The 234363-nt window shown below is 52.0% G+C and overlaps 15 protein-coding genes, 1 long non-coding RNA gene and 2 other non-coding genes across 66 annotated transcripts; 6 read left to right on the top strand and 12 right to left on the bottom strand.

Moving 5' to 3' along the window:
• Window positions 1-1152: 1152 nt before the first annotated feature.
• On the bottom strand, window positions 1153-9346 carry LOC120097369 (uncharacterized). 3 transcript variants are annotated; one of them, XR_010058650.1, is made up of 3 exons: window positions 8681-9346; window positions 2127-2171; window positions 1153-1357 (listed from the first exon to the last, which is right to left on the bottom strand). It is a non-coding gene; the product is annotated as an uncharacterized LOC120097369 (long non-coding RNA). The 3 variants fall into 3 exon arrangements; XR_005494702.2 differs by having other exon boundaries at window positions 1845-2171; XR_010058649.1 differs by lacking the exon at window positions 2127-2171.
• Window positions 9347-9521: 175 nt separating this feature from the next.
• Window positions 9522-30318, top strand: Upf1 (UPF1, RNA helicase and ATPase). Of its 3 annotated transcripts, none has more exons than XM_063275731.1 (24): window positions 9522-10024; window positions 17858-17997; window positions 18756-18845; window positions 20055-20222; window positions 20541-20721; window positions 21471-21632; window positions 22075-22159; window positions 22334-22432; window positions 22689-22797; window positions 22884-23043; window positions 23120-23238; window positions 23500-23664; window positions 23741-23855; window positions 24510-24653; window positions 24928-25141; window positions 26219-26336; window positions 26598-26754; window positions 27258-27400; window positions 27753-27927; window positions 28029-28110; window positions 28564-28725; window positions 28803-29020; window positions 29189-29315; window positions 29434-30316. In XM_063275731.1, the coding sequence occupies exons 1-23, from the start codon at window positions 9809-9811 to the stop codon at window positions 29306-29308; spliced, it is 3342 nt and encodes a 1113-aa protein (XP_063131801.1). In that variant the 5' UTR covers window positions 9522-9808; the 3' UTR covers window positions 29309-29315; window positions 29434-30316. The 3 variants fall into 3 exon arrangements, with proteins under 3 accessions (XP_063131801.1, NP_001414288.1, XP_063131800.1); NM_001427359.1 differs by having other exon boundaries at window positions 9529-10024; window positions 29189-29311; window positions 29430-30318; XM_063275730.1 differs by having other exon boundaries at window positions 9552-10024; window positions 22075-22192.
• On the bottom strand, window positions 30262-45471 carry Cers1 (ceramide synthase 1). The gene is made up of 8 exons (NM_001044230.2): window positions 45195-45471; window positions 42981-43140; window positions 39793-39973; window positions 38581-38742; window positions 37990-38137; window positions 37772-37881; window positions 31562-32299; window positions 30262-31142 (listed from the first exon to the last, which is right to left on the bottom strand). Exons 1-7 carry the CDS (start codon window positions 45441-45443, stop codon window positions 32257-32259), a joined length of 1053 nt encoding a protein of 350 aa, NP_001037695.1. The 5' UTR covers window positions 45444-45471; the 3' UTR covers window positions 30262-31142; window positions 31562-32256.
• Window positions 30262-45471, bottom strand: Gdf1 (growth differentiation factor 1). The gene is made up of 8 exons (NM_001044240.2): window positions 45195-45471; window positions 42981-43140; window positions 39793-39973; window positions 38581-38742; window positions 37990-38137; window positions 37772-37881; window positions 31562-32299; window positions 30262-31142 (listed from the first exon to the last, which is right to left on the bottom strand). Exons 7-8 carry the CDS (start codon window positions 31854-31856, stop codon window positions 30364-30366), a joined length of 1074 nt encoding a protein of 357 aa, NP_001037705.1. The 5' UTR covers window positions 31857-32299; window positions 37772-37881; window positions 37990-38137; window positions 38581-38742; window positions 39793-39973; window positions 42981-43140; window positions 45195-45471; the 3' UTR covers window positions 30262-30363.
• A 2351-nt stretch (window positions 45472-47822) lies between these two features.
• Cope (COPI coat complex subunit epsilon) lies at window positions 47823-58043 on the bottom strand. 2 transcript variants are annotated; one of them, NM_001399438.1, is made up of 10 exons: window positions 57860-58028; window positions 55288-55350; window positions 54223-54323; window positions 53318-53470; window positions 51640-51693; window positions 51059-51140; window positions 49398-49553; window positions 48790-48858; window positions 48032-48106; window positions 47823-47954 (listed from the first exon to the last, which is right to left on the bottom strand). In NM_001399438.1, the coding sequence occupies exons 1-10, from the start codon at window positions 57983-57985 to the stop codon at window positions 47907-47909; spliced, it is 927 nt and encodes a 308-aa protein (NP_001386367.1). In that variant the 5' UTR covers window positions 57986-58028; the 3' UTR covers window positions 47823-47906. The 2 variants fall into 2 exon arrangements, with proteins under 2 accessions (NP_001386367.1, XP_063131256.1); XM_063275186.1 differs by having other exon boundaries at window positions 47823-48106; window positions 57860-58043.
• Window positions 58044-58343: 300 nt separating this feature from the next.
• Window positions 58344-65994, top strand: Ddx49 (DEAD-box helicase 49). Of its 3 annotated transcripts, none has more exon segments than NM_001115023.1 (13): window positions 58344-58484; window positions 59486-59609; window positions 61504-61589; window positions 61672-61793; window positions 62343-62530; window positions 62613-62753; window positions 63221-63296; window positions 64045-64121; window positions 64213-64310; window positions 64835-64909; window positions 65372-65460; window positions 65541-65612; window positions 65744-65994. In NM_001115023.1, coding segments are annotated over 13 exon segments (1443 nt in total). In that variant the 5' UTR covers window positions 58344-58369; the 3' UTR covers window positions 65924-65994.
• Window positions 65132-75692, bottom strand: Homer3 (homer scaffold protein 3). Of its 9 annotated transcripts, none has more exons than XM_039094433.2 (11): window positions 75535-75691; window positions 73520-73601; window positions 73285-73441; window positions 72790-72921; window positions 69608-69715; window positions 68935-69053; window positions 68070-68226; window positions 67799-67909; window positions 67623-67709; window positions 66367-66465; window positions 65132-65476 (listed from the first exon to the last, which is right to left on the bottom strand). In XM_039094433.2, exons 2-11 carry the CDS (start codon window positions 73531-73533, stop codon window positions 65432-65434), a joined length of 1029 nt encoding a protein of 342 aa, XP_038950361.1. In that variant the 5' UTR covers window positions 73534-73601; window positions 75535-75691; the 3' UTR covers window positions 65132-65431. The 9 variants fall into 9 exon arrangements, with proteins under 9 accessions (XP_038950361.1, XP_038950360.1, XP_038950359.1 ...); XM_039094432.2 differs by having other exon boundaries at window positions 67602-67709; XM_039094431.2 differs by having other exon boundaries at window positions 67575-67709.
• Window positions 75693-92900: 17208 nt separating this feature from the next.
• Window positions 92901-124355, bottom strand: Sugp2 (SURP and G patch domain containing 2). Of its 10 annotated transcripts, none has more exons than XR_010058302.1 (12): window positions 124230-124355; window positions 121910-122032; window positions 113215-114780; window positions 110356-110476; window positions 106111-106598; window positions 104185-104296; window positions 100519-101006; window positions 99363-99424; window positions 98553-98689; window positions 97822-97942; window positions 97119-97205; window positions 92901-95576 (listed from the first exon to the last, which is right to left on the bottom strand). XR_010058302.1 is itself a non-coding variant. In XM_063275506.1 (11 exons), exons 2-10 carry the CDS (start codon window positions 122019-122021, stop codon window positions 97822-97824), a joined length of 3204 nt encoding a protein of 1067 aa, XP_063131576.1. In that variant the 5' UTR covers window positions 122022-122032; window positions 124230-124340; the 3' UTR covers window positions 92901-95576. The 10 variants fall into 10 exon arrangements, 5 of the variants coding, with proteins under 5 accessions (XP_063131576.1, XP_063131573.1, XP_063131575.1 ...); XR_010058298.1 differs by lacking the exon at window positions 124230-124355 and adding an exon at window positions 123870-124004; XR_010058301.1 differs by lacking the exon at window positions 124230-124355 and adding an exon at window positions 121759-121882 and having other exon boundaries at window positions 121960-122032.
• Window positions 116263-117037, bottom strand: LOC100361056 (transmembrane protein 60-like). Its single transcript, XM_006252979.5, has one exon. It carries the CDS (start codon window positions 116896-116898, stop codon window positions 116494-116496), a length of 405 nt encoding a protein of 134 aa, XP_006253041.1. The 5' UTR covers window positions 116899-117037; the 3' UTR covers window positions 116263-116493.
• LOC120097646 (U6 spliceosomal RNA) lies at window positions 117865-117971 on the bottom strand. Its single transcript, XR_005495193.1, has one exon. It is a non-coding gene; the product is annotated as a U6 spliceosomal RNA (small nuclear RNA).
• Armc6 (armadillo repeat containing 6) lies at window positions 124049-134470 on the top strand. The gene is made up of 4 exons (NM_001107306.1): window positions 124049-124410; window positions 127515-127641; window positions 129778-129860; window positions 133605-134470. Exons 2-4 carry the CDS (start codon window positions 127521-127523, stop codon window positions 134223-134225), a joined length of 825 nt encoding a protein of 274 aa, NP_001100776.1. The 5' UTR covers window positions 124049-124410; window positions 127515-127520; the 3' UTR covers window positions 134226-134470.
• Window positions 134471-146864: 12394 nt separating this feature from the next.
• Window positions 146865-185589, top strand: Slc25a42 (solute carrier family 25, member 42). 4 transcript variants are annotated; one of them, NM_001127590.1, is made up of 8 exons: window positions 146965-146987; window positions 161441-161552; window positions 163618-163723; window positions 164778-164803; window positions 165198-165364; window positions 165715-165831; window positions 166224-166375; window positions 167862-169963. In NM_001127590.1, the coding sequence occupies exons 2-8, from the start codon at window positions 161472-161474 to the stop codon at window positions 168167-168169; spliced, it is 957 nt and encodes a 318-aa protein (NP_001121062.1). In that variant the 5' UTR covers window positions 146965-146987; window positions 161441-161471; the 3' UTR covers window positions 168170-169963. The 4 variants fall into 4 exon arrangements, with proteins under 4 accessions (XP_063131815.1, XP_063131814.1, XP_063131816.1 ...); XM_063275745.1 differs by lacking the exon at window positions 167862-169963 and adding an exon at window positions 184704-185589 and having other exon boundaries at window positions 146865-146987; window positions 161441-163723; XM_063275744.1 differs by having other exon boundaries at window positions 146866-146987; window positions 161441-163723; window positions 167862-169968.
• On the bottom strand, window positions 171424-181164 carry Tmem161a (transmembrane protein 161A). 10 transcript variants are annotated; one of them, XM_039094719.2, is made up of 12 exons: window positions 181010-181081; window positions 179014-179117; window positions 177537-177617; window positions 176555-176652; window positions 176285-176366; window positions 174947-175098; window positions 173674-173734; window positions 173403-173546; window positions 173204-173317; window positions 172913-173087; window positions 172709-172805; window positions 171424-172354 (listed from the first exon to the last, which is right to left on the bottom strand). In XM_039094719.2, the coding sequence occupies exons 1-12, from the start codon at window positions 181010-181012 to the stop codon at window positions 172101-172103; spliced, it is 1365 nt and encodes a 454-aa protein (XP_038950647.1). In that variant the 5' UTR covers window positions 181013-181081; the 3' UTR covers window positions 171424-172100. The 10 variants fall into 10 exon arrangements, with proteins under 10 accessions (XP_038950647.1, XP_063131661.1, XP_006252975.1 ...); XM_063275591.1 differs by having other exon boundaries at window positions 176555-176683; window positions 181010-181047; XM_006252913.4 differs by having other exon boundaries at window positions 176285-176441; window positions 176555-176683; window positions 181010-181047.
• Window positions 185590-185941: 352 nt separating the features above from the next.
• On the bottom strand, window positions 185942-204538 carry Mef2b (myocyte enhancer factor 2B). 3 transcript variants are annotated; one of them, XM_006252927.5, is made up of 9 exons: window positions 201827-204538; window positions 188746-188826; window positions 188114-188317; window positions 187731-187865; window positions 187191-187320; window positions 186935-187068; window positions 186741-186825; window positions 186532-186619; window positions 185942-186365 (listed from the first exon to the last, which is right to left on the bottom strand). In XM_006252927.5, exons 2-9 carry the CDS (start codon window positions 188797-188799, stop codon window positions 186149-186151), a joined length of 1047 nt encoding a protein of 348 aa, XP_006252989.1. In that variant the 5' UTR covers window positions 188800-188826; window positions 201827-204538; the 3' UTR covers window positions 185942-186148. The 3 variants fall into 3 exon arrangements, with proteins under 3 accessions (XP_006252989.1, NP_001017507.1, XP_063131712.1); NM_001017507.1 differs by having other exon boundaries at window positions 201865-201901; XM_063275642.1 differs by lacking the exons at window positions 188746-188826; window positions 201827-204538 and having other exon boundaries at window positions 187731-188038; window positions 188114-188248.
• A 2699-nt stretch (window positions 204539-207237) lies between these two features.
• Window positions 207238-213901, bottom strand: Borcs8 (BLOC-1 related complex subunit 8). The gene is made up of 6 exons (NM_001145726.1): window positions 213836-213901; window positions 211650-211762; window positions 211105-211169; window positions 209462-209572; window positions 208691-208770; window positions 207238-207430 (listed from the first exon to the last, which is right to left on the bottom strand). Exons 1-5 carry the CDS (start codon window positions 213870-213872, stop codon window positions 208734-208736), a joined length of 363 nt encoding a protein of 120 aa, NP_001139198.1. The 5' UTR covers window positions 213873-213901; the 3' UTR covers window positions 207238-207430; window positions 208691-208733.
• On the top strand, window positions 213298-221818 carry Rfxank (regulatory factor X-associated ankyrin-containing protein). Of its 7 annotated transcripts, none has more exons than XM_039094487.2 (10): window positions 213298-213924; window positions 214477-214700; window positions 215478-215672; window positions 218852-219007; window positions 219599-219664; window positions 219838-219938; window positions 220068-220193; window positions 220569-220635; window positions 220963-221043; window positions 221616-221818. In XM_039094487.2, exons 3-10 carry the CDS (start codon window positions 215486-215488, stop codon window positions 221684-221686), a joined length of 855 nt encoding a protein of 284 aa, XP_038950415.1. In that variant the 5' UTR covers window positions 213298-213924; window positions 214477-214700; window positions 215478-215485; the 3' UTR covers window positions 221687-221818. The 7 variants fall into 7 exon arrangements, with proteins under 7 accessions (XP_038950415.1, XP_063131447.1, XP_006252961.1 ...); XM_063275377.1 differs by having other exon boundaries at window positions 213300-213924; window positions 218927-219007; XM_006252899.5 differs by lacking the exon at window positions 213298-213924 and adding an exon at window positions 214127-214264.
• Window positions 221386-223903, bottom strand: Nr2c2ap (nuclear receptor 2C2-associated protein). 5 transcript variants are annotated; one of them, XM_063275508.1, is made up of 5 exons: window positions 223388-223903; window positions 222900-222990; window positions 222586-222691; window positions 222445-222513; window positions 221386-221993 (listed from the first exon to the last, which is right to left on the bottom strand). In XM_063275508.1, the coding sequence occupies exons 1-5, from the start codon at window positions 223423-223425 to the stop codon at window positions 221875-221877; spliced, it is 423 nt and encodes a 140-aa protein (XP_063131578.1). In that variant the 5' UTR covers window positions 223426-223903; the 3' UTR covers window positions 221386-221874. The 5 variants fall into 5 exon arrangements, with proteins under 5 accessions (XP_063131578.1, NP_001386349.1, NP_001386348.1 ...); NM_001399420.1 differs by having other exon boundaries at window positions 221386-221992; window positions 222446-222513; window positions 223388-223628; NM_001399419.1 differs by having other exon boundaries at window positions 221386-221994; window positions 222446-222513; window positions 223388-223628.
• Window positions 223904-231737: 7834 nt separating this feature from the next.
• On the top strand, window positions 231738-231872 carry LOC120097624 (small nucleolar RNA SNORA17). The gene has a single exon (XR_005495181.1). It is a non-coding gene; the product is annotated as a small nucleolar RNA SNORA17 (small nucleolar RNA).
• The last annotated feature ends 2491 nt before the right edge of the window (window positions 231873-234363 follow it).

The following is a 234363-nucleotide window of genomic DNA, read 5'->3' on the forward strand; positions in this document are numbered from 1 at the left end:
TAAAACAAAAAGAAAAAGATTATAAATTAGGCCATGCCCCCCCTCACCCACCCTCTGTAGCTCCCTTTTGCCCAAAGAATATATCCCTGTCCTCACTCCAGCCATGAAGCCTCCCGTGAGCGGCTCTCTGCCCACTGGCACTTCCTGACCCCAGGGCCCTTGCACAAGCTGACCTCTGTCTGAAAGCTCTTCTTCCCTGCTTCCACAGCTCCTCTTGCCTATAGGTCTTGACTTAAATGTGTTTTCTCTGCTGCTAGCATAGCTAACACATCAGAAAGGGTGGTGTCTTCTCAGGGACCATGTGACTTGCCAGCTATATGATGTATTTTGAAAAGCATCTACCTCCTTCCATTTCCCCAACAACACTCCAGGATCATAACACAGAACTTCACCATTAGTCAATGCAGACTGGTTAGAGCCATGATGGGGCACACTGACAGCTCTGGGGGCCATGAGGAAGAGCCTCTGCCCTGTGATTGGAGGAGAAATAAGAGTCAGGCCACTGGAAGTGTTGAGTCCAGTCTGGGAAGGTGGAGGTGAGGAAGAAGGCAGTTTCTGGGCTGGGTGAGCAGGAGCAGAGAGAAAGCAATAGGGAGCGGTGGGGGAGTGCGGTGCATAACTCGTCCCAGACTCATAGAGTGCTTGGTAGAAACACCTTGGAACAGTTTTATATGAATTCCTGTGGAGAAGCAGCTAAAAGAGGCAAGGCCACCCACCGTCCCCACACCACGGAGATCAAGGAGGTCCTCTGTCCTTCTACAGACCCTCTCTGAGCAGACAATCAGCAGACAGCCCCCCCACACACACACCGCAGGGCTGCTGGTGCCCCTGAGTCCTGCCGCCACTGCCCCCCTCCCTTCCCCCAGGACCTGAAAGAGCTCTCTCCTTGTTACTCTGGAATTTTCCTCCTGGTCTTCCAAAGCCTTCAGGAACACATTAAAGGAAAATATTGCCAGTCTAAGCAGGGTGATTTTATGGCTGTCAGGAGCCCGGAATCAGACCAGAGAGTGGAAAGGCCTGGTCACACTACAGGCTTCCCTGCCAACCCCTGAGACCTGACCCACCCTCCAAGCTGACTCTCCCGTCCCATCCAATCTACCCCCAGGTTCTTCTGACTGGGAAGTGGCCGAGAGAAACAGATGTGCAGGCCGATGTGTTTTGAACTGTTTATTCATTCAGCAAATGCTGGCTTGCTTCTGTTGCTGGTGTGTCTATGTACTGTGTGCTGAGGTCCCATTTGGAAGCATTGTCCCCTTCCATCCCAGCACTTGGGCTATGGAGCAAGAGGAACCGAAGTTCAAGGTCATTTCAGCAACGTAGTAAAAGCTCAGGCAGCCTGGGCTACACGAGGTCTTGTCTGAAAAAGATAGTCAAACACAGCCACAGTCATCTCCACTCAAACCAGCAGCGGTCACAGTACCCTTAGAGTGTGTCTGGGACGGGGACGGAGTATTTAATCTCCTTTTCTCTCACTGTCTAAAACAGTAGAGTGACATTCCATCTAAGGACATCTTCCATGGTGGCTCAGAGTGGAGAGCAGCCCAGGGGCACCTTCCTTCTGTAGGATGGATGTCCCCACTACTCTGAATGATAGCCTTGAGACTCTGTGGGAAGTGGAACTTTGAGGGCAAGCTGAAAGCCAGCTCCTGACACCCCTGCACATCCCCAATAACGCCACTGTGGCTTCTAGGTTCAGATGCCCCCCCCCCAGCTGCTGAGCCCACCATCCTCTTCAAAGAGCGCTCTTGAAGAGAGGCTAGGAGTGTTTTAAACCCACAGCATCTTAGGCAGCTGGGTGTGGCCCCCACTGACAACAGGCTGCTTTGAGCAAGGAGGAGACCCACAGACTGCTGCTATTCCTAGGAAGTGGAGTCTCCAGGGTCCATCTCGGCAGCAGCCCAGGGAGGGCGCCCTGCCAGGATACAGGGGTTCTTGCATGAAGCCAAGAGCAACTGGAAGGAGGTTGTGGTGGCCTGGGCTGCATCTGTGCTCGAGGGACCTCTCTCGGTGCAGGAGAAAAGTGCTGTTTTCCCAGAGCAGGACCCTGGAACAGGAGGATGCCTAGAACTTCCTGAACAGCTGGGAAGAGCAGGGCTGGACTAGGCATGCGGGGTGGGTTAGATCACCAGAATGACCAGACGGGGCTTCAGTCTTCCTGGAATACGGCAGGACTGAGAAAGAAAAGGCAGACAGAGACAGAGAATCAGGGACAGAAAAAAGCCCAAGAGGACTGCGGAGAGGACTCGGGCTAGGAGCACTGGCTGCTCTTGGAGAAGACCTATGTATTTCAGTTCCCAGCATCTGAATGGTGGCTCACAACCTTCTGTAACTCCAGATCCTTTTTCTGTCTTCTGTTGGCATTGCACATACATGGTGCACAGACAAACATACAGGCCAAATGTACATACACTTAAAATTAAAATAAATAAATCTTTAAAATTAATTGTAAAAAGGAGGAAACAGAGAGAGGCAAAGACTCCAGGCCTCATGTGATCAGTAATACATTCCTACTACACTTTGAATAGTGAATGAACTGTGAACTATTAAATGGACACTACCAGACGTCCAGGGGACCCCCACCTGCTGCTCTGTGCAGGAGGAGGTCAGTACACTGCACTCTGTGGGGTGTCAAGGCCACTTGAAGCCTATTCACAGGGAAGGCACAGACGCCATTGCAGATCACACCTCCAGCAGAGGGAGCAGTGCCAGCGGGGATCCACTCTTGTCCTCGTCAGGAAAGCTCCACCCACAACCAGAGCAGAGCTGCTGCCTCCCTCTTTCCTTTTCTCTCATTAAAGACAGAGACAGAGAGGCAGGGACAGGGAAAAAAAAAGAGCCCATGAAGTGGCTCAAAGTACTTCCCTGTACCCATGCAGGATAGTTCACTACTGTGGGTGTCTCCAGCTCCTGGGGATTTGATGCCCTCTTCTGGACTCTGAGGGCACTGCACTCACATGCACAAACCACACACATAAATGAAAAAATGTTTAAGAGGAACGAACATGAGTGATTCCTGAAGTTGGGCCCCAGCCTCCACATGCACGCACTCACGTGCACTCGTACACACACACACACACATCAAGCACTCACACGCATATGCACACACATGCACTCACAGGCATGTGCACACATGCGCACTTGTACAACATACACACGCACACAAAACATACATGAACATGCACACAAAACATACATGTAAACACACATGCACACACATGCACAGATGCACTCACCCGAATACACCCAATTGTATGCATGTGATCATGCAATCATGTATACATGTGGCTATCCACACACATGCATGTGCACAAGCATACAAACACATGCATGTACACACATACACACACATACGACACATGTTAAAGTAATTATACAAAACACACCAACTCGTAGTGCTCTGGAGCAGCCTATCTCCAGGCCCCATGTCACCATTGTCTGGTGTCTTTACTAGTCCATTTCAGTGGCTAGGGGATTGGGCAGCAGATGGGAGTGCTGGCTGTGAAAGAGGAGGACCTGAGTTCAAATGTTTAACACAAATGTTAAATAAGTGAAAAGGCCAGGTCGGGTGTGGTGGTGCACGCCTTTAATCCTACTGCTTGTGAGGCAGAGGCAGGTGGATCTCTGAGAGTTTGAGGTTTGAGGCTGGCCTGGTCTACACAGTGAGTTCTAGCTACACAAGTGAAATGCTTGTTTTTGCTTGTTTTGTTTTTATTTTTGTCATTTTGTTTTGTTTTGTTTTGTTTTGTTTGTTTGTTTGTTTGTTTTGAGACAGGTTTCTCTGTGTAGCCCTAGCTATCCTGGAACTCACTCTGTAGACCAGGCTGATCGGGAACTCACAGAGACCCACCTGCCTCTGCCTCCCAAGTGCTGGGATTAAAGGTGTGCACCACTGCTGCCTGACTAAGACACTGTTTCTACATATAGAAATAAATAAAGTTAAAAGCTGGCTGTGGTCATACATGCCTGCAACCTTAATGCTTCAGGGAGGGGCAGGAGGAACCACTGGAGCTTGCTGGCTGCCAGCCTAGCTCTCAGCTCAGTGAGAAATACTACCAGGCCAAGGCTGAAGGAGGACACCCGACACCGTTCTGGCACTGAGCCACATCCGTAGCCCAGGTCGCCCTTGTGAGTGGATACCCAGAATGCTGACAGCAATGTGTAGCTTCTGTCCTTCACCATGGCCACATCACTCATGGGCACCTTGGACGATGACAGGGGAGGCCAAGAAGGAGGTGCCTGCCTAGAGGGTGGGGCATACTCTCCATTAAATTATTCTTCTGTGCTGGGCCAGCAAGATGTCTTAGCAGGTAAAGGAGCTTGCTGCCAAGCCTGACATCCTGAGTTCAGTCCCTGGGATGCACGTGATGGAAGGAGAGAACTGACTCCTACAAGTGGTCCTCTGACCTCTTCATGTGCACTGTGGCAAGGGTTCCTCATTTTGATAATAAAAACAAGCTTAATTTTTAAAATGTGCTGAGGTCCCTCATCAGTGTATATCCACGTGGGATGGGCCTCACTCCCTGGAAATCTATCTACATAGTCTATCCTCTGCCCAATTTCCTTCACCAATTCTCCAGTCCTGTTCCTTCCAATTTCCTGGTCTCCCATCCGAAGCCACAGGCGTGGCCTGTGAATCAATGTGTAATTACAGGCCCAGCTTGCACTCCCCCCAGAGTGAGCACCAGGTGTGTGCGTAGAGGTCCCGGCCAGCCAGGAGGATCAACCTTCAAAGGCATCCTCCAGGGATGTACCAGAGCGGGGCTCCACAGCTGTCTGCTGTGGGGTGAGGGGCTGCATATGGTGCAGAACCATCTAGAAAACAGGCCAAGTCCTCTTTCCTCTGTGTAGATCACAGGGACTCCCCTGAGCCATCTGAGCTGTCTGTGATGGCTGACGTAGCATAGCAATTGTGAAGGCTGTGTGTGTTCAGTTATTCTTTATTTTTTTAAAGATTTATGTATTTATTATATATAAGTAGCTGTCTTCAGATCTCATTACAGATGGTTGTGAGTCACCATGTGGTTGCTGGGAAATGAACTCAGGACCTCTGGAAGAGCAGTCTTAACCCCTAAGCCATCTCTCTAGCCCCCTCAATTATTGTTTGGTTCTGTAGTGGCTTAGACCTCACTGTGTAGATCAGGCCGGCCCTAAACTCACAGAGATTTCCCCTTGCCTCTGCTTCCTGAGTGCTGGGATTAAAGATGTGTGCTACCAACCTTGACTTTATTGATTTTAGAAACAGGATCTTGCTGTGTAGCCCAGGCTGGCCTTGAATTCATAATCCTCCTGCCTTAGCATTCCCAGTGCTAAGATTAAAGGCGTGTACCACCATGGTAGGACTGAGTTGTCCTTCTCTGAGACCTGGTCTTACCTCAAATGAATATATAGTCAAGGATGACCCTGAACTCTCCATTCTCCTGCAATTGGGGCCTGGATAAATCTATTTTAGATTTGAATTATGTATGTGATTGTGTGTATTGTGTGAATTGTCAATGTGTGGGAGTGTGTGTGCATGTGTGTGTGCATGTGAATGTGTCTGAGTGTGTGTATGTGAATGTGTCTGAGTATGTATGTGAGGGTGTGAAATGAGTGTGTGTATATGTGTCTATGTGTGTGTGTGTTTCTGTGTGTATCTGTGTACATGGATTCAGGTAGCATTGGAGGTCAGAAGAGTCCATTAGATCCCTTTAGTCTGTAGTCTCAGGAAGTTGAGTTGCCCACTATGAGTGCTGGGAACAGAACTGTGTCTTCTGCAAGAGTAACAAGCCCTCTTAATCACCGAGATATCTGTACTGGTTGGTTATGTGTCAACCTGACACAAGATACAGTCATCAGAGAGAAAGGAGCCTCAGTTGAGGAAATGCCTTCATGAGATCTAGCTGTAAAGCACTTTCTCAATTAGTAATCTAATTGAGGAGGGCCCAGCCCATGGTGGGTGGTGTCTGTCATCCCTGGGCTGGTGGTCCTGGGTTCTGTAAGAAAGCAGGCTGAGCAAGCCATGGGAGCAAGCCAGTAAGTAACATCCCTCTGCATCAGCTCCTGCCTCCAGGTTCCTGCCCTGTGTGAGTTTGTGTCCTGACCACCTTCAGTGATGAACAATGATGTTCCTTCCCAACCCTTTCCTCATGGTGTTTCATCACAGCAATAGAAACCCTGGTTAAGACACTATCTCTCAAACTCCTGATTCATTTATTTGGCTTATTTATTTGTTTTCAGATAATCTCATTATATAGACCAAGCAGGCCTGGAGTTCTTAGTCACCTGCTCCTGTCTCCAGAGTGCTAGGATTAAAGGTCTAGGCCTTCTATTTTGATTTTTAAAAATGTTAGATTTATTTTATGTGTATGGCTGTTTTCCTGCAGGTACATTTGTACATCATGCTTATACCTGGCGCCCATGCCAGGTGCCCATGGAGATCGGAGGAAAGCATCAGATCCCTTGGTATGGGGATTACTACTGCCATGTGGTGCTGGGAACCAAACCCAGGTCCTCTGGGAGAGCACCTCTGGGCCATTTCTCCAGCCTCCTATGGTGATTTTTTTTTTTTGAGTCAGCCTCTCATTATGTAGCACAGGCTGGGGCAGTGACAAATTTTACAGTTTTAGTTTCGTATGTTTTCATTTAATCCCAGCTGTGGGAGATGGGGCTGCATGGGACCGTCCACAGCAGCTGACCGTGATTTGCCTCCTGCTCTAGCAGGGGCGTGATTTTGCAGCTGCAGAGAGTTTAGGCGATTGTGTGGCTTTGGAACTCTGGGGACTCTTCCGAAGGTATAATAAACGTGAGAGCCCTGAGAGGGCTGGGGGTTGGTTAGAGGTTGGTTGCAGTTTGTTAAATAGTTATGCACAAAGAAGAAACACAAGAAGATATCCTGATGGCAGAGGTCAAACCTGCCCCCAAGGAACTCAATACCCCTAATCAGCAGGAAATATTCTAGATCTAACGTGGCCCCTTTTCCAATCCCTGAACTTTAAAGATCTCTTTCTTTCCTCTCTGTTCTTTTTTCTCTCTAACCTAGTCTTAGGGGGTTGAAAAGTGGAAGAAAGAAGAACCTGCAAAATACATACAGGCCAGCCTCAGAGTTGCTCAGTGGGTTATCTCTTGAGTGCTGGGGTGGGGTAGGGTTCAGGTGTGCACCACCACACCCAGCTTGTAAGGAGTTGGGGGTAGAACACAGGGTCCTGTGCATTCAGATAAACAGGCGTCCTATTCAGCTACCAGCACTGTACAATAACTGAGCTCCAAGCAGAGCCCCAGCATCAGTCCTTGGGTCACTTCATTATCTATCTTTCCTGTCTTGACGTCTGAGACCCAGCAAGTGGGTTCATCTCTCCAGAGCGTGAGGTCACAGACCATAGGTCGGTGTATAATTACAGGTCTGGCCATTTTTCCTTCCTAACAGAGTCCTTCACTAAAAAAGAAGAAAAGGGCTGGAGAGGTGGCTCAGCACTTAAGAGCAATGACTGCTCTTCCAAAGGTCCTGAGTTCAATTCCCAGCAACCACATGGTGGCTCACAACCATCTGTAATGGGATCCAATGCCCTCTTCTGCTGTGTCTGAAGACAGCTACAGTGTGCTCATATAAAATCCTTTTAAAAAAAGGTTTATATTAAAGAAGAAGGAAGAGGAGGAGAAGGAGGAGAAGAAACAGTGGCCCCACACTTCCTCTGTGACCTCAGGTTCTTAACAAAGTATACATTGCTGTGACACTGGGACACTGTGGAGAAGTCTCAGACATGCACAGTATGGGCACAAGCCTGTGTGTGCAGGCCATTTACCACAGGCACCTGTAACATCAGACAATGCCATGTGTGCCTCTTCAAGCCCCAGCTTGTGTGAGGCAGGATCTCTTGTCAGCATTGGATATTGCAGGCTGGCCTGCCCCAAGCTTCTGGAGACCCTGCTTCCCATCTTCCCAAAGAGGAGCTGGGGTTACAGGCACATGTCCTCACACCCCAACATTTACATAGGGTCTAGAAATTTGAGCTCGGGTACACTGCGCCATGTCAACAGCCCCCTTGTTTTGGTCTTTAAAATATATTTTAGTCTCTTAAATTGTGTGCATTGAGGCTGGAGAGATGGCTCAGTGAGCAAGAGCCTGTTCTTGCAGAGGATACAGGTTCAATTCCTGGCACCCACAGGCAGCTCACGACCATCTGTAACTCCATTTCTCTGGGGATCATGTGCTCTCTTCTGGCTTCCAAGGGCACTGCATAGACATACATGGTGCACAGGCATGCATGCAGACAAACACTCCTCCATCTCCAGAGTCCTGGGCCTGGGCCTCTACACACAGCATCTTTTTTGTGTTTTGAGATTATGTAATGCTGGGTGTCCTGGACATCGCTCTGTAGACAAGACTGGCTTCAGAGTTAGCAATCCCCCTGCCTCCGACTCCTGAGTGCTTGAATTTTAAGGCACGTGCCACCACATCCAGCCCTGTACTGACTGGGAGAGCCACCTCAGCAGAGGCAGCCACCCTCCTGGGTTTTCCCCTCCCAATAAATCTCCTATGAGGTTTGTTGTGTGCTGTGACTTTGTTGTATTCCTTGGCTCCCAATTGCCAGGATACCTTTTGGAACACAGTGAAACACTTTCTCTGGGGAAACCTCCCCTGCCCAAGCAGAGCGGATCCACTTCTGTGGGGGAAGGCCTTTCCCTTCAGAGCTGCGACACTTACACATCCTCCACTGAGAGTGGGAAGGTAGCACAGGGAGGAAGGAGTGTGTTCCTCTGAGTCTCGATTCTGGCTGTGGATGCTCATCAGTTGGTGGCCTTTGCCTAGCATACAAAAGCTCTGGGTTCTGTGGACAATATCGAATGTACAGTCATCGCACCACCAGGGGCTTTGAGGCAGGAAGATTCCCCAGAGTTCCAAACCAGCCTGGGTTACTATATGAGGCCCTCTTTCAAAACAGGCTAGAGAGATGGCTCAGAGGCAAAGAATTGGCTCCCAGCACTTACAAGAGGGGCTAACAATCATCTGTAACTAGTTCTAGAGGATCTGACCCCTTCTCAGCGATTCCCAGGCTAGCCCGGACCAGTGGGACTTGATCTCAAGATAAAAGAAAGAAGCAGTTATCTTCACAGGCTTCAGGAGTGCCAGGGGTAGCAGTGACTACCATTTGGCAGAATCCCTGCTCTCTACTCATTCAATCGATGAATAGTAAAGATGGCCACGAGTCAAGTGGCAGACGGGGTAACTAGAGCTCAAGGAAGGCAGATGCGCGGTCCCTGTGCCACAGTTTCTACACCCAAGACCTTCTGGAAAGAGCCTCAGTTAGCACCTAATGAACATGCAGCCCAGAAGCCTGGCGGTGAGGATGTCGCAACCCCGCATGCGCATCACTAGGCAGCGGTTGGGGCGGAGCCAAGTTCGCGAGCCCAGGTCCTTTAGGCAGTTGAAGGCCCGCCTCTTCGCGCAGGCGCACGACGAATTCCGCCCTCCCGCTCTGCTCCTAGTGCCCCGGTGCGGTTGGCTACTTTCCGGGAGGGACGCGCGCGCCTGCGCCGGCGTCGGGCTCGCGCACGCGCACCGCAGCGGTGGCGGCGGCGGCGGTTCCTGTCCAGGGGGCTGAGAGCGGCGGTCGGCTTTGAGGCGAGCAGCGTTGCGGAGGGGCGCGGCAGCGGCGGCGGCAACTCAGAGCTCGGAGCCGGAGTCCGGGCTCTGCTTCCAGAGGCCGGCTCGGAGCCCGCCCGGTCCTCAGGGCGGCGGCAGCGGCTGCTCCGGGTTACGGCCTAGGCCTAGGCGAAGCCTCGGGCTCGAGTGCGGTGAGGCGCCGGCGGAAGGCGCGGCCCGGGCGGCAAGATGAGCGTGGAGGCGTACGGCCCCAGCTCTCAGACACTCACCTTCTTGGACACTGAGGAGGCCGAGCTGCTCGGTGCCGACACCCAGGGCTCCGAGTTCGAGTTCACCGACTTCACCCTACCCAGCCAGACGCAGACGCCCCCCGGCGGCCCCGGCGGCGCGGGAGGCCCAGGCGGAGCGGGTGCAGGCGGCGCGGCCGGCCAGCTCGACGCGCAAGTGAGTTGAGCGGCGCATGGCGGCGCCGGAAACCGGGCGGGAGCGGGAGCTGCGGCGCCAGGTCTCAGTTAACCAGCCCTGGGCCCCTGTGAACCTGCGCCAGGTCCGAGTTTGTGCTGGTCCGAGCTACCGGCCCCAGGTCCAGTTAATAAGCCTGGGTGTATGCTTCCTACTCTGGCTCCTTAAACAAAATCCCTATTGACCATCTCTAGTTACCCACCCTAGATTCCTGTTTAACTGCCCAGGTACCTGCCACCTGCCTTGGGTCCTTGTTACCTGTCCTAGATCTCTGCTACCCTACCCTGGTTCCCGTTTACTTACCCCTTTCCCAGATCTCTGCTTCCACCTTCAGCTACCTTTTCCAATACCTCTCCCAGGTCTACCTGCCACAGTCATTGCCATCTGCCTCAGGTCCCTACTACATACCATCTCCTCTAATTCCCTGCCTCTTGTCCTAGCCACCTGCACCTAGTCTCTGCTACCTGTCCTGTTTTCCTCCACCCAGCTAGACTGGGCAGTGACCTGCATTAGTGTCCCTCCTCCTGTATAGCACAGAATCTGCTCCAGCTCAAGGCTTATGCCAGAACTGCCCTCACTCCCCTTCTAGGTGGGTCTAAGGTGACCTACACTAGGTTTCTCTGGCCCTAGTGCTATCCTCTGGACCCACACTGTCCTCCAGGGTCACCTATTTGGCTAGTCCAACCATCCCATCTCACCCTCTTGCCACTTCCATCCACCACGCCTCCAGCCAGGGTTCAAGTTTGGTGGAGGGGCTCTCTGGAGCAAATCTAGGGTTTTGGCGCCTCGGGTGGAAACAGCCCACTTTGTGGCTGGTTAAGGTGGCTGAGAGACAGCTGCTGGTTCGTTTTTTCCTTCTGGGTTGCCTGTTGCTGAGACCAGTGTTATGTAACTCCTAGGCTCTGCTTGGAAAAGTTGGGTTTGAGTTTTGTTCCTTAGAGGCAACCACAATGGGTATCACACGGGTGACTGTGCCCTGGGGAGGGGCTTTTGTTTTGAATGACAGACTGTCGGTGTAGGCTAGGGACAGGCCATCCCTACCTCCCTGTCAAATGGCTGGCTTGGTGTTGGGCACCTCTAGGCTTTGTTTTCCTGTATTCTCCGGGGAGCTGCCGACTAGAGCCACAGGTGTTCTTACAGTCCATGTGTGTGCTTAGGGCTAGGGAGCCACCACCAGTCTCCAGCAGTGATCTCAGACCGAGTTCCGGGAGGGCCTTCGAGCTGGCTGGTTGAGTCATATTTGTGGGTAGACCACCCACTTGGGCTCATTTTCAGCCCTAATAGGAGAAGAAGGCTGAGTCAGCCCCTACTGCGGTGCAGGATCAGGTGTGCCTGCGTGTTGTTTCTAGCTATTTACCTTTAGCGTAAGGAGGTGGAGAGAGGGCAGGTTGCCTGGAGGAGTGAAGTGGCCCAGAAGGCCAGTCCTCCTGTTAGTTTCCCCACTAGGTAGACCTACTTACCTACCTTCCTTCCTTCCTTCCTTCCTTCCTTCCTTCCTTCCTTCCTTCCTTCCTTCCAGCCTTATGGGCCTGGAGAGGGGCACTGTGCAGCAGGCTGTGATGGCACAGCTGGGGAGACCAGGAGTGGAAGTGGGGTGCTTCATCTCAAGGTCTTTTAGCTCTAGCTAATGTACAAAGCAGACTTGTGCTATGCGTGTGCTCACATGGGTGTGCCCTGCTCCGCCAGTTGAAACCATAGATTGAGCCATGAGCTGCCGCCCACCTGTGGCCTCTCATCATAAGGGAGGGAGGGAGGGAGGGAGGGAGGAGGGAAGAGATGGAGGAAGGGAGGAAGGGAGAATGGGAAGGAGGGAGGGAGGGCCTTCAATCCTGTATTAGGAAGACCTGTATCTGTGGGCAGAAAGTGAGCAAAATTGGAAAGTGGAAAAAATCCTTTGCACACCCAGTGTCCTCAGCCACCAAAAACATTGCTTTTCGTTATTTATCCTTGGAGGTGAATGGGTCACACAGGGGATCCTAGGAGGATAGACCCCCTACTCAGTAGGTTGAGCTGCCCCTGTGGGCTGCTGGCAGTTCTCTTCTGGCTTTATTGAAGCAGAATCATGGAACCTGCATATATCCCTGGAAAGCTGACAGGACAGTGGCCTTTTGGGCCACCATCATTAATACCAAGTAATGTCTCAGCATCCTGAGTCCCTGTACCCCCAGCCTCTCTCTTCAGCCACCAAGAATCCTGTGGCCTCTGTGGATGTGAATGTCTCAGGCCCTTCCTTTGCTGGATAGATGGCATAGTATACTTGTCCTGTGTCTCTCATGTTTGTGGTTCATTACTTTGGAGTGCAGACAAACCACAGGGCCCTGTTGTTACTGTCATAACCTGAGTGCCCCTGTGCTGGTATGTGTTGGTGTATTCTTTTTGGGACTGAGTGGCTGCACTGCACTGAGCCGGAAGGTACCTTGGGAGAAGTTTATAGAGGAAGAAGCTTATTCTGGAGTCCTGTGTCCCTCTGCATGTGTGGCTCTGGATACTGACCCTGGGAATTTGACCCTGAAGTCTAGAGGTAGAGGACTGTTGGCTCAATGTTGGAGAACCCCATTTTGTGTGTGAAAGGCCCTACTGTTCATTAGAACACTTGAGGGTCCAGGAAGAGTGTGCTGGCACTGTTTTGCAGAGTCCCTGAGATAAGACAGGCTGGTTTCCCCGATCTTGACTTTCAGATCCCTTTTCCTTAGAGAACCAAGAGGCGACGTGAGTTGTCACTTGAATGCAGGCTTGTGGGAGAGACCCCTGGTCTCAGCTCCTGAGTGCTGCTGTCACCTTTCTTTCTGACAGTGAAGTCGGTGGGAACAGGACCCACTAATGGAGAAGAAGTATCAGGGCTTGACTGTAGACACTATCAGGATAAGAACGACCAAAGAGGGAGCTGGGGCCAGGGTAGGGGGCACCAGATAGGATTGAGTTGCCCTTGTTGGGATGTGATGGGTCTTTGGGGACCTGTGGCATCTCCACTGTCACATGCTTTTTAGCACATAGGCCTTCTGCCATCAGTGAAATAGCAAAAATCAGAATGCTAGAAAACAGATGCCACTGTGTGCCCATACTGGAGACTTAGGATTTAATGGCAACAAGGACTCTGATATGCTCCTGTGCTCCAGTACCTCCTGGTCTGTCTTCTTCACAGGGACCTATCATCCCGTCCAGCCTCACTGTCCACAGGCGGCTCCTTAGCCTCATGGGCCACATCATGCCTGCTACGGTTCAGCCTCCTGTACGGTCCCATTGTGGGTGTGTGGAAACCTGTCCTCTGTTGAAGTGCTGAGGCTCTGAGAGCAGAACTGTGGGTGCATGACTATGACATTTGTCATATTTAGCCCCTTCACCCAGCTCTGTCTTACTAGGAGAGAAGTGAGCAAATCAAGATCTCTCAAGGGCTCTGCCTCTGTGAGCCCTCCTCACTGCTGGGAACAGCTGTTATAAAGTGAGACAGTAGTCACTGTGGCTCTCCTTTGGTGCAGTTCCCTGGGCAGCACATGCACCCATGAGGCCCATTGGCCAGTGGTCACAGGTGAGGCTGACGGCAGCCCCGAGGCCCTCACGATGCTGTGGCTGGGACTGGCGCCACCTCTGTACCCTCAGGTGTTCCCACATGATCTCTTGACAGCCTGTGGCCTGGCTTCTACCCTCACAGCATCTTTTTTTCCTTTCCTGCATGGTGGATTGGTGGAGGAAGGCCTGACCAGCTGCTCATGGTGCCCACTCTGAGACACTGAGAGGAAGGTAGCAGGATGACCTGAGTGCCTGTGGCAGCCTTTGGGGGTCACCAGCCTCGATGAGTTGGGAGAGCGTGGCCTGGATGTGGTTGTGCTGTGGGTACTGTGATCTGTCTTGGACAGAAGGGCCTTGAGCAAGGCTAAGAGGAAGAGTGGCAGAGGATGGATGGCACTGTGTGACTCTGATGGAGCCGTAGGGAAGCAGGGGTCTCTGGCAGTGCTGCGTGCATGCCTGTGGACATGTGTAAGTTGCCTGTAAATGAGGCCCTCTCTTTTAGTGGCTGTTGAGCCCCACCCTGCCCTTCTGGGCTAGCGAGAGAAGAGGCACCTAGAGCCACAGGTGCAGGATTGGTGGCCCATAGCTTCAACAGTTTGGTGGTCACTGAGGGGGTTTTCTCACGGTTTGGGACAGTCTGTTCCAGCTCTTCACAGCCCTGTCCTGGGTGCATGCCTGCAGTACTGCTGCTTCCTCAGGACTCAAGGGTGCTGCCCTGTGAGGGTGTAGTTCCCCTTCGTGGCCCTGCCCATGGGTTTAGCCGTGCACTCAGGTCATCTGTCCTTGCCACTTTTTGCTGTGTGGTCCCGTTCTGTGTGCCTGTGGGAGAGGGGTGAGCTCATACCACACAGAGAGCAAAGGTCAAAAACCACAGGATGGAGAAACGAGGGCTTCTTGCTGAATTGTCACCTCTGTAAGTCAAAATGGTTTCGACTCAGTTTGAGTCCAAATTAAGGTTAAGAAAAGTTAAGAGCCACACTACACTGGCAGTGAGCAGCCCCAGCTGGGTCTTTATCCAGACACTACGTCTGTTCTGCAGCTGGAAAGGCCGGCTGAAGGGATGTGGCTCTTCATTGGTTTGGGGTGGAGGATGCCCCATTTCTTTGTAGCCAGCTACCCTAGGCTACACACCTCCCACTCATCTCTTGCTAAGGGCCTGGGAGAGCAAAGATGACTCACTTTGTATCTCAGCATTGTGTTTTGAAGGCAGACATGGATTTGGCTAAGACTCTTGGGGCCTTCTGGAGGGCAGGCTCTCCTCAGGGGTGGGGCTCCTACAAGGAACGGGCCAAAAAGTGTCCCCTGGGGCCAGATCCAGATCCAAGGCTGCCCTGGCAGGTGCTGTACACCTCGAGGGGCATTTAGCCAACCTAGCTGAGGGTTAGGGCAGCATATGTCAACCAAGGTCCTAGGGCACCAGCCAGCAGACTTAAGTGGTGTGATGCCTGTGAATCCTGGAGTATGCCTCTGGTCTGAGGTCATAGCAGCTTACAATGGGGACTTAGTTTTTGTAAGTTTCTTCTGGAAGCTCTATCACAGGGTCTGAGTTCTGTGTATCTTGTAGGAATTAGTCTTCAGGCTGGTGACCCTATTGGCCTTGATTACTGAGAAATTCAGGGTGGACCTAAATGTTACTGTGTTAGAGCAGACTTTCTCCTGATTGGGGCCCGAGAGACACAGCTTTGGCCCTTGAATTGGCTGGGCACAGTGACCCGCCAGCATGCCTTTCAGTCTGGTGAGATGGGAACTGTGCCCTGGACTTCCCCACGGGGCAAGGACTTGCAGCACTGTGCTGGCCAGGCAATAGTGTCCATTCAACCTACTGTGTTACCTGCTGTGGGCTCTGGCCCTGTTCTGTGCCTGGTGCTGTCCCTTAGTGTTAGCTCATCTTGTCACTATCTGGGACCATATGTCTCTGAGAGCCTGAAGGTGTTTGCTCTTTAACAATCACAAAATGTAGAGGAGGCCCAGTTGTGATTGGTGTCATGGCCAGTCCAGCTTGGCTTTTGTGGGATGCTGGAGAGTCCTGTATTTGTCTCTCAGGGTGACCAGGGCATCCTGTCCCTTAGCTTGCATGAGGGCTGTGAGCACAAATGTATGCTATTAGGATCTTGGTGTCCTGGTGGTACCAGTCCCACACTGACTGGTGGCACACGCAGAAAGGATAGCTGCTTCTCTCCTTATTTTTGAGACAGGATCTCCTGGCTAACCCAAATCACTTATGTAGCCAGGCTAACCTGGACTCACTCTCAGAGATCTGCTTCTCTTTGCCTCCTGCACCACTGTAGTTGGCCCAGAGAGGCCGTTTCTTGACATGAATGTGTGGCTGCTGTACAGATCAGCAGGGTGTGCCCACCCAGAATTCTTGGGGCTCCATCCAGCTCCACTGAAGAAATAACTACCTCCCACACCTGGTGACTTTCTCTGGCAGTCAAGGCAGCTTCCTCAAAGCACAGGTGCAGGCATCAGCTACACAGGTCACCTGGACGGTGGCTCAGGGCAACTCTAGGATTCCACCTCATCCCCATGTGCGTGTGTAGCAGACACCTGTTCATGGCACAGACAGGCAGAAATTGGAGCTCTTGTTCCTGTGTGGGGAGTGGAAAATGGTGTGGCTATAGGAGAAGTGATGCTCGCCTCAGAGCAGCAGGTGTGCTGTGTGGGCAGGAGTATTGAGAATCTGCCGGTCTCCCAGTCTCCCACCTCTTCTACTTTTCAGACCTGTGAGACCAACAGAGCCATCTAGGGTAGGACCTGCCCTGTTTAAGCTCAGCTCCCAGGCAGGCTCCGAGCTCTTGCTGGCGTCTTCTGTGTGTGATCCCATGCACCCTACTGAGTGCTGAGGTGGGAACTCCTGCCCGAGAGTGCTAGCAAACCTGTCATTTTCTTGTGCTTCAGCATGTGCGACTGGCTTCCTAGAGGCTGATGTGGCACTGGGACACTATGACCTTTACCAGCTTTGCTATTACCTGGAGCTCCAAGGTGGGTGACGGTGGACCTTATTAGGTTCTGTCTAGCAAGGCTGAGGTTTTGGGTAGGAGGGTCCTAAGCTAGTGACCCACAGGACTTGGCTCAGGGAGGTGAGCAAGTCAAGTTCTGTAATAGCCCTACTTATAGACACTCCCTAGTATCGTCACGCACAGAGTTCAGAATGGCTGTGGCTCTGGAGAAGGGCTTGTTGAGCGACCATCGTGGGCCAGACATTTCTTAGGGAGAAAGAATGCCCTGACATGCTCACTCACTCAAGGCATCAGCCCTGTCACAGTTTTAAAGAGATCCTTTGCAGTGATAAAATGGTTTGGTCCAGAAATTGGGGCCAGGGCTAGAGAGAGCACTGGTAGAACTCCACCTGGTACATATGAGGCCCTGACTCTGTCCCTAGTGCTAAGGAAGATGAATCCAGAAGTTACGATGGGTCTTCCTTTCTGAAAGTTTTTAGATAGCAGAGCTCACTCCCCCTTGCCTGGCTCTAGAATCATCAGTACAGACACAGGGTGACTGCAACCAGGCTGAGTCCCCATGTGTCCCAGTTATAGGGTGCGTTTTGGTGGTGTTGGGAATTGACCCAGGAATCCTGGCCTTTCTTGGGTATTCTGTTTTTAGGGTTTGAGAAATGACTGGCAAATATCTGCATGTAGTATGGAAGGCTCACATCTATATCTGGGAGGTAGCTGAAGATTGAGGCTGGGGACTGGACATGACTGATATCCATAGCTAGACAAGAGCTTACCATGGTTGGTCAGGAGGTGTCTGCTCCTTTCTCTTCTTGAGTCCTGGTGCTTGGCCTGGGGACTTTGCTACTTCTAGGCTCCTGAAGACACCCGGTAGCTAAGTGCTGGGGGTGCTGACTTAGTGCTCTGGAGCTGAGGTTCCTGGGGTGATGGTGGAGCCATGGCTCTTCAGTGCAGACATCTTATGCTGCACTGGACTTTGAGGCTTTTCATGGCTATGTGTTTCTCACATAAGGCATAACCCGGGCATGTGAGGCGGTAGCTTCCAGTTTCTGCCTCAGCCTGCAGAGCCTCTATGATAGGACTCAGGTAGACTTAGGTGTATGTCTTTGCATTACATGGCTATCCCTAGGATGTGTATGACAGATTTGAAACAGTGGTTTTGTTCTGTGCCCCTTGGCTGTGGGAACAGTTTTGGCATGGCTGAACTGAGTGGGACCCCCTGCTGCCAACCAGCACTGACCCTTTATTTAGTCCTGCTTGATAGAAGAGCATGAAATTCAACAGCAGAAACCTCACGAGTGGGGCCTCTGGGTGCCTTTGGTGGCCTGCCTTGGTGATGCTGTGCTCTCTGTAGGTTGGACCAGAGGGCATCTTGCAAAATGGGGCTGTGGATGACAGTGTGGCCAAGACCAGCCAGCTGCTGGCTGAGCTGAACTTCGAGGAAGATGAAGAGGACACATATTATACCAAGGACCTCCCAGTCCATGCCTGCAGGTAGGCTGCAGGGCTCCACGGTCCCTGATGCTTATTTAGAACCCTGAGCACAGTACCTAACACCCCAGATTCACAGGGCTCTGTGCGTCCCCTGTCATAGCCGCTCAGCAAGGACCCTGAAGAGCCAAGGCAGGGCATGGATCCTGACTAACTCAGCTCCATCAGGATCACCTGAGGGAATTGGAAGCTTAAAGAGTTGGAATGTCCTTGGGAGGGGAACCCCAGTGCAGCCACCTTCACCCCCATTTAAAACCCCCACCTGCTTGCCCGCTACAGGGCTAGTTTGGCCTCTCCCTCCACACACCTGTCTCCTGCAATAATGGCTCTCTCCTGATTGACAAGTGTTTTTGGGGATAAAACGACTTTATAGTCCACAGGCAGGCTCACTTGGAAGCCCTAGTTCTCCTTGCCACCAGGAGTAGACTAGGAGCCCAGTGAGAGCATGTTCTGGTTCGACACCTCATGCCCCAACCTGCCCGGTGCACAGCAGAGCTATGAAGACCCAGTGATTCAGGGCCCTCATAGCAGCATCATGAGCCTGGGCTGGACATGCCAGTCCCTGGGTGCATAGTGCCTACCTTCTGGAGTCAGGTGCTCCCACACCCACAACCGTGTTAGTAACTGACAGGCTGAAGGGGAGGGACAGGATCACATTGGGCCTGTGCCGCCTAGGCATCTGTGTTGCCCTTGCACTGCTAAACCAAATCCGGAAGCTGCAGGCCAGCCAGCACTGAGTGTTGATGTTTGGGCTTTTCCAGTTACTGCGGAATCCATGATCCTGCCTGCGTGGTTTACTGTAATACCAGCAAGAAGTGGTTCTGCAACGGCCGAGGAAATACTTCTGGCAGGTAGCTAACAGCCATGCATGTGTGTTTAATCAGCAACACTAAGGCTGCTGTGAGTTACGGTGATGTTGGAGCGAAGCTGGAATGAAGTGGTGCTGCTGAACCTGGGCTCCCCCTTGACTGGTGTAACTTGAAACAGATGGTGGCGTGTGAGCACTTCGACATGTTTACCCTTGACTGATTCTCTGGCTCGCTCATTGTGTGAGGAGTTTGGCTTAATTCGGTTCTCAGGCTGCGCCTGTCTCTCGTGAGATGAGGCTAGCCGCCTGCCTGTCCTCCTTCCTGGGAGGCTGAGGGCACACAGCTGGGACAGTGGTTCACGATTCCAAGTCATCAGGAAGAACTAGAGCTATCCCTATCTGAGTGCTTCTGCTGAGCCCCAACTTCATGCTGGTTCTCGTGCTAGTGTCAGGTATCGGGAGACACTGCTGGAGAGAAACGTCTGGGCCTGATGTGCCTGTGTCCCACTGCCAGCAGGGGTGTAGTTTGTGAGGACATTCTCTAAAAGGAATGCCACAGAAAGCTGTAGGTACCAGGTCTACAATGAGGCAGGGGTAGCATCTTTAAAAGGTCTTAAAGTCACTTTCAGGGACTAGACATCCCATTCTCAGGGGGAGGAGTAAGACCTGCAAAGCCAAGAATGGCTGAATGGCCACCAGGGGGCTCTGGTGAAGGTTTCATGGGATCATACAAAAAGACAAGTGTAACTAAGACAGTCAGGAAGAGCTGGCAGAGCCCGAGAGCCCTCAGGGATGAGGTGGCCAGCCAATGTGAACCATCATTGGGGTAGGCTATGTCCTCATGTGGCAGGGGGAAGAGAATAGAGCTGTGGTCCTCAGGGCAGCTCCTTGCTTACAGCGGCCAGGAGGTGACCTTCTTCTGTAAGTAGTCATGAGAGAAAGGGCCTTCTTCCTGGAAGAAGCCATTGCTGTGCCCGCCTGCCAGAGGTTAAGTTAGCACCATAAACTGGGGCTAAAGAAAGTGGGACTGGAGGAAAACTCGGGTTGTGTGAGCCAGTGAGCAGTTTCCTACAGGCAGATGGGGTAGAGCAGGGCTGTGGCTCCCTGGGCGCCTGTGCCCATGAGGTGTGACCGTCTCACGCCTGTGCTGACAGGCCATGAACAGTACTAGACATTTTGTATGGGGTCCCAGCCTGGAAGTGCTGAAAAGCCAAGCTCAGGGTGTTAACTGCTGATGGTTTCCTGGTCTCAGCCACATTGTAAATCACCTCGTGAGGGCAAAATGCAAGGAAGTGACGCTGCACAAGGACGGGCCCCTGGGTGAGACAGTACTGGAGTGCTACAACTGTGGCTGCCGGAACGTCTTCCTGCTGGGCTTCATCCCTGCGAAGGCGGACTCTGTGGTGGTGCTGTTGTGCAGGTGAGCTGCCCGTAGCAGGGCTGGGCTGGGCTGGGCAGGGCAGGGATGGCTCAAACCAAGGTCTGCGTGTATTCTGGCCTGGTGTGGTAATGTACACTTTTAACCTTACCATTGGGGAGAGAGGCAGAAGTATCTCTGAGTTCAAGGTCAGCCAGGCCTACATAGTTAGAACCTGTCTCTAAAAACAGAAAAAAGGAAAACAACAAGTCTGCCGTGAGCTGAGGCCAGAGCTGATCTTGTAGATGCTGCTGCCTTCTGGCTAGTTAGATGCCTCCTGGGCCAGGTCCCAACCCTCTCTCCTGCCCCACAACTGCACAGGCAGCCCTGCGCCAGCCAGAGCAGCCTGAAGGACATCAACTGGGACAGCTCCCAGTGGCAGCCCCTGATCCAGGACCGGTGCTTCCTGTCATGGCTGGTCAAGATTCCCTCTGAGCAGGAGCAGCTGCGAGCACGACAGATCACTGCACAGCAGATCAACAAGCTGGAGGAGCTCTGGAAGGTGAGCCTCCCAGTGACAAATGGGCATGGCCGGCCAGCCTCACACTGGGGCCTTTGGAAGGAGGGGAGGGAAGGACATGACCCAGGGCTCTGTAGGGGACATAGTGAATAGTCTGAGTAGCTGGTTTAGGTTGCGACAAGATTCCTATTCCAGAGAGATCTGTCCTTGTCCCAAATGACAAGTCAGGGCTCCAGGGTAGGTGTGGGGTTCTGCTCTGACTAGCTTCAGACTCTGACCTTGTTCTCCAAGTCTGGCTCAGGGTATCAGTTGAGCCCCCTCTAACCAGAAATCCTAAGTAGTGTTGGACAGAAACCTTCTAAGCTTATCCACTTTAGTCTCTTTGCAGTTGGGTGGTCAGGTTCTTGTTACCTCAGTATGTCCGGGTTCTCTGCTGTCTGCCACAGTGAGGCTCCCTGAGGGCATTCAGTCAAAGGGGAGCCATGTTGGTACAGAATATGGGAGATGGACCTGGCTTACTGGGAGAAGCCGGGCACTCTGGCAGCTGAATCTGGGGCTCCTGGTTGTGGGCCTGAGTATTGTGCTGGGCCCTGGGGGTGCTGCCAGGTTTCTTGGGCCCAAACGGTGTTGGACATGCCCATGGCCATCAGGATAGTAGACTCAGCGCAGTCCTCGGCCCAGTGGCCACTCTACCTTGAGGGTTCTTGCTGAGGGGCCTTGGGTTTCTGCTAAGCTCTTGACCACTGGCTGCGAGTTAAGCAAGACAAGGACAGCACTATTCTTGGCCATAGGAAAATCCTTCAGCAACCCTGGAGGATCTGGAGAAGCCGGGCGTGGATGAGGAGCCGCAGCACGTGCTCCTGCGGTACGAGGATGCTTACCAGTACCAGAACATCTTCGGGCCACTGGTCAAGCTGGAGGCTGACTATGACAAGAAGTTGAAGGAGTCACAGGTGACATGGCTGGGCCTCTAGCAAAAAAAAAAAAAAAAAAAAAAAAAAACCGAGTGAGGGATTCTTCCTGGGCTTGCGCCTGGGTGGAAGCAGTCGTGCAGAGGGGAAACCCTCGTGTCTGCTTCACAGCTCTGTCTGCAGCTCCAGGAACATTTCTGGGATATGGGACCCGTGCCACCAATCCCCCAAAGTGCCTTCTCTCCCTACAGAGCCTGATGTGTGGGGTTTCCTGAGGCTCTACAAAGCTTGCTTCTGGGACTGGCTTAGGCAGTGGGCATTGGGGGGTCCTGGTTGCTTCTTCCCCAGATGCTGGAGTTCCTGGCTGTGTGTGCTGTGCACAGCACAGCACAGACATGGCCTTCCTAGAGGCTCTGAGCTGTGGGGAGCCCAGCCTGTGAATGAGTGGTGGGGCTAACTGGGCCCCTGTTTCTCATGTGTTCAGACTCAAGATAACATCACGGTCAGGTGGGACCTGGGCCTTAACAAGAAGAGAATCGCCTTCTTCACTTTGCCCAAGACTGACTCTGGTAATGAGGATTTAGTCATAATTTGGTTAAGAGGTGATTTTAAGTTTTAAAATATTTGTGACCATAAGTAGCATAAAATTCCTAGTCCCCCATATCATGTCCCTTATGTGAACTCTGCATGGTGAAGGCCATTTCCCTCTTGAAAGTGCTAACTCTGCTGCTCCTTCCTGCAAGATATGCGGCTGATGCAGGGGGATGAGATCTGTCTGCGGTACAAAGGGGATCTGGCACCCCTATGGAAGGGGATTGGCCACGTCATCAAGGTTCCCGATAGTATCCTTTGCCACATCTGCTAGGAGGATGGGTGCTGTCCCCAGGGCCCTGATGTGTATGATTCCTTCCTCTTTCCAGTTTGTGGGACATGCACTGTGTGTGTGTGCGCGCGTGTGTATGCATGTGTGTGCGCGCGCGCTTGCACATGTGTGAAACAGCCTTTGGCTGCTCATCAAGGGGAACTGGTCTAGTGATGAAGCCAGGGACCCTGTAGAAGGTGACGTGGAACAGGAAACAGACTTAACTCAGTTGCCAGATTATGGTGATGAGATTGCCATTGAACTCCGCAGTAGCGTGGGTGCCCCCGTGGAAGTGACCCACAACTTCCAAGTGGATTTTGTGTGGAAGTCAACCTCTTTTGATAGGTTTGTATGAAGACCATACCCCTGGGGGCCCCGTCCACCTTCAGTACCTGTGATCCGTGTGGGTTTTACACTGGCTTTCTTTATAGGATGCAGAGTGCATTGAAGACCTTCGCTGTGGACGAGACCTCTGTGTCAGGGTATATTTACCACAAGCTGCTGGGCCACGAGGTGGAAGATGTTGTCATCAAGTGCCAGCTGCCAAAGCGCTTCACGGCTCAGGGGCTCCCCGACCTCAACCACTCTCAGGTGCCATTGGGCCCATAGGGGCAGGGTCTGTGGGGGCTGTAGCCTTTGCAGCTCTGCTGATGCTCAGTCCTTGCAGGTGTATGCTGTGAAGACTGTGCTGCAGAGACCCCTCAGCCTCATCCAGGGCCCTCCAGGCACAGGCAAGACTGTGACATCAGCCACCATTGTCTACCACCTTGCTCGGCAGGGCAATGGGTAGGTGCTTAGGAGCAACAGCTTTGTGGGTGGGAGGTGGCAGTATCACAATACGGGCACCTTGTGTGTTCCACAACGCACAGACCTGCCACACAGGAATGAGGGTGAGGCTGCCATGGAGCTGATGGTGGCGGGTGACAGGAAGCTTTACTTGTTCTACCTTGGCATGGCTGTCCCTGCCTGTCACAGCTGCACAGCTTTTCTATTGCCCTTTGCTGAGCTTCTCTGGGCGATGCTGACAGCCTATTCCACTCTCTGCAGGCCCGTGCTAGTCTGTGCTCCAAGTAACATTGCCGTGGACCAGCTCACGGAGAAGATCCACCAGACTGGGCTGAAGGTCGTACGCCTCTGTGCCAAGAGCCGTGAGGCCATTGATTCCCCAGTGTCCTTCCTGGCTTTGCACAACCAGATCAGGAACATGGACAGGTGAGTGTCTCCAGCTTGGGGCTCAGTACAGACTGCACCCTGCTGCTGGCACTGACTCCCACCCCATTGTCTGTAGCATGCCTGAGCTGCAGAAGCTGCAGCAGCTGAAGGATGAGACAGGCGAGCTGTCATCTGCAGATGAGAAGCGGTACCGGGCGCTTAAGCGCACAGCTGAGAGAGAACTTCTCATGGTGAGCTCAGTGCCAGCCCGGGAGCCTTGGGGCTGTTCCTTGTGGGCAGAGGGGCCTGAGAGACTTGTCCAAGTCAGAAAACTGGTAGCATGTCTGTGCCTTTGCTTTTGAGAGCTTGGAGGGCCCTCGTCTCCCTGATCTGTGCCTACTGTCAGAGACATGGCTGCCACTCTTGTCAATCTCTAGTCTAACAGCAGCCCATCAAAACTAGAGTCTCAGCCTTGGGGTACCACCAGCTCGGCACTGTCCTAGAGGCAACTGTGTCTGCTGGGGAGTGTGCTTCAGAAGGCTAGACCACTTTGAAAGTTGATGTGCATGGTCACCTGTGATGCTCATTTTTGGACTCCAGGAGAAGTGGCCTGTTTACTTGTTGGGGAACTGTGGAGAGCCAACCTTGGGCAACACAGCAAGACCCCGCCAGAGCAGCTTTTGCGTGTGCACCACAGGAGTGCCTACTCACACAGGAGTGCCTACACACACAGGAGTGCCTACACACACAGGAGTGCCTACACACACAGGAGTACCTACACACACAGGAGTACCTACACACACAATTGCTGGGTGGGTGTAGAGCAGGACATTCCAAATCCTAAGCCATCTGGCCATGGTGAGGCAGGCAGGCACAACGTGCCCTGATGTCTCTGCCTTCCCCAGAATGCAGATGTCATCTGCTGCACATGTGTGGGTGCTGGTGACCCGAGGCTGGCCAAGATGCAGTTCCGTTCCATCCTCATTGACGAGAGCACCCAGGCCACTGAGCCTGAGTGCATGGTGCCTGTAGTCCTTGGGGCCAAGCAGGTGGGTACCTGTCACTCATGTGGCCCTTGATATCCCCTCCTGTAGTGGTGCTGGGTGACACAAGACCTGCAAGAGGTTCTTTGAAGGGGGCCGAGTCCCGTGTGTTCCACTGCCCCCGCCTCCTGGTGCTCGAGCAATACGCACTGAGCAGCCCTCTCCCCACTCAGTGGCACTCAGTCTGCTGCTTTGAGACGTAGAGGCCAGCCTTTGTCCCTGTGGTAGGCACTTAGGAGCATGGAGCCTGAGGTCTAACCTGAGGGACTTCTTATTGCAGCTGATCCTCGTGGGTGACCACTGCCAGCTGGGCCCAGTAGTGATGTGCAAGAAGGCAGCCAAGGCCGGGTTGTCTCAATCGCTCTTCGAGCGCTTGGTGGTGCTGGGCATCCGGCCCATCCGCCTGCAGGTGCAATACCGCATGCACCCTGCACTCAGCGCCTTCCCGTCCAACATCTTCTACGAGGGCTCGCTGCAGAATGGCGTCACTGCAGGTAACAGTTGGGTCATGACCTCACAGTCCTCCCTATGGCTGTCAAGGTGCTGTTGGAGTGTGGCTGCCCCACACACACACTGGCCATGCACAGCTGGTCTGTAGATGGGCCTGCCTGGGAGTTCTGGGGTTGCTGGGCCTTTCACCGTGGCCATCTCATGTACTGGCTCCACCCCTTGGCCATTGCTTTGTGTTGGACAGTTCCAGGATAGGCACCCTAGACAGAACTGAACCTCCCTGACAGCAGGGTTTTCTTGACAAACCATCAGTGATGAGACCAGGGAAGTAGATTGCGAGAGCCTGTCTTTGAGTTCAGCAGCTGGTGACGTCTATTACCTGTGGTAATTTGAAGCTCTGTGAACAGAGAATTTTAGGACACTAGGGTCACCTAAAACTATTTATGGCAGTGACCCCTTCAGGGTCTTTGCACAGTGTCTGTTGGGAGGACCTAGAGAGCCTGGGTAGTAGGCAGAGCGGTCTGTGGAGGCCACTGCCTATGGTGCTGTGCTATCAGCTCAGCCATAGCTACAGTGTCATACACACACCCTTGGAAGCTGTTTGTGGCTCAAAGCTGTCATGGCAGGTTGGTTCAGAAACAAAGTGGGCCTAGCTGTCCTCCATGAAGCCTGAGTGAAGTGGAATGAAAGGTTGCTATCTGACTTGCTTTGCAGCATAAAGGTGTTTTTCTTAAAATTTTTTTACCAGCTGGGCATGGCTCTCAGCTTTAATCCTAGGACTTAGGACCAGACAGGCAGGCTCTCTGGGAGGTCAGGGCCAGCCAGGACTGCGTGCTGAGAGCTGTGTCTCTGGTCTGCCACATGGATCCAAGTAGCCAGAGGTGGGGACAGCACCACTCTGCTGGACCTGCTATTCCCTCTGTGACTGCCGGAGTATGTGAGACTCCTGGTATTTCCTGGGCTCGGCCGCTCTTGGTCATTGCTTGCACAGGAAGTATCCTTGTGTCCCCAGTGGGCGACTATGTCTTAAACAGTGCTGACTCAGCCCTTTTGCTGCTCTCAGTGTGTGCACTTGAGCCCTGGGCTTCTTAGCAGTGACACCTTCTGTCTTTCCCTGACAGCCGATCGTGTCAAGAAAGGTTTTGACTTCCAGTGGCCACAGCCTGACAAGCCCATGTTCTTCTACGTGACACAGGGCCAGGAGGAGATTGCCAGCTCTGGCACATCCTACCTCAACAGGTGTGCAGCTGCGTCCCTGGTATGGAGCCCTGTTCTCACCCTGGGCTCCCAGACCCAAAACCCAGAGCATCTTACTTCTTGGGTGGTTCTGCTTGTTACAGCATGTGAGGGGAAGTCACAAGGCTCTTGTTTCTTCTGGAGCCTTGGCAAATGGCAGGGACGGGCAACTGTCATGTGGCCTCCTGTGCCCCTTTGGTTACTGGAGGTTTATCAGGCTGGGGACATGTAAGGAGCCTGTCACTGACAGCCAGATGTTCTCAGGACGGAGGCAGCCAATGTGGAGAAGATAACGACAAAGCTGCTGAAGGCAGGCGCGAAGCCTGACCAGATTGGCATCATCACTCCCTACGAGGGCCAGCGCTCCTACTTGGTGCAGTACATGCAGTTCAGCGGCTCCCTGCACACGAAGCTCTACCAGGTACCCCCAGACCCACTGACCCACAGGTCGGTGCCTTCAGCCACAGTAAGTGTATGCTGGAGACAAAATTAGAGTGTGGTGCTGTCTCAGCACCTTGGTCACACGAGCACAGGTTGGTCTCTATGAATTTGAAGTCAGCCTTGATTGTCAGCCTTAAGACAGCCAGGGCTGTTCAGTAAGGCTTTGTCTTGAAAAGAAAGCAGTCTAGGGACAGGACAGGAAGGGGCAGTCCCACCTGAAAGGCATGGTACTTGTACGTTGTCTGGGCGTGTGACAGATGCAGAGCGTTGGTTGGTTTTGTATTGGGGTTAGCATGGCCAAGGATTGACACCATAGCGCCTACTCAGTCTCTGCTTCACTGGGCCTGTGGTATCTCTGTCACTGGGGACCTGTAGCATCTGGCTGTACCATACTTAATGATGCAGCTCCTTCCTGTGCAGCTGAAGGAAGAGGCAGGAGAGCGAGGGGCCGGGCTGTGACTGACAAGACACTGTCTCATTCAGGAAGTGGAGATTGCAAGCGTGGATGCCTTCCAGGGCCGGGAGAAGGACTTCATCATCCTGTCCTGCGTGCGTGCCAATGAGCACCAGGGTATTGGGTTCTTAAACGACCCCCGGCGTCTCAATGTGGCTCTCACCAGAGCAAGGTAGGCCACAGCCCATTGCTCCCATCCACCCTCCACCCACAAGAAGACCCTCCCTATCATCCATTTTACCCATATCTGTCCTGGAAGTAGACGTGCATGCTGGAACCCCATCTTGAGGCCTACTTGCTACCCTACTGATTGAGGAACACAACTCCATGATCCTATAGGACACAGATTGAGCTCACAATCAGCATTTGGAGAGCTGAGAGTGCACTTAGAGTTCCCACTGCTCAGGCGCACCTCATGTGTTGTTTGGTTCTCAGCACCCAGCTGTTCACGTTCATGGTGCTAGCCCTGGACAGTGGGGTTGAGTGAGTATGGCCATGGGCTCAGTATGTCGGTTGCCCTGCAGGTACGGGGTGATCATCGTGGGTAACCCAAAGGCACTGTCGAAGCAGCCCCTGTGGAACCACCTGCTGAGCTACTACAAGGAGCAGAAGGCGCTGGTGGAAGGGCCGCTCAACAACCTGCGGGAGAGCCTCATGCAGTTCAGCAAGCCTCGCAAGCTTGTCAACACCGTCAATCCGGTGGGCCAAGGGGCTGGCCTGGGACCTGGGGAGGCTGGGAGCTCTGAGCTAACTCTGCTGCTGTTGACTGACACATTCCTCACTCTTGTGCCACCTTGCAGGGGGCCCGCTTCATGACTACTGCCATGTATGATGCCCGTGAGGCTATCATCCCCGGATCTGTCTATGACCGCAGCAGCCAGGGTGAGCCTTCCTGGCAAGCACCAGTCTGTTTACCTTCCCATGACCCAGTCCGAACCTGTCACCCCATGGGTGGCCTCCATCTGGAGCTTGTCAATAGGTGTCTAGCTTCTCCAACGAGGTTCCCAAGGGCTGTTCTGGCCTCTGCTGTTGGTTTGGAGCATGGTCTCTTGAAAACTGCCGGGACCTCCTGTCTGCATAGGCTGCCTGAGTGCTGCTGCCCCTGTCCACCTCAGCCAGGCTGGCCTCTGCTTTCTGGAAGCTTCTAAGTTGCCTAGAAAGCTCCATTGTGGCCAGATCCTCACCAACCCTTCTATGTTTCTTATTCTCTACCAGCACCCCGCATGTCACTCGACCTCCCTCTGCTCGCCTACTTGTCTGGCTGATGTAGTAGCTATAGTTCAGGGCAGCCAGTGTCCACTGGGGCCCTCCATCTGACTCCCAAGTGTTTTGCAGGCCGGCCCTCAAACATGTACTTCCAGACCCATGACCAGATTAGCATGATCAGCGCAGGTCCCAGCCATGTGGCTGCCATGAACATCCCCATTCCCTTCAACTTGGTCATGCCTCCCATGCCACCACCTGGGTACTTCGGACAGGCCAACGGGCCAGCTGCTGGTAAGTGCTTCTATCACTGCCCTGGCTCCTCTCCTAACTTTAGGTAGAACTTGCCATATTTCACTGCTGTCTTTTAGGTCGGGGCACCCCAAAAAGCAAGACTGGCCGTGGAGGCCGCCAGAAGAACCGCTTTGGGCTTCCTGGGCCCAGCCAGACTACCCTTCCCAACAGCCAGGCCAGCCAGGATGTGGCCTCACAGCCCTTTTCGCAGGGTGCCCTCACACAAGGTTATGTGTCCATGAGCCAGCCCTCTCAGATGAGCCAGCCTGGCCTCTCCCAGCCAGAATTGTCCCAGGTGGGCCTTCACCATTATACTGGGGGTGGGGGGTGGGGGGGGGAGACACACAGGACCATTATGCCTCCTTTCTGAAGGGTGAGTGACCCCACTGCTGTGGGTCTGAGGACTGGGTGGCTGTGGGCTAGTGGCTGCCCTGGCCATGTTCACACTGCCTTTGCCTTTCAGGACAGCTACCTCGGTGATGAGTTTAAATCACAGATTGACGTGGCACTCTCACAAGACTCCACATACCAGGGAGAGCGGGCATACCAGCACGGCGGGGTCACCGGGCTGTCCCAGTACTAGAAGGCAAGTGCCCTAGTGGGCAAACAAGGTCTTCCCAGCCAAACTGGGCCAGTAGATGTGGGGTGTTGGCAGGTCCTACCTCTGCTGGCTCTGACACCTCTCACCCTGTCCCTGATCACAGGTAGCGGCGGAAGAGCTAAGCTATGTGGCTTAGTCTATCAGCATCTTATTCTGGGTAATAAAAAATAAAAATAAATGGATACCTGTTTTCCACTGCTAAAACTGAAGCACCACTGTGTGAGCAGCCGAGGAGAGGAGAGGAGAGGAAAGAGGAGCAAGAGCGAGCAGAGAGCGGCCAGGGAGGACGACAGAGCGGAGCGCCGAGGAGCGGGCGCCCCCTGCGGGCGGCGAGAGGAGAGAGGCCCGCACCGCTGCGAGGCCGGCCCAGCGCCGTGCCCGCCAGAGGGAGAGGCCTCGCCAGGACCGGCCCCGCTGTTCTTTTTCTTTGTTTCTCGTGATTGAGGGGCTACGTTTTAGCAGGACGAACTTCGCGTTTCTGTGCCCAAGCGGGCGGCCAAGAGCATCAGCGCGCGGTCCCAGCGCTAAGGGGTTTCATTTAAAGAAAATACGGTGTTTGGGGTTTTTTCTCTTTTTTTTTTTTTTTCTTTTTTTTTTTTCCCCCTCAAAGATTCTTTCAAAGGAGTATGGGAAGTACTTGGATGAGTTTGTCTCTAAGACCCGACTGGTGGACCTGGGAGATGAGAGAAGCTTCCGGAGAGGCAGTGCTGAGAAGCCCGAGCCCCGCAGCCTGGGATCACCGCCAGGACCGCAGCAGGAGGGTTTTGAGTTGGAGCTTCAGAGGCTACAGGCGAACTCGTGAGCACGGCCCGCGGGTTCTTCCCCATCGTGGGTGGAGGCCTCATTGCTGGGCGCCCTGCCCCGGCCCCCCCACCTCCCGCGGCAGCCACCCAACCCCTACCCAGGCACACCTGCGCCAACGCAATGGAACTTAATTTTTGGTCAAATTTGTTTTAAGCTTTTTGTCACCAATAAAACATGAACAAACGGTCCCTGCTTTTCGCGTGGGGCCGTCCCTGAAAGGGTGTCCTGGGTGGTCAGCGACAGCCACACTCATCCACCACCATGTCCTCGTAGTGGCGCAGCACCACGTTGTCACTATTATCGAAGAAGAGCACGGAGATAGGCGACAGACGCTCTGGCACGCAGCAGGGCGAGCCTACACCCGGGGTGGGAGCAGCTGCGTGCATGAGCGCGCGCAGCACAGCGTGGTTAAGTGCAGGCGGCCCGCCGGGTCCCCTCAGTGTTTCAGGTAGCGCACACGTGCCCTGGCAGAAGTTGGCTAGAAAGCCCCGCGGCGCAATCACCCAGCGGTGCCAGCCCACCTCACGGAAGCTCACGTGCAACCGTCGGGTGCGACATGTGCCCACTGGACCACCTCCCACCCTGGGCTCCGTGTGGCGCCGTGACCGCGGCAAGGGACACAGGCGTGGGTCCAGCGTCACCAGCAGCAACGAGGCCTCAGCCAGGCGCCCACAGGTTGCAGCGGCCCCAGGGTGCAGCGCCAGCGCCAAGCGCAGAGTGCGCGGCACCGATGCGTTAGCCGCTACTGCAGTCCCCAGTAGGTCTGCGCGCAGTGGCAGCCCGGGTGGCGCCTGCACGCGCAGTAGCTCAGGCCCAGGATGCTCAGCCTCGGCCAACAGCGCCACGCTTAGCTCCCACCCTCGTGTATCTTCGCTCTCAGCCTCCAGCCGCAACTCTAGGCGCGCGCGTGTTGGGCGCTCTATGGGCTCCACGCTCGACAGGTCAAAGACGACGGTCCACTCGGGGCACAGCCCTGAGGTTCTGGCGGGCTGTATGATCCTGGAGGACAGACCTGGAGGTGCAAGGAGAGAGCGGACATGGCGCAATGCCCCAGCAAAGGGGCTGGGCTGAGACAAGGAGGAAGGGAAGCGCTGAGAGACAGGAGCCCCACTGACGGATGGGGTGGGGGCAGGGCACCCGCTGCAAGGAAGGGACACTGTGGGGCATCATGCCTACAGTTGCAGACATGGGCGGAAGGGGACGTGCCAGCCAGTACCTGGGGGCCCAAAATGACCTGAAGGAAGGCATCAAGGGATATGAAGTGGCGGGATGGGGGCAGGGCTGAGATGGGGCCCTGGGAAGCTGCCAGCATGTGTCCCATGATTTTAGAGAACTAGGAAAACAGGGTCCCAGCTTGCTACTAAGCTAGACAGGTCGCGTGAGGGACCCTCAGTCTCATGGACCCTTACCCAACCACAACCCCCTACTCACCGCTGTCGGGGATGTGGCGCACAATGTTTCCGGCAACCCCCAGTTCCTCCACGTGGCATGGTTTCAGAGGGCGCCCCACTCTGGCCTCCTGGGGGTTGCGGCTGCGGAATAGGCGCCACATGACAGGAGGCACAGGTCGGAGTGTGGGGACGCTCCGGGGCGTTTCGGGAAGCCCGAGAACCTGGAGCAGGGCGGCAGCGGGGCCCAAGGATGCTGGCGCGTGGGCCAGGGTCGTTGAGGGCAGCAAGAGCAGAAGGAGGAGGTGGTCGCAAAAACGGTGGCAGACAGGGAGCATTTTCCTCCCAGGCGGTGTCCAAGAGAGTCAGCAGAGTCCACTGCGTCCAGGACCAGTGGGCTGGTGACCGTAGGTCGAGGGTGCTTTGAGGTCCTGGAGGGGGCGTGTCCAGACCCCACTTACCCAGAGGGCAGGACTGGGCTGGGTCCCAAGGTGGGTGGTCGAGAATTGACCTGAAAGGCGGAGCTGCTGGCAGCCAGAGTCCCTGGAGAAGGGTGGCATCCTGCATCTTAGGGCGGGGCCATCGTCCTGCAGGCGTGGCCATGCCGCCAAAGGCGAGGCCAGGCCTCCAGGGGTGGGAGCAGACCTCCGGGGACTGGGTCCAGTCTCCAGGGGCGGGGCCAGTATCCCAGGTAGGACGGGACAGAGTCCTGGATGGCGGGAGTTGAGGACAAGAGACTCAGAAGAGTTTGTCCTTCACCAGGCCATTCCTTAGAGGCTTCCTAGGGGCCAGAAGTAGAGACAGATTAGTTTGGGATGCCCATGCTTCCTTCTCCCTGTCGAATAACTTCACCTCCCCTACTTCCACCTCCGCAAGGATCCTCTCCCAACCCCACCCCCCAGACAGGTAGAATTCACTAGGGTCCCTGCCAAACAGCACTTGCTCCCTGGTTCCCACCCAAACCATCCTGAACACTCAGAATCTTTGACAAAGTGTGAAAGGTCCCCCCCCCCCCCCGGTGCTGGGGGTGGAAGGCAGACCTCGGCTACACTCTATGTCAGAGCATTCGTCCTGTCACTCAGAGAATGGCAGCCTGATGACTAAGCTATTCTTGCAGGAATTATTGGCCAGACTGAGGTTCCCTCAATAAGAGAAAAGCCTAGTAGTTTCTGCCTCTCCCCTCCCAGCCTTCAGTAGACAGCTCCTGAGGGAGGTGCACAGGGAGCTATGTTGGCAGGGGTCCCTGGTGTCCCTCATCTCTGTGCAGTTTGTGGTCTTGGGGAGCAGGTAGCTCCAGGGATGGTAGTCAGAGGTCAGGCCTCCAGGGCCTGATGTGCTGAATTCCCAAGCATTACTCTATATATGAGGTCTGTAGCAAGTGGGCCTTCCTGCCTCATATGGGTTAAGTGTCTCCCAAACCTGTCTCTTAAGCCTTGTGGAAACCTCTAGAATGTTCTAGAAGCTTCCTTAATATGTCCTCACCATCTCTCTACAGACCTCATGGCTCACATTAAACATTCCACTTCAAGGGCTGGGTGGTAGCTGACACTTGGGAGGCAGAGACAGAGGCAGATGAATCTGAGTTGGAGGCCAGCCCTACAGAGTGACAGAGTGAATTCCAGGACAGAGAAACCCTGTCTTGAAAAACAAGACAAAAAGATACCACTTCAAGGCAACACACCCCAAATGAGCCCCTCTGTCCTCTCTGAACCCCACCTAGGCAAACAGCAGTTTGAGCCCTGAGCCTGGGCTCACCTACTCCTCGATCTGATGCTTCCCCAAGCCAGCTGTTCCCATAGCAGAGCGAGACAGACTGGCTGGCTGTCCCTCCAGCACGCTCCCTCGGACTCATCCTCCGGCTGAGCTTGCTGCACTGAGCTGCACTATCCCCTGGGGCCCTTGGATGTGGTGTCCTGTACCTAACACAGGTGCTCAGTGAATGGCGCTGTGTGGGGAAAATTAAGAGCAGCAGCTTTTCTAGAGAAAGTCTGGGAGCCAGCGCCCAGTGCTTTAGGCTCACCCCTCTGGAAGTTTGTTCTTTCTGTTGAATGCGTACATGTTCTCGGGACATGGGTCACCAGCTTGCTCTGGCTACCGTGGGGCTTGCTGGCATCAGGCCACCATGACAAACGCCAAGGACAGTAGACTCGGGGCTGTACCATCTTTTGAACTACAAATATGTGGTTCTGTGAGGGCTAAAGTTATGTTTTAAGTTTAAATTACTGTGTTTAAGAGGCCTACAAAACAGAAATGCTTCTAACCTGGAAGTCCCACTTGCCAAGGACAGACAGCTTCCTGGAACACTGGAGGCTGTTGTTCACCTAAGACAGGCCGCCTGTGTTCCCTTCAGTAAACAAGGCTGGCTGCCTCAGCCGCACGAGATGTGTTGATCGCACACAGAGAGTGTGTGTACAGGAAGTGTGTCAGGTGTATGCTTGCCCTCAGTGGATGAAGGCAGGAAGTACGTAGCCCTAATGGGTGTTGCCTACAAGCACCTGGATAACCTAATTCAGCACAATTCTCTGGGAATCCCAGGTGAGGACCTGGCAGTGTTTGTCATCCTGGACAGAACAGAATAAAGCTTGCTTCAAATTTGGTTCAAAAATTTTGGTAGTGGTCTTATCCTTGCCCCGTAAAATGAACAGTGTCTGGTAAGTGGTAAATTCTTCTGCTAAGAATGGGCTGTGACTGAGACCAGCATCGTTGAGGTGAAGTCTTCCTAAGAGTGTTTCCTCAGTCAGGATACAAGAGGGGGTCACCTTCTTTGTAAAATATAAGAGTCTCCTGTGTAGCACTGGTTTTGAAGGCATGAGAAGGCCACTGAGAAGCATGAGAGGTCATTGGTGAATGAAGGTGGAGATACCAGCATGTTGGAGCTCTCTCACCATGGGAGGGTGAGTGGAGTGGAACCAACAGGACCTGTGTGCTGTGTATGGCAAAGCCACGAGCTGCAGCTGCCTATGCCCTTTGGAGTCTAGAAGATCTTGAGTGAGGTTCAGATTTCATTTACACCGTTGGAATTTGGTTTTTCTCTACTTTGAGTATGTCCTGGTTCTTCAATTTGAAATAAGAAATGTTTTATTTTGGAATGGACAGGAGTCCGGAATTAAGAGACTTCAAATAAATTTAAGAGTGATTGAACTTTCGAATGATGGAATTTCTTGTTTTTATTTTTATTTTTATTTTTTCTGTGTAGCCCTGGCTGTCCTGGAACTCACATAGACCAGGCTGGCCTCGAACTCAGAGAGATCTGCCTGCCTCTGCCTTCTGAGTGCCGGGATTAAAGGCGTGCATCACCGCCACCTGGCTTGTATGCTTTTCCAGACAAAGTCTCACTAAGACCTTCTCAGACTTGGGATTCAGTGTGTGGACCAGCCTGGTTGTGAAGTCCCAGGGATGTGAAGTCACCTGACTCTGCTTTCTGCCTGGGATTAAAAGCATGTGCCACCATGCTTAGCATGTGATAAAAATTTTAAACACTTGGGACTTGTTGGACTGTTTTACATAATCCTGACATTAACATTAGTTAACATTAACATGAGATACTGGGGAGAAAAAGGAAAGAGAGGTTATCATTTACTACTTCTTCTTCTTCTTTTTTTTTTTTTTGGTTCTTTTTTTTCAGAGCTGGGGACCGAACCCAGGGCCTTGCGCTTCCTAGGTAAGCGCTCTACCACTGAGCTAAATCCCCAGCCCCTATCATTTACTTCTGATGTGTTTGTGTGTCTAGCTGACAAATGGTCCATTGTACAAGTTAGTGTTTTGTCAAGTTGACACAAACTGAGGTCATTAGGAAGAGGGGACTTCAACTGAGAGTAAGCCTCAATCAGATTAACCTGTAAGCAAGTCTGTGGAACATTTCATGATCAATTGATCAGTCTGAGAGACCTCAGCCCGCTGTGGGTGGCTCCACCCTTGGCCAGGTGACCTTGGGTGCTATAAGAAAGCAGGATGCGGGCTGGAGAGATGGCTCAGTGGTTAAGAGCACTGACTGCGGGGGCTTGGGGATTTAGCTCAGTGGTAGAGCGCTTGCCTAGGAAGCGCAAGGCCCTGGGTTCGGGTCCCCAGCTCCGAAAAAAAGAACCAAAAAAAAAAAAAAAAAGAGCACTGACTGCTCTTCCAGAGGTCCTGAGTTCAAATCCCAGCAACCACATGGTGGCTCACAACTATTTGTAATAACGTCTTAAAGAAAAAAAGAAAGAAAGAAAGAAAGAAAAGAGAGCAGGTTGCCTGAAGGTGGTGGTGCACACCTTAAATCCCAACACTAAGGAGGCAGAGGCAGATGGATCTCTTTGAATTTGAGGCCAGCCTGGTCTACAGAGCAAATTCCAGGACAGCCAGAGCTGCACAGTAAAACCCTACACCAAAGGGAGAATGGAAGAAAGAAAGGAGGGAGGGAGGGAGGGAGGGAGGGAGGGAGGGAGGGAGGGAGGGAGGCTGAGTGAATATGGTGGCCAGCCAAGATCTCTGCTTTGGTTTCCTGCCCTGACTTCTCTCCGTGCTCAGCTGTGATCGGGAGGTACAAGCTGAACCCTCCCCCTCCCCAGTTGCTTTGGTCAGTGCTTTATCACAGCAACAGGAAGTACACTGGGACACTTGATATGCCCTGGAGCTAGCTCTGGCCGCAACACACTTCCTCTGCAGCCCCAGACAGAGCAGGGACTGAAATGTGTCTATGTATGTGTGTAGGTCTTCTTTTGAAAAGCAGTCTCTCTGTAGTTGAAGCTGTTCTGGAACTGAAGGAGATCCTTCCTTCTGCCTCAGCCTCCTGAGTGCTAGGATTAGTAGTGGATGCCACTGGGCCGAACCCATTCCCTTCTCAAGAATTTAGAGCCATGCACTGGTTAAGAGCAGTGACTGTTCTTCCAGAGGACCCAGGTTCAAATCCAAGCATCTACACTATGACTGCTCTCCCCTCCTACTCCTCCTCCTCTTCCTCCTCCTCTTCTTCCTCCTCCTCTTCCTCCTCCTCTTCTTCCTCCTCCTCCTCTTCTTCCTCTTCCTCCTCCTCCTCTTCTTCCTCTTCCTCTTCCTCTTCTTCCTCCTCCTTTTCTTCCTCCCCCTCCTTTTCTTCCTCCTCCTTCTCTTCCTCCTCCCTCCTCCTCTTCCTCTTCCTCCTCTTCTTCCTCCTCGTCTTTTTGAGACGGGTTTTTACTGTGTAGCTCTGGCTATCTGGAACTCACTCTGTAGACCAAGCTGGTCTCGACGTCATAAAGAGCCACCTGCCTCTGCCTCTGGAGTGCTGGGATTAAAGACATGCGCCACCACCACCACCACTAACCTGGTCTGACTGCTTTTTGAAGTGCCTGGGTTCCATTCCCACAATCACATGGCAGCTTACATCTGTCTTTAGTTTCAGAGTTTCAGGGGTCCAGTGCCCTCTCTGGCCTTCTTGGGCACTGCCCATACATAATGCACAGACACATGTGCAGGCAAAACACCCACACACAGAAAATAATTTAAAAAACAAGAGCAAAGCAAAAGGACGTAGGACCAAAATTGCTCAGCAGCAAAAAGTGCTTGTAGCCAAGCTTGATGACCTGAGTTCGGTCCCTGAGACCCACAGTGGAAGGAGACTTGACATCTGAAGGTTGTCCTCTGACCTCCACCCACACACTATAACACGTGCCTACCCCACCACAATCGTAAATTTAAAAAATCTTCCTCCTATATTCCTTTAAATACAAAAAATTATTAAATCATATCTCTTCCCCTCTTCACCTCCTGCCTCCTGGTGTCTGAGCTGAGGCATCCCAGGGCCTGGCTGGTTTGCACCTTCTGGAACTTTCTACAGCCTCCTGCCCTTGCTCCTACTCAATGCTACCATAATGTCTTCTGGGGCTGCATGTCCTAAAACCTGTTTGTCTGCCCAGACTAGGGTTGGTGAGGTCCCCAGAGGTCACTGAGACCCCAGCATTGTTCCAGTTCTTGCTGGCTGCTTGAGCCAATCCCAGACTCCAAGCCAATAGAACCAGGTGGACAGTGCTTTGGTGTTGTCCTGAGCCCTGGCTGTCCTTTGGGAGCTGGAGATCATGGCTGGGTCTGGCCCAGTCTCTTGCACATTTCTTCTGGCCTAGCAAGCAACTTCCTGCCAGGTCTCTCTCTAGCTCATTCCCAGATGTTTCCTTCCTGACTACACAGCCAAGCCTCTGCTTCAGGCTCTTTCCCTGAGGACTCCCGGGATTCCCAGGAGCCCACGCCAGTAGCTGTTCCAGAAAGAAGGAGCCAGGGGCTGAGGCCCAGCCTCACTCACTCAGCTCTGCAGGGCTTGGCTGTCTGCGCTTCCAGACTGTCGTATTCCCGCAAGTCTTCCAGTTCACGCATCTGACCGGTCAGCACCTTGGCTGCAAAAGCCACAATGTACTGCAGGAGGAAAAAAAGCACTGATGAACCCTGTGGCTGCCACAGGCCATTTGCACCTGCACGCAGGCCCCTCCCAGGCCCAAGGATGACCCAGAGGGGTGGACTCACCAGGAACCAGTAGATGTTCATGACCAGGAGGAGCAGCAGCAGAGTGTTGAAGAAGAAATAGTACGGAATGTCAGGCACAGACTGCAGGCTGCAGTGCCAGGTGGCATAGAGAACCTTGAGTGGGAACCAGTAGAGGCGGAACCAGAACCTGGCGGGAGGGGCCGTCAGGGAGACCGGAGTGAGGAAGAGCACGCTCCCCTCCTTTAATCCCCCTCTCCCAACTCTGTCAGCTCCCCCCTACTGTCCTCACCATGCACTTGTCACTCACCCCCAGGGTCCCCTGATTCACCTCTGTCTCTCTCAGCACCTCGGCCGGCCCGGTAGCCCCATCCACGTGCCAGACCCCGCCCCTTCCCTGCTTGGACAGGCCTTTCTGTCCTCTGCTTGGCCCTCCTCATCTTACCAATCAGCCTCTCCCCCTGGACTATTCTATGGCCCTATCTCCTACCCAACCACAGACCCCAATGCATGCCTCTATCCCCCAATAAGCCCCACACCCCTCTTCCTTGCTTTGACCACCATCCAACAGAACACACCCCTCTTGTCTGGCCCTACCCACCCACTGAGCCACAGCTGGCACACCCCCCTCACCAGCAGAAGCAGAAGCTGAGGCAGCCCAGGTTGGCCACCAGCCCGTGCAATCGATGGTAGGCGCCACCCCTGGCCTTGAAGTAGATGTTGAGCTTGGTGAACTCCAGCTGCACATCGCTGACGTCATGCAGGAAGAACACGAGGAGGCCCACGTTGTGGTATCTGCAGAGTGGGGGGGACGGTCATAGCAGGACTACGGAGCTGGGGCCACATGCCCGGGGCCCCACGGTGGGTTTTTATTATTGTTTGTGTCTATATAACTGTGTATCTGTGTGCAGCGCCTGGTGGAGCCCAGGAGAAGCTGGCAGATCCCTGGAACACCGTGCTAGGAACTGAGGCTGGAAAGATGGCTCAGTTTGCTTCCCAGACCCCGCGTGGGGGCTCACAACAACCGGTAGCTCCAGTGGCAGGGGATCCCACTCCATGCAGACAAAACCCCTATACACATAAAAAAGCAAACTCCAAAACAACAGGTCACATGCTGTGAACCCTGAGCCCTGGCTCCAGCCTCTCGTACGACTGTGTAATCTATGTCTGTGTGGGGTGCACATGCCAGTGCCTGGGGCGGGCAGTGACTTCAGTGCCCTGGAGCAGCCACCATGTGGGCATCGACCTGAAGCTTATGCCGTCGAGAGAACAGCCAGTGCTCTTAGCTATGGGCCATTTCTCAGCTCCCCTTTCTTGGGTCAGTTCTCACACTTGCAGCTCTTGCTGTCCTCACCTGTCCTGGCCTGTGCCCAGCTTAGCTTCTATTCTGTTAGAGACAGCGTTGTCTCTAGCTCAGGCCTGGAACCCCAGCTCAAGTGACCCTGCCTCGGCCCCCTGAGAAGTTGGAAACACACGAGCACTGGAACTTCAGGAAAGCTACTCTACCTCTGGATCCCCTCTGAGTAAACCCTTGCTGTATTCCTGGATCGAAGTTGTCATACGGGTGGGCAGCGGTGAGATGGCTCAGTGGGTAGAGGCACTTGCCACCAAATCTGACAACCTGAGTTTGGTTCCCAGGACTCATGTGGTAGAAGGAGACCAAGCTCCTGAAACTTGCCCTCTGACCTCCAGGCCACCTCCCACATAAATAAATAAATGTGAAAGGACTTCCCCACACAGACCCAAGAGAGCAGAGAGTGGGGACAGGTCTCTGAGACCCTCTCCGGAGGCCTCACGCACCCCTGAGCCAGGGTCCTTCCCTGCCCTCTCTCCTGATGGACTCACCGGAACGCATAGGAAGAGGCGATGAGCAGTAAGGTGACCACATGGTGTACCAGCATGACCACCGAGTCCTTGCGCCAGCTGTCCATGTACACGGTGGCATAGACGGAATGACAGTAGAAACTCCCCTGCAGCAGGTAGGCGACCGCTATGTCCCAGGGCACCGCCATGCCCGACCTCCAGCCTGGAAGAGTCATGGGCACGGTCATTTTCAGGGCCTCTATGTCCCCTGAGACTTCCCCACACAGCCTCAGACGGCATGTACCTGAGGCTCACAGGGAATGTGCTAAATGTGGGGTGGCCATAAGTCTCTATTTTATCTGAGATGATTCGCTGTGGGCGTCTGCGGGCACCTGCCTGTCACAGGACCCTGTGGGGGAGGTTAGAGGACACTTCGGGACTCACCATTCTCCTTCCCCCCGGGGTAACAGAGGCCCACTCAGGTCAGCGGGCTTGGCACTCAGCACCTTAACCAGGTGAGTCACCTCACCAACCTTTGCCCTGTGTTTAAGTCAGGATTCCATGTAGGCCAAGCTCACTTCAAAATCTCTGTGCAGCCGAGGATGACCTTGAATTCATAATCCTCCTGCCTCCGCTTCCTGAGTGCTGGAATGCTGTGTGTGTGTGGAGGTATCATGCCGGATTGACATGGATGGAACCAATGGCCTTCTGGGCAAGCCAAGCGCTCTACCACCTCAGCTCCAGCCCCATTTTGTTTGGGTCTGTTGTTGTTGTTGTTGTTGTTGTTTGAGAGACTGTTAGGTACCTCCGGCTGACCTGAGAACCTATCGCAATGCTCCTGCCTCAGCCTCCTGAGCTGAAATGACAAGTCTGTACCATCATGCCTGGCTCCAGTGCCTGCTCCAGTTCGCCTCCCCTGTGCTGGGCGGGCCTCACACAGAGGGCTCTGCCTGTAGACTGTGCCCTCCACTCCAGTCTTCCCAGGCCTCTAGGCACATCCCTTTCCACTCAGGAAATTGTCTGCCCTCCTTGGTGAGCCCCCTACTGCTCCCAACGGGTGCTTCCTCCTCTCTCCTGTCGCCATGCTCTCTCCTTTTGAATGCGTCTGAGCCTTTGTGACACCTGTGTCCCCAGTTGCATTCACAGTCGAGGCTCAGGCAGCCAAGCAATAGAGTCACGGAAGGACTCAGGGCTAGTGAGTCGGTCCCACAGGCAAAGGTGCTTGCCTCAAATGCCTGGGGGCTAGAATCCCACCCACAGAGCCCACACAAAAGTAGAGGAGAAGAGTAACTCTCAGTTGGCCTCTGACCCCCAGCCAGCACTGGGCATGAGGCAGAATGGCAGTAAAGTCTGAGACCATCCTAGGCTGCACAAGATCCTGTATAAAATTCCAATAAGATCCGCAGGAAGATTCAGTGGTGTGATGGTTCGTATGTGCTCAGCCCAGGGAGAGGCACTATTAGAAGGTGTGGCCCGGTCGAAGTAAGTGTGGCTTTGTTGGTGTGGGCTTAAGACCCTCATCCTAGCTGCCTGGAAGTCAGTCTTCTGCTAGCAGCCTTCAGGTGAAGATGTAGAGCTCTCAGCTTCTTCTGCACCAGACCTGCCTGGATGCTGCCATGTTCCTGCCTTGATAAGGGACTAAACCGCTGAACCTGTAAACCAGCACCAATTAAATGTTGTCCTTATGAGACTTGCCTTGCTCATGGTGTCTGTTCACAACAATAAAACCCTAAGACAGTGGGTAAAGGCGCTTGCCACCAAACCAGATGACCTGGGTTTGATCCCAGGGCTGCACACGACAGAAGAGAGGACAAACTCACAAAAGCTGTTCTCTAACCTTCATGCACACATGCAAATGGTGACACACAGGTGTCCCTTCCCACATGAATATAAATGGATACGTTTTTAAAAGAGGGAGAAGAACCCCGACACACACACACTTTTCTTCATCCTCTAGCAAGCCCCTAGTCCTGACAGTGTGCCTACCTGCACCGTCACAGTTTGAATTTCAGCCAAAGTCACCTTAAGTAGGGTCCCTGCCCCTGTTAACATATCCATACTCCCTGAACTTCTCCCCTGTTTTCTCTTGATTCTCCTTGCTGTGAACAGACTGGATGTCCCCTGGAGGGATTGGGAGCCTCCTCTTGGCTGTGTCTAGCACAGGCTGACCTGGTATACCATGATTAGGCCTGGGACAGTGACTCAGGGTAGAGCCCTGCCTCTGGCTGTGGGCCTGGCTCAGGATAGCTCAGAACCCCTCAGTGATGCATGAGGATGGGACCAGCTATGGCGCTGCCCAGTGTGTAATAGTTTCTTTGTTTCCATCTCCAGAAAGAAAACCACAAAAAACCGTGGGTGGTCAATAAATGCACAACACCTTGTCCCAGACATGGGTCACTCATGGGTCTGTCAGCTGCCCACGACAGTGCACGCCTTTAATTCTAGTACTTCGGAGGCAGAAGCAGGCAGATCTCTGTGAGTTTATGGCTAGCCTGGCCTACATAGTGAGTTCTAGGACTGCCAGGGCTACACAGGAAGACCTTGTCTCAAACAAAACAAAACAAAACAACAGAACAAGACCATGAATTACCTACAGAAAAGCACATTGAATACAGCTAACACCACTCCTTTTGAAACTCAAGACGGTTCGTTTTCAGTGGTAATGCACACCTGGGATTCTAGCAGTTAGGGGACTGAGGCAGGAGCATCCCCAATTTTGGGCCATTCTGGACTATGTAGGAAAAAAAAATCGTGTGGTGCTTTCCATGTGGAGAAAGTCACCATAGGTCCTAGTTGTGTACCACCAGAGAGAGTCCTCTGAGCCTTTCCCTGTCCCCCTGAGAGAGCATGTCTCCCAGATCATTGATAAGTCCCATAGCAGGATCCCTAGCAAGGAGCCCCTCCCACTTTGCACAGTTTTACACCTACAAATCTCTGCCATTAGCCATCTCTGAGACACAAACTCCAGGCAAGAGTTGAGTCTTCACAGAATCATCGTATGACGCCGCAGGGCCCTTGCAACACTGCCTCTGACGAGAGCCTCTTCTGACCACTCCACTCCAGGGGTCCATAGTCACCCTTGTCTTGGGGCTGGCCTCAAGACTTCCATTGAGATATCTCATTAGGTGAGAGAGAAGGGGTGGGGAGAAGGTGTGCACATGTGCATGCTTGGCTGTGCTGTCTCGACAGCCTCCATGGAGTCCTTTGCACTGGTCCCACAGGACTCTTACCGTAGAAGACAGAGGGCGGGTCATGGAAGAAAGGGTAACTGGTGCCCAAGAGCAGGTAGGCACAGTAGCTCCAACAGGCCAAGTAGAACAGAAGCTTCCAGGCACTCTCAGGCAGCCTAGCCGCGTCTCTAGGCTGCAGGCGACACCGCTTGGCCAGGGGCTGTGGGGACATGGTGGGTAATGGTTATCACTGGGGAGCTGGATGCGCCTCCAAGGGGCAAAGTGAGGTCCAGGGACTCAGCTTGGTGGCATAGAGAAGGCTGGGCCTCTGTGCCCATATCATCTGGGGTAACCAGAGCCCATGTGTTAGCCCATCAAGGGCTAAACTTAGCACCCAGCTGTCCTGTGTGGCCTGCGGAGAAAGGAGAGGGAAGGGGAGAGGACAGGGCGGGCGACGCACTCGGGCTTTAAGCAATGGAGCCCAGGGAATCTGGGAGGTGGGGGGGGGGCACTCAGGTCCTAGTAGTGATGGGGGTGTGTCAGGGAGGGAGAAAGGTTGAAGGAAAATACCCTGGGGGACAGAAAAACTTGAAAAGAACAATGCTCTCCCACGCTGGGAGGAAGACAGGAAGGGAAACTGAGTATAAGAGGGCACCTGGGAGGGGAAACTGGGGGACCAAAGACTGTGAAGTGGGAGTCTACTAAGAGAAAGAAGGGTGGTGTTAGAGGGAGAAGAGGGGACAGAAGTGAAGGGGAATCATGCCATGGTGAGGCAACCTGACTTGGGGGATACAGAGATGTCACCGGATAGTGTGTCTTGAATTAGAAGGTACATGCCTGCCATCCCAGCACTTGAGAAGCTGAGGCAGGATTGCCATGAGTTTCACCAACCTGGGTTTCAGAGTGAGAGACTGTCTCAAAGACTACAAGAGACAGTTGGCAGACTATAGTCAGGGAAGGCTCCAGCACCCTGGGGGGGTGGAGCTCCTGAGCTGAACGCCAAACCCAGCCCCCTTCCTCTCAAGGCTGAGGGGGCCAGAGGAGCACAGAGCACTCAACGGTTGTCATGGAGACAGCCAGAGCCCAGCTCCTGTAACCCCTAGCAACCAGGCTGCTGCCAAGTTGAGCTTGGAGAGTGGGACAGCACCTCCGCCCCTTTCTTAGGAAGGGTGAGGTTGGAACCGGGGTGGCATCAGGCCGCCTGAAGGCCTCCAGCATCCCAGCTGGGCCCCAAGAGTGTCAGGGCCAGGGCAGATGGGGACCACTCGGCCCTTCTCACTTTTGCTGGGATCTCTCTCCAGCAGCTAAGGCTGAAGTTGCTCCCTCCAGTGGGTGACATCGGGCAGGGTGGGCTCTGGAGCTGGACAACACCCTGTCTTGACCTAACAAGGAACAGCCTCTTCCCGCCAGCAGAGAAAGGCCCCTTTGTTGGCACAATGCTCTGTCCCCGCACCCCCAGCCATTTTCAGTTAGAAGGGGGCGGGATGTCCCCAGCTAGTCCCTAGGAGAGTATCCACCATGTTACTGGCCCAGATACCACAGAGACCCTCTCACCCCAAGAGAGGGGAAGTGTAAACTCATGTGCCAATGCCATCAGTACAATCAAGACAGGCTCGTTCTTCAGACCTGGGCGGTGGCCTTCTTTATCGCCACAAAGGGAACATTTTGACCATCACCCCATGGGGGCGGCAGAATCTAGCCTTGACACAGACAGGGTCATTTCCAAGGTTGAGACACGCAGGCTTGTGCCATCACTGGTTCGGGGGTGATTTGGACCCCAGACAGGGGTGGAGCCTCGACTGCACAGACTGGGTGTAGGCTCAGCAGCTCCCGGTGACGCAGGTCACAGGTGACCTCTCTACATCTCGAGGCCTCCCGGTCCAGGATCTAGGCTCTCTGGTCCACAAGTCGATCCCCCAGAAGGGCCCCAGGTCAGTCCTCCAGTCCCCAACAGCCCAGAGGCTGTACCGAGCGGATCGCCCTAGATTCTATTGAAACGACCCAGGACAGGATGTGGATCTGGTTTCCCTATACCCAGAACATCCCACGCTATAGTGGACACTAAATCCATCACAGCGTCACCCCAATTCAGCCACACCCCCGCATCCAACCCGCGCAAAGGGTCTCGGGATAGCCTGAGGCCCCAACATCCTGGGCATCTCCAGACCTGAGCCCCCCACTTTCCAGCGGCCACCATGGACATAGGAATACGTGAGGAGAGGCCCCACTCACTCTCTCGCACGCAAGTCTCTGGGGTCCCCAGGTTTCACTGACCCGAAAGATGCGCGTGGTGGCTGCTGAGCGCAACGCTGTCCACCCCAGAGCGCAGAGCACGGCCAGCAGCAGCTCGGGTGCAGCCAGATGAGCGTGCTCCGCCAGGCCGCGGCGCGCCAGTCCCCAGCCGCAGTCCCCGCAGCCCCGTGCTGCGGCCAGCGCCGAGGCCCAGCTTCGTTGCAACATCTCTGCATAACTCGGCATGGGCTCTGGCGCCTCGAGCCCGGTGGTCGTCGCTGCAGCAGCCATGCTACCCTCTCGTCCGCGGTCTCCGCTGCTATTTGCACCCGTCCGAGTCGCCGCGCGCCCTCGCGTCACGCGCCGCAGCCAGGCCGGGGGCGCGCGGGCCCCCGCCAGCGAGAAGGGGGCGTGGTCTCTCTGGCCCCGCCCCTCGCGATGCAGAGCACCACCAGTCCTGCCCTCCTGAGGTGCGGCTTGAGACCAAGTGGTCCTCTGCTCAGTCTGAGAATGCCATGGGGGCTCTTCTGCGGTCAAGCTGGCTCAGCGGGTGAAGGTGAGGACAGACTGACATTCACAAATTATCCTCTGACCTCCACCTGGGCGCCCATTCACACAAATAAATAAAAGCAACTAGACAATAAAAAAAAAATTCGGACCATGCTTGGGTGGGCACTCACCGTTTGCCCACTGGTCTGAATGTAGAGCCTGTGAGTATCCTAGCACAGCCCCATAGATGTTCCCTGATAGACTGTGAGGGTGGAGCTGACAAATGGTAGTGGGAGGAGGAATGTCCAAAGACCAGCTTCCTGCTGTTCTATCTATCACCAGTGAGTCAAAGCCATAAAGATTAGCCTGCTGGGTTTCCTCTACTCTGACTCCTCCAGCCACATGGCCCCTTGTGCTGATCTTCCAACTGAGCACTGCCTCGCTGTGTAGCTGAGGATGGCCTTGAACTCCTGATTTTCTCTTCTGCCTTCTGAGTGCTGGGAGGGCAACTTTGCCTGCCTTGCGTGGTTTATTCACCGCTGGCAGTGAGCTCAGGCTCTGTGCATGCTAGGTAAGCACGCTACCAATGGGGCCACATTTCCAGCCTCCTGTATGTGCACACATGCACTGTGTGCACTCATGCACGCCAAGGGAAGAGGACAGAGATAGGTGTCCACGGTCTTCCTCCATCAGGGTTTAAAGCCTTTGATGTGTGTGTGTGAACATGGGTCACATGAGTGTAAGAGCACATGGGACTGGAAGGTAGATCCTATGGAGGTGGAGACACAGGCTGCTGTTGGATGCATGGATATTGCTGGTGGGCTCAGAACCCCAATCCTCTGCAAGAGTAGTGCATGCTCATAACACGGACCCACCTCTCCTGCCCTCCCACCCTGACCTTAAAAAGATGTAGCATTTGGTGTATTTTTTTCCACCTGGTGCCCAGAGGCAAGGACACCAGACTCCGTAGAACTAGAGTTACACTGACAACTGAACCTGAGATCTGCAAGAGCAGCCAGGGCTCAGAACTGCTGACCCACCTCTCCAGTCCTTACTGTTCAGTTTTTGAGGTAGATCTCTCACTGACCGTGGGTTCACTGATCCAACTAGACCAGGTGGCCAATGTACCCTAGGGGGGTTCCTGTCTCCCACCCCTAACCCCCAACCCCAGGAACAGACACTTGTGCCCTTGGCTTCTACATGAACACTGGGAACCCAAACTTGTCATGCTTCTAGGGAAGGCCCACTACTGAGCATGTCACAGGGTCTCACGATGCAGCTGAGGAGGGCAGTGAACCCAACCCTCCCACAGCTCCCTTAGAGTGCCCACGTGATCGGTGTGCCGACCTCTCAAGTGTTTTTGACTGGAAACCCCTGTGGGTGAGGGGCTCTTGTACTTTTCGCCTGAGTTGTTAGTTGACAGGCTAGGGGCTGGGGCCCTTCCCAGTCCCTCCTGGCAAATCCTGGTGCCATCTGGCAAACACAGTGCCCATCTGTAAGTGAAGAAGCCTGCTCAGCCTGAGTTTCTTCTTGGCAAGGGAGGTGGGATGCCTGCCAAAGAGGTGTGGGGTGATGTGACTGTAGGCCCAGGACCAGGGTTCCCTAATGGAGCCTGTGCTAGGCTGATACTGGTGCCCTGTCCCCTTCTGCCACAGGGCCAATTGTCAGTGGCTGCACTGCAGTGGCATCTGAGTTGGTGTCAGATGGCTACCCCAGCAGTTAAGGTGAGGTCACAAGCACAACTAGTGGCCCAGAGTCAACACAGGGGCTAATAGGCCTCCTCCTTCCTGTCCAGTGGGACCTTACCTGTTTGGGGCCCCTCACTATAGCTAAGTATGGTAGGCAGGGCCCACATGGGTCCATCCGCCAGTGACCCTGCACCTGTCATGCTGTGCAAAGTGGCAGCCCAGACAATAGGCCCTAGGGTCCTAGATTTGAGCAGAAACATCCTTCATTGACGGCTCCCTTGGTGGGTCTGTACCTCAGTTTCCCTGGATGCTGACTGAGGTTACCTGGGGGTGCTTGTAGGGTAGACTGGGGACCGAGGGAGGCTAGGGGATCATGGTGAGATACCATGAAGCTTGGAGTGTAGGATTGGTGATGTACAGTGAGGTGGCAGCCTGGGACTCTTTCCTCCAAGACCCAGTCCTGTCAGAGTGAGCGCCTGGTATCAGGCAGAGAGACCATGAGCAGACTTTATTGGCAGACAAGGAAGAGAGGACAGCATCCTGCAGCACACAGTGGGGTCACCACGGCATCTCCACCTTAGGCGCTGGGTGCGTACTGCAGTGCCAGGCGATCGAAATCGTTCTCCTACAGTGGGAGATGGGACACAGCATGAGACACACAGCCTTCTCCCTCCCCATCCCGAGGACAACCGCTCTGCGCACCTTGGCCTGGTACTCCTTGATGAAGGGGTGGGTCCTGTGTGCATCCTTCAGCTGTGACAAGTATCGGTTTGTCACCTGAGGAGAGTGGGGTGGAATTAGTCGGGCAGATATGGGGATCCAAAAGCCATGCTACCATGCAGGATGGGGTGGGAGCATGGGAGGGACCCTGACTCCCACCCCCAACGGAGAGCCAGGACAGGCTTAAGGGATCGGGAAGCACATCCACAGCTAGCCTCAGAGGTGCAGCAGAGGCTCCAGGGAGGGAGTGGCCAGGGCAGGTGATTGGCTGATGAAGCTTTTTGAGCTGTCATGTCCTAGGTTCTAAGACAGTTTTCAACTTCCTAAAGCTGTGGCCCTTTAATTCAGTTACTCATGTTGTGCTGACCCCCAACCATAAAATTTTCTTTGCTACTTCAGAAGTGTAATTTTGCTACTGTTATCAACTGTGAGGTAAAGATCTGCTATGCGGGTATGTGAAGGGCTCATTTAACATTCAGCTTGAGAGCCACTGTTCTAGGACCTAAAAGCCAGGCAGCTCCAGCCCAGCCCTGTGTACACAACACTGAGGACGCTGTCTGTCCTCAACTGGGACAGCAACAGATGCTGGCTCAGGGCTCAGCAAGCTGCACCCTGGTTACCTATGCAGAAAGCTGCACCAACTTCCTCTTCCCCCAGGTCTCCACTGGCCTCTACCTGTCCTGTTTCTGTCCTCACCACCATCCTGAAGGGGCTGAGGCCTAAGTCACACTCCAGCCTACCTCAGGGGGCTTGCCCAGGTGCTGTGACAGTACAATGAGGTTGATGAGGGTCTCAGGGTGGCCACTGTCCTGGAAAAAGATGGAGAACAGGCAGTCAACAAAACCCAGGCCCTGAACCCTCAGACCAACATCTGACTGAGGCCAGAAAGAGCCTGTCTAAGTTACCACAGGGAAGGCAGGTGGCACCAGGCTGTCCCAGAGTTTTCGTCATTCACTCTGTAAGGCAGAGGGACCATGGCCTTGTGCTTCCTGCTCAGCGTGGCTTGGGTCTGTCCTCCTAGCTTTGGGGGGCACCAAGTTTCCTTGCTCCACATTAAACTGCTGGATAATTGTGAAGTCACCCATACCCCTATGCCAAAAATTACATCGCCAGTCTTTCTCCATTGAGGCAGGGATGGCAGTGGGTCTACATTAGGTAAAGGTTGGGGACAAGCAGAAGGGAAACAACTAGTTGTCATCCTGGAGACCCCCACAGCAGGCAGCTGAGGAGGCAGTGATCTGGAGAGCGCACATGCTCACTAATCAGGTCACCTGGTTCCCATGGCCAGCTGTGCTGCCCATGCCGGCCAGCAGTGCTGCCCATGCTGGCCAGCATGTGCCACACCCACCTTGTCCAGTGCCTCTTGAAGCACGCCCTCCGCGGTCTCCCAGCGGCCCTGTGCCGAGTGGCAGGCTGCCTGGCCATTGAGCAGCAGCAGTGTGGGCGAGCACTTGTCTGCCAGCTCCTGGAATATGTAGTAGGCTTCCTGCAGCTTCTCACCACCCTGTGGGGACACCTAGGTCAACTGCTGGTCACCTGCTGGCCCGACCCTCCATGATGCACCCCAGGGAGTCACTCTCTAGACCAGCTCAGGTCCCGCCTCCCTTCCAGCAGAGGACCCTGAGTGGAGGGATGAAGACACAGAGGCCGCCTGTCCCTCCTACACTGCCCGCTCTAACCACTGTTAAGATGCTATAGAAAAGGGGTTTCCAGGGAAGTGGTGTGTGTTGGGACCACAGGGACACTGAGTCTCTAAGCGGTAGAAGGCAGTGAGGCCTGTTAGGGCAGGCCTGCAACTCCGGCTCCTCTGAGGGCTGAGGCAGGACAGCAGTTCCCATCACCCTACAGGACAAACACCAAGGCTCCACCCCTCTGCACATGTTGTCCCATACTAGTAAACTACACACAGTAAACTCAAAGCCACTACGTGGAACCTTGTGAAGTTCTGTCTAAGGTAAAAATTAACACTCTTTTTGGCTTTTTGCAACAGGGCTTCTCTGTAGAGTTCTGGCTGTCCTGGAACTCATTCTGTGGACCAGGCTAGTTTTTTACTCACAGAGATCCACCAGCCTCTGTCTCCTGGGAGCTGGGACTGAAGGTGTGCACTCCTACCATCTGGCTCAAAAATTTTAAATTTTAAAAAAGGTCAGGGAGCTGAAGATGGGTAAGCAGCTACTCTTTAAATGGACCCATTGCTGGCATCCACTGGGCACACCACAGCCACCTGTAACTCCAGCTGTGAGGGGCTGACACCCCCTTCTGGCCTCTTCAGGTACTGCATGCATATGCAAAAATCAATCTTGTAAGAGGGGCAGGGCATGGGGTGCCTGCCTGTATCTCAGTACTAGGGTGATGGATGTAGGAAGATCAGAAATTCTACAACAGCCTCAGTCACATGGCCAATCCGATGACCCCTGGGCTATGTGACACTTGCTTTTAAAACAGAACAAAATCCTTCAAAGCTAAATTTAAATAAAAATAAGCAAACTATGGCCGGGATGTAGTTTACTGTGTAGCACTTGCCAGACACGAGTAAGACCTTGGGTTCCATGCCAGTCCCATAAGGAAAGAAAAAACCCAAAAACCCAAACTGAAACTAAGTAAGTACCCCTCCAGAAAACCTGGGGCCATTCCCACCCAAGAGGAGAAGCACTTGAGGGGCCACTGGGCTCTCCTGTAAAGGCCTGTGGGCAGAAGAGCTCAGAGAGGGGGCCAAGCCCAGAAACCAGAATGGGGCAGGTGGCAGGAGGCAGGCAGTGTGAGCTAAGGATGCCCGGCTGTCACCAGCCCACGAAAGGAGCCCTGAGAGCAGGGCAGAACCACTCCAAGTCTGGGGGACACTGAGAGCTGGCCAGCTGCCTGGCTGGACTCTCTCTCCAGGAGCCTCGTCAGTGTCTGCAGGGCTCTGCCATCATGTGCAGGTGAGGTTTGGTTAAACAGAGGGTGCAGCCACAGGAGTGACACTTCTTAGTCCCTGCCTTCCCACTTCCCGATTCCTGGGGAGCTTACCATGGCCAGGTTAACCCAGGCAGTGGCCAGCTGGGTGAGGGTGGCGTCCTCATCTTGCTCCTGCATCCGCTTCAGCTCCTTCCTGGGACATTAGAGGTCGGGCACTGAGTGGCCTGGGGGCCCCAGAACCTAGGGATGGACCCTGGCACACTCTCCTACTAGTCTGTGTGCAGCTGATATGGAGAAGACATGGCTGGCCCTCCTGTTGCCCCGAATGGTACAGATGCAGAGAGATGCTACCCAGGACAGAGCTCAGCTGTGTGGTACCATCTAGGGTAAGCTCCAGGCCTGCCACAGCCTAGGGAGCTGCTACTCCGTCTCCAACAATCCCCACCCATCCCCCAAAGAACGGAGATAGGACTTGGCTTCCCACATGTCCTGCGCAGAGCCTCCCATCACCCTATAGGACAGTGTTTGCCCACAGCATGACAGAGGGAAGCAGAGCCCTACACCCTTGTTCCCAGCAAAGGATCCAGGAAGAGGCTAGGAGAGGGGTGTGTGTCACTTGTATGGGGCACAAGAAATAAGAGGCCTCGGGGAAGCTGAGGCTGACGTCTGGGTTGGTCTTGGCTGTGGCTCACCGGGCTAGGTCCAGCCTGTCCAGCTTGAGGAGGATCTGAATCGTCATGGCCGTGCTGTGGACAGGGCAGAGACAGTGGTTGGCAGGCACTTGGCCTTGCTAAGAGAAACACCTCCTCTTTTCCAGTGAGATGACAGGGCTCTGGGATCTTCCTTAGGCTCTTCGGGTGGGACCTGCTGCCTGTACTCCTCTGTAGGCCAAGCAGAGGGGCCCAGACCTACCCCTGCCTCTGTGGGGGGCGACAACACAGAGCACTTGCTTGATGCCATGGCCCCAGAGTACCTTTGCCTACCATCATCAGCCTCTGTCTCAGCTCCCGGGAAGACAGATGACTCATGTAGCCACTTGTCCCTGGCTTCCCTTCTAGACAGGCTGGCCCCAGGTCCTGTAGCCATCAGCTCCATTTCTACTGCTCTTCTATTTACGTTTCCTGCAGTTCCCAGATGGAACCTGTGATCTTCTGCCCCCCTTTCCTTCAGATAGGATTCCATGTAGCCTAGGCTAGACTCAAATTTGACATTAGCTGGGGGTGACCTTGAATTCCACATCATCCTCCCTCTACCTCCAAGTTCTGGGATGAAAGGCAAATGACCTTGCCTCCCCACTCCCACTTGAAACAAGCTCTCTCACTATGTTGCCCAGGCTAGCCTCAAAACCTATCTGAGAGATGGTCTGAGGGTAAGCACTTGCTATGAAGTCTGATGATTTGAGTTCAATCTCCAGGGCCCACAGGATGGAGAGCCAACTCCCACAAACTGTTCTCTGCTCTGCAGCACACATGCACTGTTGTACATGACTGTCCCCAAATTAGGGAGGAAAAAAATATGTACGTGTGTGTGTGTGTGTGTGTGTGTGTGTGTGTGTGTGTGTGTGTGTGTGCGCGCGCGCGCGCGCAGGCTTGAGTCACCTCCCTCAGCTTTCTAGGAGATGGGATTTTAGGTGTCTGCCTTGCCTGCTTATCCCCACTTTCTTTTTTATCTTTATTTTGGTAACTTTATTTATTTTATGTACAATATTCTGCCTGCGTATGTAACTGCAGGCCAGAAGAAGGCACCAGATCTCATTACAGATGGTTGTGAGCCACCATGTGGTTGCTGGGAATTGAACTCATGACCTCTGGAAGAGCAGTCAGTGCTCTTATCCACTGAGCCATCTCTTCAGCCCTATTTTGGTAACTTTAAACCCATTCTTGGACGACTCATACTCAAGTATAACATATTTTGATTGTATTCCTCTCTTACTCTCCCTCTGGGGTCCTTCAGCTTGGACTTACCTAGTTCTCTTTTCTTTGTATAGTATTTGTATGGATGTGTGTGTGTGTGTGTGTGTGTGTGTGTGTGTGTGTGTGTGTGTGCGCATGTGTGTGCCCAAGCAAAAGTGTGGAGATCAGTGGACAACTTGTGGGAGTGGGGGCTAGACTGGGCCCCAGTGAGACCCTGTCTCTTTTTTTTTTTTTTTTAAAGATTTATTTATTTACTTAATGTATATAAGCACACTGTAGCTGTCTTCAGACACACCCAACCCCATTACAGATGGTTGTGAGCCACCATGTGGTTGCTGGGATTTGAACTCAGGACCTCTGGAAGAGCAGTCAGTGCTCTTAACCACTGAGCCATCTCCCCAGCCCCCGAGACCCTGTCTCTTAAAGTAGCTAGAGGAAGCAGGCTTCAGGCACTCACCACTCAAGGCCGTCACCCTGGTGCAGGGTGCGCAGGGCTGCATCCGGGTTCTGGTCATGGAAGTAGATGGAGGCAGCCATGAGCAGGAAAGTGGTATTGGTCACATCCACACTTCTGCTCATCTCGCGGTCCAGCTCCAGTACGATGCTGTCCCTGTGAGATGTGGCTGCTCAGAGTGAGGCTAAGGCAGGAGTTGGCCTCGGGTCTCTGAGGGATCCCATTCTTCAGGATCGCAGAGGTGTCAGCCCAGGGTGCACAGGAACAAGCCACAGTGTGGCCAGGCTATCTTTACAGGGCACCAGGCAACCCCAACAAGCTGCATCAGGGACCAGCATTTGATGCCTGCAGCCATCCATTCTCATGCAGGTGACATAACTGGTGGGAACAGGCACTCCTGACTGGCTAGCTGTGTGCTGGAGGACGGCATGAGACAGCTGAGAAACTGCATCAGAAGTGATCAACTTCTGTGTGGTGGGAATCCTAAAGGCCTCTGTATGGCCTTGTGCTGAGCCCGTGAACAGGCCTGGCCTCAGGCGAAGCAGGTGAGATTTACTCTACCCTGGGTATGGCCAGCACAGCTGCTAGGAAGGGACGGTGTTCTTGAGTCTGGGGCTCTAGGACAAGGCTTGTTGAATGGTTCCCAGAGCCCCCACTCCATGTTCTTTTCAGTGCTAGGAAGCCAAGGCCATGTGCACACTTAGCACACTCAACATACAGCCACGCCCAGCTGAGCACAGCCTGTGTGGAAGGGGCTGTCATCACCTCCACTGAGCAGGGGAGGGAAATGGAGACACCAGAAGTAAAGGGATAGGAAGTAAGGACATCTTACCCTCTCTGCAAGTGGGAGCAGACCCTGGGCCCCAGGTTCTTTGGGCCTAGTGCCACCTGCCCTGGCCAAGCCTTACCTTCGGTTCTCACTGGCAAGGTACTCAGCAAACATTCGTACAGCCTGGAGCTCTGGAGCCGAGGAAGGCTTGATCTCGTCCAGGACCACACCATACTTCCTCTACGGTCATAGGTGCATGTCAGTCGTTCCTACCTGGAGGCTTCGTATTCCCAAACCACAGCCAACATCAGCAACCCGCTGCTCGAGCCAACAGTGCCATGAGCATCAGCAGCAAACGGCAAGCTCCTCATGTCTCCCCTGCTGCCGTAGCTGGGGATATGTGTCAGCAGTGTGGGGACAGAGGGCATCTGCTGTGCTCCACCTTCCCCCACCTGGCAGACCCCTTCCTGACACCTATGGCTACTTTTGGAGCCACCTATCTTTCTCACCCAAGCTGCTCTCATACTTGCAGCAATGCCCCTGCCTCAGCCTTCTAAGTGCTGGGGATTATGTGTGTGTCGCCATGCCCTGTTGAGAGAGTTACACGCAGTATTCCCCTGACCCACACAGAGCATGAAACCTAGGCTGTGACACACATTTTGTGATGAGGCTGACTGGCAGGCTCCTCCTGGGCACCTGAGCCCTGCCCTAGGCCAGAATGAAGAAGACCTTTTCAGAGGTCACTAGAAATCTATCTTTTTGAGCAGGATTAGCTGTGTAGCCCAGGGCACCCTCAAACGTGAGCTCCTCCTGCCTCAGGTGCCCAAGTGCTGGGACGACAGGTCTGTGCCATCTTGCACGGCTTGGGGGCTGTTTTTAGAACAAATGGGTGAAAATACACCTCACTGTTTTATGTGGGTAATGGTAGCACAAAGGAGGTGGAGGCTGGAGAAGCAAGGTCATCCTGGGCTACATAGTGAATTCAAGGCCAGCCTGGGCTATGTGAGACGGCTGCCAAGCCTGGTGACCTGAGTTCAATTCTCAGGACCTATACAATGGAAGAGAATGGATCCCCACAAGTTGTCCTCAGACCACACATACCCAACCCTCCCCATGATGAAGCATGGTGACCCAGGCCCCTGGGTTGACTGTCCACAGCTTTCCTGCAGAGTACCTGTGCCCTTCCCAGGCGGCCCACACTCACCTGTGCGAGGTATGCTCTATACAGGAAGACATCCCTCTCGACTTCTCTCTCAGGACTGGACAGCTGTGAGGAGATTTGTTGAGTGAGGCTGAGGAGCCTGCTGGGAGCTTCCCTGGTGCACTCAGGCTAATAGCTCAGGGCCTTAGCTGGAATCCAGGAGGCCCAGAAGCCCCAAAGGAGCCTCCACAGAGGGCACAGTGTAAAAAGCCTGATCTTATCTCAATGAGGCTGTCATCACCCCAGGTATCAGGGCACAGTGCCATATGGCTGCAGCAGCAGCAGGGCTGCATGCCCCAGCCCAGAAAAGTCCTACTGAGTTTAGAGTCCAGGCTGATCATGAACTACCTGAAATCTTCCAGCCTCGGCCTCCTGGGTGTGATACCTGGGGTGAGGACAGGGTGATGATATACTGTGTTTTGGGCACACAGGCTAGGCCATTCTGTGGTCGGTGGATACACACATTTATTTTAGTTAGCACCCAGGACAGAGTCTAATGATCCTCCTGCCTCAGCCTTTGGAGGAGCTTGGACCACACACCGAGGGGCCCCTGATCACTGCAGTCTAGCAACCAGCAGCTCTCATGTGGCCAGAAATTGCAGCAGGGAGAGGCCCTGCCTCAAGCCACCTACAGTTCTAGAGCTCTCCCTGCCTGGAAGAACAGATGGTGACCAGGCCACCTGCATGCTATCTGAAGAGATCCTGGGAACTCAGCAGAAGGACCAGCCTGGACTATGAGACATGCTGAGGGCCCCAGGGAGACTGGGCTGGCTGATGTCGGAGGTGGGGCTGCTGTGTACTTGTGGTAGGTACTAAAAGGGAAGATGAGAGAGAGGGAGCACAAGCTTCAACCAACACTGGGCGAGGACATAGGGTGGGGCATCTGACCAGTACACAAGAGTCTTGATGTCTCCCTAAACCTGAAAGGCATAAGGAGAGGAAGGAAAGATGCCGGTATCACAGAGAGTCACTGAAGTAGCTTGCTGGGTCAATGACTGGTGACTAAACATTTATTGTCCCGCATCCCTAAAGTTCAGAGTCCAGAATCAGGAACTTACACCTAACCACATAAGTCCTTAAAAGCAGAGACATAGAGGAAAGGGACCTATGGGAAGGGAGATAGAAGAGGTCCTAAGGATGACAGGACGCCACATCTGGCTGTTCTGAGATGGGAGAAGAGCCTGGGACTAGAGAGAACCTTCTAGGAGCTAGATGTCTTCAGTGAATACAGAGCCGCTGGGAAAGCTAGGAAGTGCTGCTTGTCCAGAACCTTAAGAAAAGAGAGCTTTGAGACCAGTAAGAACAAACCTCCACACACTACTCTACACACTTTACCCTAGCCACACTCCAGCCCATCATGCCCTGACCCTGGAATGCTACGCTGTTTTCACAGTCAAAATAGCCAGGCCTGAGACTACCACTTTCCTGGTTGCCTGCCTGGCCTCTGTTGCCGAGGCTACTGCACCTAGAAAGCCTGGAGTTCCATCAACTCTGTCTCTCACTGAGCCCAGCAGGAATGCTGTTTTCCACACACATGCAGAGAGGGATCAGTGATAGGTGATCCTGTCAACAACACAGGCTGTTGCAGACAATTCCCATTTTTAATGAACTAAAGACAAGCACAGGCTTGTCATCCTGCATCTGGGAGGGCTGAGGCAAGACTGCTGAATCTAGGGACAGCCTGGGCTACGTGCGACTGTTTAAAACATAAAACAAAGCCAGGGCTGGGATTTAGTCCGTAGAACACTTGCATCAACGCTGTGCTTCCCACCTCCAGTACTGCATAAACTGGGGCTGGCAGTGCACACTGCAATCCCAGTACTCAAGAGTGGAAGCACAAAAATCAAGAATTCAGTGTTCTTCAGCAAGATGAGGAATTCGAGGCCAGCCTGGGCTAAAGGAGACTGTCTTCATTTATAATCGGACTTCTCTTTTTTTGGGGGGGTGGGGTGGGAGGGCGAGGAGGGTACAGTCCAAGCCAGGATTTTTCTGTGGCACCCTGGCTGCCCTGGAAGTCGCTATGTAGGTCAGGCTGGCCTAAAACGCAGAGAACTGACTGCCTCTGCCTCTGGGTGCTGGGATTTAAGAGACGCGACACTACCTCTGGCTTGAGACTGTTATTAAGACAGATTACAGTATTATCCGACTGACCTAGAACCCCTCATGAAGATCAGGCTGACTCTGAACTAAGAGATCAGCCCGCCTCTGCCTCCCAAGTGCTGGGATAGAAGGCGTGCACCACGATGCCTGCCTAAACACTTAATGAAAGGGGAGTGAGGAGAAACGAAATAGTAAGAGGTTACAAGATAGAGCCAGTGGCGCACACCTGTCACCTCATCATTACCCTGACTTCAAGTCAGCCTGGGCTACGAATTGAGCTATCAATCAACTAATAAAATTTTGGAAGCTGGGCACAGGGGTGCACGCCTGTCAGCCTAGCACTCAAGGGGTGGAGACTGAAGGCGTAGGACTTCAGGTCAGCCTCGGTTACACAGTAAGTTCAAAACTATCCTTGACTATAAGAAAAACCGAGTCCGCCGACCAAAACCTCAGAACTGCTCCGCACGCTGCCTACCTTCACGCGCTGCGCCTCGTTAATGCACTGCTGGTAGCTGCCGATGTAGAAAGCGTTCTTCACGTCGAACAGCTCGTCTACCTCTCCAGAGCTGCCAGAGACCGCGCCGGGAGCCGGAGGAGCCATGTCACCACCCCTCTAACCGGTCTTCTTCCTGGGAGACACGTAGGCCGGAAGCAGGGACCTGCCGCCGGGAACTATGGGAAACGTAGTTCTATGGGACCAATAGGAGGCGTTGAAACAGAAACCATGCAAAGCCTCCCGAGAACTATAGATCGGATTCGATGAACAAACACAAGGTTTTCAGGACCAAAACACTGAAAAGCGGTCGAAGCTGGGATTGGTTGAGGGATCTGGAGCGGGTGGCTGCGCAGTGGCTCTCCGTGACGTCACATTCATCTGCCAGGGTTCGTTCACAACTTTCCCAGGCGGGACTGCTCCGGGTGGACGTGATGTACCATTCACGCGCCGGAAGTGCTCACCACTAGGTTCTCTACACTAGTCTGAAGCATGGCGGGGTTCGCTGAGCTCCGGCTATCGTCGTGGCTGGTGGAACAGTGTCGACAGCTGGGGTTGAAGCAGCCCACGCCGGTGCAGCTCGGGTGCATCCCGGCCATCCTGGAAGGTGAGTCCTTGACTCTCTTTTAATGCCTTTCTTTGTCCCCTCTTCCTTACCCCGGGTCCCACGAATCAGGACAGCATTGGGTGTTTCAGAGATCCTGACCCGCAGCATTGGCATTTAGGCTTCGACTGACTCGTGTGCATTGTCATACAGGTGATGGATGGAACCTCTGAAATTTTCGTAGAACCCGAGCATTAGGGAGAGTTCGGTGAATGACTAAAACGTGGCACTGGGGCAAAAAAAAGGGGGTGGGGAGTAGAACTGGCCTTGACGTAGCAAACAGAAACAGAGGCTGTCAAACTCCAGGCTCCGTGTTTGTGTCAGTGCTCTTCAGTTCAGCTCACTTTTGCCATTAAAGAGGCATCCTTGGAGCCGAACGTGGTCATCTCTCATCTCAGTCATCTCAATACCGAGCAGGAGGATCAGGAGTTCAAGATAATCCTCAGCTGTGTAGCAAGTTGCAAACCAGCCTGGGATACTTGAAAAATTGTTTCAAACAAGCAGTCATAATAACTGTTGGAAATTAGATGATGTTCAAGGGATTAGTGAACATAAAACAGCTTTTAATATTCTATTCTGCAGAAAAGGGTGCTGGCATTGAAAAAAGGATAAAGTAACTGGTATACTGATTTCAAGCAAGTTTTCGAAGCTTTCCCCCCAATCCTGCAGGGCTTGCCCCCTTCCCAAATTCCCCACCCCATTGGTCCATTGGGGCCCCAACTCTTATCTAATGAATAATTTGGGGCTTGAAACTGCCCCCCTTTTATAATCATAGGCTCAGTCACATAGCAGACCACCTGTAAGTCTCCAAGTCTTAGAATTGTAAGACATGCGGGTGCCAGCCACCAACTAAGGGAGAGAAGGGCCCAGCACCTCCTACTCACCTGTAACTCTAATAAACTGTAAGCAGACCATACCCATCTATTTCTTACAATAATGAGTGAATGCTCACAGGACCAATCATGGCCTTTCTTCATGTTAATACTGCTTTGCCGTCTGCCCAGGTCGGGACTGCTTGGGTTGTGCAAAAACAGGAAGTGGCAAGACAGCAGCCTTTGTACTTCCCATCCTGCAGAAGCTGTCTGAGGACCCTTATGGCATCTTCTGCCTGGTTTTGACACCCACTAGGTGAGCCTCTAGCACACGGCCCACATGTGCTTTCTTGAAGCAAGTGCCTTGACCTTTCCAAGTTGCACTTTCCTCATGTGTGAAATGAGATAAGAATCACTCCTTTCTTGTGGTGATGCAGAATCAAGCAGGAATAATGGGGTGTGTGAAACGTTCCTAGGACTCAGGAGGTAGCTGGCCAGGGAGGAGCTACCAAATCTAACAGCTAGGGAAACAAAGTGATATTATTGGGCCAGCAAGAGTGCTAAGCAGCCAGAGGTGTTTGCCTGCAAGCCTGATGACCTAAGTTCAGACCCCAGGGACTCACCCACAGGGTGGAAGGACAGAACTAACTTCTGCAGATTAGCTTCTGACCTCCAGCAGAGCGGCGGAGCGCCACAGCATGTGTACACCCACATGAATAAATAAATGTAATAATGTGTTTAAAATATGTTGTAGGTGTATAGGTTCTGGTGTGCATAGGTTGAGAGGCCAGGGAACAGAAAGGATCCTGTCAGAGCACCTTGAATATGGGCCTCAAACGTCACACAGAAGGTGACATGTGTTTACATGTGGGCCAGAGGTTAACATCAGGCATCTTACTCAATTTCTCTCAGCCTCATTTTATTTGAAGATTATATATGCATATATATTATGTATATTATATATAAACGAGGTCTTCTGCAAGAGCAGTAACTTGCTCCGAACTGTTGGCTCTTTGTTTTTCAAACTTCCTTCCACCACCGCTCATCCTCCAGGGTCTTACCATGTAGCCCTGGCTGTCCTGGAACGCACTCTGTAGACCAGGCTGGCATTGACTCAGTGATCCTCCTGTCTCACTCGGCCTCCTGAGTGCTAGGATTAAAGGTGGGCACCCTGCCAAAGGTTTGATTAACGTGCACAGGTCAGAAGAGGGCATTAAGTCCTATTAGAGACAGTTGTAAGCTACCATATGAGTGCTGGAAATTAAACTCCGGACCTCTGGAAGAGGTCTTAACTGTTGAGCTGCCTCTCCACCCCCACCTTATTTTATATTTATTTCCTTTTGGATTTTCTAGAGAGGGTTTCTATGTGTAGCTGTGGCTCTCCTGGAACTCACTCTGTGAACCAGGCTGGCCTCAAATTCACAGAGCTCTGCCTGCTGTTGGAGGATATTTTATCACACTGTAAACCCTAAGATTGTGCTATTTATTTGTCTCAAGTTGTAGTGTGGTTCAGCCTTAGCCACACATCTTTAATCCCAAACAGTGAAGGTAAAGTTAGTTTGTAGAAGGAAGCACCCATTGTTTGAAAGTGATACCTAATTGAGTGGCAGACAAAGTGACGAATCAGAGAAAGATTGACAGACTAGCACATGCCCAACTCTCAGGAGAAGAGGAAAGGGAAGCTACTTGAGGGGCAGAGCAGAGGGAAGGAGGCAGTTTTACTGGGACAGTTGTACAGAGGCAGGTTGCAGAGAGAGAGCAACTAGACACAGGTGAAGACAGAACGAGCCAGAAGATTAGAACAGATTGCCAGCATTAGTATGAGGCTAAGCAGGGCAACTCAGGAGAAGCAGGGGGATGGTGGTGGTGGTGGGGAGCAGTTTGAATCAGTCAGTGTGGAGAGGGAAGAGGTCAGAACTAGAAAGGATGAGTTATTTCAGCAGCAAGTCTCAGAGGCTGAAAACATTCTAGCCCTAGATAAGACTGTACGGAGGCTAGAAGCTTCCAGGACTAGGCCTTTATTAGCAGACAGGCAGTAAGTCTTGGAGACAACAATTAGAGCTGAGACATGCCGCCAGTCTCCCTAACATTGCTTTTGAAGAGGCCATCAGCATTCGGGAAGTGGAGGCCAGGAGGAGCCTGGAGGAAGGAGAGGGGACGGGATATAGGCACAAGTGCTCACTGATCCAGCTGGCTCTTGTCACCCACAGAGAGCTGGCCTACCAGATAGCTGAGCAGTTCCGAGTGCTGGGGAAGCCTCTGGGCCTAAAGGACTGCATCATCGTTGGTGGCATGGGTATGGTGGCTGAGAGCCTGGGGTGGGCCATGGGGTCCCTGCTCATCCCTCCCACTCAGTCTCACCTCTCCTTCTACTTCAGACATGGTGACTCAGGCCCTGGAGCTCTCTCGGAAGCCACACGTGGTTATTGCCACCCCTGGGCGCCTGGCTGACCACCTGCGCAGTTCCAACACTTTCAACATGAAGAAAATCAGATTCTTGGTGAGCCAGCTCTGCTCCTGGGACTAAGACTGGGCTGGGAAGCATCGTTCTTCTCTTCTGTGTGAGACAGGGTCTCTCTATGTAACCCTGGCTGTCCTGGGACTCTATGTGCATGACTGTGCTCAGCTGGCATCCATTCCTGACATTCCTGATGATTGAGCAAAGGGCTAGAAATAAAGACAAGGGCGTGCTGACACGCACCTTCCATCCCAGCACTCGGAACACAGAGGCAGAAGGGTCCCTGTGAGTTCAAGACCAGCCTGGTCCACATAGTCCCGGGACAGTCAGTCCTACACAGCAAGACCCTGTCTCATACAAAACAAAAAGCCTGACAGAGACAAGGCATGTAGGAGCCGGGCTGTCCTCGAGGGCCTGCTGGAGTCTCGCGCAGTAGGTGACCTGGACTTGAGGCTAAGGACAGTGTTCAGGAACCCATTTCACAGTCTCTGAAAGGCAGGTGGACTGTGCGTGGGGCTTTTATCGAGAGATGCAGCTCCCAGGTTGAAGGTCTTGCAGTGGTCCAGTCTCCTCTCCTGCTCTCCCATGCAGGTGTTGGACGAGGCCGATAGGCTGCTGGAGCAGGGTTGCACCGACTTCACTGCAGACCTGGAGACCATCCTGTCAGCTGTTCCAGCACGCAGGCAAACCCTCCTGTTCAGTGCCACACTGACAGACACACTCAAGGAGCTGCAGGGCCTGGCTACCAACCAGCCCTTCTTTTGGGAGGCACAGGCCACGTGAGTTCCAAAGCTGTGCTGAGGGTTACACCAGAGAGTTGAGGCAGAAGAAACTGAGGGTAGGCTACTCTTCCACCTCCAGGGTTCGCACGGTGGAGCAGCTTGACCAGCGCTATCTGCTGGTGCCTGAGAAGGTGAAGGACGCCTACCTGGTTCACCTGGTCCAGACCTTCCAGGACCAGCTGGAGGACTGCTCCATCATCATCTTCACCAATACCTGCAAGTGAGTGACAGGCGCTGGCCTCGCCTGTGCTGGGGGCTCTGGCCCACCTTCCCTCATGTGAAGGTGAACTGGGCTCGGCCTACCCTGCTGGTGCCTCTGTGTGATCTCAGAACCCAGAAGGCATGCAGAGCTCTCCCCAGCCAGCCAGGGCTACACAGTGAGACCCTGACCCAAACAAAACAAAAATAATAGCCTTTGGCCGTCTCCCCTTGAGACAAGAGGACCTGTGTACACCACAGGGGAGGGAACGTTGGCCTCAGAGCGGCCAACAGGCACAGCAGGAATCAGCAACTTGATAGCTCTAGTTTGGAAGTCCGAGTACCATGGTCAGGGCTGATTCTTGTTGGTTCTGAGTTTGAGAGGCCAGCAGCAACCTAGGCAGCAGACTGAGCAGCTCTACAACTCTGTAGCCACTCGGGTGATGTCTTGGTGGGCTAGCGCACTCATAACCAACCTTTTCTCACCAGGACCTGCCAGATCCTTTGTATGATGCTTCGAAAGTTCAACTTCCCCACAGTGGCACTGCACTCCATGATGAAGCAGGTGATAGTCCATGTCACCACCTCTCTCTGGTCTCAAACATTACGACTCAGAGGCTAAGGATGTAGCTCAGCCGGTAGAGTACTGTTGATCAGTGTTAGAGGGGAGTGGTTCAGTGGGAGAGTGCTTACCTAGCATGTCTGAGACCCTGGGTTCCATCCCCAACCCTGTTAACTGGGCATAGTGGTATGTATAGTACGCTCAGGAGGTGAGGCAGGAAGAGCAGAAGTTCAAGGCCAGCCTTGTCTGCATAGGAAGTTCAGGACCAGTTTAGGCTAATAGAGACCCTGTCTTTGGTTTTGATGGATGTTCTGTTTTGTTTTTTTATTTGTTTTGGGGAGTTTGTTATTGTTTTGATTTATGGGGGGTTTTGTTTATTTATTTGGTTTTGTTTTGCTTTGTTTTGTTTTTGGCACTTTGAGACAGGGTCTCTTCTCTCCATGTAGCCCTATTTGTCTTGGAGCTCTCTGTGTAGACCAGGCTGTCCTTAAATTCAGAGATCTGTGTGACTCTGCTTCCCAAGTGCTGGGATAAAGGTGTGTGTTAGCACACCCAGCCCAGCCCTGGGCCCCCCCGCCCCCCAAAAAAAGCCACAAACGAAGACATCACAGCACTGTGATGTCCCACCCTCTCCCCATGTCATTCTATTGTCCCCTTTGGCTTTGGGACCACTGTCCTCCCCACTCTGGTCTCTGCCCTGTCCCCAGGCTCACTCCATGTGCTCACAAACCTCTCCTTGCCTATGGCACAGAAAGAGCGCTTTGCAGCCCTGGCCAGATTCAAGTCCAGCACCTATCGGATTCTTATTGCTACTGACGTGGCCTCCAGGTGAGCAGGCCTAGTGCAGCTGGGCGGGGGGAGGCTGAGTGCAAGCCTTGCTTCCCTACATGGACTCCAGCTGACTGTTCTGTACCTCCAGAGGCCTGGACATCCCCACTGTGCAGGTGGTCATCAACCACAACACCCCTGGGCTCCCCAAGATCTACATCCATAGGGTCGGTCGCACAGCCCGTGCAGGTGAGCAGAGCCAGGTTAGGGGCTCCGGCTGCAGTGAGAGACACTGGAGAACAGGGTCTATCACCCAGAAGGAAGGACTCAGTGGGACCACCTTGCCAGTGCCCTGGCTTACGTTCCCAGACTGACCTCACTGGGGTGCTGACCCAGGGGCCAGGGATGCATCTGTAACCAGGAGAGACTGGGCCTGCTGCCCTGCCCCTGTGGGTTTTGGGAAGTCTGAGAGGGACCTTGTCTTAATAACAAACACCTAGATGCCGGCTGCTGTGGGTCATGTTCCCTGTCAGCCAATGGTCTGTATCAGCTTTGGTCACCACTGAAGATGGGCAGTAGAGTAGGACAGAGCTGCTCCCCACTCTCCTCCAGCTTCCCTACTTCCCCTCTGGCTTTCACATGCAGGCCCCACCCTGGGTGGAGCCCTGGTCCTCTCAACAAGTCCCTTCCGCCTCTGAGGAGGCTCCTGGAGCTATTGAGCTGGGATAACCCTCTTGACAAGGCCCAGGTTCTATAACAGATTGTCCTTACAGGGAGGCAGGGACAGGCCATCACACTGGTGACGCAGTACGACATCCACCTGTTGCATGCCATCGAGGAGGAGATCAGTAAGTGGGTGGGGTCCCAGGGTCCAAGCCCAGGAGATAAATTCCCTTCCTTAGCCACCCTGAACGTCCATGTGTGGTTTGGAGGTTGACAAGGACAGGAGTTCTCAGGCATGCCCTACAGCCTACTCCTACCAACAGCCACCAAGACTGGCCATCTGGAACTCCCTGTAGCAAGCTCAGCATGGGCCCTGTCTCAGCCTCTCAGGGATCGAACTTCACTCATTTGTTCATTTGTTTATTCATTCATTCATTCGAGACAGAGGGTAATTGCTCTACAGAGCTGGCCTGGAACACAGCTGAAAGGAGGGATCTCCTGCCTCCACCTCCCAGGGCTGTGATGACGAGCATGTGCTACCAGGCTTGGCAGCATAGTCCACATGTGGCTGGATCCAGACCTCCAGAGCTAGGGGGGCAAGGAGGGCCAGCTGCACCCCAGCCTAACCCAGGTTCCTGTCCCTGCAGAACAGCAGCTGGCTGAATTGGCAGTGGAGGAGGCCCAGGTCCTGCAGATCCTCACACAGGTCAACGTGGTGCGCAGGGAGTGTGAAATCGTATGTGTGGGCCAGCCTGTGGGGTGGGGCAAGGCTCCCTGTGCTGGGCCTGACCTGACATGCCCCCCTTCCCACCCCAGAAACTGGAGGCTTCGCATTTTGATGAAAAGAAGGAGATCAACAAGCGGAAACAGATGATCCTGGAGGGGAAGGTAGATGCTAGTGTGTGAGACTGGTGTGCAGGGGCAGGCATGAGTGTGATTAATAGGGTGGGTGGGACCTGGGGACCGGGGAGCCAGTCCCTGGGAAGCTGCCCAGCTACAATCTCCGCTCCCTTCCACAGGACCCGGACCTGGAGGCCAAGCGCAAAGCTGAGCTGGCCAAGATTAAGCAACAGAACCGGCGCTTCAAGGAGAAAGTGGAGCAGACGCTTCGGCAGCAGAAAGCAGGGAGCACAGGCCGGCGGTCGCGTCCTCCCAGACCTCGTCCCCAAGAGCCAGCCAGGGCTGAGGCTCAGAACTGAGCTGTAAACCTACTGCAGGTGGCCCCTGACTTCAGTAAATGCTCTTTGAACCTGTCAGTCAGACTTGAAAATGGGGCAGGATGAGTGTAGAGCCTTCCGGTCACAGGACCCCAATGCCTCTGTTGCCCCATGAGGATAACCGGTGCAGCCTTCCCTCACAGTGTCCCTGGGGTGCAAGGCAGCAGCAGCCAAGGACAGCAGGTGTCAACAACGCCACACGTAGAAATGTTACCTGGGCAGAAGCACTGCCCAAGGATTCTAGAAAATTCTACACGGTGCAAAGCTCAGAGACAGCTGGGGCCCCCTGGTCCCTGCCAGGGTGCCTTGGGGCCGCAGGCCTCCAGAGCAAACTAGGGTGCTGCCTCTGCCAGGCGAGCCAGGCCCTCGCGCAGCTCGCTCAGCTCGAACAGCCGCACGTCCAACAGCTGCGCAGCCCGGCCCACCTCTGCTCGTGCGCGCTCCCGCTCGGCCCGCGCCTCCTCCAGGTTGCTTTCCATCGCCCGCAGCTGCTGCTCCAGTTCTGCATTCCGGGTCTCCAGGTCCTGCAGCGGGAGGCAAGGGGTGGGACAACCTGTGAAGCTTTGGTTGCCAGTCCTCTCTGATGCGGTCTGTGTCTTCACGGGGTCAGTAAAGGACCACGGAAGTATGAAGTACTGAGTTTGGGACCCAATAGCTGCATAACGAGCATGGCTGGTAGGACACCAAGGGGAGACAGGCAGGACTCCAGACTGGAGCAGACTGGCCAACCTAATCATCCCCAGGCCAGTGAGACACCCTCTTTCTAAAAACTAGATGGGCTGGAGAGATGGGACAGTGGTTAAGTATGAAGTTCTGCATAAGGCCAGAGTTCACCTCCAAGTACCCACATGAGGCAACTCACAAACAAGCTCCCAGGGGCCCGGCCCTTCTGGCCCCTGAGGGAATGGCACTGGCGCACAACACCACACATAACTAAATCTTAGAAAGGTGCCCCACAGGCCTTTAACCCCAGCATCCGGGAAGCTGAGGACAGGAGGATCTCTCCAGTCCCAGATCAGCTGCTGCTAGAGGCACAGTCAGTATAAAAACAAAAGTCCCAAGATGACCAACAGCATGACCCGGAGCCAAGGGGCCTGGTCTTCAGTCCCCTCTTACCCACTGCAGTCTAATGCCCCAAGTACTGCTGGCAGCTGTGACCTCAAGGGTGGGGGATCAGGTCACCACTGCATTGACTCAGCACCCAGCCGTTCTGAGCTCAGTGTGAGACTCAAAGGATGGGGCAGGGAGAAACAGAGGAAGACACCAGCTCCAGTCTCCAGATACACATGGGATGTATGTATGCACAGACACTACATGCAGAAACCCATGGTATGTAACATAATACAGTCACGTATGTATGAGTGACATACAGAACAGCCTTCCTGCTGACCCTCTCCCGGGGAACACAGTACTGTGCCCAGAGGACCACTGATTCTGAGGTCCTGGGCCTTTGCACAATCTGCTCCTGCCCACCCTCAAAGACAACAGGGTAACTGGGGGTGCTCTTGACGGCTCCCAGGTCTCTGGGAAGTTTCCCTGGAACCCTAGACTGCTCAAATGTGGGAAGACTGGGTATGAGGTTGCTTAGCAACTCTGAGCAGACCGCCCTATCCCACTCACAGGCAGTTGCTACCTGTTCTACCCCGGGGGCCACTCTTACAGGTGAGGTCCTGCAGCCAACCTGAACCTGCTGCTGTGTCTCCTCCCGCTCGGCGGTGTCAGGAGCCTCTCGTGGGCCAGTGCTCTGATTCTTCAAAGTCTGGATCTCCTAGGGGGGAAGGTGTCCCATGTGTGCTCAGAGGCCCCTGGATTCCCCAGGAGAGTAGGACAGGATCCCTGAGCTGGCCCCAGGCTCACCTGGTCCTTGGTCTGCACCCGAGCCTCCAGCTGCTCCACCGACTGGCTGGTTGCTTCTTTCTCTCCTGCCCGGACCGGCTCTGCAGCCACCTGGGCCTCCAGCTCAGCCACCTGCACACATGCAGCTCAGTGGCCCTACCGTCCTCTGGGACACCCAGGGCCTGCTGGCCCATATGAAGCTCTCACAGCTTCAAGTCATTTTACAGCAAGAAACGGGACCTCTGGGGACTGATCCAGGGCAGAAGGGGTGTGGGGGTGCAGCTGTCCTCACCCGCTGCCGCAAGTGTTCAGCCTCTGCACGCTGGACCTCCAGCTGCTGCCTCCACTGAGTGGCGGCCGCGTTGGCCTCTCGAAGGGCCCCTGCCAGCCTCTGGTTGCTGTCCTGAAGTGCAAAGAACTCAGCCTCCCACTGGACCTCCCCTACGGAGCTGTGGAGAAGACACTGGGCTGGGGGTGTGCATGGTCAGGACAAGCAGCATCTGGTGCAGGGCATCCTGGACTAAGCAGGGCCAAAGCAACACTAAGCCAAGGAGTGGGACCATGAAATTGTGACAGGTGTTGTGGCTCATGAGAGGCTGAGAGACAGGCGGAACTGCTTAAGAATGATGTCAGCCTAGACTATAATGAGTTCTGGGCTACATATTGGGACCCTACCTCCAAAAATGTTGAAAACATATCCCTGCCCTCCAGATTGGTCAGGGGCCCGGTCAAAGGAGATGGAGGTGCAAATGAGGAAAGTGCAGCCTGCTTTCCAGATGAAGCAGGAGCCTATTGCTTCCTCCTCTCCCAGGTCTGCAGGCCAGATTCTTACACCCCCAACCCCTACCCAGCTTCATCTGCAGCAGACCAGTCCACCATGGGTCTCACCTCGATGCCCACGTCCATCCCAATGCCCACGCCCCTTAATACCTGCCAGGACCCTGACTCTAGAACACCATCCTAATAGTCTGTCCTGCGGATGCCCCGCCCTAGCACACCCCTGGTACCAGCTACACTCCCTTAATGACATTTAAGACCCTGACACTAGAAACACCATGCCTTGCCAGCCAAAAGTTCAGTCTGGACACAAGACACCCCTTAGGCCCCAGCTAGGCCCAACCTGGCTTCAAGCAGGCTCGGCCAACCACACCCCTCACCCTTCTGACAGCATCTTCTTCAACCGCTCCCGCTCAGTGGGGCCAGGGGCGTCCGCGCTCTGGCTGCGGAACAGCTTCTCTTCTGGACCATTGGTGCTGACCAAGGGGCTTGGAGGAACCTGTGCATGGGAGCCAGGACGGGGTCACAGTGAGCACTTGCTTCAGCCAAGGACTCGGTAGGAAGTAAGGGTGATTGAAGCAAGGACTGAGGTCAGGGCATCTGAACTGACCATGATGACCAGTACTCCTTCCTCACCCTCCATAGCTCCTTGGAGCCTCAGGATGGGGGATCCTGTCCCTCACCTGCCTGGGCCTTCACTAACTCCTCAGGGCCAAATGGAAACAACCTACAGAAAGAGGAATCCAAACACTTGGAGCTGCTCTCCTCCAGGTAAGTTGAGGCACGAGCCAGCAGGAGGGCTCATAGGTAAAGGAGCCGGTCACCAAGCCTGATGCCCTGCTGAGAAGAAAACTGACTCCCACGAGTTGTCCTTGGAGTCCCACCCAGGCACATGCACATTTGTGTATGCACACAGACATAAATGCAGTAAGGCCACCAGCCACCCTTGGACACTAGCACAGTGCATGGACCCTGAGATCAGAAGCATATATAGCTGCCTCAGGGGTGTGGTAGTCACCGGGTACTATAGACATGGGGTGTAGGAACACCTACCTGGTGGGAGGCCATGGCCAGGGCAGTACTAGTGAGTTCTCCACCATCTTGAGATTTCTCCCGAGCCAGTCTGGCAGCTTCTTTGACCTCCTGAAACTTCTCAGCAAACTGGGGGTGAGGGAGGGGGATAGTCAGAAAGCATTTCCCACATCTCCCATCATACCTCCCATCACCCCAACCTGTACCTGCCCTGTCACCCTGGGGCCTTTGGGAAGAGTCAACCCTGTGAGCCTCTTGGGTGTCAGAATGACACACAGAGGGAGGGGGTTTGGTGAATTCCAGAGGTGACATTAAAAAGTTCTGAACCACGCCACACAGAAAGGGACTCTGTTCCTGTCAGGCTGATTGGCCAGCCTGAGGCTAGCTGCCCATCTGTCCTTCAAACATGCCAGTATGTCATAACACAGGGACAACATCCACAGCCAGTGGGAGCCCCTTCTCCTAAATTCCTCAGCTGACAACTAACGAACGCTGGTTCTGTGGTTACAGTGATGTGTCTTCTTTTCACTTTAACGTAACTTTTGTTTATTAAAGAGAACACATGAGGACCGGAGCCACGCTCTGCGGTCATGAGGGCAGGCTGATGTAGAGAAGCCACCTCAGGTCACACACCACTGCAGGCAGCTCTCACACGCCTGCCTGTGACTCCAGCTGCAGGGATCCAACGGCCCCTGCTGGTCTTGGGGGGCATCCGCACACACACACACACACAGGCACGAACACGCGTGCACATAAAAACAGTTTTTAAAAAGTAAATGAAGGTTGGGGATTTAGCTCAGTGGTAGAGCGCTTGCCTAGCAAGCACAAGGCCCTGGGTTCGGTCCCCAGCTCCGGAAAAAAAATAAAATAAAATAAAATAAAGTCAGGCATGAGTGGCGCACACCTTCAATCCCAGCAGTCAGGAGGCAGAGGCAGGAGGATCTCAGAGTTTGGTGCAATCCTGACTCAGTAAGCTTGCTGCAGGCCCAATGATAATAAGGTTGGTCCTTGGAGCCTCCATGGGAGGAGGGAACTGACACAGCACACATGCACACACACAGGCACAACACAGAAATAATTCAATATAATAAAAACTTTTAAAAGAAAACTTGTTTTTATTACTGTTGATTGTGTGGGTGTACATATGTGTAAGTGCCCCCAGAAACCAGAGTCCTTAAATTCCCCTCCAAGGACTTACAGAAGGTAATGAGTCACCAAGTGGGTGCTGGGAATTGAACTCTCGTCTGCACAAGCAGCCCTTCACCATAGAGGCATTTCCCACCCCACAGAGTTTAAGCTATACCTGCTGCTGCTGTCTACGCCCTCGAGGCACAGACAGGCAGATTAGGAATTCAAGGTTGGGGTTGGGGATTTAGCTTCCGCGGTAGAGTGCTTGCCTAGCATGTGCAAGGCCCTGGGTTCGGTCCCCAGCTCCGAAAAAAAGAAAAGAAAAAAAAAAAAAAAAAGGAATTCAAGGTTAGCCTCGGCTATAATGTGAATTTGAGATCAGCCTTGTCTACATAGCAAGTTCCATACCAGCTGGGGCTACGTAGTGAGACCCTACTACCCATAAAAACGAAAAATAGAAAAAGAAAATAATTGTTAAAAACTTTTATTTTACATGTATCAGTGTTTTTCCTGCATGTGTGTCTGGGCACATTTGTGCCTGCTCTGGTGTCACTGGTCTGGTCCCAGGGGCACCAGATCTCCTGGAACTGGATTACAGATGGCTGTGAGTCACCACGTGGGTACTGGGAATTGGACCTGGGTCCTCTGCAAGAGCAGCCAGTGCTCTTAGTCACAGAGCCAGCTCTCCAAGCCCAGAAAGTATTACTTTTTAACCAGGCAAGGGTTGATTCTAGCTGTGAGGAAGTCTGAGGTAGGAGAGACCCAAAATAAACAGCTAAGCCAGGGTGGGGGCACACACCTGAGAGCCAGCCCTCTAATGGCAGAAGGACTGCTGAGAGTGACGACAGTGAGACCCTGCCTAACACTTCAAAAACAAAGCCAGGAAGGGGCGGTGGCACAGCCTTTCAATCCCAGTGCTCAGGAGACAGAGGCAGGTGGATCTGAGTTTGAAGCCATCTTGGTCTACTGAGCAAGTTTCAGGACAGTCAGAGAAACACAGAAAAATCCTGTCTGGAAACACTCTCCCCAAAATAAAATAAAAATAATGGGAAGCTGCAGAGTCGGCTCAGTGGTCAGGAGCACGGGCTGCTCTTGCAGAGGACCCAGGATCTGTTCCCAGCACCCACATGGCAGCTGTCAACTAACTCCAGCTCCAGGGGATCTGGCGCCCTCTACTGGCCTCCACAGGCATAGTGCATACACATGCAAGTACACAGAGATACATGGAAGCAAAAGACTTATAAAATAAAAATATTATATAACAACAACAAAATCAAAAGCTGCCCTTGGTAGCACACAATCTTAGTCCCAGCACTCAGGAGGCAGAGGCAGGTGGATCTCTGAGTTGGAGGCCAGTCTGGTCTATAGTGTGAGTTCCAAGACAGACATAGAGAAACCCTGTCTTGAAAAATAAAACAAAGCAAAACAAATTTGGGGCTACATTATGGTCCAGTGAAAGCTGAGGTGCTCGTTGACAAGCCTGATGACTTGAACTGCGTTCCTAGAGCCCACACAGTAGACAGGGAGAGCTGAACCGCCCCCCCCACACACACACACACTTCCTGTCTCCACAGATACATTCATAAACATTCACACCCAAAGTAAATAAAAAGTAATAATTTTTTTAATTAAAAAATTTTGAGGAGCTGGAGAGATGTCTCAGCAGTTAAGAATGCTTCTAAGAGGCGAGTTCAGTTCCCAGCAGCTATGTCGGGTGCCTTAACAATGGCCTGTACCTTCTGCTCCAGGAGATCTAATGCCACCTTCTGACCTCTGTGAGCACCAGCACACACATGGCCTATGCACATGCAAACGCATACAAACATATCTGAAAAAGACAACACACTCATTACTGAGTGGTGATGTCAGACGTTGGAAGGAGGTGCTACGGAGCCAGGGGGATGTGCTCAGTCCAGGCTTCCAATCGACACGGCTAAGGGGCTCGAGGGGTGTGCAAAGCTGGAGCAAGGTGACAAAAGACTACCGTACCCAGGGCACTCAAGAAGCCTTGGTATCTGTCAGCCCACCCTGAGGAACACACACAGATGCCAATCACTGCCCACGTCCCTGCCCACCTGGGTCAGCTGCTGTTCCGAGCCAAAGCCTAGGCCATACACAGTGTTGGCTCGACTGTCTGCCCATTGCCCGAACTTCTGAGAGGTTTTGGTGAAGGTCATGTTGGGAGTGACTGTGCTGTTGATGATGGCCTAGGGGTGGGTGGGGGAAGCAAGATTCCAGGTCAGAAGATAAGCCAGCCTTGGACTACAAACTGAGGTTAAAAATTAAATTAAAAAAAAAATTCTAGGCTTCTGTCTTAGTAATTGATCCCTATCTAGAATCCCCCAGTGAGGAGCTATCGGAAGGCGAAAGGCTTATGGGTGGAACCTCTACCTGGGATCACCCAATGAAGGGCTGCGGTAGAATTCTTATCCCATCGAGGTCTAGTCTCCCAATGGTGTCAGGAACTGAAAGTCTAAATGGCTTTGCCCCTCTTGGAGATCTCACCACTGAGTTGGCTGCACACCTGCCCCGCCCCCCAGGCCCCGCCCCTCCCAGGCCCCTGCTCAGACCTTGGCGCCTCCGATGCTGATGATGCGGTACACATTTCGGGTTGCATCATAGAAATAGGACACGGTAAGTGCATGCTTGCCAGCGGGAATCCAGTTCCTCTTCGTAGCGGGGTCGATCTGGAACACGTGCGCCCTGGTGCTGAAGATTGGCTGTTCCCTGCAGCGGGGACAGAAGCTCTGCAGGAGTCTGACACTACCCAGGGGCAAGGCCAGACCACGGTGGGTGGGCACTTACCTGGCTGTGGACATTGGTCAGGCTGGGCTGGATGACCTCTAAGGGACACCCAGAGGGGTGACAGGAGTCACTTGTTTGTCCCCTGGGGAAAGAAGGAGCTTGTGAGTAAGGTTCCAGAGATACTCAGGCCAAGTCGGTCCTCCAGGTGACTTTGCAAAACCAGCGAGAAAGGAGAGAAACAACACTGGGCAGTGAGCATCGCTGATCGGACACCCATCTCCTCAGTCCCAGCCCAGACCAGCCTTGAAATCACTCTGCAGCCAACAGGGACCTTGAACTCCTGATGCTCTGGCCTCCACCCCCCAAGTGCTGGGATACCAGCTTGTGCCATCACTCTCGGTTCATGTGGTGCTGAGGCCCTGCATGCCACACAAGCCCCCAACCACCTCAAGCTGCAGGCACAGCCCAAAGGCCCTGCTTTTGGGAGAAGCCCCCACAACAGGACTGAGTGATCTCTAGAGTCACCAGAGAGGTGATACAGTGCCACCAAATTGCCAGGGTAGGAGAAGGCTTGCAGAACAGCCTGGTCCTTGGCATACAGTATTGTACTCACTGTCCTGGTGACCAGCTACTGGGCAACTGTCCTCCCACAGGAACTGGGCGTGAGGTCAACCGAGTGGGACATTTTATTCACCCCTCCCATCCAACAGTTCCCCTCTCCTCCCAGAGGGCCTTGCATCAAAAAGTGGGGCAAAGCTGGATCAGTGTCGAGGATCCTGTCTCCTGAGGAAGCCAAGGCAGTTGACCATGCATCTCAGGAGTTCTAGGTCACCCTGGTCATCATGGCCATACCCCCATCTCAGAGTAAAGTGTAGTGCTTCCAGGGACGTAACCGGGAAATCAGGACCTCTGCTTCCACAAAACGACCACTTATGGGCTGGAGAGATGGCTCAGCGGTTAAGAACACTGATTGCTCTTCCAGAGGTCCCTCCAGCAACCACATGGTGGCTCACAACCACCTGTAATGAGATCTGATGCCCTCTTCTGGTGTGTCTGAAGACGCGACAGTGTATTCGTTTAAATAAAATAAATAAATAACTCTTTAAAGAAAGAAAGACCACTTAACCCAAATAACTGAGTCGGAGTCTCCAGGGAGTCTATTTAAAAGGGAAACATGAAAGCCTGGTGTGGTGGCACATGCCATCCCAGCACTGGGGAGGAGGAGGGAAAAGGAATGTTAAGACATTGAAGCCAACCTGGGCTACACACACACACACACACACACACACACACACACACACACACACACACATTGTACACAAGCGGTTCATCCCAGACTCCACCATGTGAACAGAAAACAAGACTGGGAGAAGGGGCTCCCCAGCCTCCTGGGAATGCTTGGACCCACCACTCTCCTAAGCCCTCAAAACTACTTCTAAGGGGATGGGGGAGGAGGAGGGGCCTGCGAGTGCGGAAGGTCAAGGCCCCTCCAAGCAGTCACGGGGTCCGAAACCGGAGCCCCCATGCGGAGGTCCAGTCGGGGACATTATTGGGACTGACGGGATTGGGGGAAAGGGGTCCCCGAACCCAGGCCCTTCCGGTCGGACCACTCCTGCCGGGACTTGCCACGATCGGGAAAAGTTACTCACTGAGTAGTCACGCGCCTCGGAGCAGCGGCGCGGGGCGGAGAATCGCGGTCGCGCCTGGCGGGGACCCTGCTAGGAGTCCCGCACCGAATTCCCACTTGGTACCGCTTCCCACTCCCGCCAGGGCAGCTCGTGAGGCCAACTACGGGAGCCACTGACCCGCAACTTTCTAAGCCGCCGAGCTTTGCGATGCGGCGCCCCCAACACCCGGACCTGGGCTGGGGGATCCGGTGAAGCCGCGCCCCAGAACCCAAGCCAGCACCTGAGCCCACGTCCTACCCCGCATCCCGGGACCCCAAGCCCTCAGCCAGTACCCCGCAGCACCCGGGCCCCGCCTCGCAGTCCACAACTTTAGAAACCATCTGTGTCTCCTGCGGCCCCCGCTCCCTGATTGTGCCTCGGAAGCTGGGGTCCCCCTGCCTGGCTCACCCCGCGTTGTCCTCGTCGCTGCTGCCTCCGGCCCGCGCCCTCCGCGAGCCCCGCGCCGCCCGCGCCTTTGTCTGCGCCGCCTCCGGTCCCATCGCGGCCAGTCCCCGCGCCGCCCCGCCTCTGCTCAGCGCCCCCTGCTGGCCTGCCACTGAGGGAGGGGAGGAGGGCGGGGATCCCGAGAGGGAAGATGGGGAGGGCGGACGGGGGGGGAGGAGTTGGGCGGGGTGAAAGGGCAGAGGAAGAGGAGGGCACCAGGAGGTCAAGAGGAGGGACTCCTGAAGGGGGACCCAGTGGGAGGCAACTGAAGGAAGTGGGGAGGGCGGGGCTTTTGAAGAAGGGGGAGGGGCCAATGAAGTGAGGGGCTGGGACCAGAGGGATTAGAGGCAGGGGCCTAGGATCAGGCAGAGTACTGGACAGAGGGGAGGGACCCAGGAGGGCAGCGGGGAGAGGCAGAAGGTGGCTGCGGAACAACAGTGGCCGGGTGGGGAAAGGGGTGGAGGGGGCGGGGCAAAGGAGGGTCTGTCCTGACCGGCCTTGGGGCAGAGCACTGGGCTGATGGGCTGAAGGCTGAGAAGACGAAAGTGTGGGTGTTGGGTGTGTGGTTGAGGGCCAGGGTGTGGGAACAGAAGCAGACATCCTGGAGTATGATCCACTGACCCAGAGATAGGGAGAAACACGGGAAATGGGTGGACAACGACCTTTCACCCTCCTACCTCCTACCAAGGGTGGCCCTGAGCCTTCAGGTGGCTTCTGCGAAAAAAAGAAAAAGTTCCTGGACCCTCAGCAGCTGAAGCACGAAAACAGTTTGAGCCCAGCTCCCCAAACGAGGGTGGGTGTGGGGCTGCAAATCAGTGGGTAACGCCCTCGCCAAGCATCCTCAGCGCCCTGGGCTCCATTCAGGCAATCAGATTCTTGGTCCCTTTAATCCCAACTTGGAGGAAACAGGCTCTGAATTCTGGGCTAGACTGGTCTATATAGTGAGTTCTAAGACATCCAAGGCCACATATCGAGACTCTGACTTTCAAAAACAAATTCTGGGAGTAACTAGGTTATTCATTGTTATGGTCTCGGGATCCAAGAGTCCTCTTAGTGTGGTCTTCCCATGGAATGGTCAAGCTCCCTACAGCTCTGTGGGCTGCGTCCTGCCTCTGTCCACAACAGCTAGCTGAGAATCCTTTAGGGGATCACCTATCTGCCTGTGGGTCCCAGTCCTGTGGCAAATCCCTTACTGCCCTTTTCTAGAAACTTCTGCAAGGGTGTCCGTGTTCGGGGGACAAATGGCCAGCTCCAAATCCAGGTCTGTGGCTCTCAGCTTTGCTTCCTGTGTCAAGCCCTCTGGGGTCTGCTGGGACCTGAGCAGGTGGCTAACTTTCAGTGGGGATGAGTTTCTCTCCCTCACCCTCCCAGAATGCCTACCTCTCCAAGGACCTGTGTGTGTGTGTGTGTGTGTGTGTGTGTGTGTGTGCTCCTTTGCATTCCAGGTTGTGTAGTTCTGTTCCCTGCCTCTGACAGCCCAAACCAGGAATTCTGAGGGCTCCTGGCCTTCTGCCCATCAGCGCTCTGATACATTTATTATATGTAGATATATTTTCACTCATTTCTGAGTCACAGGCAGGTAGGGGTTGAACTACCAACCTCCTTGATGCGTACTTCCCAGCTAGGGAAAACAAGGTCCTCTCCAGCTGCTCCTAACTTCGAGAGGCATATGCACAAAGGAACTATTTGGCTTCACTCTCAGGCCTGGAGCCACAGAACATGTGAACACTGGGAACAAAGAAAATACCGTCTGTTGTGTTCAGAGTGACTTTCTCCTTATTAGCAACATTTTTTAAGTATCTGAGCTCAGGGCAGCAGGCTGGAAGCCGGTCCTGGTCTGTCAGGCACTGAGCTAGCTGTAGAGCCAAGACATGTGGTTATTGGGCAGTGGGGGGTGGGGTGGCTAAGAGCCTAGGCAGGCTTTGTCTCTGTGTGGGAAGAAAGAATGTGAGAGCAGAAAGTTCTCCTGGAATGAGGCTTTTCCCAGGACCTGGGAGGTGGACATTGTCTACTGGAGAGTTCAGGGTCATCCTCAGCTACAAAGTGAGGTCAGGGCCAACCTGGGATGCATGAGATACTAGTCAAATACAAACAGCAGAGCTGAGCCCCCAGAAGGCTGAGGCAGGAGGATCTCTGTTGGTTTCAAGGCCAGCCTGGTCTACGTGGCAAGTTCCAGGCCTGAAAAGAAATCCTGTCTCCTAAACAAAACAAACGAAAAACAAGAGTTCCTCACCTGTACCTGGCATTGGCTTCTCAGCTAGGGCTAGAACAGGGCTAGCCTGGAGCAAGCCAAGGGTGAGTGCAGCTTCTTCTTTGTGTCAGGTTTTTCTTTCCCCTAGACAGTGGATCGAGGCAGGGTGAGGGGCCGGAGGACCCAGGCAGCATCCACAGCCCTTCTGTCCCTTGAGTGACAGGTAAGGCTGCAGGGACTTCCTCCTGGACCCCAATGACTATCTCCCAAGGATCTTGGGTATCCCTCCTTGACTGGTGTGGCTCCCTGATAGCTGAGGAACTGTGAAGCGATGAGCCTCCTGTCCACAGGAGGAACCAAGCAGGAGCCAGAATAGCTCCCTGAACACCGCAGAAGCTACACATGAGCCATGGCCTCTAGTCAAGTTCTCTCTCCACAAGATCAGAGCAAAACTGACTCTTTCTGAGGCTTCCCGTGAGCTCCCGAGAGCCTTTAGCCCGGGCCTCGGTGACCATTTACTGTGTTGCTTGGACACTGTGTCCTTCTTAGGAAGCTTTTCCTAAAACCAACATTGAGCCAACTTAGCACGAATCTCTTTCCAGAAAACAAGTCTTCTAGACAGAATGAGTTCCAGGAAGTGTCAGAGCTACATAGTAAGACCCTGTCTCAAAATGTAATTAGTGTGATTTAATTTTAAATGGGTGCAATATGGTGTGGAACTCACAAGCTTCCCTTCTCTCCCGTCCACCCCATACCTCTAGCCATATACAGGCCCAGTTTTAGACCTTTTCCTCCTTGAAAACTCCTATTCATCCCTCAGAAGCCTACTTCCAGCACCCTCATTTCCAAGGAGTTCTTTCTCTTCTGTGTCAGGTCTGACCCCAGAAAGTGTCTCTGTACAGATCCTGACTGCCCCGTCTGAGTGTTCTCCCACAGCATAGCGCAGGCCCGTGGGGGTGTGGGAAAGGTGGAGTGTGTTAGTGACTTCTTTCCCAGGCAAAGTTTGGCTCAGTGAAAGGCCCCAGGAAACTCCGGAGCCCAGCCTGCTCCAGAGGAAGGAGCCAGAGGGAGCAAGGGGCAGGAGCAAGGGGAGGTGGCGCTGGACCGAGCTCCGTTCCCTCAGATCTAATTATTCTCATTCACCACGTGTGCTAATTGCCTCCTGGGAGCCAGGTGGCCGGGTGGGGCCGGCCCATTTTCAGGAGTAGGTCGCAGGATTATTTTTGGCTAATATGTCCTTGTAGGCTCCGACATCCGTGCCTGTGAAGGGCAGAAAGTGGGCCGGAGGAATGGCGGCCACTCTGGGAGGGACTCTGGGAATCTATCTGTGCAGGGATGGGAGGAAGGGGCCCAAGTGTCTTTGGCACCCAGGCAGGGGAACCTCAGAGGTTGGGGGTCAGCCAGCTTCACTGAACAATGGACCTGAAGGAGTTTCTAAAGTAGCTTTCGCTCCTGTTCCTCGTCTTAGCACTCAGGAGGCTGAGGCATTGCTGAGGGCCAGCCTGAGCTACACAGAGAGACCTTGTCACTAAATAAACAATAACCAAACCAAAACCATGGCATTGCCTTGCAGGGCACTTTGGAAGGGGAGAGTGTCAGATGGTCCTGGGTTCAAATCCTGACTCCCAAGTGGCTATCTCAGTGACCACCCATGATTTCTAAAATTGTCACTTCATTGAGAGATGGACTAGGGGCAGAGGGTACAGCCCGTACAAAGTTCCCGAGGTAGGGACAGCCTGGTTCTCCTAGAACAACGCGGAAGCTGAGATGGCCAGAGGCGAATAAACCAGAGAACCATGAGGTGGGGGTGAACCCTGCTGAGAAGCTGCAGGAGCTGAGCCAGGCCTTGTAGGGCCACGGGGAGGTGTGTGGGTTTTGTTCTGAGGGTGCTGGGGAGCCATAGCAATCTTTGGAGCCAGAGAGGGAGGGGGACACGATCAGATGTACAAGTGAGGCAGAGTCTGCACACAGAGAATGCAGACCTGAGCAGACCCTGCCTTTCTTAGAGCTCAGTTTCCCCATTCTAGGCAAAGTCTCCCAGATACACAGAGGCTGCACCTTGCTGGAAGTCCGGGCTGCTGGCCTTGCCTGGGCTCTCGCCTGCCCCCCACCTCCCACGATCCTTCTGTGGAGCAGCTGTGGGAACAGCGAGTGGAGAAGGAGGTTTGGAGGGGCTCCGGGGGCCGCGTTCCCGCTGCGTGACAGCCCACGCGGGGCCTCTGGGCGCCGATTACTTCCCCGGCAGCCTAGTGACTCAGCCTGACAGCCTCCAGTCTGCACAGGGACAGAGGGAGGCCAGCCCCAGCTCCTACTGCCTCAAGCAGGGCCGGTGACCCTCAGTAGGAGTTTCCCCAGACCAGCTCCTTCAAAAAGACCCGGGTTCTAGTTCTCTGGTTTCCTGGGACCTCAGAGAGGTGACCAAACTATTATTTGCCCGTGGTTCAAGCAAGACAAGAAGACCCCCCTAAGCCCCGCCCCCACGAAGTATCTCCTTCCTCCCGCCCCTTCCTCGACCTCTCCTGGCCTTTGTTGTTGTGATTCATGTTTGTCGTTTGCTTTTTTAAAAGATTTAAAAATATTTATTTAATTTGAGGGTGGGATGTGCACTGCTGACATGCTGCATAGGGTCTGTGAAGGGCAGAGAACACCAGGCGGGCCGGAGTCTGTTCTGTCCTTCCACCATGCAGGTGGAGGACTCAGACTCAGGTTGTGAGGCACCAGGCAGGCTCCTTTATCTGCTGGGCTCCTGCAGGCCCCATGATTGGTGTTTGTGGAGCAGCCTCTGACCGGGACTTGTGATGCTCCTGTCTCAACCTCCAAAGTGTGCGATGACAGGTGTGTCCCCAGACATGGCTGAAGTTGGTTACAAAGGCAGAAAGAGGAAGGAGAAGGAAAAGGGAGAGAAGGGAAAGGAAGAAGGAAAGTGTATGTCGCTGTGCATGTGTGTTGGTGCTGTGTGTGTGTGTGTGTGTGCTGTGTGTGTGTGTCTGTGCTGTGTGTGTGTGTGTCTGTGCTGTGTGTGTCTGTGCTGTGTGTGTGTGTCTGTGCTGTGTGTGTGCTGTGTGTGTGTGTGTCTGTGCTGTGTGTGTGTGTCTGTGCTGTGTGTGTGCTGTGTGTGTGTGTCTGTGCTGTGTGTGTGTGTATGCTGTGTATGTGTTTGTGTGCCTGTGTCTATGCTGTGTGTGTGTGCTGTGTATGTGGTGTGTATGTGCTGTGTGTATGTACTGTGCTGTGTGTGTACTGTGCTGTGTGTGTCTGTGTTGTGTATGTGTCTGTGTGCCTGTGTCTGTGCTGTGTGTGTGTGCTGTGTGCTGTGTGTGTCTGTGTGCCTGTGTCTATGCTGTGTGTGTGTGCTATGTATGTGTCTGTGTGCCTGTGCCTGTGTCTGTGCTGTGTGTGTGTGTGTGTCTGTGCTGTGTGTGTGTATGTCTGTGCTGTGTGTGTCTGTGCTGTGTGTGTCTGTGCTGTGTGTCTGTGCTGTGTGTATGTCTGTGCTGTGTATGTCTGTGCTGTGTGTATGTCTGTGCTGTGTGTGTCTGTGCTGTGTGTGTCTGTGCTGTGTGTATGTCTGTGCTGTGTGTGTCTGTGCTGTGTGTGTGTCTGTGCTGTGTGTGTCTGTGCTGTGTCTGTGCTGTGTGTGTGTCTGTGCTGTGTGTGTCTGTGCTGTGTGTGTCTGTGCTGTGTGTGTGTCTGTGCTGTGTGTGTCTGTGCTGTGTGTGTCTGTGCTGTGTGTGTGTCTGTGCTGTGTATGTCTGTGCTGTGTGTGTCTGTGCTGTGTGTGTCTGTGCTGTGTGTGTGTCTGTGCTGTGTCTGTCTGTGCTGTGTGTGTCTGTGCTGTGTGTGTCTGTGCTGTGTGTGTGTCTGTGCTGTGTGTGTGTCTGTGCTGTGTGTGTCTGTGCTGTGTGTGTCTGCGCTGTGTGTCTGTCTGTGCTGTGTGTGTCTGTGCTGTGTGTGTGTCTGTGCTGTGTGTGTGTCTGTGTGTCTGTGCTGTGTGTGTCTGTGCTGTGTGTCTGTGCTGTGTGTCTGTGCTGTGTGTCTGTGCTGTGTGTGTCTGTGCTGTGTGTGTCTGTGTGTGTGTCTGTGCTGTGTGTCTGTGCTGTGTGTGTCTGTGCTGTGTGTCTGTGCTGTGTGTATGTCTGTGCTGTGTATGTCTGTGCTGTGTGTATGTCTGTGCTGTGTGTGTCTGTGCTGTGTGTGTGTCTGTGCTGTGTGTGTCTGTGCTGTGTGTGTGTCTGTGCTGTGTATGTCTGTGCTGTGTGTGTCTGTGCTGTGTGTGTCTGTGCTGTGTGTGTGTCTGTGCTGTGTCTGTCTGTGCTGTGTGTGTCTGTGCTGTGTGTGTGTCTGTGCTGTGTGTGTGTCTGTGCTGTGTGTGTCTGTGCTGTGTGTGTCTGCGCTGTGTGTCTGTCTGTGCTGTGTGTGTCTGTGCTGTGTGTGTGTCTGTGCTGTGTGTGTCTGTGCTGTGTGTGTGTCTGTGTGTCTGTGCTGTGTGTGTCTGTGCTGTGTGTCTGTGCTGTGTGTCTGTGTGTGTGTCTGTGCTGTGTGTGTCTGTGCTGTGTGTGTCTGTGTGTGTGTCTGTGCTGTGTGTCTGTGCTGTGTGTGTGTCTGTGCTGTGTGTGTCTGTGCTGTGTGTCTGTGCTGTGTGTGTGTCTGTGCTGTGTGTGTCTGTGCTGTGTGTGTCTGTGCTGTGTGTGTGTCTGTGCTGTGTGTGTCTGTGCTGTGTGTGTGTCTGTGCTGTGTATGTCTGTGCTGTGTGTGTCTGTGCTGTGTGTGTCTGTGCTGTGTGTGTCTGTGCTGTGTGTGTCTGTGCTGTGTGTGTCTGTGCTGTGTGTGTGTCTGTGCTGTGTGTGTGTCTGTGCTGTGTGTGTCTGTGCTGTGTGTGTCTGCGCTGTGTGTCTGTCTGTGCTGTGTGTGTCTGTGCTGTGTGTGTGTCTGTGCTGTGTGTGTCTGTGCTGTGTGTGTCTGCGCTGTGTGTCTGTCTGTGCTGTGTGTGTCTGTGCTGTGTGTGTGTCTGTGCTGTGTGTGTCTGTGCTGTGTGTGTCTGTGTGTGTGTCTGTGCTGTGTGTCTGTGCTGTGTGTGTGTCTGTGCTGTGTGTGTGTCTGTGCTGTGTGTGTCTGTGCTGTGTGTGTCTGTGCTGTGTGTGTGTCTGTGCTGTGTGTGTCTGTGCTGTGTGTGTGTCTGTGCTGTGTATGTCTGTGCTGTGTGTGTCTGTGCTGTGTGTGTCTGTGCTGTGTGTCTGTGCTGTGTCTGTCTGTGCTGTGTGTGTCTGTGCTGTGTGTGTCTGTGCTGTGTGTGTGTCTGTGCTGTGTGTGTCTGTGCTGTGTGTGTCTGCGCTGTGTGTCTGTCTGTGCTGTGTGTGTCTGTGCTGTGTGTGTGTCTGTGCTGTGTGTGTCTGTGCTGTGTGTGTCTGTGCTGTGTGTGTCTGTGCTGTGTGTGTCTGTGCTGTGTGTGTGTCTGTGCTGTGTGTGTCTGTGCTGTGTGTGTGTCTGTGCTGTGTATGTCTGCGCTGTGTGTCTGTCTGTGCTGTGTGTGTCTGTGCTGTGTGTGTCTGTGCTGTGTGTCTGTCTGTGCTGTGTGTGTCTGTGCTGTGTGTGTCTGTGCTGTGTGTGTGTCTGTGCTGTGTGTGTGTCTGTGCTGTGTGTGTCTGTGCTGTGTGTGTCTGCGCTGTGTGTCTGTCTGTGCTGTGTGTGTCTGTGCTGTGTGTGTGTCTGTGCTGTGTGTGTCTGTGCTGTGTGTGTGTCTGTGTGTCTGTGCTGTGTGTGTCTGTGCTGTGTGTCTGTGCTGTGTGTCTGTGCTGTGTGTCTGTGCTGTGTGTGTCTGTGCTGTGTGTGTCTGTGTGTGTGTCTGTGCTGTGTGTCTGTGCTGTGTGTGTGTCTGTGCTGTGTGTGTCTGTGCTGTGTGTCTGTGCTGTGTGTGTGTCTGTGCTGTGTGTGTCTGTGCTGTGTGTGTCTGTGCTGTGTGTGTGTCTCTGTGTGTGTCTGTGCTGTGTGTGTCTGTGCTGTGTGTGTCTGTGCTGTGTGTGTCTGTGCTGTGTGTGTCTGTGCTGTGTGTGTGTCTCTGTGTGTGTCTGTGCTGTGTGTGTCTGTGCTGTGTGTGTGTCCTGAGGTAGAAAGTCCTCTAGCACAGAGTGAGTAACTGAGGGCCCTGTGGATCTGGTGGCCCTGGATGAGCCATCGAAGGAGGCTGAGCAGAAGATGACTCCCCCATCTTCCCTTCCGTGCTAAGCTCAGAATCCCTGGTACCTGGACAATGTGTGCCCTCAGGAACATGCTTCTTGTCTCTTGAGGAGACAGGGTCTCATGCAACCCAGCTGTCTTGAACTCACAGAGATCCTCCTGCCTCTGCCTCCTGAGTCCTGGGATTAAAGGCGTGTGCCACCACCACCAGGGCTAGTAGCAGTTTTGAGACAGAGTCTCATATAGCCCGAGCTGGCTGTGAATTCAATTGGTAGCTAGGCTAACCGTCAACTGGTCCCCCTGCCTCCACCATCCCTGTGGAATGAGCAACTGAGCCTGCCACACCCAGCTTCTGTTCTTGTTCCATTTCCATAGCTGAGGATGGAGCAACCCAGGGCCTTGGCAGAGGACGGGAAGACTGAAGCTCTGCTTTGTTCTTTGGGGATGAGCTCTGGAGTTCACTTCCCTCCTGCGCTGACAGGAAGCCCATCCCTGGAGTCCTCTTCCTGCCCTCTGCCTTCCTCTATCCAAGGGACCCTTGGGTCTTATCACTGAGTCCCAGCCACAGTAGCAGGAAAGACACCTGTTTCCGGGAGTAAAAGGGACAGCCCAGTCCAAGGGGTCAATCCCTGCGCTGCAGCAAGGGGGTCACTGAGGGAAGGGGAAAATAAGCCCCACAAAGGAGACATACACAACACTACCAGGGGTCTGGGCTTGAATCTTCCTCTGTATGATTAGAGTTTGGAGAGTCTGTTCTCTCAACCTCAGAGCTTCCCAAGAGGGCTCCACATGGAGTCCTGGGTTTGGTGACAGGCAGATTACTTAGTGGGGGTGTTTTAGAAGTAGGGTGCTGGGGTTGGGGATTTAGCTCAGCGGTAGAGCACTTGCCTAGCAAGCGCAAGGCCCCGGGTTCGGTCCCCAGCTCCGGGGGGGGGGGGAAGAAGTAGGGTGCTGGGTGAACACATCCCAGCACCCAGTAGACCAGGGCAGGAGGATCAGGAGTTCAAGGGCCAGCCTTGGGTACTTACTAAGTTCGAGGTCAGCCTGTTACATGAAACCTTGTGTATACATAAATCTAAATAACTGGGACCTTTAATCCCTGCATTTGGGACACGGGAGAACAGATCTGTGCTACCTTAAGGTATAGGGCGTTACAGGCCATCCAGGGCTACTTGGGGGAGAGCCTGTCTTGAGGAATTAATGAATAAATGTTGACCTTGAGGCTGGGCTCAGAAGTGTGGTGGCTCAGAGGTGTGGCTCAGAGGCAGGGCAGTCGATGAGGCTGGTCTAAGTCACATTCCGACAAACAAACAGAAAAGTATTAAGAGTAAGTTGCTGTCCACGCACTAAAACTAAGAATGAGCTCAGACTCCTGCCGTAGGGTAGAGCTTCTGCCTCAGCCTCTTACAGCTCGGGAAACAGGTTGGGAGTGAGGTGTGGGTTTGCACAGCAGCAGAGGGACCATGGGAACCTCCAGGTCTCGAGCTCTGAGAGAGGCTAGAGCTGTGGTAGAAGGGATTAGGGCCCAGCTTCTCTGTCATATCCTGAAGACCTCAGAAATGAGGAGTTCAGGGCTGGAGAGACAGTTCAGCGGTTAGGAGCATTCACTGCTCTCCGAGAGAACTTGAGTTCAGTCCCCAGCACCCTCTTGGCAGCTTCAGTCCCAGGGGACTCCAACGCCTTCTTCTGGATGCTATGGGCACTGCATGCAGATGCAGCACAGAAATACATACAGGTGAACATCAACATACATAGACTAAAATTAAAGGGGAGGGGGAGGAAGGAAAGGGGAGGGGGAGGACAGAGAGCAGAGGGGGAGGAGGGAGAGCAGAGGGGGAGGAGGGAGAGCAGAGGGGGAGGAAGGAGGGGGAGGAGGGAGAGGGGAAGGGGAGGAGGGAGGGGAAGGGGGAGGAGGGAGGGGAGGAGGGAGAGGGGAAGGGGAGGAGGGAGAGGGGAAGGAGAGGAGAGAGAGGGGAAGGAGAGGAGGGAGAGGGGAAGGAGAGGAGGGAGAGGGGAAGGAGAGGAGGGAGAGGGGAAGGAGAGAGGAACAGAAAGGAAGGTGTGGAGAGACCATGAGGAGTTGCTATGAGCAGGTTTCCAAGGGAGTCTCCATGAAGTCACACACGGATAGAGTAAGCCAAGGTGAGACTCAGATTGATGGTAGAGGACCAAGTGGCCGGGAAATAGGCAGACCTAGAGGATTAGAAGAGCTCAGAGCTTGCCCAACTTAGACTTGCATCTTGTTAATAAAATATCAGGTCTCTGTGTCTTTATTGGGGCTAAAATGGCCTAGAGTGTGTGTAGAAACAGCCAATGGTATTTGAGAACAAGGGAGGGTGTACAACCTCCCCCCCAAAAATTATTACAGTGGACTTTGGGGTTTCAAAAGCCCAGGCCAGGCTCTGTCTCCCCAATCCCTGACTACAACTTGGCAGTAAGAGAGTCAGATGTCAACCCTTAGCCACTGCTCCAGTGCCATGCCTGCCTGCTGCCACCATGCTCCTCACTGTGATGACTGAAGACTTGCCTCAGGACTAAGTCAGGACTGTAAACCACATTAAATTCTTTCTTTCTTTCTTTCTTTCTTTCTTTCTTTCTTTCTTTCTTTCTTTCTCTTTCTTTCTTTCTCTTTCTTTCTTTCTTCCTCCTCCTCCTTTTTCCTTCTCCTCCTCCTTCTCCTCCTCTTCCTCCTCCTCCTCCTCCTCCTCCTCCTTCTTCTTCTTCTTCTCCTCCTCCTCCTCCTCCTCCTCCTCCTCCTCCTCCTCCTCCTCTTCCTCCTCCTCCTCCTCCTCCTCCTCCTTCTTCTTCTCCTTCTCCTCCTCCTCCTCCTCCTTCTTCTTCGATTCATTTATTTTATTTATAGGAGTACATTGTCGCTGTCTTCAGACACACCAGAAGAGGGCATCGGATCTCATCACAGATGGCTGTGAGCCACCATGTGGTTGCTGGGAATTGAACTCAGGCTCTGGAAGAGCAGCCAGTGCTCTTAACCACTGAGCCATCTCTCCAGCCCCCCCCTAAGTCCTTTCTTTTATAAGTTGCCTTGGTCATGGTGTCCCATCACAGCCACAGAACAGTGACTAAGGTGAGTTTGAAAGCTCTAGAATGTTCCTCACAGCTGCTGCAGGAAGAAGTGTACTGGAAGTGACTGATGCTGTCAGGGATGCCAAGCACGAGCTGGCAATATCTGTGGAGGGAGATGACTCGCTTAGGGGCAGGCGTGGAAAGCTGGTCAAGTGGAAGAATGTTCTAGAGGCTGAGGGAGCAGTTAGGGAGGATGGGATTTACTGAGGCCTGATCTGGGAGGTTTGGGGGATGGGCCAGTTGGAGTAAGGCCAGGAACTAGGCTGCACTCACAGCCCAGCTGATTCCTTTCTCAGGAGCATCCAAGGGGACAAGGTGCTCGCGTCCTGTGCCCACTGTGCCAACATGGCCTTTTCCCTGGAACGCTGGGTCAGAGCTTCCAGAGGGAGGGTGGCAACCACACCCAATTGATTCCTCCTAGCCTTGCAGTTTTGCTGACTCAGCAAAGCTCCCTCAGACAGCCTAGAGGACAGACCTGGGACAGGTGGGGGCCTGTGGAGTTATGGTGACATGGGTTCAATAGGGAGGACATGGGCTGGAATCTGAGATGGAAGGTTCTGGAAAGAGGTTGCACCCTACATAAAGCCATCTGAAAGACTGACACCCTGACGAACTTTCAGTGGCTGTGAAGACCTGTAGTGCTGCAGGCCCAGTGCCTAATTGCAGTTTACCTTGGCTGTGTTTAGTTCCTTATGAGCCAATCATTGGCCACGTCTGTGTTCATTCTAATGTCTTTATTAACTGTCAGGGGAACCTTTTGGTATGGATTAAGTTAGCAGATCACAAGTCCCACCCATTAAAGGCTACACCGGTTAGCAAGCATCAGGCCTGTAGCTGAGATCCTCACTCTGCTGTGACCCACCTCCCTGTGGGCCAACGATGCATTTGAAAAGCATCTTGATTAATGATTTCTTTGTCCTGTTACTATAAATACTTCAAAACTGTTACCACACTGGAGCAGGATAACCTGAATTTGTGTTCCCGGGCCTTGGACAAACTCTTTTCCCCTTTGAGGTGACCGTTGTACTTTTTTTTTTTTTTTTTTTGGTTCTTTTTTTCGGAGCTGGGGACCGAACCCAGGGCCTTGCGCTTCCTAGGTAAGCGCTCTACCACTGAGCTAAATCCCCAGCCCCGTGACCGTTGTACTTTTGTGTTAGCAAGTCCTGGCTGTTTCTGGCTCATTTGGGAGATGGTGTTGGGGGCTTGTTCTGGATAAACTAGGTACTACCTGGGACCCAGTGACCCTTGCCTAGACCCCTACCTCCCCTGCACACACTTATATCCACTGAGCTGTCCTTAGGAAATGATCCTCAGGTCACAGGGTGAAGGCAGAAGAATGGGGAGATGGAACCCAGGCTGGAGAATGCTAGGGCAGCATTTGGTCAGTGCCTCTTCACAGCCATGAGACCCCAAGGCCACACGTGCTCTAATTCGCACAACCATTCACTCACTCATGTGTTCTTCACCAATTCCTTCAGTCATCTACTCACTCGCTCACTAGTTCATTCTTCCAGTGTTCGTTCAGTTCCTTGTTCTCTTTGCCACAACTCAGGCCTCCCCTCCTTTCCTTTTCTAGAACCTCAAGATCAGAGACGGGGGGGTCTCTCTGTAAAGCGCTGAGCTCATGGCATGTCAATCACAGCCAGCAGAGAACATGTCTGTCTGAACATTCCAGAAAGGGGATTGCCCTCACTCACACGAGCAGTGAGTGTATCTTCATCCCTCACCCGTGGTTTTCAAGTCTTTCCACAGAGTGGCAAGGATGAGAGTCACTGGTCCGAGGAAATCATGGGCTCTCCAGAGGCCACCACTGCTGAGAGCGGGCACAGCACCAACTGAGAGAGACCCTGTCCTGGGAGTTTGTGTGGCAACTGTACATCAGCTCTGGCGTGTTCTAGGCCAGTGGTTCTCAATCTGTGCTTCACCGCCCTCTAAAACACCACAGGGAACTACACACGTTCACAAGATTCACAACAGTAGCAAAGTTATACATAGTAGTAATGAAATAGTTTTTACGCTTGGGTGTCACCACAATATGGAGAATTATATTAAAGGGTGGCAGCATAGAAAGGTTGAGAACCACTGCCCTCGGCCTCTAGAGAGGGCTTAAAGCCTCGGACCTACAGGTTCTATGCAGCACTGCACCTAAGTTACAAAGGGGACCTGAGTGTGGCTTTGTTGTTTTGAGACAGGGTTTCTCTGTGCAGCCTTGGATGTCCTGGAACTCACTCTGTAGACCAGGCTGGCCTCAAACTCAGAGATCCATCTGCCTCTACCTCCTGAGTGCTGGGAATACAGGTGTGTGCCATCGCCACTCGGAGCCTTCTAAACACACACAAAAACTACAGCCTGGGATCTGGAAGCATCCAGTGGCTCAGAGTACCTGCTGCTCTTGTAGAGAACTAGAGCTTGGTTCCCAAGCAACCAAGTCACTTATAACTTAACTCTAGAGGATGTGACCCCCTCTTTATGGGGCACCCCTGCTCCCTGCCACAGACACTTGAAAAAGCCTGACCCAGGTTGGGCTTCTGTTATATTCTCATCCCCCCATCCCCCAAGAACACAAAGCTCTTGCGCCATTCACTTCTGTCCCTGAAGACCCTCTGTGGTCCCATTTGGAAGATGCGCCCACTCTCATTTCCAGACCCTTTTGAAAACACCATCCACGGAGGGACACGTGATCAACCTGCAAATCTGTGGGGGAACAATTCATGGTCAAATGTTTTTCAGTTTTTCTGGGGTTGGAGACTCTAGTGGAGGACTACATGGGGACTCACAGGCACCTGCAACTCTAGCTCCAGGGGATTCAATGCCCTCTTCTGGTCTCCTTGGGAACTGCACTCACTCCCACACATAGACACAAATAAATCTTTAAAAAAACTCTCAGGTGTAGTGGGAAGGGATTCACGCTCCTGACAGCCACGGTTATTTTCATCACAAGACCTCTGCACGAGCTGTTCCCTTTACCTGCCAAGCTCCGGGTCCTCCTTCCAGACCTCAGGGTCTTTTCTCTCACTCTCCTACTCCTTGTAGAGGCATCCTTTAAATAAACCCTGCAGCTTCTAATTTCATTGTGGTCTCATAAGTGGGGCGGGAAACAGTGTGTTCCTTAAACACATAGTGAGTGAAAGCGTATCTGTCTTTAACACACTGGCACAGGAAGGCACTGTTTGGTTCAAATTGGAGGCTTTTCTCTCACTGTACCACAGCTGCTTCCCAAACAAAGCTCGTGGTTACAGCTCCCTCAGCATATGTCAGCCTGCCATTTTCACACTTCCTGTTTTCCTTCTTCCTTGGCTCCGTTTGGAACTGTGCAGGCACTCTCCTTCCCACATGGTCCAGGCTGGGGAGTGGACAGCACCCATACTTCCCACACAAGGATCAAGAGGGTACACAGGTTATTGAAAGCTTTTCTGGTAAACTGGGTGTGGTGGTGCCCCAGAGGTGGCAGGGTTGGGGTTCAAGGTTGTACATGCAGGAGCCTCTAAGATAAGCCAAGGGGCCTCTGTGAATAGCACTTGCCTAGTATGTGAGAGATCCTGGGCTCTAGGCCCTGATCGGAGGCCCCATTCAGAGGCCTAGTCTCAGAGCTTGGATGCTTTAATTGCCCCAGGGACTCTTGTGGTGAGAGGTCCTTTGTCAAAACCATGCCAAGACTAAGTATATCAGCCTTGTTCGCCCAGACTCCTGTTTAGGCTTCATCTGTCAAGGAGCAAACCAGCATATCCTACAGACCAAATGAGGTGAGCTCCAGAAAGTAACTTGTGTGGGCCTTTTCTCCTCTCCTTATAACCCCTCCCCTTTTTTTGGACAACATCTCAGTATGTTACTTAAATTGGATCCAGACACTAAGATTGAAGGTGTTCACACCCACTTTCACTGTACATACAATGTTAATATGTGAGATGGGCTGATGTACACGTGTCACTCCAGTGTTTAGGAGGCTGAAGCAAGAGGATCACAGGTTCTAGGCCAGCCTGGGTTCCAGAGAGACAGCTTCTGTTTTCTTATCAGTGAAAGGAAGACTGGAACTGGGTTTGCTAGGAGAATGGGTGGAAAGTCAGCCTAGGCAAAGTGATTGGAGTATGGGGACCTTCCCTGTCCACACTTCACATACAGAACCAGGAGGTTCCTGACCTCTGGGCCAGGATGTAAACCTCCACTGAGTAGGAAGCATGGCCGCCTGCTGTCAAGACCAAACAGGGAAATGTGCTCTGAAGAATTGAGCAACTCAGCTCTTCTTAGATCTGTTTCCCTGCCTGTGAAATGTGGACACCTGTCAGGCCGATGGCCCCTGCTCCCGAGTCTGGGCCCTGAAGGTGGAAGTTAGGGGCAGCAGTGAGCAGCAGCCCATCCCTGCTTACTCTGTAACTGTGGGCAGCCCCTCCACTGGCCACCAGCTGTGTGGCCACTGCTACTCCACCAGGGGCTCAAGTTCCTGCAGGTCGGTCAGTGGCTCCTGGACCACAGGCCAGTAATGTCAGTGCAGGACTGTATGGACTTTAAGAAGTGGATCGAGGGGTTGGGGATTTAGCTCAGTGGTAGAGCGCTTGCCTAGCAAGTGCAAGGCCCTGGGTTCGGTCCCCAGCTCCGAAAAAAAGAAAAAAAAAAAAAAAAAAAAAAAGAAGTGGGTTGAGCCTGCATCCCCTTTCTCTCTGCCCGAAGCCCCACTTCAGGTAGTAGAGGGCTATGGGTGGGATAGAGAGCTAGACATTGGGGCAGGGTGACCCTTAACTCTGGGATTCATTGCCAGGGCCGAATGGATGTGAGAGGTGTGTTTCATGACAATTTGTGTATGTATGTATACTTTCAAGTTATTCTACGATGTATGCTGAGGTGCATGTTTAATCCCAGCACTTAGGAGGCAGAGGCAGATGGATTTCTATGAATTTGATGCTAGCCTGATACACACAGAGACTTCCAGGCCAGTGGCTTGGTGTAGTGAAACTGTCTAAAAAACTAAACTAAGAGTCTAGAGAGGGAGTTGGGGATTTAGCTCAGTGGTAGAGCGCTTGCCTAGCAAGCGCAAGGCCTTGGGTTCAGTCCCCAGCTCCGGGGGGGAAAAAAAAAGCGACACTTGCTCAGCCCCAATATGTAAATGTTTCCCTTAAGAGTATCTTAAGGGGTGGGCTGGAGAGATGGCTCAGTGGTTAAGAGCACTGACTGACTGCTCTTCCAGAGGTCCTGAGTTCAATTCCCAGCAACCACATGGTGGCTCACAACCATCTGTAATGGGATCTGATGCCCTCTTCTGGTGTGTCTGAAGACAGCTACAGTGTGCTCATATACATAAAATACTTCTTTAAAAAATATTTTAATGGGTTGAGCATGATGGTTCATGCCTTCAATACCAGTGCTTGTGAGACAGAGGTGAGCAGATCTCTGTGACTTCAAGGCCACTCTGGCCTACATAGAGAGTTCTAGGACAACCAGAACTACACACTCAGGCTCAAGAATACCAAAAAACACAAACACAAGAATATTCTAAGGAACTCAGTGGTTAAGAGCCCTGGCCACTCTTCCAAAAGATCAGGATTTGACTCCCAGAAATTAGTGGTGACTCACAACCACCTGTAACTATGGTCTCAGGAGATCTGATGCCCTGTTCTAGCCTCTGCAGGTACCAGGCATGCATGTGGTATAGACATACATGTAGGCAAAACACCCATATATAAAATTAAACATATAAAAAAAAACAAAACAGTATTTTAAATGGTGGGCCAGTGGAGTAGCTGAGTGACTAAAGGCACTTGCTAAGCTTGATAACCTGAGTGTAAACTCTGTCCCACATGGTTGGAGAGAACTGACTCCCCATCCTTCTCACAGGTCGATGGCATATACAGCCACATTTGTTCACCACACATACATACCCACACCAAAATTTGTTTTAAAGATTTATTTAGCACGAGTACGCTGTTCTTGTCTTCAGACACACTAGAAGAGGGCATCAGATCCCATTACAGATGGTTGTGAGCCACCATGTGGCTGCTGGGATTTGAACTCAGGACCTCTGGAAAAGCAGCCATCACTCCAGCCCACCAATTTTTAACTTAAAGATATTTATTTCATGTGTATGGGTGTTTTGCCTGCATGTATAACTGTACAGTGTGCACGCAGTGCCTGAGGCCAGAAGGTGACAGGTCTCTTGGAACTAGAGTTACAGAGGGTGCAAGGTGCCATGTAGGTGTTGGAAACTGAACCCCAGTCTCTGGAAGGCCCAGTGCTCTTAGTTACTGAGCCATATCATTAATCCCAATAAGTAATTTTGTTGTTAAAAATTTTAACAAAAAGGCTGTGAAATATGAATCATAATTCCAACTCCAACTGTCTCAAACCTGTTTTCTCTGAAGCTATGTATGCAGAACACCCTGGAAGGGGACAGGCTTCTGTTCTGCTCCATGCATTAAGGAAATACTCAGGAACTCCTGGCTGTCTCGTGTTGCTGGGGCTCATATGTGCCTGTCATTTTACTTTGCAGATGTAGGAGAAGGGTCCTCTGTGCTCTATTCTGCATGCATCTGGCTTGTGCTGAGTGGGGGCCTCCATGTAGGGTTCACAATTTCTACGTTAAGTGACCCTCCTGCTTCAGTGTCCCAAGCAGTCATGACCATGTGTGGTCACTATACACAGCTTGCTCTCTGGGTTTTGTTTTTAATGTTTCAGTCTGTTGCTTATATATACATCCTCAGCCTCCCTGAACCATGGAAGCTGAGTGAGGGGAACAATCTCCTGTATGAGACACATTTAATGGCCACACAGCCCTAAATTCAAAGGGTGTTCTGGATAGTCTTGTTAACTTGACACAGGCTGGGGCCATGTCAATGGAGAGAAATGTCTCTGTAAGACTGGGCTGTAAGCAAGCCTGGAGGGCCATTTTCTTATGATTGGGAGGGAGGGCCATTCCTGGGCTGTGGTCCTGGGTTCTATAAGGAAGCAGGCTGAGTAATCAATATGGAGCAAACTAGCACTTCTCCATGGCCTCTGCTTCAGCTGCTGGCTCCAGTTTTCTGCCCTGTGGCAAGTTCCTGTCCTGATGGCGTGATGATGATCAGTGATATGGGAGTGTAGGTCTTTCCTCCCCAATTGCTTTTTGTTCATGGTGTTTTATCACAGCAATAGAAACCCTAAGACACCGAGGACATTTTACCTTCTGATGGCTCTTTACGGTCTGTCAAAGGAAACTGAGGACAGAGGCCAAAGCCTGAATGGGATCCTCCACCCCATTGTGGCTGGAGACTCTGCCCTGTGTTCGCCCACATGGCGCCTACAATGGCTGTGGTGAGGAGAAACAGGAGACAGGGTGCCAGGTGGCAGGGCTTGGCTGGCCACCATCATGGTCAGAATTCCTCTAGGATGAAGCAGAAGAGGTGCAACTTCTGAAGGGCCCTGTACTGTTGGTTTCTAGGCCACCCCAGGGTTTTTCCTGAGTGTGGCATCAACTGCCCTGTGAACTATGTCCAGCCTGGTCTCCTCACGCTCCTGCTTAGGGATAGGGAAGTATCTGTAGGAAAACCAGAGGCAAGGGATCCTTCGAGAACAAAATCATGTCTGAGGCCCCACTACTCAGTGCTCTTGCCCCAGGTAGGGACAAGGCAGGTAAGCCATCGACAGCCATTCTCTCAGAGACTATCTGGTGACAGACTATCTGGTGATGATCCCAGAACTCCAGAAGATGAGGCAGAAGATATTAAATTCAAGACCAGCCTGGGTCACAGAAGGCACCTGGACAAATCTATTAGAGGCTTGCAAAATACAGTGGGCCTGGGCCACTCCATCGTCACACATAGGGAACAACCTACCATTAGGCTTGGGAGACATCTGTCGAAGTCAGGGTATGGTGTTATTGGTCCTGGAAGACCTCTATTTTGGGGACTGGTGACACTGTCATCAGACCTGGGAGACTCATGAGAGCTAGACACTTGTCATTGGGTCTGGGTTGATGAACTGCTATCTCTGTGGTCAGGGCTGGACTCTGGGGACTATTGCTGGACCCAGGGACACTGCTCATCAGGGCTCAAGTCCCCATTCCTGGCCATCAGACCCATCAGGCCTAGGTATGCACTGCCACCTTTCATGTCCTCCTCACAGGACTCACATGTTTGAGACAGCTTTACTCTGTAGCTCAGGGTATCCTGGAACTGAAAGCAATCCTCCTGCCTCAATCTCCCCAGTGCTAAGATTACAGGCCTGAGCTACCCTATCCAACTTATTTTCTCTTCTTCAATACAGAGTATGATATAACCCAGGCTGGCCTCAAAGTCCTCATGCCTGCACCCCCACGGAGGCCTCAGTGACTGCAGCAGGGTAGCCGGGCAGCAGGACTGCTCTTCATTTATTCCAAGCACTCAACATCGAACACCATGACTTCTTAGATCCTTACAATACAGCTACGTCCAAGTGGTGACATCACACGTGTGTTCTAGCTTTTACCAGGTACACAATCAACTTGCACGACGCACATCCAGGGACAGGAGCACACCGGAGCCAGGCCAGGCCAGGCCAGGTCAGGCCAGCACAACTTTTGGAATCCATGGTCCTAGTGGATGTGACCCTGGAACTAGAATGACAGGACAAACACTGTGACAGGGACAAGGTCACACAAATGTGCATCAGGTGTCCTCTACAGCCCTGCCCCCAGAGTAGCTTGGCTGGAGAGCAAGGTGACCCAGAAGGGCCAGGGCAGCAGGGTGTGTGAGGAGGGTCACGGCGGCTCACACTGATGGGCCTGAGCTATGAGCTCTCTCCCACACCACCCATCCTACCTCCAGAAAAGAGCCCAAGAACGTCATTCTCAACTTGGGAGGCAGCCCAACAGTCTCAACTCCCAGAGTGACAGAGACTTGGCACCAGGATCATCTACCCACAATTACTCAATCATCTTGAAGACCAATGGACCAGCACAAATGCAGATGTCTGGAGAGAAGCTGGAGATGTAGATGGAGCAGCATGCCCAGGTATGCGTGCTCCACTTATGGATGGGAACTCCTCCTAAGAGCCCACCACGAACGAGGGCCCCATTCCAACCCACAGCCAACATGGAAGCTGCTTGAAAGTGAAATCAAAGACCTGAAGATGAAGCCGCAGCCTGGGGTCCCTGACCTGTCACCTCCCACCCTGCAGATTACAGTGTTCAAGGGTCAGACTGAGACCCATTGGCAGTGCAGCATCTCCATAGCTACAAAGACCTGTGAGTTGCCAAGACAACAGAAGAGAGCGAGGTAGGCGTGGGCGGCAGTAGCTGTGAAGAAGAGCACACTGGGAAACAGAAGGTAGAGCTAAGCGCACGGCCTGTGAGTGTTGAATGTCACTACAGCAAGATCCTCCAGCTGCACTTATGGTTGACACCTGACCACCATGTCCTCAGCCCTGACATCAGCCTTTCCAGACTTCCACGGACTGATTTCAAAAGCCCAGCACTGTGGCAGGGAGGCTGGGGCGCAGCAAGAGTATCTGTACCAAATGGGGGCATCAGGCATAGGTGGAGTTGGGCTCCGATACAGACATCCATTGCTGCTGGGCCGCGCCGTCCTTCCAGAGGCTTCAGAAAGACACTGTACATGGAGACTGTGTTGCAGCATCAAACACACGCCTGCAGGAGCCACACACTGTAGAGGCTGGAGGTGCAAGGACTGGCGTTTTCCTCAGAACACACTTCCAGAGACAGAAACAGGCATATTCTAACCACCAACTATATTAATTAGGGCTAAGATTTTGAGAAGTCTCTCAAGACAGAGCCCTGCTACACAGCCAGGCAGGACTTTAACTAGACCTAGATCCTCTGCCCCAGCCTGCAAAACTCTCAGACACCATTGCTCTAAAGCAAGACTCCACAGTGCTCCCGCTCACTGGAGCCTGTCTGTTTCCAGATAAGCTCTGAAGACAGCAGCACAGGGCTCTGGAAGGCAGGGCTGTGTGGAGACCTGAGAGAGGAGCCAGGCCCTGGCACCAAGGCCGAGGAACCACCCTACAAAGAGGAATAAGATGAAAGACAGAGTCAGAAGCAGGACAGACAAGGGTGCCTGAGTGGCCGCTGCACTGTGCAGAGTGGCAAGGCCTGGTGGAACCTGACCTAGGGATGTGGAGCTGACCGAGTACACACCGAGGCTCAGGTTGCAGGCGTCCGGGGCAGGGTGGCGGGAAGGGCAAGGCTGCTTCGAGGCTTATCTCTGTCGCCAGTGGCTCTGATCTAGTTAAGAAGAGAATGGCTGTTCAGAACTGTGTATAGAGCATGATGGGAGAGAAGGTCAAGAACCAAGAATGAGGGCCGGCGATAGGGATCAATGGGTAAGGGTACTTGCTACCAAGCCCTAGGACTTGAGTTCAATTCCAGAGTCCCACATGGTGGAAGAACTAACCCACAAGTTGTCCTCTGCCCTTCTTGTGGGCACCTCAACACACCTACTTATACACATACACACAGTAAAAGTTAAAATAAAAAAAAGAACCAAGAGTGGGAAGGATGAGGCCTGTAGACCCTTCACAAAATAGCACTTGAGGCCCTCAGGAAGGAGTGTAGTGACTAATCAGGTCTGTCCTAATTGTTTGACCCCTGCAAGGGACTGTCATCTTTGAGAGAAACCTGGAGGAGGAACAGGCATGGCCAAGGGTGGCCTGCTCCCATGACAGCATGCATGATCAAAGCCAAGCAGAGGCACAGGAGGGATGATGGGAAGGAAGGCTGAAGCCAGAGAGCTGCCATTTTGTTGGGGAGCTTCCTCCTTTGCATGTCTGGACAGGAAGAGGGCACACAGCAGGAAGGCCCCTGCCTCACTCGGATCTCTGGTCTAGGCCCTGGGACGCACCTATTTGCTGGCCCGTTTGTGTCTGTACATTTGCATCATGCGCTGGCGGAAGACGTCAAAGGTGTCTTCTTTCTGCTCAGGTCCATCAGCTCCCAGGCCCTCTCCTTCTGAGAGAGTCCCCCTGCAGAGCAGAGGTGACAGTCAGAGCTAGGATCAGGAGTCAACTAGGGTGCACAGGGACATGGGACAGATATTCAGGGAGGAAATAGTCAGAGGGCTGGGGTACGGTTCAATGAATACTTGCCATGTGGTGAGACCCAGAGTTCTCTCCCTAGCACAACAAAAATTAAACAAGACAAGGAAGCCACTAGCTCCTGGGAACATGGTCTTTTGTGCTTGAGACAGTCTTTTATGTAGCCCAAGTTGGCCTAGATCTCACAATATCCCTGCCCCAGCCTTCCAGGATCACAGGTAAGATCCAGTTAGGCCTAACTAGAGCCCTCTGTAGGTCTGCAGCCTGATCACAACAGGCCACCTCATCCAGGGTGTGTCGGTGCTGAGGGACACACCCTCTAGACATATGATCAGGGGCTGAGGATTTGTGTCTTGCAGCCTGTAATGGCTTCCAGCAACACCTGTGCCATTACTAAATGTTGCTGTCAGTGGTCTATACAGGAAGGAGCTGGCCGCCCTGTGTGTCTGAGTGAACAGCTAGTAAAGAAATGACCTGGCTGTGTACTCTGGTCTAGCCCCAGCCCAAGGCACCCAAGGACTCCCTAGCCATGTCATACACGCTGACGGGCTCTCGGATGCCCTTCCCAAGGGAGCCCAGGCCGTGGCCTTCCTTCCAGCCCATCTTCTGCAGCATCTGGAAGCCCACGTTCTTGTCTGTCAGTTTCTGCTGGGAAAACTCCAGGTCCTTGGGTTTCTGAGGAGAGAGAGGTGGGTCGATAGAGCAGTCTGCTGCAGTGTACATTGGATCTACAAGTAGTGGAGAGGTGAGCTCTACTTCCCTCCGGCTCCCCTGTGACACCCCTGCTGGGGGGCTTCTTGAGGCCAGGTTCCTTACTTACCCCAGGGTTAGAACTGGTAAGTGGCTGTGGGTCGGCATACTGCTGCCCTGTACTGAGACTATGAGGGAAACCCTGTGAGGATGGCAGGGCCCAGGCCAAAGCAGAAATGACTGAACAAGAGAGCTCTAAGGATGAATGGCCCTCTGGCAGCCAGCCTCTTCTGAGTGGACTGCTCTCCTGTGCACTGCATAGTTTATATTGTAGGGTTGACTGCAATCCCACTCTCCAGCCCAGGCTGGCTTCAGACCTCAGACCTTCCAGCCCAGCCTCCTGAAGGCAGCGAGTGCTAACAGGCATGACTGTGCCTGGCTGCTGTCTCGGGGTTGGGGCTTGCTGTGATGTCTGGGCCACCCTGGAGCTCCTGTGCAGCAGTAATCATCCTACCCAGCCTTCTGAGCACCCGGACACAGGCACATGCTCCACACCCAGCTCTGCCAAGTGCCTGAAGCCTCAGCATGAGCAGGAAGTCAACCATTCTGATCCCAAACCTTCAGGGGTACAGAAGTATCACAATGTAGTCACACACACCTTCTTTTTGGCTATGGGACGACCCCGAGGCCTGTCGTAGGCAATTCGAACTGGTTCGTGAACTGTAAGACAAAAGGGAAAGACCTGTTCCCAGTGGACACTTGCCCCATGCCAGTAGAGGTAGACAGACATGCTGCCTGGTGAAGACAAGCCTGCCTGCTGCCTGCTGCCTGCTGCCTGCACTACGTGGCTGCTGCTGGCTCCCATCCCGTCTCCAGCTCTCCTAACCTGACTGAATGGCTGGGATGAAGCAGCAGCACTGTCAGGGCCAAGGGCACCACTCAACCCCAGAGTGCTGGCCCTCATAGAGGCCTGCGGTTTGGGCTGTTCTCCACGGCTACAGGGACACTCTCCTACTGTAGGCAGGCCATGGCAGCACTGTGCCCCCTAATTGTCCAACTTGAGAACAGAGCTGGCCTGACTCATGGATGTGCAAAGCACCAAGGTAGCTAAGGTAAGATAGAAGTATGGTTCATCTGCCAAGATATAGGACAGACACAAGAGTCACAGTGGGGCCCTAAGGAGTGTGGCAAATGGACATCTCTGACTATAAAGTGACAGTTTTACAGAGCCCATAAGGTCCAATGGTTACTATCTTCCCAGCTTCACTATAGGTATGGGGAGAAACCCTGTGTGCCTCAAGGTCAAGGGTAGGAAATTGCAGGCTGAACTTCTACCACAACCTAGTGGTGACAGAGCTCCTTGGAAGGAAGGAGGCCCCCTTACTGGACAGGTCTCATGCTAACACCATAGAGTGCAGTGTACAATGGCTAAAAATACCAAAGCACAGGCCCAGGGCCCATATAGCACTGGCCTGCCTGGCTCCCCTGCCAGCACTGTGAACCAAGGAGAACCTGGTTGTGGTGGCAAACCTGCAGTTTCACCCTGTGGGAGCTGGCCAGGAAGATTACCATATGAGGCCAACACAGGCTAAACACATATATTCTGTCTCAAAGAAAACCACCACAAAACCCAAAAACTCACTCAAATCCTAAATCCCAAGAGCAGAGAACCCTGAGTACTGTGCCAGGCACTTGGGACAATCTGCACACACAAGGCCAGCAGGTGTTAGCAGGAGGTAGAGTGACTGACTGTGGCTGGCACAGCCAGAATGGCCACTGAATATGTCTCTCATAGACGACTATGGGATACTCACCCTTTGACTCCTGGATGAGACACACCCTCTTTGGGGCAGGGATCATGCCAACTTTCAGCGACTTGCTGCTGATTCTCTTCCTAGGAAAGCAGCTGCCAGAAGAGGCCTGTGACAGGCCAGGGGTGCCAGCCTGGTCTTCCCTGGCCCCCTCTCCAGGGATGCTTTCAGTAGGGGAACTGCCCTCAGAGCCCGGACACTTGGCAGCTCCTGTCTGTGGTGTCAGAGTGCAGGTCTCCTCTCCGCCCTCGTCCTCCTCGCTTTCCTCCTCATCTTCCTCTTCCTCCTCAGGCAGCACCTCAGAGCCCTCCAGTGCAGCCTCCTGCTCAGGGCGACCCTCCTCTGGCTCACCCTTACCCTCCTTGCCAGCTGTGGGACTCTGTACTGAGTCCCCAGCCTCACCCGTGGATTGGAAGGAGATGGATGGGCACAGTTCCAGCACCTTCTCTCGGTAGAACTTGAAAGCTGAGCTGCTCTGGTCATGCAGGAACCTAAGGGGAAATGCACTGCTGAGCTGCAGGAGCATAAAGTTCCTACCTGGCCAGGACAGAGGCCAGGCCACCCCATAACCCTGCTATGGGTTCACAGAGCAGCTAATGGGAGACAGAATGTTCAGACTCCTGTAGGACTAGGACTGCTGAATCTAATAATCTTCTCTGGATAGGACAAGATGATCCTGAGGTTTGTCAAGACAAGATGCTTCTGCAACTTGCAAGATGCAGCCCCATTCCATCCCTACCAAACTCAAAAGAAGAATAAAAAGGAAAAGGAAGAAGTCTGCAAGACAGCTCAACCAATAACAACATTTGCTGCACACAGAACTGAGAACCTGGTTCCTCTGACCTCCACAAATGCCCACAGCAAACACACAATAAATAAAGTAAATGGACAGAGGGTCTGAGCTGCCTGAGCTGCACCAGAAGCTCATACACAGGTGCAAAGGCTGAGTGAGAAGCACAGAAGTTAAGGCCAAGGGAGCTAGTGCTCTTCAGCCTGCAGGCACACTAAGAACCAGCCATTGTTTTTTCTTAAAATTTTTTGATGACTCCTTTTAATCTTATTTTTTTATGTGTACTGGTGTTTGCTTGCATGTATGTTTACGTGAAGGTGTCAGATCCTCTGGAACTGGAGTTAGAGATAGTTGTGAGCACCATGTGGTTGCTGGGAGTTGAACCAGAGTCTTCTGGAAGATCAGCCAGTGCTCTTTTTTTTTTTTTTTTTTAAAGATTTATTTATTCATTTATTATATATAAATATACTGTAGCTGTCTTCAGATACACCAGAAGAGGGCATCAGATCTCATTACAGATGGTTGTGAGCCACCATGTGGTTGCTGGGACTTGAACTCAGGAACTCTGGCAGAGCAGTCAGGTGCTCTTAACTGCTGAGCCATCTCTCCAGCCCTCAGCCAGTGCTCTTAACTGCAGAGCTAGATCTTCAGCGCCAAGAACCAGCTTTTCTTGACCTCAGGGTTTGTCCCCAAGATAGCAACAAGTTGCCACAAAAAGTCTCTCCTTCTTCAATGATGCCGGAACACAGGGCCTAGTATCTTATTCCACAATCTCCCTATAAAAATACTTACAGAAGCTACTTTGTAAATGTCGCAACACTAATAATGAGGTGTACTGCTCTTACAGGGGACTTGATTCCAGGTTCAGAACCTACACCAGACTCACAACACCCTGTAACTCCAATTTCAGTAGAACCAATGCTGTCTTCTAGTCTCCATGGGCACTTGCACACATGCAGTCCATGGGCACTTGTATACATGCAGTTCATATAAACTCACACACATACACATGTACTTATTTTTAAAAGATAAATCTTCAAACATCAAATAAACAAAAACTTAAGGAGGAAAGGCAATTGGGGAAGGCATTCAGTGTCTGGCTTCCTTGTGTGTCCATATAAGCAAGTGCACCAAGACTCATGGACACACACATATAAAAGCACACACAGGCACACTCATACACAGTAGTTCTAGCAAGTAGACTGAGAGGGACAGTGATGAGCAGCTGCCTGGGGAGGGAAGAGGTAAGAGACGGGGTGGGGAGGAGCATACAGGGTCATGCTGAGCTTGGCTGGCACAAAGGGTTTGGGGGGCAGAGCTGAATGGCTATGGGGTCAGCGGGTGTCAAGGTGTTTCCTTCATGAACACACTGGACAGCACTGTTAAAGAAGTATTATGAAAAAAAAAAAAAACAAAAAACAAAAAACAAAACAAAACAAAAGAAGTATTATTAATGACTGTAGGCTGGCAGGGGAGCCAAAACCAGTCAGGAGGGCAGATATGCAGGTAGAAAGGAGAGGGGCCTGGAAACATTTTTGCAGTGCTATGCTAAGTGGGCAAGTGCTCAGCAACTCAGAAACTGAAAGATGCACAAACAAGATGGCTCCCTGCTACTGAGAAGGGTAATGGGTCTTCTCTAGGTGATTGGTATGTTAGAACATAGATTAATTAAAAATTCCAGCTCAGTGCGGTGGTACACGCCTTTAATCCCAACACTCTGGAGAGCCAGCAAGAGGGCTCAGTGGATAAAGGCATTGCCTGCTTCCAAGCCTGACAGCCCAGGACCTCCTGCAAGTTGTCCTGATCTTCACATCTGCCTATGTCCACCACCAAGTAAACAAACCATGTAAACACAAACGAACAGCAAGGTTTCTTTTCAAACTGTAATCTTCACTGAATTAGACCCAGGAGATACCACAGAAGCCCTGACAGAACATGTGTGCAGCAAGCAGGATGTGACTCTGAGCATGGTACACTGGCTCTCCCGGGAGTAGGAGGCAGCCTGGGCCAGGGCTCGAGTGCAGGACACTGCGCATACACCAAGCCCAGGCAGCCAGCCAGAGCAGCATGCTCTCTTTATACTGGAGCCATAAGTTCTTTACAACTGTGAGCCGGCCTGTCTGCCTTCTGTCCATCCTGCCTGCTCTCCATCCTTCTGGTCTGTGCTTTTAGAAGCAGGACTTCAACTTCCCTATGTGGCAAAGATGACATTCAACTACGGATTTTCCTGCCTTCACTTTCTAAGTGCTAGCAACACGGGGATGGAACATCTTGTGGCTTATGCAGTGCTTGGGACAGACACTAGGGCTTGGTGCAAGTCAGGCAAGAAATATATTAACTTAATTCCAGCCCTGGCTCAAACCTGTAGGTTTCTAACTGTACTCTACTGCAGCACCAGGGACAGAGCAGGCCTCTTGCACACAGCCAAATATCCAACTACATTTTCACTCAGACCACGACACAGCTCTCCAGCAAGTAGGAGGAAACCCAGTAGTGCCAATCTCAGTCCTGGGAACACATGGGCACGGGGGAAGTGGGGAGGTCTCATACGTTCTCTGGAGGAGCCTAGGAGCATCTTTGTCATGGAGGCCTTCCACCACAGGCTAGAGTTTTCACAGCATCTGTGGCTGTTCAGGGGTGCTTTCTGGATTTTTCTTAGACAACCTGAGAGGCACATGCACAAATGCGCTGGGGTACCACCCAGCCCTCTTTCTTTGTGTGAGGGTGGATGGAAAAGAGGGCAAGGCATTTCCTGATGATCTGGGTGAAGGCTGACCCAACAGACACCAGCTCTGGGCCAGGCTCTGGTGAAGGTGGAACCCATCCTGCCTGTTCCCAGCATGTGGGCTATGGGGTGTGGTGGAGTCCAACGCACGTACCACAGGTCAGGGTTGTCAGTGCTGTTCTCTATGCTGAACTGCTCAATCTCAGGGCCAACCTGAGCCACAAATCTGGCCAGCTTCTCAGCAGTCTCCATGGTCTTTGCATCCACTACAAAACAGAAAGCAGTGGTTGTGGCTCTTTAGCCTGACTCAAGCTGCCTGCCCTTGGTCCTTCCTGTACCACGTGACTCTGGAGTCTTCTCTGTGTCACAATTAGCTGATAGGCAGTTGTGGCAGAAGCATCAGCAGCCCCATGGACACCTGGGCTGGCTGTGGGGAACAGGCAAATGGCCATCATCCTCATCACCTCAGCCAAGAGGCTGCCAATCTTCGGCTCAGACTCTCAAAGCTTAGGTCAGCAGACATCCAGCCAACAGCTCAGGACACTGCTGGAGTCAGTGAGGAGCAAAGAAGTGTGGGTGGTCTATGGTGAGGCTTGGGCATTGTGCAGTCTGCGCATGTCCCCACCTAAAGCTGGCAGGGACCCCTGGGCCAGAAAGGAAAGCTGGCGGTAACCAAAGGGGTTGTATCATCAGCAGTGCAGCTGCACAGAGGCAGAGTGGCACAAGAGGCATCTAAGAAAATACCATGGAGGGTGTGCAGTACCTGGACCCCAGGCCAGGTTGGAAATACTTGCGATGCTCTTGGGGCACAGCTTGGTGGTGAGTGTCTGCCCAGCAGGCCTGTGGCCTTGCACTCAATGGCTAGCACTGCTGAACCCAGACTAATGAAGACACTTAGAAAGCACTGCCTCGGTTGGGGATTTGGCTCAGTGGTAGAGCGCTTGCCTAGCAAGCGCAAAAGCGCAAGGCCCTGGGTTTGGTCCCCAGCTCCGAAAAAAAAAAGAGAAAGCACTGCCTCTGCTCATACTTCACGTTCTTGCCCACCCCAAATAATACAGGAATAATTATTTCTCTTACTTGAGACAAGGTCTCATATAGGTGAGGTTGACCATGCAAGTCTGGGTCCTCCTGGGTCCCCCCTTCCAAGTGCTAGGATGACAGGTGTGCCCTACAACCGCCAGCCTCATGTAGTGTGGGTGCTGCTAGATGCTGTAAGCAACCCAGGCAGGATGAAAATGTAGTAGAGGCCAGGCATGAAGATAAGCATGGAGCAGGTCAGTGGCTCTAAGTCCCAGCCCCAGTCCTGGCCAGGCCAGCCAGAGCTACAGGACTCTGTCTTACAGAAAATAAGCTCTTTTTTGATTTATTTAAGATTTATTTATTATCTATAGGTGGTAGCTGTCTTCAGACACACCAGAAGACGGCATCAGATCTCATTACTGACATTACTGATGATTATGAGCCACCATATGGTTGCTGGGATTTGAACTCAGGACCTCTGGAAGAGAATCAGTACTCTTAACCACTGAGCCATCTCCCTCCAGCCCCACAAAATAAGCTCTTGCAGGCCATGGTGGTGGATGCCTTTAATCTCAGCACTGAGATTAGGCTGAGATAGATGGATCTTTGTGAGTTTGAGCCCAGTCTGGTCTACAGAGAGAGCTCCAGAATTGCATGGAAAGATCATGTCTCAAACCTCTCATAAACACAACCAATGCCAAGCAAAGCAGTAAGACTGTGCGTGCAGGTTCTCTGAAAACTGTGTCCTTTTCCACATGACTTTTACCTCAGTGCTCTGGCACATGTGGAGTTAACGGTGGCACATGTGATAGAGACTCAGGCCTGGCCTGGCTACCCCAATATCAGCAGCCCATGAGGGTGCCCAGCCAAGGACCTGGGTAGCACTATGTCAGGAGGAATATGAAGGACAGTGCAGCCATGTACCCATCCTGCCCAGGTTCTTCTGACTACTCTAGCTTGCTATCTGCTCCAGACTACTGAACACCTAGCACCCCGATACCTACCACCCCAAGGGACCCAGATGAGCACAGGACAGAATGGGGTAGGGGTGATCACCTACTATTAGCAGAGGAGCATCGAGAAGAGGCTGGCAGGGCTTCCGAGTCATCCCCTGCTGCTGGCTGAGGAGATGGGCCCAAGGCTCCAGGGCTGGAGGGCTGAGCACAGGGTTTGGCAGGCTCTGGTAGGCAGTCCTGGGCAGCATCACTTGAATCCCGTGGTGGTGGCTTTACCCTCAAGGAGCCAGAGGCCTGTCGGCCATGGTGTTTTAGCCGAGTGCCTGAGGACAGGGATATCTGCTGGGCAGTGGTGGCTTTCTTGGGCTTCAGGCCCCGAGGACCCTGGGAACGAAGCAGCCGCCTGCGCTGCCATGGGAGGAGTCTGCGCTTGAGGCTTCGCACAGCTTGTGCATACAGCATGGCACGCACTGCACACTGTGCTGGCGTGGGCCTCCGCTCTACGATGGGCCAGCTGTGGTTCAGTCGCTGTGACTCTGCCAACTTCAGCTTGTAGTACTTATACTCCAGGCTGCTCTCATCAGACAGAAACCTGCCAAGCAGACAAGGGGCAGAGCACTATGAAAGCGGTAGCGTGTGCAGCAAGGCACAGCTGCCCTCTGCTGCCCGGGTGCCCCCAGGAGTTCAGGAGCTGTGATTCAGCTGGATGCAGAGAGTGGGGAGGCTGAAGCAGGAGGACTGCAGCGAATTCAAGGCCAGCCTGGACTACAAAATGAGCATTCTCTTTTTTTGTTTCTCTGTGTAGTCCTGGCTGTCCTGGAATTCATTCTGTACACCAGGATGTCCTTGAACTCAGAGATCTCCCCACCTCTGCCTCCAGTGTGATGGAATTAAAAGAATGCACCACTACTGGTGAAACATTATCTTTTCATTTGTTTTTTGTTTTTGAGATAGCCTTACTATGTAGCCCAGGCTAGCTTGGAACTCACAACGTAGACCCAGCTGTCCTCAAACTCACAGAGATCTATCTGTCTCTGTCTATAGAATGCGGGGATTAAAGGTGTGCAATCAAGCATTTATTGGATTCCTTTTCCACTCTGGTGAGCAGCCATGAGGGAGCTCAGAGCCTGGGAAGCTACAGGCTCCACTGTCCTGCAGCACCACGCCTCTCACACGGCCAGACGGTCCAGTGCTCTGTGAGCTTCCCTGTGCCAGTGAGGGAGGTGTGGCAAGACTGAGGGGAGTCCCAGACACCCACAAATGTACTAGGGACAGCTGAATAAACTAGGCTGAGATGGTCACCTCACTGCCTCCCTCAGGTACAAGGATGTCAAATCTCTGCTGTCTGTGAAAGAACAGAAGGAATGGGAACTGTGTCCTCCATTTGGACCCTGGCATTCACCAGCTCATAAAACAAAAACAAAATACAAAAAACAGCAACAGCGAAAACCCAGACAACTGTCATGGCTGGCCCTCTACTATCAGGTTCGCTGCTGAGTCGTCAGCTGAGCTTGGATGTAACAGGAAGAGAAGGACAGCCCTGCTGCCGCTGCCCTTTCGCAATGAAGCTATGGACACGTCACACTGCTGCCAGTGCTTCCAGCTAGAGACTATGTAAAGCACACAAGACTGTGGATGAGGTGGCACACACATACAACCCCAGCACTGGGAAGGCTGAGGCAGGAGGATGTCAAGTGCCAGATCAGCCCAGGTTACACAGAGACTCTCAAAATTCGGAGCAAACCGTGTGTTGGAGGTGACGTGTCTCATGCAGACAGAACACTGGTCTGCATGGGGCACCAAACACCCAGACTTTAGGACCCAACGGTTTTGAACCCAGCCCTTTGCTGATACTGGAGGTGACAACTGAAAAGTCCCTGTAACAGTGATTGACAGTTACCCAAAGGCCAAGGGAACAACTGGCAGAGCCAGAGCCCTGCTTCCCTTACAAATGACAAGTGATAAGAGAGTCAGCAACAAAGAGAAGCATGGCTACACACCTCTGTGCTCGTCTCACCTGCCACCCCAGCAGTAGAGGTTAAAGCAGGAGAAATGCCAGAGTTCAAAGTCAGCTCCTCCACCACACATTACCAAATATGGCTTCTATCTGCCACCTCTAGTGTGACCATCAGCTGTTAGGCTATGCCCAGTGTCTCTGGCAGAGGCAGTCCTCTCTAGATCAGGTCCCTCTGGTGACATCACCCTAGACCTCTATACCAGGATGCCTTTTTTTTTTTTTTTTTTCTTTTTTTTTCGGAGCTGGGGACTGAACCCAGGGCCTTGCGCTTCCTAGGCAAGCGCTCTACTACTGAGCTAAATCCCCAACCCCACCAGGATGCCTTCTTATCAAGGGGTCTCAGCTTCCCTCACCAAGCTAAGGCTGTCCAGCCTCCTCCCCTGCTCTTGATCTCCGCTCCAGCTCATCCTATCTATCCATCCTGCAAGCACAGTGCCTCTATCTGTAAAGCAAGGGAAGCCTCAGACCAACTCACAAATTGCCAGTGTGGAGTCAACAGCACCCAGGGCTGGGCCAGGAGAGTCCCTTCAGCCCAGACAGTTTGAGCACAGCTTGAGCCACAACTTAATATCCTATCTTATAATTAAGAAAAAAAATTTTAAAAATCAAGAGAGGTTGGAGGGTTAGCTCAGTGATTAAGAGCACTTCCTGGAGGGGTTGGGGATTTAACTCAGTGGTAGAGCGCTTGCCTAGGAAGCGCAAGGCCCTGGGTTCGGTCCCCAGCTCCGAAAAAAAGAAAAAAAAAAAAAAAAAGAACCAAAAAAAAAAAAAAAAAGCACCCCTGAATATATACATTTGGCTGGAGAGATGGCTCAGCGGTTAAGAGCACTGGCTGCTCTTCCAGAGGCCCTGAGTTCAATTCCCAGCGACCCCACGGTGGCTCACAACCATCTGTAATGGGATCCGATGCCCTCCTCTGCTGTGTCTGAAGATATGGACAATGTACTCATATACATAATCTTAAAAAAAAAAAAAGAATGTTTTTGGTTGGGGATTTAGCTCAGTGGTAAAGCGCTTGCCTAGGAAGCGCAAGGCCCTGGGTTCGGTCCCCAGCTCCGAAAAAAAGAACCAAAAAAAAAAAAAAAAGAAAGAAAGAGTTGGAAGGGAGTTGGGGATTTAGCCCAGTGGTAGAGCGCTTGCCTAGAAAGCGCAAGGCCCTGGGTTCGGTCCCCAGCTCCAAAAAAAAAAAAAAAAAAAAAAAAAAAAAAAAAAAAAAAAAAAGGGCTGGAGAGATGGCTCAGCGGTTAAGAGCACCCAACTGCTCTTCCAGAGGTCATGAGTTCAGTTCCCAGCAACCACATGGTGGCTCACAACCATCTGTAAGGAGATCCGATGCCCTCTTCTGGTGTGTCTGAAGACAGCTACAATGTACTTATATATAATAAATAAAATAAATCTTTAAAAAAAAAAAAAAAAGCACTTCCTGCTCTTGCAGTAGATCCAGGTTCAATTTCTAGGAATCACATAGTGGCTCAAAACCATCCATGACTCCAATTCCAGAGATCCAATGCCACCTTCTGATCTCTCCAGCACCAAGCATGTGGTACACTTTTAGCCTTAGGCTTTTTCAGAGAGTCTTTATCCTGTAGTCTAGGCTGGTTGTCAGTTCTGATCTTCTTGCCTCCCAGGGCTATAAAACTCCCTTTATTACCACGTGCTTTTGGGATACTTGTCTCTTTGCACCCTAGGACACTCCAGCAGAGAAGGTGAGTGGTGCTCAACTGTTCTTGCAAAAAATAAAATAGGGCTGGAGAGATGGCTCAACTCTTTAAGAGTACTTGCTGTTCTTCCAGCGGACCCCAGGTCAATTTCCAGCACCTAAATGTCAGTTGAGGGGCTGGAGAAATGGCTCAGTGGTTAAGAGCACCAGCTGCTCTTCTTCCAGAGGTCCTGAGTTCAATTCCCAGCAACCACATGGTGGCTCACAACCATCTGTAATGGAATCTAGAGCCCTCTTCTGGTGTATCTGAAGATAGTAACAGTGTACTCATATACATAAAAAGAAATAAATCTTTTTTTTTTTTTTTTTTTGGTTCTTTTTTTCGGAGCTGGGGACCGAACCCAGGGCCTTGCGCTTCCTAGGTAAGCGCTCTACCACTGAGCTAAATCCCCAGCCCAAGAAATAAATCTTAAATAAATAAATAAATAAATAGTCAGCTGAAAACTATCTCTAGGTAATCTGATACACACTTCTAGCCTCCTCAGATACTGCATGAATATGGTACACAGACATACATGCAGGCAAAACATTCACACACATAATATAATTAGTTCTTAAATAAGGACATGTCCTTAAAAATATAAAATGGTTTAAAAAAAAAACCATGCATACCAGTAAGCAGGGTCCTGCAGGAGAAGTGTCCTCTCTCTGGGAGATAGCCTTCCTTGGATGACACGCATGACAAGCTGGTCAATGGTGTCCACCACCCTGTGATCTGCCCGCTGGGGAACTGCTGCAATATACAGAATGGATGTTGTAAAACAATGGTGAACCACAAAGACCTGGAGAACAGGACAGAGAACTGGAAGGCAGCAGAAATCCACAAGGCCAATAGCAGCTGGAACCTTAATCATAAAACACTGGTGTTGAAAAGAGGAAAGCCTGGTTGAGGAAGAAAATGTCCTGCTGAAAGATGTCCCACAGTAGCCAGAAGTAGTGAGAGTCACTGGGCTGCATAGAGCTAGGTGCAGACTCCAGAGAGGAGCTGTTAAACATGCATCCACTACCACTGTACTACACTGCCACTGCTTAAATTCTGACTGCTTCAGGATCAACCTAGAAAACATGCGTGTGAGATGCAGCTAGAGGCAGAGTTAGTGTTGTATGCCCCGTGGTACAGCTCAGGAGGTCAAGCATGAGGACTGTCTGACCCCAAGAATTCCCAAACAGCCTGGGCAATATAGTAATATTACAGGGATTGAATTTAGGTTGTCATACTAGGTGGCAAGTGCCTTTAACCCACCTTATCATGTCCTCTTTTAGTTTTTTAATTTTTATTTTATGTGTATGAGTGTTTTGTTTACATGTTTGTGTACTACTTATGGGCTTGATAAGCATGGAGGTCAGGACATTGGACAACCTGGAGTTACAGATAGTTGTGAGCTAGCATATGGGTCTTCTGAAAGTGCAGCTAGTGTTCTTAACTCTTGAATCATTTCTTCAGCATCCCTTTTGCTTTCTGAGTCAAGGTCTTACAGCATCTTGTCTCTCTTGGCCCAGGCTAGAATGACAGGCCTGTGCCATCATGCCAAGCTCAATGAGCACTGAGCATCTGTAGAAGGACAGGTGACACTAGCTGAAGCAGCTGGGCAGTCCTATGGTTGGCCACACAGCTGTGCACTCAGAGCAAAGTGTCAGAAACTTCTACTACTACCAGACAATGGAAGCCCCTGAGGGAAAAGTGGGGTCATTTACACATGATCAGTGTCATGATGTAGCAAGTATGGCAGAAACTCAGATAAGCTGAGATATCAGTCCTCTCAGCATATGGAGAAACTGAGGCAGGGAATTTAAAGCTTGAGACTAACTAGTGTAGGCTACATATCAAGAATCCCAACTTAAAAAAAAGACAAATAAGGGCTTTGTTCCAGTGGTTAGCAGTCCTTGTTGGTGCTCATGAGGACTGGAGTGCAGAGTCCATCCAGCACCCAAGCAAAAAGCCAATCTCCTCACCCAGTCAAGGGACCTAATACCCATGCTTCTGTTCTTATTACAATTAAAGATAGATGGACACACACACACACACACACACACACACCTTTAAACCTAGCACAAAGGCAGAGGCAGGTAGATCTCTCTGCATTTGAGACTAGCCTGGTAACACAGCGAATTCCAGATCAGCCGCGGTTGCTACATAAAAGGACTCTTTAAAACAACAATACCAACAACAACATCCTCCTCCTCCTCTTCCTCCTAAAAAGAGAGGAGAGGCAGCTGCACCTTCAGGACAGTGTGTATGCTGCTGCAGTGCCTGGGCCCTGCCTGGAGAGCTGGGTAAGTCTGACCCTGTAGCCCTGCCTCCCATAGCACCCAGTGCTTGCTGTCCTCATTTCTCCTCCAGCACTTGAGGATGGGAAAGGAAATGCGTCTAGCCTGCTTCTGGAAAGAACCTTTCTTTAGAAGTAGTGTGGTCACATATCTGTATTGGGACATCTGCTACCTGGTGCAATCAGGGATCCATAAAGGGGAGGGCAGGGGCAAAAGTGACACTTCCTGGTCTAGAGGTAACTTCACAGGAGAGAAAAGATGAGTACCATGTCCTCTGAAGGTTGGGTGTGACAGCATGCTGGGATCACAGGAGAGGAGAGGGAAACCAAGCAGCTTTTCTATCCTACTTCCTGACCAGCACCAGAGCCGCCATTGACTGTTGTCTAGAAGGAATTGGATGAAAGGTGCCAATACCACCTGGAACGACTCAGCTGCTCCTCGACACCCATCAGTACCCAATCACAGCCTGCCTAGTAACCACCCCTCCCACCACCCGGGCACAGGATCCACTGGGTTTTGGAGTCCTGCTTTCTCTGCCTTCATTGACACCTAGGACAAAGTACTTCAGAACACAGAGTCCTAACTTCCAACCCATGCTGAACGGGGTCATGCATGCATTGTTCCTAGTGAAGGCCAGGCAGTTTTGTACCTCTTTCCCACATAGGTCTCTTTTTCAAAATAATCTTGAAGCTGGGGAACTGGGCTTTGTGGGTACAGCACTTGTGTAGCATGTATGAAGCCCTGGGCTCCATCCCTGGCACCTCAGAAAGTAGGGGTAGGGAAGGTAGTACACACTGTCATCTCAGAACTCAAAAGTGGAGGCAGAAAGATCAGAAGTTTGAGGCCAGCCTGGTCTACATGAGATTGTCTCAAAACAAAGGGAAAAAAAATCAAGTCCTTGAGTTAAGTCTCAACATTTAAAAAGGTGTATAAACATTCCAGAGAGAAGATGGCAGGTAACAGCACATGTTGCTTTTGCAAAGGGCCAAGTTCTATTCCCAGCACCCATGTTATGCAGCACACAAATGCCTAGAACTCCAGCTCCACGGAACCTAGTACCTTCTTCTGATCTTCATCAGTTCCTACACGTATGTAGTGTACATACTCAGGCACATGTATGTAAATAAGTAAATATTACATACAGAGAGAGGGGGGGGGGAGGGAGAGAGAGAGAGAACATTGTTTAAAAAAAGAAACCCTTACCTTGGCTCAGAGTGCTTGCAGCCCAGGTTTGAGCTGTGGTTTTCTGTTCTCGGGGCTCTGGGGGCACAGCCCTCTTGACCTGGAGGGGATAGCCACTGGCCATGAGCCAGGCCTTCAGGTGGTCTATGTACTCCCTTCCGAACAAAGTGGAGTCCTCAAAATTTGGGAAGTAAGCTGGAGATGGGGCGATGTCTTGAAGGCCCACAGCCTCTAGGATCTTCTCCTGCCGGAAGGAAGAAGCCAAGGAGAAGGTCTGGCCTAAGAGTGCCAGAGACTTCTTGCAAAGAGAGTTGGTGGTCTCCAGGGCCACGGCCAGGTCCAGCGGGCTGGTGAGGGTCTTCATCTTGACACTCAGCTCATAGGCATTACAGGCCATGAGTAAGGGCGTAACGCCCTTCAGCAGCCGATCCTGGAGCCGCATGATATACTTGTCGAAGGGCTTGATGATCTCAAAAAAGCAGTTTTTGGTCTTCACAGCACCTTTGTCTAAAAGCATGTTTAAAAACTCATTATCAACTCGGGGCGTTTTCAGAGCAGAGTGCTTTAGAAACTTGATGGTAAAAAAGCAGAAATCTCTGTGCTCTGGCTTCAAGGAGCATTTGAAGGAGGCCAGCATCTTGGCACAGGTCTCAGTTTCCAGTTCAAACAGAGTCTGGAAGAGCTGGGAGAACTTGAGGTCATCCTTGATAGTGTGGAACCCTGCCCACTTGATGATCTCTATGCCGAACCTTGAGAACACATCTGCCTTGTCTATGGCATCAAAACCCAGCTTTCTTCTAGGGAAGCTGAGGGTCCTGAGGTCCATCCCCAAGGGAATCTTCAGAGCGGCGAACTGGATTTCATCCAGCACTGGACTTGCCCCAACAGTCACATCAGGACTTGGGGCGGCTTTCTGGATTTGGTTAGTGCCCTGAGGTTTGGAAGTAATACGACTGACAACAGGTATTTTCTTCGTGGTCATGCTTTTCAGTGTGATAAGCTTCCCAACACCCTTTGCTCCAAGCAGGCCCTGAGTGTCCCCTTTTCCTATTAGAGTGCCTTCCTGGTCAGCCATATTTAGAGACCGGCCTCTGGCCAGGACTTGCCCACTGCTTCTAGACACAGAGTCCACCTCTCCAGGATGGTCCAGGTCAAAATCCCGACTTTCTTTCTCCATCCGCCTAGAGGAGGCCAAGTCTCCTAACAAAGAGGGCCCAAAACCATATTCTTGTGACCAGGAGGATTCTTGAGAAACTGAGTGGCCCAGGTCTTGTTCCCAAGAGCCACGGAGCGCAAGTTTCCAGTCCTGAGAAGGAAAATGTCCCAGATTCCGATGGCCAAAACTCTGGTCCCGGGAGTCAGTATGGGCTGGTTCCAGATCCCGGCCACATTCTTTTCGAAGATAGCTGTCCTCGCCAACTGACTGGTTGCTAGATCTGAAGGAGGGTCCCACAAACATGTCACCTCTCAGACCCTCTCTTCCCAGGTCTAGTGAGTACACTGCAGATCCGCTGACAGAGCACCTGCTGTCACCATGGATGTCCTCATAGACATCTGCTCTGGCTCTGGAGCCTGTCCGTAAGAGATCTGAAATAGATGGCCACAGACAGACAGAAGGCACTTTACAACATGGACTGCAAGGGAATGGCCCGCACTCTAGACAAGTAAACAGTTTGCTCTAACATTGTTTAAATTAAGTAGAGAGGCATCAGGATGGCTTAGTGCTTGCCATGCAAGTGTAAGGACTTGAGATCAAATCCCCAGAACCCACAGTAAAAACGAAGCAGGCATGGCTGCCTGTAATGTCCCATTCTCAGGAAGTAGAGATAAGGAATTCCTGAGGCAAACTGGCCAGCCACAGTGGCCAAAATTGGTGACTCCAAGTTCAGGAGGAGCCATAGCTTCAATAGATAAAGTGGAAAATGCCTGGGGAATGACTGCACACACCGAGGACACAGGTGTACACACACACACACACACACACACACCATAAGGAAAATGCCTATAGTGCCCCTCCCCCCTCCAGCTCTCCACTGGCTAGTCTGCACTGACCCACTGAGAACTGCAGCCATGCATTCAACCAAGCCAGAGTAAAAATACATGGGAAACTTGCACCTGCACTCACAGGATGGCCTTTCCCAGCGTTCCCCCTATACAACAGCAGGGAGCACTGCTGCCCACAGTTCTTGGCTGTACTTGGGAAGATTCAAAACACATGGAAGATGAGTGCCTCTTTGCTATGCAGATACCACCATGCCATTACATATGAAGAGGAAGCTGCTGCTGCTGCTGCTGCTTCTTCTTCTTCTTCTTCTTCTTCTTCTTCTTCTTCTTCTTCTTCTTCTTCTTCTTCTTCTTCTTCTTCTTCTTCATCTGAGGAAGCTGCTTCTTCTTCTTCTTCTTCTTCTTCTTCTTCTTCTTCTTCTTCTTCTTCTTCTTCTTCTTCTTCTTCTCCTTCTCCTTCTCCTTCTCCTTCTCCTTCTCCCTCTCCCTCTCCCTCTCCCTCTCCCTCTCCCTCTCCCTCTCCCTCTCCCTCTCCCTCTCCTTCTTCTTTCAAACAAAATAGTTTTATTTTCAGGTTTTGAAGTGTGTCACTTCCAAACTTTTCAGAAGTATTGCTGCCTGGATTTCATCGGCACTGGTTAAGTACCTTGTTGTGGTAGCCACATAGTTTCTCAAACCTGAACACTTTCAGAGTGAATGAGGCACTGTGTCTGAGATTTCCAAGATAAACAATTGGCATAACTGGTTTCTGATGGAGTGGGAAGTAGGCTCCTGACTTCGGTAATAGCAGTAATAGGCAGCTCACTCATCTTAAGCAGTAGGGAAAGCTCAAAGTGAGCCATCCTATACAAAACTGCCACACCGAGACTGTTGAGTTGGAACATGAATGGGCATTCCTAAGATATTTCCATAACCAATTTTTTACTTCATAATTTAAAAGCATATTTACTTTGTTTATACAGAGCCACAGTCTAGTAAAGGCATATGCAGTTATGTAATGAAAGACTTTGTATTTACATCAAGTTCTGACTATACACAAGGTAAGAGGAGGCATGTGGAAAAATGAGGTCAGAAACAAGCTTTATTTACACAGGGATAATAAAGATATCAACTCGAATATTCAATAATTTAGCTTTGGGTTGGCTACAAGTTCATGCCGCACAAATCCTGTTTTATAGTAGTTTAAGACTACACTTGGTATTTTCCCTTGGTTCTGTTATTCTTGAAACTTGCAAAGATTTAAAATACTGTAGAGCTTGTTGAACAGCAACATAAATGAGATGATGTATTCGGAGGTCAGTCTCTCACAAAAAAGACATTATATCCAAGTTCTGTTAGGGCGCCAGCCAGTAAGGCCCATAAAGGAATGAAGACATAGGAGAGACTGATGGTAGTAAACTGTTCCAGTTTAGCACACAGTGCGAGGCAGAAGGCTAACTTCAGTAACATTGTGATGAGGTACCAAGGCTTTTTTTTTTTAATATTGTGTGATCCATGTCGGGGGTCAAAGCCAGACTTACACCGTCCAGCCATTTTTACAATCAGCATGACAAGAAGGATAGTGTCAAATATCCAGACTGGAATAAATATGAGGAACCAGTTCCAGGGTGCCTTCTCATCCAGTTCCAACACCAACATGATGAAGAAGAGCAGTGTGAAAAGCCAGGCGAGCAGTACTCTCTGGGCCAAGGACATTCTCATTTAAACGGGTTAAAGAGGCTGTTTCAGGGATGAAGTAAGGGAGATACACCCTGGTATCGAGGCTGGCGGAAGGGCCGAGAGAGCAGCGAAGGTCGGGAAATACGCCAATTTGGATCCTAGTCCTCTTCCACACTTTCCCCCCGATTAAATTCTTAGGCTCTCACATAATAATTAATGATAAGACATAGTTTCGTCTCTCCAAACCACCACCAGGAAGCATCTTCTAAGTTTGCACTATATAGGGGCTAGAAACCCATGTGTGGGGCAATGGATTGGGCCACCAGACAGAAGAACCTGTAAAGTAGTAGCAAAGTTCAGAACCCTGATAAAACTATAATTGAGAATGGCAGGAGTCCAAACTAGCTCCTGGCCAGATTCCTGTCCTGGAGGATGTGACCACAATAAGAGGACTGTGACAAACTGTCATGTAGCATAGAGCCTAGAGTTCTCCATGCTAATAAGGTATCCAAGGGCCCCCGAGTTTTACCCAATGAACTTCCCTTCCCAGGCATCCCTTCCTGCAAAAGGTATTTTTTTAAAAAGAGAAATCTTTTTTAAAAAAAAAATTATTTACAGGGGTTGGGGATTTAGCTCAGTGGTAGAGCGCTTGCCTAGCAAGTGCAAGGCCCTGGGTTCGGTCCCCAGCTCCGAAAAAAAAAAAAAAAAAAAAAAAAGAAAAAGAAAAAAGAAAAAAATGTATTTACTTATTTAATGTATATGAGTACAGCATAGCTGTTTTCAGACACTCCAGAAGAGGGCATCAGATCCCATTACATGTGAGCCACCATGTGGTTGCTGGGAATTGAAATCAGGACCTCTGGAAGAGCAGCCAGTGCTCTTAACCACTGAGCCATCTCTCCAGTCCTGCAAAAGGAATTTTTGTTTTGTTTTGTTTTGTTTTTTTGATATTTCTTATTACCTCACAGTCTGAGGTCTCTGGGTTTTTTTTTTTGTTTGTTTGTTTTTTTAAATATGGAACGCTTCACAAATTTGCGTGTCATCCTTGCACAGGGGCCATGCTAATCTTCTCTGTATTGTTCCAATTTTAGTATATGTGCTGCCGAAGCGAGCACTGCAAAAGGAATTTTATCTAGGTCCACCCTGAGTAAGTCATATGCATCCCCCACAGCATGGGCTCATCCCAGGTCTTCAGGGCCTCATTCTCAACTTGTCACGGTTCCCAGCAATATCTGGGTACACAGGAGTATGGGAGCCCCTGTTCACAACTCTTTTGGGGTTCCCAGAGGCATCTGGGTACACAGAAGGTTGAGAACTACACCCATGTCTTATGGGCACCAAGGACATGTCTGCAAGCACCAGGCTTGTGCTTACCTGGTGCCTGTTATGGCCATTGGCCAAGACAGGACAGCGGGGAACCCTTCAGGCACATATTAGCATCAGACATAGGCTCCCGAGTTCACCATCAATCTAGCTAGCTACTCTTTAGAGAAGAGACTTGGTTTATAGGCCTGGACCTTTCATCGTACCTAGCCCACTTCAGAGTTCTCACTACTTTCTCACAAGTTTTACAGAGGGTGCCACTCTCTCTGCCTCCTGCAAGACTTCCTGTCCCAAATTGCCACTGGAAGGCAGCAGCAACCTGACCCACCCCCACCACAACGTTGAACAGGCAACCACCTGATCCCTGGCCCCAAAGTGGTAGAAAGACCTGCCTGGCATTAACCCTCCTGTCTCTGGGGCTGAAGCAGAGACAGAGGCAGGCAGGGGTAGAAGTCACACTAAGTAAGGCTGTGGTGGAGGAGAGTGAAGTGTCACCCAGGGATAGGGTAAGGGTGAGCAGATATTGCTGCAGTCTCTCCTGCACACAGAAAGAAACACTGCAAGAAGCTGCCCCAGAAGCTGTCCGTCGTGGCAGCAGGCCCCAGGCATCTTTCTTGCACTTGGATTTTAAAACAAAATCTACAACAAAGTAAAAAAAAGAAAAAAAAAATCTGACAAAAAGGTACTGGTAACAAACACCTGGAAGGCCAACATTGAGGAGATGAGGGGAGATAGGACTGAGTTTCAAGGCTAGCCTGGACAAGCAAAACCTGTATTCCATCTTAAGACCCACATTAACATATCAGCACAAGTCTGTAACCCCAGTGGTGGGAAGGCAGAGACTGGAAATCTCAGGGCCCACTGGTTAGCCAATCAGCCACATCAGCAAGCTCCCAGTATCCAAAACACAAGGTGGGGCTGAGATGGCTCAGTGGTAAGAGCATTTGTTGCTTTTCCAGAGGACCTGGGCTCCGTTCCCCAAATTACACAGCCTCAAGTCTGTAACTTCAGCCAAGAGAGCTGATGCTCTCTTCTGGCACCTTCACTCAGGTACACACACCCACGCAAACACATAACTTAAAAATAAAAGACATCTTTAAAAAGCAAAACAAAGTGGTGGATGATTGAGGAAGATACCAAATGTTACCCTGGGCATCCCCACATGAATGCACATAAATACGAACACGCGCACACCTTCCCCCTCCCCAGTAAAAAAAGAGCAAGAAAGGGAACACGTTACTAGGTAGTCAAGTAATTGAAGAAAACACAAAAATCCACACTCCTGGGCAAATACAAGTTCCTGTCTTCAGTAAGCTCTTACTGAAGTGTACACATTAGGCACTGCCATTACTGAAGGGAAGGATGGCTCAGTGGCAGAGCTCTTATCTAGTAGATATCTGGTCCTGAGTTCACCCTGAGCTCAGAAAAAGAACACCCTCCACCCCACCCCCATGCATATACATACACTGGCAGAAGGTGGGTGCCAAGCAGGGCAATCCAATAAGCAGGAATACAGAGGGAAATATCATCCTAAGACACTCTCATCATGTGCGAAGGGACAGTAGCTGGTGTTAAAGGGGTGGGGCCAGACATGAAGTTCCACCAGCAAGAAACAAACGGAAATCACCTTGGGTCCTAACTGTGGTCTTGGTGCAGTCAAGGTAGCAGAGTTAAGAGGCAAGAACAGAGCCAGGTAGTGATGGCCTGATGGCTTTAATCCCCAGCTTGGCAAAGGGAGGCAGGAGAATCTCTGAGTTTCAGACCGGTCTGCTCTACAGAGTGAGTTCTGGGACAGCCAGGGCTACATAGGGAAACCCTGTCTCAGAAGCCAAAAACAAACAAACAAAACAAAACAAAATTTAAAAAGAGGAATCGTGGCTGCACCAGGCATTTTCTATGCCAGGTTTACAGAAAAGAGAAATGTCCAGGATAGAGCAGAAGCCTAAAAAAGGATGACTAGGGGCTGGGGATTTAGCTCAGTGGTAGAGCGCTTACCTAGGAATCGCAAGGCCCTGGGTTCGGTCCCCAGCTCCGAAAAAAAAAAAAAAAAAAAGGATGACTAACACCCATACAGCGTTGTTCCAACACCACGCGGCACCCTGTAAGGCTTATTGTTTCTCTGCCAATCAGTTTTTCCTTTCTCTTTCTTTTTGAGGCAGGGCCTTGATATATACCCCAAACTGGCCTCAAACCCACAGGGACCATCCTGCCTCAGGCTCCTTACTATGTATGTATCACAACACAAGCCCTCACTAGTCTTCTTGAGGAAATTAAGATGTGATGTGTTGAGAGAGGCACAGTCGGTAAAAATGCTTGCTGTGCAAGCAAGAGGACCTAAGTTCAAATTCCTACCACCCACAAAAGGGTCAGCCATGACTGTGCAAGCTGCAGCCATAGCACTTAAGGTTAGAGTCAGGTAGATACTAGGGGCTCACTGGCCAGCCAGTCTAGCCGAAATAAATGGTGAGCTTCAGGTTCATTGAGTCATCTTGTGTCTCCCTCTGCCCCCACCACACATACACACCCACACCCTAAAACAAGAACAAAAAACAGATTAACCAGGCTTTTAATCCCATAGCAAGCTCCATGTCAATTAGAACTACATGAAGCAGTGTTTTTGAACCTGTGGGTCATGACCTCTTTCAGAGGAGTCCCCAAAGACCCATCAGGCACTTCAGTATCGTGGCATGTTCAACCTTTTGATATAGGTTGTAATCTATAAAGTTTACACAGGAAAACTAAATCAAGCTAAAAAAAAACTTTTAAACAACAAATCTTTCAGTAAGTTATAGTTTTGTACAGGCTACCTCCATAGCAAACCACAAGCTGTGGTTTAGAACTAAGAACTAAGATTTCAGTACAGCCACTTTGCTGGAGCCCAGGCAGTGTCTTTTTTTTTTTTTTTTTTTTTCGGAGCTGGGGACCGAACCCAGGGCCTTGCGCTTCCTAGGTAAGCGCTCTGCCACTGAGCTAAATCCCCAGCCCAGGCAGTGTCTTAAAAAGGGGGGCAGCCATTCAGGCATGATGGCACATGCCTTTAACTCCAGTACTTGGGAGGCAGAGACAGAGGCAGAAGGACATCTGTGAGTTCGAAGCTAGCCTGCTCTACAAAGTGAGTCGAGTCCAGGACACCCAGCTCTGGTTACACTGAGAAACACTGTCTTAAAAAGGGGGATGGTGGTTGGGGATTTAGCTCAGTGGTAGAGCGCTTGCCTAGCAAGCACAAGGCCCTGGGTTCAGTCCCCAGCTCTGAAAAAGAGAAAAGAAAAAAAAAAGGGGGTGATGATGGAGGACAGCTGTTGAGATGTCTCAGTGGGTAAAGGCCCTTGCCACAAGCCTGACTGATAACTGGGTTCAATCTCTGGAACCCACATGGTGGAAGGAGAGAACCAACTTCTGCAGTGTCCTCTGCCCTCTGCTTTAGGTGGTGTGCACACATATACACACAAAGGAACCCATTTGTAGAAGCTGGGGTATAGTCAGTGGCAGAATATGTGCTTTAGCACAAGTAAGGCCATGCTCAAATTCTTTAGTGAGGATGATGTTTGGCTGACATACTCTACTTACTGACAACAGTACCTTCTGCATACTTAGCTGGCAAGTGGGCCACAAGAAAATACGATCTCCTCTTGACAAATCCCGCAAGGATCTCCTCACAGCAGCTCAGCTTGTACCCAATGAATGAGAGTCCACAGAGCTCCTCCTGCACAGGCCAAACATCTTAACTTACCTTGAGCTTTAAGATGGAGAGCTTCACCAACAGCCTCGGAATCCCCGTACCGTTTAGATTTATCCTGTAGAACGGTGTCCAAAGATTCCTGTGCCATCCGCCTTGCTGCCATGTTTCTCTCTCCTATAGTGAGAGAAGTCACACTAATCAAGACAGCTTGCCTCAGGTCAAAAGTCACCACCCACACCAGAGAACTGGAAGATGATCCTAGAAGAGTCTTTGGGAAGGGTGTGACCGCTCTGACTCACAGTTTAGAGAAGGGTTTCCCAGAGCTCATTTCACCTCTGAAAATTCTCTGGATGAGTGAGTGGCATCTCACACGAGGACAATAAGCTAGCAACTGGATTCTCTGGGCTAGTCTCAGAGCAAGATCTCTTTTGCTTCTTTCAACAACCCACCCAAGAGCTGAGTCCCTAAAGCACAGAAGGAGCTGGGTGTGGTGCTGCAGGCAGTGATTCCAGCTGAGGCAATGGGATTTCCAGTTCGAGGCCAGCCACGAGACTATAGTGAGAACTTACAAAAGGGGCTGAGGGACTGGAGAGGTGCTCAGTGGTTACGAGTGCTTGTTGCTCTTGCAGAGAGCCCCAATTCTGTCCCCAGCATCCACACTGGGCAACTATCACAAAGTCTTAAAAGGGGAATGGGGGCTGAACTGGCTCAGTAAGGGGCCAAACAAGACAGCCTGCATCCAATCTGGCCAAGCTATCTTCTGACTTCTACCCATGTGCCCATGTACCCAGAAATACACAAAATTAAGCAGAAAAACAAAGCTGGGCATGAAGACACATGTGCCTGTAATCTCTGATGAAGATAAAGAACAAGGAAGATCACTGAATATCAGTGACCAGATATCACTTTTTGGTCTTTTCTCCCCCCACCCCATACAGGATAAGACCTAGTGGTACAAGCATGTAATCCCAGCTATTTAAGGGGCTGAGCAATAGCACTGCAAGTTTAAAGCCTGTGGGCTACCTAGTATATTTCAGCCTAGGTTACATAGCAAGACCCAGTTTTCTGTGTGCATGAGGGTTTTGTTTTGTTGTTGTTTGGATTTTTGCAACTACATGAGAGTAGTCTACACTGGCACAGGTACTAAACCTCTGATCCTCCTGCTTTTGCCTTCCAAGTACTAGAATTGCCAGTGTGTACTGCCACGTTCTGGAGACCCAGTCTTTTTCATTTTATTTATTTTTACTATTTTTTGATGTTTTGGTAGCATGGTCAAGTAGGAGGGATTCCAAATATGATCTACCCACACATCTCTGGTTGGCCTCAAAACTTTGTGTGTGGGTATATACACACACACCCCAAGGTTGGCATTGAAAGTGTAATCCACCCTATCTCTGCCTCCTGGGCACTGGGATTACAGAGGTGAAATATCATACTCCGTTTGAGACCAAAAAAAAAAAAAAAAAAAAAAAGAGGTTGACACAGGAGAAAAAGCAGACTTGGAGAAGTGAACCACCGAGTCAGGCATCCTAGTCTTGAGCCTGACCAGCAGGGCATTCATTGTGAGAGCACTTTATGTAGGAAAAAATTAGGTAGCATTTATATCAGTGACAGCCTGCCTGCCTTACGACACTTCAAGAGGCAAACCTCCCTTCTGGTCATTTATATAACCATCACCCCGTTTCCCTACGCCCTGGGAAAGCTGTAGGGCGCCCCTGTTCTCTCTGTCATTTAACAGCAGGGTCTCCTCCGGGTCAGCTAGTCCTGAAATCTAATCAAGGTACCTAATCGTCTGCACCTCCGTTTCCCCGTATATGGGACTGACAGCCACGGAGCCTGTGGAGGCCCGAAGCCCGCTCGCCGTTACGCCCAGCTCGCCCGGCCGAGTGCGGGCTCAAGCGTAATGAATGGACCCGCGAGACCGGCCGGAGGAGCGCGCTCGCCTCAGGGATACTCAGAGTCCTTCCCGCCCCGGGCCCGCCCTCCCAGGTCGCCAGGGCCCGGGCCTCACCCTAAGCCTGCCGCGCGCGGTGCCGCCCCCGCCGTCGCCGCCTCAGCCTCCTAATCCACCGCCTAGCGAGGCGGGGAGATGCAAATGAGCCAACGGTTTCCGCAGCGCCCCGTCGCGCAGGCGCAAGCCGCTGCCTTGCCTTGGTGCGCAGGCGCTGGCTGCCACCGCCTAGGTCCTCATACGCAAGCGTCGAAAGTAGCCATGTTGGCTCTTTCACGCAGGCGCGTTGCTGAATTCTCAGGGCAGATTATACCTAGGTGAAAACTATCTCTTTTAAGGGGAAGCGACACCTAGAAGGAGCATTGAGAAGACTGCAAGGGTTTCAGGCCCACACGTACTCTGTGTCTCCCTTTGCTTTACCTGTGCTTGCGGTCGCCCTCGTTGCCCCGGGAAGGAGCCTTTCAGCTGAAGGAGGGACGCCGAGCCGAGGCGACGCCTCTGCGCTTGCGCGTGTACAGTGGCCGGAAGGAGCCAAAGTAAAGTCAAGTCTCCGGTGACAGCTGCGAGCCCCACCCTTTCCCCACGTGGCTGCGTAGACCTGGTGAGGAGCACCGGCCGCCTGTGCCTGTGGCTGGCGCCGAGGGGGAGTGGGCGCCGTGGGGTCGGGGTGGTGGTGTCTGCACGACTCTCGGACTTGGTTTGAGGGAAGGAGAGGTTCGTACCAAAGATACTTCGGAACCAAATGCTTCGCCTCTCTGGGGTGCAGGTTCTTTCATTCATTTTATTCATTCATGCTGCAACGGTGTACTGAGCACCTGCTACGTGTTCAGCTGCATTTTAGGCAGTAGAGCCTGGAGTACAGGAGGTTCAAGACTGTGTAGCTCTGGGTTCAGGGGACGAAGGTGTTGCTGTTCATATATAGTAGTGATGGAGCGGGCGTGGTTGCTTGACTTGTCATGAGTGCCTTAGGAAGACAGAGGCAGACGTATTGATGAGTTCTAGACCTGCCTCGGCTACGTAGTCAGCCCATATTTCAGAATAAAAACAACCAAAAGCAAGAACAGGCGTTGTGGTGCACTCAAGAAGCGGAGTCAGGAGGATTGTTGCTGCGAGTTTCATACCAAACCCGACGCTGCCTCAAAAAACAACAGATAAGTCAGCGGAGTTGTTTGGGGACTCGAAGACCAGGAGTTCAAGGACAGTCAGGTCTACCTGAGGCCTTAACTTACAAAAAAAAAAAAAGAGGGGATTATTTCATGGAAGAGTCGAGCTGCTTGAACCAGACTGGTTTTGTTTACTTGAGGGGCGGGGCGGAGGTGTCAGGAGGGTCTCATTTACTAGACTAGATCAGGCTGGCCCAGAACTCACAGAGATCTACCATTTCTGCCTCCATTGTTCTGGGATTAGTGTGTTTTGTTTTGTTGTTTTTCAAGGAGACAGAGTTTGTTTCTCTGTGTTGCCCTGGCTGCCCTGGAACTCCGATTCAGAGGTTAGCCTACCTCTGCTTCACTCATGCTTTAATAAGTATTATTATTAATAAATTATTTGTTATTGTTATTTAACATATTTGTTATTGTTATTGTGCATTCACATGTGTGCACAAGTTATGAACTACCAGATGTGTGTGTGGGAAACTGAACTCAGTTCTAATGATAGAGCAGCACACCCTCTCCTTCTGAGCTTTCTCCCTAGCACCTCAACCTCCACACTTTTCTTCTACACAGGGTCTCACTCTGTAGCCCAGGCTGGCTTGGGACTGGAGATCACAGGCTTGTACCATAAAGCCCAGCTAACCAGAGTATGGCTTTTTTTTTTTGTTCTTTTTTTCGGAGCTGGGGACCGAACCCAGGGCCTTGCGCTTCCTAGGCAAGTGCTCTACCACTGAGCTAAATCCCCAACCCCCCAGAGTATGGGTTTTTAAATTTGATTTTTATCCATTTATTTACTGTATATGTGTGTCCTGTATAAGTGTGTGTGTGTGTGTGTGTGTGTGTGTGTGTGTGTGTGTGAGTGATATGTACCGTGGCCCTCATGTAGAGATAGATCAGAGGACTTACAGGAGTCAGTTCTCTTCTATGGCTTTGTGAGCCTCAGGGATGGAATTTTTGTTTTTGTTTTCTGAGACAATCTCTTGGACCTTTGAATTCCCCATCCCTGACCTGAAGACTTCTGGGGTTGAGATGAAAGTTGTATACCACCACATCTGATTCGTGATTTTAGAGTGGATGGGCAAATATGAAGTGTTCTAAAGAACATCATCAGAAAGAGTACTCAGGCCAGTAAGATGGCTCAGCAGGTTAAGGTGCTTTCTGCCAAGCCTGAGGATGTGAGTTCAACCCCCAAGATCTCCATGTTGAAGAGAACTACAAACTGTTCTCTGACCTCTGCCTGTGACACAGCAAATGCAAGCCAACACTTACAAGTGGATAAAATGCAGTTTTGTTTTGTTTTTTAAAGATTTATTTATATAAGTACACTGTAGCTGTCTTCAGACACACCAGAAGAGGGCATCAGATCCCATTACAGATGGCTGTGAGCCACCATGTGGTTGCTGGGAATTGAACTCAAGACCTCTGGAAGAGCAGTCAGTGCTTTTTGCTTTTTTTTTTTTTTTTTTTTTTTTTGTGGTTCTTTTTTTCGGAGCTGGGGACCGAACCCAGGGCCTTGCGCTTCCTAGGTAAGCACTCTACCACTGAGCTAAATCCCCAGCCCCCAGTCAGTGCTCTTAACCACTGAGCCATCTCTCCAGCCCTAAAATGCAGTTTTTAAAAAAATTAAATAAAATAGGTTGTAAAACCGAGTCAGGCTTGGTGGGGAACTTGTTAGCATGCGTAAGACTCTGGGCACCATCCCCACACTGCCAAGTAACCCTGTCATCTATTGTATTCTGTTTATTCCTTAGTGTTTACTCAAATGCTACCTTTCCCCCTCATCTCGGTGGATTGCTTATTGAGACCAATTCACTGCTTATTGAGACCAATTCCCGTAGCTTGGGTTTATTTGTTTGTTTGCCTTTGTCCTGTTTGTTAGGGTCTCACTGTGTAGCTTTGCCTGGGTTAGAACTCTGTATGTGGATGACACTGGCCTTGAACTCCCAGATATCCACCTGCCTCTGCTCCCCAAGTGCTAGGATGGCTGGCCTGAGCTCTTCAGTGGGTAGGTCAGGTATAGGTGAGAAGAGCATTCTCATAGTTGCTCTGGCCCTGGTAGACAGTCCCCTGAGTGCCCATTCTTCTTTCTTTTCTTCTTTTTTTTTTTCTTTTTTTTTTTTTCTTTTCTTTTTTTCAGAGCTGGGGACCAAACCCAGGGCCTTGCACTTGCTAGGCAAGCGCTCTACCACTGAGCTAAATCCCTAACCCCTCCATTCTTCTTCCTTTTCTTTTATGTTTTATTCATCTTACATTTATGGGCATGCAAATGCCATAGCCTGCATAGCCAAAGTCAGAAGATAATTTTCAGGAGCCCATTCTCTACCGTGTTCGATATTACGACAGAGACTGGGTAGCAAGGTCTTTACCCACAGAGCTATCTCACCAGCTGGCCTTTTGCTTTATCTCTCTGGCTTTTTGAGACGATCTCTCACTATCTGGCTTCCTCCTGGCCAAGAGACTTCTGTCTCTGCCCTCCCTAGACTGGGATTCCTGAGGTAGCAGACTCCTGGTTGCCTGCTGTCCCTCTGACCAAATATTCCTTTCTACTCAACAGGCAGCCATGGCTTCCAAGCGCATCACCCAGGAAACCTTTGATGCTGCAGTGAGGGAGAACATTGAGGAGTTTGAGATGGGCGCTGAGGAGGCCATTCGAGAGGCTGTGGAGCAGTTTGAATCGCAAGGTAGGCAGTGGCTTAGTACTGGCTCTTAGAGGCTGGAGTAACACGAGGCCACAGCCCTCAGCCTAACACAGTAGTGAGGTGCGGCCGACCTCGGCCCTGCTGCCTGTCTCTACCTTGTCACCAGCATCCCACTTTGCCTCACAAGAAAGGGCTGGCAGTCCTCAGCCACAGAGCCACATGGCATGTGCCATGTCTAGGTCGTGAGTGTCATGGAGGACAGTGGGTGGTAGGGCTGCTGAATGGTGGTGGTGGCAATGGTAAGGTTTGGAGACCATGAGCCACTGGGCAGGGGGTAGAGGCTCAAGATGAGAGCCAGGGTGCTAGGTAGCAGCAAACCCATTCCCTCCTGTCTCGCTCTCCGTGCGACCAGTAAAGTCAGCCAGAAGGGAAGAGAGAGAAGTCCTGCCTCCAGGACACACAAATGGGTGTCCTAGTGGACAATCAGGTAACACTGAGGACATGACTGGAGAGGCCGCCCACTTGCTAAAATACTTGTTGAGTTTGCCTTGAGTTTGTTCCAGAACGCACATAAAAAGCCAGCCATAATGAGATGTGTTTGATTTGGGGGAAGTGTGCAGGTCTTTTTGTGGTTTTTGAAGACAGGGTTTCTCTGTGTGGCTCTGGCTGTCCTGGAACTTTTTCTGTAGACCAGGCTAGCCTGAAACTCAGAGATCTACCTGCCTCTGCCTCCTGAGTGCTGGGGTCAAAGGTGTGCACCACCACTGCCAGGTGTCTGCGTTAGGATCTCTATTGCTGTGATGAGTCACCATGAGCAAAAAGCAATTGGGGAGGAAAGAGTTTGTTCGCCTTACACTTCCATATTGCAGTTCATCACTGAGGGAAGTCAGGACAGGAACCCTGAGGCAGGAGCTGATGCAGAAGCCATGGACAGGTGCTGCTCAGCCTGCTTTCTTATAGAACCCAGGACCACTAGCCCAGGGATGATGCCAACCACAATTGGCTGGGCCCTCCCCCATCAATCACTGATCAGAAAACACCTTACAGCTGGATCTCATAGAGGCATTTCCTCAACTGAGGCTCCTTCCTCTCTGATGACTCTAACTTTTGTCAGGTTGACATACAACCAGCCAGTACACAGGCAGTAGAGTATGTCTGTAATCCTAGCACTGAGGTGGACACAGATAGATTGTTGGGGTTTGTTAATCAACTAGTTTAGTCTAGTTAGTGAGTCTCAGGTTCCAGTGAGGTCCTGAGGAGCCATCTGTGACTTTGAGTCTGGGCCTCCATTACCCCTACACACAAATCTCTCCCCCATAACCACCCACACGCTTCAACACATTCACACACAAACACACACATAGTGTCCAACAAGGCACAGCCCAGTGGCAAAGACCTGTGACTGCCAACTCTTCCTCATCCTGGTTACTGGGTTGGTTGGTTTGTTTGTTTGTTTGTTTGTTTGTTTCAAGACTGGTTCATATAGCCTAGGCTAACCTCTTAACTCATTATGTAACTAAGGCTAGCTTGAATACTGATCTTTCTGCCTCTGTTTCCCAATGTTGGGATAATAAGTGTTCATCAACACTACCTGCTGATCCCAGGATTTGGGAAGCTGAGGTAGGAAGATTACTGTGAATTGGAGATCAGTGTGGGCTCCAAAGCAAGACTACCTGAAAAAACACCTTAACCACACTCTGGTCATCTCAGTATTTGGCAGATATAAGAAGGTGGAGCTCTATAAGTTCGAGGTAGCTTGGGCTACATAGTAAATTCAAGGCCAGCCTGGTCTACATAGACTCTGTCTCAAAAACAAACAAAAATTTCTCTAAAACACACACACACACACAACACACACACACACACGCATGAAATACCCACCACAGGAGGGGATGCCTTTGAGGCCTCAGGAGGCAGGATACAAATGGGACTGGTAGGGCTGTGAGTTCCAAGGGAAAGACTCTGTGGGGACCCCTCCATCTGTCTGCCAGGTAAGAGCTGCTACCTCACTAACCAGAGACAGCAGGTATGGCATGACCTTTCTTGCAGCCTGTGGTTAGGTAGTACTGGGAAAAACCCCAGAAGGAAGGCCTCCAGCAGGGACCTCCTGACCTGGGGGACTTGAGAAAGGATAGCTGTCACTTGACCCCAGCACTCGTCCCATCTTCCTCTCTGCAGGGGTTGATCTGAGCAACATTGTGAAGACAGTACCGAAAGTATCCTTGGATGGCCTCCAGGAGCCCACACATGATGTCCTACAGGTAGGAGCCATGGTCTCCCAATCACGGTGGAACAATCTAGGGGGGGAGGCGGGGGGGGGCAGGGGGGCAGGGGGCGGGTCTCTTCCCCATGTTCCTTATGGCAGAAATCAGTATTTGAATGTCAGTAGTCTGTCCATCTTGTGACCAGTAGAAGTCTATAGCCATGTTTCCCAAGTCCATGTGAGGGCAGCCCAGCCTCTGGGGACAGCTGAGCCACTTGGAGGACATGTCTGAGACATACAAGTACCTACATGATCTCACTGCCCAAGTGAGACAAGGACACACATATGTCAAGAGCCTCTGACCCCGCTTGATGTGGGTTCTGAGGATCTAAACAAGTCTGTGCACCCAGCCACCTCCCCTCCCAGGCCTTGACTTTTATAGAAACAATGACACATGCCTTTAATATATGCCCCACCCCACCCTTTCAGGAGGGGTATTGAACCCAGGCTAGCAAGGGCCACATAATATGATCCTGTTTGAACAGCATCAGGGTTCTTATTGGGGGCACATATAGAGGCCAGAGAACAGCTTTCAGGAATCTGTTGTATCCCCCACCCCCTTTGTAGGTCTCAGGGATTGAACCTAGGTCATTAGGCTTGTGTAGGAAGTACTGTACCCGGAGCCACCTCCCTGGCCCCTTGGCTTTTTTTTTTCTTTTAAAGATTTATGTATTTTATGTATATAAGTACACTGTAATTGTCTTCAGACACACCGGAAGGGGCATTGTAGCAGTAAATATTAAAAGAGAATCTACCAACCCAAGCTAGTGCCGACTCCGGTGGGCCGCATGGCATCTGAAGGATATCTTCATCTCAGTCAGCAAAGCATCACAACCAGACTTGCTAAGCTTCCAATTTCCATCCCAAGCTGGTGCCGCCTACTCTCTGGGCCCTGCAGCAACAGCCCTCTTGCGACTCTCTGCTGTAAACTCTGTTCACATTTCCAGCATCCGCGCCCTGTGGTTACAGTCACAACTACCAGTAACCCGTTAAGATCAAAATTCAATAAGCTTGTAATTTATCAATCAGATTTATATCAGTGAATTCTCACTCCACAAACCGTCCACACAATAAACTCTAGACCGATTAGCAATGATATAAACTGCCCACCTAGATAAGACAAATTATCTTGTAATAATCCATCCTTTATAAGATTTTCATAGCTACCTATAGCCATTTAAGGCCACACAGATCTGAGTCCTTCTCTATGTCCATCTTGGTTCTTCTCCTCCTTCTCCTCTTTCCCTTCTCCAAAACTCTGTGCCTGCCTTATTTTTTCACTGCCCAATCACAGGCCTAGCCTTATCTTGTGCCTGCCTTCACCTGCATAAAGACATCAACTACATCAGATCCCATTACAGATGGTTGTGAGCCACCGTGTGGTTGCTAGCATTTGAACTCAGGACCTCTGGAAGAGCAGTCAGTGCTCTTAACCACTGAGCTGTCTCTCCAGCCCGCCCCTTGGCTTCTTTAATGTTCCATTCCATTGTCACATGGTCTGCCAGCTTCCTGAGGCTGGTTTGGGAAAGGCTGGATGACAGATGTTTTTGCCTGTTTTGGTAGCTGAATTTGAACCAAATCCCCCTGGCCAGGCTGCTGGTTTCAGCTGAGCCTCCCTTTCATTGACTGGTTGCCAGCCATCTCAGTAGCACTAGGCACATTGACCTAACTTTGGTTCACATTGGGGTACATCCTAAGGCCATGTCATCCAGACTGGCTGGGTTTGCTTTTAGTATTTTTTTCATAATTCCCCCTGATGGCCTAGAGTTGCATCTTGGGAACCTGTGTGTAATGCGGCTTCCCTGTGCAGGTAAATTTCTGGGGAGTGGATGAGAGGGAGCTGTCCAAATGGGCAAGTCTGAAGAAGAGGCCTTCTCCCTCCAGAAGCAGTCTGGACCAGTTACACTGTAGAACAACCCCGCAGCAGCCATTGAAGTGTTTCTAATGCTCTGTCGGCTGGGTTCAGCCAGGCAGTTCATCTGCTTCTTTTGCCCAGGGCTTCTTAGTGCACTTAGACTCTAGTGTGTCTTCACTCACTCGTGCAGTTGCTTAGCAGAGCCGTAGAGATGGCTGGCACGTCTCTACATGGCACCATAAATGGCACCGTGAAAGGGCTCACTTTCTGATTTTTGATACATCGAATACTAAAAGTTGAAGGAAGCTCACTTTTTCTCACTTCACTTGAGTGACCCAGCTCTGTAGTCGATGGCCTTGTAGTCAAGGTTTCTAAACTATGGGTGTGGGCCATGATGGAGCACGCATCTGCCGTGCAGGGCTACTCCACATGGGAGGAGGAGAGACCTCATTCCCAGGAGTTGTCCTTTGCTATCTTCATGCACGGTGTGTATATGTGTGCGTGTGTGCGTGTGCATGTGCATGTGTGTGTGTGTGTGTGTGTGTGTGTGTACGCGTGTGTGTATGCGTGCGTGTGTATGTGTATGTGTGCATGTGTGTGCGTGTGTGTGTGTGCATGTGTTAGAGAAAAAGAGAGAGACAGAGACAGATAGACAGAAAAAAATTAATGAAAAATAAAAAAAAAAATTGAGGGCTGGGATATATGTGACTCAGAGGAAGAGCATTTTCCATCTCACATGGACCCCCAGGTTCAATCCACAATACTTAAAAATGCAGGGACAGGGCTGGAGAGATGGCACAGCGGTTAAGAGCGCTGACTGCTCTTTCAGAGGTCCTGAGTTCAATTCCCAGCAACCACATGGTGGCTCACAACCATCTGTAATGGGATCCGATGCCCTCTTCTGGTGTGCAGGTAGGTGTACATGCAGACAGAACACTCATACACATAAAATAAATAAATAAATCTTTTAAAAAAAATGCAAGGGGTTGGGGATTTAGCTCAGTGGTAGAGCGCTTCCCTAGCATGCGCAAGGTCCTGGGTTTGGTCCCCAGCTCCGGGAAAAAAAAAAAAAATGCAAGGGGTTGGGGATTTAGCTCAGTGGTAGAGCGCTTGCCTAGGAAGTGCAAGGCCCTGGGTTCGGTCCCCAGCTCCGAAAAAAAGAACCAAAAAAAAAAAAAAAATGCAGGCTCTGGAGAGCTGGCTCAGCAGTTAAGAACACTGGCTGCCCTTACAGAGGATCTGGGTTCAATTCCCAGCACCTACATGGCTGCTCATTAACCATCTGTAACTCCAGTTCGAGGGGGTATGACACCCTCTTTTGGCATCCTCAGGTGTCAAGCACCATAAGTGGTTCAGTTGTTGGATAGATATGCAGGCAAAACACCCATACGCATAGAATAACACTCCAAGATTTTTAAAATAGGGTGATTATACATATATGGTGGCTCAAAGCTGGGGTTCCTGCACTCAGGATGCTGTTGCAGGAGTTTTTCTATGAGTTCAAGGCCAGCTTAGACAACATAATTTCAAGGCCAGCCTTTGCTATAGATCAAGCCCCTGTGTTGGCATTGAAGAGATGGCTCAGCAGTGACAGCTCACAGCAGCCTGTCACTCTAGCTCCAATGGATCCTACCTCCTCTTCTGGCCTCTGAGGGTATTGTGTACACATACACACACACACACACACACACACACACACACACACACACACACACACACAAGATCCTGTTTTAAAAGAGTAGTCTAGGTATCTTAAAATACAGTATAGCTGTAGAAGTGTCCAGATGGGTCTGGCCCTATCTCCCAGCCTGGGCCCAGATTCTGGGTTGAGACTCCCTGTGGGGCTGAGGCTATCATCAGCATCTAATACTGTGACATTCTCCCCAGGCTCTCAATGATCTGCAGCAGGCCCTGACTGGCTCTCAGCTCCAGGAGGTGTCTGCCCATCTTGTCCGTTTCTGTGACCAGTGCAAGCAGCAGAAAGCCAGCCGCTACCTGGCAGCCCAGAAGGGGGCCTACCCAATCCTCCTGGCTGCTTGGCAGCTGGCTGCCACTAGCGACCAGGGTCTTCTGCTCCAGGCTCTCAATGCCCTGGCAGTGCTGACTGATGGCCAACCTGACCTCCTGGATACTCAGGGCTTGCATCTTCTCGTGGCCACGCTGGCACGGAATGCTGCCAACACTGAACTCACATGCTGTGGGATTCGCTGTGTGCGCCATGTCTGCCTAAAGCATGAACAGAATCGGCAGGGCTTGGTGAAAGCCGGTGTGCTGCCCCTGCTCACGGCTGCTATTACACAGCATGGTCAACACGCCGATGTGGTCAGGGAGGCCTGCTGGGCCTTGCGGGTCATGACCTTCGATGATGATATCAGAGTGCCCTTTGGCCATGCCCACGAGCATGCCAAGATGATTGTTCAGGAGAACAGAGGCCTGAAGGTGCTCATTGAGGCTGCCAGAGGTAGGAGCAGCACTGGTAAGAGGAGGGTAGGCCTGCTTCTCAGCTAGAAGAATGAGCTCCCAGCCTGCCCTGTGGTTCCACCTCCATAGGGGGCCTGTGCATGGGATCTCCACTCCTCTGGGAGATGGGAAAACCTTTCTCAGTCCCTGTTCTGTACCCCAACAGTGGCTGAGGAATGAGGCCCGCCTGACCATCTGTAAAGCCGGCCAGCTTCTTAATTGTTTGCACTTCTGTGCTTGTTTATGGCAGCTTGAAATTGGCTAATTAGGGGTAGAGCAGGAGTGCAAACTTCGGAGCTTTGTCCATCTTGCATTTTGCTTCCTGGTGTTGCTGTGGAACCCAGCACAGCATGTGCTTCATGTTAAGCACAAGCTACTCTGTGCTGAGCCCAGGGCCCAGCTCTAAGCTTCCCCCCAGCCCGTAAGTAGTTTTTTTTTTTAAGAAGATGGCTCACATTCTGGTAGTCTGAAGGCCCCAGGGCAGACCAGAGACTCCCAGATGCCCCCAGACACTCTCCACTGAGAAACCTCAGTGTCCTACTTACCAAAGCCTTTACCTGATTGGATGGGCCGCCCACCACATCCTTTTATTACTTAAAGTACATCCATGTCCCTTTCAGATCAACCTGTGCCGGAAAAAGAGGGAACCAGTGAGCATAGGTAGCAAGTGCCACAGAGAGCCTACAGGTGACCCCCAGTACATCTCCAGTTGATCTGCATGTGTCCTCACCAGCTTCCTGTGGTGTTTAGAAAACTCCTTCCCAGACAGGATCCTCAAAGTCATGTCATTGTTTGGTTTCCTTCCTACCTTTCTTTGAGACTGTGTTTCATGATGAGGGTCTGGAACTTGCTATGTGGACCAGGCTATCCTGGAGCTCACTAAAATCCCCTGAGTGCCGGGAATTAAGGTGTGCACCATGCCCATCCCTTCTTTGCTTAGGGGATGCCAGGAGCCTGTCTGCCAGTTATTTGCCACTGTGGTGTCAGTTTCTGTAGCTGCTGGCATGGGGCATGGCAGGCCCAGCCAGGGACCAATTCTCCCGTGGGCTTATTGGATGACCTCAGCCAGCCTGTTAAGTGGGAAGCTCTCCCAAGACTGACAGCTCCTCTTTACACAGCTGCTTGTCCCTGGTCCCTCTCAGCGCTAACTCTCTCTCTCTTGCCTCTGCACAGCTTTCTCTGACAACCCGGGGGTCCTGAGCGAACTCTGCAGCACTCTGTCCCGCCTGGCTGTTCGGAATGAATTCTGCCAGGAGGTTATAGACCTCGGAGGCCTTGGCATCCTTGTGACCCTGCTGGCTGACTGCAATGACCACCAGGTGGAGCCCAAAGTCTTGCTTCCCCAGGGCTCCTGAGGCCACAGCTGGCCAGGCTGACCCCACTGAGGAAGGGTGAAAGTCTGAATGCAGAAGACCTGCCCACACTCTTAGGCTCATGGTTCCATTCTGCCGGCTTTTCTTTGTTTCTTTTTCTTGTTTCCCTATATTGGCAAGACTTAGAGCCTTCTGCATGCAAGCCATCTGCCAACAAATCACACCACAGCCCTTTTTAGTCTTTGTAGCCCAGGCTGGGTTTGATACTGCAATCCTCCTGCTTCAGCCTTCCAAGTCCTGGGATGACCAGCATGAGCTACCACACTGGCTGTGTGTGTGCGAGTTTGTGTAGGGCGGGTGGCGCGGACAGGGAGATAGACAGGGAGACAGACTGGCCTTAATTTGACCCATATGTGCTACATTGCCCCTGGCTCATTGTGGTTGTTTTGGGTGCTAAAACTTGGGGCCTTGTGCATGGGAGGCGAACACACTGCTCCCTGAGCCACTGCCCAGGCCCCACTTGTACGTTCTTTCCTGGGAGCAGGAGTGAGGCAATGGAACATCCTTGGCTTGGGGGCTCAGTGCTCTCCCTCCCTCGGCCACGTCTCATGCCCAACTCATGTGAGGTGCATTAGGCAAATCTCACTTAGACCCGCCCTGGCCTCCTCCAGTCTGCCCTTCCTCTGTATGGCGGGTCATGATCCTGTTGTCACAGACAGGCCTGAGGCCCTGGGATGGCCACATTGCTCAGACTGAGAAACAGCCAGAGTGCTCCTTTTAGCACCCTCCTCCCACCATCAAGCAAGTAGGAGGCTTGCAGATGGCATATGAGCCAGGGTGGTCTCACCTTGCCATCCACACAGGACCTCGTGAAGCAAGTGCTCAGTGCCCTGAGGGCTATCGCAGGCAATGACGACGTGAAGGATGCTATTGTGCGGGCAGGCGGTACTCAGTCCATCGTAGCTGCCATGACCCGGCACCTGGCCAGCCCCCAGGTAACCACCCCAGACACACGGGTGGGCGGGACAGTGGCCAGATGGTCAGGGTTGCCTCCTCACTGTCAGCAAGGCTGGGTGAAGGACTGGGGTTTCCGTACTCCTAGGAGGCTACACCACGTCAGGTTTTCCCGGGTCACTGCTCTCACCACCCCTGGGCACCCAGCCCACCACTGCTGTGGCACACAAGTCAGCAGAGACCCACTGAGGGGAGCTGCAGAGTATCCAGGCTGGGGTGGTCAGCTGTGCTGACGGGGAGGGGGACTCTGTCCACTCATCAGTCTCTGGCCCTTTATTTTTTTTTTTTTTTTTTTTTTTTGGTTCTTTTTTTTTTTTTTTTTTTTTTTTTTCGGAGCTGGGGCCCGAACCCAGGGCCTTGCGCTTCCTAGGTAAGCGCTCTAACCACTGAGCTAAATCCCCAGCCCCCACTCATCAGTCTCAGTTGCCTGTTCCACACTCACAGGTGTGTGAGCAAAGCTGTGCAGCACTCTGTGTTCTGGCCCTGCGCAAGCCAGAGAACAGCCGGGTCATTATCGAGGGCGGCGGGGCACTGGCTGCTCTGCAGGCCATGAAGGCGCATCCACAGGAGGCTGGTGTCCAGGTGAGTAAGCGGCTGTGCCCACTACAGTCTGAGCCCATAGGGCCCTTTCCTTCCCATCAGCTAAGCACATTGAGCCAGGTGTGGTGGCTTTAATCCCACAAAAGGCATGAATTCAAGACTGACCAGCCTACACTACAGGACAGCCTGGGCACTTTCATACACAAGGACTTTAGTGTACACACACGCACGCACGCACGCGCAGGCACAAATGCCTGAAATTGTCTTTCTAGGTTTATACCCTTTCTCCTCCTCCTCTTCCTCTCCCTCCTTTTCTTCCTTTGAGACAGAGTAGACAGACTGGTCTCCAACTTCTTTTGGCTACAAGAACAACCTTCACCACCTGTTGTTCTTGCCTTCCCCAGTGACTGCTGTAGTGACAGGCCTGCGCCACCACACTTATGACTGAGACCAACCCCAGGGTCTAGTACATGCTTGGCAAATACTGTACCAACTGACCTCTGACCCTGACACCCACTCCAGTCTTCCTTTGGAACAAGCTCTAGGTCTGTAGTTCCTGCAGGCATGGAGGTCAGCCTCAGCCTTCTAGGCACTGGCTCATCATCAGCCTGTGCCACCATACCAACCTGTCACCAGTAAACATTGTCAGCATGCACACGGCCACCACTGTGCTGTGTTCTGAGCCACCCAGCCAAGAGGACAGCCCATAGAGCATGTACGCTGTTCCACAGACCCAGCTGTGGAAGACGGTGCCTGTGCATCAGTGACTTAAAATCCACAAGGGAGGGCTGGATGTAGTGGTGCACACCTTTAATCCCAGCACACAAGAAGCAGAGACAGGCAGATCTCTGCGTACAAGACCATCCTGGTCTACAGGGTGAGTTTTGAAACAGCCGGGGCTACACAGAGAGAGCCTGTCTCAAAACACAAACAAACAACAAAAAACAAAACTTGAAGGGTCCTGCAACTGACCCAAATGGGTGACTCATTGAGAAACAAACTTTGGCACCCTCTCCCCATGTCCTCTGTGCACCATCTCCAGGGCCCGCCTCAGGGGACATGGGTGGCTGCCTGGGTCCCAGATTCTGTCCTGAGTGCTCACTTAGGAGTTGTGGGACATGGGACTGAGAAGGTCACATGGAACCATGGGTCTAGCCTGGTCTGATGTAGCTGTCTACTGAATATCTGTCTTATTATATTCTGAGGAGTACAGAGGTCAGAGTGGACCCCAGCCCAGGCCGCTCCCCCTATTTACAGCCTCTCTGTCTTCCAGAAACAGGCTTGCATGCTGATCCGAAACCTGGTGTCCCGCAGCCAGGTCTTTTCCAAGCCCATCCTGGACCTGGGGGCGGAGGAGCTCATTTTGCAAGCCCGAGCTGCTCACCCGGACTGTGAAGATGTGGCCAAGGCTGCACTGCGAGACCTGGGCTGCCGTGTGGAGCTTCGTGAACTGTGGACAGGAAAGAAGGGCAACCTGGCACCGTGACCCTGGCTCAGAGAGCTCTGACTCCAAAACATGGGGTGGCTATGGGCCCTGCCTCTCTGTCCCCACACCCAGAGCACAAGTGTGTTAGCTTAGGGTTGGGGGTGGGGAGAAGCAGTGATGACATGGAGGCCCACCGTTCCCAGTGCCCTTTCGACCACAGCCTTTCTCGGCAGCTTTGGGGCAAAGGGCACATGGAACTGCAGTGTTCTGTCTGGAGTTTGGGGCCTCTACCAGCTGGTGTCCCGGCAGAGCCAGCCTGCAATCTGGGCACCACTCCAAGCAGTTGATGACCCTGCTCCTTGGGCAGGCGTCCTGGGTAGAGGTGCTTCAGCCAAGGCTAATTCCCTAAGATCCACACGGTGGAAGGAGGGAGGTGACTCCTTCAAACTGTCCTCTGAACTCCACATGTGTGCTATGGTGCACACACACATACTAAATAAAGAAGTGTAAATTTAAAGCGTCTCATTTTTCTTACCTGTAAAATAGGTCGAGAACCGGACTGCTGGTGGGGGCAGGGATTTCAGATTTATCCGTCAGGGTCTGCCCCACCCCTCGTCCCTGATACTGCAGCCTGCTAGTGCAGGCTAGTGGGGTCTCTTCATAGCTCTCTTGGGGCTGTGACCACAGCCTCAGTGAGAGCAGGGCACCTGAGGTAGCTATAGGCCCAAGGGGCCTTTGGGCCAGAGCCTGGTCTTTATAGGCCACTGAGACTGGGGTCAAGGACAGTTATCTGAGATCTGTGGCTGAAAGCAGTTAGCCTGACTTGTGGGAGCCTTGCTGTATTTCTGAAACAATGGGGTGTTTGGGCACGGAGGGGAACAGGCATCATTAGTTCCAGCCCTTGTCATCCGGGGAATGTTGCCCCAGACCAGTCTTACCCTGACATTCCTCACTATCTTAGGCAGCCCACGTCTCTCTGAGTCTCAGTTTCCCCAATGTGAAATGCACACCATTGTCACCAATTCAAATGCCCACACCACCTCCCCAACATTCTGCAGGTTCCTAAGCAGCTAGCTGCTCCTGAACTTGTGTGACCCATGGGGTTCAGAATGGCCTCAGAACCTCCTGCCTCTGTCTCATATTCCCTTCCCCCTCTCATAGCTCTGGACCTGGTATGCCTTTCCCAGAAGGCTCTTGGTTTCCATGGGAACCAGCCATTGCTTCTGCAGCTCTTCAAAGTGAGTGTGTGTGTGTGTGTGTGTGTGTGTGTGTGTGTGTGTGTGTGTGTGTAGGGGGTTATCCTAACTCAGACACACTGATGTCTGGGCTTCCCCCACTGGACAGGGAGAGGCCCTGCCAGCTCAAGGATAGACATGAACCTTGGACCAGGTCACCTCGGCCTTCTCCACTCTCAGGGGACAGACACACCAGGATGTAGGTGAAGGGTCTCCTAGTCCTATACTGCCTAGATTGCATAACTTAGTGTCTGGGACAGTGATGTGTGTGACTGTAGGCAGGCTTCAACCCTATTCCTTAGTCCCAGGGATAGGTGTTCCTGGGACACTTGCAGGGACACTGAGGGAGGGGCTGGCCCTGTAGTTCTCACCCCAACACATTCCCAGCCTGCCCCTGGCTTCCCCTTGCCTTCCATTCAAAACCAAACTGCACCCCACAGACTCCTTCATCACACCATTCCCCCCTCAGCTTTTTCTAATTTTCCAGCCATCCCAGTTTTTTGTTGTTGATGCTTGGTGTTTGTTTTAATATTTATTTATGGGCATGTGCATGGGGACACATGGAAGCCAGAAGAGGGCATTGAATCCCATGGAGCTGGAGAAACAGACAATCGATCAACTCCGAGGAACAGAGGTCGCCGTGCTTGCGGCCTCCCACATTTGTCTGCCCCACTCTGTGCACTCCTTGTGGGTGCTTCTTGCCGCAGCCTCCATGAGTGCGGAAGCCATGCTCAGCCCCAGCCGCCGCCTCTGGGCCAGCTCTGCAGGGTGCTGTGCCTGCTGCTCTGTGGAGCCAGGTCTGGTGGGGCCTCACAAAGGGCTGGAGACAACACATCCATGTCACCTTACTCAGCAACCTGAGTCATCTGCACTGGGCCACCTCAGACCTCCCCTGCTTTAGCTAGCTGTGTCACAGCCTTAGCTCCCCGGGAGTCCTAACTCAGAGGACGCCCCTCAAAGGTGTCTCCTTCTCTGAGGAGGGGCCCTCTTGCTCTTTAACACTTGCTTAATAACATGGAGAGATGGGCTGAAGGGGGAGCTACTGTAAGAGCCCGTGTTTGTGTCTGGCATAGCTTCTACCTCACTGTGTCACTAGAGAAATAGTCTGAAAAGGAGAATGAAATCGCCTCTCACAATCTAGATCCAAAGACACCCTACCCTTGCTGTGCTCAGGGTGTCTGTAGCGGGGGACCCACTCAGGGTCCAGAGAATAGGACTGACACGTTTGTTTGTTCCTTCCTTTCTTCCTTCCTTTTTTTGTAAATCAAGGCAGAGTCTCACCACGTAGCCCTGGCTGGCCTGGGACTTGCTATACAGACCAGGATAGCCCATATTCACAGAGATCCCTCTGCCTCTGCCTCCCAAGCTTTGGATTAAAGACATGTGCCATCATACCCAGTTACTTTGGTTTTGTTTTTGTTTTTTTTGTTTTTTTGTTTTTTTTTGGTTCTTTTTTTCGGAGCTGGGGACTGAACCCAGGGCCTTGCGCTTCCTAGGTAAGCGCTCTACCACTGAGCTAAATCCCCAGCCCCTGGTTTTGGTTTTTAAAATAGTATTTTTATTATTTTTAATTATGTGCATTTGTGTGAGTTAGGTCTCAAGCCTGTTAACATATCTTCAGATACACCAGAAGAGGGCATCGGATCTCTTTACAGATGGTTGTGAGCCACCATGTGGTTGCTGGGAATTGAACTCATAACCTCTGGAAGAGCAGTCGGGTGCTCTTAACCGCTGAGCCATCTCTCCAGCCCAAGCCTGTTAACATATCAAACCAGACACTGGCCATCAGATTCTCCCAGCATCCCTCAGTCCGTATCTGTTACAGTATAGGACTCTCTTGGTTGGCATACCCCACTCTCTCCCCTGAACTCTCCAGCCCAGACATTGGGCTGGCCTTCCCTCCCCACCAAGCTCCTGGTCACTATATAACTCAGCCATTATGTAACTGGACCATCCTTGTTGGGGGAAGGGATCCTCTCTTGTTCTCCTTTCCCTCTCTGCTCACATAGCTGAGTTTAGGGTCACATTCATGCTGCCCCCCCAGATGGCCTTGTGCTGGCTATACTCTCCCTCACATCTACAAACCTTCTCCTTCACCATCCTCCTCCTCCTCCTCTTCCTCTCTCTCTGTCCTCTCTCTCTCTCTCTCTCTCTCTCTCTCTCTCTCTCTCTCTCTCTCCATTCAGTGTGAAGACCCTTGTGGAGGCCAAAGGCATCGGAGCCTCTAGCTGGAGATGCAGTCTGTGAGCCACCTGGTGTGAGCACTGAGGACTGAACTGGAGGCTGCTGGGAGAGCTGTATGCGCTCTCAGCCACTGGCCTTATCTTTGTTTGGTTGGTTTGAGTATTGATTTGTTGTCATTGTTTTTATTGTTTTGTTTTGTTTGTTTGAGATAGGGTTCCTTTGCGCAGCCTTTCCTGGAACTCCCTCTGTACAACAGGCTGGTCTCAGGTTCAGAGATCCACTTGCTTCTGCCTCCTAAGCACTGGGTTAAAGGCCTGTACCACTGCCACCCAGCTTTTTCTTTTTAAGACAAGACTTCTTACATGGCAGCAAATAGCCTTGAACTGCTGACCCTCCTGTCTCTGCCTCCAGCATGCTCTGCCACAACTACCTTTTCATTGTTGACAAGCCTCCAGGACTCTAGGACCATAAGCTCCCCCACCCCCACCTTCCAGGTGAGACATAGACTTGCACCCATTCCAAAGGCCACACTGTGCTGAGGCCCCTTCTCTAATCTTGGACAGGTGACATTTTGGCTTTAGTTGATCCTGGCCAACAGTGGACTGAAGACATGCCCCTCCCCCACCCAACCCGTGTACACACACACACACCCGGGGATTCCCAGAGGGAGAGGAAACAGGGAAGAGGAGACAGTATCTTGCCTGGGTCCAAGCATGCAGAGAGGCTGGGAGCCCTGCCAAGTGCTCTTCACTGTGGGGCCATAATGGAGTGTCAGCTGCTTCCATACCCAGACCCCGCTGGTGATGCTGGCATCACTGGTAGAGGCAGCTCAGTTCAGTGCTGGACCACTGCCTGACCCTTGCCTCACTTGGCATCAGTAGGGAGCCATGAGGCCTTCTGGGAGCTCTCCTTCCCTCCCTCCCTATTCCCTCCCTCCTCTTTCCCTCCCTCTGCCTCAAAGCCTGGCAGGACCACAATGAAGCTCTCTACTCTCTGCACAGGGACATCATCCTCTTTGCTTGGCCATCTGACCCTGTTGTTGCTGGAGCTGTGGGGTGGAGCCTGGCCTCTGGTGGCCATAACAAGTCAGGCTGAGCCATCCATCCCCAGGGTCCAGTTAAAGACACAGGTGCGTCCAGGCTGGGGCTCTGTTGGACTGGTGCTCGCCTAGCATGCGTGAGGTCCTGGGCTCCATCTCCAGCACCACGTAAAGCAGGCATGGCGGCATACAGCTATCACCTCAGCACTCAGGAGGTGGAGGCAGGAGAATCAGGAATTCAAGATCTCCTTGGCTATACAAGTTTGAGTTCGGTGTAAGCTCCATGAAACCCTGAATCAAAACTTAAACCTGGGAGGCACAGCGTGGCAGTGCAGGCCTTTAGATCTTAGTCCTGGGGAGGCAGAGGTAGGTGGGTCTCTGAATTCCTGGCAAACCCGGTGTGTATGGTGAGCTCTAGGCCAGCCAGGGCTACAGAGTGATACCCTGTCTCATCAAAGGCTGTGTGAGCTGAAAAGGATGGTCTGGTGGCTAAGAGATGGCTTGCTACACTAAGCAAGCATAAGGCTCTGGATCTCCAGCCCCAGCACCCACATGAAAAGCATTCTGGGCATGGCTGCACCTGGTTGTCATCGTAAGGCTGGGCCGGGTGAGTCCAAACAGGAGGATGCTGGGGCTCGCCGGCTGTCAGAGCAGCCTTGAGATCCAGATTCAAGGAAAGGTGGAGAGCCCAAGTTTCCTTCTCTGGCCCCTGCACAGGGGCGCACGCACTGACAAACAGGTAGAGTGAAGGGCCACATTGGGAAGAGGAACAAGTAAAGAGGTCTGCTGATTCCCAAGTCCAGGTTTAGGCAACGCCCCTTCACCAGCTGAACCATCTTCCTGCATGTGTGAACAGAAGGCAAGAGCTGTAAATAGCCAAGTGGTCCCGTCCAGGCGACAGTCCTTTGTCGCTGGCCCATTGCTGGCTCAGCTTCAGTCTCTCCTGAAAGGTCTGACAGGATGCTGGAATTGTGTGGTATCCTTGTTACAGGCAAATTAAGTTTTGACTTCGGTTGCTCGAGGCTTAGGTCCCTGGGGAAATTCTTTTTGTGTGGGTGTCAGGGGGAGGGACAAGGTTTCTCTATATTTATATGGCCTTGGCTATCTTGAAACTTACTCTGTAGACCAGGCTGGCTTTGAATTCATAGCCCTCTGCCTGCCTCTTCCCCCCCCCCCAAGTCCTGGGATTAAAGTCATGTGCCACCACCCCCTGGTCCCTGGGGAAATTCTAATCTTTGGAGACCCTTGTTAAATATTCTGATAGGTAAGGGAGGGGCAAAGATGCCACCCTTGTGTATGTATGTATGCCCACATGAATTTATGTGCACCTTGTGTGTGCAGGGCCTGTGGAGGCCAGAAGAGGACATTAGAGTTTCTGGGACTGGAGTTTCAGATAGTTCTGAGCTTCCATATGGGTGCTGGGAACTAAACTCAGGTTCTCTGCAAGAGCAGAGTGGTCTTAACCTCTGACTCATTTCTTTAGAATATCTTCGTTCTTGCCAGGAAGTTTATAGTGAATTAGTCTATGGGGAGTCCCACAGTGGCCTGCAAAATTAGCTTGCATGATGTGAGCCTGCCCATTTGAACACTGGGGATGAAGAGTTTGGGGCTTTACACAGCCCTGAAACCTGAGGCCTTAATATTAAGCTTAACCTGACTTCCTTCCAAGATGCTCTGCTGCTAAACTTGATCTGCACTGGCCCCACCCAAAACATGTGGGAAAAAAGAGTTCATTTCTGTTTTCTTGATGTCTGGAAGGTTAAAGAAAGGCTATTGGGAAATCAGAGAGGAAATGGTTCTGGGGACAGGTGTATGTCCCTCCACTGTGGGCAATTGCAAAGCCTGCTCACAATCCTCTGCTCCACGGAGAAGCCGGGCCGGCCTTGGGCATGAACAAGCCATAGCATGGGTGTGTAGAGGTCAAAAGACAACTTTTGGGACTCTTGTTTTCTCTTTCCACCGTATGGGTTAGGATATTAAATTCAGATCATTGGGGCTGGTGGCCAGGTCAGTACCTTTAAGAAGGACCAGGCTGACTCCATCTTGGGCTTGAAAGCCATCTTGTAGTAAAGACAATCCAGGCTCAGTCCTGCCTATGATTACGTCTCTGTTTCTCAAGGCTGGGGCTATGTCCCACCTGTAGCCTTAACTACAGATGGTTCTTTCTATACTACCTGTTTCAGGAAAGGACAACCGTGTCTTAATTTCAAAACGTTGTGACTACCTTGTCATGACACGTCTTTGTTTCAGGTGGGTGTTATGACCAACCAGTTACCCTTATGATCTGCTTCTGTAACCCAATTTGCCTCCCAAACCCTCCATTTGGAAACCCCTCAACCTGAGTTATAAAGACCTCATCTTCCATCCCAGTTTAGTGGCACTCTCCTTTAATCCCTGCACTTGGGAGGCAGAGGCAGGTAGATCTTTGTGTTCGAGGCCAGCCTAATCTACATACTGAGTCCCAGTCCCAGGACAACCAGGGCTACAAAGTGAGACAGACACTGTCTCAAAACAAAAATGAAAAACAAAACAAAACAACCGCCAAAAATCAAACAAACTTCTCTTCCCCACAGTCCATGCTGACTGATGTCTTAAACCGGCCTTTAGAGAGAGACAACCCATGTACGTAAATTAAAACGCTTGCTTTAACTAATTGCTTGCTTTAATTATCTTGGTCCTGATTTGGGTTGGTGGCCTTTCTCCTCGAATCTGTGGGATTAACATTTACCCATTGAGCCATCTTGCTGGCTTCTTTGTTCAGTTTCCACAAAGGAATCGGGGAGGCAAGATTGAACTAAGGATTGCTCTGCCCAAGGCTTGAGGAGGCTGAGTAACTCAGGTCACTCTGTTCTCCACTGCCTTACTACCGTTCCTGAGGAGTTCAGAACTTCAACATACAAATTTAACAGCTAAAGTGCTCTGTAACCTTGTTCAAAGAGCTTGACCTCTCTGTGTTAGTTTCTGCGTTCCCTTTGATCTGTGGTTTATTGTTCGATTAATTCACCAAAGAGTTAGCAAGGACAGGTTCCACGGGGATGTCATAAGATCTCATGAAGGATAAAGCTTGGACCCAGAGATGTCACTTTCGGAAAGTCAGATAGATCGCGTCAGAAGGATTGTACTTTGCCTTCCCACGCTTTGCACTCGAGCTCGAGTAGCAGAGGGAGGCTGAGTGATCTGAGTTTCTACCCTTTGTGTCATCTGCAAGGGGGAGCAGTAAGGGAGGGACGGGCCGAGAAACAACCAAGAGTCCTTCAACTGTCAAGGTCCAAGTTCAGGGAAAAGTAAAGCTTCTGCGTTCCACCGGAACCTGAGGAATCTGCACCGAACGTACTAGATCATCCCGGGCAGGGAGGATCGTTATGGTCTGCACCTGGCGCGCTCACCCTGGAAGCTGCACCGCCTACGGCTGCTGCGATTGGTCCCAGGACCTGTACATCTTTTGTGTCGCAGTCAATCATCGTCGCCCTTCGGACTACACCCTCCGATCCTGCAGCTTCGCCCTTGCCCCGCGCGCCAGCTAATTTGGAGTTCCGACCTTGCTCTTCAGCCATTGGCCAAGAGCGCTTGTCTCCAGACCCCGCCTCCTCCCTTCAGTTATTGGCCAAAAGCGTTGCTTGTTTTCTGCAGAATCCAATCCTCGCTTCTGTCTCCTTGTGCCCCGAACTCTCAGAGAACAAGAGCCGCCTCTCTTCGTAGCTCCACCTATGCCCCTTGGCAATTGGCCGGGAGCTCTGTCCATTTTCCGCGGGTTCCAATTCCTGTATGCCTCCTCACCGGGCCTCACCCCCTAGTACCCCTTGTGGAACGCTCGGAAGAACCAGGGCCGCCCCTCCACGTAGCCTCGCCCCTTACTTTAGCGATTGGTCAAAACGGATGTCCGTCTGCATCATGCTTATCAATTCTTGCCGTCTCCAGCGCTGATTGGTCATAGAATAGCCAATAGCAGCACAGCATGGGCCCCGCCCGGACCTCGGGCTTCGAGTCCGCGCGAGGCGGGGCTGCGGCGGCTGAGGCGGCTGTGGCAGTAGCGGCAGCGGCGGCGACGCGTCCGGGCAGGTGAGCGCGACCTAAGGAGCGCAGGCGCCACGGGGAGACGCTGGGTGGCGGGGTTCTCACGACCCGCGCTGAGAGGAAGCGCGGCATGGGGTCTGTTCGTTGTGACAGCAGTGTCGCGAGCGTGGAGAGGTGACAGATCCCTTCACACACACTGTTTCGCGCGCCCTCGGGGTCCCCACGGCCAGGCCGAACCCCGATTTCACACCGAGCTGCCCTGCGGGTGACAACCCGGGTGAGGCCGAGGTGGCCGCATACGCACCCCACATGCGTGCCTCCCTGACCCGCTGCGTGTCCCTCCTTCGGAACCCGTGTGGAAGCTTTGGGTGCAAGCTTCGGGTGCCACCCGGCTGCGGCTGCTCTCTGCTACACACGTGCACCTGCGTGCCTCTCCCCGTCCCCGTCGCGCAACCAGCGTTTCACTCCCAAAGCAAAGTCCACCTAACTTGTGGTTTTAAATTCTTTATTCTCTTTTCGTCCCCTGTGTACTTGTGCGTGGGGTGGTTTGTTTTTGGAGACAGGGTTTCACTGTCTAGAGCCAATTGGCCTGGAACTCACAGAGATCTCCCGGTCTCTGACTCCCAAGTGCCAGGATTAAAGGTGTGCACTACCACTTGGCTCTGTTACTGTTTTAACAGGACTGTTTTAGTTTTATTTAGGTCTAGTTTCTCATTTTATTGTATTTATTGACTGATTAGTTTGGAGTCAAGGTCTTTCATTATAACCCAAGTTGTTCTTGAACTCTTATAAATAAGAGTGTTTGAGGGCAGGTGAGATGGCTCAGCAAACTGATTGAACTGACTGCCAAAAGTTATCCTCTGATCTCTACATGGGCTCTGTGGTGCAGACACACACACACACACACACACACACACACACCAGTTCTTGACACAGCATGATGGTATTTATCAGTCATCCCAGCACTGGGCAGGTAAAGGTAGGAAGGTCAGAAGTTCAAGGTTACTTTCACTACACACACACACACACACACAGAGTGAATTTGAGGTTGGGAGTTCCGTTCCTAGCACCACATAAACCAAGTATACACACTTGTCATCTCAGCACTTGGCAGTGAAAGCAGGGGGATCTGGAGTTCATGTCTAGCCTGGGCTACACAGAGACCCTGTCTGAAAGACCAATAACAAAGAAAAAAGCCAGGACTGGACAGCTTTCGAGTCATTTCTGGACTTAGAATAATCCCATCTCCCTGATGCTCAGAGCAGTCCCCGTTTCACCAACCAGAAGTCTGAAGCCTTCAAATGCTGCTGCAGGCCCTGCCTGTCCCCCTCAAGCTACCTCCTGTCAGAGACTGGCGTTAGTGGAGGAGGGGAGTCCCCACCATACTCCACCCCATTCCCAGGCATTTCTCCCAAGTCGTGACTGATTGAATCCGGAAATGCTTAGCTGGAAGGGACAGCCCCAGGTGGCTGCCTGAGCTTGTGTCTCCAGGCTTTGGCGGGGGCGGAGGCCGGCGGGCGGGGTTGGGGGATTGCTGAACATCTGGGGTGCTGCTGGTTGTGGTTGGACCAGGCCTTCTCTGTGACCTGCCCAGGCTCCTTGCTGCTGTTCAGCAGTAAGGAAATACTTCTCAGAGTTGGGAGGGCTAATGTTTCAACGGCTTAAAGCTTCAATGCAAAAAGGTGGGGGCCTGGATTGGGGAAGGAAGATTTTTCTGGCAGTCTTTTGGTTCTCCTGAGTCCAATTTCCATGTGTGTAGCATAGGAGGACAGTGGCTTTGTTGTGGAAAATCAGTAAAGGTCTTATTTCCTGTAAGACTGGTCCAGTGCAGTCACTGTCAGTGGTCTCTCCATTCACTGAGGATGGTGCCAGAATGTCCCTCCTGGTCATGTCACCTTCAGCTTCTCCTGTGGGAACTGTAGCCTTTGGGACTTTCCATTTGATTTCAAGCAAGGTCATGGAGTACAATTCAGTAGTAGGATACTTCCTTAGTATTTACAAAGCCTTGGGTTTCACCCCAGCCTTTCAAAGGAAAATTATAATATGTATATGGAGTATGTACACATATATATACGCAGTTTTTTATATGAGCTATGTGCATACGCATGCGTGTATGAGTTTAGTGTATGTGATAAGGCACACAAACACAGAACAGGGGAGGATGTCTGGTATGGCTCTGGCAACCATGCCTGGCTTTTTACATGGGTGCTGGAGATTTGAACTTGGGTTTTCACGCTTGCGTGCAGCAAGAGCTCTTACCTGCTGAACCATCTGCTTAGCCCCTCTGCACACATGCTTTTATACACACATACATAGCATGTGTACATAAAACTAGATTTTCATGCTGTAAGTGACACAGTTTAAACACCAGGGTATGCTAGCAATGGTGGATTTAATTCTATTCCTTGGAAGGCTGAGGCAGGAGGATTTGTGAGTTCGAGGCCAGCCTGGTTTATGTAGTAAGTTTTAGAACAACCAAGGCTATGTAGTGAGACTATTTCCAATAAATCAGTATTGTCGGGCATGCTGTGCACTCCTGTGAACTAGTACCAGGGAGACTGAGGCTAGAGGGTAAGTTCTAGGCCAGCCTACAATATATAGCAACACCCGTTAGAACAAAACAAAACAATAAAAAAATTGGTTATAATCACATGAGTATAGTGATAAGGCTTGTAGTCCCAGATGAGGGAAACTGAGATGATATTGAAGCCAGTTTGAACTATATAGTAAGACCTTGTTTCAATAAACGAAACAACGAAAAATTCCCAGAAGTGCCTGTTTTATGCCCACTACCATCTTAGCATTTAGGAGGAGGAGACAGGAGTTCAAGGTCATGGGGTTGGGGATTTAGCTCAGTGGTAGAGCGCTTGCCTAGCAAGCGCAAGGCCCTGGGTTTGGTCCTCAGCTCTGGAAAAAAGGAAAAAAAAAAAAAAAAAGAATTCAAGGTCATCTTTTACTGAACTGAAAGTTCAAGGTCTTTTCGGGTTACTTGAGACCATGTGTCAAGCAAAGAAAAAAATAACAGATATCAAAAATAGCAAGATTGGGGGCTTGGGGATTTAGCTCAGTGGTAGAGCACTCGCCTAGCAAGCGCAAGGCCCTGAGTTCGGTCCCCAGCCCCGGAAAAAAAAAAAAAATAGCAAGATTGGGCTGGAGAGATGGCTCAGCAGTTAAGAGCACTAACTGCTCTTCCAGACGCCCTGAGTTCAATTCCCAGCAACCATATGCTGTGGTGGTTTAAATATGCTTGGTTAGTGAGTAGTACTATTGGAGGTGTGGCCTTGTTAAGTGTGTCACTGCGGACATGGGCTTTAAGACCCTTGTCCTAGATGCCTAGAAGCAAGTTTTCTCCTTGTCTGCCTTTGGATGAAGAGGTAGAGCTCTCAGCTCCTCCAGCCCCATGCCTGCCTGGGTGCTGCCATGCTCTTGCCTTGATGATAATGGACTGAACCTCTGAACCTGTAAGCCAGCACCAATTCAGTGTTGTCCTTTATAAGCTTTGCCTGGTGTGTCTGAAGACAGCTACAGGGTATTCAAATAAATAAGTAAAATAAACAAACAAACAAATAAATGCAAGATTATAGCTGACTATGAGAGCTGCATGGGTTCTTGCTACAGTGAAGCCAGATGATTAGCAGGTCCCCCATTGGTGGCTCTTTAAGCTGTTGCCTCTAGAGTAGCCATAAGAATGTGCGTGTGTGGTCAGGCTCTAGCTGTGCAGCCCCTCAGCACCCATCTTCATGTTTAGGTTCAGCTGCCAGGGCCAGGCCAAGGAGACTGACTGTCCATTGTTCTCTCAGGGAGAAGGTGGAAGGCCTGCTTCCTCCAGTAGCCAGTTCAGACAGGATTAAGGGCTCAGGCCTACCCCTGTGGCAGGTTAGTCACAGTGCTGGAAAGTCTTTGATCTGTCCACTTCCATGTCCTGGCTCCGGAAGCTGGCCTCACAACAAACTTTGGATCCTCTTCTACAGAGAGGTGAAAGGTCAGGGCATCTCACAGTCCCTCTCTGCAAAGTGCTCAGAAAAATCTTGGAGAGGAATCAAGGTGTGACCTGTTGTCCTGGGGTGGGGTGCTGGAATTGGTTTCCCCTTTAACACAGAAGATGAAAATCACCTATGTTTGTCAAGTTCTCTGACCCCGAACAGTACTCCAGTACTTGATATTTTAGGATAAGGCACCCCAAGAAAACCAATAGTGAGGCTGGGAAGATGGCTGACCTCAGTGCTTGTTGTGCAAATGGGAGGACCTTAGTTCAACTTATAGAACCCCAGGGTGGGGAGGTAGAGACCAGTGAATCCCTGGGGCTTGCTGGCCTCCCAGCCCCACTTAACCTGACAGGCTCTAAGCCAATGGGAGAAATACGGTTTAAGAAATGCTAGAGCAGGGGTTGGGGATTTAGCTCAGTGGTAGAGCGCTTACCTAGCAACCGCAAGGCCCTGGGTTCGGTCCCCAGCTCCGAAAAAAAAAAAAAAAAAAAAAGAAATGCTAGAGCAGGGCTGGAGAAATGGCTCAGTGGTTAAGAGCACCGACTGCTCTTCCTGAGGTCCTGAGTTCAAATCCCAGCAACCACATGGTGGCTCACAACCATCTGTAATGAGATCTGATGCCCTCTTCTGGTGTGTCTGAAGGCAGCTACAGTATACTCATATACAATAAAATAAAATCTTAAAAAAAAAAAAAGAAAGAAATGCTAGAGCAGTGGTTCTCAACCTTCTCAGGGCTGCAGCCCTTTAATACAATTCCTCATGTTGTGGTGACCCCCAACCATAACATCAGGTTGCTACTTGATGAGTGTGATTTTGCTACTCTTATGGATTGTAATGTAAATATCTGATATGCAGGACATCTGATATATACGGATCTGATCCAAAGGAGTCATGATCCACTAGTTGAGAACCGCTGGTCTAGAGCAAGATGAGCTGTTAAGAGCACCTGTTTCTCTTCCAGAGGACCCAGGTTCAATTCCCAGCACACAAATGGTGGCTCACAGCCATCTGTAACTCCAGTTCCACTGGGATCTGACACTGTCTTCTCACTTCCTTAGGTACAAGTGATACACAAACTGGCCTGGAACTCTCCATATAGACAAGCTGGCCTCAAATGCATAGAGATCTGACTGCCTCTACTTCCTGGGAGCTGGGAATAAAGTTATGCTTAACCACATCAAGCCCTTATTGATTTATTTTTGAGATAGCCTGAGACAGGGTCTCATATAGCTGAGGCTGACCTCGAACTACCTCTCTAGGCCTTAATGTCTAATTCCTCCTGCCTCTACCCGCTAAGGTCTGGGATAAGTGAATAAGGTGAAGAGTGACTGAGGGAGGCACCTGATAAGGACACGTGTGTAAATGAATGCATGATGCACATAGACACACATGCACATAAACATGCATGCATACTGTTTATATACCTGAGCACACACACAAGAAGAACTGTTCGCCTGTTGTTTTGGTGCTGGAATGAAGGCCAGGAATTGGTGGCCACTAGGCAAGCATTTGACCAGGGAGCTATCCTCCCAGCCCCATTTGTTATGTTTGTGAGACAAGGTTTCTCTACTTAACCCTGGCTGCCCTGGAACTCACTCTGTTGACCAGACTGGTCTAGAATTCACAGATACTCACCTGCCTCTACCTCCTGAGTGCTAAATTAGGGAATATGCTACCACCGCCTAGCTACAAAGTGTCTATTTCTTTGAAAGCTGGTGAAAGACTTTGTGGGTAAAGGTGTCTGCAACCAAACCTGATTCCCATCCCAGCTCCCAGGAAGAGGAAGCCGTCAGATCTCTATGCATTTGAGGCCAGCCTTGTCTGTATGGAGAGTTCCAGGTCAGCTATGGCAAAGTAGTGAGACTCTTTCTAAAGGACAAGTAAGTACAGGTTAGAGCTACATTTTCAGAAGACTGGGGCTACACTGCCCCCACTCACATGGTGGCTAACTCCAGCTCCAGCTGAATCCATTGCCTTCTGCTGCTGGGTGGCTAGCAAGCTCCTGGGATTTTCTTGGTTTTGCAACCGAATATTGGTGTTACAGACACACAGGGCCATTTACTTGTGGAGGGATGGAGTGGATGTGTGAATGGGGTGCATGTGACATGGAACAGGTGTCAGTGGAGAACAAAGGACTTGTGGGAGTTGATCTTCTGCTGTGTGGGCTGTGGAGGTGGAACTCAGGATTACAATTTACCTGCTGAGCTCTCTCATATACCTACAACTCCCCTACCACCAAGCCATCTTCCTGGACTCAGAAATGCAGTCAAAAGGTTTGTTTGGTTTTTTTTAAAGATATTTTTGTTTTATGTCTATGAGGTTTTGCCTGCATGTTTCTATACGCCTCGAGTGCTCAGTGCCAAGGAGAGGCCAAAGATGTCAGAGCCCCTGGAACTGGAGTTACAGATGAGATGCCTGGGAGCTGCCGTGCGTGTGCTGGGAATGGAAACTCTGTCCTCTGAAAGAGCAGTCTTAACCACTGAGCCAGTTCTCCAGCCCCAGAAATGCATTTTTAATTTTAAGTATTAAATGCCTAAGAAGTGAGAGTCTCGGATGGTGGTGCTATATGTCTGTAATTCCAGAATGCTGTGACAGAAAGACCATTCCAGACTAGCCTGGTACATAGCAAGATCCTGTCTCAAGAACAGACACGGGCTGGAGAGATGGCTCAGCGGTTAAGAGCACCCGACTGCTCTTCCAGAGGTCCTGAGTTCAATTCCCAGCAACCACAGATGGTGGCTCACAACCATCTATAATCAGGTCTGGTGCCCTCTTCTGGTGTATCTGAAGACAGCTACAGTGTACTTATATATAATAAATGAATAAATAAATCTAAAAAAAAAAGAACAGACACAAAACAAGAAAGAAAGAAAAAGAAAGAAAGGAAGAAAGAAGAAAAGAAAAGCAAAACAAAAGCCAGGTATCCTTTAGTCTCAGTGCTGGGGAGGCAGAGGCAGGGTGATGTCTGAGTTTGAGGCCAGCCTATTCTATTGAGTAAATTTCAGGACAGCCAGGATTACACAGCTTTTGTCTCAAAAAAGAAAAAAAAATCCTGGCTAAAAGATAGATAGATAGACAGACAGACAGACAGACAGATAGACAAATAGATAAAAAGAAAAGTATGTGGTGTGGGAAGAAAGAAAGTGTATTTTAAAAAGTAGCCAGTAACAGGGTGGTTACTGTAGATTGTTGTCCTCCTGATTCTCCCGGGTCATTATGCTATTTTTAAATGTGCCTGTGGACATCTGTTTTCTTACTGAGGCACCTTTTGCTGTGACTATCTGCAGCAGTGCTCACAGCCCAGAGGCTTTTGTTTTGTGAGCAGAGGAGAAGGACAAACTTTTACTACAGTCCGTTGTTCTGTTGTTTCATTGTTGACTATTAAGCTTTCTCTGTGCCACAAGCCAGCACTTGAGAGGCAGAGGCTAGTGCATCCCTGAGTTCAAATCCAACATGGACTATATAGCAAGATCTTATTTCAAAAGCCACAAAAGAAAAGTTTACTGTTCTGACTTACATATGAGACTTTGCCTAGGTTTATAGAGGAAAAATGTAAGTACTGTGGATTGGCGTCACCAGCAGGCACCCACAAGGGTCTTGATGTGTATCTGAGGATGTCCAGAACCTCACACCTGGCATCTCAGGAGAAAGAGACATGTCATTGAGACATCTGTGAGGGAGAGGACCAGCAGGATATGACGTGGCTATAAGCCAACCCCCACTAGGGCTGTTGGTAGCCACCAGGCCAGTGACAGACTATCCTGAGTCTCCAGAGGGATCTGGTCCTGCCAACACGTCCACCAGACTTCCCAGGCAAACAGAAGACACTTCTCTGCACTTTCACATCATCTGCAACATGGTAGTCCATGATGGCAGCTACAGGGAGTGAGTGCTGTAGTGCTCCTGGATCTGACAATTGGCCTTGGAAATGCCCAGCAGTTCAGTGCAGGGGTGGACCATAGAGACCCTGCATCAGCCACTGCATCCTCCTGTGCAACTCCTGGTTCCCTCATCTCACCCTGGGGGAAGCTGTCCCAGTTCTGCTGCCTCCCAGGCCTTTCCCAGAGCAGACAGCACTTAAACATGGCAGGGGACAGTTAAAGTGTCCTCCCAGCACTCAGGATGAGAAAGCAGGAGGATCAGCAGTTCATGGTCATCCTTGGTTATATAGCCATGTTGAAGACCATGCATAAGACCGTTTCTCAAAAGGTTGGCCATGGAGGCACATTCCCTCAGGCCCAGTGCTGGGGAAGCAGAGGCAGAAGGATCTCTGAGTTCAAGGCCAGTCAGGGCTACAGAGTATAACCTGTCTCACAAACAAACAATCAGGAAGATGGCAGAGGAGCATTGGGCTGGGAGGTGCATGGCCCATTTGGTCCATTGGTTGTAAAAGGGTCTGAGCCCTGCCTGTCCCCTTGCTAGGGAGCATATTTGCAGCACATATCACTTGCCTAGGAATATGGTGACAGATGGGGAAGCAAGTAGAGGTCACATGTGGCCTCTGTCTTGTCACAGCAGCAGTGTGATCTGCCCCCGTTTGGGGAAGGATTAGCATGATGAAGAACTTCATTGGGCAGCAATGGAGACATGCACACAGACAGGAACAGGGCTGGGAAGACTAAAGCACCATGTGGGTGTTGTACATCTGGACCCTTGCTAGACTCTGGCCTTCCAGGATCCCCCAGCCTATGTGGGAATCAACCGGAAAGGAGTAGGGGAGTCACTTGACTGCTCAGGGCACAGGTAATGCTGGGGACAGCAAAGACGGGGTTTTTAGGATGGGCTTCAGAGGATGTAGAAAATTTCCTAGCAGAGCAGAGCATGAAAATGTGGGGTTAAGTATGTTCAGGTAATTACCCACCTGTCCACTGAGTAACTGTGGAGTGGCCAGGTGCCCCCCTCATCTGTGTGGTGAGAACGTGGGCCTCGGAGATGAGGAGCAATAACTGAAGGGGACCCAGCATAGGAGCTTGAGTGCCTTGGCTTATGTCATATCCAAGGGTCACTGGTGACAGTGTGGATGCGCAAGAGCAGAGGACAGTGACTCTTTGTACAATTATTTACTTGTGTGGTGGGGGAGGTGTGTGTGTGTGTGTGTGTGTGTGTGTGTGTGTGTGTGTGTGTGTGTGTGTGTGTGTGTGTGTGCTGCAGCATATTGTGGAGGTCAGAGGTCAAATGGCAGGAGTCTGTTCTCTCAGTTCTCCAGGTAGGTTCCAGAGAATGAGCTCTGGTCGTCAGGCTTAGCAGCAAGTCTTTTTTTTTTTTTCTTTCCCTTTTCTTTTTCTTTCCTTCTTTCTTTTTTCTTTTCAGTAGTGGATCTGGAACCCAGAGACAAGCAATCTCCTACCAAGCTATATGTCCCCCACTCCTCTATACACATGTACTTTTTCATCTCTGAGAAAGAGTCTTGCTATGCTGCCTAAGCTAACTTGAAATTTGCCATGTATCATCCACCCTGGCTGTCCTTGAACCTGTACCTTAGATTCCAAGTACTGGGTTGGCAGGTGTGCTATGACCAAAGTCATCTGGATCTTTTAAGATGTGAGTGACTGTGGCATGCTTAGAGTTCCCAGCCAGTGTGACAGTCACAGTCTTCAGAGTATGGAGTGAGGAGTTCCTGTTTTTGAGGCTGGCAGGCAGTCAGGGTTAGCAGACAACAGCCACCATGCCAGACACACCAAACTCTATGATCTAGAAAAGAAAACAGCCCTTATCATTGGCAGACAGATGGTAATTGGCTTCTGTTGGCTGTCGCTGTAGGACCCACAGTAGGCTTGGAAACCCTGTCACTGAAAAGGTGCCTCTTCACTTACAGGTTGGGGCTATCTGCAGCTCTCTGGCAGAGGCACAGAGGGCATGGGCTGCCTTCCACTACCCTGGCAGGTGGGTAGCCAGAGTCTGACAGTAAAGGGTGCTGATGATGGAACCCAAGTTCTCCCCCATGGTAACTGTGTGCTCCTCACTTGATGCCCCCACACTGTTGTCCTGTGAGCTGTTGCCCCATCAGCCCTCACCCACTAGAGCAGTAGGGAGAATGCAGTCACAGTGCTGAACTGTTTGCAGGCACCCATGAGGCAGGAGGGTCACTGAGTTGAGGCCTTCCTAGTCTATAGAGTGAGTTCCAGGCCAGCCAGGGCTACACAGAGAAACCTGTCTCATGAGGCAGGAGGCAGGGGGAGCAGCCTACCAACAAAAACAGGATAGAAGATACATAAACCAATGTGAGTACTATAGGCCAGTGTGTTTTCTGTTCCATAGTCATCTGGCTTCACCCTACCCCAGAGCAAAGTGATCCCAGAGAGCAGAGCACAGAGCACAGAGCGGCCACTTGACCAGGAGATGCTTAGCTGTCCTTACCTTAACCTGGAGGTCCAGGCCCAAGCACTGACAGAAACCCTGTGCTGTGTCCTAGGCTCACTGTGAGTACAGCTGACCTGTCCAGCACTGGGACAAGAGCAGGACACAGCCAGTGTCCCCATGGCCATCAGGTCTTGAGCAACAGAGGCTGAGGAGAGGAGGCAGGAGGCGACATAGATTCAGGGAAGCAGGATGGAGATGGTTTGGGGCAGTATGTAACTTCTGATGCTTTCCAAGGGGGAAGGATACACGGAGTGACTAGTAGATCCACAACAAAGCCTGGTGGCTGCGACTACAGCGACAGACCTACAACACTGCCCTCTGCTGTCATATGTGAGCCTTGGCTCTAGCATGGTCATCTGCTGCTCTTCCCTCCCCTAGGGCTCCCCTTCTGTACAGTGGTGCATCGTCTGCCTACAACCTGCGTGTGTCCTCCCTGAGTGACAGGATACTGAACAGTGCAAAAACAAGCAGAGCAGCCCACAGTGCTGCTTAGGAAACTGAGCATGCTCAGTGCCGATGCTCTTTGTATTTGGCCTGGTGCCTGCTCAGCAAGCTGCCTACACCCTCAGCTCTTGTAGACAATTTCTGTGTTTGCTTTTCAAGTCACCACGGGTCACTGTCTACTTGACCTAACTGGCTGGTGCTGGGAAGCAGACCGTCACAGATGGTGAGGCTCTTTCTATAGAGTGTGGGTGTTGGAATCACATGTCCTGACCTAGCATGTCTAGCCAAACCCCACCCAGATTTGTCTGGGGACAGGATCTCCAAAACACCAGCTGGCTCAACTGTTTCTCTTCCTTGCCTACAAGGTCTGGTCTTGAGCCTCACTATGGGCAGAGTGATTATTATTCCTTGAGAAGAGTATATAGAGCCCAAGCCTTAAACTTGACCCTCCTCCTTCAGCCCCCCAGTGCATGGTGACAGGCTGTTTGGCAACACAGGAGATGGCAGGCAGCACGTTGCATTGGCTAGGAAACTGGCACCCCACTAAGTGCCATTGCCCCCAAGATTTTAAAAATCATGCAAGCTTTGTCTTTCTTTCTTTTTCTTTTTTTTTTTCTTTTCAGAGCTGGGGACCGAACCCAGGGCCTTGTCTACCACTGAGCTAGATCCCCAACCCCGCAAGCTTTGTCTTTCATCCTCTCTTGGAGGTGTCTCCTCTGGCCAGGCTGTGGCAGCCAATAGCCTGGGTGTCTTCATGCCAAGGATCAGAATCCTGGCCGCAGTCCCTCACATGTGGTTTTCCCATCCCCTTTCCTCTATCAGGCAGCCTTGTGGCATGGGCCCACAGCAGGAGAAGGTTAGCCAGTCCATGGCCTGGTGGTCCAGACACTAACTTCTGTCCCCATCCCCAGACATGAGCTCAGAGAGGGACTCCTGGCATGTTGGAGGGCCTGCATCCAGGGCACTGAACTGCTCAAGACACTGCCTGTGACAGGGTTATGTTCTGTCTGGCTGTTTGAGAATTGATGTCCATGTCTTCCCCTTCCCCCCACCCCCACTCCCACCCCCCCCCCATCTTGTGGCTGTTCCTCTGGGATAAGTAAAGCCTTAATTAAGGAACTCATGGCTTTCTAGGACAGGGCTGGACTCCCTAGGTAAGAGATCTCCTGCCGCTTTGGAGTTCAGTGCTAGGCTTGACTGAGCTTCTCTGAAAAGAAAGGAAGATACCTCAGTAGCAGGCAAGTGGGCAACCACGTACCCCAGTGTCCTGGCTGGTTTGTGTGTCAACTTAACACGAGGTGGGAGCCTCCCTTGAGGAAATAACACCATGAGACCCAGCTGTAAGGCATTTTCTCAACTAGTGATCAAGGGGGAGGACCCACCCATTTTTACTTATGTATACATATCTCAGTACGTGTGTCTGCCACACTGGGTGTAGGTGCCTGCAGAGGCCAGTAGAGGGTGGTGGTGTACTGAAGTTGGTGTAACTGGAGGTGGTTGTGAGTGAGTTGCCCAACGTGACATGATTGTCCTGGTTAGGGTTTCTGTTGCTGTGATAAACATGACCAAAAGCAGCTTAGAACTCAGGTCCCAGGCTATCACTGAAGGAAGTCAGGGCAGGACCCTGAAGGCAGGAGCTGATGCAGAGGGTGTGGAGGGTGCTGCTTACTGGCTTGTTCCCCATGGCCTGCTCCATCTCCTTCCTTCCTTCCTTCCTTCTTTCCTTCCTTCCTTCTCTCTCTCCTTCCTTCCTTCCTTCTCTCCCTCCTTCTCTTTCTTTCTTACTTCTCAAAGCAGGGTGATGCTATGTCACTCTGGCTATCCTAGAACTCACTATGTAGACCAGGCTAGCCTCAAATTCACAGAGATCCACCTTTCTCTGCCTCCTAAGGGCTAGGATTCAGGGTGTGTGCCACTCTGCTTTCTTTCTTTCTTTTTTTTTTTTTTTTTGGTTCTTTTTTTTCGGAGCTGGGGACCGAACCCAGGGCCTTGCGCTTCCTAGGTAAGCACTCTACCACTGAGCTAAATCCCCAGCCCTCCACTCTGCTTTCTTGTAGCACCTAGGACTATCTGCCCAGGGACAGCCACCCACAGTGTGCTGGGCCCTCTGTTTCTCCTGGACTCAGGCTAAGGCCCATATTGAGGGCAGAGTTGGGAGTGGGCTGCTTCACAGCCAGAGCTGCTTCTGCCCTTACTGCTGCAGGTCTGGTCTGCAGCTGCTGATCGTCACATTGTACTGCGTTTTGGTTTGTCACATTAGTTCACATATTTGTACTTTTATTTGTTGGTTCTGAGACGGCGCCCCAGACTTCCCATGTGTCAGGCACACACGAGCTCTGCCACTGAGCCCCACTCCTGTTTGAGCGGATGTTTTTTCCACAGTGGGGATTAAGCTTTGAGCTCCAAGTATGCTAGGCTGGTGGTGTCCCACTGAGTGATCTAGGCAGAGGCTATCCCCCTGAGCCACAGCAGCCCCTCACTGTCGGCTTCTAGGCCAGTGCTCTCCCCCTAGCCTTCCTTTACAGTTTCACCTTAGGCTGACCAGGCTGACCTTCAGTTTACTGGCTTTGGACTCGGGTCCTCCTGCCTCAGCCTCACAAAGTGGTAGGGTGATAGGCCTGTACCACCAAGCCTGTGATTGGATGGTGAAAAACCATGAGACCAAGACCTCAGAGAGCAGTAGTGCATACTAGCATCTCTGTTGTTCCTCCACCCCTGCTTCCCTGAGGGCCAATGGCCTGAGGTAGTGGGACCTGAGCACAGCTGGCTGTGCTGGACTCAGTCTTCAGGAGAGTGCAGGGAGCAAGGCTTCACACGACTTCTTTCTGCAGAAACAGGCAGCTGGTATAGGAGAAAATAATAATTTCTTCAATATCTCTATGGATGGAGCTCTTGGGTCTAGACCACCCTGGACTGGTAGGGGTGCTGGTACTAGGTGGCTCTGGGCATATATGTCCCCTGACCTCCAGTTTTTGCCATCATGATAGTCAGAAGGGTGTCCTGCTTTTCTCCTCCCTGCTGTGTGGCCTCGGGCGGCCTTTTTCCGTCTCTGATCTGCTAGCACTAATTCAGAAAAACAGACTGTGATGGTCATTGTACTGGCTGGTTTTATGTGTCAACTTGACACAAGCTGGAATTATCATAGAAAAAGGAGCCTCAGTTGTGGAAACACCTTCATGAGACCCAGCTGTAAGGCATCTTCTCAACTAGTAGTGATCAAAAAGTGTGGATGATGCCGTCCCTGGGCTGGTGTCTTGGGTTCTATAAGACAGCAAGCTGAGCAAGTCAGGGGAAGTAAGCCAGTAAGACACATCCCTCCATGACCTCTGCATCAGCTCCTGCTTCCTGACCTGCTTGAGTTCCAGTCCTGACTTCCTTTGGTGATGAACAGCAATATGGAAGTGTAAGCTGAATAAACCCTTTCCTCCCCACCTTGCTTCTTGGTCATGATGTTTGTGCAGGAATAAAATCTTGACTAAGACAGTCATGTACAAGTAACAGAAAAAAACGTTTGTTATGGCAAAACTCTCAGCCCAGGGCATAGTGGCCTCAGAGTTGCCCTTTTGAGAATGGAGAGCCAAGAGTCACATGAGGTAAAGGCCATTGGAGCTGGCCTAGATGAGCCTCAGAGTCAGCAGCTACCTTTGGCTGGATAGTCACCATTTTGCTGAATCTAGTTCATCTCACACCGTCCTTCTTGTTCCTTAGGACTGAGCCTCCCGCGGTTAGCACGCCTGGGATGGATAATGGTGTGCAGGAAGGCTCGGTGCGCCTGGGAGAGGATGCTGAAGCCGTCCTGGCCGGGGCCGTCTCCACAAAGGCAAGTAGTGCCTTCTCCCGGGGGGACATTGGTCCTCAACCTTCCTAATGCTGTGTCCCTTTAATACAGTTTCTCATGTATTGCTGCTATTTGATAATTGTAATTTGCTGCTGTTAGGAATCATCATGTAAGTATCTGACATGCAGGATATCTGATACGGGACCCCTGTGAGAGGGTCGTTCACCCCCCGGGTGGAGCACCACTGCTGCAGGACTATCTCCAGGGTTCCTACTGGGTCAGCAGAACATAGCACAGTCCCTGCCATCCTCACTCCCTGATATGTGGCAGGTACCCATTTCCGCCTGTGTTCACTGTAAGGGTCACAAGATGCCACTGCATGCACTGTCACCCAAAGCCTGGTGGATAAACAAATCCAGTCAGGTCTCAGCCTGTTGCCAAATCCAGCATTTGGCAACAGGCTGAGACCTTACCCAGAGCTGAGAGCAGCACTGGAGAGCTGGCGAATGCAGAGCAGGGGTGCCAGGTTCACCCCCGAGGCCCTTGAAGTACCCCTAGTAAAGCTGGGTATGCTAGGCTGTCACTCCAGCAGAGCTCAGTAGTCTAAGGCCCAGGATCATGAGTCCCAGGCCAGCCTGCAGTGTAAGCAAATCCCATCTCAAAAGCTTCAACAACAGCAGTCAGCTCAGCCTACCCTGTGGACCTCTGCCACAGTGGCTGCCCTGCTGGACAATCCAGCAGGCATAGCCCTCAGGCCTCCCTAGTCCTGGCAGGTGCTACCCAACAGTCCCAAAGTCCATGGTGTCAGTGGCTGAGCTGGCAGCACCCTGTGACCATCCTGACCTTTCCCTGAGTTACAGGAGCCACCTGGGACTGCCAGGGGGACAAGAGGATGCACTCACCAGGGCCAGGTTGGAGGTCACTAGTGGGGTACTTCAAAGGATGTGTATGCAACCATCTGCATTCCAGAGTCTTCCAGGACTCTGCAGGAACCTGCTGCTAGCACCACTCCTGTGAACACCCTCCATCACCTCCCACACTCCCCTGCCACTGGACCCTAGCGGGGGACTCCCAGCCAGGCACAGTGTACACACCTGACACCTGTGGACTCAGCTCCACCAGCTCAGCTGGTCAGTGGTCGCGCATGCCTTAAACCTAACACTCACACAGGGAAATCTCTAAGTTCAAGGCCAGCCTGTTCTGCAGAGTGAGTTCCAGGATAGCCAGAGCTACACAGAGAAACCCTGCCTCCAACCTCCAAGATGGTTCCAGAATGCCACACTACAATTATACAGACAAGGGTAGGGATGGGGAGTCAGGGACTGCACACAGGAGTCATGAAAACTGGGAAGGTGGAAGGATGGTTTGGGACATTTTGCAGGGTAACTGTCACCCTCACCCAAGAGGCTGACCACACAAGTAAGCAGTGTCTGAAACAACACTGAGGCTGAGGGGCCTGTAGGAGAGGTGGGCCAGGGAGAGTAGTGCTCACTTGGGTGGCTGAGACAGGAGGATTGCCTATGGAATGAGACCCTGTCTCAAATCAGGGAAAATGACAGTTATGTGGGTGGCACACGTGACAGTTATGTGGCACACGCTTTTAGTCCTATTGCTCAGAAGGCAGAAGCAGAAGAATCTCTGAGATGAAGCCAGTCTGCTCTAAATAAACAAATTCCAGACCAGCCATGATTGCATAGAGGGACCCTGTCTCAAAACAAACATCAAGAGAAAAAGGGCGGGGAGATGGTTCGGTCAGTGAAAAGGTCTTTGTCAAGCATGAGGACCTGAGTTCAGACCCCCAGGACTCACTGGAACCATGAAGCCTGTGTCTGTGAGCCACACTAGGGCAGGGAGGCCTGGAGATGGGAGGATCCTGGAGCTGCTTTACCATTTAGTCTAGCTAAAACAGCCCACTGAGAGACGAAAAATGGCAAGGACACCTAATGCTGACCTCTGGCCTCCACACACACCAGTGCACATGAGAACACAAACATTAAAGGCACTTGGTGCCTCTCTGGGTCTTGGTCCCCTGATGAGAAGCCCCTCCAGCCTCTATGAGGCCCTGACCACTTTGTTTTTGAGACCTTAACCTGGAGTTCTGTTGCAGAGAGACCACAGGCAAGTTCTCAGCTCCCTGCTATCTGGAGCCCTGGCCGGTGCACTTGCCAAGACAGCAGTAGCCCCCCTAGACCGGACCAAGATCATCTTCCAAGGTAACAGCTGTGCACCTGCCATGTGCAGTGTGGAGGTGGCCAGGCAGCACTAACCCCCTTCTCCTGCCCAGACTGCCTGTAATCTAGGTCGGCCTTGAATCTACAGCAGTCCTCCTGCTTCAGGCTCCTAAGTGCTGGGGTCATTTGTGTGTGTTACCACACCCAGCCCCTGTGTTCTTCAGAGACACCAGTCACTGCTTTAGGACACCTTCCAGCACCTTGAGTCAGCCTCACCCACAAAGCCTTTGTTTCTAAACTCAGTCACCTTTCTAGAGTCCGCCTGAGGACGTGGATGTAATTTGGGGGACATAGCCTAGAACCCACATCCCTCCCTAGCTGCCAGGGAGACCTGAGTAAGGCTAGGCCTTCTATTGATGGTCAAATAGTGGCAACCTCCTTCAGTTGTTGGGAGAGAGGGCTGTCCACTGCTACTGCACCTCAGTGTGCAGTCATAGCTTGAGTCACCTGCTGACTGAGCATAGCTGTGGCACCAGGCGATTTCCTCCTGAGGGCTAGAGAAATTCTCAGGCTTCACATAGGGGTTGGGGCAGTGCTGTCCACTGGCCATACCGAACGCTCTTCTCACCCTCAAATCCTCTGGCCCATGCAGCTCAGCCTTCTGCTTCATAGAGGACTGAAGACATAGTGTGGAGCGGGCAAGCCTGTGGTACCAGAGTGCTAGTGCACCCATGCAGGATGGGGCCTGGAGAAGGAGAGGGCAGACCCAGACAGCCCTGGGACTTGTTCTCATGAGACCCAGGTTTGCTGGCAGCAGACAGCGAACTGGAGTCCCTCCTCAGTGTGTGCCCATAATACTCAGCTGCTCATCCCAAGCCCTGGCTGCCCTAAGGTGCCTGGTGTTGGTGCCACTGCCCTTCCTGGGGAAGAAAGGACGAGGGCAGGCTTAGGCAGGATCCTCCACCTAGTGCACTCCTGTCTACTGCTCACACCAGCCCCAAGCGCAGGTCAGGCCCCAGAGCCCTAGACCCAGGAGTTGCAGACCCAGGAGCTTCACAGTCACATCTCATGGTCTCTTTGCTTTTGTTCCTTCCAGTGTCTTCAAAAAGATTTTCTGCCAAGGTGAGTTGCTAAAGGGTCCGGTGGATTGGGTGGTCGGGAGGGCAGCTTTCTAAGGAGACCTTTGTGCACAGGTCTCCTGGGGACGGTTGAGACTACTGTCCTGTCGCCCTAACATACCTGTCGGGTGAGACTTTGCAGTCTACTTTTAAACTAGAATGCTTAGAGCAGAAGCCATGTGGTGCGCACCAACCTTACCGCACCCCCACTTCTGTCAATCACCAGCGACTGCATTTGAGGGAGACTGAGAGCAGGTGCAGGAAGTGTGGGTGGAGCCTCTGCTAGCTGGGCAGGCCTGGTTCGGGGACACCACCCCCTCTCTGCATTTGAGGGCACTCCTGCATGTGTGCTTAGGTTCGGTGGTGGCAAAGAGGTTCTGACTCCCTGTCTTCCTCAGGAGGCCTTCCGGCTCCTCTACTTCACCTACCTCAACGAGGGCTTCCTCAGCCTATGGCGTGGGAACTCGGCCACCATGGTGCGAGTGATTCCTTACGCAGCCATCCAGTTCAGCGCACACGAAGAATACAAACGCATCCTGGGCCACTACTATGGCTTTCGTGGAGAGTGAGGCCTGCTGGTTCCCTGTCTATCTGGTCCTGCCCCTCTCTACAGGGCCCTATCCATCCCACACACCCTCTTTGGGCTCTGGCCCTCACTCACCCTTCCTCCAGGAGGGACTGCGGCCCCACTCGTCATCCTTCCCCTCAGTCACTGCCCTGTGCTGTCTGCTCATTCAAATACTGCTCTGCTGAGATCTGATTCCCAAGGGTGCAGGGCACCAGGCAGGGAAGGAGGCAAGAGGCTCCCTTAGATATTGGCCTAAGAGACCCTATAAGTTGCTCCATGTCCCCCAGGCTGAGGTGTGGGCAGCCACTGTCCCTACCTAGGTCTCAACTTACTCTGCCTGTCCACAGAGCCCTGCCCCCATGGCCACGCCTCCTGGCTGGCGCCTTGGCAGGAACCACCGCGGCTTCCCTCACGTACCCTCTGGACCTGGTCAGAGCAAGGATGGCTGTGACGCCCAAGGAGATGTGAGTCTACCACAGGGTCCATGCTGGTGCTGCTGGATGTGGGGTGCTTGTTGGGGATCCCTCCTATGTGTGAGATTCTACAGGGTTCCAGAGAGCATCATTTGTTAAAGACAAAACACCTAAGGGTAGCGGGGCCATAGTGGCATATGCTTTTAATCCCAGCACTCAGGAGTCAGAGGCAGTCTGATCTCTGAGTCTGAGGCCAGCCTGAGGTACTTAGCAGTTCAGAGGTAGGACACCTGCTTGGCACATGCACAAGGCACTGGTGCCAGCCGAGTGATTGCAGTGTGGGAGGCCAGGCAGGTGGTGCTATCCATGGACTCCCTCACTTTGTCCTGGACAGGAGGAGTGATGGGGTGCAGGCACCAAGCCCTGTCACATGGTCTTCGTAGGTACAGCAACATCTTTCATGTCTTCATCCGCATCTCAAGAGAGGAAGGACTGAAGACCCTTTATTTCGGGTTCACACCCACTGTGCTGGGTGTCATTCCCTATGCGGGACTCAGCTTCTTTACGTACGAGTCACTGAAGAGCCTACACCGAGGTAAGGAGAGATGGAGAGAAGAGATGGGACCTCAGGGAACTGTCCTTGGGGACCCTCCATCGAGATCCAGAGCCTCACAAGAGGTCAGGCAGGGACCCAGAGCCCAATTCAAAGACATTCTCTGTCCATGGGACCCAGGAAGTTGGACCATAACCTTTGATGTGTCCATTCATTTCATTCAGTTATTTAGAGAGGGCTGCACTGTGTAACACAGGCTGGCCTCATGTTTGCCTTGTAGCCAAGCAAGACCTTAAACTGTGCCTCATTCTCTGACCTCCAGCACTGGGTCACAGGCCTGCCTCTCAGATTCATGAGGAGCTAGGGATGAAACCCAGGCCCTCTTGTATTGGAGGGAAGCACCCTGCAGACAGGCAGCAGCCCCAGCCCCCAGTGTTCTATTGAACAGTAACGATCTAGAGAAGTTGAGGCCTCTCACTGGGACTATGGGGGTCATTCCGGAAATGACTTCAGAATGCAAGAGTGGTGGGTGAGCATTCAGGGAGAAGGAGGCAGGAGGAGTGCTGTAGGGTCAAGACCAGCCTGTGCACCTAACAAGACCATGTATCAAACACTTGGAAAGATAGTGGCCTATTTGTGTGGACGGTGTCTTGGACCCTCGAGGAGCCCTAGTCTGTGCAGTGGCACAGCGTTTGCGCAGAGCCTGACCTCTTCCCACAGCTCTCCCTTGGCACTAAGGCAGGCCACCTGGATGCAGATGCTGTGCACAGCTGTCACACTGTTCAGCTGGCAGCAGTGACAAGAAGGAAGTCTGCACACAGCTCAAATGCAGGATGTTGAGACCCTTTCAGTCTAGCTGGGTGTGGTGGCTTGTGTCTGCTGTCCCATGCAGGAGGCCAGGCAGGAGGATGGGCATGAGGTGGAGGCCAGCCTGGGCTACCCAGTGACACTCTTGTCACAGAACACCAGCTGACAATAGAACCTGTCGTCAGAGCCTGTGCTGTACTTGTACCAAGTGGTTGTTGATCCCTGGCCGTCATGATCTGAGAGTTGGCAGCAACATGCTTGTCTGTCCTCTTCCTGTGGTGTGGCTGTGCTAGGGCTCTAGATGGAGCAGTAGATGGCCCAACGTCCTCAGCAGGACACTAGGGTGGAGACCACATCCACACAGCTGTAGCGACAGTCCTCACTAGCTTACTGAAGTCAGGCGTAGGCATGTCCTCATGCAGGAGGACACTGTATAGCCCTGTACTTAAGGGGCCAGGCATCTCCCACCCAGGTGATGGGTGGAGACCTGTACCCCCTGGGGGGGGGGAACTACTGCACATGTAGCCCGGGCCACCTTGTAAGTCTCTCTGTTGCACAGTGTGTGTTATGCTAGGTGAGGGTGTGGTCAGTGGTCAGAGCATTCATCTGGCGTGCACGAGCCCCTGGGTCCCATTCCCAGCATGAGAACTAAGAAAGGGTGGCCAGGAAGCGGGGCCTTAGTTTCTGCAAGTATGGCACTCATGTGCCCTCTGCCCTGCAGAGTACAGTGGTCGCCCGCAGCCCTACCCCTTTGAGCGCATGGTCTTCGGGGCCTGTGCTGGCCTTATCGGGCAGTCGGCCTCCTACCCTCTGGACGTGGTGCGGCGGCGCATGCAGACAGCAGGTGTCACAGGCCACCAGCACGGCTCCATCCTGAGCACGCTACGCTCCATTGTCCGTGAGGAGGGCGCGGTGCGGGGGCTCTACAAAGGTCTGAGCATGAACTGGCTGAAAGGGCCGATTGCTGTGGGGATCAGCTTCACCACTTTCGACCTCATGCAGATCCTGCTGCGCCAGCTGCAGAGCTAGGCTAAGACAACCGTGGACGGTGAGCTGTCAGACCAAGGGCATGCAGCTGTGTGCCGGCAGCAGCGCTGTGGTACTTTGAGGATGGGCAGGAGGGCGGGACCTGGCTTGGGGCTGTGGGGCCCATAGCCAAGTGCTGGCCCTTAGGGTGTGACATTGTGATGATGGATATTGGCTGTCCCCTCCCTTCAGTTCCTTGCTATTGGCTGGTGAGTCTCCTGAGGCATCACCCAAAGGCCCCTAATGGGTCAAGTGCACTTCCTGGCTCTGTGTCCTTTGACGTGCTGCTGACTTTAGTGCCCATTGGCACACCAGGCTCAGAGCCCATCCCTTCTTACCATGACGGTGCCCGGCCTGCAGATGTGATGGCTGTTCCTTTAAGCCACGCACTGGAGGGTCTCAGCTTGCTCAGTGGTGGCCGTACTTTTGTCCCTCAGTCCTCCACCACACCTGCCCACCCTCTCCCCAGTGACAAATGGCTGCTCTTGCTCACATAGCTTTCTCCCCAGAGCACTGTGCCCATCCCATTCCTGAGGGCTGCACATGACCGTTGCCAACTGCCTGGCTTGTAACCTTTCCAGGAGGCCCCATGGCCACCAGGCAAGGGGTCAAGTTCTGACCCACTGGAAATGCCTATGTGGGTGTCGTCACTCACGGGGGGCATCTCCCAAGGCACACCAGTCAGGCCACACGCAGGCCCAAAGCCTCTTATATGCACAGCATCCATGGAGGTGGGCTCAAGCTCTTGAGACTGCTCAAGCCAGAACTCGGGGCCTTCTGTGAGGCCCTGATACCCATCGAGGCTGTCATTCAGCCAGGCCACATGAAGCCCCAAGATGGGTGGCTTTTCCTGTATGAGTGAGTACAGATATATCCATGGCCGGGGAATTGGGACTGGCAGGGTCCCCAGGGACCACCAGCCAGCTTTCTCAAGAACTCCTGGGGTTCCCTTGGTGTCACAGGAACCTATTACCTTTCATGGGGTCTGGGGTTCTGGATTTAGGGTCTTTGGGACAGTCCCAGTTAGAAGCCTTGGCTATCCTGCTCCTCAGTGTTATCTAGGCTAGCCTCCAACTTACAGCAGTCCTCCTGCCTCTAGTTTCTAGTTTTTAACTTATCCTGCCCCAGGTCTGCACATACAAACCCCCTATCCTGTGCAGTGCGGTGACCTGGGTGTTGATTCCCACAGCCAGATGGACAGACGGCAGCCGTCTCACATGCAGGACCTGAGCAGGGTGGCTTGACCTCCAGGCATGTGCAGTTCTTGCTGTGGTCCTAGCTCGTTCTGTATTTCTTACCTTGTGCCTGTGATGCTCGGCCATCTCTCTGCCTCCTCGTATGGTGATGGGCGTCCCCACCATGTCCCCCAGTATCCTGGCAACCTCTGGTGGCTAGAGGGACTGTGCTCTTGTGAGTGTACTGCCCACTCTGTTCCCTGCCTGGCCCCATATTGGGATGGAGAGGCTGGGCACCCCATGCCAGGAGGCTGGAGGTGACGGAAGCTCCTGGGCCACCCCAACAGGTTGCACCATGTAGATGGCTCAAGCCCTGCATCAGGCAACCGGCTGGGCAGGAGACGCTAGGGTGTCATGGGTCCCTGATCTTCTTGCTTCCCCATATACCCCCAGTAGCTCTGGCTTAGGGGCTCTCTGCCTCTGTGGCTGCCCTTCTCCATGGTCACTGTCCAGTCTGGAGTTCTATTTTGATGCCATGAAGATACTTTGTTTATATATGTTTATATATTTTGAAGATTTGTGCCAACAGAGTATATTTAATAAAAATTTAATAACTCCTGCTTCTCACTCCTTCAACTCTGGCTCATTCCCCACCCCCCCAATCTGAACCTCAGCCCTGGAACAGGGTGAAGCTACTTAGCACTTTTGTTTTAATTTTTCCTAAATAGTTTCTCAGTGTAGTCCTGGCTGCCCTGGAACTTGCTTTGTAGACCAGGCTGGCCTCTCTGCCTCTACCTCCCAAGTACTGGGATTAAAGGTGTATGCCACCACCACCAAGAGGTCACTATTTGGTGCTTTGCCTGCAGGAATGTATGCCTAGTGCCTGAGGAGGCAGGCGACCCTTAGTCTAGACTTACAGATGACCATGAGCCACTCTGTGGGGTGCACGCACAGCCTGAGTCGTCAGCAAGAGCAGCCAGTGCTCTGAGCCATCTCTCCAGAACCCTGGCTATCCTTGTGAAAGAGCTGTGGACTCCAGGTGTGTCGTCCAGGCGCTCTGTGCTTCTTTCTGTTCAGATGTAAATGTGACACAGGCTACTGGGAATAAACTGATGGCCATAGATGGAGCCTGAGTCCCCCAGTTGGGGGGGGCGTGGCTCAAGGGCAGAGCCCTTATTATACTGAGGAGCCCTGCGTTCCTTAGCCAGTATAAAAAAGACAAGAGATCCAGGAATATGGTAGCCATGTAGCTAAGTCTGCAACAACACAGTGCCTCAGATTTACTTACATATTTGATATATAATCCATACCAGCTTCTAGTTCTTACAAAGCGCTGGCTGGCCGGCCCACCTACCTCCAGCGTCATCAGCTGAGCTCCATCATGCTCAGCAGAGGCCCCGCCCCAATCAGCCCTCATCGGTGTCTGAGGCAGGACCCTTTGGCACCACGGAGTGCCCCTACGTTTTGAAATGCAGAGCAGAGCCTTGCTTTCCAGCGGTGTCTGCTTTTTTCCGCCCCCTGCTGGGCATCACTCTTCCCTTGCTTGTCCCTGATTCCCATGGGAATCCACAGCCCTTGTCAGGTCAGTCTGGGAGGCAGGGAGACTCCAGACAGACCTTCAAGGAAATCCCATTGATTCTATACCACACACGTCAGCCATACTTGCTGCAGTCGTGAAGACCTGAGTTCAAGTCCCCAGGGCCCACATAAAGCGGGACAGCAGCAAAGTCTATAATCCTAGCACTGCTGCTGCAAGGTGGAAGTGGAAACCAGAGACTCCCTGAAGCCTGTTGCACGGCCGACCTGAAGGGTTCAGGGGTAAATAAGAGACCCTGTCTCAAGGCAGAAGGCTCGGATCTGCATGCCAAGTTGTCCTCTGATCCCTGCTCTCACACATACATCTATTGTGTCATAGCACCCGTGTTCACAAGCACGTAGGCAGTCACCTTTCTAAGTCCTCTTGGACAGAAACCAGGGCCTTCTCCCCAGCATGAGACCTGGAGGCTCAAGGCTGACTGAGCACTGGTTGGTTCTTGGAACATGACTGGGCCAGACCACACTGGCGACATGGTAAGGCAGCAGTGCAGGAGCCCTCCTTTTTATTCTCAGTACACATTTACAAATGTAGGAGGGTCTGCGTACCTCATAAATACACATGTACACACACCAAGTCAGCAAAAGGACCGCTTTGGAGTTGGAGGTGACCCTTAGTCACCAAGGCCTCAAAACACACGACAGCTGTCATCTAAACAGCTTTGGAGGGTGGTAGCCATCTCTCCCCTCAGCTTTCATGACTCCCTTTTTTTTCTCTTGTTCTCCAGTCTTGTTACTAGTCTAACCCTCCTGCCGCAGCCTCCCAAGTGTGCTGAGGAGACAGGCACAGACACTCTTGTCCTCCCTCCTGGTGACGGTGACAGTGACAGGCGCCAGGGCTGTGTGGACGCTAGGTCAGAGTCCCACCCCTAGCTCTCTCCTAGACACCCCTGCCCTCCAGGTTTCCACTCCTGCCTAGGCCTCTCTTACTGTCCAGGCTCCCCGCTCATCTCCCCAGTCTCTGGGACATTTCTGTAAAAAGTGCCCCACACACTTGGGGATCATGACCCAGGGGAGACTGCTTCAAGAGGTTCATGACCTAGGCACTGAGGTGAGAGAGATGGTAGGGAGTTCCCCCACCAACCCTTAGGTCATCTAAGGACACCGAGGCACAAACACCAGAGTCCCAGGCCTGGTGGGCAGAAATCAGATGCCGTGCCTTCATGCTAAGAGGCCGTCAGGTGCTGGTGGAAGTAGAGGCCGAAGAGGCTGGAGAGCAGCTGGCAGGCAGCAGTCCACCAGATGATGTAGGCCAGCACACCTCGGAGGAAAAGGGGTGTGAGTAGGCCACCCAGGATCCCTGCGACCTGGGCTGCAGTCTGCTGGGCCTCGTCTGCAGGGTCTACAGAGATCAAAGTCTCTGAGGGCTGGGATGGGGCCAGTGGGTGAGGAGTAGGGCTCAGGGCCCAAGAGTAGCCACCTGCAAAAGTGAAGAAAGGAATTACCGGTGCAGACATAACGGTGCGAGTCGAGGCTCTCACACCCCGCCCACACCTAGGTTACACCCCACGGACCTTAGGAGCTTCCATCCTCCCCAGTCTGCTGGCCCCGCCTCCAACCTCCCTGTCTTGACTGTAGCTTTCCCCAAACCTTGCCCGCACTTTTATCTGCCGACCCCGCCCTTACCAAGCCATGTACCCACTCCTACTTACCAACCTTGCCCTCACTCAGAGACCCCACCACACCCTTGCTTTTATCTGAAGATCCTCCCCTTATCAGACCTGTTCCCACCCTCTATCCTCCGGCCCCGCCCTCTTTCCCACCAGCCCCTCACCCAGGGTCTTGAGCAGCAGTGTGCAATGCAAAGTAAGGATGAGTGGAGTCAGGTACTGCAGGCTCACCACTGTCACGTAGCAGTACACCCGGACCACCTGAGGGGGAGGCAATGGGGATTGTAGAGGGGGGTGGTCTTCCCAGGGCAGAGATCCTGCGACCAGGTCCCCTCAGGGCTGGGACCATCTTAACGCGGGGTGCATACCCGCTGCTGTACTTCTCGGGCCTCAATGCGGCCAGCCTCCTTTCGCAGCTGCTCCACGCGAGCCTTAGCGAGGCACAGGTAGGCCTGCAGGTGTGGCCGGGTCACTACCAGCCGTAACAGGCACAGCACCACCAGCACCCAGAGGCGCAGGGAGTCGAAAACCTCTTCCGACGGTCTGCAACAAGAGCAAAGCAGGCTGGGAGTTTGGGTGAGCCCTCCTTCCCCAGGCCACTATCGTTCCAGCCCATGGCCTCAGACACCCCAGGTCCCTCAGCGCCCCCTAACACGCACACAGAGAAGGTCATGTTCCTCATGGGTGCCTGGTACAGGAAGTCCCGGGCGACAGGCTTTGTCCAGAGCCACAAGGTGCACAGGGGCGACAGGAAGCTGGTGTGCAGGAGCAGCCTGAAGGCAAGCATTTCAGTGGGTCCAGGCTCCTCACCCCCAGCCTCTAGGGCAACTCCATCCCACCCCAGGAGACCCGCCTAACTGTAGCAGCGGTCGGTCCGCAGACAGGGTTAGCGCATCTTGGTGGGTCTGTGCCAGCCTCAGGCCAGGAAAAATGAGGAAGGCGCCCAGCAAGGAGCCTAGCACTGCCAGCCCAAGGCGGATGGACAACTTGATCACAGGGAGTCTGGAGAGAAGAGATGGTATCAGGAAACCCACAACTGGGCAGAATTCAGCCTTCAGATATTCCCCCTACCTGCACCCGCCCCCAAGATCCAGTCCCGGGGGGACATGATCCAGTCCCCAGGACTTACGTCCAGTCCCAATCCTGCTTCTTCAGAACAGGCTCCAGGTGCTGGGTCATGCTGGCCAGGCCTGGGGAAAGGAAAGGATCAAGTGGTGTCGACTGATTGCTGAGGTTTCCAAAGCTAAGCTGGCTGGCCTTCCCTCTTCCAGATCCACCCGTCTCTGCCTCCCTAGTACCGGGTTTACAGGCATGAACAACTAATTTCTACTTTTTTTTTTTTTCTTTTTTTTCGGAGCTGGGGACCGAACCCAGGGCCTTGAGCTTGCTAGGCAAGCGCTGTACCACTGAGCTGAATCCCCAACCCCTTTAATTTCTACTTTTTACATGGGTGCAAACTCAGGCCCTCCGGCTTACAGAGCAAGTACTGTCACACTGGCCCCGGCCCCAGCCCAGACAACCCATTCTAATCGTATTTTCCTGGGCTGAGATACAACCCAGGGCTCCCGCATGTGCTCCGCAGATGCCGGGTCTCTGACCCACACCCAGCCCTGCTGGGACCAGACTGCAGGACTGTTCAAGAAACAGGGCTGAGGAAACAGCTCAGAGAAGGCACTGGACGCTCTTCCAGACAGCTAGAGTTTGGTTCCCAAGCCCTAGGTAGGGTTGTTCACAACCATCTGTGACTCTAGCTCTTTTAGTCTCCAATAGCACCCACACTTATGTACATACATACATTAAAATTTTTAAATAAATCTTGAAAAGGAAACACAGGGGTGCTGGAGAGATGGCTCACTGATTAAGAACACTAGCTGCTCTTCCAGAGGTTTTGAGTTCAATTCCTAGCACCCACACAGTGGCTCACAACCATCCGTAGGAACCGATGCCCTCGTCTGGTGTGCATGAAGACATGGCATATGTACATAAAGTAACTAAATCTTAAAAGCAACACACGAACAAAGACAAGGGCTACGAGATGGCTCTGCAGTAAGGAGCCCTTGCTGCTTTCCCAGGGTCCACATTCACAGCCCCAACCCACACTGCGGCTCAAAAGCCGCTGTAACTCCAGTGCCCTCTTCTGGCCCTTATAGGTACTGCACAATCCTGGTACACAGACACACATGATGGAAAACACCCATCCGTGCACAGGGAAAAAAAGTAAATCTTTAAAAATAGTAATAACAGATAAATCCTAATCCCAGTACTCGAGGGGCAGAGGCAGGAGGAGCTCTGTGAGTTTGAGGCCAGCCAGAGCCACAGAGTGAGACCCAGTCTCAAACCTGGAGAGGGGAGAGGGCAGAAACAAACAGAAAGTGACTTGGGTCTCAACAGAGCACACCTACCTGGCTCTAAGCCCAGCTCCAGGGTCTCCTCTCGAACCACCTGCACCAGCATGGCCAAGAGGAGGAAGAGGAAAGCAAAGGAGAGACACACTGAGCGCTCACCGCCCTCCTTGCTGCTGAAGTACAGTCGGGTCACCATGAGGAACACCTTGCTTGGCATGGAGTTAAGAAAGCCAAAGATAGGGGTTGGGGATTTAGCTCAGTGGTAGAGCGCTTGCCTAGCAAGCGCAAGGCCCTGGGTTCGGTCCCCAGCTCCGAAAAAAAGAAAAAAAAAAAAAAAAAAGCCAAAGACGGGCTGGGACCTCTCCAGACCCCCTCTCCAGGGCAGACAACCCAGGCAGGAACTGGCCTTGGGTGGGACATGGCTCAGGTGGGCTGGGGTACTGGTATTTGGTTGGAGGTGACCTAATAAACCATGGCCAATCAGAAATCACTGTGGCAGCGGTGCCTAGGGAAGGTGGGGCAGGGAGAGGCCCAAGCAGAGGTGGCATTGGAATGCTATGGAAAAGTCAGAAGCCGGTTTTCCCCCTTAGGGGACAATGCTTGTGATAGAACCCCAGGCTCCTGTGAATCCAGGGGCCCTTTTCCTGCTCAGGCACACCCACCATTAGGATTTATTAGTTAAGAGCCAAAGACACACAGTGCCTCCATCAATTACCCTCGAAACTCTCCAAGATGCAGCCCCTGGTTAAGGTTTCCCCAGACTCAGACCCTGAACACTTGGTGGCCAGGTGACCCCTAGACTAGAGTCCCCACCATATCTGGGCCTCTGCTCTCAATGCAGACAGACCAGGTCTTTCCAAACTCCAAGCTGGCCTGGTGATCCTTCTGGATGCAGAATATATGCCAGAAAGTTTGGGCAAAAAGATGGACTGGGCGGTGGCCCACAACTCTAACCCCAGCACTCAGGAAGCACAGGCAGGAGGATCTCTGAGTTTAAGGCTAGCCTGGTCTACAGAGTGAGTTCCAGGATAGCCAGGGCTGCACAGAGAAACCCTGTCTTGAAAAAACAAACAAACAAAAAAAGATGGGCCAAATCCCAGGAAGCTGTCTCTGGCTTTTCTGATTCTCTAGACCTGGAGGAACAGGAACCCACAGGGTGAGGTCGATACAAGGAAACCAGACTGTGTGTACAGTGTAGCAGGTAGTGATAAACACCTGTCACCAGAGAGCTGAAGGGTGAGCCAGGAGTTCGAAACCAGGGTGGCCTGCATACCTCTGACTCTGGAACAGGTTTATGGCACGGTGGGTGATCCCATAGACGGCAAGTTAGAGGGGGAGGGAAGCTGGGGCCTGAGTCCCACTCACCCACATGCTGAGTGGCCAGAGGAAGGATACAGAGAGAAGGCCAGAGTGAGCAGACACCAGAACACAGCGATGTTGGTCTCCTGGACTGGGCCCAACACAAAATAGTAGGCCTCTGTGAAGAGGTAAACACCAACCGAGTACACAGCGAAGTCGACGAACCACTGGTATTCCAGAAAGAAGCGCAGGACTGCAGGGACAGGAGCCTCAGCCAGCTGCTCCAGGCTCGCCTGACCCAAAGCTCCCCCTGGGCAGAATGACCCAGCAGCTGGGGAGGGGACTGGGGACTGTGCAGGGTGTTACCTAGGGCATCCACAGCAGTGAGGGGGCAGGTCTCCAGCTGGAAATGGGCATCTCGAGGCACCGACAGTGGCTTCTCATCATGAAGACTGTTTGCCCACCTGAGCACATAGGGACAGGGAGAGCTGACGTCTGTAACATAGGGACAGTGAGAGCTGACCTCTATAACATAGGCATAGGGACAGTGAGAGCTGACCTCTATAACATAGGCATAGGGACAGTGAGAGCTGACATCTATAACATAGGGACAGTGAGAGCTTAGATCTATAACATAGGGATGGTGAGAGCTTACGTCTATAACATAGGGACAGTGAGAGCTGACGTCTATAACATAGGGACAGTGAGAGCTGACGTCTATAACATAGGGACGGTGAGAGCTTAGGTCTATAACATAGGGATGGTGAGAGCTTACATCTATAACATAGGGACAGTGAGAGCTGACGTCTATAACATAGGGACAGTGAGAGCTTACGTCTATAACATAGGGACAGTGAAAGCTGACATCTATAACATAGGGACAGTGAGAGCTTAGGTCTATAACATAGGGATGGTGAGAGCTTACATCTATAACATAGGGACAGTGAGAGCTGACGTCTATAACATAGGGACAGTGAGAGCTTACGTCTATAACATAGGGACAGTGAAAGCTGACATCTATAACATAGGGACAGTGAGAGCTGACGTCTATAACATAGGGACAGTGAGAGCTGACGTCTATAGCACAGGGACAGTGAGAGCTGACATACACACCCATCTCCTCTAGACCAGCCACAGCAGGTGTGAGGGCAGCCTAGACACAGGGCCAGCCCAGAGCCAACAGCCAAGAATACAAGATGCTAGCTGCTGCCACTGTGCACAGCAGCACCAAGTGGGAGAGCAGGCCATTGTCCCCCAGCCTGGAGCTTTCGGGCAGGGGTGAGGCCTGTCCCTGACAGGAGGGTATAGCCTGCCTGGGCCCCATGGGGTCAAACTGGGGGCCACTCACCGTTCCTTCCTGCCCCGGGGTCTCGGTTTCCCTGCCAGCGCCCGCAGTTCCTCCTCTGACGGGTGTATGTACCGGAACAGACTGAGGGGGGAAAGTCAAGAACACTTGGCCTAGGGGTGTGAGGAAAAGAATCTGAACCTAGCCTTGAAAATAGATCATTGGGCATTGGCAGCGCTGGGGGAGGGGGCCTGGGGGGGGCTGGAGATGGGCAGAGCAGATCCAAGGTGTACTTTAAAGGCACAGAGGATGGGACTGGAGAGAGGCTGCGGTCCTGAGTTCAATTCCCAGCAACCACATGGTAGCTCACACCTGATGCCCTTTTCTGGTGCGTCTTTAGACAGCTACTGTGTACTTATAAACATATAATCTTAAAAAAAGACATCAGGCATAGTTGTTAGCATTTCTTCTAGGCTCCTCCCTACAGCAACAGCCTAGGACAGCCAACAGTCAGGTACGCTTGTGTCTCTCCCACTCCTTCTGCCGCACCACCATGTTCTCCTCTTTCCTTCTTTCTTTCCCCTCTCTCTGTCCTTCTCTGTTCCCTTCTTTCTCTGCCTCCACGCCCTTCTTACCCCCTTTCCATGCCTCATTTTATACTAAACCTGCCATGTGGCTGGCACCCCCTGGGCCCGCTAAGGCAGCCCCTCCCGCCACACTGTACCACTGCATTACAAAACATCAAGAGTGGTGCCTGCATTAAATCCCAGCTCTCAAAAGGCCAAGGCAGGTGCATGGATCTCTGTGAGCTCAGGCTAGCCTGGTTTACCAAGTGAGTCCCAAGACAGCCTGGACTATGTAGAGACCATGCCTAAAACCTGGTGGCCTGAGTTCAACGCCTGAAGCCTACTTAGGGTGGAAAGAGAAAACCAACTCTCCAGCCTGACTCCACACAAGCGCCAGGGTGGGCACCTACACATTATATGCACAATAGGAAGAATAAATCAAAGTTTAGAACGTGCAAACTGGACAGGTGGCTCAGTGGCTGGTTAAAAGCTCTTGCCATTCTTGCAGATGTCCCTGAGATACCAACACCATGTCGGGCAGTCCACAACCATCCAGAACTAACAACTTTCACTTAGGAAAGGCCCGAACCACACAGACACACATGTGACATACACAACTGAAATGAAATCGGTTTTGAAATACAGGTGGGAGGCTGAGGCAGAGGGACTGCCACACTTTCACACACAGCCTGAGCTACTGTGTGAGACTGATTAAAACCCACAGAACCCGGGTCGGAAGTGGTTAAGAGCACGTGGGCTCCCCCAAAGGCCCTGGGCTGGGTTCTCAGTCTCCACATTGGGCAGCTCATAACTGCCTGGAGCTCCAGCCCCCAGGCCTCCCCTGGTACCTGCCCTCCAGTGCACAGCCCACATGTGCAGACACCTACACATGATATTAAGAATAGTCATATTTTTAAAAAGGAAGAAGCAACATGCATGCACCAGGTGACCCGGGCAGGGCCACATTACTTTACCTGCCATTGCAGAGCAGCCAGCGAGCGAAGGAGCAGTGTGGGGCCAGCCTGTGCATGAGGGTGGCGGTGAACAGAGTCACCACCAGCTGCACTCCAAGGACCGCCTAAAGGGGCAGCTCTGGTCAGAAAGTCTCAAGTTCCCTGAAGTAATGCAGGTTATTTATAGAGAAGGTGGGCGGGTGGGGAGGGCCAGCATCTGCCTTTGGTGCTATCTCTCAGAAGACAGTGGGGTGAGGCCTGAGTCTGCTTCAGAGTCCTGGATATCCCCAGCGGCTAACCTGGTCCTGACCCCTGCTTCCACCAAAGAGTCCTGACCCCTTTCCCTGCATACTTTTGTTTGCTTTGTGAGCCCTGGTTAGTGGCTCTATATAGATCAAGCTGGCCTCCAATCTCTAGAAATCTACCTGCCTCTGGCTCACCAATGTTGGGGTTAAAGGCCAGAGCCACCACACCCAACTACTTATCTGTTTAAAGGATGTTTCTTGCCAGGCACGGTATTTAATCATGGGCTTAATCCCAACATTTGGGAAGCAGTTGCAGACAGAGTGCTGAGTTGAGGCCAGCCTAGTCTACAGCATGGGTTCTAGGACAGCCAGAGCTACACAGAGAAACAATATCTGAGAAAACAAAACCAAAGGAAAAGACAGAAAGACAAAAAGAAAGAAAGAAATGGAGGGAGGGAGGAAGGGAGGGAGGTTGGTTGATTTCTTCTAGCCCAGGCTGGTCTGGACTTCAGTATGTAGCTGAAGGTGACCCTGAACTGCCAAACCTCCTGTCCCCACCTCCCGAGTTCTGGGGTGATCACTTGGTAAAGTGAGTAGCCGGCAGCTCTCCTCTACAAACCAAGCAGCACTGCTGAACAGTTTCCCAAATCCTCCAGTAGGAAGCCAAGTCAGGCTCCTGACACAGCACTAATTTCTGTAATTATCTAATTATATACACTATGTGCCAGTAGAGCGGCCTGCCAGTGTTCTGGTGTCATAGCCAAGTAGCAAGTAGCATGAAATACAGATTAATATTTAAAACAATTGCTCATTAAAAATAATCTGTGTTCACTTACTAGCACAGGGGTTCTCTGCATGCCAGAGTCAAGCCATGTTACAAGTGACATTGGGTGTATATGTCTCAGGCTCCAAGAATAGTATTTGCAAGGACTCAGACTCAATAAAGCTCGAGTTTGGAAAAAATAATAATCTGTGATCCAGGTGTGTTGGTGTACTGTTTTGCTTTGTTTTCTTGAGGCAGGTTTCTCTGTGTAGCCCTGGCTGTCCTAGAACTCTCACTCTGTAGACCAAGCTGGCTTCAAACTCACAGAGATCCACCTGCCTCTGCCTCCCGAGTGCTAGGATTAAAGGCATTTGCCAATATTGCCCATCAACACCATCAGGTAAGACCCTTTGTAAATAAAATCTTTAATGGGTAGCTAAATAAAATAAAAGGAGCAGGATGCTAGAGAGATAGCTCAGTGGTTAAGAGTACTGATTGCTTTTCCAGAGGTCACAGGTTCAATTCCCAGCACCAATTTGTCACAGCCCTCTCTCTCTAACTCGGCTTCCAGGGAATCCTACATGTTTTCTCTGGCCTCTAAGAACAGCAGACACACACGTGGCGCACAGACATACATACAAAACATTCATACTTAGTAAATATAATTATGAAACATTAAAAAACATTTTAAAAGAAAAACAGCTGTGAATAGTGGCACACGTTTGTCATCCCAGCACTCCGGAGGCAGGAGAATCAGAAGTTCAAGGTCCCCATAGGCTACTAATAAGTTCTAGTACAACCCGGACTACATGGGACCCTATCAGAGAGCAAAGAGCTGCATTTCCAGCTCCCTCACTCCAGACCAGAGCCCTAGCTTCACCTCCCACCTGGTCCTGCACCACTGACTACACGCCCCTTCCAATTGCCCGCGAAGCCTCCAGGGCTTCGGGGATCCCTTCAGCTCGGCCGGGCCGTCCTCATCCCTTGGGAAACCAGAGGGCCTGCTCACCATGTCCGCTCCCCGGGCGCACACTGGCACAAGGCTGGAGGCGGGGAAGCGCTGAGGGATCTCAGCCAATTAGGATGCTGTGGACGATCAACTGGGAAGTCAGTCAGCGGGCTGAGAACGGGGTGGTGTGCGCAATGCATGTTGGAAATTGTAGTTCTAGCTGGAAATTTTTTGACTACTGTCTCTTCCTTCTTTTCTTCCTTATCTTTCTTTCTCTTTCTTCCCTTGTCTCGTGTGTGTGTGTGTGTGTGTGTGTGTGTGTGTGTGTGTGTGTGTGTGTGTGTGTGTGTGTGTGTGTGTGTGTGTGTGTGTGTGTGTGTGTGTGTGTAGAGAGTCCCCACTCTGGCCTCAAAGTCAGAGATCTGCCTGTGTCTGTCTCCTGAGTACTGGGGATTAAAGAAAGGCCTGTGCCACTACTGCCCATTTTATTTTGTGGGTATGTGCACGTGGCTGCACTCCTCAGCTGTCCTCGGAGTCTAGAGGAGAGGGCCAGATCCTTTGAACCCGAAGATACATGTGGTTTTTTATAGACTGAGAAGAGAACTTAGACTGAACTTGAGTTCCGTGCAAAAGCAGTACTCACTCCTAATCGATTAACCAGCTGTCTAAGCTGTTTTGTTTTTACTCGGGTGGTTGGGGGTGTTTCCTACCATGCTTATTTACTTGTGCGTGTGGTGGGGGTGCAGAGGATAACTTGCTACAGTTGGTTCTCTCCTACTATCATGTGGGCCCCAGGGGACCAAACTCAGGCTTCACAGAAAAAGCCTCAAGGCGATGAACAGACTTGTTAGCCCTGTTTGGTTTTAGTGGGGTCTGAACTTTGCTATGCAGACAAGGATGACCTTGAGGTTCTGATCCTCCTGCCTCCAGCTGGAAAATGCTCAAGTGACAGGAGTGTTTCACCATGCCTGGTCAGTTTTCTCATTGCTGGGGATGGAGCTCGCTGTACACAGGCAAGGTTTGTGCTGTGTGAACGACCTCTCCAGCTTACTCCACCATCACCTCTGCCCGGAGAGTGTATGGCTGCACGTCCCTGTGTGTGCTTCCCTTCTCTGGGCTTCACATCCCTCACTAATTAGCCAGGTGTGGTGGATCACACAGTTCTCTACCCTCTTGGAGGGCGGAGGCAGTAGGATGTTTTAAGGCCAAAGACGGCGTAGGCTGTGTAGCCAGATTGAAGCCGCTAGAGCCTCCTATTTTAAGACTGGTAGGTTGGTTGGGGATTTAGCTCACCGGTAGAGCGCTTGCCTAGCAGGCGCAAGGCCCTGGGTTCGATCCCCAGCTCCGGAAAAAAAAAAAAAAAAGACTGAGGGGTTGGGGATTTGGCTCAGTGGTAGAGCGCTTGCCTAGCAACCGCAAGGCCCTGGGTTCGGTCCTCAGCTCCAAAAAAAAAAAAAAAAAAAAGAAGGTAAAAAAAAGACTGGTAGGTTGATGAGGTGTTTCTTCGGACAAAAGAGTTTCTTACCATGATAAGGGCCTGAGTTCCAACCACAGCACCTACGTGGTGAAGGGGAGAACCAAGCCTACAAGTTGACTTCTGACCCCCACACCACTCATACATTATATATACTCACACCTATGGATCTAATAGTAGTTAATTTTTAAAAGGGAGTGCAGCCTGGCCTTGGCGGCTCACATCGCTAACTCCTGCACTAGCGAGACGGAGCAAAGCCATTTTTGGAGGTTTGGAGCTAGCCAGCCTGACCTTCATAATGAGTTCCAGGCCAGCAGGGATACACTGTGAGGCTCTGATTCAAATGATAAATCTTCAAACATAAATTCCAAAAGGCTCAAACAACAAAAGGGAAGATTTAGGCTCACGAAATAGAAAATGCTAGAGTTAGATCCACAGGGGGTGGTGGTGGGGCTCATATGGAATCCAGCTCTCGGGAGGCTGGGTCAGTCAGGAGGGCACCCTGAGCTGACAAGCCTCAGTTTGTTTCTGCTTTGTTTTGCTTTTCAAACAAAAGCATCACGTACAACCACCTCAGCCTCAGAGAGAGCTTGAACAAGAGCTAATGTCGCCTTAGGACCCTACAGTCTTCCCCAGGTGTCTTGGAGAGAGGGCATCTCTTATCTGGGGTAAGTCCTGGACAGGCCTGGGTGTCTGACTGTCTGATGGGGCACACGCTCACAGGATGTTTTCCTGAAGTTGACTGTGCTGCCCGTGTGATGACCTTGTCATTGCTTATGAATCTATATGGATGTCTGCGTGACTTCCCAGTGACTTTGACCCTCTGGACTCAGAAGGTTCTGTTGGCAGAAGCTTGGTATCCCTGCATCCCAGTGCTGGAGGTTACAAACTTGCCACACCACACCTGACCTGGCTTTTTCTCAAACTCCTGTCCATGTCTGAGGTGCAGCTGCTTTGGTCTCTGAGCAATCTGGGTCTCATTCATGGTCTGGTCTGGTCTAGTTCAGTAGTTCAGTGTGCTGGAGTTTTATGTCAACTTGACACAAGCTGAAGTCCTCTGGGCGAAGGGAACCCCAACTGAGTGATGCCTCCGCGAGACTGAGCTGTGGGCAAGCATTTGGGCCTTTTTAAAACTAGCGGTAGATGTGGGAGGACCCAGCCTATGATAGGTGGTGGGTGCCATCCCTGGGCTGGTGGTCCTGGGTTTTAAGGGGTAGCGGCTCATGTTTTGATCCCAGCACTCCGAATGCAGAGGCAGGCAGTTCTCTGTTGAGTTCGAGACCAGCCTGGACACCCAGGGGTACTACACAGAGAAACCCCTCCTTGGAAATACAAATAGGAAATTGAAAAGGGAAAGAAGATGGCAGTCGGAGCCATTCCCCGACAGCCTCTGCATGAGCTCCTGCCCCAGGTGCCCTAGTGTGGTGTCTTCTTTAGATTCAGTCTTGCTATGTAGTCCACCAGGCTGCCCTCTAACTCAGAAATCTGCCGCTTTCACCTGCTGAGTGCTGGAATTAAAGACGTAGGACACCACTCCCTGCTTCCCAGGCCTGTTTGTTTCTCAGACACCTCACCATGCTCTCCTGGCTCAATGTCCAGGCCATGGAAGCCCTGAGGATCATTCTAGAACCCGGAGGCCTCTCCTGAGTCCTGCTGGGCCTTACAACCTGGCCTCAGTCTTCAGTGCCCACTGACTCGGTTTCATAGAGTTGGGCCTGAGTGGCCTAAGGCCACAGTCAGTTCCCTGCCCTGAATCCCAGTGGGGTCTGAGGCACTCAGCTGGGGAAGTGTGGAGCCAGGAATAGCCAGGCAGAAGATGGTTACTAGTTTCAGAGGCCCTTTGAGTGCTTACCCAAGGCTGGAGCAACCTTGCTCCCTCCTGCCCCAAGATATGGTGTCATAATGGAGACCAGGAGGCCTGGGTGGAAGGAGACAGCTGAGCCTAGAAACCCATTTTTAAAAGCTTGTTTTTTCCCCAGCTCTGAAAAAAAAAAAGAAAAGAAAAAAGAAAAAAAAAAGCTTGTTTTTACATTGACTTATGTCAATGCTAGGAAGCCACTTTAACAGTTCCACATGTTGTGGTGACCCCAATCATAAGATTATTTCCGGGGGTTGGGGATTTAGTTCAGTGGTAGAGCGCTTGCCTAGCAAGCACAAGGCCCTGGGTTCGGTCCTCAGCTCCAAGAAAAAAAGAAAAAGATTATTTCCGTTGCTACTTTATAACTAATTTTGCTATTGTTATGAATTATAATGTAAACACCTGTTTTCCAATGATTTTAGGTGACCCAGGGTTGAGAAATACCGACTTTCGTACTGGGGAAAGGTATGGTGATGCCACAAGTGGACAACGTGGGATCAGTCTCCTTCTGCCATGTGCACTCCCTCCTGGGACTGAACTCAGAGCAAGCCAGTGCTTTTCCCACCAGTGGGGCCATCGTGTCCTAACGAACCCCATCCCCTTAAAACCAAAAGGCATTTGTGTATAATAATTATTCAGGTACGTGTATGTGAGCTCCCTGGTATCCTTGCATGTTCCCTGGCAGAAGCTATGAGAGGACATCATGTGTCCCCTTCGAGGCAGGGACTCTGCCTGAACCAGAGGCTGAATTTTCTAGGCCAGACTAGCAGCCAGCAAACCTGCAGCAGAGTTAGTTAACCGTGTCTGGAACCCTGGGCTTGTGACCAGGGCACTGAGAACTGAACCTTAGTCACATGATTACATAGCGGGCATCACATCCTCTGAACCATCCCTTCAATCCAAGACACACTTGAAGGAGGAAGGGTGCAGCCCCAAAGCCCTGGCTCCACCCTTTAATTGTTCTTACATTTTGTATGTCTGTCTCCTTGTGGGATGGTGCCAACATAGCATCAGAGGACACAGAAGCAGTCAGGTGTTTACTCCCTTCAGACTGGGTCTGCCTCTAAGCTGGAGCTGGGCCACTAAGCCCCCAGCCATCTTATCTCCACCTCACTCTGGCACGATGGCTACAGGCATTCAGACCACATCTGGCTTTTTATATGAATGCTGTAGATTTGAACTCAGATCTTAATGCTTGCACAGCAAGCTTTCTTGCCATTAACCCTCCCCCCATTTCTAAATTTTCCGTTCATTTGCATCTGTGTATGTGTGTGGGCAGCTGCACATAAAGAGGTCAACTTGGGCACAGTTGGTTCTTCCCTGCCACCGGTAGAATTTCCAGCACTAGAACAAGATTGATGGCAAGTGCATTTACCCCAGAGCCACTTTTTTGAAAAGTGTCTTCTTTGTTCAAGCTGTCCTAGAACTCCTGGTCACCACAGGCAGCCCACTCTTACTCCCACTCTCACCCACCATGGTGACAGGGCTGTGGCCTCATCCCAGACTCACACTTCCAGGAGCTTGGCTTGCCCTTGGTGGTGATGCCTGTGATTCCTTCTTGGGTCAAATCCCCACCCTCCACATGGCCTTCCTCTTGGAATCTGTGTCTGTGGAGTGCATCCCAAAATCAGTGTAGGCAAAAAGAAGAACTTTGGGGAGATTGGGTGTGGCTATCCTGGGCTCGGGAGGCTCTGAGCTGGGGGCTGCACAGTGCCCTCCCAAATCCTTGAGCTTTATTGATACAGCGGCTCCCAGGAAGGGGCAGGGCCTCATTAGTGATGCACCTTGGGTGCCCTCGCCCTCCTGGTCTTGCAGGAAAGCTGAGACTGCGGGAACTCTGCGGAGGCTAGAGGATCCTCTTAGAGCGCTACCGTGGCCAGCTGTCGGGAGTCAAGCGGCGCAGGGACGCGGGCCGCAGTGGCTCTGCCAGGGGTCTGGCAAGGAGCAGAGGGTAGGGGAAGGACCTGGGGAAGTCTCCAGAGGTCCCAGTGACTGGAGACAGACGTTCGGATTTGATGCTGACCGGAGGTGTCGGAGGGGAGGCCTCTCGGCTCGGGGGACCCTCCTCGCACAGACTGCGGGCACTGCTGGAGAGATGGGGGAAGGGAGGCAAGAAAGGGAGAGACCCACAGATAGATAAGAAGGCTTGCAGGCTATGGGTTTCTGGAGTCCCTTCTAAATCTCACGGCCCCACTCTCAACCCGGTCCAGGCGAGTCTCGCTCCTGGCCGCTAGGGGGCGCCCAACTCACGCTGGCCCGGCGGGGTCCACCGCGTCCCTCGTTGGTGGCCAGGGCGAGGGCTGCAGGGGGACCTGAGCTGCGTCTCCCGGACTGCAATCTGCGGGCAGAGGCTGGATGAGCGGAGATCCTGTCAGTACTCCAACCCTCCCACTCCCGGACTCGGGGTTGGGAACACGAGGGACCCCAACGGGCTGGCAAGTCAGATGGGGTTGTCTTACCTGCTGAGCCTGGTGGTAGGAAGGCGAAGCTACCCAGAGCCGGGCCCGGGGCGCCAGGGCTCTGCAAGCCGCTGTACAAGCTCCTCTGCAGGAACAGCAAGGCGGAAAAACTGAGGCTGGATGTGACCACTTGCCTTCTCCCTTCCTCTCTCCCTCTTCCTCCTCCATCCTCTTCCAACTCTCTCCCCTCTCACCGATGTGCCCAGTCCCCCTCGGGCACCAACCAGGCCAGGGGGCAGGTCTGGCCTCCGCCCATCAGTCGCCAGGTACAGGGGTGGGGGTGTCTTGCCCGCAAGGTGGCTCGGAGAGAAGATGGGGTGTCCCAGGCCTGGAGGGAGGCAAAGACCCAGGAAGAGAGGGGCAGTCATGTCACTCATGGAGACTAGAGCCCGGGTTCCTCGTGCCCTTCTGCCCTCCCCATACTCCATCCCTCATGCTCCTAACGCTCACCCGGGGGTCGAAAGTGAGGCGAGCGGCTGTGGACAGACGGGGCCTCCCCCAGCCCGCCAGGGTCACAGCCTGAAGTGGCGGGTGGGACCCGGTATGACAGCTCTGAGACCGACATTGCGGGGGCCACTGGCTGTGGACAGAGAGGAGGGGAGAATGAAGCAGAGGTTGCTCTGTGCCTCAGATGTCTCCAAGGATCCATCTCCATTAAGGCCTAGACCCAAGCCCGGGGTTGCCAGGTGGGCTCCATCTGAGCTGCATAGCTTGGTTCTGGGCTGAGGGCTCTTTCTGCAGACCATAGGGTGTCGGATCATCGGAGAAATTTGGCAGGAAGACTTGTTTGTTGAACTGGTACGGTCCTTCGAAGCCTGGGTCATAAAGTGCATTCCCCACCCACCCAGGATAAGACCGGCTTCCATGCAGGTCGCTCCCCTGTCTGGCCTTTTATCACTACTCTCGGAGTCTCAAACTCAAACTCTGATATTGAAGTGTGTTGGAGTGGGGTGGGGGGCTGTAGAAGAAGGAACAGGCAAGTCCTCTTACATAGATCCGAGGCGGGGGCGAGACCAAGCCTCTGTCTCCTCCCAGCGTCCTCAGCAGCTTCTCTCCAGGACCCTCTGGCCCCTCTTCCATATCCAGTTCGGGCCCATCAAGGCCCACTCCCCTCCTCTTCAGTGTCTGTGGGAACAGCAGATAACGGGGGTGGCCCTCTGATCTTACCCGATTCCTAGAACTCGGTACCCGGGAGAGAAGACCTTCCACAGCCAATCTGCACGGATACAGATGGGCGTGGCCTGCTCCAGATGGACCCCAGGGACTAAAACCACTGAGTTCCCGCGAGGTTCAAGTCCCTACAGTGTTAGAGGAAAGAAAGGATCAGGAACTAACAGGGTCACACAGCGGGAACTGTAGGCGGCTTCAGGTACCTGCAAGATATCCGCGTTCGTGCGGCTCTCGTGCGGCTCGCTGTACTCGGTGTATTTGAGCAGCACCCGGTCCATGTCGCTGCTCGCATACTGGAAGAGGCGCTGCGCGCTGTTGAAGATGATCAGCGCGATGTCGCAGTCACAAAGCACGCTCAACTCGTAAGCTTTCTTCATCAGCCCGAACTTGCGCTTGGTGAAAGTCACCTGCACCATAGCCACGGAGACAGGGTGGGGGTGTTAAAGAAGAGTGTACCTAAGGGACTGCAGCGCGAGCTTCTCTGCTTCGGTTCCCATTTGAACCTGGGAAACCACTCTGCCTCTGCGAGTTTGCAACTCCACCCAAGTGTCCAGTTCCCTTCTGAGAGAAAGACTGGGCCCCAGAAGCAGAAGCTTTCTGTCATATTCAGACTCCTCAAGGTTGCCTCAGAACTCAGACTTCTCTATAGGACCATTTGACCTTTGCCTGTATGTGCCCCTGCCCGAAACGCCATGGCCCTTCTTCCCCCCCCTCACCGCCCCCCCCCAGAGCTGGGGACCGAACCCAGGACCTTGCACTTGCTAGGCAAGCGCTCTACCACCAAGCTAAATCCCCAACCCCGCCATGCCCCTTCTAAAGCCACCTGGGAACTCACCTGCCTGTTCCTTTGGTCTAGAATGCGTGAGATCTGGATTTTTTTCCTCCCCATCGTGGGTGGTTGTGCAGAGTGGCTGTTCTGTAAGAGAGGGCAGAGGGAGGGCGGGCGTGAACATAACAAGGCCAACAGTACCCAGCCTCCATCTTGTTCCTGCCCATTTCAAGTCCCAGCAGAACAAAGGGGAGAGCAAAATGACAGGGAGAAGGAAGGCAGCCACTTAATCCAGGCAGCCCCACTGGCACCAATGGGGGGTACTACATGCTCAATAAATGCAGTGCTCCATGCACTTCCACATTCTCATACCCAGGAAGCTGAGGCAGGGAGAAGCTGGGATCCAGGCTAGCCTCAGCTCCACAGGGAAGATGGAGGGTGTGCTCTGGGCAATGGACACAGATGTGGAGGCTGTTCACCCACTACTGCGTGTGCGCATGTGTGCGTGGGCACGGCATGGGACAACCTGGAGGTTCCCTCTGTCTGCCACAACGGTCCTGCAGGTGGAACTCAGGCACCCGGGCTCGGCACCAAATGGCCTTGCCAGATGAGCCATCTCAGGCATCCTCTTTTTTGTTGAGACAGGATCTTTCTATGTGGCCCTAGTTGTCCTGGAACTTGCTATGTAGGGCAGGCTGGCCCCAAACTCGTGCATCCAACACCCAACTCTTTTCTTTCTTTAGTGCAAAATTCGCTGTGTTATCTGGCATGGCAATAGGTCATACTGTGCTTTTCTGCACTGTGTAATCATTACTTCGGTCTAATTCCAGAACATTCCATGGCCATCAAGGCAGTAGTTGTTCTTGCTCCTTTCCCCTGCTCCCTCTGCTCTCTGGCTCTGTGGAGTTCCCCGTTCTAGACTTTCCCACACATGGGGTCACACGTTATGTGGGTCTAGGGGCTCCTCACATTTTCATTATGGGACCTGGAGGGAGAGTGTTCTGAGACATGGTTTTGCTAAGTAGTTGTGGTAGCTGACCCAGAGCTCGAAGTCCCCATCTCAGCCTCCAGAGTGCCAGTAGAACAGATGTGGCCGTCACATCCAGGAAAGATGCTCTGCTGTCATCTTCTGCATGGGCCTGAGGGAAAGGCCTGGTGTGCAGAGTCACAGACAACTCACCTGCTGGCTTGGTTTAGGCTGGCAGAACTGAGGACTCCACAAAGGGTCCACATGGGAATGTGAGGAGCTCCCTGGTGGGGCTTCCAGGAGTTCTAGACTAGCCTGGGCTACAGTGAGAACTTAAACAAAAGAAAACAAGGTAACATTCTGAGCTGCATATGGGTGACACACCATGGTATGAGCACTCGTGGCTGAGGCAGGAGATTGCTGGAGTCTAGGAGCTCTAGGCTAGTCTGGGCTTCCTGTGAGATTGCCTCAAGAGCAGGGAGGCTACAGAGATAGCTCAGTTGGTAAAGCACTTGCCCTGCAAATGTGAGGGCCAGAGTTCTCCAGCACTCCCAGAGCAAACACTGCACTCTCCACTGGGAGGCGGAGTCAGGCAGACTCCCAGGCTCAAGTGCAGCCAAAGGAGCAAGCCCTGGCTTGGTAAAAGGCAGTGTTTCAAAACCAGGAAGTGGGGTGTAGGGAGAAGGTTGGGAGTGTGTGTAAAAGGACTGGCTTCACAAGAATGAGCCCTGAGTTTGAATCCCAGGACCCATGTGAAAGTCTGGTGCTAATGTCTAACCCCAGTGCTACATGAGAATGGGTACACAGGACAAGCACGGAGCTTGGTGGCCATGGAGATCCAGGTTCAGTGAGAAATCCTGTCTGAGAAGGAATTAGGTAGAGTGATGATCAGTGTCTTCTGTGCACTTGTGAGTGCTTGAACACCCAAAGGCACATACATAGGCACAGGTGCGCACACACACACACACACACACACACACACACACACACACACACACCACATATAAGCATAGATACACAGACAAGTACAGAAAGCCATAGGTAATGGCATCCCACACCATCCTCTGGTCTCTAGATGTTCCCCCCCACACACAGAGCTCACACATAGAGCTCACACATACACACTGAGCTCACACACACACACAGAGCTCACACATACACACACACTCAGAGCACACACATGCACTCACACAGAGCTCACACACACAGAGCACACGCACAGAGAGAGCTCACACACAGCACAGATACACAAAGCACACACACACACACACACATACACACACACACACACACGCAGAGCTCAGGTGGGGATACCCACTGGTCTAGAGCACTACATCCTGCATGAAAACCTGGACTCACAGAGACCCAAGTCAGGTAGGCTGGAGGCTGGGCCTGGGGCACTGTTCAGAAACAGAGCAGTGACTGGCCATTCTCATGGTCTTTTTTTGTTTGTTCTGTTTTTTCTTTTCTCTCTCTTAATTTTTTACTTTTTAAGAGACAGTTTCTCCTGTAGCCCAGGCTGGCCTCAAATTTGCTGTGTAGCAGAAGCTGGCCCCTGTGTTGGGGACTGGGTAGCTCCAGAGCCCTTTCTTAACACATGGAGGACCAGACAGTGAGGTTCTTGCCCTCTTGGGGACAGAGTCGTCCGCAGACTAGGAGCTATACAACTTCTCTTGCCTCACAAGTGGCTGATACTGCCAGTTAGTGGTCACTTCAGGATCACATGGGCCAGCCTGCACCCGTCTCCAAATAGGGGATGCCTCTCCCTCAGTCTCTGCTCACTGTCTTGAGCCCAGGTAGACACAGCATATCCAGTGCCACCTTGGCTGGTAACGAGCCCTGAAGCACATAAGAGCTGGAAGCCTCAATGGAGGCTCACACCAGTGACACCAGCACCCCGGAGGCTTCAGCAGAGGATTCCTCGAGCTCTGGAACTCCTGGCTAGTCAGACCTACATTGCTGGACTCAAAAATTAATCAGACATCATGACTTCATCTCAGTACTGAGAAAGCGGAGGCAGAGCTCAAGGCCAGGGCTGGAGAGATGGCTCAGCAGCTAAGAGCACTGACTGCTCTTCCAGAGGTCCTGAGTTTAATTCCCAGCAACCACATGGTGGCTCACAACCATCTGTAATGGGATCTGATGCCCTCTTCTGGTGTGTCTGAAGACAGCTACAGTGTACTCATATAAAATAAATAATTCTGAAGCAGCAGCAGCAGCAGCAGCAGCAGCAAGGCTCAAGGCAAGGCCCAGCTAGTGAAGCTAGCCATGCTGCTTCCTAGTCCTCAAACCAAGTAGCCTGTCTGAGAGCCCTGCATACCCAGCAATGTGGGAGACTTCAGCTAGCACAGGTGAGATTTGTGTGGGTTAGGGTTAGGGTTGGCTAGCCTCCACCCTCACTGCGCTGAGTTGAGTCTAAGAAGCAGCTCCAGGGCCACTGGGGCCCCAGGTCTAGCTTCTCTTACTAAATTTAACCTCCTTGCTAATTTTAACCCTTAGCCGGAACCAGGCCTTTCCCAGGGCTGGGATGTGTTGTTAAAACCCAGGCAGGTCCCAGGAGACTGAAGGCGGCACTGGACCGGAGGTTCCCCAGCCAAGATAACTCTGGAAAGGTCTCCTACTTCAGATCCCGTGAGAGCCGGGCCATGCTTGGACCTGAGTCATTCACTGGGCTATCTCCCTCTGCCCCCAAGATGTGAAGCACGGGTATGAGGGGGAGGACCGAAGGACGGGTGCAGAGAGAAGGGATATGGGGGCTCTCTCTGAACACAGACCTGAGGACAGCGATAGGCAGGTTCCTGGAAGAAGGAAGAGCAGGTGCAGGGGACTGCAGGGTCTCTGTTTCAAGCAGAGGAGGTGACCGGGTCTCTCATGGCTCTGGTTGTCTTGGGACTCACTACATAGACAAGCTAGCCTCAAACTCACAGAGATGTTCCTGCCTCTGCCTGCTGATTCTAGGACTGAAGACATACACTACCACACCAGGCAAAATACACTTTGTTTTAAGACAGTGTCTCATATAGCTCGAGCTGGTCTCCCGTTATGTAAGAATATGTAAGAATGTTCAGGATGCTCTTGAACTTGATCTTTCTGCTCCTGCCTCCTGAGTGTGCTGTGCGGTGCCAAGTGTGGAACCCAGATCTTCATGCATGCCAGACAGGCGCTCTACCAACGGGGCCACAGACCCAAACCCAACCACACCTGGCTGGATTTACTTGTTTTCACTGTGATAAAAATTAATTTATCATTTCACGTGTATGTGTTTTGTCTGCATGTATGTCTGTATAACATGTGCCTGCTTGCCTGGTGTCTGAGGAGGCCAGATATTTCACACAGTTCTAAGCTGTCACTTGGGTGCTGGGAACTGAACCCGGGTCCTCTGGAAGAGCAACCAGTGCTCCTAACCCTGAGCTCTCTTAAGCTCTCTATTTAAATTGTTTTATGTGTGTGAGTGACTTGGGGTTTGTTTTATGGAGATAGGGTGTCACTATGTAGACTAGGCTGACCTTGAACTCACAGACATCTACCTGCCTCTGTCTCCCCAGTGCTGGGAACGAAGGCACGACACCATGCCTAGCCTTGCATGGGTGCATCTGCCTCCATGTATGGATTCGAAGCACATGTATGCTTGGTGTCCTCAGGACGTGGAAATGGAGTCAGATTCCCTTGAACGGCTGTTACAGATGCCAGGTGGGTGCTGGGAACCAAATCTAGAAACTCAGAAAGAGCAGCCAGGGCTCTCAACCGCTCCAATGCTTCTTTCTCTCCAGCCCCTAAGTTGTTTTTTTAATTTATTTATTTTGTGGGGAGATAGATGTCACAGCATGCGTGGTGGAGCTCGGAGGACAACCTGCAGGAGCCAGTTCTCTTTCCACCATGTGGGTCCCAGGGGTTGAACTAAGGTCATCAGGACGATGACGAACATTTTTACCCACCGTTCCCAGTACTGATTAATTAATTCATTTAGTTTTAGAACAGGTACTCATTATTTAGCCTTGGCTGGCCTAGAATTTGCTATGTAGACCAGGATAGCCTGCAAATCAAAGAGATCAGCCTGCCTCTGCCTCCCAGTTCTGAGACTAAGGGCACACAACCACCACTCCTAGCTATTTATTTTATTTTATTTTATTTTATTTTTTGAGACAGACTTTAACATCCTCTAGGTTGGCTTCAACTCCTGATCCTCCTATCTCAGGCTCCAGAGTGCTGGGATGACACGCAAACTCTCATGGGGAGCAGGAGGCCAGGGCTCAGCCCCATCTGAGTGGCTGCCTAAGTATGAATCTGAGTTGAAATCCCAGCACCTGCATAGAGGGCCAAGAGTGCTTCCCTGGAGAGATGAGGAGGGCTTACTGGCCAGCCAGGCAGGCAGAATCGCTGAACTCCAAGCTCTCAAATTATTAATTAATTAATTAATTAATTTATTATCAATGTATTCCACAGTTATGTGGAAAAGCCCTTTAATTCCAGCCCTAGGGAGGCAGAGGCCAAGAGACCAGGAGTTCCAGACTGGTCAGGGCTACACAGTGAGACCCTAGCTAAAGAATTTAAAAGTAGGGCTGGAGAGATGGCTCAGTGGTTAAGAGCTCTGACTGCTCTTCCAGAGGTCCTGAGTTCAAATCCCAGCAACCACATGGTGGCTCACAACCATCTGTAATGGGATCTGATGCCCTCTACTGGTGTGTCTGAAGACAGCTACAGAGTACTTATATATAATAAATAAAATAAATCTTTTTAAAAAAAAAGAATTTAAAAGTATGTAGGGTGATTAAGGGAGACTCCCACCCCCATGGTGACCTCTGGCCTGCACACCACACACATGAGAAAGAGCCGAGGCTGAGAGCTCCACCTCCAGCTTCCCTGCATACTTCCTCTTAGACTCCCCCAGTGGACACCTTGCCCAGAAATACTCAAGACAATGCAAATCTCCGATCACTCAGCACGGGCTGGGGACGCTTGCGGCCCAGGTGTGGAGTGCGGAGGCGGTCGCCCGGGCTCAGCAGACCTATTTGTACTTCCATGCAAATTACCCAGCCACAGAGGTACCCCACTGCCTCAGCTCCAGATGTTGGGGTGATCGGAATGTGGGGAGGAGGGGGCAGCACATTATGAATGTCAGGCATAAGGAGGAAGCTGAGAACTGGAGAGGGGCCTTGCACACCCAAGTGTTGGCCCAGTGTTGTCCAGCTAGGAAGGGAGTGTTCAGAGATAAACACCGCCACCCCAGCACCAGTGAGATGTAGGGTGGAGGCTCATCGGGAGGTCAAGGGCATCCAAGGTCATAGGCACTTGGAGGCCAGCCTGGGCTACATGAAACCCTGACTCAGAATTAAAGTGAAATTAAAAAACAAACTCAAATGCCTTCTTGCCACAGAGATGTGTCCATTCAGTGTAGACTGATGTGACAGGGAGAGGCTGGGCTGATCTTAGAGGAAGCATTGACCACTGATGAGAGCCGGTCAGCAGGGTCGCAGAGGAGAGAGAGCTGCTATGTGGGTGACCTGAGAGCCAGTCTCAGGTGTGAACAATGAGGGGGCAAGGTGCTCAGAAAACCGGAAATTCTCTGTGACACACAGCGCTGGAGCGGTAAACACATCTGCTGTCCAGGGCAGAAGACTGCAAACATGATGACCTGAGTGTGGCCACAGGGCAGGGCCCACTCCTAGAAGTGTCTTCTGAGCTCCAGGCACCAGGTATGGTGAGCACAGGCCCAGATAAATCAATGACTACTAAAGTTTTGTTTTAAAGGCAGGGTCTCACTCTGTAGCCCTAACTGTCTTGGAACTCATGTAAACCAGGCTGGCCTAAACTCAGAAATCTACCTGCTTCTGCCTCCTGGGATTAAAGCCGTGAAACCACCATACCTGGCTATGGATGTAGTTTTTTAAGTTAAAATAAAAAATACACACTCAACCCTTCTGTCTGGTGGTTATGGTTAGTAAGTCAATCGACAAACTGCCTGGAGGTCTACAAACCACAAACCATCACCTCTCTAGCTTGGTGAGGCCTCTGGGTCCCCAGGGGTTGAAATGTAGGTGACTAGGAGAGATCCCACCTTCCCAGTGACCTTCTGCCTCTTACCCCAATGAGGCCCCTGTTTTCCCCCACCGGTTATTGAAAGCAGGTTAGAAACACTGTCTCTCCTGCCCTAAGGGCTTTCGATTTGGCTTTCCTTCTCAGAAGCCAACTTTGGATGTCAGGGCGCTGAGTGCTAGGTTACATCCAGCTTCCAACCTGTTCCCTGTGATGGGCCACCGGGCTGCAAAGGGACCCACAGCCCAGCGTGAGCAGAGAAAGGAGAAGTGAGAGGCAGGTGGGGAGCCAGGCCCGCGGGACACGCGGCCTCACGCAACCCAGGCTGCGGTTTCATCACCTGCTCCCAGGACTCCTCATTACGACGACAGGAAGCGCCCCCTGGAAAGCCGGGACCCCTCCCCGCCCTCTCCTGGGGGCCCCAGCCGCTGAGAACGACCCCAGCTGCCCATCTCCTGGCCTCTATAGCCGACGACCCGCCCCCCCATGGGCGGGGCCTGGGCCAGGAGGCGGGGCCTCGCCCACCGCAGCTGCCTGGCTGAGCAGATGCATGTGACCTACTCCCTCGCCCCCTCCCCGCAGCAACCGCAACTTAACCACCAAAACCCGGTCAATCTGCGCCGCCCAGGGCTGCCTGGCTGTCTAGCCCTTTCAGATAGCTTTGGGGTCGCCCTTCCTCAGCCTCTACCTATAACGGCTGCTTGGGAAGTTGGAGAATGGAAGCGACTCCACTCACTTGGAGAATACCTCGTCCACAGGTATATAGCACAATAGGTCCCCAAACACTCCGGATCCCAGCCTATAAACGTCTTCAAAGGATCTGACCTAGTGTAACGCCTGTCATCCTGGAGCTCAGGAGGTAAAGCAGGGGGATTGCAGGAGGAAGCCAACGAGGCTATATAATGAGCTCCAGGATAGCCGGGGCTACAGTGAAATCAGTCACACAAAACAAAAAGAAATATCCATGATTCGCACAACTCTCCAAACATTAAACCCAACATGAGGTCCACTACAGAACCTCCAGGAAGTGGCAATCCTCAGATGCAGGCATCCTCCATCACACAGACTGTCACAAACACAGCCAGTGCCCTAAGACATAGAGAGAGGCACCTCCCAAACACTCAAATATCCTCCAAAGCTCTCACCTCCCTGACTTATGCAGGCTGGTCTCTGTGACATGCATGCATCCCCGGATACAGGTGGCCCTGTCCCTGTGGGTCCCAGTCCTGCTCCCGCTTCCCTACTGAGGTGGGTGCTTGGCATGTAGCATGAGGAGCTGGGAAATCGGACAGGGTGGGGCAAGCAAGCCTCATTTCCAGAATCCTAGGAAGGCCCCTCAGGGTCCCTGTGTTCATTTGAGGAGACTGAGGCCCAGTTGGGAGCCCTCTGACACCTACCAGGTCTGCTCAAGGTGGGGGACACAGATGTTGAATTCAGAGGACAGACACTGTGTCAGGAGCCATAGTGGCCACTGGCTAACTGTCCAGAGCAGGCTCATGGTCATTAAATCCTGTTCCAATTTTTTTTTCCTTTTGGAGACTGATGATATGTTGACATGTAAGGCCTTGTGTATGCTATGCAAGCCCTGTGTTGGTGAGTTCTATTTCTTGCCCTTGGTAAGGACCTCATGGCACACAATACAAACCTAAAGCCACAGATGACCTGTGGCCAACAGTGTAAGACCATGTTCTCATTGGGTGGTAGTGTAGGTCTAGTATGCATGAAGCCCGGATTCTACTGGCATCACTTCATGAAAACAGCCGTGACGGTGGTGGACACCAATAATCCAGGCACTAAGGGTGTTCAAGAACATCCTCAACCACATAATGAGCTCAAGGCCAGCCTGGGCTGAGTGAGACCTCATATTAAAACAAAACAAGGGGCTGGAGAGATGGCTCAGCGGTTAAGAGCACTGACTGCTCTTCCAGAGGTCCTGAGTTCAATTCCCAGTAACCACATGGTGGCTCACAACCAACTGTAATGGGATCTGATGTCCTCTTCTGGTGTGTCTGAAGACAGCTACAGTGTGCTCATATACATAAAATAAATAAATCTTAAAATTAAAAATCAAGCCCAGTTTGGTGGTGTACACCCTTAACCCTAGCACTGGGAGGCAGAGACAGGTGGATCTCCGAGTTCAAGGCCAGCCTGGTCTACAGAGTGAGCTCCAGCCCAGCCAAGGCTACACAATGAGATCCTGTTTCAAAACAAGAGCAACAGAAATGAAAAAACAAAAACAAAACCCCTACACATAACGTAACATCCGATTTTAACGGGGGCGGGATTGAGCCTGAGAAGGCTCGGTATAGGTAAGCATGTGGCCTGAGGTTAAGCCAGGCAGATCTAGAGGACTTGATGGTGGGCCGGTCTTGCTAAAATGGCAAGCTCTAGGTTCAGTTCGAGGTGCTATCTCAAAAGGTAAAGTGCAAGTGTAGGTGTGATTACCCCCATCAAGGCCACTGCCCCAGGAGCAGGGACAGACCCATCCTCTGAGCCTAATCTTGCTGTCCCGTGTTAAGGGCACCCAAGGCTCCCAACCTTGTCCCCTGAGCCTCCACAGTGGCTGCCCAAGATTTCCCTCTTTGTTCCACAGAAAGATCTTCCCGTGGGGAATTGGTCCTCAGAGGCCCAGGCCTCCCAGCTTGGGAAATTAACACATCTGTCAGCACTGGGCGGAAGGGACTGTACCCATGGCCTCAAAAAGCCCCAAGACATACCAGATGGAAACCTGAGTTGAGGTGTGTGAGACATCCTGTGTCCTCCTCGGTATGCCCAGAAATGTTAGGGACACCGAGGCCAGGGGGAGGACAAACAATGGGTTCCCCTCTGGCCAGTCAATGGCAGCTCCATAACTGTGTCTGTCCTTGGGGGTCTGTGTGGTAGGGGTGGAAATGACACCACTCTCTGGTGCCGCGTGCCTGTCATCCCTCAGTCTGCAGGTGGAGGTGGTGGACCAGCTGCAGGGTGAATCTGAGGGTAGCCTAGGCTGTGTAAGACCTATGTACAAGAGAAGGGGGAGACTGAGGCAAGTAACTGTGGGAGTGGCTTTGACAGAGGGTCCAGGAAGGCCTGTCTCAGGAGGGGTCTTGAGGATAGAAGGACGTATGTCATCCAGGTCCTAGCCTGCCTGGATGGCGGTAGAGCCAGTGCAAAGGTCCTGAGGAGGGTGCTGGTGCCGATGCTGAAGTCCGCCCCCAACCGAGACGTCTTGCCACCTGCCCTGGGGGAAAGCCCATTGCCTCAGCCAGGATGGACAGGGTGAGTGAAGGCTGCAGAGAGTGGAGAGCAGGGGCAGAGCACTATGGGAAGGTTATGTTCATTCACTGTTCTTGATGTAGTGGCTGAGGTGGGGAGAGAGGCTTTGAAGGCAGGAAGCAGGGATGGTGCACATCAGAGCAGCTGTGGCCTGGACTAGTGGGGTTGCATGTTGGGAAAGAAGACAGGAGAAGCTGGGGTCACAGCTGTGGGGGACGCCATGTCTTAAGCAGCACTGTTGCTCCCTTCTTAGGCCTCACCCTGACCTGGGGTGAACTACTACCTAAAGAGGGTGTCAGGGACAAGCTGCCCCTCCCCTTGGAAACAGCTCACGGAATCACTGTTACACAGCTACTGTTTGCCCATGGCACCCGCACACGTACCGCCTCACACAAACAGCTACCAAGAGACAAGGGTCCCCCTAAACAGGGAGTGGACCTCCCTCCAGTGCCAGATGGCAAGACTCCCAGGTTCCCAGTTAGGAGCGGGCTTGGGTCCCGGCATCAGCCTGCCATACTCTACGTCACTGCCTATGCCTAACTCGGAAGTGGGCTTGACATTGTCACCCAGCGGATTTCATCCAAGGATTGAAATCCAGGTCCTGGACTGTCAGGACAGAGTGCATGTTCCTGGCAAAGCCAGGATGGTGGTACATGCCAGCCATCCCAGCTCTGAAGTGCAGGAGGACCAGTGGTTCAAGGTCATCCTCAGCTACACAGCAACTCTGAGGTCAGCCTAGGCTTCAGGAGATTTTCTCAAACAAACAAAACCCCCAAGAGCCAAGTTTGGGCTCCATTTGCCTTGCCGTGGTCACAAAGACAGACAAAACGGTACCTCATGGAAGGTGGGTGCGGTGGCTATGTTTGCAGGTACAGCTTCGATTCTCTCAAGGGCCTGTCTGTTTCCAGGAGGGCTGGGTGTCCTGCCCAGCCCTTAGGACTCTCCTTCGATGTCCAGCGTCATAAGCTGGGCCTGAAGGTTCATATCTGTCATCCCAGGTAGGGATCAGGGGCTCAAGGTCAGCCTGGGCAACCTGACACTCTGGCCCCAAAAGACACACTTCTTTTCTTTTCTTTTTTTCTTTTTTTTCTTTTCTTTTTTTTTCCGGAGCTGGGGACCGAACCCAGGGTCTTGCGCTTCCTAGGCAAGCGCTCTACCACTGAACTAAATCCCCAACCCCAAGACACACTTCTTAGGCTGGAGGGACGGCTAAGTGGTTAAGAGTGAATGTGCTTTTCCAGAGGACTCAAGCTTGGCTCCACACCCACAGCGAGTGGCTCAAAATTCCAGCTCCATGGTATTTAATCCAGCCCTTTAGGTTCCCTTTCCCTGACCCATACATGGAATTAAGAACGATATAAAATAAATCTTTAAAACAAAAAGAGAAAAATCCAAACCAGTTTCAGACGGCTCCCAGGCCTTAGTGTCCCAAAATTCTGTCCCCTTCAGGACAAGTTCTGTTTTGCTCTCAGCTAGGAAGTAGGTGACACACTGAGCCTGAAGGGAGCAAGCCTGCCCTTTCAGAGGCCCCTGCAGCCTTAGTAATCAAACTTAAAACACTGATCCTGGGTGGACTTGGGACTTGCACACATTCCTGAGTATCCTCTTCAGATCCTCACTGGTAGATTCTAGGTAAGTGTTCTCCAGTTCCTGCCCACTGAGGACTCCATTGAACCCAGGTTTGCTCACACTGTCAGAATTCTAGTACCCGGTCCCACAGGGCCACATCCCTTAGCTTTCCCTAGTAAGGAGTCCCACACAGTAGATGGAGGCCTGAGCTGTGTCTGACCTCCATCTGCATCTAGGGTTGGGGCCCGGCAAGGATGAGGTCACTAAGACCACTGCTCTGGAGAATGAGAGGTGAGGAGGGGTCAGCACTATGGAGGGACACTGCCTCAGAGCTCTGTGACTTGTTCCTAATGAAGTTTCCAAGGAAGACACAGGCATGGGGTGGGGGGAGACCTTCATCCCATCTTTCATGCTCATGTCCATGCCTGAAGGAAAACACGGGCAATGGATGTCAAGTGGTGTGTACCCCAAGAAGCAGGTGCCTCAGCTCACAGTTGTAGTGTGCTCACAGAACCAACCATAATCCGAAACTTCAAACACAGCCTCAAGTAGGAACACACCTGCAAGCCCACATTTTGGAATCAGAGGTAGGAGGACTGAAGAAAGCTCAAGGTTGGCTTGGACTACACACAAAGACCCTGTCTCAACCTCTCACCCCCCCGCCAACCACAACAAAGAAAACCACAAACACAGTCACCCGTGGGTACACATCATGATCTTGGCACTTGGGAGACCAAAGATACACTGCCATGAATTCTAGGTTAGCCTGAGCTACAGAGTCCCCACCACCGAAGTCTCAGCATGTAGCTCACTGTGTAGAACAGGTTAGCCTGAAAAGATCTGCCTGATTAAAGACATGCAGCACCGAGTATGGCTACACAGACTTCCAGGCCAGGATTGTAGAGTGAAACCCTCTCTCAAACTGCCAACCCAAACTTCCAACAGTGGAGTGTGGTCACACCCTTGAGATCCTGGCACTTGGCAGGCTGAGGGAGGAGGGCTGCTTTGAGTTTGTACTATCCTGAACTACATAGTGAATTATCGACTAGCCTGGACAATGGAGCAAGCCCTATCTTAAGCTCCCTTCTCTCAAGAGAAAGAAGAAACCTCCAACAATTTAGTGGTCACACGCTTGTGATCCGAGCACTCTGGAGACTGAGGCAGGAGAACTGCTGTGAGTTTGAAGCTAGTATATAGTAACTTCCAGACTAGCTTAGGCTAGAGACCCTACTTAGCAAACACCCCTGAAAGCAAGGCCCCTAACTTCCAGACAGCACACTCACACCGCCCTCTGCACCCCACCCGCCTCAGAGTCGCGCACACCTCAGGAGTCCCCGGAGTCCAGTCCCTGCCGGCCACACCTGCTGTACACTGCGAGAGTCCAGGCGCCTACTGCAGCAGCCGCACTGAACTCAGCTCCGGCTCAGCGGCAGAAGCCTTCCCGCGCAGCCCCGCCCTCAAGAGTTGATTGGATGGAGGTGGACATTTGCATAGGGGCGGATACTTGGGAGTGTCCTGGCTCCTAGGCGCTTCGTACAAGGTCCGGAGAAGATGCTAGGGTCCAAAGGGAAGCCAGACTAAGCAGTGCACACCCGGGAGGCTAAGGCAAGAGTACTGCAGATAGTTGCAGGCCAGCATGGGATACAAAGCAAGAGACCCTAGAAAAACAAAACAAAACAAAACACAGAGCATAGTGGCACACAACTTTAATCCCAGCCCTTGGAGAGAGAGGTACAGGGTGACGAGGCTAGCCTGGTCTACAGAGCAAAGCAAGTTCCAGGATAGTCAGGGACTTAGAACTGTGAAACTGTGTTTGGACACTGAGAAACTGTGTTTGGAAACAAACAAACAAACAAACAAACAAACAAAGACCATCACCGACAACAAAAACCAAAGGAAAGAGAAAGAAAAATAAGAAAAAAAAAGGTCATGGAGGGGTTGGGGATTTAGCTCAGTGGTAGAGCGCTTGCCTAGGAAGCACAAGGCCCTGGGTTCGATCCCCAGCTCCGAAAAAAAGAACCAAAAAGAAATCGGTCATGGAGCCAGACAAAATGGTTCAGTGGGTAAAGGGTTTACTGCTAAGCATAACAGGAGTCCCATCTCTGGTATCGAACTGTGCAATGAGAGAACCCACGCCAGTAAGTTGTCCTCTGACTTCTACCTGCTATGGCACAAATACATATTATCAGGGGTTGAGGATTTAGCTCAGTGGTAGAGCGCTTGCCTAGCAAGCGCAAGGCTCTGGGTTTGGTCCTCAGCTCTGGAAAAAAACAAACAAACAAAACCCCAAAACAAATACATATTATCTTAAAAATTAAAATAAAAAATATATAGGGCAAGGCTGTACAAACAGCTAGGTTTCTCCTTGAGGATTCAGGGCTCCTGGACCTCACTGTGATGACCCTAACCTTATTTTGGACCAGTTAGCCAGGACCATACACCTTAATAAGGGTGACATACAGTTAGCAGCTGGTTTGGTGACACAGCTGTCCTTCCAGCTACACCAGCCAGCTGGAGTGTACTAAGTTTCTGGCCAATCTGATGCACACTGAACTCAAGCATATCCTGGGCAATTTTGAGACTATTGTCTGCAGATAAAGAAATAAATTGTGCTGGTGGCTCAAGTCTACAATCCCGGGTACTCTGGAGGCTGAGACAATGGATCACACGAGGATGGTGAGTCTAAGGCCAGCCTGGACAACATAATAAAACCCTGGCTCAAAATAAATATAAAAACAAACAAGAGGCATGAGACTACAGTAGAGTGTCCACCTAGCATGCAGAAAGTTACCTCCAATCTCCAACTCTAAAAGAATCACAAGCCAACAAGATCTTGGGATAAAGGAGGCTGAGGCAGGAGGAACACATCTAGCTCTGTGGCAGCCCAGGCTACTGAATGAGACTCTGCTCAATAAGGAAATAAAGAATTCCTTAGAACTCTGATTCTGCAAGTGGGACCAATCTGGTCCTATGCTGGATCATGCCCTCCCACAATTAGAACCATCATATGGGGGGGGGTCACCAAGGTGGTCCTACCTAGCTGTGCCTCTTGCCAGTGTCATCATATACTTCCACTACCGTGCCTGTTTCAGCTCTTTTGCAGAGGGAAAGTCACCCTGGTGGCTTCTAGGACTCCCATTCACCCTCGGCCTGGAGTCCCAGCATCATTCTGCCCAGAGCCAGGGCCAGAGGAAGACCCAAGTGGAGAGCACTTGAGGTAAGCCTCAGGGTGAAAAGAATGTCAGGGTCAGAGGTCAGAGATGAAGCTGGCTTTGGGGTGAAGCCCCGTGTGAAGGAAGTAGAATTTCCACACGTTCCCTCCCCCAACTCTTGGCAGGTAGTACTGGGCCAGGGTGGGGAACAGTGGGAGGTCAGACCAGAACTGTGAAGGGCTGACCTAGAGTGCTGTTGGGGATGGGGAAGTGCACCCCAGAAACGGGGACATTTGCTTTCTGATCTGAGTAGCTCACCCCTGGGTGAGGGACTCTGGGGTGTGGGGCAGGAGTACAGCTGACTGGGTGGCCTCTGCCTTGTCCTACACCGGTGTAATTGGAACCTTGTCTGTCTGCACAACTCCAGGCCCACAACAGTGTTTCATTCTTTAATTCAGTCTCAGGGCAGGCCTCTTGCCTTCACCCCCTGAGTTTTGGATGACTGCAGCGAACCACTTCCACAGCGATAAACTTTCTCTTCAGACTCAAAAAAGGAAAGTTCCTGCTGTGCTGTACACACACACAGGCGTCCCCAGGACACACCAGAACCCGGGCCAAGCCTGGGGGCTTCTGCCTGGGCTCCGTGATGAAGAACGAGGCTCTGTGATGAAGGAGCCTGGGGAGCCCCGGCCCCCGGGGCCCCGCTGTTTACCTGGCCACCTCCCCCTGGCTCTGATGCAACCCGCAGGCTCTGGTTACGTGAGGGCGGCAGCTGCAGCAGGGCCCCTGCGCTAGGAGGGGGTGGGGGTGGGGAAACGGGACTGGACGGGATGGGACAAGGACCAGGATGACACTGACGTTACCTGGCCCACACGAAGCCACTCCCCCACGTCCACAGAGGTGGCCTGCTGTCCTGGACCCTCTTGATCCCATCTTTTTAATATCCCTGGAAGGACACTCAAGTCACCACCTCTGGCTATTCTGGCTATTCAAGTGTGTATCCAGCACTTACTGGAGCAAGGAATGACGAGGTCTAAAAGGCAGGGCTCTTTGTTTATTGGATTTTTGTTCCTTTTTTTTTTTTTTTTTTTTTTTTTTTGGTCAGAGACCTCAAATTACTCATATAATAACAACAACCCTTAGCTTGGTGTGAAGACCAAAGCCTTTAATCCCAGTACGAGGAAGGCAGAGGCAGGTGGATCTCTGAATTTCACGACAGCCTGGTCTAGAGAGTAAGTTCCAAGACAGCCAGGGCTACACAGAGAAACCTTGTCAATCAACAAAAAACAACCCTAAAAGGGATAACACTGAACTTCTTATCCTCCTGCCTCCACCTGCCATGCTGTGGCAGAACAGGGACATATCAGCTTGCCTGGCTGTCTGAGACAGGGTCTCATTCTGCCTGTCTGGTTGACTTCAACCTAGCAGCTGTGTTGGGATGCCAGGCATGAACCACCACACCCAGCGGGGAAGAGCTGAAGGCTTTCCAAGGACCACCTCTCCTAGGGTTGGAAAGCCCTGTCCCTTTGCAGAGCCTGCTGTGTGATCTCTGGCTGGCATTTCACCTCCCTGCGCCTCTGCGAGTGAAAGGGGCAGAGACAAAAGCCACAGGTTCTGGGGGAACCATTTCTGGTCCTTCACACTCTGAGAATCTCCATCCCATACTCCACCCACCCCAGCGCTGGGGTGTGTACATCAGACTCTGTATCCTTCCCCATACCTTGGGGCCAGGCCCAATGTGCCTTGGATTTCTTCAGGCCTTGCAGATCCCACAGAGGCCTGAAGAGGAACTGGCAGAACTATGTCTGGGGCACGCACAGATCTGTTTCTAGTTTGGGAGGGTTTCCAGGAGGTTAGGGGCAGAGAAAGCAGAAAATTTAAAAAAGGGCGAGGGGAGCTTGGGCTAGGGAGGGGAGCATGTGGAGCGCCAGACTGGCTGGAGAGGTGACTGGGGGGGGTTAAGCATACATCCTGTTTTTGTTGATTTCCATTCTCAGCACCCACAATGGGCAGCTCACAACTTCAACTCCAGGGGATCCAGCACCCTCTTCTGGCCTCTGTGGACACCTGCACGCCCACACACAACTAAAAATAAAGTCAATCTTTTTAATATTTAAAAAGCCTCATCTGTACTTTAGAGTTAACGGATTATTCAAAAGCTGGCAGCACTAGGCATGGTGGTGCTGGCTCTGACCCCAGAAGTAAGGCGGCTGAGGCAGAAGAAAATTCTTGACCAGCCTACCTAGGCAGAACCTGTCTAAAAGGAAAACAATCCAAGGTTTATAAGATGCCTCTGTGGTATGGGTGCTATCTGCTAAGCCAATGACCCTGAGTTTGGTCCCATGGTGGAAGGACTCCCCAAGTTGTCCTCTGCTCACCTCCACACATGTGCCATGACACTAACGCACACCCTTGACGCAGACCTGGAGGAGTCTATACTTCATCTAGGTCAGACCCCTTTCAGGTTACCCTAGTCAGTAGGTGTCAGGTCCCGTCTTGGATGCCCCATGGCACAGAAAGGTCACTACCTGGCTCCAGGTTACTGAGTTAGGTGGGGAAGGAGGCTGTAAGCCTTGGTCGGGGGCAGATGTAAGTCCCTGCTGAGTGATTCAGTCCCTTTTGAAGAACCGGAGCCTCTGGCTGGTTTGTGTAAGCAGGCAGCACTGTGCTCGAACCACTGCTCCGTTCTTGTGTGGAGAATACAAATGAAATGGAAATCAGCCGTGGCCGGGGCAGCCTGCACAACAGGTGCTCAGGTTGGGGATAGACTGTTCTGAAACCTTTGAAAGGTGCCAGCTGCCAGCTGTGAAGGGCACCAGGGGCTGTGGGACACCAGGACTGCTCCCTAATGCTCAGTGCCCCGCTGCTTCAGTACCTGGACCCAGGGGTACGTCCACATTTAGTATTCACGTGTATGTATCTGTGTACGCATATTTGCGTGGGTGCTGGATGCAAGCTTTGGCCACTACTCCTGGCGATTTTTTCCCCCTTCAGAGCTGGGGACGGAACCCAGGGCCTTGTGCTTGCTAGGCAAGTGCTCTACCACTGAGCTAAATCCCCAACTCCCATGCCTGGCGTTTTTGACATGGGTCTGGTGGTCAGACACTAGTTCGTGGACTTGTGAGGCAAGCATCTTGCTGGCTAAGCCATCTCCCCAGGTCCTAGCATGTGTAACTGGCACAGGAGTTTCTGTCTGGCACAGCTGGGTATGGTGAACACCTGGACATGGACTTAGCTGAGGTCTTAAGCAGAGCCGGTTCTGTTTTCCACTCAACTGCTCCAATGACTCTGGCATCACAGTTTTGGTTGTTGGAGTTTGTGATGTGTGTGTTATTCTGGGGATACAAACCAGGCGAACACCCTGCCCCACCATGGTCTACACGATGGAAGCTAGTGGCCCAGCCAGTGTCTTAGGCTTTGCCCTGAATGGAGGTGGGTGATGTTTTTCCAGTGGCTCCTCTGCGTTCGCCTCAACCTCAGAGAAGGGTAGCACCTAGCATGTGTCATACATGGCAGTGCAGGTCTTCAGCTATATGACATGATGTAGGTCATGTGACCCCAGCAAAGAAGGAGATGACTTTTGGATAGTGTACAGGCACAAAGATTGTCACATGAGTGCTACTGGAACAGTGACTCTAATTTATGACCAAGGGGGACAATTATGGCTGAAGCAGTGGGCAGTAGGCACTGGCCACCTTGCTAGGTCTTCAGTTCTTGCTGAGTCGTCAATATGGTGTTCAAGGAACCGATTCTGCCAGGTCTGCAAGACAGGAGGCTAGGGGCAGAAGGCCAGAATGAGACTCCAGTGCCTGCAGGCAGGAGCAGTACCTAGGGCTGGCTGTCTCACCACCAAGCCAGTTTCTGCTAAGTAAATTAATGTGACTGTGTTGGGGGTCTTGGGACGACACAGTCAGAGGATCTGACCACACAAAGGTTAGTAGTGACCTTGAGAGTAGTTTTGGAGGCCGGAGAGGTCCTCCTAGGGAGGTCAGGAAGTCTGTAGAGAGGAGTCTGGGATGGGGAGGCCTAGGATACCACTGGACGTATAGTGCAGGAGACAGACTCATGCAGGATTGCCCCTGGGCATGTCTGGGCATGGGCTGGGCTAAGAGTACAGAGTGCACCCAAAGTTGAAAGGATCACAGTGCACACAGCTGGGAGCCCTTCTAGCTTAGGGTCTTCCCAGATGCCCCATGGGACTCCCAAGTGAAGAACTGCTCATCTCGTGTGTTGGGGCTGATAGCCAATGAGTGCTCAGAAACCTAGCAAGCTGAGACCCTCAGAAAATGCCCGCTGAGGTGCCCAGTAAGTGCCTGATACCCAGGGAGCTTAAGGAATGCTTACTGTGTAAGTGAGGTGCCTAATTAATGCCCAATGATCCTGTCACCCGATCAACCTCTCTCTACTGTCCAGGAAGTGCACCCTGCTGCCTCTGGGCTCTGGGGCCTTAAGCCAGTCTCCACCCAGCCCCTGGGCCTCTGCCACAGAGGATGCTCTGCACCAGTGGGACCCATGGATGAGCACCTCTGCTTGAGTGGTGCAGAGGCCCTGCCCTCGCCCACCCCCACCCCAACCAAGCAACAGGCAATGCCAGAGGACATACCCAACTGTGTGCAGCCTGAGGCAGTACTAGGGCCTGGCTGGTTTACAGTACTGGAAAGTGGCAGGATTTTGAATGTTTCTCTTACGTGGAAACAGCTGTCACAAAGTACACCCATGACTGAGCATGTGGGCTCAGCAGGTGGATGAACCATGTTTATGTGAGGAAAAAGCTAAAGACCAGAAAAGTGAGGTTGTAGCCTCAAGGTTACACAACAGCTGAGAGGTTGGGTACTAAAAGCAGGCCTCACCCAAAGGGAAGAAGATGAGGCAACAGAGGCTTGAACAGCAGCAATTCAGAGTGGGACCCTCGAAGCCAATCCCCCCAAGAAACCATCCTAGAGAACAGCTAGGAAACCGAACAATTAGTCAGCAGGTCCCTGCTGGGACACAAAGAAATGGGTTAGTTCAGCAGAGTGGTGGCCTCTACACTGACCTGGGTGTGGAAGCTGGCAGCCCTAAGTCTTCCAGGGTCAGGGTCAAGCCACGGAAGGAGGAGGGGATGGTTTCTCCTGGCTAGAACAAAATATGCAAATGTGTGAGACTGATGCCACAGGCTAGGAGGCTGCTCAGCTGAGCTGGCTAGAGCTTGGCCACCCCAAGACCCATGGCCTGAGCTCTTGGGTCTGCTGTAAGGTTGGGGTCAAGGCTCACTGCAGAGGCCAGGCCAGGCTGTCTGGGCAGATTGGGTGTGACTGACTCAGCAGGGTGAGGAGGAGTCTGTAGCACTTTATGCTGCTGCTTTTCTCATTCCAGTGACAGACGGGTCAAAGGCTGGCTGAGGCTGGTGCAGGCCAGCTATGTGTTTATTAAGTTACCGCCAACACGAAAGAGGCCGAGGACAGCAGGTGCTTTCCAGTGCATCCGACCTCAGCCGAAAGTCTCTCAGCTGGAGAAACCACAGGGGTGCAGGACGGAGAGGCCCAGCTCCCACCAACCTCACCTCCCAACCAACTCCTCTTGCTCCTTCTAAGGGCCTAGAGTGCCAATCTCAGGGCCCTTGCTCTGGTCATGATGCTGGGGATGCCAGGGGGCTTCTCTTCACCACACTCCCTCTGGTCTGTGTCTCTCTGTCACTGTCCCTGTGAGCCCAGCACCACTGCCTTCCTCACGCCAGCTGGGTTACAGGATATGGGTGCCACAGATGCCAAAGACCACCAGGACAGCTCACTGTTTAGGGTGGGATAGGGCAGGTGGCCAGGGCTACCTGTGGCCCTGGGCGCTGGTGCTCATGTGGTCCCGGATACTGATGGCCTGTTTGAGCAGGCCTTCCACACTTCGGAAGTACACACTGCTGTCCACCAAGCTCTTCACAGCACTGAAACAGAAGGGAGTGAGCATCAGCCTCAAGGCTGCCAGCCATGTTCCCATCCTGGCAACAGCAGCAGCCTAGGATCCCTCAGGAAGGGGCTCAACCTTCCAACACTGTAACTATTACCTAAAAAGAGAATACCCATTCTCTGAGACACTTCCACCCTGCTCAGGGAAAGACACCCAGGGAGGAAACTGCCCTTACTCTGCTGCTTACAAGGTAGCTGCTGGGGACACTGCTTTATGACTTACAGCGTACAGACCAGGCAAGGTTGTACTTGCATGCTTTCCCAGGATTCGGAGACAGAGGCAGGAGGATCTTTCTGAGTTTGAGGCAGCCTGGTTTACATAGTGAATTCCAGGACAGTCAGGGCCACACAGAGAGACCCTCTTTCAAATAAAGCAAAGCAAAACAAAACAAAATAAAACAAAAGTGTGCAGCAAAGAAGATGGAGTCCTGTCTATTCTAAACACTCAGGCTTTTGGACATAGTTCAGTGGACATAGCACAGACTCAAGACCACACTCACAAAGCCAAACAGGAGAGGGGCAGAGATACGATCACTGGGTAAAGGCCCTTGCCACCAAGGCTGACAACCTGAGCTCGATGCCTGGGGCACACATAGTGGAAGGAGAGAATAGATTCCTGTGAGTTGTCCTGACTTCCTTATGTGGTGTACCATGGCACTAGTGCACACTCTATACACACACACACACACACACACACACACACACACACACACACACACTACATGTTGAATAAAATCTACATGTGAGTAAAAGTCATGTGCACAATGGTCTCAGCTCCTTGGGAGACCAAAGCAGAACTGCTTAAGCCTGGGTACTGAAGGGCCTGGGTACTGAAGGTCAACCTGGGGTACACAAGACCCAGCTCAGACACAAGACAGGCAGAAGTGGTAGGCACGCTCGGCACCTGCTGCCTGGGCTCTGCACTGGAGGGCACACCACTGGGCAGCAGGCAACCTGACTCTTGCTCAACTATGGTCCAGCCTAAGGCTCTGTGCTCAGCTGGGAGTGAGCTGATTTTTTGTGTCTGCGTGGCTTATGCGAGTGAATGTGTTTGTGGGTAGGTGGTTGCTGGAGTGTGCATTCCTGTGTGTGGAGGCCAGAGGCTGACGCTGGCATGTTCCTCAACTACTCTCCACCTCCCTCACTTTTCATATAAGCATTCTATCAACTGAGCCCTAGGCTATAATTTGAGGGAAGAGTCTCTCAATGAACTAGGAACTCACCAACAGACCTAGCTCTCCAGGGGAGCTGGTCTAGGCGTTCTGAATTACAGGTGCAAATCAACTGCCAACATGGGTGCTTCAGATGGGATTTGTGCACTGAGCACTTTATCTAGTGAGCCGTCCACCACCCACCCCAAGCCAGAGGCAAACAGTCAGGTCCCCAAACTCCCCAAGAACAACTACAAGGGACCCATCAGAGGTGTCATGGCTGTACTGCAATGGGGGCTGGGGACTGGGAATCCGTGTCACTCTGCCCCATGCCATGACAGATGTGGAAGGTATCTCACCTGCAGGCATATTCCACGGTGTATATGGCGCCCTGGCTCTGCTCCTCCCACCGCTGCATATCAGCCTGCAGGGGTTGGATGTTGTTAGGAGAGAAGGCTCTATGGAAGCCAGTGCTATGTGAACAATACCCCCATCCTCCCCTCAGCCCCACCTGAGTCCCTCACTCCCACCAAGCCTTCCTGAATTCCATAGATATCTTGCTAAGGGCCTTCCTACTCCTTCTTAGACCACAGAGCTTTTTCCTTTGCAGTTCTCTCTCCTCTGGGGCTCTGTGTGACTGGAAGGCCTCAAGACCTTTGTAATGGCTATTCCTTCTGCCTGGAACACCCTTCCCTGGCCTCTTCCCTCACCTTGCTGGCCAATAACATAGACCATACTGTCTCTTTCAAAAGCCATCAAGGGCTGTCCCCACATTGTCCACCCTGATTCAGCTGCTACAGTTACCAGGGTCTCCATTCTGACTTCAGCCTCTCTATAGCACCCCATACCTGCTCAGGTGTGAGTGGACCTCGGGGAGATCCTCAGCAGGGCTGGTAGAACTCACCTTGTGCTGGGCCAGCTCTGGCAGTGAGCGTCGCACGTGTTCCTGTAGCCGGTACAGGGCCACTGATGGCTCATTGGCAAGGACATAGACACTCTCAGTGAACTTGTCTGTGACTGTGTTTGACATGGTGGAGGTGGGAATAAGGGACAAGTATTAGACCCATGTACTTATTTTATTTTGAATTATGAATGTGTATGTATATTTATGTGAGTGAATATGCAAGGGTGAGTGTCGGTTGAGGGCCAGAAGAGCTGTTGTTATAGGTAGTGGAGACCTGCTCAATGAGAATGGTACGACTCAATCTCCAGTTATCTGTAAGACCACTAAGCACTCTTTTTTTTTTTTTTTTTCTTTTTTTCGGAGCTGGGGACCGAACCCAGGGCCTTGCGCTTGCTAGGCAAGTGCTCTACCGCTGAGCTAAATCCCCAACCCCTCACTAAGCACTCTTAAGTGAGACATCTCTCTAGCATCTTAAAAAAAAAAAAAAAAAAAAAAAAAAGGTTGGGGATTTAGCTCAGTGGTAGAGCACTTGCTTAGCAAGTGCAAGGCCCTGGGTTCGGTCCCCAGCTCCAGAAAAAAAAAAAAAAAAGGATAGGGTCTCTAGCCCAGGCTAGACTTTAGTTTTCTGTAAGCAAGGATGACTTTGAACTCCCAATCCTCCTGCCTCTACCTCTTGAGTACTGGGATTGCATACCTGGTGCTGAGCATGTAATCCAGAGTTTCATGCATGCCAGGAAAACACTCTGCCAGCTGAGCCCCACCCAAATTAGACTCCTGATTGTTCAATCTTTGAGCCCAATCAGAGGAGAGGAGCTGCACCACTGTAACTGCTAACAGGCCCAGGGGCAGCTAGAGACAGTAAGGCCTAACTCAAAGGGGGATCAGCACACACAGGAACTTACAACCTTTTCTCCCCAGACCCACTTTCAGAGGACACTGGTGGACAGCACTAAAGCCACTGATACCCCTCCTCCACCTCCTTCATAACTGGAGCATACCGGAGACCAGTATGGAACATCATACTAGAATCTAGTAGCTCTGGATTCCCTGTAACTCATTGTGTAGACTAAGCTGTCCTTAACTCACAGTAATCCTCCTGCCTCTGCTCCCCAAGTGCTGGTAAGAGAAGCATGTACAACCATACCCAGTTGACCAGAAGATGACCACAGAACCCAAAGCTGCCTCAAGTCCACAACCTTATGTGGCGTCTACTCTGAGACAGGAATGATGTGGAAGACCAAGTCCCTTGCTGTTGCTGGAACAGCTGAGGTATATTTCATCACTAGCCCTGTCATAGAAGCAGGCCTGCTGAGGCTGCCCTTTGCAGAATCCATCCAAGTTCCTGTTAACCCTACCTGTTTCCTTTTCTCCAGAACTCATTTTCCTACCACAAGTCAACTGCACAAAAACCGTCATCCCAGGGTAGACTTTAACCAAAAGTTTTCCCAGACAGGAATTCTCCATCCTTCCTGCGCCATCCATCAAGGATCCTGTTGCTTCTAACTGCAGTCCCCACCCCACACCCCACACCCCCACACCCCCACCATCTTCCTGAACCAGACCATCTGACCAGCTACAGGTGGCAGATAGCACCGACTCCTCTTACCACCCAGGGCTCCCATCAGCCAAAGAAAATAACATACTTATCTGATCTTTATTTATTTTGCAGTGTCAGAGATCAAACTCAGAGCTTGGAATGCGCTGGGCAAAGTGCCTATGACTGAGCTAAAGCCCCAACTCTTCTCTCGAGACTGAATCTCAATGTGTAGAACAAACTGGCCTTCAACCTGTTATCCCGCTTCTTGCCTCTTGAGGGGATTAGCGTATACCGCTACTAAGCCCACAATTCGTTTACGAATGTGTAAAACATATTACACTGAGCAGGAACTTGGATGGATTCTGCTTTTAATTTCAGCTCTCAGAATGCAGAGGAGTTTGAGACCACTCGATCTACATAAAAGAGTTCCAATACAGCCAGGGTTACATCCCGGGACCTTATCTCAGAAATAGAAAGAGCATTTTCGGCCCAGATCATTATTACATCACATCACCTCCCGCCGGGACACACGAGCCTCCCTTTTCCGCCGAACCCGGGCGGTTGGGGTTCTAAAGCGGTTCTCTCTGCCATGAACCTTCCCGCGTTGCCCTCTCTAGGCCCCTCTAGCCCTTCCGGGGTCCCGCAACACCTTTCTTTCCTTTCAGTTGCATCTCAGGTTCTTCCATAGCGAAGGTAGCCAGTAGAGCCAAAAAAACGGAACCGGAAGTCGGAAGGCTGGTACGTCTAACAAAACGTTCCGGGTTGGGTTCTGGGGTCCCGAGAGCTGGCTCTTCTTACGAGGCATTTTCTATTCAGGCACGAGATAGAGGGGAAGGAGGCAGTCCTAAGCGAGCGTGTAAGGAGGATAGAGATTTCTTGATGCTCCAGGATACCTAATCAAGGATTCCCTGCTACACATACAGATAATTGTCAGGGACCAGGGCAGGGAAATTGTTAAGGACGAGGTGACAATAATACTCGGTCTCTTTAAATTTGACAAGACTCGCCCACGCGTCTCCGCCTCCGTCTCAGAATGCTCCGCCCTCCCATCATACGTGGATCCGATTGGGGAACACAGGTGGGGGCGGTGCATGGACGGGGGTGGGCGGGGGGAACACACGCGCAGTGAAATCCTCAGAGGGTCTAAGGCTCCTTCAGCCCTTTACGAAGGATAGCGCGCATGCGCCTCTGTACTCAGAGGCCTCAGCGGAAGCCACGCTCCTCCCTCCATTCTTAAAGGGCTAGAAGCCGATTCGGGTTTTTATTTTTTATTTTTTGGTACTTTTGCAGGACAGGGGTGCGCAGGCGCAGTGGAGGAGTTCTCCTGTAGGAATAGTCCTGGCGTATTAAGTTGCTGCTCTATGTCCCAGCAGAAGAAGCTAGAGGACTGGGCGTCCGGTCACCAACTTGCTCCTCACGAGATCTACTGGACTAGAAAAGTTTGTGAACAGAGCTTCCCGAGTTTTGGGAGAGCCAGGCTGGCAGCGTAAGGGAACGGAGGAGGCTGGAGGGAGGTGAGTGGATCTTCCAAGTCGCATCTTTTGTTGAGTCTTAAGTCATTTGCGGGGACGCAGACCCAAATAACGACAGCGGGACTTGATAAGTTTGGCATTAGTATCTCTCTATGAGGTGTTCTGATATGACCTCTCTGAGGCCTCACATCTTCACCTTATTAAGGAGGGAACTGAGGCTCAGGTTAGTTATAGACCAGGTTTTCATAGCTTGTAAGTGAGATGATTGGAAACCAGACCGCTGCCAGAACCCTGATTTTATTGCCTTGGATTTTTGTGTTAATTTATTAACAATGGTAATTATCTAAAGCCGCAGTTTTCCCAGCCTCATCATGCAAGGCTGAATATGCAGACCATCCATGCCGTGTGTGTGTGTGTGTGTGTGTGTGTGTGTGTGTGAGAGAGAGAGAGAGAGAGAGAGAGAGAGAGAGAGAGAGAGAGAGATAGGTTCTAACATAGCCATGGCTGTCCTGGAATTCACTGTTTAGACTAGACTAGTTTTGAACTCAAAGGGATCTGCCTGCCTCTGCCTCCCAAGTACTGGGACTAAAGGTCCCACCTAACCAAGCTCCAGCCCCTGATAAGAACTCATTTATTCATTTATTTTGTGGGCAGGATGTGCTATGGCGTTTTTGTGGAGGTCAGAGAACAACTTACTAGAGTCAGTTCTTTCACTCCACCATGTGGGTACCTGGAATAAAACTCTGGTCATCTGACTTGGTGACAAGTGCCCTTTCCGACTAAGTCATCTTGCTAATTACTGTCATTTCTTCACTCCAGCTTCCTCGATGGAGCCCACTCAGGTTGCAGAGAACCTCATCCCAAACCAGCAGTCCCTTGCTCCTGACCTAGAGGATCCTGAGGACCGCAGAGATGAATCCCCAGATAGCTCTGACACTGTCGTCCTCAGTCTGTTCCCCTGCACCCCAGACGCTGTGAATCCTGAGGCAGATGCCAGTGCATCCTCACTACAGGGTGAGAACACTCTGGGCTCTGGTGAGGGAGACTGACAGGTCCCAGACCACATTTCTGCCTCGTGACTCTTTCCCTCCACCCTCCTGTTTTTATTGTTGTGTGTGTTAAGGTGATAGATGTGTATGTTCCTGAGGGTGTGTGCATGTGTTCACACCACTGCCTGTGCATATGTGTGCGCATGCATGGAGACCAGACATTGACGTTGTATTCTTTAATGGCTCCTCTGTCATATATATGGTATGTATGTGTATGTGTGTATATATATTCTTTAAAAAATATATAATATATACTTTATATATACATACATACACACTTATATATATGGTACACATATCTATAAGTATGTATAAAGTATATATAAAGTACATATAATATGTATATTTTTTAAAGATTTTCCAGGTATGGTTGGTACACACCTTTCATCTCAATACTCAGGGGACAAAGGCAGGCAGCTATCTGGGAATTCAGGGCCAGCCTGGTTTGTACAGAGAGTTCCCACCAAGGCCTCTTAGAGAGACCCTGTCTTCAAATGTGTGGTAGGGGTGGGCAGAGAGACGACTTGAGTTGTTTAGAGAACTCATTCTTTCAGAGGACATGGGTTCAATTCCCAATACCCACAGAGTGGCTTATAACCATCCTAACTCCAGTTTCAATCCACAACCCGTCAGAGATCCAGTGACTCCCTCTGGCCTCTGAGGACGCCGGATACACATGGTATACAAACGCACATGCAAGCAAAACACATATGGAAGAAAGAAAGTCAATCTAAACAAAAAAGTTGTAAAGGGCTTTTAAATGTTTTGTGTGTTCGAGTCTTTTGCCTGCATGCACGCACACTATGGACATACAGTGCCTGAGTGAACCAGACCAGGGTGTCTGAATCCCTGGCAATGGGGTTAGACATGTTCACAGTTCAAATCTGAGGCTCTCTTAACCGCTGAGAGCCATCCCGGCAGCCCCTGATTTCTTACATTACATCGCATTATTTATTTAATGTGTGTACTATATGTATGAACATGCCAGCACACATGGAGAGGGCAGAAGACAACTTTCAGGACCCGCCTTGTGGGTCCAAGCTAGGACTACATCAAGCCAACAGCAGGAGCCTTTACCAGCTGAGCTGTTCCTGCCTCCACCTTATGTCCAAGGCATGGTCTTTATCTGGACCTGAATCAGCTTCAGCTAGACCTAGTCAGTGGGCTCTGGGCTCTGCCTGTCTCTGCCTTCCAGTGCTGAGCTTACACGGGCAAGCAGCCGTGGCGGATCTCTGTGAGTTTGAGGCCAACCTGGTCTACAGAGTGAGTTCTAGGCCAGCCAGAATTATACAGTGAATGTCTCAAAACAATTTTTTGTGTATACTATGTGTATGTGTGAATATACATTTTTGAATATGTATGCATAGACATAGACATACACACACACAAGTACGTGGTGGGCGCCCATTTGTTGTAGTAAATCTCCAACCCCAATTACCCTGTGCAAAAGCACACAACTCAGTTACAATATTTATAAGCTGTACGCCTAGATTGGGCAGATTTACCATCTCTCTCTCTCTCTCTCTCTCTCTCTCTCTCTCTCTCTCTCTCACACACACACACACACACACACACACACACACACACACACACTTTTTTTAGATAAGGTCTCTCTATTTGGAGCTCTGGCTGTCCTGAAGCTTGCTATGTAGACCAGGCTAGCCTCAAACGCAGAGTGGTCCACCTGCCCAAGTGCTGGGATCAAAGGCATGGGCCACCACACCTGGCCATTTACCGTTTGTTCACTGTGGCAAATACAAACAGCTTTTACTATTTGGACATGATTGCGGTGCAGCCAAGCGAATGAGGGCACCCTTGCCATGTGCATGTGGAGTTCCAGAATATCTCCATGACTGCAGTAGGGAACTCCAGTCCCCGGTATAACCGTCCAGGCTTTCTAGCACCCTCAACCTGCTTTCTCTCTTTCTGTCTTTTTTTTTTGGGTCAGGGTCTCACTGTGTAGCCAAGGATAGCCCCAAATTTATGATTCCTCTTATGCCTCTACTTCCTAAGGATTGGGCTATCACTTGTGTCCCTCAACCCTATTTGTTCTCTAGCCTTGTTACTTCTCTCCTGGAACTTGCTTTGTAGACTAGGCTGCCTCTGCCTTCTGAGTGTCGGGATTAAAGGCCCGCACCACCACTACCCAGCCTCATTTTTACTTACTTATATTGTTTAAAAAGATTTATTTTTATCTTTAAAAAAAGTTATGGGGCTGGGGATTTAGCTCAGTGGTAGAGCGTTTCCCTAGGAAGTGCAAGGCCCTGGGTTCGGTCCCCAACTCCAAAAAAAAAGAACCCCCCCCCCAAAAAAAAAAAAGTTATGTATTGTGTTTTGCCTGCATGTGGGCAACACTTGCATGCCCAGTACCCACAAAGGCCAGAAGAGGGCATTAGATCCCTGGAACTACAGTTACCCTAGATTGTGAGGCAACCTCTGGGTACCATGATCTAGGTTCTCTGGAAGAACGGCAATGCCCTTAAACACTGAGGCATGTCTCCAGCAACTGTCTGTGGGTAGTGTAGGTGTCCACAGAGGCCAGAGGCATCAGGTACCCTGGGCTGGGGTTACAGGCAGTTGTGAGCCACCCAACACAGGTGCTGAGAACCAAATGCAGATCCTCTGGAAGAGCAGCAAGCACTTGACCAGTGGATGATCTCCAGCTCCCTTTTCTCGGTTTGTTTTGGTTTGTGCTGGAATTCAATCAGTGCCTCACATGTGTTAGGCAAGTGCTGGGTCACCACACTGTACCCACAGCCCCTTCCACCCCCACCTCTTCCTCCTGTTTGTTTCTTTGCCATACTGGGTTGGGAATGTGGCCTGTGTCACCAGGCCCCTTCATCTTCCCCTTCATTTAAGATTATTTAATTTATTGTTAATAACTGTGTGTGAATGTGGGTGTGCATGTGGGGATCAGAGGGGTGGTCTTTTTTTTTTAAGATTTATTTATTTATTTTATGTATGTGAGTACACTGTAGCAGAATTCAGACACACCAAAAGACAGCATTGGATTCCGTGACGGATGGCTATGAGCCACCATGTGGTTGCTGGGAATCGAACTCAGGACCTCTGGAAGAGCAGTCAGTGCTCTTAACCGCTGAGCCATCTCTCCAGCCCCCAGAGGGGTGGTCTTCTTATGTTCAGTTCCTGCAGCATCTGTCTGGACACCCTTGGCACAAGCCCAAACACCAGGGGAACAAGCCCTTCCTCTCCTCGCAGGAAGTTTCTTGAAGCACTCCACAACCCTCACAAACCGGCAACGTGGGAATGAGGTCTCAGCTCTGCCAGCCACCCTGGACTGTAAGTAGAACTCAAGTGATGGTGGGGCTAGATGATTCCTTATAAGCCTGGCATGGTGCTCCATGGTCCTGCACTTGAGGCAGGAGGTCAGAAGTTCAAGGTCATCCCTAGCTACTTACTGAATTGGAGATTAGCCTAGATTATATGAGACCCTATTACAAAAAAAAAGAAAAAAGAATGAAAGACCACAAGGGATTGGGGAATGTAGCTCAGTGGATAGAGTGCTTGTAGCTCAGTTGTTAGTGCTTGTAGCTCAGTAGATGGAGTGCGTGTAGCTCAGTTGTCACAGTGCTTGTGGCTCAGTAGGTAGACTGCTTGTGGCTTTGTTGATAGGATGCTTGTAGCCCAGTTGTTAGAATGTTCACCTAGCAGGCACAAAGTCCTGAGTTCTATCTCAGTCTCCTCATAAACTGGGAATAGTAGCACACACCTGTCATCCCAGCACCCACGAGGACCAGCAGTTGCAGACCAGCCTGGGCTACAGGAGATCCTATCTCAAACAAAAGCAAACAGAAGGTGAATTTTGAGCAGGGTAAACCAAGGCCTGGAGAAGGATGGAGTGGGTGACCACTGCTTGTCTCTGCCCCCCAGCCCTGTCTATCCACCAGCTTGCAGCCCAGGGGGAGCTGAGTCAACTGAAGGATCACCTGCGAAAGGGTGCGTGGCCTGTGATGTGAGCACATGCCTGTCTGGTAGAGAACTTGTGAGAGTGACGTGCGTGCGTGCATGGGTGCGTGTGTACTGTTCCCCTTCATGTGACCCCTGAACCTGGCCCAACTTGCTTACGATAGCAATCTTGCCTCCCTGTCCCATATTCCTCCATTTGTCAGGTGACAACCTGGTCAACAAGCCGGATGAACGTGGCTTCACCCCCCTCATCTGGGCCTCAGCCTTTGGAGAAATTGAGACAGTACGCTTCCTGCTAGACTGGGTGCGTTCATCCTGGGGACGCATGGACAGGCTGGGCTCTCAGCTTCTGAATGCTGCCTTGGAGATGTGTTGCCCTACTTGGGGACCCTGGGGTTTCAGGGATCCCATCACTATCCTTTCTCTCTTCCAGGGTGCTGACCCCCACATCCTGGCCAAGGAGCGGGAAAGCGCTCTGTCGCTTGCCAGTATGGGTGGTTACACGGACATCGTGAGGTTGCTGCTTGACCGTGATGTGGACATCAACATCTATGACTGGGTGAGCCACTGCCAATCTTGATGTGCCGTAGCCTCCTGGCTTCCATTCCTGCTCAAACATGGATGGGGTCCCTGAAAGGTGCCAAGCCTACCCTGGTTGGTTCTGGGAACACAAGACAACTGTCCTCACACCTGATAAAGAGTTCCCAGTGTTGAGCAAACAAGATACACATAAAGAGAAAGAGTAGAGCTATAATGGCCGGCCTCAGGCAGCACAGGAAAGTCCAGGAGGGCTTCCTGGAAGAATGAGCATCTCAGAGACACAGAACAGAAAGACAGCCCAAGTGGTAGGCAGGAAGTAGGTTGAATTGGCAGCCGGAGGGCAGGGAAAGGGCACTGAGACTTACCTTAATTTTTACATAATTTTATCCCACAGAATGGGGGGACACCACTGCTCTACGCTGTGCGTGGGAACCATGTGAAGTGTGTGGAGGCCTTACTCGGTGAGTGAAGCCCGTGAGTCCTGCAGGAATCACAGGCTCTAGTATGGACAGGAGGAGGCAGGGTAGAGTGAGGGTGTTTATGTTGGAGCCTGTCAGCCATGAGCCTCCTGCCCTCCATGCCCCAGACTATAATCTCTGTCCTTTGGGTATGGGGAACCTGGAGTCTAGCCACTGGCCCCAGTCACATAGACAAAGGGCAGACCTGTAGTTGTACCAGGGAGGTGGGGTGGCAGGGTGGCGGGGATGGCAGGGTTGGAGTCCCTCCAACCTTCAGTCCCCCAGCCCCGCCCCGGGCTCTGGACTCTGAGTGCCTGCTCCTCTTCCCAGCCCGAGGTGCTGACCTCACCACAGAGGCCGACTCTGGCTACACCCCAATGGACCTCGCCGTGGCCCTAGGATACCGCAAAGGTGGGCTTGTGTACTCTAGCGGGCTGAGGGCCTGCGGATGGGGAGGCTGCAGAGGGTACACAGGATGCTCCCAAGGGTGCCAGATCCTGACAATAAACATGGTCCTTAGCACCCAGGCAGGCTCAGGCACCTCACATTCTGCACTTAGACTGCAGCGGGGACACCAGGACAAGACAAGAGTGGAAGCTACCCTAGGGGAACAGACACTCAGAAATAGCCCCGGCCCTGGTGTGGGTGTGGGTCTTAGTCATCCCCTCCACACCCACACATCTTTCCTCATGGTGGTAGGGTGGGTATCCCAGGCTTCTGTTTCTGTCACTATAACAGAATATCACAGACGTGTGATGTTTTTAATGTTTTACTTGGACTCATGGTTCTGGAGGCAGGAAGAGCTACGATTCGGAGGGTGAGTGGGAAGCAGCAAGTGGAAGGGAAACCAGCAGACCTTGCCTTAAAGCAACCTATTCTCAGGGTTGCAAGCCCGGCCCAGCAAGAGCAGAGAGGCTCCTGAGTCTGAGCATCTTCTTCAGCCCCTGTGCCCAGCTCACACCTCCCCCCACCTCCTCCCACAGTGCAACAGGTGATGGAGAGCCACATCCTCAAACTGTTCCAGGGTACCCTGGGGCCTGCGGACCCGGAGTGAAGACAGCCTGTTGGGAACCCAGGCACTCAGGGACAAACCAGTCAGCCCACAACTGGCTTGGAAGGCAGCTCCTGGACAGTGGTGGGAAGAGCCCTCCCCAACAGGAACCAATAAATCTGTGCAGAACTTGAAGGGCTTCTGGGTGCCTCCCAGTGGGGCTTCCTGGAGGAAGTAACCGCCGATACTTCTCACCCTGCCTTCTCACCCAGCACCCGCAGGTGGTAGATGACTACACGGCCAAAAAAGTCGGTGGTATCCTCAAAAGTCAACTTCAGCCGGTCCACCTCCATGGTGGGGATGGAGAAGGTGTGACCTCTTTTAGTCAAGGAAGTGGTGGTTTTGTCTCTGACCCATCAGTCCCCACCTTCCCAGTCCAGAGACCACCCAATGGGCCAGTGACTGCAGACTCCTGATGCCTCTCACACCCAGCAAGAAAGCAACAGCACCTTCTTTTTCTTTTTTTTTTAAAAATACGGGGTCTTAGGTAGCCCAGATTTCCCTCCAACTGTGGAGTCAAGGACGACCTTGAACTCCTGATCTTCCTGCTCCTACCTCCAGGGCACTAAAGCACCGAGTTCCTACTCAAGTGTAGGAGGCCAAAGCTTTTACTCTTTTGAGACAGGGTCTGGTCATGTGACCAGGCTGGCCAGGCATTCTAAATCCTTCTGCCCCAGCCTTCCCAATGCCTGTACCACCACACCCAAAGACCCAAAGCTTGTAGAAAACCAGGTCCCTCCCACCACAGGACAAGCAGGATATTTGAAGGGCATTGGTATCCTCAGGGTAGAAATCTACAATCTTGCTGAGGGCTTCCCCATCACGTGAACCTGCAGTGGAGAAAGGGGACTAAGAATCCAGAGAGTTCCAGTGACACCCCACCTCTCACAGCTTTCTGGTACCTTCCAAGCGGCTGTGTCGACTGGAGAAGCCACCCTGGAACTGCACCTGCAGCTGTGTGATCTGAACACGCTGGGGAAACTCGAGTGACACCCACTGGCAGGGGCCCTAGAAGCAGACGAATAAAACAGAGGCACTTGGTAACTACAAGATTAGGGTCCTATGGTGTTCCGCTCATCTTTCAAGAGTTACTGCTACAGCCAGCACAGGAAGGGTATGAGCACACTGCTTTCTAGGTCTCCCCAAAGTTCTCAAGGCGCCCTGCAGTCCTGCATCGGCTTCACACTTGGGATGGAGGGGTGTAGAAACACCTCACCTGGTCAGAGTTCCAGCACGTCTCTTCATCCTGGTCAAAAAGATGTTTCTTTCCAAATTGCCGGCTGTTGCGATTAAGCACAGAACTGACCCTGCAGGACAGAAGCAGGGGTAGGAGCCTCAATGCTACCGACTTACACAGGAGCATTCTTGCTGTGAGCCACCCACCGACCAGGCCGGCCAGTCCCACCCCCAAGAACTCCGCCATCAACAGCCAGGAACATGATCACCTAACGGCACCCCCAGCCAGGAACACAAACACCAGACCGCGCTTCCAGCCAGGGGATAGGAGCACTAGGCAGCAAGCACCCCAGACCCCAGCCTGGGGACGTGACCAAGCGCCCTAAACCAGGCTCCACCTGGCTCCGCCCCAGCCTGCTGCAGGCTCCTCCTCCTGACCCCAGCTAGCTGCCATCTGGGCCTCGCCTCCACAACTCAGATCCCAGTTCCTCTGCCCCCGTTCCCAGATCTACACTTCCTGAGTCTCACCTGCTCACGGTCTCGGGACAAACCAAAGACTGGGTCATCTGGGTTCGACGATGCCTTTCCCAGCGCGGAGCGCGAGTTCGAAGCCCGGAGCTGCCACTCCCAACTTGACCCAGCCACCAGCCTCCCGGTCACCTCTATGTGACAAGGCGGGCGATCTGGGAACCGGAGGGAGCCAAAAGCAACTTCCTAAACCAGTCGAGTCTCAGCCCCTCAGCAGATCTGCGAACCCGGAACCGCGTGCAGGCAGCGCACGCGCAGTGCAGCAAAGATGATGCCTGTTCGCCAGGGCGGGGTTTATGGCACCGCCCGTTCACCTCTTAAAGGGCTCGCACCGGATGGTTTCTGGTTCCCTAGAGCTGGAGGGAAAATGCCGACCCACACACCTCGCGGTTACAAAATGTTCTCACGGCCCTCCTGTGATCATGTCTACCTGCAGAAGGCCTCGCTCGCCGTGGATGCAGCTTGGGAGCCCTGCACCCCATTGCCCTCTTAAGAAGCCAGAATAAAGGTTGAAGGGGCCGTGCTACTGGGAGCATCAGTCACCCCCAGCCCGTGCATCCTGCTTGGACCCCCAAATCCAGCTTCTCTCTCTCTCACAGGGCTTAGTGGACACCTGTCGTCCCTTGGGAGATTGCACGATTCATGCTAACATGGACAATTTAGCAGATCTGCCTAATATGTTTTTTGAGACAGGGTCTCATATAGACTTGGCTGCCCAGAACTTGCAGCGCAGGTAATGATAGCCTAGACTCCCAGAGCTCCTCCTGCCTCTGCCTCTGCCTCCTGAGCCCTGGGATTAAAGGCAGGTACCTTCATGCCCCGTGTTGGGATTAAAATTTATTTTTTTAACTTAAAACCGACTTATTTAGTGTGCAATGAGCATTTTGTTTGCGTGTATACCATGCATGCCTGGTACTTGTCCATCCAGAAGAGGACATGGGTCCCCTGTACCACCTCCAGTGAGGCTGCTGGGAACTGGCTGTAGGCCCTCTGCAAGAACAGCAAGTGCTCTCAAAAAAACTCACCAGACGGTAGTTGTTTTTATTACTTTTATTTATATGTGGAAGTCAGAAGTAGGACTTGGTTTTCTCCTTAGCCCACGTGGGTCCTGGGGATTGCATTTGAGTAGTCAGAGACTGCTACTTTACCAACGGGGTCATCTGCTCAGCTAAGGAGCATAATGACAGCAGGATGTCCAGAAAGGGCAAGGCACTGCGCCCCATCACCAGCATCAAGCATCGAGCATTGGATGAAGGATAAATCGGTCTCTCAATAAAGGCTGTCCTAGCCTGTCTGAGGGGGATTGCATAGGATGAGAGGAGTGTGTCCCAGTGGGAACAAACAATACCAGACACAGACACCCAAACTCACGGGTTCAGGGACAAACAGACTGAGGAAGCGGGAGTCTTTCTGAAGGAAGGGCTTTCTGGGAGAGAACATGACGGGTGGGAAAGAGTTCCAGGGATTAGCAAAGCATAGATAGCATCAGTTGACCCACTACAGATTTGAATGAGAGCCAGGGAGCCACTTCCCACTGGTCTGCATCAGCTTTGGGGAGAGGGTGGAATCCCAGCCTCCTCTCTGAATGAAGGCTCCCAAGACAGAGCAGCCTCTGGGTTGAAGGGCCTCTGTGAAGAGCCTCTGATCTTCTCTTTCTGTGAGTGCCAGAAGGGTTCCGAAGCATCCTACTCGGGACTCCCAAACCCACCCCTGGAAGCAGGACTGGCCGGGTAACTGGGTCACATCGGGAGGGAGGGCTGCCCTGTTAGCCGGTAAATGCAAGGGCGGCCTTGCCAGGACGTCAGTTAAGGGTTCGGGCCATCCAGATCCAGCTTAGCTGTTTTCCAAGAGCATGTGTCATTAAACATTTGGCTGTGTGTTCTCAGACAAACCTTTGACCTCTGAGCTCAGCTTCCTGTCTGTGAAAAGTAGGCCCCTTGAGTTGACGCCCAGAAACAATGACACTTAAGACATTGGGGCCCATAGACAAGTCTGTCTCTAGGCACGGTCTCATCATTACCCTGCCAATGGCTGGCTGTGTCACCTCTATGGCACTCAACACAAAAAAGGTGGCTGTGGTGCCTGAAGAGGCTGGATGGAATCCCAGCCGCCATCCTTCCTGTATTGCTCCTGGCCCTGGCATGAGCCTGCCTGGCCCCCTGGGACACAGCCAGCTCCCTACCCTCTTCCCGCCTCCTCACCCCACTGGCGCCTGGGCATGAAAGAACCTCCTGTTTCACCAGGGAATTAGTAGCTCTGAGTTCCCAGTGAGGCAGCCAACATGGTGCATTCATCCCCCTGAGTCAGGGAGCCTGAGAGCTGCCTCCTTCCCACCCCTCTCCAAGCCCTTAGGCGGGGAGGTGCCATAGGAACTGGATCTATCTATCCCATCCCCAATCCCGACCCCTGACTGTCTTTCTCCAGTTTTTTTGGTTCTTTTTTGTTTTGTTTTGTTTTGTTTTGTTTTTCTTTTTGTTTTTTCAAGACAAGGTCTCTCTGTAGCCCTGGCTGTCCTGGAGATCACTCTGTAGACCAGGTTGGTCTCGAACTCACAGAGATCCACCTGCGTCTGCCTCCCAAGTGCTGGGATTAAAGTCATGCACCACTATGCTTGCTTTTCTATTTATTTATATATTTGTTTATTTAATGAGACCAGGTTTTCTGTTGCCCAGGATGGCCTCAAATTTATTATGCAGTCAAGAAAATAGTCCTGCCTGTCAGTTCTCCTCAGGTGGCTGGTGGCATCCTCCTCAGGTGGCTGGTGGCATCCTCCTCAGGTGGCTGCTGGCTGGCATCCTCTTCTGGTGGCTGGTGGCATCCTCCTCTGGTGGCTGGTGGCATCCATGTGATTATCCACATATGGCCTTGGCTATATCTCTATAGAATCAGAGGGACACTACTATCCCTGAGTCCTGGCTGTCCAGGAGCTTCCAGCTACCATGTGACCTCTGAGTCTCTCAGCTCTTCCTCACCTCATCTCCTGATGGTAATCTCGGTGCCGGTGACAGAGAGTGACTTTCCAGCTGAAGGTGGGGACCTTCTGGATCCCAGAGTGGGCCTCTAAATAGCTCTTTGAGCCTTGCAGATTCCCAGGCAAGGCTCCTTCACTCCAGACCCCAGCAACAGCGGGTTTGGGCCCTGGGCCAGTCTCTCTTTTCAGCCTTGGCACCAGCCCAGGAGTGGGGTTGGTGAGGAGCCCGAGGGTCAGCTTGGCCCTGCAGGAACCACAGAGCAGGCCTGTGAGACTCCAAGCACAGCATCCCATCTCCCTGAGCCTCAGTTTCCCTGAGCAAACTCCAAAAGGAACAACAAGAAGATGTAACCCTGCTGTGTGTGGTGAAGTATGCCATGTCTGGGCACTCAGGAGGGTAGAATCATGAGATCACACTCATCCTTAACTACTTTTTTTTTCTTTTTTTTCAGAACTGGGGACCAAACCCAGGGCCTTTCGCTTGCTAGGCAAGCGCTCTACCACTGAGCTAAATCCCCAACCCTATTCTTAACTACTTAAGGAGCTGTGGGCTAGCCTGGGCCAAGATTTGGCCTCAAAAAATACAAAAACGGTAAACACACACACTTTTGTTGGCTTAAATTTTTTTAAAGTTACTTTTACTAAGGGTTCTGAAATGCTTTAACCTCCCTTCTAGCCCACCACCCTCCAGAGGTAGTGGAAAGGAAAGGCTATTAGGACATGGGGAAGTGGACCTGTTTAGAAATAGTTCTCTGGAGCAAATCCAATCCGTGTTGTCAGAATATACACCAGCAGTCCAGTTCAGTAGTCAGGAGAGCAAACAGGAATCAGCAGTGGTGGCTCAGCCTAGCATAAACAGCCAGGCCTCAGCTGAGTGGATGTGAGTCACCAGGAGCCACCAGGACCAGCAGGGATGCCGGAAGTTCTCTGCTGTGTCTCTCTCAACCAAGTGAAGATCAGCCAAGATGAAGACGAGAGACCAAAGAAGCCCTGCAAAACTAACCATATAAGCCCTGTCACTGTCCGCTGGGTCCTACTTATCCTCCCTCCACACATCACGTGTCCTCCCACAGCTCTGGCCTCACCACGTGAGTCTGTATCAGCTGACATCACTCTGCCCATCAGCCCGAGTTCTTGGAAGCCATAAGAAGCCACCAGGATGTCACCAGAAGTTATTTTGTGTGTTTCTTTCTATGAAGTCAGGACAAACAAACGATGACCATTAAGGAATGGCAAGGCGTACCAATACCACCCAGCATCATCCACCATCTATTAGGTTCTTTTTTTCCTTTTTTTCTTTTTTTCGGAGCTGGGGACTGAACCCAGGGCCTTGTGCTTGCTAGCAAGCGCTCTAACACTGAGCCAAATCCCCAACCCCTGTTGGGTTCTTCTTAACACCATGTGTCCTTTCATGTGTTTGTTTTAGCAAGACATCCTTTCACCTGTGTCTGCTTCAGCAAAACACTCCTTCCCATGTTTGCCCCAGCACAACACCAGCCAATACAGCTAAGTTTCCACTTCACATACCCTTCTTGTTTTATTCTTCTAGCAATCCATGGAAACCGTTCATACTCTTAACTGAGATGGGTAAGCTGAGACAGGAGAACAATATGGCTGGGCCAGAGTCCCACCATCATGAGTGGTAAAGACAGGAGTTCTTTGTTCTGCACAATCATTATTCAGTATGTCTTTTGTGTTTGTTTGTTTGTTTGTTTGTTGAGACAGGGTTTCTCTAGGTAGCCCAGGCTGTCCTGGAACTCACCTTGTAGACCAGGCTGTCCTCCAACTCAGAGATCCATCTGCCTCTGACTCCCAAGTGTTGGAACTAAAGCCAAGTACCACCATGCTGGCCAGCTCATCTTTTCTTTTTTCTTTTTTCTTTTTTTTTTCTTTTCTTTTTTTTCCGGAGCTGGGGACCAAACCCAGGGCCTTGAGCTTGCTAGGCAAGCGCTCTACCACTGAGCTAAATCCCCAATCCCCCCCCTTTTTTTTTCTTTTGGAGCTGGGGACCGAACTCAGGGCCTTGAGCTTGCTAGGCAAGTGCTCTACCGCTGAGCTAAATCCCCAACCCCCATCTTTTTTTTTTAATTGTTTTTAAATTTTATTTATTTTGTTTCATGTGTAAAACTCTTTTTCCTGCATGTATATTATATGCAACATGTGTGGGGCTGGTGCCCTTGGAGGCCAGAGGAAGGCACTGGATCCCATGGAGTTGTAGGTGGTCCTGAACCACTGTGAGTACTGGGAAACAAGCCTAGACCTTCTGCAAGGGCTGCTGCTCTTAACCACAGCCCAGGAAGGCAGGTCTTACACCTTATTCTATCCAGTGCTGAGGATGGAACATGGGCCTTTCCCACATCAAGCAGGCCCTCTGGCCCTGAGCCGCACCCCAGCTCCTCACTGATCCGAGCTCCCAACCCTTTATCTTTGTCTTCATTCTTTATTTTCAAGACAGGGTTCTTCTGTGTAGCCCCAGCTATCCTGGAACTCGATTTGTAGACCAGGCTAACCTACACTCAGAGATCTCCCCGCTATTTCGGGTTAAAGGCTTGATGCCCAACTACTTTTTCCTCCTTGCTGCTGTTTGTCTGGACTTTATCTGAATCTAGTCGGAAATTACTGTGCCGTCCAGGCTGTCCTAAAATCATGACAGTTCTCCTCCGCCAGCCTCTCCAACACTAGGGTTATAGTGTGAGCTGTCATGCCCGCCCTTGTATGGTGATAACATTCAGAGGATATATAATTTGCTCTACTGGGGGTCAGCACATTGAGGGGGGAAGTGAGGAAAGAGGGATTGGCTCATCTTGACTCGATTGTCAGCTTGACAGGCTCTAGACTCACCGAGAAAATGTTTCTCTAAGAAAACACTTTGGACATGTGGGAATATCTAGATTTGTTAATTAGGTGGGAAGACCCACCCTGAATGTGAGCTGCGCCTTCCATGGGCTCAGAACTAGGGCTGAATAAAGGTTACTGAGCCCAGCACTCATCTGCCTTCCACCGTGCAGATGCGCCATGCGCCTGCGCGTGCCTCCCGCCATGACGGACTGCATCCTAGAACTTGTGAGCCACATTGAACCCTTCTTTCCCCACTCCGGCTTTGTCAGGCATTTGTCCCAGCTACCAGAGAAGTAGTGAGTGCAGTGTGTGATGTGTATCCCCATGCTGCACACACCCCTCACACACACACACTCCCATACTGCACTCTCCCATGATGCACACACCCATGATGCACACTTCCATGGTGCACTCTCCCATGATGCACACTGCCACAATCCACACACCCATGATGCACACTTTCACAGTGCACACTTTCACACTGCACACTCCCATGATGCACACTCCCATCATGCACACTCCCATGATGCATACTTCCATACTGCCATGTGGAAGGCAGATGAGTGCTGAGCTCAGCAATCATTATTCAGTTCTGGTTGTGAGTCTGTGGATCACTGTGCGTGCAAAGCAAGTGCTTCACCCCAGGGACGTGTTCTTTGATGGGTAATATTGCTGTTTATTGGAGGGGTGCACAGGTGCCATGGTGTGAATGTGGAGATCAGAGGATACCTGCAGAAGTCGGTTCTCTCTTTCCACCACCATTAGGGTCTCAATTCAACTCAGGCTCAATGCCTTTACCTTCCAGAGCGTCTTCTCAGTCTAAAATTTACCCCTGTGTGTGTGTGTGTGTGTGTGTGTGTGTGTGTGTGTGTGTGTGTGTGTGTTTAGATTTGCTCTACATACCCAACCCTGTCTCAAGAGCAAACCAAACCAAGGCTAAAGGACTGGAACCAGTGCTTTGTGGGTAGAGTGCGGGCCTAGCATGCTTAAAGCCCCAGGTTCTATCCCAGCCCCACATATAACAGGCATGGTGATCTGCAATCCCTGCATTTGGGAAAGAAGAGCTAGAGGATCAGGAGTTCAAAGTCATCCTTGGATACATAGGAAATTAGAGGCCAGCCAGGGATACATGGCAAGTTCCAGACCAGGCTGGGATTTTTGAGACCTTCCTCCTCCTCTTCCTCCTCTTCCTTCTCCTCCTCCTCTTCCTCCTCCTCTTCTTTCTCTTCCTCCTCCTCTTCCTCCTCCTCCTCTTCTTCTTCCTCCTCCTCCTCTTCTTCCTCCTCCTCCTCTTCCTCCTCCTCCTCCTCTTCCTCCTCCTCCTCTTCCTCCTCCTCCTCTTCTTCTTCCTCCTCCTCCTCCTCCTCTTCTTCTTCCTCTTCTTCCTCCTCCTCTTCCTCCTCCTCCTCTTCCTCTCCCTGCTCCTGTCTGTCATCCTCTTTCTCTCTTCTCCCTCTCCTCCTCCTTCCCCCTCCCCTTCCTTCCCCTCCTCCTCCTCTTTCCCTCTCCACCTCCTCCCCTTCCCCTTCCCTTCCTTCCCCTCCTTTTCTTCTTTTCCTGGGTGCTGAGACCCAGCTAGACAGGTTTGAATACTTGCTGTTCTTGTGGAAGACTCAAGTCTGCTTCCCAGCACCCTTGTACAGCTGTTCAAACTGCCTGTTATGTCAGCTCTGGAGATCTGACTGCTTCTGACCTCTGTGGGCATTCACTGGCAGAGACACACAGTCCTACACCCAAAGAGAAGCAAATCTTATGAACATCCGCAAAACCAATAAAGCAATAACAAGTCTGGATGTGTGGAGTACCTCAGAAGCAGAGACAGGAAGGTTATCTGAAGTTTAACTGCAGCCTAGGCCACACCCCAGCCAGTCCATACTAGCCAGGGTTATATATCAAGCCCTTGTCTCAAAGTAAGCAAACTACAGACAAGCAATCAAAAGACAAAGCTCAGCGGTCAGTAGCTTAGTGATCCTGCAGTGAGGGGGGCTTAAGGATGGGTCTATTATTTTAAGATCACCATCTCTTCTCCTTCTAATGCAATTTTACTCCTTGAGAGAAAGCCGTTTCCCTCAGCAGTCACTCACAGTCCAGTTTTGTTTCTTGTCTTTGTGGGTTGGACAGTTCTGGACATTTTCTGTATTGGGACCATACATGATACAGCCATTTGTGCCTGTCTGTCCCTGACAACTCAACATCACAGTTTCCAGGTTTATCCCTGTTGTGGTGTGTATAGGATTTTTCATGACTAAATAATATTCCATCACAGAGCTCTAGACTTGTTCTGGTTCCTTTGGAGAGATGGTTTTGTAGTTCAGGCTGAACCTGAACTCATGACCCCCTGCCTCAGCCTACAGAATGCTGATTCCACCTGCATGTGCCCTTATCAGGGTAAAATCTGTGGAAAAGAGCACATATTCTTGTGTGTATATGTGGCTGGGGAGGTCAGAGACAACATGGAGTGTTTCTTTCCAACCGATTTGTTTCTCCAACCATTTGAGACATGTTCGTCATGTTGGCTAGCAAGACACAGAGCTCTGGACCTCTGGGCCCTGCAGAGGTGTGCAGGTGTGGCTGCTGTGCCACATACGTGTTGTTAGTATGTGTCAGAAAACAGAGAGAGACTATGCTCAGTATTCTGTTCTGACTTGTGAACATCTGAAAAAAGTCCCTGAAAAGAGCGAGCCTGAGATGACTACAATCCCAGCACTGTGTAGGACTGGAGGGGCAGATCAAGCCCAAGATGACCCCTGATCAGCACCATAATGCTCAAGCAGGGCATAGCACTCCTAAGACTACTACTGAGACCCCAGACCCTGGGCACCACTATGTCCAGTAAGTGGTAGAGAAATGGGAGAGAAAGAAAAACAGAAGGATATGGGCACAAAAGAGAGGCAGAACTGGAGATGGAGGGTGGTGGGGAATAGCCTGATGTAGGGACATGTCTGAGTCCATGGATCTGTTACTACCAAAGTTGAGGTAGATGTCCCTGGTTAGGGTCACTGCCCAGGCATGCTAATGTCTGAAGGGTGTGCAGAAGTAGCCCCGCTCCTCACTTGGGCATCATGGGAGAGCTGGCCTTGGTTGGGGAGCAAGGCAGGCCCTGAGGGTATAAGAGCTGGAGAACTAATGGGTTGACCAGTTTAGATGCCTCTCGGGTCCAGATCCAAGGCTTTGAATGGGCCCACACCAACACCCACCCCATCAATGGCCTGCTGGAGTGCATGAAGGGGCTGAGCCTACAGATCCAAAACTACAGGATCTCCATGTCACAGAGCAACAACAGGGAGTCCAAGAGGAGTCCTGGCAAGGATGCAGTATTAATGGAGTAAGAAACCAGAGGCCAGCTGGAGAGATGGCTCAGTAGGTAAGAGCACTGAATGCCCTTCCAGAGGTCCTGAGTTCAAATTCCACCAACCACATGGTGGCTCACAACCATCTGTAATGGGATCTGATGCCCTCTTCTGGTGTTTTTGAGGACTGCTACAGTGTATTCATATACATACAATAAATAAATCTGAAGAAGAAGAAGAAGAAGAGGAAGAAGAAGAAGAAGAAGAAGAAGAAGAAGAAGAAGAAGAAGAAGAAGAAGAAGAAGAAGAAGAAGAAAAAGAAGAAGAAGAAGAAGAACAAGAAGGGGCTGGGGATTTAGCTCAGTGGTAGAGCGCTTACCTAGGAAGCGTAAGGCCCTGGGTTCGGTCCCCAGCTCTGAAAAAAAGAACCAAAAAAAGAAGAAGAAGAAGAAGAAGAAGAAGAAGAAGAAGAAGAAGAAGAAGAAGAAGAAGAAGAAGAAGAAGAAGGGGCTGGGGATTTAGCTCAGTGGTAGAGCGCTTACCTAGGAAGCGCAAGGCCCTGGGTTCGGTCCCCAGCTCTGAAAAAAAGAACCAAAAAAAAGAAGAAGAAGAAGAAGAAGAAGAAGAAGAAGAAGAAGAAGAAGAAGAAGAAGAAGAAGAAGAAGAAGAAGAAGAAGAAGAAGAAGAAGGAGGTTGGGGATTTAGCTCAGTGGTAGAGCGCTTGCCTAGCAAGCGCAAGGCCCTGGGTTCGGTCCCCAGCTCCGAAAAAAAGAAAAAAAGAAGGAGGAGGAGGAGGAGGAGGAGGAGGAGGAGGAGGAGGAGGAGGAGGAAGCAGCCAGAGGCTTCAAACCAGAGCAATGAGTCACTGCAGTGAACATTAGCAAGCATAGAAGTGTGGACAAAAGGTGTGCTATGGGACACACTGTGGCAAACTGCAGCTTCCATTATGAGATTGTTTTCTCTGTTGGGGGAAGGAAGGAGGAAGCAAATATGGGGAGACAGGGAGATGGGTGGGATTGGGGTGCATAGTGTGAAATTCCCAAAGAACCAATAAAAAGCTTTTTAAAAAGACACAGGGCTTCCTTCACCTGTCTCTGTCCCCACTGAAGTTATAGGAATGTCACTATACACCAATTCTGTGGGTGTTGGGGGACTCAGGTCCTCATGTTAGAGAGGCAAGCACTTCATCCACTGAGCCATCTCTTGAGGTCTCCTCCCCACAGGACTGCTTTCGAGGGTCGCATGTAGCCCAGGCTGGTCTCCAATATAGTATGTACCTGGGGATGAACCTTAAACTCCTGGTCCTCTGCTTCACCCTCCTGAGCGCTGGGATTGCAGGCCTGCACTACATGCCTGGTTTATGAGGTGCTGGAGATCAAACGCAAGGTTTCCAGCATGCCAACCAAGCACCCTACCTACCACATCCCAGCCCCTAAGATCTTGGCTTTTTTTTTTTTCCGGAGCTGGGGACCGAACCCAGGGCCTTGCACTTGCTAGGCAAGCGCTCTACCACTGAGCTAAATCCCCAACCCCTAAGATCTTGGCTTTTTTTTTTTTTCTTTTTTTTTTTTCAGAGCTGGGGATCGAACCCAGGGCCTTGCGCTTGCTAGGCAAGCGCAAGATCTTGGCTTTTAAAGAACGCATACACTCCTGCCCAAAGCAGGAGCGTTGTGAACACGTGACCCTGGTGTGCACCATTAAACAATGATAGGGCAAGGTGGATGAGTGAATGAATGAATGAGTGAATGAGTGACATGAACAAGACTGAGCTGCTGGAGCAGTTAGCACATCCAGGCTCGATCCCTGATGAGTTAACGTTGTTTATCACAGTTATTTATTTGATGTGGGGTTGTGGAGGTCAGAGGACAAATCCCAGG

Source organism: Rattus norvegicus, chromosome 16 (genome assembly GCF_036323735.1).
Source record: "Rattus norvegicus strain BN/NHsdMcwi chromosome 16, GRCr8, whole genome shotgun sequence".
Taxonomy (NCBI): Eukaryota; Metazoa; Chordata; class Mammalia; order Rodentia; family Muridae; genus Rattus; species Rattus norvegicus.

Coding starts and splice junctions, on each gene's coding strand:
- Upf1 (XM_063275730.1), top strand. CDS start 9,809: ATGAGCGTGGAGGCGTACGGCCCCAGCTCTCAGACACTCACCTTCTTG. Junction 18,846..20,054: donor CGAGGAAATACTTCTGGCAG/GTAGCTAACAGC, acceptor TCCTGGTCTCAG/CCACATTGTAAATCACCTCG. Junction 22,798..22,883: donor AAGTCAACCTCTTTTGATAG/GTTTGTATGAAG, acceptor CTTTCTTTATAG/GATGCAGAGTGCATTGAAGA.
- Cope (XM_063275186.1), bottom strand. CDS start 57,985: ATGGCTCCTCCGGCTCCCGGCGCGGTCTCTGGCAGCTCTGGAGAGGTA. Junction 55,351..57,859: donor ACGAGGCGCAGCGCGTGAAG/GTAGGCAGCGTG, acceptor ATCTCCTCACAG/CTGTCCAGTCCTGAGAGAGA. Junction 48,107..48,789: donor ACCTGGGCAAGCCCCCTGAG/GTAGGCTGGAGT, acceptor CACTCTCCTCAG/GTGACAAACCGATACTTGTC.
- Ddx49 (XM_063275187.1), top strand. CDS start 58,370: ATGGCGGGGTTCGCTGAGCTCCGGCTATCGTCGTGGCTGGTGGAACAG. Junction 63,297..64,044: donor TGCACTCCATGATGAAGCAG/GTGATAGTCCAT, acceptor CCTATGGCACAG/AAAGAGCGCTTTGCAGCCCT. Junction 64,910..65,371: donor TGCCATCGAGGAGGAGATCA/GTAAGTGGGTGG, acceptor CTGTCCCTGCAG/AACAGCAGCTGGCTGAATTG.
- Homer3 (XM_006252890.5), bottom strand. Junction 72,922..73,284: donor TCAGCATCGGAGGCGCCAAG/GTCTGAGCAGGG, acceptor ACCCACCCCTAG/GCCATCATCAACAGCACAGT. Junction 67,710..67,798: donor GGGTGCAGACCAAGGACCAG/GTGAGCCTGGGG, acceptor CTTCCCCCCTAG/GAGATCCAGACTTTGAAGAA.
- LOC100361056 (XM_006252979.5), bottom strand. CDS start 116,898: ATGAGAATGTCCTTGGCCCAGAGAGTACTGCTCGCCTGGCTTTTCACA.
- Sugp2 (XM_063275503.1), bottom strand. CDS start 122,021: ATGGCAGCAAGGCGGATGGCACAGGAATCTTTGGACACCGTTCTACAG. Junction 101,007..104,184: donor ACTGACAACCCTGACCTGTG/GTACGTGCGTTG, acceptor ATTTCCCCTTAG/GTTCCTGCATGACCAGAGCA. Junction 97,943..98,552: donor ATCCGAGAGCCCGTCAGCGT/GTATGACATGGC, acceptor TCTGCTCTGCAG/GGGGACTCTCTCAGAAGGAG.
- Armc6 (NM_001107306.1), top strand. CDS start 127,521: ATGGCTTCCAAGCGCATCACCCAGGAAACCTTTGATGCTGCAGTGAGG. Junction 127,642..129,777: donor GGAGCAGTTTGAATCGCAAG/GTAGGCAGTGGC, acceptor TCCTCTCTGCAG/GGGTTGATCTGAGCAACATT. Junction 129,861..133,604: donor CCACACATGATGTCCTACAG/GTAGGAGCCATG, acceptor CATTCTCCCCAG/GCTCTCAATGATCTGCAGCA.
- Slc25a42 (NM_001127590.1), top strand. CDS start 161,472: ATGGATAATGGTGTGCAGGAAGGCTCGGTGCGCCTGGGAGAGGATGCT. Junction 165,365..165,714: donor TACTATGGCTTTCGTGGAGA/GTGAGGCCTGCT, acceptor GCCTGTCCACAG/AGCCCTGCCCCCATGGCCAC. Junction 166,376..167,861: donor ACTGAAGAGCCTACACCGAG/GTAAGGAGAGAT, acceptor TCTGCCCTGCAG/AGTACAGTGGTCGCCCGCAG.
- Tmem161a (NM_001108874.2), bottom strand. Junction 176,653..177,536: donor CCCCGGGGCAGGAAGGAACG/GTGAGTGGCCCC, acceptor CTATGTGCTCAG/GTGGGCAAACAGTCTTCATG. Junction 173,088..173,203: donor AGGAACATGACCTTCTCTGT/GTGCGTGTTAGG, acceptor CTCTTGTTGCAG/ACCGTCGGAAGAGGTTTTCG.
- Mef2b (XM_006252927.5), bottom strand. CDS start 188,799: ATGGGGAGGAAAAAAATCCAGATCTCACGCATTCTAGACCAAAGGAAC. Junction 187,866..188,113: donor CGAACGCGGATATCTTGCAG/GTACCTGAAGCC, acceptor CTGTTCCCACAG/ACACTGAAGAGGAGGGGAGT. Junction 186,366..186,531: donor GTGGACCCCGCCGGGCCAGC/GTGAGTTGGGCG, acceptor TCTCTCCAGCAG/TGCCCGCAGTCTGTGCGAGG.
- Borcs8 (NM_001145726.1), bottom strand. CDS start 213,872: ATGGAAGAACCTGAGATGCAACTGAAAGGAAAGAAAG. Junction 209,573..211,104: donor ACCGTGGAATATGCCTGCAG/GTGAGATACCTT, acceptor CTTCTGTTTCAG/TGCTGTGAAGAGCTTGGTGG. Junction 208,771..209,461: donor ACCAGCGCCCAGGGCCACAG/GTAGCCCTGGCC, acceptor ATTTTGTTCTAG/CCAGGAGAAACCATCCCCTC.
- Rfxank (XM_039094487.2), top strand. CDS start 215,486: ATGGAGCCCACTCAGGTTGCAGAGAACCTCATCCCAAACCAGCAGTCC. Junction 219,665..219,837: donor GAAGGATCACCTGCGAAAGG/GTGCGTGGCCTG, acceptor TCCATTTGTCAG/GTGACAACCTGGTCAACAAG. Junction 220,194..220,568: donor ACATCAACATCTATGACTGG/GTGAGCCACTGC, acceptor TTTATCCCACAG/AATGGGGGGACACCACTGCT.
- Nr2c2ap (NM_001047104.2), bottom strand. CDS start 223,425: ATGACCCAGTCTTTGGTTTGTCCCGAGACCGTGAGCAG. Junction 222,991..223,387: donor TGTCCCGAGACCGTGAGCAG/GTGAGACTCAGG, acceptor TCTGTCCTGCAG/GGTCAGTTCTGTGCTTAATC. Junction 222,514..222,585: donor TCGACACAGCCGCTTGGAAG/GTACCAGAAAGC, acceptor TCTCCACTGCAG/GTTCACGTGATGGGGAAGCC.